The sequence below is a fragment of the Scatophagus argus genome, chromosome 3 (genome assembly GCF_020382885.2).
Source record: "Scatophagus argus isolate fScaArg1 chromosome 3, fScaArg1.pri, whole genome shotgun sequence".
NCBI classification, from domain to species: domain Eukaryota; kingdom Metazoa; phylum Chordata; class Actinopteri; family Scatophagidae; genus Scatophagus; species Scatophagus argus.
This window is the reverse complement of record NC_058495.1, coordinates 8,737,114-9,019,009: the sequence shown is the minus strand read 5'-3', so window position 1 is coordinate 9,019,009 and position 281,896 is coordinate 8,737,114. Positions and strand designations below refer to the sequence as shown.

The 281,896-nt window shown below is 40.4% G+C and overlaps 9 protein-coding genes and 1 long non-coding RNA gene across 21 annotated transcripts; 6 read left to right on the top strand and 4 right to left on the bottom strand.

Annotated features, from left to right (window-relative positions):
- Positions 1–971: 971 nt before the first annotated feature.
- Positions 972–13,200, top strand: dctn2 (dynactin 2 (p50)). Of its 3 annotated transcripts, XM_046383242.1 has the most exons (16): positions 972–1,224; positions 1,531–1,599; positions 2,359–2,367; positions 3,860–3,865; positions 4,728–4,824; positions 5,671–5,732; positions 5,958–6,056; positions 6,916–7,076; positions 7,757–7,910; positions 8,156–8,221; positions 8,483–8,521; positions 8,731–8,808; positions 9,472–9,543; positions 10,380–10,482; positions 11,564–11,655; positions 12,365–13,200. In XM_046383242.1, the coding sequence occupies exons 1-16, from the start codon at positions 1,189–1,191 to the stop codon at positions 12,449–12,451; spliced, it is 1,230 nt and encodes a 409-aa protein (XP_046239198.1). In that variant the 5' UTR covers positions 972–1,188; the 3' UTR covers positions 12,452–13,200. The 3 variants fall into 3 exon arrangements, with proteins under 3 accessions (XP_046239198.1, XP_046239199.1, XP_046239200.1); XM_046383243.1 differs by lacking the exon at positions 2,359–2,367 and having other exon boundaries at positions 973–1,224; XM_046383244.1 differs by lacking the exons at positions 2,359–2,367; positions 3,860–3,865 and having other exon boundaries at positions 974–1,224.
- A 6,225-nt stretch (positions 13,201–19,425) lies between these two features.
- ddit3 (DNA-damage-inducible transcript 3) lies at positions 19,426–23,707 on the top strand. Its single transcript, XM_046383241.1, has 4 exons — positions 19,426–19,583; positions 21,027–21,088; positions 21,532–21,740; positions 21,922–23,707. The coding sequence occupies exons 3-4, from the start codon at positions 21,585–21,587 to the stop codon at positions 22,702–22,704; spliced, it is 939 nt and encodes a 312-aa protein (XP_046239197.1). The 5' UTR covers positions 19,426–19,583; positions 21,027–21,088; positions 21,532–21,584; the 3' UTR covers positions 22,705–23,707.
- Positions 23,708–23,715: 8 nt separating this feature from the next.
- Positions 23,716–39,663, bottom strand: mars1 (methionyl-tRNA synthetase 1). Of its 2 annotated transcripts, XM_046383234.1 has the most exons (22): positions 39,402–39,663; positions 37,745–37,835; positions 37,156–37,234; positions 36,414–36,545; positions 35,712–35,787; positions 35,322–35,506; positions 34,207–34,310; positions 33,865–33,981; positions 33,358–33,561; positions 31,614–31,815; positions 31,342–31,416; positions 30,943–31,113; positions 30,365–30,460; positions 29,460–29,577; positions 29,010–29,223; positions 27,504–27,635; positions 26,968–27,072; positions 26,442–26,637; positions 25,681–25,752; positions 25,360–25,386; positions 24,951–25,079; positions 23,716–24,427 (listed from the first exon to the last, which is right to left on the bottom strand). In XM_046383234.1, the coding sequence occupies exons 1-22, from the start codon at positions 39,502–39,504 to the stop codon at positions 24,278–24,280; spliced, it is 2,778 nt and encodes a 925-aa protein (XP_046239190.1). In that variant the 5' UTR covers positions 39,505–39,663; the 3' UTR covers positions 23,716–24,277. The 2 variants fall into 2 exon arrangements, with proteins under 2 accessions (XP_046239190.1, XP_046239192.1); XM_046383236.1 differs by lacking the exon at positions 25,360–25,386 and having other exon boundaries at positions 39,402–39,662.
- A 311-nt stretch (positions 39,664–39,974) lies between these two features.
- Positions 39,975–78,306, top strand: arhgap9 (Rho GTPase activating protein 9). Of its 4 annotated transcripts, XM_046383238.1 has the most exons (23): positions 39,975–40,206; positions 47,795–47,876; positions 48,993–49,076; positions 51,661–52,001; positions 53,044–53,242; positions 53,432–53,826; positions 57,299–57,550; positions 58,287–58,376; positions 62,134–62,199; positions 64,399–64,545; positions 64,687–64,785; positions 65,702–65,763; positions 65,887–65,974; positions 66,699–66,794; positions 67,339–67,437; positions 68,562–68,667; positions 69,079–69,198; positions 70,994–71,092; positions 72,040–72,117; positions 72,412–72,465; positions 73,212–73,346; positions 75,179–75,284; positions 77,102–78,306. In XM_046383238.1, the coding sequence occupies exons 4-23, from the start codon at positions 51,780–51,782 to the stop codon at positions 77,286–77,288; spliced, it is 2,700 nt and encodes an 899-aa protein (XP_046239194.1). In that variant the 5' UTR covers positions 39,975–40,206; positions 47,795–47,876; positions 48,993–49,076; positions 51,661–51,779; the 3' UTR covers positions 77,289–78,306. The 4 variants fall into 4 exon arrangements, with proteins under 4 accessions (XP_046239194.1, XP_046239193.1, XP_046239196.1 ...); XM_046383237.1 differs by lacking the exon at positions 48,993–49,076; XM_046383240.1 differs by lacking the exons at positions 48,993–49,076; positions 64,399–64,545.
- A 2,521-nt stretch (positions 78,307–80,827) lies between these two features.
- Positions 80,828–109,433, bottom strand: LOC124056117 (zinc finger E-box-binding homeobox 2-like). Its single transcript, XM_046383233.1, has 8 exons — positions 108,273–109,433; positions 89,381–89,668; positions 87,638–87,841; positions 86,410–86,597; positions 86,163–86,274; positions 84,386–85,905; positions 84,053–84,236; positions 80,828–83,183 (listed from the first exon to the last, which is right to left on the bottom strand). The coding sequence occupies exons 1-8, from the start codon at positions 108,331–108,333 to the stop codon at positions 82,561–82,563; spliced, it is 3,180 nt and encodes a 1,059-aa protein (XP_046239189.1). The 5' UTR covers positions 108,334–109,433; the 3' UTR covers positions 80,828–82,560.
- A 4,169-nt stretch (positions 109,434–113,602) lies between these two features.
- On the bottom strand, positions 113,603–163,381 carry gli1 (GLI family zinc finger 1). The gene is made up of 13 exons (XM_046383232.1): positions 163,044–163,381; positions 126,033–126,142; positions 123,786–124,003; positions 122,740–122,841; positions 122,442–122,640; positions 121,663–121,831; positions 121,348–121,455; positions 120,835–120,975; positions 120,559–120,708; positions 119,645–119,809; positions 119,034–119,276; positions 118,544–118,847; positions 113,603–118,414 (listed from the first exon to the last, which is right to left on the bottom strand). Exons 2-13 carry the CDS (start codon positions 126,101–126,103, stop codon positions 115,842–115,844), a joined length of 4,443 nt encoding a protein of 1,480 aa, XP_046239188.1. The 5' UTR covers positions 126,104–126,142; positions 163,044–163,381; the 3' UTR covers positions 113,603–115,841.
- Positions 163,382–164,459: 1,078 nt separating this feature from the next.
- LOC124057171 lies at positions 164,460–172,768 on the top strand. Its single transcript, XR_006843067.1, has 5 exons — positions 164,460–166,382; positions 167,099–167,205; positions 168,782–168,816; positions 168,910–168,999; positions 172,686–172,768. It is a non-coding gene; the product is annotated as an uncharacterized LOC124057171 (long non-coding RNA).
- Positions 172,769–180,709: 7,941 nt separating this feature from the next.
- On the bottom strand, positions 180,710–183,976 carry LOC124056115 (inhibin beta B chain). The gene is made up of 2 exons (XM_046383231.1): positions 182,893–183,976; positions 180,710–182,184 (listed from the first exon to the last, which is right to left on the bottom strand). Exons 1-2 carry the CDS (start codon positions 183,260–183,262, stop codon positions 181,403–181,405), a joined length of 1,152 nt encoding a protein of 383 aa, XP_046239187.1. The 5' UTR covers positions 183,263–183,976; the 3' UTR covers positions 180,710–181,402.
- A 1,357-nt stretch (positions 183,977–185,333) lies between these two features.
- On the top strand, positions 185,334–239,685 carry LOC124056114 (R3H domain-containing protein 2). 6 transcript variants are annotated; one of them, XM_046383228.1, is made up of 27 exons: positions 185,334–185,631; positions 185,996–186,048; positions 208,886–208,965; positions 209,527–209,685; positions 209,778–210,000; positions 210,291–210,332; positions 213,703–213,789; positions 213,957–214,080; positions 215,075–215,153; positions 215,442–215,501; positions 215,982–216,122; positions 216,608–216,716; positions 218,193–218,288; positions 219,428–219,459; positions 222,918–223,153; positions 225,970–226,142; positions 226,646–226,744; positions 227,849–228,142; positions 230,950–231,085; positions 232,038–232,195; positions 233,444–233,583; positions 233,811–233,911; positions 235,674–235,843; positions 236,312–236,456; positions 237,927–238,021; positions 238,473–238,557; positions 238,920–239,685. In XM_046383228.1, the coding sequence occupies exons 5-27, from the start codon at positions 209,842–209,844 to the stop codon at positions 239,312–239,314; spliced, it is 3,156 nt and encodes a 1,051-aa protein (XP_046239184.1). In that variant the 5' UTR covers positions 185,334–185,631; positions 185,996–186,048; positions 208,886–208,965; positions 209,527–209,685; positions 209,778–209,841; the 3' UTR covers positions 239,315–239,685. The 6 variants fall into 6 exon arrangements, with proteins under 6 accessions (XP_046239184.1, XP_046239180.1, XP_046239183.1 ...); XM_046383224.1 differs by having other exon boundaries at positions 219,410–219,459; XM_046383227.1 differs by lacking the exon at positions 208,886–208,965 and having other exon boundaries at positions 219,410–219,459.
- A 2,833-nt stretch (positions 239,686–242,518) lies between these two features.
- On the top strand, positions 242,519–251,569 carry LOC124057170 (SH3 and cysteine-rich domain-containing protein 3-like). Its single transcript, XM_046385304.1, has 13 exons — positions 242,519–242,655; positions 243,183–243,264; positions 243,616–243,694; positions 245,277–245,433; positions 245,551–245,648; positions 245,743–245,824; positions 245,946–246,043; positions 246,395–246,455; positions 246,818–246,867; positions 247,032–247,135; positions 247,278–247,329; positions 247,720–247,857; positions 250,063–251,569. Exons 2-13 carry the CDS (start codon positions 243,248–243,250, stop codon positions 250,159–250,161), a joined length of 1,035 nt encoding a protein of 344 aa, XP_046241260.1. The 5' UTR covers positions 242,519–242,655; positions 243,183–243,247; the 3' UTR covers positions 250,162–251,569.
- The last annotated feature ends 30,327 nt before the right edge of the window (positions 251,570–281,896 follow it).

Here is a 281,896-nt window from a genome sequence, read left to right as displayed (position 1 = left end):
GTGTTGTATCTTGTTTGATAGATTATAGGCTTACATCTTTCCAAAGCTTTTTATGTTTTTTTAACAATAATAGCTTTTGCTTTGGATAAAGACTTTCTTTGACTCTTGAAAAGCCTAAAGGTGTGAATAAGATTATCCTTAGTCACCCAGTCATTGATGTGATTGGTCAGTTGTGGGAGCTACAGGCTTGCAGTTATGAGAAAAATCATTGGCTGGCATTGGAAAGAAAACATAGTGATTTGTCAAAACACAACTTCACTGAATGCTAAATATGTGAAAACTGGTTAGTGTCATGTTTCCCAATGCTATATAAAAGAGTGCTGACAAGTTACCAGTTAATATATGACACTAATAATACAGAACAGAATACTTTGGTAAAACATTTTAAGAGTTTTTAAGTTAGTGAGTTATTTGTTTGGAGAATTTCCCCTGATTTGGAAAGAAGAATTTCGTTATATTTGTTGCTTGTACTTCAACATGGCCTTCAAAATGCCAACTTTATGTGCTGTTGCAGGTGAAAGTGTGTAAAACATTGTAGCATAAATGAATAGTTAATTTAAACAAGAAATCTACCGAAATAGCATACCGTACTATATATCACTCATTTCTAGATTTACTGTAAGACTTTTCACCTTTAGATTACGTGAATCATCCTAACCGACCATCCTATTAAAGTTTTTGCTCGTACCTTTAGCGCCACCGTGTGACACACTTGCTATTCAACCATACCACATAAATTTTGTAAAAATAGAATAATTTTCTTATTAAAGTAAGTTTGCTGTTAACTGCAATATGAGTGGATTTGTAAAAGATTTCTTTATGTTAAAATTATGAAAAAAGAATACTAAACAATAGAAATAAATTATCAATAGGTACGCATGCGTAACGACGCCCCACTTTGTTGGGGATGTTTGTTTCGTTTATTGTAGTACGCCGTTAAACCCTCTTCAATTGATGTAGCTAACCTATCACCACCCTCTCTGCGGCGTTTGCAAGAAACCCAACGTACACGCTGTCAAATCAAGCTAGTGACCACATCAGCCTGTAAACCTCCGCCGGCTGAGAGTCTGCTGGCTGAACTGTCCTTAGCGTTTGTTATAATTTATTTAAGTTCATCATTTGCACGTTTCAAGAGCTGTTATTGTAATCTGTCGTGATTTGTTGGTCTAGTCTTGCTGTCCGTTGACAATGGCTGATCCTAAATACGCGAACTTGCCAGGAATTGTAAGTGGCTAGCGCTAGCAGCTAGATTAGCTGCATTGCCATATGCTAACTCCAAGCTGTGACAGCTAAGTTAGCTTAGCTTGCTGTTTACTATGTTGTCTGTGTATTTTTTGCAATTACTGTGTAAGTTTAACTTTTATAATTGTTGATTCTTACTTGATAACATTTCAACTAATGTTGTATCTCCTGATCTAACCCCCTCATTGAGCAAGTAGTTGTTAAATGGGCCGGGGCGTTGGCCAGGCTAATGACAATAAAGTGGATATCTGATCGGGTGATACATTGTTTTCCTTATTGTTTGAATAGGCTTTTAACGAACCGGATGTGTACGAGACCGGTGACCTTCCAGAAGATGACCAGGCACAGTTTGAATCAGTAAGTGGACGTTTTGTATTTGCTGAATTTGTCAGTTTGCAGACCGTTAGCTTAGTTGCTGTATATTACGCTAGCGTAACTGGCTAGCAAGTCATTACACTTAACATCTGTACTGATTACCTCAATGTAATCAATATGCCTTATTCCTACCTCGAATAAATACTTAACCACGCAATTACTTGGCTCATTATTACTGCTAAACATAAACTGTTGTCCTGCATTTGTGTTGTCCAAACTTATTCTGTAACTTTGTGTAGATAAAAAAAAAAAAAAAAAGATTTTGTTAATGTTCTGCAAATTGCTACATCAGCAGATTAATACATGGGAGAAAGTAAGTAAGAGAAAGCAAACATAGTATTAGTGAAGATTAAAAAAAAACAAAAAAAAACCCATTACCATTATATGTTAAAATGTCATGGTACAAATTGTGCTGTTGATATTTTTAACTCTGTCACAGTGGTGGCTTTGACTCTTAGAAATGTCTATTCTCACTGTCATCTAACTGCAGTGTTCAGCAGTCATCTGGAGTTAGCGGTCATAGCAAGGGTACATTGTTTTCCTTTTATAACTGTGATATCACTATGCACTTCATAAAAAATTGAGGGACACTGGTCTGACATTGCAATTGAAAATGTCTGGGCTGTTTACTGACTAGCTGAGTGAATCCTAATTGGCATTTTCCCTTCCATGTTTCCACACTCATTCTTCCCATACCCTTGCCCTTGTTTTGACTTTTCCCCACCCCTCCTGGGACCCTAGTTTGTACAAGTAAGATTGGCTCTATTTTACTCTCAGTGAGCTTAATGCTATACTTTCAGTGCATGTTTTTTAATCTCATTTACACTTTTCCTACCTGTAATGATTGGGATGAGGAAATGAGAAATAAATCAATGGATTGATCCATTTTGTGCTTTGTAATTCATCAATTTTTGATTGTTTTGAAGTGCAAGGAATTGATTCTCTTCTTCCTATTTGTGTTGCTCGTTGAAACTATTTCAAGGGGAAAATTTTATTAATGGGTCTTCAGAAGAACTTTAATTTGCTCTTTCTCTGGGTCCTCCTTTGACAGAGCAACAAAGGCTCAAATATGTGCCTGTGTGAGTTGACAGGAGAAAGAAAAGTGTTATTTATGTTCACTATTTCCTTTTTTAACCTGTCATCATGTTCTAACAGTTGTTTCTTGTCTAACCACACTATTCTCACTGACTGGACATTTTAAAGGCTCCTATACACTGTGCCATAACATCTTGCAGGTGCATTGTCACACAGATGGATAGTATAATAAAACCAGCAAGTCACGTCAGAAGAGATGAATCTGGTCAATCACAGTGTTGGCAGAAACACAACATCGACTCGTATAATCTATCTGTGCCGCTTTTGACTTTTCAAAGTGCAGCCCAACAACAAAGGGTCTTAAGCCATGGAGCTGACACTTAAAGGTTCCACCACATTTTATTCTTTGTTAGAGTTTCACAGACACCTTTTGTTTTGCCTCTGCTATTCACTTACAGTGCTGTGGCGGTTTCTTTGATCACCAATGATCAAAATTGACCATCAATGTATGTGTCGCGCAGTGAGAACTAAGATGGGCAAATATTATGTTTGTCTGGGACAAAACAAAATCACACAGTGTATAGGGACCTTAACTTGGATATATTTCATTAAACAGTTTGGTTTAAACTAGCAGATTAATTTAGGATGAACTGCTCCCTGCCTGACAGATTTCTAATAGATATCAATTTCTGCCCTCTGGCCTTTCAAGTTTTTTGACTTCTTGTAGGCACCCTGAAACAACCCTCAACCCTTCATTCTGTCACATGGATTGTTTTTTTCCCCCCAAAACACCAATCCCCTGCATCCATAGCATAATGTCGTGAGACCTAAAATGCTACCATGAGTGCAAATGGTCACACTGCATTATGAAAACGCTATGGTATCAAAGGAGAAAGTAACTTGTTGGTGTTAAAGGACTGTCTTACCACCCTGAATTGGGGAAGAGAGAAAGAACTGGAGACATCATAAGAGGGCTAAACAGTGTGTCTCCAGGGTTTTTAGCAGCAACTCTCCGAACACTGCTTTCTTTCTTATCTTTCCCCAACCCTGGCCAACTGTTCCTGTTGTGTGCATGGCATGTGATAACCACATTAATCTGTGTTGTCTCTCTCTCTCTCTCTCTCTCTCCCTCCCTCCCTCTCCCCCCTACTTTTTTCTCTCCCTCTGCTCTTTCGTTTCTTTCTCTAACTCTCTTTGGAAACCCAAGGAGCTGGTAAGAGCCTGACTAACTCTCCTCCTCACTCCTCCTCATCACTCCTCCTCCCTGCATCCGTGTAACTCTCTTGTGTTCTGTGTGTTTTCTTGGCTTGTGTTTTTGTCCGAATCAGTGTGTGAACCTGGACTCGGTGCCATCCATCTGTATGTGTCAGTGGTGTTCTAATCATAGCCATAGCCTCTAGTTCACCATAATTGATCACTACAAAGTTTTTATCAAACAATCCTCGTATCTTTGTGCTTCCCAAAATCACTAATCTAACAACCATCATTTAGAAAAGAAGAGTATTGGTGGCTTCCAGCTTTGGTTCTGCCCTTTTCATTCATGTAACATTGATTTTACCATAATAGACTTACATCACATGGATGACATATTGTTTTAAAGATGGTCTTGAGAGTCTACAGTCAGGCTTAGGTAGAACTATGCCTCTAATATACATAATTTTACAAATTCATCTCTTGCCTGCTTATGCTCTAAATTATGTTGAAATAATCAGGTTCTCTGTAAGACAGCCACAAATAATGGCTGTGAAGTTCTTGCAGATTTTTGTGATTCATGGCTATAATGGCTTTTAATTTCTGAGGTTGTGTGACCACGGTAAGTAATAATACACTTTAGGACTTGACCACATAATTCATGATCTTTTTAATCATATTATGGGCAATGATTACGGTTAGAAGTTCCTCTCAGATCTTACCAACCTATGCACATATTTCGAGTCTAGCTTGGGCTTCGAGATTTTGGCTCACTGGCTCAGTAAGCCAGGACTCATTTCTAAGTCTTTGCTGTGTGTATAGTCTTACATGTCCATTATGATTCTGTGCTCATCAGATGTCATTTTCTGGTTTTTCAACGACAGGAGGAGCTCTGCAGTGACAGTGTGGAGAGGATTGTGGTCAACCCCAATGCAGCCTATGACAAATTCAAAGACAAGCATGTCACCACCAAAGGACTTGGTCAGTACTTAGAGGATGTAATTTAGGAGGCTAATACAAAAGCAACATCACCCCTAATAAGGATATGGACTGATAGTCAAGACTAATTCAGAATTCAACTCTGTGAAAAAAATGTACTACGTGATACAGAGAGGTGTTCCTATTATTTGATATAAATAATAGAAACACCTGTTAGTATAACACAACACAGTTCAGCAATGCCACAAATTGCTGCCTTCAAAAGGACCATAAACTTGAAATAGTACACCTCTACTGCAGTTTAAAAAAAATGGACATTCTAAACTACATGGAGGAAGGACTTATTGAAGAACTGTGGTTTTAAACCGCAGTAGTTTTAGCTAAGTGTATCCAACTCAACAAGTCACCAAATTCTGACAGCAGGAAATTGTTGGGGGATATATTTTCTGGTGGCGCACTGGCCAAAGTGGCACCTTGTGGAAATGCAATTTCGGCCAGTAACATAATCATTGACCTAGTAAATTTATGAATATCACTGAAATCCTATTAGCACAATATATTACTTTGCCACTACTACTTACTGCTTACTACTAAAATCAATATATGACTTACTTTTGCTACTTTTGTAACTTAATACACCCAACACTGTTCAAAGCATTCAATGCTAAAGACAAATTTTCAAAATGCTTTTTGCAAAATGTGTGACTGTGCTGGTGCTGTTGCTTCCAGAAGTTGCCCTTATGTTCCTGGTATATCAAAACCCATGCATCCTTTTTCAGTTTCAAACCCCAGATCTTTTTCTGTCTTCAACTGGGCTACAAACAACCGGTATGCTTTTTCTATCTGTTTTGTGACTTCTTTTCTAACCCCGGTGTCTCCTCTTAACAGACTTCTCAGACAGAATCAGTAAAAGCAGAAGAGTGGGCTATGAGTCAGGAGATTTTGAAATTGTAAGTACATTTTGTTAAGCAGAAATTCATAACTTCACTTTTGGAAAATATTCTACCTAGGGATTAACCAGCACCATTATGATTTCTATGTGTCATGATAAAGTCAGCAAATCTGAGATGCAGGTATCTTGTGATTGTTCGTCTCGGGGCTACTCTCTCTGGACTAGACTCACTTAGTGTAATACTCTGACAATTTCTCTGGTCTGCTCACTCATTTTTGTTTAGCTTGGAGAGGGTTGTGGAGTCAAGGAGACACCTCAGCAGAAGTATCAGCGCCTCGTGAATGAGATCCAGGAACTCACTCAGGAGGTGGATACCATCCAGGTGAACTGACAGCAAGACACAAACATGCGCCCAAGCACACTTTTTCCCTTTTTGATGCCTTTTAGACTTAAAAGACCACACAACCCAGAAGCTAAACCTTGGGTGTCATTAGCTTTGCTGCTCTAGGAGTCAGTTGTGAACTGTTTCTGTGACAGTATCTGTGAGTGTCAGCTCATGCTGGCAGAATATGCAGCTTCACTGTGGGGAAGAAACTGCTTCTCTGTTACAGCCTCAAAAATTGCACTTATGAATGACTTCAGTGGAGGAATTGACCAGCTCCAAGTAATGTTTTTCCATTCATCAGGGTGAATGTAGTGAATGAAAAAGTCAAATGCTGCAGGTTGGGTGAGATCATACTGTAATTCACTTCCATAGACCAGATAAACAGAGAGATAATGTCATCATTTGATGATATTGTGCTATATTATCATGCAGGGATCATAAGATAGACCTTTATTAGTCTCTCAATGGGGAAATTCTCTTCATGAACTGTGCTTTGCTATTGTCACTGTCAAAGGAGGATTCATGTTTTTTTTATTCTTATAATTGTTGCTGTTCTTCTTCCACCTCTATTGTGGAGGTTCAGAATGCATGAACAACAAACAGAACTCCAGCAAAAGAATGTATGGTATATCAGGGAGAGGAGCTCAAGCCTCCAAAATCTAGAGTAATTATTCAATAGATTTTCTATAATTTCCTTTTACTTAACATGGGACACATGTTCTCAGCGAACAGTGTATCTCCTTGGCTCAGACAGACTTCCTCAATTCCATCAACCTCTGCTTTGTTGTTGGAATAAACAGCTGTCACTGCTCTGAAGAGCTCAGTCACACTGACCTCGGCATTCCTGTGCTTCCAGGCTGCCACAAAGGAAAGCAATGCAGAGGAGCGCCTGACCCCAGTGGTACTTGCGCAGCAGGCAGCTCAGCTCAAACAGCAGCTGGTTTCTGCCCATCTCGACTCATTGTTGGGACCACAGGCACACATCAACCTGGCTGACCCAGATGGAGCGCTGGCCAGGTGAGCTGAGAAGAGCATAAGGGACAAGGCAATAAAGCAAGATTACAAGCATCTGGAATCTGAAACCTGAAGCTACAGCAGATCAGATCCTGACAGAGTGATGAGATGGTAGCCAAGGAATGGATGGAAAAGAGAGAGGACACAGGGTAGTTTGAAGAAATAGAGGGAGTCTGCAATAGATGCTTTGAGAGAAGGGCAAGGGAATTCATTATACTGAGCCTTGGACTAAAACCAAAATGTAAGTAGTAAGAGTGTAATAAGGGCAACGCTGTACAGCTGGTATCTATTGCTCTCATAAATCCTGCTGAGCTCGGTGTAGCACTACTTGGGAAGCACAAGGACAGATGATTTAGCAAGGGAAATGAAAACTGGAAAAGGTGAGAGAACATATAGAGAGAGTAAATATTAAATGTTAAATCACTGTTGTGATTTGTCAGTTCAGAACACCAGAGAAGGAACTGGAGATGGAGAGGGAAATAGACAGTGACACTAGTGAGAGAAGGGGAATAGTAAGTAATCAAAACTGTTCTAAAAAGATCCAAGCTCCCCTTGACCTTGTAGTTCCCAACAGGACCTGAAAAGATGGGTACCAAGAGAGAGGGAGGGCACATCAGCACAAAGGGCTGATAATGATATTGAACATATAATCCTTTTGTGTCTCCTTTCCCTTCTTCCTGCAGGCGCCTGCTCACCCAGCTGGAAGCGGCCAAGGGCAGCCGTGGCAGCGCCGCAGGAGACTGCAAGCCGACGGCACCAGCTAAGGGCCCAGATGGAGTGATACTCTATGAGCTGCACAGCAGACCAGAGCAGGAAAAATTCAATGAATCTGCCAAGGTAAGGAGTGAAGCAAGCTGGATGTGTGTCAGCAAATGGTTCAGCCTTTCGATCTGCTAGATGTGTTTTGTTTTCGTTCTCACGAGAGGAATGTCAGAATATGTATTAGAAATGAACAGGACTAAAGGCAGGAAGGTATGTTAGTGGGCGTGTGTGTGTGTGTGTGTGTGTGCGTGCTTGCGTGTGTGTCTTGTGGGATGCTGTTGTCACTGCCAACCATGTGTTGCCTTGTTTTGTCTCTATAGATGGCAGAACTGGAGAAGCGTCTTGCCGAGCTGGAGATCACTGTTGGCTCAGGATCAGACAAACAGGTACACGCTGACTCGCATGCAGTCTTTACCCACACATACAGCGCACATCGTCTCTAATGTTTTTCGCTTTCATTCACATGAATTTTGTTTATCTCCTCTCTTTCACTCTCACACCAGCAGAATTTTCATGCTCCTGTTGCCGTGTAACCATCCACAAAGTGAAAATGAAATAAAATCTTCCACTTGATGTATGTAAATTTTGTGGGCGGCTTCATTGCTTCTTGTTCAAATGTATTTTCCTTCTTTGTGTTTATGTTGCAGGGACCTCTGAGTGCTGGCGCACAAGGAGCCAGTTTGATGGTAGGAAGTCAACCACTTGCTTTTTGAACACATTGTATGGAGTTTGTGTCTGCATTCGTAAGTGTGTGTATTTGATGTGCAGCCTAAGAACTGGGTCATATTTCAAAGATGACGTCAGTTCCTCAAAATTTGTGTGTTGCAGGTAGCAAGAATGGTTTTGTCTGCAAGCTTACATATCACCTGTGTGTGTTTGTGCTTGTTTTTATCAGGACACTATAGAGCTCCTGCAGGCAAGGGTCAGCGCACTGGACTCTGCTACTCTGGATCAAGTGGAGGCCAGACTGCAGGTAACTAATCCACACACAGCATACAGTATGTGCTACAGAATGGTGCAGTCTAATTACATTCTGATTCGTGCCACAGGTTTCCCACAGAAGCCTTTTGTTTTAAAAGAACAGTGAAAGGTTTGTTTTGCTGTCTTACTGAGAGTTCAGTGACAAGCTCGATATTTCATCTGTTTGTGTCCAGTACAAAGTTGGGTCGAGATATGCCAACCTGCAGTAGCTAACCTTCCCCCAGCAAAGGTGCTGCAAATCCAGAGCTTATTAAAAACTTAGACACACATTGTGTCTCATGTATCGAAAAAATATAAAACAAGACATACCTCTTTTATCCTTTTCCGTGCAGTGGCCTTCCTCTGATTCTTGTTTTTTATAGGCATCTACTGTAGCTTCCACACTAAAAAGAGTTAGTAGGTTAAAAGAAAAAAACACTTTTTGAAACAACTCCAAGTACTGAATGTTATTAAAACTCAGGAAGGGGAGCCATCCATTTTCCTTTGGAAAAAGTATTTGTTTAACATAAAATATGCCAAGTTTGTATACAACTGGTTTACCTGTGGTGTTGCCTGCTGTGAGAAATTGTCTGTTTACCCCAGTATTGACATTAACCTGATCAATGCTCGTCTTTTCTTTCTGTATTGTATCTGAATAAACACCCCCTCCAATTAGAGTGTCCTCGGGAAGATGAATGAGATTGCCAAACACAAGGCAGCGATTGAGGATGCTGATACACAAAACAAGGTTTGTAACTGCTGTACATCCACCAGTGCACATAGTAATCATGTTGGATGTTTTCACACAGAATGGCCACTTAGAGTCCACCTGTGATTTCTCTATTACAAAAGACTTTAAGATGGAAGATTCCTACAGTCATAAGAGTTGAGCTTTTAGAAGGAAGTTTCTTAATAAATATATCTATCTGTCTATATATATGTATACACACATATACACACATAGCTAATCTTGCCATTCCTGACAAGATGTTAATGTTAACTTAAGATGTTAATTTGGAAAACGTTCACTAGCAGGAACTACCATCTGGATTAGTGAAGAGCCACATCATATGTTACATTTGACACTTTTGACTGAACAGTTTGTATTTATTTTTTTTTTCTTCGTGTTTTAATTTTAGATTCAACTATGATGACAACATTCTTGTCTATATTAGGCATGTACTCGAGTGCTGTGTGCTTAAAAGGCCAGTAGAGGGCAGGACATGTTAATTATATCACTAAGACAAATCATAAAATCATTTAGTTTATTTCTGATTCAAAAGGTTATTATACATTGATGTTTGAGTCACTCAGTCAAGTTTGAATGAATGTGTATCTTACTGTGTATAGATAGATAGATACTTTATTGATCCCGAGGGAAATTCAAGTGTATTGTAATAATACATGCAGCCATGAAGTCCCCACATTGCTCATTTGTGCATTGTAGACTTAACAGTAATGGTAGCACTCCATTTACATCATAAAACTAAGGACAGATGTGTGACTTTGGGTAATGTAAACATGATCTTGTAGCTGGAGGCTTCTATGTTGGTTTTAATGCGCCTGTATGCCTTTACCCATCAGGTGTCGCAGCTTTATGACGTAGTGCAAAAGTGGGATGCCATGTCCACTTCTGTACCCCAGGTGGTACAGAGGCTTGTTGCTGTCAAGGAGCTGCATGAGCAAGGTAACAAACACGAGCCTGTGTTGTGTCCTCGCGTAAATCTCTAAGCTGTGAGATGATATTAGTCGTCGAGTTAGAGGAGTTTACTGTCAAACCACTTGACCTCATAATATTATATGAATGTACTGATGTTGAGTAATTGGTTCATATTGCGAATATTGTAATAATATATATTGCTCTAGGGAGAAATTCTACCCCAGGATGAATAATAACAGTGAAAACCTTGATAATCTATGATCTGTTCTTTTATGTGGGTGAAAAACCTTAACTGACACCCATGAGAGTTCAAGGAGAGGATGTATGTAGGTTAGTGGGGGTGGGGAGTGGCATTAAATATTCAAAATATGTAGGATGTAGCCATAGAACATAACTGGGTGTGAACCTGGATCATGTTTCAGGCAGCGTCCATGCTGGGAAGTTATACTTGGTCTGAACAATTTGCATTTGCAATGGGGACATCTGTGTGCAAGACAAAATATGAAAACTAAACGAAAATGGGATTCAAACGGATAATGGAATTAGCCAAAACCATGCCATTCTATTATAACAAAGGGCAAAAAAAAATCAGTGAATGGGAGCCTCAAAATGGTAATAGAATTAGACTAAATCTAGCAATACTGTTAACACTTCCTCAGGGAGAAAGAGATGCATGATATTATATCTCACATTATCATCTTTTTATTATTTAGCACATGAAAACAGAACCTTGGCATTAATAGATTGTATTGATAATTCATTTCTGAGAGCTGAACAAGGTCATTTATCATCCAGACTGTCTTCACACCAATCTGTCACAGTCTGCAGCTAAAGTGTTTTTCGCTCAATATGCTTTAGCTGCATGGATTTTGTTTTTCCTCTATTTTCCCTCTCCTGATTTTTCTTCCCTGATGAAGGCAAACGAGTAAAAGAAAATCTCTCAAGCAGTTATTCATCCATTTCAGATTACATTTGTCTCAAATCAGAGACAATAATGTATTTTTAAGCCAGTTTTTAAACACAAATTTGTAGTTTTTAGAACTAATAGTCCATCTTATTTACTCCTTCTGCGTCTCCCTCCAACTTCACTTCCTCCAACCTCATGTAGCCATGCAGTTTGGCCAGCTGCTGACCCATCTGGACACCACTCAGCAGATGATCAACAACTCTTTGAAGGACAATAACACCCTGCTAACACAGGTAGGAAGTTCAGCATAAATCATTTTTAAACACTACTGGAGTGTGGAACCCTGCTTGAGCATTTAAGATTTTAAGATTTTGCACGAACCTGACAAACTCAACCATTTGGCACTGGCAGTGACCTCTTTGTATGTGTTGAAGAAGTACGTTTAAAAAGTGTCCCCTCAGAAACGTTTGAGTGCTGTGAAACCAAAAGTAACAAAGTGCAGCTACTTGTTAGGCTTAAGACAGAGGCTCTCTAAAGCCTCGTCTGGCCTCAGTCAGTGCTCATCCTGGGCTTTCACACCGTCACATTTCAAGGCTTCTGGTTAGATGGACACAACAGGGACTTGTCAAGTTATATCGTGCAAACAGGAAAAATAGAAAATCCATTCACTGATGAAGCCTTTATTCTTCATTGTGTCAGTTCTAATATTTAAGTTATTAGCAGGCCTTTATTTTCATAATATCCATATTAATATCCTCAAATGTCTTGAATTTCACCAACCAACTTTCCAAAATTAGATATTCAGTTTAATAACATAGAAAACAGAAAAGTACTCAGCATTTTAGCTTTAAAAAGAAATTTTAGCTTTAAAAAGAAAGTTCTTGCCATATTCCTCTGTATCATCACTCCTTCTCACCACCACTGCCTCTTCGAGTTATGTCGCTCTTACACCCATGCAGCCATCTTTCCTTTCAACTCTTAATTCCTTTTCTCCCACCCCAGGTCCAACAGACAATGAAGGAAAACCTGGTGGCTGTAGAAGAGAACTTTGCTGCTCTAGACCAGAGGATTAAGAAGCTCTCCAAATAAATGGTTGCAGGGTTTGGACCGGTCCCAGAGAGCTTAGAACACGGACAAATAAGAGTTGGCCAGAGAGCACGGGGTTGGGTTAATTGTCTTGTCTGGCCATTCCTCTCTTGCTCTCTACTTTGCCTCTGCCTTTTTTCACTAAGTGGAATGTTTAGAAAGTTGGAAAAGATGGAATAACAAAAAAAAAAGGAGACCAAATGTTCTTGTCCACCCTTCTATCCTCCTCCTTTCTCTTGCATCAAGTTGCTGTCAGTTGAAAACACAATTGTCCACGCTATACATACCACTGACTGCAGTCCCCTGTTGAGTTTTAGACTGGATTGTTTTTATAATTATTAGTATTAAATATAAGCAATTCTTCCATTCCTTTTGGAACCTCACATTAATACTGGATTTGTACTGTATAAATCTGGTCAAATTAAATGGATCACACTAATGTCGGGTTTGATGGATGACACATTAAAATGTTGTCAGCAGTGTATAAAAGAAAATCCACATCTGTTGTCTTAGAGTGTTGTAGCAGGAGCACAACCGTGCGAGTGTCAGGGCCGAGTCACGGAAGGAAAGCTTGTAAATATGCCTGTGTACCTTATTGTTTCTTCATGCTCAGTTGCTTGTAACTATATTATTATGACTGAGACCGGACACCACAGACAAACTTTTAATCTGCTTTGTCATTGCCTACAAGTCAACTGTATTGTTCATCTGTGGTCATGGAAACAGATAAATAATAAAACAAAGTGCGATAAGCTTGGCTTTTTTTTCTTTCTTTCTTTCTTTTTTTTTTTTTTTTAATGATTATGTAATCATTTACATGGCTGCCCAAGAAAATAAAAAATTAAACCATACTGTATTAGTCTTGGCAAACTAATAAATGTAATCTTCTTTTTTTTTTTCGACTGTATGGACTATGTGTACATGTGTTGACAGATGCTTAAACAGTTTGAAAAATGTCAGATGAATGTAGGGATGATGTAAGATTACACGTAAGACAATGAGTCACCAGCTGTTGGCACTGCAAAATATAGCCATGATACTTTGTTATATAAACACATTTTATAGAGGGGCACACATTTGAAAATCGTGTTTGCCACCTTAATCTCTAACCTGGTGCACATCCAGGTATTCAAAATCTTAAAAGAAAAAGTACTCTTGTGTTTTCTTCATTGTAAGGAGTTGGTATGAATTGGTATGCCTTCTTGTGAACACTAGGTGACAGCACAGCATCTAATAAAAAAAGATCAAACTCGCCCTGTTATTCAGCTGTCAAAGATAATACCAAATAGACTTAGTAAGAGCAAATTATTAGGGCATACTTCAAGATATTACTGAACCTGTAGAAATACACTCAATTACACTCCTAAAATGCTTTATCACTCACAAAACAGTTTGTATTTGCTTTGCTTATTCCCAAAACAAGAATAACCTGATATTTTTGACCAACTGGATTTGAAAGACAGAAGTGGACATGCCTACAATGTAAAGAGTAGCCTACATTCAAAAAGTATTTGGCAGCCTAATAGGTAAGAGCCTTAAGGGGCCAGTAATGAGTGGCAACATGCTCGATTCATGTCCGGCTGGGGGTCTTTACTGCTTGCCATTCCCCATCTTCTCTCCTTAGTTCCTCTCATCGCTCTGCCGTTGGCTATCAATACTCAATAAGACCAATGTCTTAAAGGATTGAACAGCAAATGTTCTTCTCACGTTGTTAGCACAACCACAGTGATACTGCAGAGTAAAATCTGGGAGACCCCAAGGAATATTAGTCTGATAGTTTGTCATTCACAGAGTAAATTAACACAAGGCACTTAATAGATTTCTCTGTGAAGTCACCCTTAAACCATCTGGCATTAGTAGGCTTATAACATGCGCTAATACAAAAGTCCTGTTTGATGTCAAGTGACTGAATTAGTGACAAAGGCGAGCAGGTAAGAGGTTAAGGCCCAGGTGTTTCTGATGAGTCACCCAGACAAAGTACACTGTAGTCCAGAGGTCAGTTTCATCATAACTAGAACAAATTCCTATGTGGTCCTACTTGTCCTACTTGTTAGGGTTTTGTGGCTACATTTTAACATGTGGGGGGACATCAGTACTGGCCTGCTTGGTCGTGACATATCAAGAGTGAATTGTGGGCAAGTGTGTCTTGCTGGGAATTGGATCCAGAGCTCCAACTTAGAAGGGAATGCCCCGGATGAGCACAGAGACATACTGTATACTGTATATCATGTTGTACTGCATTTGTCCTTCTATTTTGGGTGTGCTAGATTGGGTCAGCCCAGTCCCATCTGCTAAGACACATTTATACACAAATGCAAACTGAAGATTACCGGTAGGTCAGCTCAAAATGTTAACAACAACAAGAAATACAATTTTTTTTCTGACTATAGCGCTCCATGTGGCCCTGAATGTGAATGAAGCTAGAAGGACAATGAGTGACTGATAAAACAGAACCCCTTTCAAAAAACAGGCGATTTTAGCAGTGAGGTATAAATCTAAACAAAAGTCAATAACATAATTGATATTTAAGCTCCAGTCTCTCTTGCAGTGACATTGCTGCTTAGGTTTGACAGTAGTTCACACCAACCTTCACTCCACTGGACAAAGTAAATATTTAAGTCTTTAGGCAGCAGAGAGCAGCTGAACTAAGAGGAGGCCATAGGGAGCGCCAATTGCTCCAAACACCTCTGTTTCTGGTGCTGACATGGGGGAAACTAAGAAGAGAGGAAGAAAAGGATGGAGTAAGAGCCTGGAGTGTGTCTCATTGCCAGTATACCCACCTGTTCAGACAGGCTTTTAAAGTTTAATGCCTTGCAGTCTCTTGCTTGGGCATATTTTTATGCCTTCGTCTTTTTTCCTTAGTTTCATCTCTGACACATATGTCAGTACCAAGAAATTAAGAAATCAAGATTGTCCGTGCTGTACTGTACTGAGATTTTTGAGACAAAATCAAGAAAATAAATAAAGGCAATAATAGGCTGACTAATCTGAGCAATTTAAAAGCTTGTGGAATTTAATTGCAATATGATGTAATCAAATATTTAACCAAATTGCAGTGTGTGCCGCAGAGCTGTCAAATATTATTGATTATTGCTATTATTTTCTCTACTTTGACAAACAACATTAAAATTAATGACAATTCAGAAAATAAAACGGAGACAGAGAAAAGAAGAAGCAGAGAAAAACAAACAACTGACTTGAAATCCACTTTGGAAAGCTATTCACACAAGAGCCTCTGCATCAGTTTGTCTAATTTTCCTGAATGTGTCTGGACAGGTGAGGAGCGAAGCAGGGAGAAGGACAGACGAAGTGGGTGGAGATAAGCAGAGTATAACAGAATGGATACTGTTGTGGGGCAGAATGAGGCTTGTAGCGGGTGATAAAAAAAAAAGAGAGCGAAGAGAACGGAGACTTTATAAAGAGAGGTGAGGTGGGGTAAAGAGGGTTTTAACACACTAACGAGATTGTCTGCAAAGTCGTCCTAAAGCTCCAAACACAGAACTCTCAACAAGTGGATGTGACATTTAGCTGTTAAGTCTGGGCAGAATATTCAAACTCCATGGGAATACGTAGTATCAATGGAGACCTAAAGCTTAAAAACAGAGCGCAATTAACAATAACTGTTGGCATTTAGGCCTATATAATGTTAGAATCTCACACACGTACGGTTGCCACTTCCAAGTTTAAATGACATTTCATTTCACACACGCAGCCAGAATTATTAGTATTATTTTATTAATATTTATTTTCTTTTTCTTCTCGTCAACAGGCCACTCTGCCATAAGGTGAGGAGGGCTTTTCTGCTGCTGAAAAAGAGTTAAAACAAACAAACAAACAAACAAAAAATGAGAAAGGACGAGCCAAGAGAGAAAAGGAGATTTAGTGCATCACCACTACACATTAACAGCTGTATCAGTTGGTCTCAGTTCAGAGAGGGGAAGGATTCCGACAGCTGGTGCGTGTGTGTGTGTGTGTGTGTGTGTGTGTGTGTGTGTGTGTGTGTGAAACGGGGGGAACTGGGTGTGGAGCTTTGACCAAGGGCACAGGACAGAAAGAAGTGTGTGGTGACTGGAAATTCCCCAGACTCTTTCTACCTGTAAAACAAACAAAAGTCCAAATCTGAGTTAGTAGAGATAATAACTCATTAACAACCAGTCTTCTTCTTCTTCTTTTTCTGTTGTTGAATGCTGGTTAAATTTCAAACACAAGCATTTGCTCTAAGTGTGGCAGCCCGACAAAGAGCAAGCAAATAAGAAAAATAAATTCCTCTGTCCACACATAGGTGCAATTTTTTAATATAAATTAGGTCAGGCATTATTATTGTAAATGTAGGTTGATTTCATATGGTTTTTTGTGTTTTACAGTCTGGTTAAGTTATATAAACATAATTGGACTCTTGTTTTGCTTGTTCAAAAATACATGATGTAATACATGAGTTTCAGGTACTATGTAGGTCTGCTAAATTATCAATTAAAACTAGGTATGAATTCATTTATTTATGTCTGGTAAGACAAAAAGATGAGATCCCAGTGAGTATCTTCAAATACAAAGAGGAAATCTCATCGAAAAGCAGATCCACATGACCTGCCAATCATCAGCTTGAGCGCTTGTTTATTCTCAGACAGTGTCATCACAATAAGAACAAGAACAAGAGGGTGACAGAATAAATGGTAAATATAATATATCAGTGACATAAGGTATTGTATCTTTATTTTATTTTCTACTTTTTTAATGAACTGAAATGACAACTCAGGGACAGGAATTATTATCGCCAGACTGCTGAAAAACTGAAAAAGAGGCAACCTGAATCTGGGGTTGTAAACAGTGTTTTATAATGAATACAACACAGACGACGGGACTGACAAAATAAACAGACGGCGGGGGTGGAGAGGGAGGGGTGTAGAGAAAGTGTGCTGAACTACTCAGCAACAGCCACTCAAGTCGTGACGTGTTCACGGTGCTTCCTGCAGCGCTTTAACCCGGGTCCTAGAGACAGTATTTGAGCTTTCTATTCGCTGCTTGGCGCTGTTGCTATGGGGCTGTGCATGTTGAGCCGTGCACGTTGCGCCGTGCATGGAAAACAGTTTGTGTGTGCTGAGTTTGGGATTAGGGCAGAAAGTGTCAGGAGCCGGGTGAAGAGCCCGCATCAACAAGGCAACATGATGAAACGTGGTTTTATTTCATTGTCACTTTTTGTTGTTGCTGCTGTTGTTGTTGTTGTCGTCGCTGTTGTTTACCTTATTAACGGTCATTATCTGACACTGCAAACATCATAGGATAAGGTTTACTGGATGGCTCCTGTCTGAGATGATGACCTTGTTGAACTTCGTGGTTTTAATCTCATATAACGATTAATTTTTATAAAGCAGCGTATGGCAGACCTGCTAAGTTTATTTTGACACTTCTGTGGCATCACAGTGAGGTTCCTGTGAACCTTCTGGATAATGAATTTATGTTGACAATAGCCTATAATCTCTCACAGGATGTTTATATCTGTAAATGTGACATTAAACGGACTACAATGAGTCTTAAAGAGCGATTTGTTTCAATAGTGACCTGTTAGTGTCTATTATAAATATCTCTGTCTTTGAAACAATGGCACTCATAGCGACTTGATAATGTAGCCTATCATAGACTTTATCGGCAAATGTGCCACCATTGGGACATAAATTGGTCTGTTAGAGTGAATCGAGCTATGATAAAGCATTTCAATGGGATTTTTTAAATATATATTTTTATAAATGTTTTATCTTTTTAAAACACCTTGTTCGCGTGTCTGTATTGGTTAAAGGTGTTTTCGCAGATTTGTCTCTATAACAAAAACACTCCTATGACATTACTGTTATGGTGTAATGTGTGAGTCTCTATTAGTCTAGCAAAATTCAACCTTATTTTATAGTTTTATAGTAAAAAGAGCCTAATGAATCAGTAACAACAGATGAAATAAAAACAATAACACACTTATCGGAGATGATAGCATGTAGTAAAGTAAAGTTAAAGCTTTTGAAATTTTTATTTTAAATCACGGACTAAGGAAGAATCCTGCTGCATTCCATCATCAACAGTTGAAAACATAACCGGACACTAAAAAGGGGGACAGTCTGCTGACTGATCACACCCAGCACCACTAGCTCGCGCCACAGACGCTCCACCGGCCGGGCGTGTTTTCATATCTCGCGGAGTTGCGACAGAGCGCGCGGTATGAAATGAATGAGAATATGACACCACTGTACATGTGTGCTTAACGTCTCGGCTGTTACAAATACCTGAAAAATAAAACACATCTGTCTTCCAGACTGTGGTGTGGTGGAAAAGCGTGATTTCAAGGGGAGGGCCGGTTGCCCCCCTACCCACCCCGCTCGTAGATTATGGAGAAGGGGAATGTTAGTATCACGGACAAACTTAAGAAAACACCTGTGATCAAGTCAGTTGAAAACAAACGGAAGGTAGCACAATAAACGAAAAGAAAGCGACAAGTAAGCGCTAAATGGACAAATGACAAACACTCTGACTACGATAAAACAATTCGCGAGAACATCAATTCAGCTTTTGTTTCCCGGAAACAAACAATTCTTCGACGTTAGATATCCATGCATATATGTATATTTTTAGATTTTAGTTAGAGCCAATACTGTTTAATAAAACATGTTCTGATTCTGCTGGTGTTATCCCCAGCTAGAAATTGGTTGCCAAGCATTGCATCATTCCTTTCATGTGACTCCCATACGCCCCAAATTCGTCCTGGCCGTCTTATGACTGCATCACAATTGCTGCTCGTACAAACTATATAGGCTAGAGCGAGAACAACCAGCACAGGCGACCCAGAGCCCCTCCTCCGTGCTGATTTCAGGTCACTCTATTGGATGTCGCCAAGGAAAAGATCTTTAAAGCGCTCTTCTGATTGGATCGGTGAAACGTCAGCCATCCTCGTCTTTCTAGGTTGTGATGAAGCTATCTTCCCATGCATAGTTCGGTTGACCTCTCCCTCCATATAAACACCGCCGGGAGTTTCCGACAAATCACATTCAGCCGTCAAGACTGAACAATGGTTAACATGAGCTATCACCAATTTTTACTAAAATATCCACATTCGAGTTCAAGACAGTCGAGAAGGCGAGCGAATAGAAGAAAAAGGGTAAGTGGAGATTCTTTTCATTTGTTCGGAGCATTTACTTGTTGGTCAATGATTTTCCGCCCTTTGGGAAGTAACGGCTACTTAGCCTACTGTTAAAGTGGTCTGGTGTACTGGAGAAAAAGAACAGATGTTTTTTGGAAGATGTGCCGGTGCCATTTTTAGGAGAGCAGCTGTCTTCGTCAGTCACAATTTACTTCGAGTTGTTTTCACGTGCTGTCTGGTTCGTTTGACAAGTTGTCAAGCTCATACAAACTTAAAGCTAGGGAGTTTTGACGCTTTGACATTTGAGCGTGCCAAACGTTTTATAATTGTTTTGTGAATTTTATAGCTACAGTTTCGAATACACCGATTTTAAAGTGTCGTTTCATTTGAACAGCACAACAGTCATTAGCTTACTCCGGCTGACGTCTGACAGTAATTGGTGTAGGGCTGTTGACTCGAAATTGAACAGCTTGTAATTTTGACAGCTGTGTTTCGTTCTCCCACTTCTGACAAACCCGTTTAAAGTAAATTCTAACCATTTGACAAATGGATATTTATACTGTTTTGTCTCTCTCTCTCTCTTTTTTTTTCTTCCAAAGCCACTCTTTCCCCCTCTCTGTCCCGTTTCCTTTTGTTTCGCCCATTCCTCCTGCTGGACTTCCATTTCCATGACGTAATTGTCTTGGCTCACAGTGGACATGAAGCCCAGCTAAAAAAGAAAATATTTATATGATTATATAAGAGGGTATTAGTAATTAGTACGTTTTGTTTAGCAAAGTTTTAAAGCCTGTATGAGGGCGCTGCAACGGGAACTTCAGTGTTTTGTCGTTAAGTTAAAGAGGATTTCTTCATTCTTTATCGTTCTGTAATGTAGTGATTTCTGCAATAAAACGCTGCATCTATGTGAAAATCAGGGATGAAGGCTGACATCCTTGTTTAAATGACATTCAGCTGTAGCCTTTGTCTACAATAAATATAACAATAAGGATGCCTTTTATTCAGTGATTTTTGTTTTGGACAGCGTTAGGCGATTAACATAAAAAGTAGAATTGACTGTCAGGTCAGGAAAGATCAATAGAAGGATATACTCGTCGTTTTTAACCACTTGTTTATCGAGCCCAACGTGTTGTGAGGACCGTAGAAAGCAGGGGGCGCAGTCGAGAACATTTTGGCCTTTGTTTACAATAATTAAATGACAGGAATTTTATCTTCTCAGTCGTTGTTAAACATTTGAACAGCTATTGACAATTTATCATTACTTTAAATTTTCATACTATTCCAAAGCAGCCACTCATATTTTACTTAGGGCACCCTTTGTTCTCTTGCTCTGTACTTGTGCAAATCATCATTTTAATTCTGAAATCTCAGCAAATTTCAACCCTCAGAGAAAAAAAACAAAAAAACCCCAAAACATTTTCCAATTTATTTAAGACTAATCTGTCAAATACTTCTTTCTTTCAGAATTGTTGGGACAAGTTATCTCCAACAAATTGGCAGACTTGATTAACAGAGACATTCTAAAGGTAAATTGGACTTCTTATATTTGACATTTTGAATGCTGCATGTGAAGTTAAGATTTTTATTTATTCAATTTGTTCATGCTAATATTAACATTTAATTCTGAAATTTTTGCACATATTTTGAATTTTCAGATTTATCTTTTTATAGCTATTTTAGCGCAGTACAGTCATGTCCTCACTTAGTGTCACTGTTATTCCATTTTACATTTAAGTGGATTACACAATATACTGACCTTTGCTCTAGCTTTTTTTTATTGTGATGTAATTATACAGGTAAAGGCTGTTGGCAGTATTTTCAATTATGATACCCCGCTTCTTTATCCCTGCATATCTACAAACTGTAACTCAGCCAGTTACTGAACAATAGAGATTAAAGCGAACGAGAGAGTTCTTGATGCGTCAGTCATCTAACTTGTGGCTGCTCTGCAATCTTTCATCTCCCCCAGGTCCAGTGTGAACTGTGTGGCCGAGTACCTGTGAGTTGTGACTGACTGGCGAGATGACTGCCGAGTGGCTACACCTGCCCCCACCGTACCCCCCTGGCGTGGGGCCGTTGTGTGGTGCAGAGTTGGAGGCGTGGTATGAGGACCTGCAGGATATTCTGGGCTCTGATACAGGAGGGGCAAAACTGGCACGTGCCCCCACATGCACCGAGGTCAGTAGCTTTAAGAGTGAAATGGCACTGACGCACATGATGGAGTGCGACTGTTTTCGTCTGTTGTATTTTCGTTAATATTTCTCTGTATTAGATTTGTTTGTGTAAAAATTTCATTGACAAGTTAAGCGATATTTTAGATATTTTGGCAATAGTTGACAGCTCTGTTTTGTGCTTGTAGAAAGAGCCGGAGTTTCTGGATGTTCTGGAGAGTTGTTCTCTGACATGGCTGACAGACGGAAGCCAAACGTGGGGCGAGGGTGTTCAGAGGGCAACAGAGGAGATCCACAACACCCAGCCTCTGCATCACACCTCATCATCATCCTCATCTTCTTCCTCCTCGTGCATGAGTCCAGCTGTTGCAGAAGAGCGGCGGGCAGAGGCTGAGAGTGGGAGAGGTGGAGACACCTCGGCAGGAGGCGGCAGTGATCTGCTGCCTCCTGAGTTCTTTGAGTTGCTGAGTGAAGGAGGAGTGGGAATGGTGGATCAGAGTGGAGCGGTGATCAGTGGTGGCTATTATTACCACCACCATCAACACCACCCAGATAATAACCCCCATCCTGCATCTCCCTCAGCAAGCGAGGAGGAATTGCCCTGTGTCCCCGATTCTCCATCCTGCTCCTCCTCAGCCTCCCAGTCGCCATCTCAAAATTGTTCTTCTCCCTCCTCACCCGTCTCCTCTCCCTCTGTCTACCCGTCCTCTCGCCTGGGAAAACGCAAGAGGACAACAAGCGAGAGGGCCAATGGTGCCTTGTCCTCTTTCGCCTCCTCCACGCAACGAACATCCTCATCCTATTCGTCTGCCAAAAAGAGCCGCAAAGAAAGAGAGCAGGAGAACGAGAGGAAGGTACAGGAGCTGACGGAGCAGAATGAGCGTTTGAAAGCAGAGATTGAAAGGCTGGGAGAGGAGGTACAGAGGACACGCAGAGCCCTGATAGAGAGATTAGTCAACACCAGGAAATGAGGGGAAAACAAATGAAAGACAGAATGGAAGACAGTAATAAAAGATGACAGGTCCTATAGAATTGGAATAAGCATTGCTGGGGAAAGGTGTAACATGGTGGTCATGAAATGCCTCTTAGACAGGAAAGGATGGAAACCAAAGATACTTTTTTGGAGGGGAGGGAGACAGAGCTTAAGATGGCAAGAAGCAGGAAAGTGATGAAAGTCAGGACAAAAGGCTCAGAGAGAAGGGGCTGCAACAGCATTGCGGCAAACAAAAAGACACAGCATGTATAAAGGAAAGGAAGAACAGACAGCTCTAAGTGCTAATGATACAGTGGTTTTGGTGAATGTTTGTCATTTTAAAGAATGCCTAACTCTAAGTTCCACCAAATAGAATGTCAGAAATAACAGCTGGGGACATTTGATGATCTGTATGTAGGACAGAAAAGAACTTAGTTCAGAGAGTGCATTTCATTGTCATCCGCTCCCACCATTTTGCAATAATTGTAACTCCTACGTTAAGGGCTGCAATCCCGCTAGCAGAGATTATTTGCCCCAATTTGTGGAGAGTTTAGGAGCTCAGGAAAAGTTTGAAAGTGCCCAGAGCAGTGTGAAAATGAGAGAATGAGGTTTTTTTTTTTTTGTTTGTTTTTTTTGGGGGGGGAGAATTCATACTCTTTCTTACTTTTTTAATAACCCATGGCTTGTGTGTATGTGTATTTAGATAAAGTAAGTAGGACCCGGCTATACTTTCTGAGCTGACCTTTTCTATCAATATGGTAATTTGTGGTAGAATTACCACAACTTTACTATTTTTATATACCGCTGTAATGCGTATGTACACAATTGTACTGTAATATGATGACATATCCACTGTTACTTTATCATTGTAGTCACATAAATTGTTAATTGTATAATATGCATGGCTTTTACCACTGATGGCATCAAATACATGTACTTTACCATACCATTTATTTTATCCTTCATTGTAATCCTGAATTTGCAATAAAAGATCAAATGTGCTACTCTGTGCTGACTCTCATGTTTATTGGTGTTCCTTTTTTAGATAATTGTGTAAACAAGAGGTAATCAAGAAGGGAGAAGTACAGACAGTTTTTTTTGTGAAATAAATCAATTAATTTCCCTGATCCAAAATGGGTATTTGTAGCAAATGGCAAAGAAAAAAAAAAGAAAACAATTTTCCAGCAGACATAAAAAAAAAAAACATCTTTAAATGCGCAACACACCTTCAAACGCTAATATCGTATGCTGACTTTATCACAGGGAGAGTATAAAATCAGTTTCTTTTGGTGTAGGGATTTGGAAAAATCCCTCCATTCTGTAGCTGTATTCATTTGACTCTCTCTTTGTGTGTTTTTGCTTCCCCGTCGGCCTATCCAGCATTTCATTAGTCCTCAGTGCCAATACCACATTGTCTTAGATCCTGTCACGGCTTTGCCTTAAGCTAATACCCTCATCTCTTTCTCAGTGTACATCTTGTTCCCATTCTCCACTATCATACCTCAAACCATTCTACTCTTCCCTTCTTCTGACAAACCTCCATCATTTTGCTTTCACTTTTGTTTCCTGTCTCACTTCTTCTTGCCCTTCTGGGGTGCAGGCTCCGGGCTCTTCCCCTCAGCCAGAGTCAGCCGTTTCTTAAGGTCCAACAGTATGGCCACCTCTGCTGTGACCACGGCCTTCTCTGCCTTCTGGGCTTTGAGTGCTCGTACCTTTTCCCCCTGCGATAGATAAAATGACAGATTTTAACAGATTCCTCACTCCCACATTTGATTTTGATTAAACGCTTCAGTTCATACAGACAAACAGAGGTTGGCAGCTTTTTCGTCAAAAAGTGCTCAATTAACTAAGGCGGCAACGCGTCTGTCTCGGCTGGAAATACTGAGAAATAAAATTTTTACCGCGACATATATATCGAAATGAAAAAAAAAATGCAAATAAATGACCAATTAATTACACACTCAAATGTTAAAAAATAATTTTCAAAATCAAGATACTAATCAAATGTAGCTTTTAAAATTAGCGTTTTAGCGTGCGTGATTCAATTTTTGGAGAAATCGTTTTCATGCCTTATGGAAGAAGACATTTTTTTTTTTTGTTCCTTACAAGAAGACAATCTTAAAGACAAAACAATGCAATTAAAATCTAAACTCTATTGGCAAATCAGTTCCAATTAGAAGATAATTTTTGAAAAATATCTACAAATATATGAAATGGGGTTTACAGTTGAGCCAGCAGTCTCACCTGCTCAGCCACAGCCTGAGTGAGCTGCTTGGCTTTTTCTGGGTCCACTGTGTTCACTGTCACCACCTCAGCAGCAGCAGGAGCTGCCTCAGTGGCAGGCTTAGTGCTGGCAGCGCTCTGAGCTGTCGTCTGAGGGAGGAAACACACGGATGACAATGTCCGAGGTCTGAGGCGTTTTGATGCCTATTATTTCTAGAGATTACTTACTTCATATCAGACAATAACACTCATCACTCAAAATGTCGATGGGATTTTATGAGTCAGTAAGTGTGAATGGACGGTGAATCAGACCGGACACACAGCGATGAGTAAAAATTAAAACGTCAGATGAGGTGCTGGTGTTAGTGAAGGCGTGCGGTAATTATCGTTGACACAACATGTGACTACACACACAAATACGGCCTGATACCTTTTTTTTAGGTGGTTCATCTTCTGGCTAGAGGCAGGCGGATGAGGAGGAGGTTTAGAGAGGGATTATTTTTATCTATATGATGGATGCTTAATACATAATTGAAACATTCAAAGTGTGTTTGCTCTGCATCATGTTTCCAAAGACAGATAAGTCTTCAGTACAAATTGTTATTCATGACGGCAGTCTGACAGGGGCCTGCGAAAAGCTATACATTATCAATTCATTCTTATTTCATTATTCATAAATAGTCAACCTATATTACCACAAGACCTGACTGTACTCATGCACGGACCATTAGACATCATAAACATCAAATACCTGCTGTCCACCAAATCTCTTCTTCAATGCCTCAATCTGGTCCCCCTCCAATTTCTGGAACAACGGACTGACCTGAGAGTAAAACAGGTTGCCAAAAGGAACAAAAAGGTAGAAATTCAAAAAGATATATGCACGAATATTTAAAAAGTTTGCAATTGTGGATCCAGCCCAAGGCCAGTGTAGCTGGAAAATTTAACCTGGAGGCTCTGTGCTCGTCTTTGAACAAAGAGGATTATGCAAGTAAGTAAGTAGATAACTATGTATGAGAAATCTGCAGACTTTCGATCATGACCACAGCTCTTCAATGCCGCATTACACTTATGACAAAAAGCGTCAGTTGTCAGAGAACTGTGCGCACTCAAGAGCCATGTGTGGCGCATTAGTGTGACATTAGAATAGCGCGGCCTGCCGCTCCTTGCCTGGAGACCTCAGTCATGAATCGTGATAGCCTTGGAGATCGAACGCAGCACTGGCAGGATGCTGCACAGACAGGTCACCAAGATTAGGCCTGAAGGGACAAGTGGCCTGAGAGAAACTTCCCGCTCGAAAGTCTGGAGCCTCAAAACACCGTCCAGGCTATTATTCCTAATCATATGTGTGTGTGTATCTTTACACGACAGCAATGTCCTCCAGAGCACTGACATATTGACAGGCTGTTGCATCCTCATTGTATCACCCAGCATCAGCATAGAGGTCGTTCCACAGGTTTGTGTATCTGCACATGTATGAAGCATGTGTGTACTTTTTTACGCTGTACTCACAGTCCCAACACGGTGGCCGGCACTCAGGGCGCACACGAAGGTGCCAGAGCCTTGCAACATGGTATCGATGCAAGACTGAGGGGCGTTGAGTTGGTCCCTGATGGTCTGGCTCACAGTTGGCATGTATGGCGACAACATCACTGAGAGCAAGCAGGCGATGTTCACAGAAACGCCGGTCACTGTGCCTGCACGCTGCCTGAGGAGGACAAACAGGTCAGTCAGTCACTCAGACAGGTCATGAATCGAAACGTTGGTCAATCTTACAATAGTCAGCAATGAGATCTCAATTAGTGCTTCTTTAGTTGGCTGTACATATTTATTTTAATATGCATTTTATTTTTATTGTATCATATTTATTACCTCTAAAACCTGACTATCAAATGAATCTATGTTAAATAAACTTTTCCTGTGAATGAGGGTGTCCTCTTCCCATCTCTGCTTTTTAAATAAAATGAGAGTCTGTGTACCTTGTGTGAAACCACACAGGTACAAATTCTGTTAAACTTATCAGTACTGGTCATCTCACCTTTCTGTGTCTCCTTCCTTGATCTTCTTCCAGGGTTCATTGACCTGAATGTACTGGTTGCCATGGCGAGAGATGTTGAGGATGTGTTTCAGAGAATCACGGATTCTGGTGGACAATTTGAGAGAAAATTTGATGGTGGCAGAACAATGTTGATCTAAACTGAAGGAAGTACATAAGATATATATATATACATATATAGATATATATATGTATCTATATATATATATAGATAGATATATATATGTGTGTTATCTCAAGATAATGAAACTATCAATCAAATGGTAGTAACGAATCCCTCAATTAAACTAATTTAAGATGAGCAAAATGTTATATCTTAATAGCCATTTCAGCTATCCATCCATCCATTTTCTATACTGCTTATCCGTCAGGGTCGTGGGGGAGCTGGAGTCTATCCCAGCTGACTACGGACGAGAGGCGGGGTTCACTCTGGACTGGTCGCCAGTCAATCGCGCCATTTCAGCTAAACTGATCAAAATATGCACCTTCTGACAGGTGTGTGACTTGAAAAGTCTTACTTGACTTTGTCCATGAGCTGGATGTACTGCTGCAGCTCCCAGCCCACCAGAGCCAGGAGCTTCTTATCTTCCTGCTGTAGCTCCATGGCAGGCACACAGCCATCAAAGAACTTAGTAACAAACATGCCAGCTCTGGAGGAGAGAGGGAGAGAAAGGTTTAGGAAGATGAATTACAAAAAAAACAAAAACAAAAAAAACATAGAAAAATGTGGCAACAGATGGAAAAAGGCTGAGAGAGAAAGCGTGATATAGAGAGAGAGAGAGAGAGAGAGAGAGCAAAACAAGAGAAGGGCACGTTACTTGACTTGCTAATTGTTCATAAATTATAGATTTTGCTGCCAGTTTTAATACAGTGGTCTGCTAGTGTAAACTAACACAACAGCGTGCTGCGCTGAGCCTCTTCACAGCTCCTTTATCGCCCCTACGTTGTAGCTGTGTCTAGAGCCAGTCATTTTTTTAAATTAGTTTTACGTGCGTTTCAGGAGGATGTTCGTAGTGAGAAGGTTTTGCCACGTCTGATGCAACAAACCTTTCTATATTTTACACATTTCTCAGCCTCAGAGGAAGGTCTGCCAAACCAAAATGCTTTACAATGAGCTGTGATTCTGATGTGTGACCATGAACTTTGTATGACCTGCACTCATAATTTGTTTGAGTCCTGTGATTGGTGAAATTGCTAAGCGCTGAAATCTTTTTCCACCCTAAGAAAACAAAGATAATATTTCTACTGTTACAATAGCGGAATCACCCTCACATAAAGTAGAATTGCTGCTGGTAAATATTAAGTTTGGATATACCCATTTTGATTTGACAAGATGAAATTCGCAACAGTCAGTTCTTCAACTGAACAGAAATTAACCGTAACGCCACAGAATCATTTATGAATTTGAAAAGGCGGCACATGATGGACACACTGTCGCTAATGATGTCGTGATTTAGTAACTGGAGCCAGGCAAGGACAGAAATTCTATTCTGAAGCAGAATACTTTCTACCTCCAACACCTTAGGCTGGATGCAATCTTCAAGATATTTTGGAACCAATTAAGCATCAACGTTGCTGCCCGAGACCAATTTTGAAGATCAAGGTACTTTGAAAAAAAGCTGCTGAGAAAAATCTTTGATGTGGGATTTAACCCTGAACTTTTAGAAATCATTTGAGGCGATGTAATTGGGGCTAAATTACACCATCCCAAACAAATTTAGAAAACTAGGGTGAGCCTCTTGTAATAGTTGCTGCTCTAACAAACTAATCTGAAAACTTAGTTGTTAATTGGACTGGATGACACTTTTGCTGTGTATTTACCTTTAGAGTGAAACTCATTATGTACAAAATGTGAGTAACTTGAGGTGGATTGCCCTGTTTTTTATTTCACTGGTGACTGATCTCAATTGGTCAAAACAATTAGAAGAGGAAAAGAGAGCCCAACACAGAAAAGAAACAGAAACGGGTCACATATAAGCACATTGAGAGTGCAGGAGTTCATTTTATAATGTGATTTTACCAACCTGTTGATGAAATTTCCCAAGTTGTTGAGCAGCTCAGAGTTGTTCTTTGTAGCCATGTCAGCCCAGGAGAAGGCTGAATCCTGTCCCTCTGGGCGCACATAGAGAAGGTAGAAGCGCCATACATCAGAAGGGATGCCCGTGTCCTTGGCCATGTCTCCAAACACACCAACGCCACGGCTCTTGGAGAACTTGGTGTCCTCGTAATTCAGATATTCTGTGGGAAAGTGACAGCATAAGTTACTGTCAAAGCTGTCAAACATAAACTTCCAGTGTGAATGTGATTGATCAAGATGTCTGTGTTGCACCGCCACTCAACAGAATGAATTCGCTCTTACAGTGGTTTTAAACCCATTTTAAGATCTGCTGCAAATCCCACTCGTTAACTAATAAGATAACTATTATAACTATTAAGATAAATATTAATCAGCCGGGGAAATCAGTCAGTCTTACCAGTGGCAATGAGGTGGTTGACCAGAGTGTAGTTGTCCTGCGCTCCCAGTAGGGAGCAGGGGAACACCACACTGTGGAATGGCACATTATCTTTGGCCATGAAGTTGTACAGCTCCACCTAATGGCAGAGAAACAACACTGCAGTGTTAGGATGACATCATATTAGATCATCATGAGATCATCCAGTTCAAAGACGACTTATCAGCTCTCCCCAACCCCCATCCGTGTGTGCGTCTGTGTGTGCGCGCACAAATACACACATAACAGGAGCTCAATCCTGGGGTTTTAGATAGAGATGAGTCAGTGAGAAGAAGAAGAAGAAGATGTATTAGCTTTTCTTTAATCTAAAGAGTTTTATTTATCTAACTAAAATTAAATACACATGTAAATGAACCAGCTAACGAACTAGTGTATTTCCAGCCTTACACTTGTTACTGTATGGGAGGGAAACTGAGTGGCTTGTAAGCTTGTAATATCATTGCATATACACAAACAAAATGAAACAAACTGTTCCCTTTTCTCAGTAAAGCTGATGACAGCTAGAATCAAGAAAACCTTCAGTAGACCAATCATGCTGAGACTTATCTCGGCAGGGAGGAATCCAGAAGAGGAGCTCTGTAGCCTTCTACACATTATACTGTGTGTACATTGTAGCTCTGGAGGGTACAAAACTGGATGTGCGTTTTATTCATAATCAAAGAGGTTATGTCTTCATTCGTTTCACATTAGGGTTATATGGGGCAAGGAATTACACCGTGTACTAATGAAGAAAGCAGAAGACCAGATGGGGCAATGAAAAAAGCAATCAGACACATTCTGTGAGAACAAAATCTGAGCCAAGCCCATGCATCAGTACTCTGCTCGGCTCATCAATTCTGACAACATGTGTCTCGGGAATGGGTTACCTGATGAGGATTCTTCCACCACTTTTCCCATTCGTCTGTGTAGTTGGCGGTAATAGACAGATAACCAATGGGGGCGTCGAACCACACGTAGAACACCTGTGAGGCAGCGAGAGCCATGAATGACAAGGGATGCAATTTCTACATCAAATTTTGCTGTTCATCTGTGTTGGGGGAAAGTTTTAAAGCTGTGAGCTACAAGAAGAGGTCAGTGTTCCAACATGTTTACACATGCCACACTTAGAGTGTCTCCAGGTGAATCGCAACAGAGAGGGAGAGAGGGCACTGCAGTATCATCAGTCAGTGCAGTACTTGGAAGCAGTTAATGAAGTGCACAATCATTTTCAATATTTAATTAGGAACCTGACCTTAGAAATTGAGTGTTTGCATTCATTATCTTCACAACAGGTAATCTATGTCAGCAGTAGAGCTTTAATGAGCTTCAGTAAAATAGGCAAAAACAGAGCGTGGTGTGCATCATTTCTACAGTATAATAAACTAAAATCAAGCAAATGCTATTAGATAGCAAGGTTTTTATGAGAATTTTCTTTTTCTTTTACTCTGGGCAACAATAAGCAGACCTTGTCACTAAAGTCAGCATGAGGTACTGGCGTTCCCCACTTCAGGTCCCTGGTGATGCAGCGAGGTTTGAGTCCATCTCTCAGCCAGGAGCGAGTGATCTGCTTGGCATTTGATGTCCAGTCTCCTGTGCTGGTTGACTTGTCCAGCCACTGCTCCAACTCACTCTCAAGCTGCAGGAGAGAAAGGGGGAGAATGAAAATGCTGACAACAACAACCAGATGTCTTAACTCTAGACCACAGCTCTAGAAAGAGTAAATTAGCACAGGGATAACTGCTTTACACAAGCTGTCTGACTTTGAATTCTACTTTACACTTGATTTTCATTTCCCAACAAGCCAACCTGTGACCACAATCTGTAGAATGGACAAACCAGATCATTCCGAATGTGAAAAGCATACCTTTGGCAGGTCCAGGAACAGATGTTTGGAGGAGCTGATGATGGGAGTCTGGCTACAGACCTTACACTGGGGTTCCTGGAGTAGAAAGCGGTCAGTAAGGATCAGTACCGGTTAGGCTTAAATTAAAGATTTTTCCTCTATAACAGCAGAAACAAAAAAGTTCTAGACCCCCCCCCCCCACACACACTCTTTTAACTATTCATTTAATGGCAGTAATGGACATTAAATTGATCAGCCTACTCTTGCCTTTTATCATCAACATTCCAACTCACCTTGAGCTCCACAGCATTGATGAGCCGTCCACACTTGTCACACTGGTCACCACGAGCTTCTGGGTAGCTGCAATGGGGGCAGGTTCCCTCTACGAAGCGGTCAGCAAGGAAACGCTGGCAGTTTTCACAACGCAGCTGCTCCACCGTGTCCTCCACCAGAAAACCATGCTTGTGGAGTCGCCAGAAAATATCTTGGGCAATCCTGAAAGGATAACAGAACATAAAGATGGCTGTAAATTGTGTTGGGGATTGTGCCTGGGCTGCAAAGACAACATATTTGTCTTCTGAACTAAGTTAAAGATTATATAAACACAATTGTTATGTGGAAAATAACACATCATTTTTGACCCCATTTTTGTTATACAATTTAGATTGATATTGCTCTTCATTCTTGGCTACAAAAAAATGCAAACTTTACGGATCAATACAGGATTATAGATGTAGAGCAATATGCTAGCAAAAGATGATGTACAAAAAACAAAGTAGATTGTTATCTTTTGTGGTGGATAGTAAATTTAAAATGAATGACCTAACATCCAAAGCATTTTTCATGAATCAAGTCAAAAGTCTTTAATCTGCGGACCGTTTTTCATTTTTCAAAGCACATTGTTCTGGTGCATGGTGTTTGATGCCTTTTATGTTGTCCTCTATGAAAGCAAAGGGCTGAAAACAAGAGTTTTTATCCGTATAATCCTTTTCCATGTACAAGCTCAAGAAATAAATTCTCCTCTTCACTCAGTGAAGCACCTCTCTTTTGTGTCCATTTGCACGTGTTATAAGTACGTTAACGCACCAAAAACCCATCTTATTTACAATGAAGTGGAGCCTCACCTGACTGTCTAAATCTACGTTTACACATGGCTCTAAGCTTAGTTAACATGGTCAGCACCATTGCACAAAAGCAAAGCCAAAATATTCCAGAAATGAGCACTGACGTCCTGCACTAATGACGCCATTTATAACTGGTGTCTGTGCAGTAGTGATCAGACGGTGGAGCCACACAACCGAGTTGCTGCCTGTACACCCAAGCAACACTCAGCTGTCGATCATGACATTTCATATCGATTAAAACTGAACTCATCAGAAAAATGAACACCTGACTAAACATCCTTGTGATAAGAACAATGGAGAGCACAGGGAGTTCTCATGTCGCCCATCTTCATATACAGTCATTGTTTCAGACATTTAAATCTGTCCCTTCCTACAAGCTGACTGGAGATGTGTGTTAAGGAGGTGACAATTCAGTCTGATCTGATCTCAGGCAAGTGTGCTGTAGTAGTGTGTGGCTAATTAACAGATGATATTCAAGAGCCACACGTGAGCACTGCAGCTCAAGACACAATGCTGTACAACAAATGATTTTTTTCATTTTATAAACCTCTGAAATGTAAGCAATTCTATGAAGACAATTTCTTGATTCTACAATCATGTTCAATAATCTGAGATTAAGTCCAGTAGAACTAATGCTTGAGAAGGCTAGACACCCATACCAGTATCTACTGCTAGATTACAGTAATCCTATGTTGTGTAATTGTATAGTAATCGTATGGAAACGTGCCCTTTCATACCAAAGCCAGGCAGTATCAGAACCACATCCAACTAGGGTCGTGAAACTCACATGACAGCAGATTACATTTTTTTTTCAAACAGGCCAACTATAGCCACCCCCCCCCCCTCCCACACACACACACACATACACACACACACACACACACACACATATATACACACAGCTTCCACTTACTCTGTCTGTTTCTTTGTGGTGGTTCTGCCAAAAAAGTCAAAGTCAATCTGGAACCACTTGTAGATGCTGGAATGAACGGCATGATACTTGTCGCAGATCTGCTGTGGCGTCAGACCCTCCTCTCTGGCCTTGTTCTCTGTAGCTGTGCCATACTCATCTGTCCCACACACATACAGCACGTTACAGCCTCGCAAACGGCTGTACCTTTAAGGAAAGAGACGCATGGAGTTACTAAGACATGAGAGACACTCAAAGAGAGAGATGCAAGTGAGGGAGACAGGTGTAGGCAAGAAAAAAGAAATGGAGTTAGAAAGATGACCTTGGGGAGTTACAGAGGGAATAACAGTGAGGTTGAGTGAGTGAAGAAGAAAAAGGAGGATATGGTGATATGCCACTGATGTACATCGTGTATGCACAAGATTATTATGCTCTTATGTAAACATAACATCTGTCTAGTGCAGAGGTCAATACCTTATTCACGATCACCAATATTTTGTTTTTTCCTACCTGCTAAAGACATCAGCGCTGAGGACGCAGCCAATGATGTTGCCCAGGTGGGGGACGTTGTTGACATAAGGCAAAGCACTGGTCACAAGCAGGTTTCGCTTGCCCTCCTGTGGCAATCTGATAAGAAAAACTAGAATTACCACCTTGTGATTGTATGCCTCCACACACCAACACACCATGTCTGTCCAGACTATGTAGCAACTATTAGAGAGCTTCATCACATGGTGCAACAACAATCACCTGAAGCTCAGCATCATCAGCACCAATGAGTTTGTGGTGGACTACGGTGCTTCAAATACGGATGTCGCTGCTACACTGTCACTGGCATTTTTAATTACTTACATGGGGTGTTGTCTGTCTGTAGCCAAAGGACCAGCAGTCAAACCTCGGCTCCAGGTGAGAGCAGCCGCCTCCATTTCCTCTTCTGAAATCACACGCTCCTCACCCTAAGCAAACATTTAGATCATTGAGATTAGAATTGTTAGATTAATAACATCCATGATTAAATATTTGTATTTTAAACCTTCAGTTTTATTTAGTTTTATATTAGCACTGTGAGCAAAAAGTGGAATAGTGGAACTTAGAGTAATTGCATGAACTATAAATGCTAAGAGCTTGGAAATACTGACCATCAAATAAAAACTTTATTGCCACTTAAAGTAGTCAAATGATAACAAAATTAACAAAAACTCATAATAAACTGACATTGGGGACTCACAATGACCGAACTTAACATCACACTTTGTTCAGAATCAAAATGAATGTTAAACAAGTAAAAACATAAGAAGGCCAGTAAATGCACAAAGTTGGGATTGTGTTTATTTTAACTGTAGAAAAACTCTTTGACTTAATGTGTTTAAAGAGAAATAATAATCCATAACTACCATGGAAAAAAAAAACATCAGTTGATCCTTAGTCAAGTGTTTGACCTTTTTCACCTCACTTTTTGACCAGTGATCCTGAAGCATTTAACACTCCGAGATAAACTACACCCGTTTCAAATCCTACCACGCTCACATAAGAAAGAAATGTAGGATAAAGGAAACAGTGACGTAACCTCTGTCTGCTGTATGTTCTAGATCCTTAATTTAGCTTTCATAGAGCCAGGTTAACCCTCACATGGAGACTGCATCTGCTTTACAAGAGAGTCCCACTTAGTTTGAAGTGAGTTCAAGCCTCAAATTAACTTTCTTCCCAAGTAAAAAAAGCTACAGTGAAATATGGACTGAAAATGTGGGAAAGGCATTATGTGACAATACATGCGTTTGGTATGGTGTTGTTTGTGTGTCTATGAAGAAAATACAAAAGACAATACATTTTCTTGGAAATCTCAAGGGGCATACATTTTTCCTAAGGCATAACCACAAATGTAGCTAGGCACTGAAGCTCCTCTGGATGCTTTTTGTTCAGTAAGAAAGCTTTAAGCCTAATAGATATCTCAATGATCTGGCTGATACCTCAGCAGGGTTGCTGTTGCATGGCTCTGTTGCTCTGCACTGGCTGCTCTGAGGGGCAGGCTGCCTCTGCATGTAGCTCTTCATACCCTGCAGGCCTTTTCCCTGCAGCACTTTCTGAGCAGCAGACTGGAAACTGTGCATAGCAGCCCCACGGTCAAACCAAGCCTTCACAGACTTTTGTTCACCTGACAAGAAAAGTGAAGGGTTGAGGTGAGGGCTGTTCGAACACAGAGAACAAATCAGATGGAAATAAATGAAAATGAAAATAAAGGAAGAATGTGACCAAAGGGAAAAAAACCAAAATGAATTCATAAAGGAAAAGAAGAAGCTGAGGTATGTAAACTGGTGGAGTATTTCTGCATGATCAATAACAGAGAATTGTGTGCTTACCCAGAGTTAATGAAGAGTCAGATAAAATGGGGTAGAGGGCAGCCCACAAAACAACATCAGCGACTGAAACGGACTCCTGAAACACAGCACAGTTTAATGACTAGTGCTTTTAAAGTGGTTAGTACACACTATTCCTGAACTGGCCATGTGTCCTTCGTTTCCAGTCACTCTATGAAAAACCTCCCTCAACAAGGTAGGATCCACCCGAGCCCTGGTGACATAAAGTGTACACCTACAGAACAATCATGAGTAAGACTATTTTCAGCATGATTCTTTTATTTGTGCTTGTATCTCACTAAAAAAGGACTATGCACTCTTCATCACTGTGTGTGCTTACTACAGTTTTTCTTAAGCTTCACAATCCTCCACCCACCACCCACGCTCAGGCTCATCTGTAACTTCAGGGACCTCCTCCCCGGATAAACTGTTTCATTTAAAAATGCACCCCAAGCTCAACATCAGCAGCTGAAAAAGGAAAAGAAGAAAGAAAGATGCTGCTGGAGGAGCTGATGTGGCACAGAGGCGATGCTCAGTTAGGCTAAACTCAGAGTTTCCAAAAGAGCATCATGAACTTTTGACCTAATCATATGTTATGTAAACTGAAAAGGCCTGTTTGAGTGAGCACTGAATGAGTTTGTCTTCCTTTTCCCAATGTATTATATGCAGTAACTAAATGGGCAAGAAGATGCTAAAATGCCATACCCCGGTTAAATATGGTGTGTTCCCCTTGCTCAAGCTTTGGTCCAAGTAGTTTAGGGGCCCCTGGAGGACCTTGGACACCTCTGATCCTTTCCCTTGCAGTACTGCCATGTGAAGGGCCTGTAGCAATGCAGGCTGCACAAATAAGACAAAACAGACATTAATTAGAACTGACTGAATGATCAAGTGGCAAACCAGAGACTGCCGTTAAACACTGTATTTCCTTAAACCCTACAGAGCACACTGATAAATTTCTTCTACAGATTATTCTTTTGAGAGCATGAGTTTTAGTCATTTAGCTGCATGGATTTATAAGGTGAGAAAAGATAAGATAAGAAAACCTTTATTTGTCCCACAAAGGGGAAATTGCAGTGCTACAACAGCAGGGCACAAGAACAGCACTGGAATAAGAGTTACAGGATCAGAAATATTTAAGATAATAATAATAAGAAAAGAATAATAATCAGAAGAACTATAAAATAAACATAAAATAGCATATACCTATCTGGAACTCAACTACAAAGCTCTGCATAAATAATAATTTCTTATGTACAGTGAGCGACTAACAGCAAGTGACAAAAATTGCACATGGTGACTTCAGATGGATGACAGAGCGGACAATGTTAAAATGATGATTGCATTTTTATTTGAATTTTTATTTTTTACTTTTCATTCTGTCGAGGTTTACTGCTTAGTTCAGCAGATTACCAACAGAGTGAAAGGTCAATGTTTATATGAAGCTTACCTGAAGATCTCTGGCCTCCCATTCAAGCCACTGATTGCAAAGCTCACTGCAGTCTTGTCCACTGACTTCAAAAAGGTATCTAAGGTGTAACAAGTGGAAAACAGAGGGAAGTCCTGACAAACTGCTGTAGTTTATTTGCTTTCAAAAGGATTTTCCTCTGATCTGTGCCAAGCAGACATACCTAAAATACAGATATCTGACACCAATTTACTTTATTTTAGGAGTTTGTTACACTGTGCCTACAGAAGTTACTGTCATGTAATCATTGTCAAACTGAGGCTGAAACTGCTATTGTTGCCTACTTCATTTTTTATAAGCATATTGTCAGATCTATCAAATTCATAACCATATACATACTATATATAATGGAAATGGCATAAGTGCCATTAAAACAGAAAGCCTCAGTCCTTGACAAGTGAGGGTGGACCGAGTTTTGTGAAACACATGGCTGTATAAAATATATTATTGCATGTGCTCAGTTCATTTGCAAACTACTGCATTCTGTTGTTATGTATGTTTTACACAGCATTCAGCCTTTTTGGAATCAGGGTGCCAAGATATCAAGCAAGAAGGACTATTATCTACTGACCTGCAGATGGCATTGGGGATGAAAAGGTGCTGTTCAGTAGGCAGGAGCAGGGCTGGCAAGGCTGGACGGCCAAGGAAGGGCACCACACAGTCTGGAAAAAAAAACCAAAACAAAACACACACACAATATTTGTTCAGATAACATCAAATAAAATGCATGAAACTTGCGACAGTCAAGACTGTAAAGCGGAGAGGTAGCCTAGATCCTTCATGTTGTTGACACATGTTGATTCCTTTATTCTAATGATCAAAGTCTCAGCTTTGCCAATTGAGCACACAACAGTGTTTGCTTTATGAGAAAGTTGGGTGGCTGTTGTGTTCAGAGAGATGAGAACAGCACTACATGTAGATTTATTTGCAAAGAACTTCTCAGCAAACTACTTAGATGTCTTTTTAAATATTGATCATGTATGGGCTGCACTAGATTCCAAGATTACTAAATGCTCAAGTAATACCAACTGAGAAACCAAAAGAAGAAGTGAAACAATTGGCAGGAAAATGCTTGGATGCTCTTAGCTGGCTTGGAGCTGTGGGAGTGTATGTGTTTTCGCTGTCTGCCCGTAGTGCAGTTCATCTATACTGTGTATATACACATATATGTATTGCTATTTTTAACTTGCTTTTAATGTCCTATAAATGCAGAGTGTCCACGAAGACAATGAACTGCTCTCATTGGACCACCAGTGAGATAAATAAAGGCTGAATGAACATGAGGGGATTCTGAGAATACATTTTAAATGGTGTTTTGACTTCACAGTTGACAATACAATTTAATATGTTTTGGTGGCTCTAGGAATCAGTACAGCAGGAATAACATTTATATTAGCCGTAATAATATTTCAGGCTAATTTGCAGTAGAATGAGTATGTCTTTACAGGGAAGTACAAGAAGAACAGCTGTATATTTTACTGTGTTTACTGTACTTGTAAATTGTTAATTTATTACCTCTCTCTCTCTCTCTATATATATATATATATATAGGGAAGGCAAAAACCTATTGTTTTTGCACACTTTTTGCTCTCTTTTTCTGTTCTTGTGAGCTCCCATAAGTGAATTTTCCCACCTTGAGATCAGTGAAGTTCATCTTATCTTAAGATACAAATCACTACACCATGTTAAAATTGTTGAACTTGGTCCAATCAAGATTCCTTGATTGTTAATAAAGGTGGGGTGCAGTCTGATCAACATGGCAAAAATAACAACATACCAGTGTAGTCCTTATCAGATTTGGCGTTGTTTCTTGTTCCAGGCATGAAATATGTAGCTATCGTGCCATATGTTGCATAAGTAGGAGCCTAATTTGTGAAGCTATGAACAGCTAAACACAGGCTATGTGAAACTACACACAAAACAGTACTAAAACAAGACAAACAAAGCCGTGATGTGCAGTAAGAGTTGTCTAGCCGCTTCCCAGATACAGTTGCAAGAGGACCGGTTGGTTCACCTCATTCACCACCAGTGACTGACAGTGACAGGCAGGTACAACTTGAACAGGACTACAGCTCACGTTAGGTTGCTGTTCCACAGTTACACGTCAGTTACAGCACACTCAACTCAAACTTGACAAAACCACACGTAAAGATTAGCCATATAATAACAGAAGTCGTTTGTTATTAAACTCCACTGGGTAAACGCAGATGCAAACCATGCTCTCTTACCTTCGTGGCTGACATACTCAACGTCGCACTGAACCTCAGTCACTCCTAAAGCAGCTAACACCTTCAGGCACTGCGGGTTGCCTTCACTTACGAAGAGCTTCATCTGGACGCTGGTGACTACACTGGTCTGGTCTGTTCGGGAGTGACGACGGGCTTTAAGGGTGGCAAAGTGTTTAAAACACTGATATACTGATCTAAACTTTGCCAGTCAGTGCCGCCCTCACGCTGATGCAAGTCGCACTCGCGTTTTACCAACCGTGGAAATGTAGTTTTTGAGTGGCGTCTCTGTCTCTAACAAAACTGTAGCTGCCTATTATATGGACTACATCTCCCATGAACATTTCCCACGGCGTGCAGTTCGCCATGCGAAAGGTCCGCTTGATTTATGTACATCATAGCACCGCCGGGCGGCATTTGTCTTTCACAATGTACATTACTTACCGGACGACGTCCTGTGAATAAATATGCGCACCACAGCGGCGCCTGTTCGGCGATCCTATTGGCTCCGTGTAAAATCATATTGGGTGAATGTAGCCAATCCTAAATCACCAAACCCACACACCGAAAGCAATTTTTTTTATTCAGTTAAGCTGCAGGAGGATGTATCACCATGGGCTGCAGCGAGCAAGTTAGTGCTCATGCGTGATTGTTGATTTGCAAAAGTGCACGGCGGAGTTCTTCTCTGGGCTTCCGTTATATTCCGTTATAGTCAATATTTTTATTCTTACCACGAGGCGAGGCGTAAGTCCTGCTCCCCGCAGCTCATTCCAAAAACACAACTGAGCTATCATCACGTTGCTGCCAGGTTGGTGATGTTGTGTCCCTTGAATGCAAAAATGAGATTTCTGCTGAACAGTTTAGTTAGAAAAGTTATTCTCAGCTATGAAATATCACTGCTGCTGTGTATTGGTGCAACTATGTAATATTTTACTTTCCAAGCTGTAAGATCACATTATTTTATCACCTGTGGAAAGTGATAAAATAATGTCATCTTATTTATTTATTTATTTATTATCCTGTCTTGACTACAGGTTTAAAGAAAATCTTATGCTCACTAGTTAGCTGTTTGGATAGAGGCAGCTCTTTGAAATATGAATAAGATTGTCACAACGTATATTACGCCTTTGCTGATCTTTTTACTTAATGATCACCATTTTATATTTTTATTTAAGTTGTTTATGCTCTATTCTGAATTAAATAATACAGTGATTCATTTTAAAGCTGATTTGAGCATTGATTCAGTGGATGCAATTTCTGTATATGTATTGTAGTGCTCCCATCTGCTGCAAAGTTTGTGCCAAAAAGTTGTAGCTCAGTGTTACATCTCTTATATTTAGCAAGATATAATAGGCCCTGCCTTCACAAGTGGGTGATTCATTTCTACTACTAAAATAACCTGTCTTCTTTTTCCAAAACAATATATTTTTTTCCATCTCATGGTGTCAGACCACATGTAGCCCGTACTGTCACAACCGCTGCCAGAGAGCCACATAGGGCCATCTTTTTATAGAACATGCCCTTAAAACACTGAGAGAACATTTTCCACTTTATAGAGCTTTCCGATCATACTTATATATTTATATATGTGTGTGTGTATGTGATGCATTCTCCCATATGCCTTCACTACAATGTAACTGACTCTGTGACCCCATTTTTGCTTAACTAATCTCAACATTTAGCAAATGACCAACTTCTGCAGAAATATTTGCATGCTGCTGCAAGCTTTAGCCCTTACAAGCTTCACAGTAAGTGCTTGGACGAGTTAACCACAGAGAATGATGGAAACAGTTTGACTGACGCATTGCATTTTTGGTGTTTCATAATCTTTCTTAAGTCCATGCAAAGCAGGAGATTTGCTCCCCTTTTCACCAGCCTGTGACGGCACGGGCTTGAAAGATTATTCTGCAGTTGCAACACTGACTGATTAAAAGTGCCCTGTACCGTGTGCAGTATTAGCAGGGGGTTACAAGTTCGCTGTAATTGCTAGTGTGCTTCACTGTTGTGGATGCAGTGTCAACGGTAGATTGAGGGAGTGAAGTGTGTGTTGCAGATTCTCCTGCTCTGGTAGCAAGTCGGTTGTGTGAGACGTGTGTCTGGTTGCATGCATGCTGTCAGCTGTGGAGGAAAGTTACGAGACAAAACCTCACGTGTTTTAAGATGACAGCCACAACGCAACTGCGTTTCTGCATGCAGCTTTATGGAATCTGGTCCCTTAAAATAATCTTGAACATCTGACAGAGGGACATTTGGTTTCTTGGTTTTCATGGATGGGTTTGTCTCTTCAGATCACATGGTCTGTTGGAGGTGCAGTAGTTGTGATTCCCTTGTCATCATTTTAAAATTCCTGTCAGTGAAATCTGGTCTTATTAGTGTTTCTCAACCCTTTCTACTGCATGGCCTATTTCTGTGTCTCAAAAAACTCTCCCCAAACTATCATGTGACATATTGAACTGCAAACCTCAAACAGATAATATACAAATGGTGATCGTTTAAAACTTGCACATTTTCATTGATAATATATGAAAAATGTCCAATTCATGGAGTTTATAATGTTCAGTTTAACTGTTTTAGAGGTGGTAATTTAGCTTGATTTGAACTGGGTTATACTAAGAGATTTTTCTAATATTTTGTCCACGCTTTTTGTATTTCTGAGGGTAAACTAAAGTGAATGTACATCCGGAGGATCGCACAGTTGAGAAACTCTCGAGTGGTGCATCAGAATAGAACCAAAGCCTGTACAAGAACGTCTAGCAACTTGGTGTTACTGAATGGGCAGAGAAGCAATGTTTATGCAGTCAGATGAAGTTAGCATCCAGTTTACATAGTTAAATGCTACCGGCACTGTAGGTGGCTGTATTCTGTCCCTGTTTGCTCCAGTCAGAACAATCCAGGTCTCCTGTTTACTCCCTATACTGTACTGTCTTTATGAAAGCAGCTTCACAACTGCTGTACAGTACAGTAGCTGTGAAGCTGCCAACAACATTCACATCTGTGCTCTTTTTTAAATCCAGTTTAATCCTGCATTTACTTTTGGTATCTGTGCAGTCGTGTGTGCTTTCGGTGGCTTGTATTACACATAGGTCTGGCACTTTAAACATCACCCCAGAAATTGAGAATATGTTAAATAACATGGTCATACAGGACTGAAACGCCACCTACGTTTGATTACTGGCAACGCTGATTCATGGACTGTCACATAATTTCAAATGAAACAAAGTTGTTAGATCTGAAACAGTCAATGATTAAGTGATCGGCGGAGACATCTCAGTCATATTGATGATCATTGAATCATTTCGGTCACTTTTAAAACTCAAGTAATGGATTAAATGCTACACAATCTCTTGTTTTGGCCTCTCAAAGGGGAGGTTTTCCCGCTTTTCTTTATCATATCACCATTAACTAGATATGTTTTTAGTTTTGGACAAGGGAAGAAATCTGGGGACACCACTTTTGGCTCTCTTCAATTATTTAATTATTCTTATTTTACTTATTTATTGATTTTTTTTTTTTTTGGACATTTTGTTGATTTAATTGTAATGAAAATAATTGTTAGTCACAGCTCCATTCTGCCAACACCAACTCCCATCGTGTTTGCCTTGAGAGGTGTAGCTGCTCTTCCTTGTGCTCCCAACAGTATTGTGCTCACTTCAGCTCCACAGGGCTGAAAGTGGGTCTTTGACTTGGCTGATAGCTTTTGACAGCTCACTCTCATCCTCAGTGGATCAATGGGAGCTCAGCGCTCTTCATTAGAAACATCAATGTACTGCACATTCCCACAGGCTCAGCAGCAAACCCATGAGCTCAGTCAGAGAGTGAAGATTTATTTTCTTTCTCTCTAAAGATTATTCTTGACTTCTGTGCACATGTTATTTTTTTCGTTTGAAGAATATTATTGGAATATAGTGGAAAAGGAAATTTAGTATTGACCGATATGTGATATTCATGTGAATATTGACAACAGTGTGCACAGTGTTGGTCTGACATTACCTTTCATTGGGTAAATAAAACATGATTGTTTGTTTAGAGATTGTTTTTAAAATATAGAATAATTTTAATTAATTTAATTAATTTTTTTTTTCTGATGGCCTGCTGCAAAATAATTCTGATCACTTTTCTCTATTTTGTGATTAATAAATTATTTGAAAAGTAATTGACAGATTAGTCAATAACAAAAATATTTTTTGATTGTATCGTGAATATTCCTGTGCTGTAAAATGAATAGATTTGGGAGGAGAACTAAAGTGATGTCATTTGATTGTCTGAAACATATGATTTATACCTGATTACCATTTCAAAAGTGAAAGCATAAGGTGAGACATATATTTTATGCTGTATCTCTCATACATAAGAAAAGCTGCTTTTTAAAATAAGAGCCGTTTTTCATAAGCTGATTTCTCTTGCTGAAATAAGCTTATTATGATTTAACTAGAAGTATGCTAGCAGTGTATTTCTTACCTTCCACTTTTTTCACATAAAATGCATAAGCTAATTAAAAATATGATGCTTGAATTAGTTCTTTCAAGTGTTTAAAACGGCCCCTGAGCAATCCTTCACTACTTTGCCTAACTGGTCTGTCTGGCTGCTGTTTACATTGAAATGGGGGAAATGAGAACTTTAATATTATACGAATGAGGTCTCTGAAGAAGTTTGCTATGTGTCGATGTCGGTTGCGGCGTTCATTGTAAACACGAGTGTTGCATCAGCAAACGCTTGGAATGATGGCATCAAGCATATGAAATGTTGTTATGTGCAACAGAAAACAAATAACACACATCCCAGACACACTGGAGATGCTAGTTGGTCACAGAGGTTGCTGTCTAGATGATAGTAAAGAGCATGAGCCAATGGCTCCTTTACCGTCAACATCATCTGCTTTTTGATTGGCTCTCTGATGATTTACACAGTGACAGAATTCAGCCCACCTGTTAAATCACACACACACAGAGAGAGAGAGAGAGAGAGAGAGAGAGAGAGAGAGAGAGAGAGAGAGAGATTCACAAACATGCATTCATACACACATTCACACAAGCAGCCAGCCTTTACACTGGGAAACGCAGTGTTTGTTTCAGTGTCTCTCTCTGGTCTGGTCATCAATAATGCATGGCTTTGGGAGGATGAAAGGCTGTTTTGGCTTGAGGCATGTGTCTCATATGGAGAGAGAGACATCAGCCTTAGCAGTTTCAACTGTACACCCATAGACAAAGTGAACACTCCTTCACATGGCTGTCCTCGGCAGAGCTGCTCATCAAGCTGAGAGTGCACACATTTCATGCTAAACGTCTAAATTAGCCTACTCAAGTCATTTCAGGAAAATGATTTTCTTTTTGTTCATCATGGGGTTGTGTAGTTTTTTGTTGTCTGAAGTAGAGATTGGCCAATTATGGACCTGGACGATTTTTGGATCTGATTTTCAGCATTTTTCCAATTAACAATTCCAGTGTTGGTTTGTTTGTTTTTTTGGCCAATTATTGATCAAATAAATACATTTAAAAATGCTCTTTGACCTCTCTCTCTCTCTCTCTCTCTCTCTCTCTCTCTCTCTCTCTCTCTCTCTCTCTCTAGTCACTCTGTGGTCTCACATAGTGTCTTGCCCACAACACTATCTGATTAGTTACAAGTCAGAAACACTGAATAGTCTGAATCTGAATCTGAAGTAACTTAAGTTATCACATAAATGTAGTGGCGTAATAAGTAAAATATTTTCCTCTAAAATGTAGTGGAGTGGAAGTATAAAGTAGCACAAAAACAAAAGTACCTCAAAAAGTACTCAAAATTGTACTGATGCGTGGGTCTTGAGTAAATTGTAGCTAGTTACATTTCATCACTGGTTTTTCTAAATTTTGACACCAAGATTTTCATTTTGACTGCAAACATATCTGTTCCAAATATTGGTTATGAGCTTCTTAAATTGTAAATAATTCGTCAGTGTCTGCCCTGAAAAAACAGTCAATCATTAGTCTGAAGTGGAGATTTTAGGATCTAAGGATGGAATATGCTGTACACATACGCCCTCATGTCACCTTGCGCAATATAGAAAAATTTACACTGAAGTTGTGGACTGATAATTTTTTAAAAGTAGATCTTAAATCTTAAAAGTCTTGAATCATCAAAGTTTAAAATTTCACTTTGTGATCATTTAATCTGTTTTAGATGTAGTTTAGGGAAAGTCTTGTAACTCATAGTTTGGTTTAGCATCGATTCTGGCAGCATTTCAAGGCACTTCTGTGCTTATTCTGAGATATACTGCTGTGTTACAACTTCTTTTACCCATAATGCATGATGTGGATACGTGATGCAACATTTCACCGCGCACAGCCTTACCTGACTTGAAGCCGGGCCAGTTCAGTAGACAACAGATCATGTAAAGACCTTACAGCAGTTGTTTGGCTGACACACATGTTAAATCAGCAGCCTTGCTAACTTTAAGTCATACTTTTTACGTATTTTGTGGTGATTACTGAACAGTGTGTATCATGTTGAGCAACTTGTTCTTCCTTCTCATTTTCTAGTGAACCTTTTGGTTATGGATATTCACATGTAAACACAGTACTGTCTGTGTGTAAGTGTGTGTGTGTGTCATTCTGTTTGCTGTGTGCACACAAAAAAAACCCTTTGAAGTTCCTCATTCACACTATACTCCTCTTCCCCATGTCTCATCTCTCTTTGAAGACCATGTAGCCATGATTATTAAAACCGCCCTCTTTCGACTTCAAACGTATGGAATGAATATGGATATGATATGACGCCAAACTTTCCAGCAACACCCCTCGCCCTGCTCCTGTCCTGCCGTGTGTAGAAGTTTCACATCCTCCGATTTTAAGCGATCCCATCCGCACATCCACCGCTTGTGGTACTGTTCTTTTCTAGTTTCATCTCAGGCGCTCGTTGTCCTTAGCTGGCCTTCAAACATTATTTCATCCCTCCACCTAATAATTAATTCAATGGTGATTTGAATTCATCATCTTTCGCTCACTGTTCATCCTCAAGGTGTTTTCAAGGGTGTCACGATACTGTTATCCTCAGGTGGTTTGGCATGCATGTGCAAGCCCAGAAACTACATATTGTTAGTGCTTTACACTACTGCTTCTTCCAAAGTATACAGTATGCTTTTATACCTACCTCAGATCTCAGTGTGCCCTCAAATAACACATACAAAGTAAGTTGCTTGCAAAAGAGGTACCACAGGATTATAAGGCCTCTTTTGCAAAAATATCAGGATGCTTTAAGATGTTTTTCATATCCTGACTTCACTGGGATGTTTGACCTTCATTGTGCAGACTGATATATATGTATATTTATATGCAAGATTTGAGCTGTCACAGCTGCTGGGGAAGTGATGTGCAAACTTGACACCTCCAGCACACCAACTCTGAAAATAAACTTTTTAGCAAAGCAGGAGACATCTTGAGTGCACTCGAACTTTCTTTGTGTTAAACCCTGTCAGGCACAAAGTGTTATTCAAAAGCAAAGAATGGAGAGGTTTTTAAGTAGCTAACTCACTACATCTAACTAAATGTTCACTGGGATGGATTATTAATCTCAAAAAAGCTTCAAGAGGATTTTTATGCCATTGTAGCAAGAACTGAAATCCATGAAGTTGGGAAGTAAATTTAAAAACTGACCTATGCTTTGGAAATAGTTTAACAAAACATGCAAACCCACTTGGCCATTTAATCCAATGGCCTTTCAGCATTTTTGATTTGACTGAAAATGTCAAACGCTGGTCGTTTAGCAGTACATCCTTTGTACTGATCTTTTATGTTTTATAAAAGATTTTATATTAAAACCAAGCCAGGTGTCTTTCCTCAAAAGTAGCTAGACAACAAACGAATCCTGAGGTGGTTTGGATGGACGTGGTGCCCTCTTCTCTGCTGCTGACGTCCATTTGGTGCCCTTATGTTGGATCTCTGACGTTCAATGGCACAGGCGACCAGTCGGCTCTGTGTATGGATCAATAGCTCTATCAGTAAACTGGGCTGCTGGTTACTTTTGTCTGGTCATGTGTTCCTCTTTTTCAAGTTCAAATTTTACTTCTTTGCATGAATTTGTAATAGCCAGGTGACGCTCTCTCTGTCACTTCCCCCATTTTTATCTCTTGAGCAGAATTCCGGCTAAATGGATGAAGCAGGATTTCAATGAGTGGAGGCAGGATCATTTTGCTACATAGGATTTACTGTGTATTTGTCCGTGTGTGTGTGCTTGCAGAAAGAGAGAGAGAAATTGTGTGAAATTTCCAACAGGAGGGAGCTGCTGGCTTGTGTCAATTCCAGTGGTTTGCTGCCCCACCTTTTACACATCTCCTCTATGTTTGCTCTTTAATCTTTGTCAGACCAATGAACAGTTGCTTAAACATATTTCTGAAATGCTCTTATGTAGATTGTTTTGTTTTTAAGGTTTTATCAGTGGCGTTGCATGCCTGGACCTGACTGCAGAGTGACCTTGTTGACATAGAGACGCTCTCACTTCAGGACCATGGTGAGTCGCCTTTGTTCGCTCTCTGTCTCTCGCATGCATGCACAAAGTGTATACTCTCCATCTCTTCGGTCTGACTTGCAGCCGAACACAGTCTGAGCTGGAGTGAAAGCACTGAACCAAAGGCAGACAGATGAATAACATTCAGTTTTTCTCCTCTGTCTTTTTGAAAGTTTGCTCTTTTTTTTCTTTTTTAGAAAAATTTCTATTTTTTTCTTACCCCTTCCTGCTACTTCTGGCACGACATAAGCCCTGTGCCCTCAGCCCCTGGCACCAACGATCATTGCCTCTCAACAGCCGTGACGGGGTGCCTGTGTCTGTCTCTAACACCATATGGGCCTCTCTGTATGTTTGGGTGTATGACGCCAGTGCCCTCTCCACTGCCATCTGACCTGCAAATAGAAACACAGTCTGGCCTCATTTTCCCTTTTATTGTTCCTAATTTGTTATGACCATAACTTGTTCCTTCAAATTATCAGCCACTGATTCTAAAGCTGACTTTAACATCTTTTATATCTACTTAGACCTAGATAGGTTTAGCTCCTGTAGCCTTAGCTATAGTAGCTGTAGTACATATAGCCTTTTAGATTTCTCCTGTGAATCAATCACAAGCACTGGAGTTAAACCCTAACTCCATTAATGACTTATTCTGCGTTCCCCAAGCAAGAAGTCTGAGCTGCTGCCCTTTGGGAGCATCGTCAAAGTGCCTCAGCGCTGAATAATGCAACCCTGCTATAACACCCTCATTTGCACATGACATGGTTAAGCCTCCTGTGCCTGTGTATGACATTTGTACCTGTGGGGATCATTGAATTTAGTACGCAGCAACTAGGTCCAACTCCATCCCCACCTCAACATATGTTTGGTTAGATAAAGCCCAGCCGTCGCAGGATGTCATTTATTTATTCTGCACTTTTTTCCTTTCTTTTTAATAGCCAATTGTTTTGCGAAGACAGACAGGAAAAGACAAACAGGTGTGCAGCCGTTTCAGTAGAGCTCTTTCTGTGTGCGCAAGGAGAAGAATTCATGATAAAAATCGTGGGCAGATTGTATGCTGCTGTATGTTGTTGTCCTGTCTTAAAAGGGTATGATGTAATTCTTCCCTGCCCATCTGAATAGTAAATGACACATTGCTGAGACCGTACAGCAGGATTTTCAAGCCAAAAACAACTATTGCTATGGACTTCAAGGCTCGGCTTGGCAGTAAGTAATGCTTCTCACAGAGCTGCACAGTAGTCATGGTGCACCGGTGCAAGTCAGCATAATTTATTGTATTTAAGCGCCAGTGAGTGCATCATAACAGAATCTATGGGCTGTCAAAACTTACAGGCTGTAACTAAACTACATAAGATGTTTCACCTCAGAAAAACAAATGGCAAGATAGAGAGGATATGACCCAAACTGTGGTTGAACCTTGATGTGTGTGAGCAGTTTCCTGTTTGCTTGCTTGCCTTCTAGTTCTGACTTTTGTCGCCTTCTGCAAGCGTAAACGGTGAGTTGAGCTATTTCAAAAAAACGAAGGAGAGGCTTGCTGCTCTCCGGAAGGCCCACCTCAGGACCAGCATAGAACCTTTTGACATTTATTTCAAAGTTAGTGCAGGTTCAAGAGCCACCAACGCATTTCGTGCGTGCTTCATCCAATTCATATGTTGTAGGAGTTTGACGAGTTCAAATTAGTCGACTGGTTTGAAAGTAACACGTAAAAATACAAAGCACAATTTACACAATTTAGTCTGTTACATTAAACGTTTTCCAAAAAATATTACGTGCTGTGTAACTGGGTCTATGGGTGACCCAAAAGCACAAAGATGACACCTACTGGACCACTGGGGTGTCTTACATACACTGAGCTCAGGAAATAGCTCCTGCATGCACATTAATGGAACAATAATAATGATCTGTTTAATAACCAGGTAGTATTTGTGGTGCCAACTAGCAGGGGTAGAATTTTCTCGCATAGGTTAAGAGACCATTTTATCTTTTCATGGTTGGATATTTGTCCTATGTGTTTGTAAAATCTAACATTTTGTTAAGCACAAGTTTATTTATGTGTTGCCTTTACCTCATAGCCCAACCCTTTTGGGTCCACTCGTGTAATATGAGTGAACTACTCAGCAGATGTCAGTTTAGCCTGCCGTATTTACGTTTTCCTGATGTGAAATGGTATTTATTCTGATTCATTGCATTTTGATGAAGTGCCCTGGAAATGCTCCTGAGCTCCCTGCCAGCCAAGCAGGCAGGCAGTTGCTCTACCCATATGCTGGTACAGAGGGATTTTACTGTAATTCTCTGTAGCGGTGGGGGTCACAGATTCATTCCTGCGCTTTAATAACAGTAGGATTATCAAGATTCAGCCAGCTAACCCTGGCCTCCCTTTCATCGCCTTCACATGGCTCACAGCTCCATCCAGCATCATCCATTCTCAATTTCTCTATTTTCCCATCCTGACTTTCTGCTCTTTTTGCACTTTTCCGGTAAATACTTTTTCTTTTTAGATTTGTCTTGTTCATCTTCAGTTTCTAATTCCTCTCTGCCCTCCTGTGTCCCATCCCCTCCACATCCTCGCTAATAACATGCCTCTATTAATTTTCTGAGGTCTCTCCTGTGTGCTGCCTCTCCTCTTCTCACCCAGACTGAGATGGGTTGGGCCTGACTGCGACTGAAGCACTGTTGCTAGGTGCCTAGGGATGTTCCTCTTTCCGTGTATGCTTGTGTGTGTGTGTGTGTGGGTGGGTGGGTGCATGAGAGACTGCATTGCTATGGCAGAAAGTTAGATGTTCTCTTATGTAAGCAGGTCTTGGCTGGGTAGAGCAGGGGTTTAGCTTGGGGATGCTGGCTCAGGTGGAGAGATGGAGACAGATGCTATTTTGGATGTACTGCTCTCCTTGCATCCTCCAAACACATGAGTTATTCACTCACACGTGTCTCGTACTTCTACCAAGATGAAAGGACAATTGAAAAGTGGTGTACTGTGGTGATGTGCAAATATCTGCTGTGACATTTCATCCCCAGCCATGTCTGAAAAGTGGTGACATGCAGAAAAATATTTTGATAATCCAATAATTGTTTAAATCATATATCAAGCAAAAATAACAAATACACTCTTTCTACAGGTTTTAGCATATTTCAAAATACACTTTTTTCTTTTTGTCGTTGATACTGTTCTCACAGAATGGTGTTTCTGTTTCTATTTCTGTTTTCGGTTTACAGTGATATGAAACAGACAGCAGAAAATATGAAAATCTGGAAACACTGAATGTGTAGCATTCTGCTCAAAATGGTCATTTTATAAAGGTAAAGGATACATTAACATTGAGTTGCTATTAGAGAAGCCGCTATAAATTGCGTGATTTTTTTTTGCGTAAATTTGCGTAAAAAACTAAACATGGATATCATTTAATCCAGCACATATGTTGGCCCTTGTGCATCTTTTGCTCATCGCTTCATCTGGTTGCCTTTTTATTATTCATTAAGTATAATTGTTCTTTTTGTATGCTTTGGAACAGTTAGGGTTACAGAATCTTCACCTCCCTACATTGAGTGTCACTCGTTTGCCACAAAAGAGACAAAACACACAAAGTTAAAGATGATTTTGATGATACCCGATAATGATTCTATAGATATCGTGATAATATTGTTTTTGTGAGTTATTTTGGCCCTGATAATCATGTAGTAAAAATCTGATCTTGTGATTTTCCCCTGGGTAACATTCTGTCATTGATCTCTGACAACTTCACTAATCTCACTCCTTCTGTGTGTCTTGCTGTCTGTTTTTCTTCTTTTTCAGAGCATGGCCCTGGCCTGGCTCCGGTCTCATCTGCCCAGTGCTAACCCAACTGCTGTCACCAGTATCAACCCTCAGCACTCTTCCAACAAAGCTTGCTGAACAGCACTGTGTAGAGAGCCATGCTGTCTGGGACATGGCGGCGTTCTGTGGGGCACCAGCAGTCTGCTGCAGCGCCTGTGGTGGCCTCCAGGGGGCTGACGGTGTGCGGGGTCCCCAGCGGCACGGTGGTCCTCGAAGCCCAGTATGACTACAACTACCGCGGGGCCGATGGGCGACAGGTCTGCATTAGGGAGGGCGAACGCTTTATTCTGCTGAAAAAGACCAACAGTGACTGGTGGCAGGTGAGAAAACGGTTCAAGTTTTCTTTGTCTTGTGTCTGTTGAACCAGACATGGACATCAGCGTTGTTCTATACACACAGTTTGTTGCTCTCGGCTCCAAGCCTGTTTCTTCTTAAAGCACAAATCCTCCATCACAGGCCATAAATATGTATTTTAATTTTTACAAAAAGTTCAGTAAATTCCTAAATTGCTGATCACTGTAGTTTTTATCACATGTTTCTCCAAACTGGAGTAAATAGTCCATTTCTTGGGATGATTTTCAGTCCTGTGCTTAGTGCCCTGGTGAGTGTTTCAAATAACTTCAAATAAACTGCAGTGAACATGTGAAGTAATACTGATGTTATTTTTTTGTTGTGTTTTTTTTTTTTTCAACAAGTTTTGAATAGCATTTGAGAGGAATGAGCTATATCAGGTATTAGCTACACAGGAAATACTTCAGATCAGTTCATTATTGGTTTTGACTGTTTTTATGGGATTATTTTGGTGGTCAGAAAAACAAAGAAAATACCGATGGACTTGTTCTTTAACCATCTTACATCTTACTAGAATCAGGAAATTCAGTTTAGTTACAAAGCTGTATGAGTGACAATCTGAGACACCTGTCAGTCAAGTAAGAATATTCTCAAATAGGGGTGGACGATATGTATTCTTCTTCTTGTAAATTCTTCTATCACATTAAATTTTATACCTCAGTTCAAATTGAGAAAAGAATTCAGGATCCAGTAATCGCGTGGTTGTTCTTGGCTATCCAGTTGTAGCAGACATCCAATATTCATAAATCAGTGCTAAGAAGGAACTGTGAATTAGCGACTGTATTAACAACTGTGACCATGAAGTGGTAAAAATTTATTTATTTATTTATTTTTATTTCAAGAGAGACGTTGTGGGTTTTGTCCATCCATCTGTTCGATGTCACAGAAACTGCACACATTTCCACTCACTTTTCAGGTCTCAGCTGTGTTGGTTTACGCTTGCTTGGACTAAGTGGATCTGCATGGGAGAAAAAAGCAAAACCATCTGTAAATCTGTTTGTTCTTTGACAGGTGCGGAGGATTGGGGCAGCCAGTAAAACAAAGCCATTGTATGTTCCTGCCACATATGTGACAGAGGTACCCATTGGCCCAGTGGCCTCGCCACAGCGCCTCGTCATGTCTGCCTCGCTCAACTCCAACCTCAGGTTTCTGCCAAGGGTGTCGCTCTCTCCCAGCCCAACGGCAACAACCTATAATGAATTGCATCAAGGTAAAGTGTGAGAGGAAGACAGTGAGACTGAGAAAACATCCAGTGTGTGTTTTTCAGTCAAAATGAATTCAGTTTTATAAGGCTAGAAAAATAAAAGACATTGATGTTCCTCTTGACAATAGAAGGAAAATACAGTTCATTATTCACTGATCTATGTGAAATGATCATTTATTTTACCTTCCCCCTCAGTGAACAAACCCATCTGTCGCTCCATGGAAAACCTCAACTCCAACAGTGCCTTCCAGGGGCCGGACAGCAACACCAGCACAGGTGGAGGCCATTTCCCCACCCTACCTCTCTCTGGATTCACCTTTACCGCCAACTCTCCCACCTCCCCATCAGGCCACCTTATGGTCCCTGCGTCCCCCACAGCTTTCACAGTCCAAACAGTGCCACGGAATCCCAGGGTGGTTCCCACGATCACTCGGAGCCAGAGCTCCAGCAACCTGCCTGAAAACCTGACGGAGAACCTGTATGATGAGGTGGGCGGTGGCTTGAGCAGTCGTGTCATCCACAAGATGCCCAAGAAGTCTTGTAGCCAGTGGGATGTGGTAGGACCTTCTGGCAAGAACAACCATCTACAGGTAGGAAGAGGCTTGCAAACCTCAAACAGATGTTTTTCAAAGATCTTTTTCACAGAGCAGAACCACAGCAGAACGTAAAGGGGGCTTCCAGTACTGTGTTTGTAAACCTGGGTGTTATTCTCATGTTTCTGCCCATATTGATGTCATAGGGACTACTTTCTGTGTTAATATTCTCCTTATCCGTAGGAGGCTGACGCTTCTGTCCTCGATCAGTGTCGTTAAAGTCAGAATCCGTGTTTCTTAAATCTTGACAATGAAGGAATTGAGTAAAAGTCAGAGGTTAGTGTGACCATTTGTCATGAAGGACATATTAGAATTACACCCAGGAGTTTCCCTTCAGTTTCGCCGAGTGTGTTTGAGTAAAGCCCGTCACAACTGGGTCTCACAAAATAATTGACAGCAGAAGTCCCACCAAAGATCTGCTCGTTGTATTGAAAAACTGAAAGCAGTTACTCTAGTAAAGTTAGAAAAATCACTTTCAGGCACACACATTCAGGCATCTTATTATGCAGCATATCTTGTGCGTTTCTTTTGTTTTACAGGGTTACAGTATATATTTTCCCCTGATAGCCAGCAGTCACTCAATTCGAAAACGAAAACAGACCAAACCACGGTCTCAACTGTAAATTCAGCTCTTACTTGATGCTTTCTCTGATCCTAACTAAGGTGAAGAATAGTGAATGAATGACAAAGCCATCACACGTAGGTCTTTTTGAAGAAAGTATGTGATTAGATTCTTTTTATTTCCTCTCATTTGCAAAATCAGTAATATGATGCATTTAGCTCCATGGTTCAAACACTGTAATAAACCAGCTGGAAGTTTTTAGCCTGTACAGGGAAAAGCTTAGGTGAACATCTTTGCATATGTGTTGAGGTTATTTTTTTCAACTTCATTCAAGTGGAGATGCTTTTTAGGTATAAAGAGTTAATTCTCATAATATTAATTTTGTACAAATCTGATTTAGATAAAGAGAAAAAGACACTGAGTGGTTCCTACAGACAGTTAAGTACAGCCATGGCAGCAGAGGTTGTATTTGATCTACATCTGTACTGGGCCTCAATAATCCACCTAGAGCAGCAATCAAGTTAGCGTTGTTGTGACATCAGAGCTTCCCTGCATTACATCAGAGGGGATTACACAAGGCGCTGTTGTTGAGAGAAATACTGAAGGTTATCTGTCCCACAGCTGAGAGAAGCTCCCAAAGCTACTCTCTCCAGAGAAGTGTTGCTTCCACTGAGCCATGCGTGCAACGTAACTTCTGACTTTGGATCACTGTGAGCTCAGTGGAAATGACAGTGCTCCTTTTTCTCTGTCTCTCATTCTCGCCTCCTCCCTGTCTGTTTCTGTATGTGTCAGTCTCTCCCCGAGGACCTATTTGTCCAAGCCTTTAATACCAGTAAGCAGGATTATTGCAGCCATATTCGGGTCATAAGTCCGCGTGTTTCATGCACTTCATCTTGATACATTTTTGCCAGCCACGCTGATGATGAATTTGAATTAAATGTACTCTTTGTCCTTCAAGTAGTGAAATTCCATTTAAATTTGAGGTTAATTGAGCATTAATATGCTGCTACAGTAGCCTCCAATCTCAATATTTTGGAACCTGGATGTTGGCCGATTAACTCTGGCGTAAATAGTTTCTTTCAACTGAGAATTCATTGAATTGAATTGAAATACGTTAATTTTGTACAGTGCAAAAAACAAAATGCAGTACATCACTGTGGTGGGCAGCATAGTGGTGATGATCACAGCAAGAGGGTTCCAGGTTTGAATCCCAGCCTGGGCCCTTCTGTGTGGAGTTTGCATGTTCTCCCTGTGCCTGCATGGGTTTTCTCTAGCTTCCTCACACAATCCCAAAAACATGCACATTAGGTTAATCTAATCGTGGATCAGCGGTTAGGGTGTCGGACCCGTAACCGGTGGATCGCTGGTTCGATGTCCATGGCTGAGGTATCCTTGAGCAAGGTACCTAACCCCCACTGCTCCCCGGGCGCTGCACGCGGTCGCCCACTGCCCCGGGTTTGCTGTGTGTGTGTGCACGTCACTTGGGTGGGTTAAATGCAGAGCACAAATTTCGTTGGAGTGAGTTCCCTCCAATGACAAAACATGTCACTTTCTTTCTTCTTTCTTTCTTCTTTCTTACTCTAAATTGCCCCTAGGTGTGAGTGTGAGTGTGTGTGGTTGTCTGTCTTTGTGTGTTGGCCCTGCAATTGACTGGCGACCAGTCCAGGGTGAACCCTGCCTCTCACCCGTAGTCAGCTGGGATAGGCTCCAGCCCCCCCCCCACCCCGCGACCCTGACCGATAAGCAGTATAGAAAAAGGATGGATGGACGTCACTGTGGTGTAGCAGGTAGCAGTAGCAGGTTGTTGATATCAAGTTGGTGGGAGACCCCTTATAAGTTATTTTTAAATTTACATAAAAGTGCTTTGGGTAGAATATTTTTAATTAACTTTGGGCCCGTTTCACCCTGTTAAAAGACTTTTTTTAGATTTAACCAGGTGAAGTGCAGAAATCAGTGGGACAGGGGGCTTCAGGTGAGTTCAAGGCTCAGTGTTGCCCCCTGGAGTAAATGTGCCTCGCAAGTACACACTTTCATGCATACACACTACGTTCTCTCAGTGTTTATCTGGAACAGCTATGTGTTATGCAACAGGGATGAACCAGCTAGCCAGTCAATCAGTTAGTGAATTATGTCTCGACTATATTTCTTGGAACGATGAGCTCCCATGCATATCTTTTCAATTAATTTCGTTGGATTTGCAGATGTCCTCTCCTGTAGCTGTTGCTTTAGTCTCCTCCAGCTGGGTGAGCGCACACGTTTCTATAAGCTCTGTCTTAATCCAAAGTCCGATGGGTTATTCTACAGCGAGAGGCTGTGGGATTTATTTGTTTCTGTTTGTGATTTTTTTTTTATACATTGATGCTGCTGTCCACTACTGTACTTGATGTACATGCTGGTCTATTCTTGAACACACACATTCTTGTTCAAATAATATGGTCAAGTCAAGGTTATTTGGATTCCATCAGTTTTGACAGCATACAACACCTACAGAGCTGAAAATAGTTGCTGTGTCTTTACTCCTGTTGCTAAAAATTGCATTGCCCAGCTGTTTGCAATTATTTAGATTTCTGAAATCAAACAGCAGTTCTGATGTTAAATGCAATGACAGAATATGCCACATAGTGAGATAAGGTGGCTCCTTTTGTGTATTTTTAATGTTTTTTGGACAGGGACAAAATACAGATCAGATGTTGGCAAAACATGTTACAAAAATTGATACTTAGTTTTGGTCTTTTTATGGGGAATGAAGAACAATATAGAATATTACCAGTGTATGTCTTTAAGTCATAGTTAGAATCACTGAACTTATGTCCATATTGCCTCACTTTTGTGTGTCCCTCTGAACTTTTTTTCCTCTCTCCTTCTTCTTCTTTCTCCTTTCCCCCTTTTGTTCTTTCTGCCTACAAGGTCCCCACAGAGTCCTATCTGTCCCAGCTGTCCTGGCAGGACTCCCCACTTTACACTGTAATGCAGCCAGAGAAACGTCTGTCTCAGCCGGAGCCGCCTGTCCCCACCCCAGGTCAGCAGCCTCTTCAGATCATGGACATGTGGGAGCAGTACTCTGACTCGTCCACAGGAAGAACTTTCTACATCAACAGCATCACCAAGGAGAGGTCCTGGAAACCCCCTCGCCGGGCCCGTGGGTGCACCACCAGCAAGGTAGCAGACCCATCACTGTCATTACTCCTCATGAATGACTTTTTTTTTCTCTTTCACCGGAATTGCTTCGACAGTAAAAGGTTGGTTTTTGCGATGTAGTGGATAGAAAAGGGTCAGGGTTGACAGTAAAAAAAAGTCTGATGCCACGCTCGCATCGTTGGACTGTATCAGCAATACAAGGCATTTTTTCAGCCAAAGAACCTCAAGACCTCAAGGGGAGCACCCTGGCTCGCATATTTTCTCTTTACTTAGACATGGAGTGATGCTGAGAGGGTTGCACACGCAGCGATCACAGGGCAGGTTTCCACTGCTGGAGGCTGAAGCTCAGTGCACGTGCGGAGACTCGTACATGAGTCTGAGTGGTGGAAATATTCTCACTTTGGCATAGGGTCACATTGAACCTAACACTTGGAGAGGTGATGAATATTGCATAGTAAGTGGGTCATTGATATGGACAGAAAAGTTTGACATGTTGAGAAATATACCTATTTGAGTTATGAGACTGATAACACTTTTATCAGAGAGTGATATCATTTGATCTGCAAACGTTTTCCATGATTTCAAGCTATTCCTTCAACCCTCGGAGAGTATGTGAATAATGCAGTACTTGGTACATAAACTTATGTTCAGTGTTTGCTGACCCTGTCACATGACACATTTCAGGCTGTCGTCAGAAGCTATTAATGTATCTAAAAACTTTCCTGTTTCACAGTCTTTTTTTCTCTTTCTCTGGCAGGGGAGTCCAGTACAACCCCAGACGTTACCAAAGGAAACCAGCCATCTCTCACTACCACTTCCTGAGGCTGGCAATGGAACGATGCACAGGGTAATCCTACAGTGCTTCTAAAATTCTTCTAAAAAACCTCCCCCTTTTTGTGTGATGAACAAGTAGATCCTCAATTACTTTGCATTGGCAGGGTTTTTGGGGGGATTATTAGGTTGCCTTGGGTATAGAGACAAAATGAATGACAGTAGTTATATTTACATGAAGATGACACATTAATTAGATGAACTCTCGCTCTATTACTTTTTTCTTCCGCCCTCGCCTCTAACTAACCACAGAGAGCCACACCCAAGAAAAGCATGTTGTTGAACTTCAGATTGTACTCTGTTTTTCTTGTTGCTTCATTCGTGCATTACCTCTGTGTTGTCAATCGCTTAGACGATCTGTGGGTTGAAGGCTGATTTAAGAATGGAATCACACTGAACATGACAAATTATTGCCACTGATTGCATGTCATACCTTAAATGTGCACTCATGCTGTTGTTACGTATTCCAGTTTGAACCTTTTCAATCATTTGCTAATTTGTGTAAAATACGCCCGCGCATTGACTTTGTGTTTAAGGTTTTAGTCAATGATTCTTGTCACTAGAAAGTGTATGCTGATTAGGTGGTGAGAAATGTCTCTATGACACCGTGTGCCAAGTCAGTAATTAGTGTTTTTAGTAGAGTATTTATTTTTTCATTAATTTGGTTCCTCAGAACCATCAAGAAGCTATTATATTCTTAACCCATCTGGTCCTCTGGTGAAAATAATTCTTATTAGTATTAAATAATCATTCTTATGTGACATTTTTCAAGTGCAAGCAGCCTTGCATTGGCAGGACTGTGCTTTCGGCTATGCTTTAAAGCAGGCGGAAACTCTGAGCTTGGCCAAATTAAAAAGGGGATTACATCTTTCTAGTTTACTGACTGACTCTATTCCCTATTTATTTATTTATTAACTGCCCGTTGAAACACACTTCCTCTTAGATGGTGTTTTGTTGGGCTAATCCCTGAGGGGAATAACAAGGTAATGCCTCTTGATCTGATGCAGATGAGCAGAAGCCATTAGGGCCACGCAGAGGAAGACAGAGGACTCTTTTAAATCCAAAACGTCACAAAACATTACTAAATTTAAACCTCTCACTGAAACTTCCCATGAGCCTCTCTGACCTCACAGATGCCGTCATAGTAGGACTTCCACTGTTCCATTCATTTTAACTTTTTTTTTTGTTCCTCCCGAATGAGGAAGTGCATCTGTTGTTTCAGATGTAAAAGGTTTTTTAAGGGGACTGACACCCAACTGTCCACCAAATCAATGACAGCACGGTTAAAGCGACACAAGCTGGGTGATCCAGATTGTCAGAGATAAGCATTTTGCATCTCCAGCTTGCGTTGCCTCAACGTTGCGTCAGTGTTTCAAATTTAATGTTGCTCATCAAAAAAAATACCCACATGATCAAAGCAGTGATTCCCCCATCAAGTCAGTTTGCGATGCATTCTGTTGACCTATATGTGCCGCTTTTCATTCTGTGCTACATGTTATACGAAACAGGAGCATACTGTGGAGTGCGTGCTGCATGCCACATGACTTTATGACCCAGGTGTTAAAACCTCAGTGACCCAGATTTTTATTTTTAAAAACCATTTAACCATTATCGTTTTGACTCCTTCTTGTCTTGTCTCGTTCTAGTGCATAGACTCAAATACTGCCCTTAAATACGATTCTGAGTTAGAACCTTACCTGTACCTGTTTTTATGTTTTTATACTTGTATTCTGCTACATTTAATAGGGACATTTTGTGCTTTTTCCTCCTTGATCTATTCTGTATAATTTACTGTAGATTAATTTCTTCTTCAGTCATCAGAAATATAAATTTGATAGCCCAAGTTGATCATAATTGTTCACTTTAAGTGCTGATCAGCCAGTACGAGACATTGAAGAGGTCACCCTCAGCTTAATTGATAGTGAAGAAGATTATTGTTTGCCGACTTGACATTTGACGGGTGTAGTTATTTACATACTTTTCAGATTCAGAATTTACACAAAATTTAAGTTCAGAAAATATGATGCATACTTATAGAATAAGCTAGGTTTCCCCAACCTTTCTTGATTTTTAGGTTAGTTCTCTCTCTTTTTTTTTTTCTCTTTTGTCACATTGGTCAAGTTTGCATCTGTACTTCTCCTATTTGGTAGCTGGACAGTTTTACTATGACTATTTTATCATTACATTTCCTATAACCTTAGCTGTGCTCGCTTGATCACTAGTTTCCATACACTCTGAACTGCTGCAGGTCCTATTTAAGTGTTTACACGACTCGCGACTTAATGAGTCATCTACTGGTTGTAGTAGTACTTGTTGTACTAATAAATATACTAAAGATGAACCTCACACTAATTTCTAATCCTCTTTGCGTGTGTGTTTTCTTCCTCAATACAAATTTGACTTTAAAACTATTTACTGTCGAAATTTCAGTTTCATTACTAATTCATTCAACTACCAAAGAGCTTGTAAAGTCCTTCAACGCCTACCACACTAAAATGCAGTTTACACACACAAATATCAGTAATGACAGTCCAATCTAAAAATCTCACGGCTTAAAAGTTGCTATTATGCCTTGTGTGTTATCATAAAGGCTAACCTCTGACTAAATTAATTTTGTTAGTGTTACTTTTACTGAATCAAGGCATCCTCATTCTGTTTGCCTACAAACTTGAAACAAAAACCTGTAGGATGGCAGGGGTTGATGTGGCAATGTCGCAAAGTGTGATTATTCTCAGCTGCTTTACATGAGACGTGACTGCACTGGCTGATAACACCAGCTTCCCTCTAGAATGAGGAAGTAGATGTAAGCTGCGACAGGAGGGAGAGATGAATGGTTTGATACACGCTGACACTCAGAGACAAAAGGGTCATGGCAAGAAATGACAGGACTCCTACTCGACATGAAATAAGCTCTCACGAACAAGAATTTCTTGTATAACTGGGTGATCGGTCATAATGACTACCTACACTGTAAGTCCAGTTTCATTTTTTACACATTGATATTTACTTAGTTGTTGTTTTCACTGCATGTCAGTACTGGCATGTAATTTCTGGCAGCACGTGTGAAATGACCTGCCTGTTAAAAAGATATTTCAGTCAATTGTCACGCTGATGTAGTTTAGTCATTTGCTCAATCACTTTTCAAAGTGTCCGACCTCAAAGAGTTGGTGACTTTGTCTTTGTCTCAACAGGATAATGTGACTCTATATATGCCCAAGTATGTGATTCAGTTCAGTAACTTAAAATCAGCATGTTAAACCAATACAGTGCAATTGTGTGTTTCATTCTTACCGAGCTACGGCAGCAACTGCCTCTCATTAATGTCAGTTGACTGTGGCTCCGGGTGTGTGTGTGTGTGAGTGTGTGTGTGTGTGTGTGTGTGTGTGTGTGCATAACTGTGTACCTCTGTACTGTTGTGGCAAGTCAAACAGCATTTTTAGTCACCAGAATGTAAGCGGGCAGAGGAGTAGTTTCAGTGCTGGCGTGAACGTTAGCCCAGTCCTTGTGGCTGATATTTTCTGAGCACATCCTGTGTTCCGTTGGTGTGAAATTTGTCCAAACTGCAGCTAACAGTACTGCTAACAGACCTCAAATAGTCTATTTAAAAAAACAAACAAACAAACAAACTAATAAACCTCAAACCTGACAGAAAATGAAACATTCTCTGACATTTTTTATGCAGGAAACTAGAATTAAACTTATGCAATATAAATGATAACCATTTGTTTGTATGTCCTGTTTTTGTCTGTCTGTCTGTCTGTCTTTTTTTCTAGCTGTCACCTGATTTCCTCTTCGGGAGTCACCAGAGGAACACTGACAGTGGCTGGCAGATGAAACAGGTGAAGCTCTACCTGCTGCATTCTTTCATCGTCGGAGGCATTTAATTCGTTTCACCTTCACTTTCACTCTGTAAAGAAAGATCAGAGTAAAGCTAAGCAGTCTTTATTAGCTTTACATATCCTCCTGACATAGCAGGATGTACTGGCTTAACAAAATAGAATGCTTCAATGTTCTGGTGACGTAGTCTGCCATATTGGCTTTGTGACTTTTGTTTGCCCATCTAACGCTTAAACCATAATCTGTGTATCTGTACATAAATATCTACGGGTTACCTGGACTTAGTTCTTTCTTTTTAGCTGACAACTTTCTCCTTGTTATTTGCGTTTGCATGACTGACTGAGACGGTAATCCTAAGTGTTTTATCAGCGCTTTGATGGAGGGTATATTCCTCATGAAAATCAATGAACTCAAGTTAGATTTGCAAAAACTGCATCTCCACTGTATTACTGTAGAATACATTAAAGTAATGCCAGCTATGCTCTTTAGATTCTCAGAGATCAGCATTTATGCATATTAAGGTGGTGAAATAGCAATTCATGGTGTAAAGAGAGAGGCTGTTACCCAAGCAGTTCTTACTGCAACATGTTGCATCACAGTGGGGTGTGGGTGCGCTTGGTTTAAAGCCCTTTTAAAGGCCTCCTCTTAGCAAAGGAGCAGATTTGGCTCTTAGTGTTAATCTTCCTTGCATGAAAAGATGGCAAACATTAGGAGGGATATTTAGTCTGATTGTTGAAACTAGGTTACAGGGATTGTGAAAGGTACTTAATTATGGCTGTTTCTGCATGAAAAGTTGAAACTATGCGAATTGTGTGCAGTGTGTGTGATTATGCGCATTTGTGTATGTTCACGTGTGAGATGAGCGTAAATATTTTGCATGTGAAGTACTTGTGCAGATGCACGTACATGCACCACTGTGGCTCTGCTCTTCCTGCGGAGTGAAGCAAAACAAATGGAATTCAAAGAAACTGCAGTTGGTCTCCATTTGTGTGTGGATCAAGTGCTTAAGACAGGCCCTCACTCTGCTTATAGTCAGTATTGTTTCTCAGTGACAGGAAGCTTCACTTCATATTTGCAGTTCAAACATGTAAATGGAGTTATGTTGCAGATTGATTGCTCTCAAGGTTTGTGGCATAAGGTTTCAAAATGGCTACCATTCTATGACATCTACTCAGAGCAGATAAAGATGAGAAAACCTTTAGAAGCACTGATATGAAGGCAGTGTGCGCAGCTGTTTACCAATTTGATTGACATGACATTTAAACTCATGTAAGAATGATTTGCAAGCCAGCATTCAGCTCCCTCGCACTTTGGCACTTTCTAACAAAAAGTCATTATTTCAGACCTTTTATCGACCATCAGTCAAAGAAACAAAGCTAACGTGTTGTTGTCCCCTCAGAATAAAGACTGTTAACTGAAACAGCTGTTGATGACTTGTGGCCATAACCGGCCATTAAGAGGCGTGAGGAGTCAGTCAGCAGTCAATGGTAGTATAAAATATAACAGTCAGTAAACGCGTGACTGATACTGTCCAATACTGTGTGAGACAAGCTGCAGAAAGCAACACGTGGACATGCAGACACACGACTAAATGCTCATTCTCTTCAGGTGTTATGCAAAGTCCGACCAGTGAACAAAGGTTCTTCATTTTAGGTGTAACATGGAATGAAAAGGTAAAAGAACAGATGGGACTAAAATGGAAATAAAAACAAATCAGTGCTTGGTCCTGTCAGTAGTTGCACTAGTGACTATCATACTACAGGTGAAAACACGATGTATGGTATTTTTTAATTACACATTAAAAAGCAAACCAAACATAATGTGCAACTGGAAAGGCTTTCTTGGTTATGTTACAAATTTTGCACGCTTGTTTGAACAAATTAGGGGAGAAAGTGCAATGTTTGCAAAGACCACGGACTTTGTGCTTCTCCTTACTGTTGCTTGTTTGTGGTTTTAATTGTTCAGAAATTCACTCAAGGTTGCTCCAGGCAAGAACACTAGCTAAACACTAAAATATACAGGAAATATAATATGGTAAACAAGGTTCTTGGATAGTCTCTAAAGAAAACACACATCAGCTCTCAGGAGTAACAATATGAAGGGAGCATGTTGGATCTATTTTTCAGTTTACACACATTAAATCAGTGATTTCCCCTTCCCTTGTTTGTCTGTTCAACCCTTCATCACTGCCTCTGGTGAAGAGCGTGCAGCGTAGCGGCTCCTCTGACACCCTGAGTATGATGGCGTTCAGCAATGCCGATGCCCAATGCCGTAACTCTGGCCCCCAACGTGATATAAAGCAGCCGCTCAGCCACTCCCAATCTATGATCCTGCCTGAGAATGGCAAGGTATTCACTTCCAGAGCACAGACACACAAGGTTTAAAAACTGTGTGCACAGTAGTCACAGACACATAAAATTCTGGCCATGTGCACACATACACATCCAGACACATAAACACAGCTGATATATCCACTTCCTGTCTCTCAGCTGGTCCATGAGTCCAAAGATTACTCCAGTAACGTGACCAACATCGTCGTGGAGCCTCCATCTACTGAGACCTCTCCAGACAGCGATGGCTGCACACCGGTGAGAAAACACTGCTTTAATTTTGAAACAAAAATATTTATAATATTTCTTATTGATTTCATATTATGCATTGGAAGGCGTCTTTGGGCAGTACCCTCAAAAAGCATGTGAGGAGCACGTGGGCAGCCGTACTCAACATTCTTTAATTTACTAAAACCACTATACAGCGGGTTAATAATAATAATGATAACCTTTTTTTAATGAACCTATTCATTCAATATTATGTCTGTGCTTTGGGGTAATGCTGATATTCCATCATACAACAGCAAAAGACATGGCAGTGGCCATAAAGCTGTGGTAACGCTGGCTTTCTACCGACAATTCTGCTCAGGTCACTGGGCCAGTATAAGACCAGTGTGTTTTCACAGAAGATAAAGATGTTCCTCAGAATAATCCACAGACATCAGTGTGAAGAGATTTCATTTGGCGCTTCTTCTTTTTTTTTACTGAAGCAGGAAAACAGTTGCAGACAGCAATGTCTTTGGATTAATCTGAGTAACTGAGTGACGGTTAAGATAAAACATATGCAAAATAAAGCAAACAAATCACCTCTAGCTTTCCTCTTTGGTCTTGGGCCTTGCGTTTGTTCCTGACTGCCTGTACTCAACACTTATAACTTTATTGTTGGTATTAATTTTGTTCTCCTGCACCTTAAAACGGGGCCACACCGCAGTGGGAGAATTTAGAGCAGCTCCCCTCCTGCTATTTTCAAATGATGCAACAGTCAACTTAAATGGCTTTGCTCAGGATGCAGTATATTACACAGAGGAAAAGCCCTCTGCTGTACTCTACTGTTAATATTTCAACTTCTCCTCACTTACTTTTGTGCCTACTCTGAGTGATAACATTAGTGCGACTATATCAGCATTAGTGCTTGAATATTGAAGATTTTAAAACTCTTTCAATGTATTCTCAGGAGTTGGAGAAAGCCGGGCTCTTGAACAAGACAAAAATTGCAGAAGGAGGCCGAAAACTGAGGTGAAGCACCATGAGACTGCTCCCAATAATTAAATTATATCTGTTTGTATTAACGCATGAAGGCAAGTGTGGTTTTCTATTCTGCATCCCATCTGATCAATGCACGTGTTCACTGATTTGCAGGAAAAATTGGAGCCCTTCCTGGGTGGTGTTGGTTGGGAACAGTCTGGTTTTCTTCAAAGATCCTAAATCACAGACACCATCTAGCTGGGTAAGAGCTCAGACAAACTGATGCAGTGGTTGCACTGTCGCCTCACGTCATGAGAGTTCCAGGTTCAAATCCCCTTCTGTGCTTGCATGTTCTCCCTGTGCCTGCATGGGTTTTCTCCGGCATCCTCCCACAGTCTCAAAAACATGCTTTTGGTTAACTGGCTACTCTACATTGCCCCTGGGTGTGAGTGTGTCCGTGAGTGGTTGTCTGTCTTTGTGTGTGTTGGCCCTGCGATTGGCTGGCGACCCATCCAGGGTGTGCCCCACCTCTCACCCATAGTCAGCTGGAATAGGCTCCAGCCCACCTACAACAGATAAGCAGCATAGAAAATGAAAAGAGGGATGGATGGGTTGGAGGTGCAGAGTCAGTTTGTCTGCCATTTTGCTGTCATTCTGCATTTAAACATTGTGAAGTCAGATTCTGATCTGTTGCACAAAGATCAGTAGCCTTAAATAAATCCAAAAAGTGACCGCACGTTTCCATTTAAAGGACCTTGCATTCAAATGACACACATCAACTTCTCCAACCATGAAACACTTCCCTCAAACCCACTGTAGGTGTTGTGTGTGAAATTTGGTCACAAGGGGCAAAATGTGTTTTCCACAAATAAGGTGAAACAAAAAATACCCATACTGTATTTGTAGTGACATTTGTGGGTCGATGTGTTGAGAAAACAGAACAAGGCCTCAATCATTTTGTGCGCGTACCTGTTTATTAAAAACAGAAACCAGGAAACAGTCGACCTGAGAGCAGTGTGGATTTAAGAGGGGCACAGCTTCAGTGGGCCAACGAGCTGTCCAGCAAGAAGAACGTTTTCAAGGTAAGAAACAAGAAGAATTATGTGAAAAATCACTTTAAATATAAATCATACAGTATGATCTCAAGGTATCATTTGAAAATTCTCATACACGCAGAAATTCAACAAACCGCTAAAAGCTGAGATTTTAATGATCCTTTTTTTCAGCTTGTGGTAGCTTTTAAGCAGTAAAACACAGATTCATTTCTGTCAGCAAAGGGCAGTGAATCAGTGAGGGAAGTGCGAGTGGGAAGCTTTTTGTCACCCGGTCACTGTACTGTGACCCTCAGTGAGGAACAGGAAGCAGTGAAAATTATTTTCCAGTAAAATTTGGCTGATTATGTTTTTAACTCTGCCTGAGCGATCGAGAAATGTCCACATCCTTGTTGTTAAATCCGTCAGATGGCCGTGTGAATCAAGAAAAAAATGCAAATTTAACATCTTCACCGGGGAGATTTGGGGAAAGTTTGTTACACATTAGTATGATTTGCAAATACGTGTGTGTGGGTGTGTATGTGTGTGTGTGTGCGTGTGTATGCGCGTGTGTATGCGTGTGTGTGTGTTGTAGCTGCGGACAGTGACAGGAAATGAGTTCTTGCTGCAGTCAGAGACAGACTCTCTGATCAAAGAGTGGTACAGCACCATCCAGAACGTCATCGACAGGCTGGTGAGACACAACAAACACACAGCACACGCAAAGTTGTACTTTCAGTGCACCACTTCTCCAGTAGTGGTAAAATGGTTTCCCTTTGGCTTGAACTCCTGTCTCCCTCTCTATGTTTTCATCTTCATTTTCTTTTAAAAGTAGTTTCTACAGTTTCAATCTGTCTACGTAATCTGTGTAATATGTATTGTTATTTAAGCCTCGTGAAGAAGTCCACATTGCCTTTCATTTGTGGGAAACGTGGGATAAGTAAAAGATGCAGGACAAGGCACAGATTCTACATGAGATACTGTTTATTTAATGACAAGCTGTTAAGAAAACTATTCACACAACTGATTGATGCAGTATGAATATGAAAAGGAGTAGGATGCTGTATATAAATGGACATGTGACTGTTGAGTGTGGTGGACTGTGACACAGCTATCGGGCTTGGTTTTGTTAATTTTAATTTTTGATTTGTTGGTTGGTTAATCAGGAGTTTATAAAACACAGACTCTGGTGAATAAGTACAATACTGAATTTATCAGTCAGTTTTATCATTACATGCAAATATTTCATTATCAAATTAAAGGGATTCTTACAAAAACAATGTTGTGTTTTATGTGTTTATATTAAACCTGCACTAATCAGTGATAGCAGTTAATTCACACAATAACAGCATGTCAGATTAGTTTAGTGTCTTTAGTTGCATGGCTCAAGCCCACAGAGGATCCCTGACTCTGTTTTTAACACTCAACTATTATATTATAGCATTTTAGTGTAACTCTTTTTAGTTTCCTCCAGCAGGAGGCAACAACTTCTTGTGCTGCCCCAAAGTGGGCAGAGTTTTTCCCCTTTGAAGGGATATGAAAGGATTCTTCTAAACAAAATGCTTGTTGAAAATAGATTTCAACAAAAATTTGGTTTATAAGATGCTCAATCAGATGCAGTTAGAGTTAAACTCTCAAATATCAGCCTCAAAGGTCCATCAGGAGAAAAGCTCTAAATTTCCTGCCTAAATTAACTGTTTTTTACCAGTATTTGTATTTGATGCTTTAAATGTCCGATGTGACCGTTTAAATAGATGCTTTCGGCAGCATGTTGTGTAACGTTCACATGAGCACTGTTTCCCTCTGTCTGCTTTCCAGGACCGTGAAAACCCGTTAGACAATGTCCTTCTGTACTCTCTGAGGCGGGCGGGCAGCGTGGAGATGCTGGACCACAGTGGAGACGAGGATGATAGGAGGACGTCACGTAAGTCATCGCCACACGATGCTTCTCAACGCTTCATCCTGACCTCCTCCCTTCACATTATCCCGTCACATATAAACTGTCCCTGCCCCCCACCTCAGTTTGCTCACGGCCTCACACACTGTCATCATCACTCTTTTTCTCTAAACTTCCACACAGGCTTCTTGCATCCCTCCATCCTCTCATCCATCCTTTCCTCCATCCAGCCCACTTATATTTTCACGCGGCCCCCGTGGCAAATAATCCCCCCATCGGTCCTGTCTCACCTCCGCCGTCGCCCGGCCCTCCCGCTCTTCATCCTCACCACCATCCCCTCTCATCTTTTGTCCAGCCCTGCAGCCGAACGCCCCGCACTGACCTCCTCCTCCTCTTGCTCCTTCTCTTCCTCCACCTCCTGCTTTCCTCCCTCTGCAGTCCCTCGCTCGTCATCCAACCTGGAGAACACAGAGAGGAAGAGAGTGAAGACCCGGCTGAAGAAGCTGATCCTAAAGAGACCTCCTCTGCAGGCACTGCAGGAGAAAGGGCTCATTAAAGGTAAATTTTCTTTTTGATGTTTTCCTGAATGCACTGAATGATGGAAGTGCGTGTTCTCTTTTGCTGAATTGTTAATGTTACGAGACTGCAATTCTCCAACTAAAACTACCCACTGGACTTTTGTGGAGAGGTTTAAGATATTTTTTTTTTTTAACTGAGCTGCATTGTAGCTGCGATAGCTGGCAGAAAATCTCAGCATTTATGCTGTGGTGATGCCACATCCCCTAGTGAATGTGCATCGCAATACTCCTTGTCTGTTTAGTAAGAGCTTCTCGAAAATGACGAAGTTTTTCACACTGCGTGTCTGCTGATTACAACACTATTATAACATCTTGTATAATATTTCTTAAAGGCTGAAATTGTCTTTTGCTTTTTTGTTTATTCTGTATTTCAAGAAAAATAAATTCTTGGTCTGAGTATAAAAATCACTTCAAAATTACGGCCCTTGCAGATCTCAACACAGTTGAACAGCTAGTGGAGATTTTTGTCCAATAAGATCTTCTCCCACCATCAAAAACAACACAAAATGGGGTAATATTTTTGAGGAATGCCATTCATCCCCTTCATTCTATCCCTGAAATCTTCGGGAACGTATCCTGCATAGACTTCAGGGAAAATCCCAGCAGTAACATTGCAAGGACAAGCACATTAAGGCTTATGTCAATCTTATGTCTGTGTTACAACAAAAGATGCTTTCACATCGAGAAAGAACTAATTACAAGACTCTGCCGATGATGTATTATCATCCAGTGTTCTTTTAATCTTCCTTTTAATGTCTCAGTGTGATCCTGATTCAGATCATTTTCCTTAATATTAAATATATTGCAGGAACATAGCACCAAACTTGGAGAATCAATGTGAAGGAGCACTGGAACTGTTGACTAATGATGGCCTGACAGCTTACTACAACACTTTATATTGGTTTATGCTGGTTTTGAGAAGCTGTTCCTTATTTTCATAACCAGAAGACTTTTAGTTCAATAGAGATGACAATTTTAGACAAAGCAGCATCCTGAAAAGAGGAAATGTTGTCAGTGCTCTAAATGGCCACCTGTATTTTACTAATCACTACAAGCAAAAAGGAACAGGGTAAAGAAGTTTAAAAATTCGTTGTTGTTCCAAATTCAAAATTAAAAAGAGGAAAAAAATGTTCAAACTCAAACCAAGGATGTTGTTGCAAGATAAACAGGCTGATCCAGCACCTCATAATTTTAACAAAGATTAAACAATTATGTGGTGAGCATTCAAAAGCTACTGTTCCTGCAAGAGTTTGACCCAATACCAATGTGACATGTAATCGCAACTCCATCTTCATCCCCTAGGCGGCGTGTCGCGATTTTCTGCACGTCATTTAAAGAATTCTGATGATTCTGATTCTGATTAGAGGTGATGAAGCAGCTGAGCTGAATGGAAGCAGCTGTGGATTATTAACAAAAACAATGATTATACAAATGCTTTCACCACTTTGCTTATAGGCAAACTGATTGCATCACAGAGGTGACACAATCTGATATCACAGCAGTATGCATGCTGCGGAGTAAAGGTTTTCATATGATTTTGTTCCTCCTATAGTATATACAGTACAGTACTTGAGTTTCATTGCATCATCAAGGGGGAGCCTCCATCTCTGCTGGGAACATGGAGGGTTTTCTTCTATAATGAATAGTAAATTTATCACTAGATTAACTTGAGCTTGTGGCTCTTACATCATGTGCTTTTGCAGTTATCTAAGAAAAAACTTCTGATCTGACATAAAAAGTGTGTGTGTGTGTGTCCATCTCTCATCACCCCTCAGATCAGGTGTTTGGCTGTCGTCTGGAGATGCTCTGTGAGAGGGAGCAGAACACTGTCCCTCGCTTCGTCAGACTTTGCACTGCAGCTGTGGAAAAGAGAGGTACAGTCGCAGCAATCACGGCCGGCTCCTGCTAATATGATTGTCAACTTGAAGCATGCACATGAGAAAATTAGTTCTGCCTCTACTGTTTGGCTCCATGACATAAATCATCCAGTATAAATTTACTGAAAAATGTTTGATTGCAGACAGAGAAGAAGTCATGACAGCTGCCAGCCAGATAGATCTAAATGAGAGAAAATGGAATTCTTTGGAAATTGTTTAGAAACAATGCTGCAAATAAATATTTAATGCACACAAAAATCTGTGTTTTGATCGCAAGAGCTTTAAAAACCTGCTTTTGATGAATTAAATATTTCTATGGAGTAGTTTTGGATGGAGACATCAAGGCTGTGACAGACTGGAAAACTTTTAGGACAAAGTAGCTTCCGAGAAGAGAAAGGAGTTATTTTGATTGGCATAGTTACAGTAGATAACTATTGTTAAAGAAAGGAAGGGGGGGTGGATGCAACAACCAGGAAACAATGTATAATCAGTTAATAATTGCAGTGAAACAATGAGCCTGCTTGCTGCAGGCCGCAGTGTGTCTTATGGCGGTACCATCATACAATAAATGTCCATCGGTGGCTCCTTGTGACCCTGACATTTTCATAGGATTAATTACCAATGTATCTCAAAAGCCTGTGTTGTTTTGCAACTTCTGACATTTAAACTCTGTTTGAAATCACATTTGTAGGGGTCATGTGGTCATGTAAAATGTCATTTATTTATTTATTTACCAGCTGTTCAGTTATTGATGTGCAAAAAGCGTGAAGCAAAACAATTTTATTCAGCTGCGCGATGCCTTACAATCTTTCGGTTCTTTTATCTCACATTCATGAACTCCAGTGTCAGTTTGGTTTCGATACTAACCCCCATAAATGTTGTAGATACTCAGACATACCAGTGGAGATCCCCAGATATAACCGGCGCTGTGTGGTATGTTGCAGGACTGGACACTGACGGTATCTACAGAGTATCGGGGAACCTGGCAGTGATTCAGAAACTGCGCTTTCTGGTGAATCACGGTGAGGATGAAGGGGAGGAGGGGAGAGACTGAACTTTCAATTTTGTCTTTGACAATCAATGAAACCTGAAGAAGTGGTGGTAGGTAGACATTGGAAAGGCATCAGAAATTGTTCAGTTGTACCTCTTCCTCTTTTTTCAGTCAAGATAAATGTCATCTGATGCTGTTTTGTTCCTTCTGATTACATATGATAACACACTCTCGCTGCGTATGTGTTTGAAACCTCTGGTTGTCACACCACGTGACGTCCTTTTGATGAAGTGGACGGCGAGTGAGTAACTGTTGGTTTTTGCAGAGCGAGCGGTGACCACCGACGGCCGTTACATGTTCCCAGCGGCATTGGTGCAAGGTAGATTCAGACTGACGAGGAAAACAGACGCTTGTCACGTTTTACTCTGCCGCCTTGTTTTGTGCACTGTGTGATGCATAATGTGAACACCTCAGTGAAAAACTCCTCAAAACGGCCACCCACAGACTGACACGCAGAGCTGAGCTGCAGAGCTGAGCTGCAGCGCAGACGTGTGCTGAACAGTTTGGTGGTTGTGTATTTGCTTAATCTCTGTGTGTCCCTTGCGCTTTTCTGCCTTTAGTTTTCTGATGTAATAGCAAGCAGCAGGTTGTACATCGAGTTCTCACACGGTCCACAGCTGCCACCAAGTGGACGAAACGGAGAATCAGCTGCTTGTGCAATGTGACATGTTCTAAGCCCGCAGCAATATCTCGCTGACGAATGTTTCTCATCCTTGTTTGTGTTGTGAATATTGAACATCTTGAAGTCAAATTGAAGTCTTTTTTTTCTTCCCTTTTGTTCTCATGATCCTGTTTGAGAAGCATTGGTCAGGCCTGGATTTTAAGAAACTGCGTGCTTTATATGTGTTTGTGCTTCTTTGCCTCCTCTCACTTTTAAAGGTCATTTCCGACTCCTTCCTGCAGCTACAAGCCTTCGCGTTGTGCTTGAACACAGACAAAAATTCACACTCTGTTCATGTTCTTCTTCTCCTTCCTTGCTTATCGTTCACGTCCTCCCACCCTGTCTATATGAATTTCTCCTCCTTCCCCTCATCCTCTCCTCATATCATCCTCCCGGTCTCTTAGAGGAGAAGCTGAATTTGGACGAGAGTGACTGGGAGGACATTCATGTCATCACAGGAGCTTTGAAACTTTTCTTTCGTGAGCTTCCCGAGCCCCTGGTGCCCTTCGGCTTCTTCACCGACATCGTGGAGACAGTCAGTGAGTGACCAGCTTCAGCCCCTCTCAGATTGCTTGTTTTAATATGTACCATTTGTACTCTTCCCCTGCTTGAGTGTTCATACAGAATGACATCAAACTTGATCAGTCTCAGATAGAAATGAAAGCACTTCATCAGCTCATCACTGCTTGCACATTTTGTATGAAATAAAAACAAAGTTCTTATTAAAAAGCAAATCATCACCTTTATATGTTTGAAGTAAGACATTGTCAGTATTTCGGGCCTTTACTGCCTTTTTATTTGGTTGCGTGTGATGGAAAGCAGACAGGAAATGAGATTCAAGTGAGAGAGGAGGGATGACATGCATGAGAATGTGTGGCTGGACTCAAAGTGGCAAGGCAATGTAACAATTACATAATGAGCATGTTAAACCTCCAGGGCACCCACACAGGATACTTTTTAATCTCACCCTAATATTTATCCTCTGATGTGCTTTTATTTTGAATGCTCACAACACCGCTGTGGTTTTAATGAGTCAGAACCAGGGTAGTCTCGACCCCCAAGTCCCTCTTTGCTTGAGCAGTTTCACACTTTGTCACGCTGCAGTGGTAGTCATTTTCTTCATTTGATTTGTTTTTCTTCACTTCTTGAAAATGTTGCACAGTGTCACATATATACCATGAAAGATATACGGACGCAATAAATGAAAACGCTGTTTGGTGACAGAGGAATAATTACATGCTGGCAAAACTGAAATTTATTGGGAAGAACAGAATTAGACAAAGTGATGGTTTTGCTGCAAAAACATCTGCGCAATATACAGTAAATCCTCACAGTTTAGCTGCGTGTTTCACACAAGTCCCATAATCCTCAACTTATATGCAAATATTATATTTGAATACTTCTTAAATGTGGACGACATTATCTAAAGTATAGGGCTGGTGTTATTCTCCGTTTTTCTTCTTGTCAAACCAGCAATGCGTTAGTTTGTCTTCCACTACTTTATGACTTCCTCACCCAGTCTGTGGCAGTACATTCTTTCCTACTCTTGAAAACAAGCCGCAAATAGATATTTCAATTCTTAAAAAGACCAAATGTTTTCCTGAAACACAGGGACACTGTAGCTTTACGCAAAGTTTACTCAAAAGGAAACAAGGAGTGCGTTTTAGGGACTATCTCCAGCTGTGCATTAATTCAGATTTGGTGCTGTTGTGAGTATTTACTGTGGCAGGAAGGTGACTGTGTCGATGGAATTGGAGTAAACTACAGTGGCCATGTTCATCATGATAAAGGGACACGTGTCACATGTCACACAGCGCAGCAGTGTGGCTTGGTGATGTTTTTAACAGGATATTGCACTGAGCAATAAACCAAATCAGGCTCACATACAGCACTTACTAGTGGGATGAATTCACTGATCACAGTTTTGATCTTTTTATAGGCTAACAGTAAAGAAAAAAACTAAATATCATCAATCACACGTTCGTCATCAGTTAATTTGCTTAGAACTCTGATATGGGCTGTACGACAGGGTTTCATAATATCTTTTACTTATCCTAAAGAAATCGATAATCTAGCATTTCAAAATAAATTACTTTTGGTAAAGAAAAAAAAAGTTGCATATTAAGCAATAATGATAACCATAAGCATAACATATGGTATGGTATAAATACCCTGTGTCTTATCAGTTCATGGGACATTTATGTGTGATCCTTAATTCAGTGTTCATCAAACCACAGTGGAGACAGCTGATAATTGCTCGCTGATATCGGTTAGCTGATGTCAGGTTTCTGATACTATTAAAGTGCATGAAACTGGATGCAAATGATGACATTTATTGTGAACTGACATGTCTGTTGCTCCCTTGTTGCAGAGATGTCAGACTACATGGACAAAGTGGATCGTTTGAAGTGTCTGGTACTCAACATGCCTCCTCCAAACCATGACACACTGCAGTTTATGTGTCGCCATCTCAAACGGTGAGAGGGCGGGCGTGAAACCACATTCAGTATTTCTCTGCTCATGTGTTTGTCCTCACCTCAGCTTGTTTTCCCTTTGTCTGGCCTGAAATGGACACATTTCGTGATGCAGAATATTCCCTCGAGACATTTCGGCGTGAAGGAATGAACCAGATGCCCTCGTTGGAAAACAAAATCTCCTCCTCATAACTTTTCTTTTTTAAATCTGACCACAAGAGGGGGTAGTTTCCTTGTTGTTCTCAGTTATTTTCTGTCAGGGATTCTTTGGCCGCGGCGCTCTAAGTATGCCAGTGCTGTACCAAGATCACACTGTTGTTAAGTCTGTGTCCCTGTGAAGATGAAAAGGCTGGAGTAAGATGAATGGTGGACAATGTTCTGCGAGCCAGTTCCTTTTACAGTACATAAAGTGTGTGTTTCTTACCGCCTATGGTTTTTCCTACCACTACAGGGGTGAGCCTTCGTGTTCTGAGGCTGATGTTTGTGCCAGGGTGTGGTGGGCCCCATGAATTTGTCAACTCTGTGTCTTTCTCAAGTTTTCTCCCCTCTGTCATTCCTTTCCCCCCTTGTTCTGTTTCTCATTTATTATCTCGTTGCCCAATCACTTCATCCCCTCCTCTCTTGCTTGCTTACTACCTTTGTTTCTTAAATTGTGCTTCATTCTCATCCTTCTCTCATTTATATTATCCCATACCTCTTCCTCCTTTCTTCCTCCTCCTTCTATGCATCTCCACCCCCCCCACCCCCCTTGCCTCGAAGGTCCCATGGGAGCCTTGTGGTTCGTCTGCTGGAAGGCATACCAACACCACCGCCGCCACCACTGGAACCTCTCTCTTTTCTCTCTCTTCGTCCTCTCCCTTGCTCGCTCCGTTTTTTTCCTCTTCCCTCTCCTCTCCCTTTTTTCCTCCTCTCTTTTTAATGTGGAAGTTTTGAGCAATTGCTGGCTGCTTCTGTGGCTTGGTGGGAATGGCATTTTTAGAAGAATGCCTCATGCTGTGGCTTCAGTCCATTCCTGAGTCCCCCCCAATCACACACACACACTCAAACACACCAATATAGGTGGATTTGGCGGTGGCAGTGGATTTAGATACTTCTGTGCACATATCTGGGCTGTAAATTAGATACATGCACATGAACATGCATGCAAAAACGATGTCAGCAGTGGACACACAGACACTTTTAGCTGCTTTACTTTGCAAGAATTATAAACATGTCACATGCTGACCACAGGCATGAAGCTATACGAGTAGTTAGCAGTCATCAAGACTGCGATCCCAAAGATGACTTTAAACGCTAACATGCTGATGTAATATTATCATGTTCACCATCTTAGTTTAGCATCTTGGCATGCCAGTACAACTGAGGCTGAAAGGAACATCTTTAGTTTTTTTGCTTTAGGTCAAAGCAAAATATTGGACAAATTTAAAATTATGATCTGATGATGGTTTTAGATGGAAAGATCAGTTGTTACAGTGTTATCACAAGTTATTACAATTCATCCACAGGGGAACATGAATGTGTGAACCAAATTTCATATAAGTCCACCTGAAGGTTGTTGAGGCATTTGACTCAAAACCACAAATGTCAACCTCATGGTGGCACTTCAGAGGATCACAAAAGTCATCTGGATGCAGCATCTGAGGGTCATTAGTGTCTATACACAATCTTATGGCAATTAGAGCCATCCTGACTAGTGTGACTAAAAATTTAAACCCACAGCTACAACAATTCAAAATCCAAGTTTTATTTTTTAATTTTTGTTGATGTAAAACCTACCCCTCTCTCTCTCCCCTCTCTCTCTCCTTCCTGGCTCTCTGCAGAGTGTTGGAGCATTCAGACACGAACCGAATGACCACCCAGAACATCGGCATCGTGTTCGGACCGACCCTTATGCGCCCGGAGCGGGACAATGGCAACATGGCAGTGAATATGATTTACCAGAACCAGGCAGTGGAGCTCATCCTCAGCGAGTTTGACCACATCTTTGGAAGAACAGGCCCCTCTTGAACTTTTTGGACAGAGGGGGTTCAAAAATCTCCTCCAGATCAGACAAAAGCACAAGTAGTGCAGCGTTTGTCCTCTTTGCCTGTTGAGTCATGTGGTGTAAAATGGATTTCACATCAAAAGATAATTACGGGGTAAAAAGAACCAGGACAGAAAGCTGCTAATCGTGACATCTGGCCTGCACATAAAGCCATGTTAAAACAATAATAGTAAAACAAACCAATTTTAGCTGCAATACTTGTGTCTTTGATTGCAGATGTGGAGCCCAGCCCTTGTGTTCTTTACAGCTGGAGCCTCCATGTCACTTTTACTTGACGTTACAGACTTGATCAGGATAAATAAAAGCCATGAAGGTGATGCATCTCCTCCAGCTGGAGTTTTAATCAGTTATTCATCAAGGAAGGGTGTGTCTTAAAGTAGCACTGAAACAAAACTTAGCAGAACCATCTCACTGTGAAAACAGATGTATCAGCACCTCTTGCAGCAGGGATGGACAGATCCCACCTGCAGTGGGTAGCATGGATATACTGTAAAATATGCAAACAAGGAGGAAGCGAGCTTGGTGCATAAATGTGCCCGCATCTCTGCTGAGTTCTACAGTGTTAGATGAAGACTCTTTTAGGTTTATTTCAGAGTTCAGAGGTGAAGTTCAACAGGGAAGTCATCATAAATAGAAAAAAATGCATTTTTCAGTCATGGGATGAATTTGCCAAGAGGGCAGTTCCTTTGTACCAAATAGTAATTTTTAGTTTGTGGACCCTTTTAAAACTTTCCTCATTGTACAAATTTGGATCAGTCTTATATTTTTACTAGTGCAAACTCCAATAGATTAAGTTAAAAATATTCATTGTAAATATGTGAATTAAAAAGCTGTCTTTGTCAACTAGTAGCACTTTGCATACAGTTTGTGTGACGTGACATTATATATTAGACAAATTCAAACTGATACATTTGCTTTGTGTCATTGAGATGTTGCTCGGACCTGATTGTTATCTCTCCTGCAATAAAAAAGGTGAACAAACTGATTTTATATATTTTGTGTATATTTAATGAGTCAGGTTGTTTATAGCGAGCGATGGATTGCGTGAGAGATAGTCGAAATGTGTGGAGGTACGTGGGCCTCAGAGACACAGCGGGCGGAGGCATCCCCTGTGATTGGCGCAAATGCTGCTTTTAATAACAGAACAAAAGAGGAACTGGAAATGCATATGTTTAAAAAATGTGGATTTTCCCCCAAACCCTCTCACTCTCTCACTCTGTGGCTTTGGTAATTTTATATTGACTGTGGGTTTGGCAAAAGACAAAAAAGAGCAGAAAAGAGGCACGGATGTGTGTGTGTGTGTGTGTGTGTGTGTGTGTGTGTGTGTGTGTGTGTGTGGGTGGGGGGGTGGGGGATCATAGCTCATAGATTTTTCAAAGTTTTATTAGATCTATTTATTCATTTTTATGTTCATATTATTTCTTTTCCTTTGAGAGTGTGCAGGGGCTTCAGTGATGTGGAGCTGATTGATCTTGTGAACCTTTGTGTGCATGTCAGAGATCGTATTTGATTGACTCAAAATATTTTCTGTTTAAATAGACAACCACATTTGTTTATTCAATACAAATGCATGTATGCACAACACAGTCATCACTTATCCCTCAGTCGGTGTTACAGTTTCTTTATGAATGTTTGACAGTCGTGTGTGAGCGTCCTCATATTAGATTTACTAAATTATGGAAGGCAAATATAGCACCCTGAAAATGTCCATTTCATGAAATATTTTAATTGTAGGTTTTGTTCTCTCTCCAAATTTTGAAATGGAGGGGATTTTTTTCTGCCATAAAAACCCAGTGGCATGAAACTGCCCTAGAAAGCAGCTCTGTGATGTATTTTATTTGACTTGGTGTGATGGTGCTAATCGCTCCCTAAAATAGAATCAGTCCATCAGAGACACAATCAAACACCCCACCCTGCTAATCAGCATTGTGTTGGTATTAAAGGTCAAGCACTATTACTTCATCTTTTAATGCTGCCCTTTCTTTCTTTTTTGATGTACTAATGATATGTGATTTAATTATATACTAATGATAATAAAAATAGTGATTGCGCTTCTATTTAATAACTATAAAATACACTCAATACTTTGAATGTAGTCAGAGGGGCCAAAATGCTGCACACATTTGGGGAAATTTGCTTACAGCAAATTTTTGATGCGGGAACTGATGAAATGTAACAATCAGACATTAGTTCAAAACCATTTTGCATCTGTAAGTGGTTATTTTGTTTGTTGCAACACTAAAACAAAATATTTTTGAGGATGTGTAAGTATTTATTGAAAATTCATGGAAGTAAGAGACTGTGAAGATTGTGAAGTGTTTTCATCTGTTTCGTGTTCTTTATCCAAGTAACTCTAAAATTGATGAGCCTCTTTAGAAAGCATACTTAACAGTAATTTTGCTGACCCGCTCTCTTCGCATGCAGGAAGTGATAGAACCTATGGCAAACTACAGACCATTTTGTTATAGTAAATCACGGCTTTTGTCTTTTTTTTTTTATCAGTGTTCTTCTGGAGAGGAGATTAATGTCCTTCCATTGAGAATCACTTTCAAACTAGATGGAATCAGTGTCTTCCTCCAAGACTGCAGTCTAATGGCTAGCGGCTTTAATGCTATAATGGCTAACAGGCCGAGGCACCTGGCTGGGGCATTTTTGCTCTTGTTGAAGAACAGTCTTTCTACCCACCATTAAAATAGCTCTGCTCATTCTTTATAGACCGCTTGTTCAGTTTGGTGCAGGGAATCGAAACTTAAATGTGCTCAGCACCCAGTGTAACAACCTGTTGCTCATACGTAGGACTTGCAGCAAGGTGCAAATGATGCTGATGCTGAGGTTGCTGTCTGACTGTGATGGGTTTTTTTTGTTTTTTTTTTGTACACTTCAAATAAAAGTCAAGGGAGTAATTAAATGTCATCATACTCACTGTCAAGGCCAAAACCAGCAGAGCTATCATCACTGATGACTGGTGCTACGGTTGACTAAATTGCTACTAAACTGCTGCTGTTGCTGCTGCTGCTGCATGGCATCCAAAACTATTTGACCTACGTCATCCAGCGTGAATGGTTATGTTACAGTTAGCAGATTGTTTACTCAGCCTACCGTTAAAGCTAAACCTCAATATACCAAATCCCAGCAGAGCTACTTTGCCCCTGCATACTCCCGCCACACACACACACACAGGTACAAAACAGCCACCTCTGATGAATCATCATGCAAAGAGGCAGAGCCACAAAAAAAAAAAGCTGGCCTAACAAAGTCTGCAGATCATGAGTGGTGGTGGAAACTGTTTACTGTGATGGGAAACTGACATAACTGAACTTCAGAACTGTCTTATACCTACCACCACTCATAAGATGGCTGACCTATATATCTATCTCTCAATATACATTTAAGTTAATTAATTTGATAGGTTAATAAACATCCCTTGTTTGAAATAACCTGATAATTTATTATTTCAAAATTCACAGAAATGAAATGGAATCAATGAAATACGCGATGCTGGTGAAAAAGTATGTACAATTTTATTACAAATATCCACAAACATGCAAAAAATATATATAAAAGTTGATATAATTATTGCATGGGTGCTGGTAAAAGATATAAAAAGAACACTGCTGGGTATAAAAAAAAGTGTGCAGACACAGAGAGAAAGTAACCTATTTTTTGGACTATTTTCGACCCAGAAACAACAGGTAAGGAAGTATGCAAGAGTAGAGCGGCAGTTGGCGTGTCACATATGCATATCTTTGGTGATAATCACACACACACACACACACACACACGCACACTATGACCAAGAAGTGTCTTTGGCAAAATGTATGCATGAGCGCTACAAGCTTAGTCACACCTCATGCACCACCGTCTTATCTTGCCGTACCAAGGCTTTGTCGGATTACTCACAGTGTCTGAGTACATCTGAGGCACTTTTCACGTTGACTACACTGCAGTCAGAAAGAGGAAGTTAAAAGCTGGTGTATGTGTCCTGAGTCTTGACCCTCTTGCCACACCTTAGCACAGACAGCCCAAATGTGCGATACATTATTTTTTGGGGGATGTGAAAATAGACTGTAGCATGTGTAAATTATTTTGAGAAATAGATGTAGATGTTTTAGCAATAAATGAAAAATAAACAGCTTTGCATGATTATAACACAAACAGTGAGACGGTGCCATTTTTATTTGCTCCCTCAAAGGCAAAATAAAAAAAAAAAAAAAAACAAAAAAAAAAACGGAACTGACCTCTTTTAGCAACCCTTAGAGAACTGTAAAAATGGCTGTCCCCGAACAAGGCATACAGTTTACTGTAAAAAGGTGCAGTCCACTGCTTTCAAATAAATAAACCACCTTCCAGTTCTTCCTCTTTTTGCTGCTTGCTCTAAACTACTAAATAGATTGCTGATTAGTTAAAGCCACTGAGCACCATAGTTAACCTGAAGAGATGAGCTGGTTGTAACTTGTGATTTCACAGCATGAATGATAAAAGTTCAAATACTTATACATGTAGCCCTCACTGGCTTTGGGACAAAGTAATAGCTGCAAGTGTATAATTTCATTTAAAACTTATTACAGGCTATTGTTCATTTCTTAAAAAAAAAAAAAAAGAGGTAAAAATTTGTGTCAAATAATACCACATATACATGGAGAGAAATGAATGAAACTTGCACTTACCAGGAGGAATAAATACACTAACTGAGCATCAGGCAATTCTACCTGCATCTGTCATATTATCCTCTAAATGTGGCATATTGAAACAATGATGATCTAAGGCAAATGATCCTACAGACAGTCTGAGGCCTACTTTCTTAACCCACTCACTGGTGTGAAAACGTTCCAAGGAAAATCAATCGCTTCCTGGGTGTAAAAATACAAACGCCTCTGCTTTATGGGTTGTGCAACTTTCAGCCACAGCAAGCATACTGTATATTAATAAGAGAGATTTCTGAAATGTCACATCTGGATGGGAAACATGACCTCAGACGAATTACGTTTCAACTGTACTGATAAACAAAAATGATTACAAGAACAAAACAAACAAACACTGCAGGTACATCAAGTCTATGTTGCAAGATAAAACACTACACTTTGTATTGCAACATATATTTTGTTTGTATGGCTTCATCCACTTTAAGGCAATCTATACTTTGGTATTTCTGTGCATTTTTTCATGTTGTAAAATGAGTAAAATATATCAAAAATCTTTATACTGTATGCGTTGTATTAGCTTGCTTAGGTCACTTTAAGTTTTTATTCTGGGTAAATCTGTTATATCCCCGCTTAGTTCACATTTGTCCAAGTTTCCGTTCTGGTCCTCAGTGTCTCTGTCCCAGAATTGTCTCTCTCCATTGTCAATATGGTTTCCTTCATCATAACTGTTTCTCTCATTTTGTACTCCATTCTCTGCTGAAGGGGATTCTTGGATGGGGCTACCTCCCAGCTCGTCTGCTGCCCCCGACAAACTCACATGTGCCTCACTCACTGCTGCCTCTTTGCCTTCCTCTTCCTCCTCCTCCTTGAGGGCCTCTGCAGTTCCATCCAGACTGGAATCGCTGAGGAAGGAGTGTGGAGTTTGGGTATCCTCTATGGACAGAGGGGTCTCGTCAGCAAGGCGAACCCCAAGATTGTTGCCTACTCCCGAGGTGAGAGGCATCTCCTCATGGTCTTGATCTGGATCCTGATCTTTGCTGCAGTAAGCATAGCGGTGGTTCATGTGCTGAGAATATGAGCCAGAGTGAGAGAAACGTTTGCCACACTTGTCACATTGGTAGGGTTTCTCTCCAGAGTGAAGCCGGCTGTGCTCAATCAGATGGTGCTTATGCTTGAAGGCCTTGTTACAGATTTTGCACTCATGAGGACGCTTGCCTGTAATGAATAAATAAAAAATATTTCTAATGTCCTTTTTTTGATAACAGAAAAGACTTCAAGACTTTTAATGTACTAAGTGAGGTAACATGACATTTTTCATCACAGATATTTTTGAATAAATAGTTCAACATTTTGGAAAATATGCCCTGTTAGTTGAATATGAAGCTACCATGTGCAGCTGAGAAACAAGGGGAAACAGCCCAGTTCTGTCCAAAGGTAACAAAATTCACCAAGCAACATCCACAAAGTTTAAAAAGTAACACCTCCTATCTAGTTTGTCCTTAACCTTTTGACTGTCTGCTCAACCATTTGGTAGAAAACACGTTGAGTCACTACATGTCACTGAAAAATTGTTGAATTTAAATCTGCCTTATTGAGTCATCTCTATCGTTCAGTCAAGGTATGCTATGCTAAAAATAAATAAATAATAAATAACAATAATAATAAATATATTGTTTAATATCTTTCTTCTTATTAGTGCCCAATAACATCAAAAATACAAAAAAATATTTTTTACATTGTTTTTTTTTTCTTGGAGTGAACATCAAGGGGTTAAAAATGACATGTTATAAGAAGTTTTATCTATGTGTTCTATTTTCACACTTTGTTGTGCATTAAATAAATAACATCAGTCATGTGACATAATGAGCGTTAGGGTGAATTTTGTTAGCTTTTGACAGAACGGCTGTGTTTTTCCCCTTGTCTCCAGCCTTTATGCTAAGCTAAGCTCACTGTTTGCTCATGGGAGTTAAGAAAATTCACCAAAATGTCAAATTACTCCTTGAACATTTAAAAATACAGTTATCTGTGAACTAAAGTAAATTACACATCATTTACATGTTTTGCAGGCCGTGCAAGCTACAGACCTGTATGCTCGTATTTGTGTCGCAGCAGAGAGCTGCTCTTCTGAAAGGTTTTTTCACAGATGTCGCAAGCGTATAGCCCCTCATCTGTCTTCTTCAGTCTCTTCCTCACTGGCCCTCCTTCTCCATCCAGTCCTTCATCCATGAGAGAGAGGTAGTCCAGAGCTCCACGGCTTAACACCTCACCCTAGGGAGAAAACCCAAAAAGTTTGATCACTATCATTTTTATTAGAATTCTACACGTTCATAAAGCAATGCTTTATATTAGAACCAGAGATTCCAGAGATTTCTATGGGCTATTCTTTAAAACAAACTGAAAAGAGAAGTCTTACTCACCATGAGAGCTTGTCTCTCCTGGTGGATCTTTTTCAGCGCTGCCTCTGCATCTGCCTCCATCATGAAAGCCATAGGAGAGAGAAACCCAGGGCTGTTAGCCTGCTGGCTGAATGAAATCGCTGCGATGCCATCATGCCCTGAAAGCCCTAAACCAGACTGGTTGAACATAGGAAATCCATTGTATAAGGAACCTGGAAACACAGGGGCTCCTGCTCCGCGGTAGACTGGATGGTGGTGAAGTGACAGATGTGAAGTTGGACTTGGCCTCCTACACTCAAGCTCTCTCCTCTCTGCTCTAGCTGAGCTGCCATTTACGGTTTTGCTTCTCTCCTCTCGATCTGAGAGCTGTTTGGGCAAGGATAGATCCAGAGGTTCACTCTGAGACCAGGGGCTTCCGGTCTGGTTCTGAGGGGAGGACAGATCAGGAGGACAGCCAGTGAGGTTGAGACAGACTGGAGAACCGAATCCTGAGGAGGGAGGTTTCCTTCTGGCTCGAGGTGATGACAGCTCTGGTGAGCGGTTGATTGGCTGGCTTGGGCTTCCCTTTTCCTGGCTCGACCAGTACACTTGAGAGGGCATGGCATCATGTTGGGGCTGTGGGGGAGAGTGCATTCCGACAAAAAGCTGTTGTGGCACAGAGTGCCAACTGGGCTTCTGTAAAGGTGATTTGCTTCCAGAGATGCCATTGGTTACTTCACTCAGTTTACTGTTTTCTTGTTGGAGAGAAGATCTGGGGTGGAATAAAGGTGATGAGGGGTGGTCTTTGCTGTGAAGACCCTCTGGCACCTCCAGTGCCTCTCGGTTCATCTTACAGAGGTAGCGCTCGTGCTGCAGGAGCACTGCCACATTGGGAAAAAGCTGGGAACACCAGCGACACGTCACCCCAATCACACCCCTCTCTCCTTCACCTGACCCCACTGCCTCTCTTCTCCTGTCAGGAGACACCTTCCTGTCAACCCCAACTCCATTGTAAATCAATCTTCTTTCCTCCATTACAGCTCCTGTTCCTTCTTCTCTGTCCATGTCTTCATCTTTCTTCACCTCCCTACGAAGCAACTCATGCATCATCTGCTCAAACTTGGTCCCAGAGGGCAGATAAGGCAGAAGGGTGGTCCCTTTCAGTACACCGGCCCTCAGAGAGAGTTCTGCCGATGGGTCCCAAAGCCGAGCCAGCTCCGAAGCTCTGAGCAAGCCTGTGGGGTTGTGGTTGGGGTTCTGCAGTGAAAGCTGGTTAGGATCCTCTGGTGCTTGGCCCAGAGTCCTGGCATTATCTTGGGTCTTTGAAGCCGTCAGAGGGCTCTTGTCATTACTGTTTCTCCCCCCGCCTGCAGAGGGAGATGTTGGAAGTAAGTGGTGGTAGGAGCTTTGGCTATGTCCATTAAACGCAACATTGGCTCCTCCTGTGTTTCCTCCTGCGTTTCCTCCACCACTCAGGCACTTTTTGCTGCTTAAGTGTGAGCTGTAGGAGCCAGAGTGAGAGAAACGCTTTTTGCAGTTGGAACACTCGTAAGGTTTCTCACCTAAAGGACGAGACACAGACAGTACGTATTTGTCAAAAGATGTCAGGAGCAGGTTGAAAATACCTTCCACCTGGTTGCGATCCTTTCACATTTTTCATAATTCTCTTGTCTTGTCGTGTATTATTTTAACTTGGTTCTGTCAACACATTAAATTGGGTATAATTTGAAACCACATCATAAGTAAGGGTTACAGAAACGGTGGCAACAATAGCAAATTGATGGGTGAGCACAACTGTTTTGATGTTATTTTGTCTCACCGCTATGGATGCGAAGATGCTCTTTGAGGTGGTGTTTGTACTTGAATGCTTTCCCACACTGCAGACATTTGAACTTCCTGGTCTCCATAGCTTGATCCAAAGTGATGGCAGTCTAGGACAATAGAACATTGTTAATAGTTTTATAATAGAACACATCTAAGTATGATTGTCAGTTTTATCAACACAAAGTGGGCCAGACTGCAGATATGAAAGTTTCTCCTGCGGTGTGTCCTCCAGTGTATCTCACCTTGTCCTGCATTTGGTTGTGAAGTGCCAGTTGCCGCTCCATTTGTGCCCTAAGGGTGGCAGTGTATCCACAGGCAGCCATGTGGCCCCCCTCCCTCTCCTGGCAGTACTTGATGTGGTCCCTAAAAGAAGCTCCTCGCTGATACATCCTGTGGCAGAATGGACAGGCCTGCTGGGTCCTTCCTGCATCTGGAATCCACAGAGAAGTGACATTTTAAGCAGACCATTTTCACACATTCGTCAAAGACACGTCGTAAAGCATACATAAAAAAATGTCCAATTTACATCAGACATGGTTTTTGTAAGAAATATATAATAACCATATTATAAAATCTTTCAAGAGCGACTGAGTGTTGGGCTACATGTATATCTTAAAAGTTTCACCTATTTCTTCTCCTTCAATGAAAAATCCATAATATATTAAGATGCAAATACTTTTCATTTCACAAGTTTTGCTACTGGACACAAAATGTGTCCTACTTCGCTGTGAAGTCCCTTATGAATATATGTGCACTGGAGTCTTCTAGTTTCCACATCACACTCATGTTTGCTGAATACTGGACCAGGATTGGTTTCCAAGTATTTTTCTATCCTGGTCAAGGGTTCAAGCGGATGGTGCGTACCCCAGCACGTTTTCACCAAGATGCAGTGCACACACCCTGGACTGACTGCCAGCATATCACACGCACACACACACAAACACAGCGACCAGTATCAAAGACACATACTCTTACATCCTCAGACATAACTCATATCTCACAGTCTTGTCTAAGGATTCTGGAATATGACCATGTTGTTACTGTAGTAATTTTATTTGTGTTGAAGAAGTTACATTGTTTGAATCTAATGTTGCATTTGATTGAGCAAACTTATTTCATATGTTTGTATTGTGATATTTAATTCAAACTATTAAACTTTAAGACAACCCTTTATATAAACTTGATAAATTCTAACCAAATGTTGAACAGCAAGTAGAATATTAAACTTGTCAACAACATTGTAGCGTTACATGCATGCATTGCTTGAATGTTTTAGTGTGTTGACCACCGTCAAACCCTGACAGTCTCTTTGTTAGTGTTTAATAAGCTCATCTGTTTTTCTTCCTATTTCCTCAGAATAACATTAGAAAAAGAACAATCTGATACGCGCTGTGTCACACCGCCAGGCTCAAGAGTAGCCATTATGTTAATTTTCTGTTTGGCATAGCAGTTGTTCTACTGTTAGCCTACCTGCTCCCTCAGGTGAGTGGTGCTGAGCTCCTGGTGACCAGATGGCAGGTGGCAGCTCATCGTGCCTGCTGCCCAAGTGGTACACAGCTGCCGTGCCATTGTGGTTCAGATGGTCCAGGAGACTGGTTGAGGTAGAGGACTTCCTCAAGTGGGCCAGAAATTCATAGTGGTCCTCCAAGGCATTCTGGGAATCTGAGCTCTTGCCTAGGTACAGAGAAAAAAATACAGAGGAACTGAAATATTGATCGGAAAAAAAATTATGTTTATTTTTAACCAGAAGCTCGTTCGTACGTGAAACTACTGAGCAGTGATGGCATTTTGTAAAATGTAACACATAAATGTGATACATGTTCACACTCAACCTTATTAGTGACATTTGCGGAAAAATATTATTGCTGTAAGATTTGATTTTCTCCCTTTATTTAAGGGAATAATGGCCTTTCTGAAATCCAAATCCTGGCTGAGAAGGCAGCATGAAAGCTGTGATGTGACAATAAATGCAATACAGACAACAAAAACAGTCCCACACTATGCAGAAGAGCATAAAACATATCCAGTTGTTATGCAGATTAATATATGGCAGTCTTCCTTTTTAAAGCTGATCAGTGTTCTTTTCAGTGGGTGAATCGGTGTGGTTACCACTGTAGCTCGTACATTTTCATGTATTACGCCTATGTGTTAAATCAAATACTTGAAAGACAATTTGCTCCCTGGCTTTGTGTGAATGTACATGCCTCTTTCATACATTCATCTCTCTCTCTCTCCCTCCCTCTGTGTGTATGTGTGTGTGTTTGTGTGTGTGTGTGTGTGTGTGTGCGCGCATACAGAGGAAGTGGGGATGAACTGAAAAGTGACACTGTGTCACTGCGTAACTGAATCTAATGGAACTAAATTGTTTACTTGAGGACTGACAGATAAAACAACATATTCAGGGAACTTGCTGGCCAGATATGAAACTAAGTCTTAAGAATTCACTCTAATTTGTGTCTTTGAGTTCGGTGACGGGCAGCCAGGGAGAGAAAGCCACGAGAAGAAGAGAGGGTGCCTCTTATCACGAATCAAGCCAGTCAGCTCACAGCAACTTTGAGGAAGATTTTTCAAATGTTTGCAGATGTTGGCATATTTTGAGCTGTTTTTTATGTGGTGTAGGAGAGAGCCTGTGCGGTTCAGTGTTGTAAAAACTCAGCTTTGCCTTCATCAAGCAAGGCCAAATCACATGAGGCGAGGGAGCTAAGTGATTGTTAGTAGGCAAGCCGCGTGAGCCTTTGATCTCTCCTAAATAAAAGGGAAAGCCTCACGTCGTGCAGTGCTGATTTCAGTACCGTAACGTCACCTCTTTGATGCATGGAAATATTGTGACATTGTGTGGGATGAGTTCTTTTGTCATGCTTTCAGAAGGCTGCCTTTTCAAAGAGAAGAGTGAAAAAAAGGAACAGCTTGTAGGGAAGGTATGGTTTCACAAGGAGCTGATATGAAGGTGTATCTAGAGGGCTCTGAGAAGCATCATGAGGCTGGAGGTGTCTTGCATCAGAAAAACACTGTAAACTTGTTTACACATACAGGAATGCCCTACACAGCAGTCTTAGACTGCACATATATGGTATTTAAAAGCTTTGCTCCTTTGTTGTCCAGGTCTAACAAATGCAGGGTTGTTATAAAGTTCAGACAATAACTTAGTGTAAAATAACGAAAGGTTTAGTTTTTGTAAAAGGACAGTGCTAAGCTTAAGTTTACAGTACTTACAGTACATGTTCTGAGGTTCCCGGTCTCCCTCTCTGTCAGTGGCAGATGCTGTGGTGGTGTCGTCCCCGGCCTCGGCCTCCTGCTCCACCTGCCCCCAGTAGTTCCTGCTTCCGGGGCTGAGGCTGTGTGGCCGTGTGGAGCGGGCAGGGCTGCCAGGATCCTCTGTCCCTTCGCTGGGCGTCAGGCTTGTCTTGTCCGTGCTCTCCTGCCAGTCCTGGGGCTCCAGGCTCCACAGGCCAACCTCATCCTCCCCCTCAGACCCCAGTGAACTCACTTGCTCCGCATCCACTGTGACAATGAGAGAGACAGAAAAAGAACATTTGAGAGATAGACAAAAGACAATCAAGATGAAGGGTGCTGTCTAAATGCCACGCAGCAAAGCGACATTGTGCTCAGTCAGATAAGTACTATATTGTATTTTTAAAGCCCTGTTAAAATCAAATACCATATAATCACGTCTTTCATCTAGATTGAATAAGATAAGCCAATTATTGTGCTGTTGTGTACACATATATATTCTGAATTTTCCGATATGATTCAGACATATATACATGTCTCTATCTATATCAGATGGCATTTGCAGGGTTGAGCTGTAGATTATTGTCGCAACAAACCAGAGACAATGCTGCATCATTTTTATGAATATGCCAGAAACCGAAAGATAACAGGGGGAAATCTCAACCACAAATTCCAAAGCCTTTTGAATGGTAACTAAAATGGTAACTATATCTATATCCTAAATGTTGTTTGCTGTCAAAAAGAGCAACTCTAGTTACAACTCTATTATTTTTATTTAACCTTAGTTTTTCTGTTATTATTTGTATTTCAATATCGTTCCTTTGCATGCAAAAGAAGCAGTCTTGATGTGAAGTCGTTCAATGTGTTTCTGATCATGAGATACTTTTACGGCTTTGTGCGGTTTATGATCAATACATTAGTGCAAAGGAGATCCAGAGCTGTAAAAGAAGGATCCCAGCTAAAATATGTCACTGACATTCCTCCACAATATAAAACTTCAGATACAGAAATATAAAGTATTAATCAATGTCAGTGCAATTTCCAAAGATGGACTTTTACTTGTGGCTTTAATTTTAGAAATGAAAATAAATTTAAAATGTATGAATTAAATACAAATATATTCCTTCACTTCAGGTCAGGAGTAAATTACAGTTGTTTTTTTTTTTTTAATTTTGGTACTAATAATTGCAATTACATGTTGTATTTATTTATTTACAATTATCGGTTGAAATCAGATCTCTTCAAATCCCCTCTGTATGAAACGGTAAACTGTTATTTTGAACTTAAGTTGCTTGTATGTGTAACTGCTCTGAAAGAACACAATTTGGATGACTGTACAAAAATCTGCCATTAAGTCTAAATGTATATTTCTAGTACAGTATGTGATGGCAGGCATATAGTGCAGCAGTAAGAAGAAAAAATAAATAACATTGTAATTTAAGAGTGTATCCTCTGTGCCCAGGCAGGACAAAACTGGAAAGGCGCATTACTTTTTCCCATGGCAAAGACAATAAATGACAATCACAAACACATGCCTGGGATTTCAGCTGTAGGCTCTTATTTCCAAAGCTTTTTTTTTTTTTTTGAAGACTCTCTGTTTTCGTCTCACTGATTGGTAATATCTAATCACGGCCAAGTAATGACCACTTAAGAACACAAATAGTCTCCTTGCCAGCTTCTTTGAAATGTATCATGAGAAAAAGCCAAACCGTTGTCGAAGGGGTAGCATGGACTGTGCCAGCATACAGAGGACCAATTCTTCCTTTTGTGTTGCAAAAACGAGATTTCTGATCAGTTTCCTATTAAGGTCACAGTGTAACATCGACATGATTAATATTACTTTTAAATACATTTACCTCTTGTGCTCCTTTTCATTAGATCACAGTGAAAACAAGGTTTCAAAACTCATTAAATTTTGACAGACACAAAGCTCATTCATTAAACCGTCAAAACAACACTCAGTCGCTCTTGAAAGATTTTCATTTTTGTTTGAGCCGTTCTAAATGCACCTTCACTGGCTGGTGCGCACAATAATTGATGGGTATTTGGCCTTCAGCTCCTCTACACATTCGGTTACGCTGAATGTCTCACAATGATACAGACTGTACACGGAGACAGACACCTTAGCAAATCCACCACGCAAGCTTTACATCAACAAGACACTGTACAAACATGTAGACTGCGCACACACTCACTCTGTTACTGAAAGAGCAAAAGGGGCTAAGGGGGTGGCCCACGATCACAAGTACACACTTAGAAACACTTGTGAGCAATTTACACGCATATTAGCTAATCTCCAAATGTAACACCTACACATGTATCTGTTTGTATCAGCATGCTGTGCATCCTGCCCCAGCTCCATTACACCCCTGTAAAAACGCAAAACTCTGATTCACCAGAGGCCAGTCATCCAAGCCTTCACTCCCTGCAGTGCTGCTCTGGTAACACGGGGACAAATGACTTGCTCTTATGGGGGTGAAATTGGTCATCAAATGTGATTCACTACAGCAGACAGCTATGAAGTTCTATGACGTAACTGAGGTCAGCGTATCAGCCTTGCGGGAGTTACGACTTGGCCCAAAAAAGAGCCCAGTCTGGTCCGGATCAGCATTAAATTGGCTCTAATTTTCCCTCCCATGACAGTGAGTGACACTGAGCCTGTATGTGCTGTCATTAAAGCAGCACCGTGCTGGGATGGCTTTCATTATTGGGCCAGTTGATTTATTTATATGGATAGCGATTGCGTCCTTCACATGAGGAGCAGCACAGCAAAATCTCTGAACGGTACAGGAAGTTTAGGATTACCTCAAAACAGAGGTGGTATGTCAAGTTAAAAAGGAGCTTCAGAGTAAATGCACTGTGCACGGGTTTTAAAAGATGTGGAATTTGTTGAAATATGCTGAACACAACATAACACTGCTATTGTGCGTGTACTGTAGTGTGCGTGGGAAGAACATGACTCATATCCAGAGTGTGCTAACCGAGCTGTGCTGCATCATGCTTGACAATGTCGATCACTCGGTCTTCTGGGTACTGTTTCTGATAGTTTGACAACAACAGTGTGTTTAGGTCAAACTCTGCAGCACTATTTTAATCTGTCTGTCGCGTTCCCTGTCTTACTGTGACTGAACATACGAGAGACTGACGGTCTGTCTTCCATCTGAAGCCTTAAACAAAAAGACCCACAGTAGTCCTTTTATTATTTACAAAGTCATTGTTCCACAGCCAGGCAGAGACGGACACCTCAATACATGGATAAGCACATTTGTTTGTCACATGGAAGGACAGAATTTTTTCACAGCCACATTAAGATACAAACCAAACCAAAAAAGAAGTCACATAAGATAAAGGGAGAAAAAGTCTTTTGCACCAGCTCAAAACAGTACAGAGGCGCTTTCAATGTCGGTCTAATTCTGAGCTGTTTATATCCCAGAGGGCACCTACTGTACAGTAACATGCTAGGCTGCAGTTTATTTTACGATGCACACATGTGATCTGGTATTGACTTAGTAATTATGTGGCTAGATGCTAAACACGCAATAATTACCTAGAAATTACCTTGTTTGTTTCTTTTGGTTTTAAATGGCAACAAACAAGGCCAGGCCCAATTTACCGCGCAGTGTAATTGTTACCGTTCTGTTGATTTTTACAATGCAAGATTGTTACATAAAAGACCGGATGATGGTAATGAAATTTTAGGAATGCTATTTAATCGATTTTCATTTTACACATGAGATGACAACAAGCTAATAAATAACTTTAAATAAAAAAATATTCAAATTATCAGTTTAAGACTTTTTGGAATCAGGCAGAAACAGACAAACAGACAAACAACGTCTACAGGACTCATGCTAGAGATTCTGAATAAAATGTGTCAGAAAATAAAAGAAATTTACTAAAAATTAAAAATATGAAACTACACACCATATGCACACCCTTAAAACTGCCTTAAAATTTACATGGGAAAAAAAAACAGTGCATATTTTTAATCCTGAATTTAATTATGTGATTTGAATATGCTTTCTATTTTTTAAATTATCACTTTTCATTTTCTCATGTCATCGCTTTTAATATATATCAATCAACTGTCCTCCAACATCCCTGAATAAACAAGCTTCACTTCGCTGTTCAGACATCATGTGTCACACTACAGAAATATCTAATACATGTCATATAGTACAAGCTGCAGGAGGCAAAACGGTCAGAAACAAGAAGGGACAAATCACTAGAATGAAAACTTACCAATCCACCATATATTTGTCATAGAACTGCTTGTGACATAAAAAATACATTACAAATATTATTTTAGAATTATTTAGTTAAATCCTCTTGATGCAGTTAAAACGGTGGTGCTTTTACAGGCATCAAGAATCAACACTTGCTATTTTGAACTCAATAAATTAGCACATGAGGCTCATGGACACCCACACACAAAACAACAAAGCAAGCGCAGGAAGATGTGTGCATTGTCATGTTACAGTACCTATGAGAGCAGTTCAGAGACGAGGTTAGTCCATATTCATCTGCAGAGTGAGCTCATGGTGAAAATTACGCTGTCTCTTAAAATATATCGTAGAAATCAAACATGCCATTTTAAAAAAAACCTCACTGTGACAGTTCTCCTACTCATACCTGCTGTCTGACATTCGTACCATGAGTCAGAGGGGACCGCAACTGAGAACAAACACCTCCCACCTCCTTTCTGTCTCTCGGTGTGATGGTTCCTTCTGACTCTGGAGCCTACAGGCCTGCTCTGGTTTGGTTTGCTTTGGTTTGACCTGCCCTAACAACGCTACGTGCCACTCACATTTTATCTACCTGTGTTATTGTACACAGTGAAGATGCTGTCATTCCCCGGACATGTTCTGCAACAAAAAATGTTTTCAATACAAAGAGATATAAGGTCAAAATCTCATCGTGTTTGTAAGATCATAGCAGAGTTGACGATACCAATAATATGAATTTACTTAACTGAACGCTCTGTGCTGTACTTTCCTCTTGTTGGTTGCCTCATTTTGGAATGCAACTCGTAATTTCAATTTACTAAAATGTTTTACAGATTATATCATGAATGCTGACAGCAAATTGAGGATTAAATGCTCCAAATTACATGTTAACCAATAGGAATGGTGGTAATGTGATGTTTTGCTGCACTTTTATTGCATTTCTGTGGCCAGAGAAAAGGAAGTGCAAACATTCTTGTCTAATGATGGTGAAAATAACCACAAACACACTGATATGAAAGTCACATAGGCAAGTTCTAGTTCAATAAATTACAGTCATTTCTTAGTTGGTTGGCAGCGGGCCATGAAAAAATTCTACAAATGGCTGCTGGCCAGAATAAATGAGACTGAAACTATGACACTGTGATGGGGATTGTAAAGGTCATATTAGTGTAACGGAAGAGATGCTAAAATGCAATGTGCGGTGCAGTATGTGATTTTGCATTCTTGCAGTGTGTTTGGTACACAGCGCTGTGGTGTGTTTGTTATACAAATGGGGTAACAAGAGCGAGACAGACAGTGGTGCATAAACAAAAAGCAAAAACTAGAGGGTGGGAAAGTAAAAAAGCAGGAACAAGTGATAAAGAAAGGTAGAGATAAAAGAAAGATAGCGGAAGGAGGGATTCGAAAAGAAAAAGTGAGAAAGAGACAGAAAGCAACAGTGTCAAACTGTCCCTGACACAAATCCTCCAACTGATGTTGAACTGTGAAAAACACGCTACAGAGGGAAATTCCCTTAACACACATGCATGCACACACACACAACCAGGGTAAAGCAATATACAGAAAAAGAACACAGCTTATACTGTGGGCACAAATGGGAGCAAGACCGGCCTGCTGCTGCAGAGGACTACAACATGATCAAAGACAGCAAAGAAATACACAACAATAATGCTGCGTGTGCGCGCGCGTGTGTATGTGTGCATCTACACGATAGTCCGTGAATATCTGAACTGCATTCTGAGATAGATAAGTTAAAGCCCATGCGGTGCCCCGGCAGCAAAGTCATGGCTCAGTGCCTTCAGATGTCCAGCTCATTAGGAGACACCACCCTGTCAGGGCATTTAAACCCACTCTAGAGAATGTGTAGCCGAAAGGCAACATCTGCTCTTTGAAAGACAGAGAGGCACACACAACAATTAGATTAAGATATAATCACCGAGCTAATTTCCCCATATTGATTAAGGCTCTGCAGTGGTCTTTAAATAGGCAGCAAACTCTGTATTGAAACTATTTTGCCTTTGTTCAGTGTTCAGGCTTTTAATGATTCTGTTCAATTACAGGCTTTGTGACACAAACACAGAATCAACCTTGGGCATTTTACTAGCTTCAAAGCCACTGAGCCATTCACTGATACCACTCACTAAGTTGATTTCTCAACGAGTTGCGCTTTGGCTGTGCGCTTGTGTTAGTTTCATTATTCACATATGAGTTCTTAGTACGATTTCAGAGGAGCCTGTGTAAATCAAAAGCACAGCCCCCCAGGGCACTGACTGTCACACACTGTGGTGTTGTGTACAGTTGCTATGGTTGTTCTTAAAGCACTCAGGCATCTGAAAATCGATTGAGACCAGTAGCACTGATCTGTTATTCTCTCTATCTACATGTCACATCACTACACCAAACAGTGAACCACATCTGCTCAGTGGAAACCTGCTCTGTGACTTTGGCTTCAAAAGACAGAGATGAAACCAGCAGCAAACAAGCAGACACCATGTGCAGCAAAACCAATAAACAAATAACAAAGCTGTAACTTACTGCACAGTCCGTATTGTCTTAATCTCTTGCCTTCAGTCCTTGACAAAGTTTTTTTCTTTCTTACATCTGATGAGTCTAATCTCCTCTTATTCATATGTGCACTTTGCCCACGCATGGAGGGACCAGAGAATGTGCGAATTCACTTTTTACTGATGTTTTTTTTTTGCCAAATGTGTGGGAAATACATCAACATGACATGACAGAGTAGAAGTGTTAAACATCTTCTGTGCTGTGATGTCTACGTGTGTTTAAATGCTTTTCAGAGAGGGACAGGGAGAGAGAGAGGTCCCAAATAACTTGTGGCTAAGACAAGCAATCACACCACAAAGGTGCATATACATGCTTGTGAAACAAAAAGAAAACTAAACTGTGACTCATTTGGAGGAATAGCACACCGCAGATACAGAGAAACAAGGAGAGGTGGTGTGAAGAAGAAGAAGAAGAAGAAGAAGAAGAAGTAACACACCCACAGTGTATACTTTCATCCCCTCTTGTAGATTCCCACCCGAGCTATGTATTCTTAGATTGTGGTGAGTCAACTCTAGACATCTATGATATATTTTTGTAACATATAATGATTGTTGACAGCTGGCTCCGCATGAACTTCAAAATTAATAGCTTTACATTTCTCACAGGTAGAGCTTATAGAGGCAATGATACCCGTTGCTGAAATATCATTCAGTTTATCATTCAGTGTATCATTATAATAATGATATCTTCTGCAATGGATAATGTTGCCTCTTTCTATAGGGCATACTTTTTTAACGTGCAGCATCTCAGCTATATGAGGTGCACAGATCGTCCAAAACAAACCGCAGTGGGTCAAAAATGGATGAGCACCTCAGTCTCAGTTTCTTTGGCTTCTTCTCTCTGTTTGTGTTTCCACAAGGGCTGAAAACACAGAAAAGAGCAGGAAGGAAATGAAAAGTAGAGATCACAGTTTATATTTCAGTTTGAGTGTATTTGGCACAGTTTTGTTTATGACACAAGTGCAAATCTGTCTGCTGTGTGCTTTTCTGTATTTTTCACCATTAAGAGACAAAAATGAGCATGAAAAACAAAGAAAGACAAAGACTTAATGCCTGGACACTAACACTATTGTTGTGCTGTTTACCAAACATCATCAAAATTTGTATGCAAAAAATGCAGCAATCACTTTTTCTTTTTGCAGAAATGACACAAGGTGTGAGTAACGAGGTGTGCAAAGAGCTTTTGTGGTTGTCTCTGTTCTTCTTTCAGAGGTTTCCTGTATGCTGCTGCCTACACGTTTGCCACCATGTTTACCTGTCCTGTAGACCACCACAGTGACATTTGTCAAAAAAAATTACCTTGTTTGACGCTGGTTTCTAACTTCAAAGCTGACACGTGTGGTTTTATGCTTTAGTGCCTTTTTTCTGGGACTTTGGAAAACTTTCGAAAGTAACACAAAAGTTCCTACACCATCTCACACCATAGAGAAGATTATTTTTTGATAGTTAATTTGCCTATGATCTAGATATATATATATATATATATATATATATATATATATATATATATATATATATATATTTCTCTCTCAGAAATGTTACATTCATTAACAGTAACGGCATTCACTACACTCACTGATCACCTACAGACTCCAGTCTCATTCATTGCCTCTTTTTCACATTTGCAATAGTCTTACACACAGAATACAATTTCCACTGGCCTGTCAAAGTTCAAAGAAATCCTGCTGTTATCATTCTGGACTTCATTACTAGGTCAAACCTAATTGTGCCATTTGACTCATTTAATGTGTCGGTGAGTCACTAGCAGTGACAGATTGACTTAACTTGTATCTATCTCGTTCGTGAGAGCGCGTAGCTACATTTGAATACAGACTTGTCACCATGTTTGAGTTTCGTGTCAGCGCCACCGTGCCGTATGAATCTGATGCACTGGAAGCAGGACTGGTGTTGGTGAGAAAGGTTAGCTGGGTTAGAGGAGCACATTATTTTGAGTTGGCCCTTCGCCTCCTCCTGTGGCCCGCTCTGGTTTCCGTGTAGCGAGGGATCGGCGCTGGAATGCAGTAACGGTCACAGAGGGACCCACGCACTCACCACACTGTGAATCAAAACCCAAACTCCACTTCATTAGGCTCCTGTCATTGCAAAGACTCTCACACCACTCTATAAATACCCCTGTCTCCCCCCTCCAAATTTGTTTTCCCTCTTTTTTCTTTACACATGAAAATGCTCAGGGACTGTTCCAGCTTTCTGATGTGGCTCTTTATTTTGTACGTTGGCGCAAGAAACCACACAATAGTGGCTCCTTTTGAATATTAAAACTTTCTCTGACGGAGCACAAAGGATTTGAAGTTTTTTAATAGGGGTGCATGCTAAATAAAACTTTTCTTTGAGCTTAACAGCTATACAATGTGGGATTTGGTTGGTTCAACTCGAGCTGCAACATTCAGTTACTTACTACGGGAGATTTGTTTTGAGGCTGAAACAAATATGCCTGGTATCCCACTGACTTTGTCTACTTCAAACATCTGTACGCAAGATCCGTTAGAGGTGTTTTGCAAGATGTGGTGTTCTTGAAAAGGACAATTTACTACATTAAAGCCCCAAATGTCTTCGTATAACCACTCAAAGCATATTTAAAACACAAGATACAAAAATTCTGAGGAACCCACATTATAAAAGATCAGAGCAGACCATGTGAAGGTATTCACTACACATGTAGTCACGGCAACATTGACTCAACTGTTGTTACAGATCTCACTGCCATTACAACTAACAATAATAATACTCCTTCCCTGTTTTTCCTCCACACTTTCAACCACTAAAAGTAAAAAATAAAGACAGACAAGTCTAGGATGTCACTTCATCTGAAAATACTATGCTTTATAATGATAAATGCTTTCATAGCTGAGACCTGGCAGTCTGTTCCAGCCTGTTTAACATACAAATGGGGCGCCATCCTCTGGCATATTCTGACATTACATCTACTCTCCAGCTGAGAGATGATGATACATTGAAACATTTCGAGTGACCATGTGTGACCTCTGTGCCTTTGAAACATAGGGGAGATGCCATTCTAACATGTCACTCTGCTTTTATTTTCTTTGTGTCTCTCTGTTCTTCCTCACTTCTGCAAACACCATCTACTCGCTTCTCTGTGTCGTCCTCTCTGTCTCCCTGCTTTCTGTCACTTTTTCTGTCCTTGCAGCACACAAGACATACAAGCAGAAAAAAGAAAACATCCACACGCACATGCACACACACTCGCTATTGAACTGGTCTTTTTGTGGTTATGTAGATTATATATATATGAGTCATATTGTCTATCAGTCCTTTATTTATTAGTTAAGCCTTCAACATGATGTGCTTTTGGGGACAAAACACAAGTCACTCAAAATGTAAATTATCACATTTTAGGGTGAAGACTTCGTTTTAGTTAAGGTTAGGCCTAGGTCAAGGTTAGGGTTAGGGTAAATCCTCAGGAAGTTAATGTAAGTCGATATAATATCCTATGATGTGATGGAAACATGACTCTGTGTGTGTGTGTGTGTGTGTGTGCGTGTGTGTGTCAGTGTGTGAGTATGTAATAGACAGAGAAAGAGAGAATGTGTGTGCTGTGCATGTGAAGCCTGAACCAACGCCTTGAAAAAGAAACTAATTAAAGTCATGGAGAAAAATGCAAAGGCAGCAGAACCGCACAAGAGAGTGTGTGCATGTCATTACTGACCTGGCCCAGCTGGAGAAAAAAAATGATGGCAAGAAGAGAGAGAAAGACAGAGAGAGAGAGAGAGAGAGAGAGAGAGAGAGAGAAAATAAAAACCTCAACCAGTGAAATAATGTATATATAAAAAAAGACTCGACAAGAAGAAAGGTTTAAAAAGCAAACTTCGGGAGTTTAAGAGGATCTTTGATGTGTATCAGAAGAGGAAAGCAGCCTTGCGACTGGGACGACAGTAATTTTAAGTCGAAGCAGAAGGCTTGCTGGCTGGCTGACTGGCTGCCTGGCTGACTGACTGTGGGCTTTGATGGCGCTGGCTGTTTGAAGTGGTTTTCGGGGGATGGGAGCAGCGTGTGGTGTCAGTGGGACAAGGGAGGGGGGCATGATGGCGACCGTACAGGGCTTGGGGAACCCAGGCTGGGAGGGACGGAGGATGGATAGATGGAAGGAGAGGGAAAATAATGGTAAAAGTGTAAAAGGGACAAGAGGTTGATGTTAAGATCCACAATCGAAGGAAAGATAAAGAAAGTGGAGAGAGGGAGAAGACAGAGGCTGAGACAGTAAGAGAAAGAGAGACTCACACAAAGAGATATGAAGGCAACAGATGATAGCCAGAAAAAGCCACAAATCTGAGGAGTCTGTCTGAAATTCGGAGCCTTGTCCCAATGTCAGGCCTGGATACATTCACACCTACCTAGTACTTGTATCATTTAGATGACGTTACCTCCCTCTGATATGCTGCCAGAATGCCTTATGACTTACTTCCCCTTCTATCCCTCCTGCAAGGTTGAACACATGCACTTCATAGTCATTACTGCACTGTTTCCCCAATGTACCAAAGTTTACCGCACAGCCAAAAAGGAAAAATTATTCTCAACAACTTCAGAACTTGTTTTGTTGTCCTTATTCATTTTCTTTGATTAATGACTGTCTTTTTTAATTAAAACCCATGTGTAGTCCTGTCCTTTTGCAACACCAAAAAAAAAAAAAAAAAAAAAAAATTAACCTGTTACGTACCATGAAAAATAATTTTTTATAAAAGTGAGATAAGAATATCTACTAGATTGTTAAACAGTGATAAATGTCGGAGTGGATCAGTGCATACTGATAGTTTGTTTGCATCGCTTCCTTTATTGCACAAAATAGTTCCGGTGTAAGGATCCTATTCCTTATCATACCTGAGTTACCAAAGATTAATTTCAATAATTCAGTATCACATACTGCAAGCAAACAACATCTTTACTTTGTCTGAGGCAAGAGTTGGTCAGTGTATTTTATGTTTAACAGACATGAAAAAGACTTTCAAATTTAAAGGCATTACAAGCTACAGTACTGTGTAGGTATTGTAACAACAATAATATTGATGCAATACAGACAGACTGACTGACTGACTGACTGAATGAATGAATTAACAAATTTATTGCTTACAATGCAGCATCTGAGGCGGCGATGCCTTCACTGCCTCAACATGTGTCTGGTGGAGGCAAAGTGAAAATGTGCTACACTGAGATGTTGCCAACAAAATAAACAGAGAGAGGGAGGGAGGAGTGAATGATAGATAGTGTGATAGTGTGTGTAAAATGTGAGACCTGAAGCCTTCACCCTCACAGGTGGGCCTAAAAATAAGTGAAGCGTGTTTGCTCCATGATGGAATGTGTTTCCTCCCTCCCAGGTAACTATGTGTTTGTGCAGTATCTCTGTGTGTGTGTGTGTGTGGGACGGCAAGTGGGATGTGCAGGTCAGATAAAGGTGGTGGTGCCAGGTGATCACAGGTACAAGTAGACAGAGGGGGAGAGAGGGGGAGTTGGCTGGCTCACCTCTCCCATGCCTTTCTTGCTGGCAGTCTAGGTTTTCAGTCCAAGGAGGTGTAGGGTTAGGCACTGTGATGTTTCACTACAGTATACAATAAGACATACATTTGTTTACCATTTTTACCTCCTGTTTATACCATGGTGGAATACTCTATATAGACAAAAGTATTGGGACCAATGACTATTACACCAACAGGGACTTTAATGACATCACATTCTAAATGTACAGACATTAATATGGAGTTGGTCCCCCCTTTGCAGCTTCCACTCTTCTGGGGAAGATTTACACAACATTTTGGAGTGTTTCTGTGGTATTTTTGCCCCTTCATGCAGTAGAGCATTTGTGAGGTCAGACACTGATGTTGGACCAAAAGGTCTGGCTCACAATCTCCATTCCAGTTCATCCCAAAGGTGTTGGATGGGGTTGAGGTCAGGGCTTTGTGTGGGTCAGTCAAGTTCTCCCACACCAAAGTCATCCAACCATGTCTTTATGGACTTTGCTTTGTGTACTGAGACACAGTCATGCTGGAATAGAAAAGGACCTTCCGCTAACTGTTGTCACAAAGTTGGAAGCATAGCATTGTCCAAAATGTCTTGGCATGCTGAAGCATTCAGATTTCCCTTCACTGGAAGGAAGGGGCTGAAGCCAACCCCCGAAATCTCCATACCACACCTGAATTCAATAATGAAGAGGTGTCTCCCAATACTTTTGTTTATATGGTGTACCTTTAATATCTCTGTTTGCATTTGGATTGCCATCAGCAAACTCGTGATTGCCGCAATGTTTAATTTTTGTGACTTTTAATGATTTAATTATTAATATGATGATGTGTTTTATTTGTCAGGTATATTGATCAGCCAAAGAGAGACATTACAGTCTGGTTTGGATTTTAAAGTTGACTACTTGATCAACATCAAATTGTCAACAATTTGTTTAAATTATATTTTACAGTTGCAACGTCTTAAATTTGATGTTTTGCTGCTTTTCTTTTGCTGAGAAGCTGGTTAAAAAAACCCCTAAAAACAAGAGTGTTACACTGAAAACAAAAACTAAATAACACTGCAGAGACTGGCGAGGCGTTCTGGTCTGAGAGATGATCAAGGCAGGTCCTAAACAAACGGCACCCTGCTCCTGTCTGTTGCATACACACCACATATCAAACTGTTCCTCTTTCACCCTGTTGCTCTGCTATATTGAGTTCCTTCTCTGGCAGATACTGGCAGTCTCTCAGCCAGCTGAGTGGCTGTGCCTTCTTGCCAGGCTGTTCTCCTCTCTCTCTCCATCTCTCTGCCTTTTTCTTTACCAACCTCCCCACCCCCTAACTCTCTGCCACCCATCTGGGCCTTGTAATACATGACAGCTGAAGCAGGGCTTCCAAATTTAATTTGAGGTGTGATAAAACAGCACATATCTATAAATTGTGTTCAGAGAGTCTGCCTATGCGACTCATTTTAACCGCTTTCTTCTGTCAAATGTGCAGGATATCAAACGCATAATACCCAGGCTGTCTGCACAAAAGGAAGATCCACAAATAGACTTAATGGTGAGAAGTCTTGCCAAAGCAATGACAAAGAATGCAATAATAACACTGCACATGGAATATGTCAAGAATGAAAAGGGATCAATTTGCAACATCAAACTGTATAGCATGTAAGCCTTCTCTATCAGATAAACGAGAATAGAAATGTCTGTGTGTGATCAAGAAGTCACAAGAACTACAGTTAATTAGGTGAAAAGTACATACTCAGGCACCTACAGAAACACACACACTCAGAGACACACACACACACGTCGTGAGCGCTGTGGTCTGAACACTATCTTGCAGTTTAAAGGAGTGTGATCCTTAGACAAACTTTCAGCTCTCAAGTTTCTAATGAAGTCATGAAGTCATGTGCACACCATGGTGCTATTCTAGTCTGTTAGGAAAATTTAAGTGACCACGCTGGATTTGGCCGTCATCTGTTAAGGGATCAGATCATGATTGCTTGAATAAAAGTTTCATTTCTGTGGACAGTCCACATGGATTTAAAAAAACCTATATTTTGCTGTAACATCTTGATGAAAGGGATCGTATGACTCCAGACAGTCATGTGCAGGAGCTAATATGGCGGAAAACCCCTCTGTGTGTATTAATCCTGCAATGGCACCGCAAAACTTTCCAAATAATTCATCCTGCAGTGGATCAACAGCGTGGCAGCCACGAGGCAAGAATGTAAAGTAAGACATGGGACTGCTTTGGCTACATCTGAAGCATCAGAATGAGCACTAATTGAACAAACATGTGAAAAATACCAGAGGGACTCAATCAAGGGATTCCCCATTACTGCTGTGAAGTAATGGCATCAAACACATAGAGCTGGGATGGGACAAATTTGTGACACTTGGAGCTGTGGGAACGTTGAGGAGCAAAGGAGGAAACACTTAAATTTTCCCACATTTTGTCACCCATCCTGTCTCTTCTGTCTCTAGCCCTCACCCCCCCTCCCCCAGTCCCTCTATCACTTGTCTTCTCACGCCGATGAGCTGTTTTCGCTGTCTCCGGCCCTGTCAGCCCCATCAGTTCCCCACCTCTCTCATCCTCCACTCTTTTCTTCCTCCTCTGTCCCTCCCACCCGCTGGTTCTGACGCCTGAGCTGAGCCCCTTGAAGAGTCCTGGTAATAAACTGTGGTGCCTGCGCTCTTCATTTCTGTCTCGGTCTCCCCACCCCTCATCCCAGAGCGCCGATACATCTGCCGTTAAAGTAGGCCTGGTCCAAAAGGCCCAGCCCCTCCACTCTGTACAGTACAAGCACATCAGTCTTTTACATTCAAATGTTTTCCCCCATTCTCTCTCTTTCCCTTTTTCCCTCTCTTCTGCTGCTCGAGTCCTTTGTGTACAGTGTGCTATGCTCAGTGTGGCAGCACTGTGCCAGAAAAACCCACACAAACACACACACACACACACACATGCACACACATACACAGTCACAGACACACAGCTGGGCCCCAGCTGCATACAAAGACTGGGGTTTGGAAATCAATGAAGGAGAAAGAAGAAAAGGGGAAAGGAGTTTAAATAAATTGGCACTTGAAAAAAGAAGAAAAATGAGAAAGAGGGACTGAGGGAAACAGGGAGAGAGAAAGCCCTCTCTTAAAGAGGCACATCAAGTCAACAACAGAGGGAGGTTTCTCATAACTAACATAACGCGAGAGGCAGCAGAACTAAATATGTTTGTGAGGGTGCTCACAAAGTGCAGTCCAACATTTGATTCAACAGTCAGGGTTTGAATGAGTCTGATCAGTTGTACGGATTTCATTCTGGCGAAGATGCCTGCTGAGTTTGAAGGCAGGGGAGAGCCCGTTCACAACACTGCCAGAAGACGTGAAATAAATGACAGCATCTTCCACATTCATTAAAGATGTCTTTGAAAAGCTGAAGTAAAGATTCAGCTGTACTCTTCCCTTCCTCTAGGATTTATCTGTTGTTAACTGTTTTGTTGAGGAAAATTTCAGAGATTTTTGAATGAGAGGAAACAAAACAACGACTTTTGACGATTAAAAGATACGGGATGAATTTCTCCACCATCTTCCTCAACAAGTCAGAAGACAAATGACCCCATAGTGTCATCAATTTTTGTTTAAATGGATTGTTCAGGTCTAAGCGGGGGATGTTGAACCGTTGGCTATCAGTGCTCAGCTAATTAATTCACACTCTTTGAAACTCAAATCTCTCACAGGCAGCCAGTAAACACAGGTCATCATTTCAAATGGGTATGTTTCCTTCCTTTGTCTCTGGGCTGTTTTTAATCTGCCAGGAATGAAGAGTAGTAATTTCGTCACATTGCTTAAGATTGGTGAACATTGACAGTTTTATTGGGGGAGACAGAGGCATAATCAATAGGCGCCTTGAAGAGAAAAGAACAGTCAGTCTGCTTTTTCTCTTTCTTCTGGTTTGGAAAGGATCCCCAAATCGCTGTCTTATGAGTCTGGCCTGCCAAATTCATTTGGTTTTATCAAGGACCTTTAACTCCCTTCTCACACAGCCGCCTCCAGCCCAGCACATTCCAAATCCTACACAGAGCTTTAATACGCACATTTCTACACTGACATGAGGATGTAAACGCAGCAAGCACTCATTCAGCCTTTTCACATACACTGACGCATGTGTGACATACACATATGCTATGCATAAGCATGCCATAAACGCAAGCATGCATGCAGATTGATTATTCGATGTACACGAGCAGTCCAAACTTATGTCCTGTATGACAATACATGGCAGAACATTTCAAAGAATATGCCATACTTCAACACGACGGCTACATTTTTTCTCAGCTAATTACCAACTTATAATCACTTTTGGTTTTCTTTACATTCCTTTAAAGACATATTCACTGCTAAAAACCTACAGGAAATTGACCAGATGTGATATTTATTTTTGATAAGTGACAGGCCCTCGTCAGTTAGTGAGCCTTTTTGCTGATAACTTTCACTGTAGTGTGATGGTGCCAATTTGTGAAACAGAGTGCAATCGTTTGACAAACTGCTGCGTGACAGTCAAAGGTGAGAGCGTGTGTGTACACCAAGCACACTCAAGAACCCGTTACTGCAAAGCAGCCAGGGGGATCTCACCATGGTGACACTCCCGCTGAGCTTCACACCTCTCTGAATAAAATGAGGAAACACTTACAGCAAACTAATAAACTATATATGTAAACAGACGCCTTATCGCAAGTAGGTTTAGGTCAGCCGTGTGTCAGATTAGAGACAAACAAGAACACTGCATGGTTTGCAATGGCAAGTTTCATGAAGCTCAAGAGTTAAGAATAATGCCAGCAATGTTTGTGCGTGTGTATGTTTTTGAAGACAAAATATCCTCTCAGTAACAGCAAGATGAAAAACTCCGGTGACCAATTCAATCCTGTGTTTTTTCTGGGTTTACTGCTCTGTTTGCATTTGGGGTAATGGTTAGGTTTGTTTAGGATATCTCTTGGCTTTCCCTGCATCATCCAACAATTCTGCACTAACTGCAGAACCAGCAGGACAGTATCTGCCATGCATCATTCATAAACTCCACTAATATAAAGTTTTTTAGAATAAGGCTAATTTAGGTTGAGGGGGTTAAGGTGATGGTTAGATTTTGGTTATTTAGAAAAGGGGCTCAAGTTGAATTTAGGGTTAGACAGGCATTCAGTGTTGTGGATAATTTTTGTTTGTTTTGGTTGAGGGAAGGAGGATTTGATTCTGATATAAATTTTCGGTCCTCATCAGCAGGACAGAAGAGCAAATGTTTATATGTGTGTGCATGCACAGATGTGTGTATCCTGACTTCTGTTTGTGAGTTCAGAGCCACACACAAACAAGGCACTACCTGATGCATGAAGGACAAAGTCTCAACAAAGTTTCAACATCCAGAAGTTCCTCTCAGCACTGTTGTGGGGAGTGACGACTGACACCATCTAAAGCTTTAGCTCAGCTAAAGATTTCCACTAATTCTTGATAAGGTGATTGATAGTCAAGTACAAGCAGATTAAAAATGTAAAATGTGCTGCAGAATTACTTCCATACGCACATGGCAGGCTACTTTAAATAAATGTATCATATTTTAATATATTTGACAGAAAACTAGATGGCCAAAATAAGTTAACTGTTTGCATATATTTCAAAGACTCAAAGACTATTTCTTTACCATCCATTTTTAACATGCAAGTGAATTAAAGATTTGGATGAAAAGGAAGAAGAAGAAGAAGAAGAAGGCTATCAAAAGTGTGACATTATAAAACGCCTAAACTTCCAGCCAAAGCTATTTTTCCTTTGTTATTTCTGATGCAGATGCAGAGATGTTGGTAAAAACAGTAGCATATCCATCGCTCCAAAACTTGATGTAAAACTGTGAGCTCAGTTTGCAGGAAGAGCATAGAATATAAGCCTAATAATAATACGCCTAATGATAACAACATCCTAGAAAGCTTCAGTCTCAGAGCAGGTTAAGTTTTCAGCGTGAGCAGCAACAAAACTAAAGCTTACATGGAGGAGAAAACCGCACCGACGCAGGCTACAGTAACAGTGGACTGTAAGCAGCCTTTCTGTTTCAACTATTTTCTTTATATCAAAAACAAACAAAAACAAATAAGGTAAAAGGCAGCATAGATCCTCCCACGTCACTGATTTTCTATTGATTTTCAAAATAGGACTACGTTGTTTTTTTCCAGGTACGTTTAATACACATGTTTTTTACAAAAAAATCGTGGGGCCGCCGACTTTTCTTGTAAATTTTCTCCCACCTTTTATTATATACTATAGCCGTATACTCAGGTGTGTACGGCTAAAACGATCCCAACAGACAGCAATCTCACGAGAGTTGACTGCTCAGCCGTGCAATTTATGCTGCAAGACAACCAAGAAGCCCTGAACGCAGAAACATGTCTGAAATATGAACGCAGTCATGGTGCTGGGCAGAAAATTGCTACAATGACAACATGTCTGAAGTTATGTTTTCTCCAAACTGCAGAGGAAATAAACGTGGTACGCACGAGAGTTTCTGCCCGCTGCAGCAGCATCAGCCTGCATCATTTACACAACTTCTGAAAACTTTTCCAGCGCTGCGCGTTTCTTACCTCGATTTCTCCTGGGGTTGGCTTGCTTCCTTCGTTTACCCCTGCTTTCTTCTGTCATCATCACGCTTTAATACGTTGCAAAAAAATAAAAAATAATTTAAAAAAGTTGTCCAGGGGAGCGGAGCGAGTGTGTGTTTGTCCTGAGTGCCTGTCTGAGAATGAATGGTGATGAGGCATCGCCTTCGGTCACAGCGGGAGACTCAGACCTTGATGGGACTCCAAGCGGAGGCGACGAGCCGTGAGCGGCAGTGATGTCAGCAGCAGAGGTTGGCCCTGAGGTCAGTCTTGGCATCGTAAGCCTACACCGTCCTCATTTACAATGTAATCAGTGATGGGACTGCTCGTGCAGTCATACAGTCCACCAGTTGTAACACCAGATATACTTTGACAGTATTGTCCTTAATCCACCACCCTGCACCTCCTCTGCGCGGAGGGAACTCCGAGAGCGTCCGTGTGAAACATGTGCGAAACGTGGGGGCACGCTGGGCTGTTTTAACTTTTACTGCATGTGTCACCCAAGGCCGAACGACTGAATTCTGAATATTTTACTGATTCCTGGTTACTCTACTCTGCAGCTCAATGTGAATTTCTACTTGATGCAAATTATTAAAAAAAAAAACGAGTAAGATGACTTAAATGACAGCGATTCATCCACTTGTTGACGGTGGACTCTACAGTTTTCTACGTTTTCATTTCTTCGCGTTGCTTGTGTAATTGTTGATGCTTTCACCGGCCAGAAAAGCTCATCGCTGACTTGTGAGTCTCCATGTCAGCCGTGCTGCAGCGCGGGCTCTTCCCACACGCAGCTTTAAACGTTCATCGCGTCTGAACTGGAATCTCCAGGCTGTCCGACGAGGTGCAAATGAAGCTGTTAACGCATGCATCTCGCTACATTTTCACCACTTACGCATTAGACTAACTGCAGGTTGACAAGAACAGGTATGTGCGCGCCCCCACCTCCACCTTCTCCTGCCTCCCTCCTCCCCTTTATGGCCTGACTGTTATGCACGTCGCACCTGCGCTCAAGTACCCTGGAGTGGACCCCGTCCTGCGCCCCTTTCACCCCTGGATGGCTGTAGGAAGTGGTGCATTGGCAGCCCTTTGTGTTGCAACCTGGGCCGTAATCTGTTTTGCAACTGAAAAAAACATCCGAAATAAAACTCTAACGCGGCGTTCAGGACCCCCACCTTGGCTTTCTAGTGCCCCCCCACCTCTTAGTATCTCTGCGAGATAATACAGTCTGTCAACGGAGTAAACACACCTGCATATGTCACAGCGATACATAAAGACGGTTTACTCTCTTAAAATCAATTAATTGCTGTACGTAAATTGGAAAATAAATAAATAAAATAAGATAAACCTCATAATGATCAGCCTGTCAGGCTAACTGAACAATCGAAGCGTATAAACAGATAAGTATTAACGCACGACAATAGGCCTGTTGAAGTACTGCAGAATAAGATAAAAAGTCACTACTGATTATTTTCTTATTGTACCATGTAGAAATATTATAAAACAAGAGCCCACGGATGTAGTACTACTGTCAGATTAGTACATTACCTCATAATATAATTATGTAGCTGCTGGTGAAACTAATAATGATTAAAACAAGAACATTAACAGAAAAACTAAATACACCCCCCCTCTTCATTCCTTCAACCCGTCACCACTGCTGGGGGTTTGTCTCTTAATGGATTCTGGAAGAGAAAGCATCCTGAAGGTGGGGAGGGACGGGGCCGAAGAAAGAGAGGGACAGCAGGGTCATCACGGCTTCTTTGTGGTGGGATGGAGAGAGGAGAGGGAGGAGAAAAAGAGGGAGGAGATGAGGTGGACGAGGAGGGGGCAATAAACTTTGCTACACATGAGGGTCACAGAGGTGCAGAGGTGCTTCAGGGGTCCTGGGAGCTGGTTTTAACTTATGCTCATACATCCACAAAGCATATCAGTGTTTTGGGTTAAGTGGAAATGCTTTTCATTCAACATTCCAACTGCTTTCATTAAAAACTGTAACTGTAAATCTGAATCAGTGTGTAGTGATTTGTAATTGTAGCTTTTTACATGCTATGCCTGAAATTTAGAGCTGTGCATTTTGTGAGGTTTGTTCAGCTTTACTAAAACCAAACCCTTTGCTAATCCAACCACTCAAAAATTAAGTAAATCGACCACAGAATAGCCCTCTTAATTTACTTTAAAATATGCACTATACTCCGATGCACTTCTTTTAGATGCATTTAATTTTGCACCATTTGAAGGGTATATTCATGTTATTACCGTACTGATCGCCTATGACTAAGATCGGTACACTGACTGTTTGTGCACATTACTATTGTGGTTTTCTAGTTGTGTGTAAAATAAGGACATGGCAGTGCTGTCCTGGCATAGTGTGAACTTTCTACTGTCTTGTTAAAACAGCTACCTCTACTCACACACACACACACACACACACACACACACACACACACACAGGAGCATGAAGGAAGCAGTCCCACTGGGGTTTTGTCCCTGGCTGTGGTCTATAGGTTCAAAGCTTCTTGCATGGGGAGGAGAGCCCTTAAACAGCATATTAAGCAGGAGTTAATTATATGCCAACCTAAGTGACAAAGGAAAAGAAAAGCCTCCCTCTGAATGGCAAGACAAGAAAAGAGAAAAGTCATTATGCTGCCCACTTTTTTGCATTTGAAAAACTCAGTTCTTATTTTGGCATTTCCATTTGTAACTCTTCAGAAAAGATAAGATTAAATTGGAGAAAGTTGCAAACACAGTTTCTCTGCATTAGTGCCATCTAAGTTTTTATACAAGAGTCTAACGCAAACCTGTTGAAGTATATAGTTTAAAAACATACACACACACACTCACACACAGCCATGTTTCCATCACTTTTGGGCACATTGCATAGATTAACATTCTTTTCCTGGAGGCTTAACCACCACCTAACCATAACAATAAACATTACTTACCTTAACCTTAACCTCAACCTAACATTAAAGCAAGTCTTCACCCTAACATTTAATGATTTACATTGTGGGGACTTACATTTTGTCCCCATAAGTGAGGCGGGTCCTCACAATGTGACCGCGTAAACAGATTTTTGTCCCCACAACTACAGGCAGGAATACACATCTCTCTCTCTCTCTCTCTCTCTCTCTCTCTCTCTCTCACACACACACACACACACACACACACACACACACACAGACACATTTTGTGAGTAAGAAGCTATGGTCGTTGTGCACAACAATTACTTTGGCCTGAGGCAGGAGACAAGACAATGTTTTCAAAGTGTCCATTTTGAAGAAAGGAGCCAGTGAAGGTCACCATGCTTTAGATCTGAAAATTAACCGTGTGAAATAAGGAGTTGAGTTACTGTCCAAACATTAAACACATATAGCAGTGCTATTCAATATTTCCATGACTAATTTCTTTTATAAATCATTATCTATCTCTGATGATGAATAAATACGATGTTAAATGTTGTACAGATTTGTGATGTACCTGTAATCTGTTTCTGGCACCAGTATTTTCACAAATGTAAGTATTCGACATGTAGCTATAAAATTGCGAATTGTAAAATGGTATTATTTTCTATCGAGTGCCCTTCCTGCAAACACCCTATTTGACCCTGTGATGGAGATTCAGCTATTGTTTCAAATAACAAATGCGGATATGCCAGACTGCAAATCAGTAATCCGTCAGGAGAACTTCCCCTTGCCTTGGAGCAAATGAGTCAACTTCAGCATCCCTGCCAGGCTGTAGCTAGTGGCTGCTGTGAGTCTACTGTGCCATGCCACAACACCACAATGCCAATATAGTCCCAGCACACTGGGGCCCCTCAACCAAAATGAGCCAACACTGTAAAAAGTAATGGTGGCCGTACCGTTTTAAAAACATTACAGCGAAAAGTTAATGTAGATCATATTCTAAGATCAGCAGTCACAGCAGAATAATGACAGCATAAGCACTCAACGAGGTGTTATATAAAGTGACAAAAAAATAACAGACAAGGTAGACATCGTTTATTTGCACATAGTAGATGTAATGCTGTTGATGTGGTTACCGCCATTTAATGCAACTCAACAGAAGAAGTGAAAGGTCAATATTAAAAGGGCAACTGGCTGGTAGAACAAGAAAACAAAATATTTGTAGCAGCCATGGTGAAATTATCCAGTTTTAATTAAGTTCTGACTATTTATAATTAGGTTAACAGTTTTGCGTTGTTGTCATATAGTTTAAGTAACCTAAATGTACATAAGAGTGAATGTCAACATGGCGGAGGCATAGCCTATTTCATCGAGTCTCAAAATAAATCTGAGGGGTCACAAGGTGGCCGAGTGGAGGGGAGGGACAAAAAATAGTTCTGGACCACTAAATTAGGTTTATTTCTCTGCCTTTGATTACACTGCTCATACCCTTCCACATCACCATGTCCTGTGATGTGAGATCATAAATAGTCATGACTTCATTTTGCAGTCACAAGCCAGAGAGACTGAGTACTGGTGTATAGTATCTATGAAACCACTGACTGTATATGCATATGTCATTGTATCATGGGTATCAGCTTTTTCATTTCATGTCCAAAGTTTCCTTGTCTTTTGAAGTAGAGATGTCATGTTGATAATAATTGATAATTTTATGAGCAAGCTTTGTGTTCTTTCTTGCTGCATTCAGCAGCCCACAGTGCCAGTCCCCACTGACCACAGAGAGCCTGTCCAGGCACTGATGTCACCAAGAACAGCCATTTTTAATGCTAATTCACTTAGGCCCACTTACTGTAGCAGCCTAGCCGATTAGCATAGCTCATACTAGGCTGCCGTGACAGGCAGGTCTAAATCACATTCATAACATAGAGTTTTTCAATTAGGACAAGGATGATGTAGGATAAATATGCTCTGCTTGGTCAGCTTGTTAGACATTCAATAATTCAATAAAAAAAAAAGTGTAACATGGTGTTGGGTCACATTATGTAGCCTATAGATTATCTGCTTACAGAAATGATAGACAGCATTAAGTGTGTAGCATTCAAGTTACGCCAAAGGGGCATCATTTGTGTGGAATAAAAGAGAAATGCTGTTGGCTATCAAGGCTTGATCTCAGGCTGTGCTGCTCTCTATTGGAGGAAAGGAGGCATTGCATTAATCCCCCAGGCACAGAGACAAATGTCATCCAGTGGATTATGCCCATATTTTATGGATCTTCGACTCCTCTTCCTAAAACTACAGTGATATAACATGAGCCTTGCGGCATCTGAGCAGTTATCTGAGAGCGCTGTAAAAAAAAAGGCAAAGCAACGTCATTTAACAACAAGAGACATTAAAAGAAAAGCTTGACAAATATTCTGTATCCATCCCACTGAACAAGTTTATTCATAAACCGGTAAAATATAGCACATTTGTATAAAAATGTAGAAAATTGTACACAAAATATAACACTTGGCTTTTGTCTATTATAGTTAATGCTATACTATTATAGCTTTCCGTTGCTAAAGGTGATATTCTTTTGCCAGCAAAAAAGTCAGAATGAAGGATGACAGTTATAAAAAAATAACACACGCACACACAGAGAGAAGGCAACATCCATAAAGATCATTAATATAAAAAGATACTTTTATACAAAACATCTCATACATTCTAAAGAACAGCACTATCAGTCAAAGTTCATGCCCTTATCTCTAGTGTTAGTGTTGTGTTAATTTGTAATAATTTGTGCATCTTTTTCTCAGTCATTTTAAGGTGTCTTTGGTAGGTTGTACACTTTTTACAAAATGAAGAAATGTTCATTCCTGCTAATACTTAGTAAATATTCTGAAAAGTCACATAAAACGCTTCGGCTATACTTAAATGTGGCCTTAGTGGGTCTAGCTGTGCTCAGATGTGTTCTTGAATGACTATTAAAAAAATACTGTGATGATTCTTCATTGCTATCAAAATGAGGTTCATCTGAATAGTCCTCAGAGACAGAGACCTTTCCACACAGTGCTGTAGTCAGTGCAAAGCCACAGTGTAAAATCAGTTCTCCTACCAAGAGCGGCAGCCTTCTTCTGTAAGATTCAGCTCAACAGTTACACAAAAGTACCTCAGTGTGCACAGAGCAACATGTATTTTAATACAGTGGTACTGAGTAATGCATTTGTCACATCTTGATCTCCTGCCCTAAATTAGTAATCCAGATTTGTCTAAACAACTCCTCTTTGGGATTAGAGCCAAAGTGCAGCAACACTGTACTGTAAATGTACCTTAATTGTTCAAATATATTACTGACACTGATATTACCAACTGAGTCTGGTTTCATTCAACATAGCTGTCATCCTCAGCTGAGTCATGTACAAAGCATAGGCTGGGTTAATGTTGAGCGAAGGCATTAAGTTTTAATATGTCAGACAAAGCGTAATGTAGAGGGGATTTTTGCACACATATTGTATTCGGGCTTTATTCATTATCCCCCATGTATGTACCTAAGATCGAGGCCCTTCCTGATTTACAGTTATAAACACCACTGAAAAAAAAGTACACAGCTGCTTTAAGAACACTTACAGTAAACATGTGAAGTGCAAACTCTCTATCTGGAAAGGCAATTACAAAACACATGCAATTGGAACACCAAAGATTCAAACACCAACAAGTCCTGAGTGTCTATGAGTAGGCAATATGCATGTGTGACTGCATTTGTGCATGTGTGGAAATACTGATATGCCACTATAAAGAGTTTGTTGTTCATGACAAGTAAGAAATCCCTAGCAATACAGATTAATATTTAGTAGCACCGAGAAATTATTTCTCCATCACTAAAAGTACGTCTTTGTCTTCACTCAGCCCTTCCAACAACCATCTTACAAACTCCTGTCTGAACACTGGCTTTCAGAATCGAAACAATCCATCACAAGACAGGGGATGATTTATCCACTGATTCATTGTCATATACACAACATAATATAAATGTATATAAAACTTATTTACATCCATCCTTCTCTGCTCCACTGTGGCCACAGCCCTACATGACTGGAATGCCTGTTTGGAAAAAGTTCAGTATCAGTTTCATATCAGGCATATTTTTATAGTAAGGCACAGAAAAATACCAAGTACCAATGCAGCAAAGGCAGAATACAGTGAGGGGGGTTGATCAGGCACCTTTGGTTTTAAGATTTTGGGTGGAGAATCAATTTTGAAGCCTGTGATGGGATCACACTAGTAGCTTAATCTCAATTTACCACTGAAACACATTACAACATACACTTATAGTGACAGACCCCTGGCTTGAATAGGAGTCAGGGTCAATATGTTAGGTTTATCAATAAAGGCTAATGGTGAGTGGGGTGTGTAATACAGTTCATACTAATTATTCAGTATATGAAATGATAAATTAAAAGGCCTATATTATCCTATTTTGGGTTTCTTGCAATGTACCAAGGAAAATCACTATAAGCTACAGGACTTGAAGTGTTTAAACCTCCAGGCTGGAAATCTCTGGATACCGAGCTACATACATTTCTATATGGGTTCTCAGTTTAATCAGAGAACTGGTAAAAACTGGCTGAGGCCTGTACTTGATTGTTACTTGATGGCCCAAAGTCGTCTTCTAAGACAGTGTGTTCAGGTATTTATTTTCCCCAGCCAGTGAGGTAAGCATAGACGTCATGTCACCCACTGCCATGTTGGACAGGCCAGAGCCTGCAGCTAGGCTGACAGAGGTCTGGGGGGTGGTGAGGCGGGATGAGGCCTGGGAGGAAGACCCTGGTTGACTCTGAAGTGGATTGTTGACTGGGCTGAACGAGGAAGACTCAGCATCATCAATGATGGAGGTGAAGTCTATGCGGGCATTATCCAGATCCAGGTTTTCTAAGGCGTTGGAGATGGGGCCAGATTCGGGAAAGGGACCCAAGGGGGCAGACTTTGAGCCACCAGCTGGGTCCAGGTTGGACCCCATACTGTGCTGCTGGTTGAGACAAGGTCCATTCTGGGGGTCCATGTGTTTCTCCATATCCATGTTTATCTGACCTGAGTAGTACATGTTGTTGTTATCCGAAGGAGAGAACATTTCATTTTGTGGGAGCTGTGGATGCTGAACTGGAGGAAGCCGGACCCCTCGCCTGGGGCTGGAAGTGGAGTGGACTGGACTGAGGTGGGGTGGGCTGCCCAAGTAGACTCCTCCTACCTGTGACATGCTGTTCTGACGGCTGAGAGGTTTCCGTCCCTGAGGAGGCCTAGGGACCACCATCTCCTGGCCATAACATGAGCCTTGGAGACCGGTCAGCTGCTGATCTTTAGCTGCCACAGAGCTAGATGCTCGGCTGTGGGCTGGAGGGCTCATGACCATGTTCTGGTTGGAATAGGACGGATAGGCCTGGTTGGAGTAAAGATTCTGGTTTTGGTGCTGTGGACTGTGCTGCATCATTGCTGCCTGGCCAGCCATATCCACGTTATCAGACAGCGGAGGAGGTTTTATTCCGCTCTGCTGCTGCTGTTCTTGTTGCTGCTCCCACATGAGTGCTTGCTGGGACTGTACATAGTTCCTCACCATCATCTCCTTCACCTGCATCATGGGGGTTTCTGATCTCTGCCCATCTGAAAGTGAAGTACCAGCACAGCCCAAGCTCAAGCCCCCTCCGCTAGAGAAGGAGTTCTGGTTTTGCCCCTGAAAGTCACAGCTGGGATTGTTAGAGTTTCTCATCATGACCTGGCCTGTCTGTTGTGGGTAACCTTGAGTCTGCTGGAGAAGCATCCGCTGCTGTTGGAGCTTAGCACTTTGACAAGCATCACCACCACCCATCCCAGGGTGGAACTGCTGCTCAGGCTTAATGTTGAGTTTGTGGGTTCCATCAGGACTGGTGTAGAGGCCTGGCTGATTGCTGTAGTGGCCCTGTGTCTGTTGAGATCGCAGGCTAGGATCTGAATACTGCATTCCTCGCGGGTTCTGGAGAGCATGACTGGAAGTTTGGATTTGGCTGTGGGTATCACTCCAAGGGCCCCCAGCGTCACCACCCTGGCCAATGCTAGGGTAGTGGGGACCTGAAGGACTGAGCTGGCAGGTGCTCATACTGTACTCGGCCTGTTGGAGAAGAGTATTCGACATGCCCTCTGAGTGAATAGGCCTTGCTTGCCCTACTGAATTTCCACCAGCCCTGGAAGTGACTTCACTGCCCTGGTTTTGGTAGTGCCCCTGCATGTAAGCCTGGTCAGGGCAGCTCAGAGAATCATGGCTTGGGGACAGTTGGTTTGAAAGAGGACCTACACCCCCAACTCCTCCAACAGTCTGATGCTGTTGCTGGTATCCAATGAAGCTTCTCTCTCCAGGGGGCATCATCAAGGAACGATCCCTGGCCTCAACAGGAGCAAGGTGGGGCTCCATGCCCATAGCCTCCATCATTACATTCTCTGTGATGCTAGGTGGCCGAGGGGAGTACATGTGGCGGGCAAGACTGGTGTCAGAACCGCGGTGTTGTAGCGCATTTCTTCGGCCCATCATGGATACATTATTAAGGCTATTGAAGCGCTTAGGGAGAGCTTGTGGGTCTGCTGCTGATCGAACGGGGTCACTGGCCCGTCTGCTATTGTTACCAGGAGCCTGGTGAGGGTAGATAACACCAGTGCCATACTCTGTGTTGGCACTGTGCCTACGTGGACCACATTGTTGAAGGAAAGGAGGCAGAGGTTGCCCCTGGTATTCATTCAAAATACCTCCTCTTCTGCCTGACGTACTTGTCTGTTCCATATTGGGTAATGGAGTGGGAGGTGGCCCACCAGTTGCTGCAGCATATTTGGCCTTTAGGCTGTATTGCTGTGCAGGTGTTAAATTAGGAAGACCAGGCAATCCTCCTCCTCCAGGACATGGAGCCCCTCTGCGATTGGTCTCCGGAGAGAGGGGATCTGCTCCACTCGACTCTGGGCCGAGGAGATGACATCCTCCACCTGCTGTTCCTCCCATTTGTGAGACGTCACTGGAGCGCCTGCTGGACAGGTAAGGTGACACCATGGAGGACCGACGGCTGACAGTATATGCTGAGCTTAAGCTGCTGGTGCCGCTTCCTCTCCTGTCATTAGAAGAACAACCAATCGATGTACCACCTCCTAAATCATGACTGGACAGCTCCATAACTCGTCGATTTGAGAGGAGTGGAGAAGGTGCACACATTCCCATATTCTCCCCTGGACCTGAAACAATCAAATCAAAAATATGAAACAGTTCCTGAATCCTTTATGTCTGCTGGGTTGAAATAACACAGTTCATGCAATAGGCCCAGAGTTCTGGATATTGTTTGTTTATTTAACCATAGAACATACCAGGAAGTGCAGGTAGCTTGGTGCAGCGGGCAGGAGGTGTTGGCCTGCGGATTTGCTTCAGCTTGTCAATCTTCAGGTTCTCAAGCCTCTTCAAAGCCTGTGCTGACATTCCCATTGTTCCTCCTACACTTCCTGGCTCCCCTCCTCCTCCACCTGCAACTCCGTCCTCCAGTGCCGTGAGATCCTCCAGACTGCCTGCTGCATTCAGGTTCATCTCCACCCCACTGTCATTGTTGTTGGCACTCCCCAGTGGAGAACGTTCGCTACTGCAGGAAGACTGACCACCAGGACTCGGCTGGGATTTCTAAAGGAAGTTATGTATTATAATGGATCACTTAAACAACTGACAACCCTATTCAAATTTCAGAAATATTAAACATATATCATTCGCACCTAATGGGCAAAAAGATTTGTATGAGATGCTTTCAACAGTGTAACCTTTGTTATTTTCTCACATAAATATCTTGCAGGGATACAATTTATCACTCACTAGAGCTGTATCTGGAGCCAACAGTTTGCAGTCCTCCCTGCGTGTCTCCTCTTTCTCCAGCAGCAGTTCAGAGCTCTGGCCTCCAGGAGTCATAGCTGAACCTGGAGGTCGTGGTCCTGTGTCACCACGATGCTTTTTGGTGATGTGGGCTTCAGGGCCATGCACCGTTTTCACATGTTTACGCAAAGAACTTGGATCTGTGTAGCGCTTAGTGCAGCCAGGGATCTTGCATACATACGGTTTCTGTAAGAGAGCACACAAAATTTTGTTTTAGTGTACACAGTTTTGCACATCTACAGAAGCTAAGAACAACCTGAATTATTTTTACAATGCTGTTATCTCAAGATCACAAGTTATTATTTCATTTATCATTTCTCTCGATAACTGGTTGATTTATCTTGAGAAAACAAAGGTCACAGTTCTCCAGATAAGATATTTTATCAGGAGAAAATAACTGGTAAGATTATTGGAAAAATAATGTTTAGTTTACTAAAGTATCAATGTATCACCAAGGCAGCAAATAAATTTAGCTGTCAAAGTATTGTTCGAACTACTTGCACAGTTTCTTGTTTTCTAGATTACACAATTTTCAGTAGTGTGCACTACAGTACCTCATTGGAGTGAGTTCGGTTCTGGTGCTTGGCTCGGTCTGAAGCATTGGAAAAGGCCTTGTTGCAGCCTTCATGTTCACACACGTATGGTTTCTCTCCAGTGTGAGAGCGCAAGTGGGTCTTCAAATTCTCCAAACGAGAGTAGGCCTTATTACACCCTTCGAACTAAAGCAGAAATATATATATATATATATTTATATTTATATATATATATATGTATGTATGTGTAACAGTTTATAACAGTAACAACAGAACTTCCAATAGTCTAAATTAATGAACTATAACAGAAATAACACGTCTCTGGAAGTTTTGCTTACAGGCGTTATGGTCTTATAGGTGTACTGTATTTGAGCTACAGTACATTCAATGTGGCTGATAGAGCTTTATAAAGAATTATCATCTTGTTTCTATTCTTGCAGAAATGATTTGAGCGAGTTTTGTGACCCCTGAAAGCCTTTTCTTAATGAATTTCACATTGAAATGAAAACACAGGTATTATCATGTTCTTCAAAGGAAGAAAAAGAGACTCTACAGGACTGCCTAGCAAGTATATAATAGCAACAGTATAGAGGATAGACACCTCAGACCTTGCCACCCGAGAGTGAAGCTACATTGGCAGTATTTTTTAAGGTCAATGCTCAATGCTCAACGAAAATATCAACAATGTCAAAAAATGTATGTGCAACTAATCACTGACAGAAGCAGCTGAATATTACCTGCTGTCTTTATACAGAATTTTCTGTTGCAGAAAGTCATGATAACACCGGATGATAGATAAAATAAGGCAACAAAATATGGCAACATAAATGGCTGTTTAGTGCTTGTAGTTTTCTAGATGATAGAGACAAAAATCAAAGCAGAGGTAGAAACAGAGAGAAAGGAAGTACAAAGACAGAGACTAAAGATAAACTTACAGTGCACTTGTGTGGCTTCTCTCCTGTGTGTCTGCGCATATGAACTACCAGCATATACTGGGCTTTGAAAGGCCTCTGTTCTCGAGAGCACTCCTGCCAGTGACACACAAACTCCTTCTTTTCTCCATGGATGTGTTCATTGTTAATGTGCTGTTGCGTAAAGAGATAAATATAGAGATCCACTGAGAGTCAAACTGGTATACTGTAACTGCTTTTTATTTTTCAAGTTTTTTATCTCTCCATACTGCAGTATCTATCAGATGATATATCTCTTACATGAACTAGCTGGTCTTGTGTGTCAAATTCCTTGTTGCAGCTCTCCCAGTGGCAGTTGGTTTCATATATGGCCTCTTGTTCAGGCTTTCCATCCTCCTTGTCCAAGTCATCTCTGCCATCCAGTAGACCCAGTAGAGGGTCCTGATGAAATGTATGGGAACAGACCACAAGTTTAAGAAAACAGCGTGCAAACATATATGAATTTTTGCTTGCTTTTGTGCTTATACCTTAAAGTCACATAAAGCACTGCATTTGCCCTATATGATCAGATATCAACCAGGCACGTTCTGCTGATATGAAGGAGATTCTTTGCTAACTGCAACTACATAACAGACAGCAAAAGCTGAAAAAGTACTATATTGCATGCTGTGACTGGTATGCCGTCACAACATGCAATATATTAGTCAAATATATTTACTAAGAACAATTAGTTTCAAAGCTCTTGACTCCATTTCGCAGAGTTAAATGTGTTTGTATTACTGCATGTATATTTGACAAATACCAAAACTGTACCTGAGTGCCAGTGGAAGAGGGACTGGCTACATCTCCCTCTGACCTCTCCTCCAGGCTCTTCACATTCATACCATCCATTACACCCCCCAGTCCTGGCTCTGTCTTCAGCTGCAAAATAAAACACAGACCATATTACCTCTGTCTTTGTCTCTTAAAGTCATTCACATTTGGACGATGAACACAGACTTTAATTATCCCTATCTTAGACCTGCTTTTACTACCTGTTCCCCTATACCCCAGCTGTCAGAAGCAGAGGGTGTGCTGTCATTTAATTGCTCTGATTGCTTTGCAAAGTGAGTGAGAGAGCCGCCTTACATGTCCATGCTTGGGTGGGGCATGGAGTCGAGGATTGTGGGCAGGCAAGCGGGAAGCTTGGCATGGACCTGGTGTATGTCCACCCAAAGGTGGCCCCCCGCCTCCTCCATACATGGATCCTTGCTGCCTGGACTGGCAGTTTATATTGCTGGAATAGCTGAGTGAGGGGCTGTGGAGTAACAGAAAAAGACAGCAATATGTCAACTCTGGCAGTATAAAAGTTGATGGAACTGATGAGCTAGTGGACAGTGGACAGTTTGCTGTAATAAAATACATTGCCGAGCACAGACATGTATTATGGGCAGATAAATATTTGTTATTCTTGTTTTCTTTTAATAGTGGAATATGCAACTTTTGCCAACTTTTTCTCACTTCTATTATTTTCTTATTGTTTCTGTGTCTACCTGTGTCTAAATACCCTGTTTACTGAGAAACAAGAGCAGGAACTGCTGAAAAAGTTTTTTTATTGTGGTTCCCATACATTTGCTGTCTGTTTTTAACCATCTGTGTGGGAGGGATGTATTTACCTCACACTCAGAGCAGATGGTGTTTGAAAGTAGAAGATAAATGTTAAATACTGGTGTGGTAATATAGCCAAGTGAGGGGAGAGAAGCTTCATACCTTGACGTTGAACAATGCCTTTTGTAAGGTTATTTTAAAATGAGCAGATACTTCAAATCCAATACCTTGAATATATCTCACCTCACCTAAATTCTGTAGTAGTTGCTTGCTTTTAAATGCATTTCTTTTGCTCAGCATAGAACAGAGAAATAGCTGACCTCATGGCGCTCACAGAGAGATGGCCATAAGAACTGGCACCGTTGGGGTTGCACCGAGAATTGACAAAGGCCACCAGGGAGTTGGGTGAAGTCCGGATCACTGTCTGAAGGTCTACACTGGCATCCGACAGAGGAGAGATAGACAAAGCTCTCTTTTTACTCAGCTTCAACATCGAACGGGGAGTGGAGAACCTCGAGCCTACATGGGAACAGAGGACAAGAAGAGGAGGGTTAGCTTTGATGATGTGAAATCTTTGAGACATTTTGAGTCATAAGTGTATTGGCAGTATTAACTTACCATCGCCTGAGCCAATCTGATCAGAGGCAGGCTGAATCTGGCAGAAGTTGTGATGAGAGGACATCATGTTGTTCTGGTTACAGTAGGGGGTGCTATTGCCACCTGTTAGTTATTAATGGCAGATAGAAAAAGTGAAACATAAGACTGTGAGGATCCACATTGACACTTTTTAAGCTTGTGATGTAGACAGGGATTTTGGGTAGCCAATGCGCACATATTTAAGATCCCAACACATCATGTTGACCTGCTGTCTGGGGCAAAGGATAGCCACTTGATGTTTGACACAGGACAACTATGTCATTTGTAGTTTTAAGCACAGCTGCAAAAAGCACAAAACTTTTCTGAAATGCCAGTGAGAAACAGTGACATTTGGCTGTCCTGGGAGGTTTAATAGTCTAGGCTCTTTCCTCTTTAGTAGAACTGACACAAAGGGATTGCAACACCATGCATCAGCATCCACACGTGAATGGAGCCAAATCGGGGCCAAAAGTTTCATTAACTTGAAAAAAAAAGATTTGAACTTGAAAATTGAAATTTTGATTTTGAATTTTGAAAAATACAACTTTGTAGTTGAACTAAAAATCAGTTCAAGTATTCAGTTTTAAAATAATTTTTATTGAGTTCTGAAATTCTTTTGAATACCGTAAATGATCTATTTTCAATTTTTTTGTCCCTGATTTGGCTCCATACACAAGTAGCTAATTTCAAGTCACTCCAGACCCAATTCTGCGTTTCCATTATTATATAAAAGCTACACTGTAGCAGTAATCATCCAGCATCTGCTCCCCTCTTATTAAGTTCGGTATTCTTATTTAGATTTTCAAGATCCTCTGTGTTTACAGGTCCTATTTTTCATTTCATTTTTAACTGTGTAATTAAATTAGTAAATTGGTGCAGAGTAACAGACACATTTGCAAGACAACCAGCTTTCTGTTGACTGTAGAGCTTTCCTATCGTACAAATCTTACTCAGTCTCCCAGATATCTTCAAGTCCAAATGAGTAGCAGCTGTGAGATTAAAGGCATGTAAAAGATACTCTGACTCACCCTCTGTGAGCGGCATGCCCCTGTGGCCCATCATACTGTGTGGGGGCCTCATATATTGATCCATGCAGTGGCCAATCCCCTGTCCTGGTCCTGAGCCATGAGCCATACTAGGAGTCATGGGATTATACATAGTGCGGCAGTCCTGAGGAGGGCCGTTGAGGAGCGGGGCACGCAGTGAGGATACATCACTGTAGGGCGACTGGTCAGATGGGACTAGTCTGCAAATATCAAAGAAAGACAGTTACGAATTATGACAAACAATCTTAGATTAATGTGAAACATGGCCATAAAGAAAGTCATGACGTGACCAGTCAAGATAGTAGAATAGTATTTTTGATCATGTGTAGCTACAAATGTGCAAATCATACGCACATCTGTTTTGTCCTGTAATTGTGATATCTGCCTCTCAGTGACTCCCAACACTGTGTCCTTTCTATAAATTTCTTTCTCATGGAAGAAAATACAAATTCTACAGGCAGCTTACCATAGAGTTGTGAATGACGGAAAGAAGAAATGCATAAATAAACGGCTATCTCAAATTAACTACAAAAATGAATAAATGAAGAATCAAATTAGAAATAAATGCCAAATATATACTATATGTGTGTGAACTAGTGGCTGCTATCACAGCCAGCCATCTCTGCCTAAGTTCACTTGAGCAAGAGACTGATCTCCAAAACCAGTCGCACTGTCTCAAGAGTTGAATTCCAGAAGCTCATCTCTACTCCAGTCTCTTGTGATGTCTCTTTCCCACCACTAGATGGGGTATAGCCCCTATATTGGTAAACACTGTGGAAACTTAGTCATTTGGGTTTTCCCCTACCAAACTAATGAAGGGAAGCTTCACTGGAACTTTCCAGTCTTCTCATGAATTTCAATGTTTTCTCTGACCTTTCTTCTTCTGTCTCACTGGTTAGTTCAAAATCTGTCTGTCCTGTCCCCTTTCACTTTCTCTCTATCCCTGTCACTCCTTTCCTAATGGGGCAGACTTCATCTGTCCACCTTCTCCTAAGTCGTCCTTTCAGTTCTTTAATTCTTTCACCACAATGTGTATTCCACACAGGAGCTTAATCTGTCCTCTCTAATCCACTGTGCCGGTTCACCCCAAATCTACCTCCCTCCCGTTCTCACCCCTTTCTCTTCTCCCATTCATCCCTTCTGTTCTGCTTCTCTGTTTCCCTCTGTCTTTCTCTGTCTCTCTCTTCTTCTGTCACTTTCCATCTCCTCTTCCTTTCTCCCTCCTCCTCCCTGCACTCCTCTGTCTTTCTCTGTCCTGAACAGCCACCTTTCTCTCCATCTTTCTCTGTCTCTCCCTCGCTCTGGGTAACCTGAGCGGGGCGCGAGGCAGTCATGCAGAGCGCAGCGGGGCCTGGTCAGCCTGTAATTAGCAGCTGTCAGAGAGAGGCCGAGTCTACCCGCAACCTGGGTGGCATAAGGAAGGGAGGGGGGGAGAGGGAGGAGAGGGGGAGGAGTGATGGGCTGAGCTAGCACTGTGTCCATAACAATTGCAGCGAGACCTGGGCTTCTGCATCCTCAGAATATCTGTGTGATTGTAATAGTACAGTAACAGTTACTGAGCCTCTCAGAGTATCATCCCTGCTTTCTAGAGAGGTAATGCTGTGATTTCTGGTTGTTTGTTAATAAAATAAAATATTTGATTTCTTTCAGATAATAAAGTGAAATGACTGATATCAACCTCAGTGTAAAGTGTTTATATATGTTATGTGATAATACATAAAAAGAAGAATGATACTGGTCAGTGTACTGTTATTTCATTCTTTTGACTCAAACATCCACAAAGGCATCATCCTCAAAAATCCAGCACTGGTTTGACTCAACACAAAACTCCCCCTGTGAATATAAATGTCTTTTAAACATTTTTGTTTTAGTCTAGATTAAACAAACAGAATGCAGCATGTCAGTTTAAAACTGAACAAGAACAAGCATATTTCTGAAGTTAGAGTAGAGCAAGGCTCGTTTTCCCTCCGCTTCCCTTTTACTGCTAAGCTAGGCTAAACACTGTCCTCAGCCGAGCTCTGTTTTTAGGATTCAGATATGAGAGTGGTGTCAGTCTCTTTATCTCAGGCTTGAAAAAAAAGAAAGCTTATTTTTCAAATTATAGAAATATTCCTTATATTTTTCTTATGTTAAACAGCTCAGCATTGAGGAATCACCATGAAAAAAAAAAAGTTAAATTGCAGACAGCATATTGACCGAGGACACAGATCATGCTAACTGATGTCTTACCCTCTGGAGGGCTGGCTGGGTGAGGTCTCGTAGTGATACAGCCCCTGGTGTGGCTGCATGTCCACTGGCATTGGAGCTCCGAGACCAACTGCTCCCCTTACACCGTGGACCTGACACACAAAGACAAGGACACAGTGAGGAGGTGAGGGTGAACAGAGGAAAACCAAACAAACCCAACCAACATAAACTAAAGTACATCAGAAAGAAAAGCCAAATAGACAAAAACAATTGTGGTTGGAAAAACAAAAAAAAAAAAAAAAAAAAGAGTATGTAGGATGTTAATAACAGACCCAAGACAAACCAAGCAAAGCAGTTGGGCAAGGGCAAAACAAGCTCTCACTTGAGTCATACTTATTTTAAACAGAGCCGCTACAAAGTACTATATCCATTACTTAAGTAATAGTGGAGATGGAAAAACCACAGAAGAAATAACATTAAACATTGTTAAAATATATTGTTAACAATCCTACATTCAAAATGATAAAGTACAGAAGGTTAGAAGTCCAATTTTGCCAACCATCAAAAGTAAAAGCACAGCAAAGATACAATGATGACCAACTGTTGATCTGGACAAAGAGACAGCCATGAGTTGCCTTTCTGCAATGCCCCATTTATAGAAATATAAGCATATAGTTGGATGAATGAAACATGACATCCATGCATTTCATGAAGATATAAAATTAAATTAATTAATGTCAATTAATTAATATCCTCTAAATGGCAACTTCAAATGATGTAAAGGAACTCTCAGCTCTGGAATCATATACATTACAGAGACTTTAAAAACAGGTCATGTGATGGTACCAGTGTGCCCTGACACACTCCTACAGATTAGACAAAACCCGATGACACAAACAGTGGGCTTGGCTCTAATCTCCCTTCTCCAAACAGAGTCGTGCACCTCAAACACTGCTGACAGATTGCTGAAAACCTGCCGCACCTTTCCATCCTGGAAAGTAGACATCAGTGTAGAAAAGACATACAGAAGAGGAAAGGCTGGGTTTTGCTTTCAAGCTTAAAAGACAAAAAGTTAAGGAACGGTAGCAACACAGAGAAAAAAAAAAGAAGAAACAAAGTAGCCTTTTGTACTTAACCATATTGAGATGGCATCTTTCACCAAGAGCACATGTGTTAAGTAAATCTAGCTGAGAGATTGGGGGAACAAGCACCTGCTCATTACATCTGACCATATCAGTGCAGGTACTAATAGGTGAGACTGCGGGCTCTGGTTGTGGATGTAATTAGGGCCAAAAAATTTGTGTACTTGCTGATGCCATAGTTACAACAAATGGAGAAAAGTGAATAGGTGTTGATCATTTGTTTGTAAATAGACATTACTTATTTATTTTTAATGTTAATCCATACGCACATAGAAGTGCAACAGAAATAGACAAAATAATGCGCTGATAAATTTCTTAGCCACTAAAATGCTTGTGTCAGTGTGTCTGTATTTTCTTTCCTTTTGAATGTGTCTGCACTGATATATTTCAAAAACACAATAATAAACGTATTCATTGATTTTAGGGAGAGTTTACAAACTTGACCCTCTAACACCATGTTCTTTAACATTTCAATTAAATTACTGCCATGCTTGTGGAATTAAAAAATCACAGTGATGCTGTTCATGTGTTAAACCCAAACTGGGAAAGCTCCTGTCCAGTGCAGATGAACGATCTGCGGTCTGAGGGTAACAGGTTGCCAGGCCTGTTATGTATGAGCACAAGTGTTAAAAGGACAGCAGGGACCTATTTAAGCCCACAAGCCACCAGGGGGATTTGGTACGCAAAGTTAGCAAGTGGCTAAATGATGTGGGCGGTCCGGGGCTAATTGCACATATTCAGCGCTGCCGTTGGATGTGTGTAAGATAATTAGCCGGAAGTGCTAAATAGAGATCTCGCTGAGCACCTCAGCTGTCCAGGACTAATAAATAGCGAGAAGGGGGTCGCCAGACAGCCTGACACACACATACACATACTGAGGCACCTGTCAGTCACGTCAGAGGGTAGCATAATAATCCAGTGGCCACCATGTCTACAGAGAACGTGTGTGTGTGTGTGTGTGTGTGTGTGAAAAAAAGAGTGTGGCTGAATATTCCAAAGAAGTCTGCACTGTGTAAGCCCAGTGGCAGGTGTGTATGGGGCTTTTGGAGATAAGTGTATTTGCAGTGCAACGTGTGTGTTTGTGTGAGAGTCTGTGTGTGCGCATGTGTCTGTGCGTGTGTCTGTGTGTGTGAGAGTTTAAACGGTGATGGATCTCAGCGTGGGACTGAATAATGTATCAGACCACCTGGTCTTTAGCAAGCAGGAATTCTTTAGAGAAAAAAAAGTGAGGGAGTGTGTGAGTGTTGGTGTCATAACTCCATGTGTGCACACAAATGTGTGTTATGTAATTCATTTGCGTGGTACCTGGCTTAGCATCTTATCCAGTGAATTACTGTAAAGTAAGGGCAAACATAGAATAAGTAAATGTTTACTAAGTCTTCTAGAAATCACATTTATTGCCATTTTCTATCAATATAATAAGGAAATGTTTCTAATGAACCACTCTGCCAGGTTACAAAACAGTTGTTACTGAACATATTTGCACAACATCCACTAACACAATTAATCTATTTTCACTACAAAATCTGCTCATCGCAACTGAGGCATGACATTTTCTTTAAATATGTTGAGGCACCGACAGCACTTCATTAATGTTAGAGATTGTTTATAGTGTGGTTGAAATGTTTAAAAAGTCAGTTGTGATTTGAAGCGCAGGGTAAAACTTGACTCCCATGACATTCAAGTTAAAAACAGTCTTTACCTGACAGCACTGCCATTGGTCACTACAACAACAAAACCTAGGAATAAATGTGCAAAAGGTATCTATTTATATGCATACTGTCTACAGTATGAGTACATGCATGTAGGTATGAATGTAATTTTGGACAGCATATAAGTATGTATAGATGAATGATTCCATATATACACAGTGCTGACACAGGTGTCGTGGCATTGTGCTATTTCAGGTCAATATTTTGTGAGAAACTCTCAGAGAGTTCGCTCCCTGGTGTAATTTTGTGGTGCTGGGTTTTTAGAGGGATGGGGCTGAAGCATATTAAAAACCCCAAGGCCATAAATCAAACGGCTGACCAAACAAGTCTGCTCCACTGCGGCACAGCGAGCTGGGCAGGAACCAAGCGTAGAGGATGAGGACAGGATGTCCAGGCACTTTCTACACCCAAAACCTCTCCATTCAAACACTACAGGCTCACAACCCTGCAACATCACCACCTCACACAAATAAACCACACCTAAAAGCCAGACATCTCTAGATCCATCTCCAAAGTGAACGCTACACTATCACCAATCAAGGGAAACGGGACACTTTTCAAAGCATAGATTTGGGATGCTGTAAAAAATAAAAGAGACACAAACTCACGCATGTCTTTTTAAAGTCACTGCTTGAAGTTGATGGATGATATTAGCTGAGCTTCACTCAGTGGATATTTTTAAACAAGCCCAAGGAGTCCTGACTGTGGACTAGCCAAATAAATTTCCATCTCGGCTTACCTACTTACTCACCAAACCAACACAGCTTACCACCAATAAATAAAACATGGTTTTGTAACCCTAATGAACTATTACTCATTCACTGACAGAGACCTAACCACGGCATTCCGGCATTCAGAAGAAGATCTAACAGATTTCTATTTTTCATCTTACAAATTGGATTCAAGCAATAAAATGCAACTCATTCAGAAGTTCTGTTGCTATAGTCTCACTTGGTCAATTACAGTGGCTCATGTTGGCTGATGTTAGCAAACTTCAGCTAGATGTACACCATTTGCACCATGTTTTAGGATCACTGTCATACCATAACTGTCACTTGCAGCCACAGTGGCAGCAGTCAGCTCACTTCAAATAATCAGTGATATAGGTATGTTGATTTACATAACTCACAGTGACGATTACAGGACTACATAAATGCTAAAACACGGCGTCACGGCTTGCTTTTGCTAGCCATGACACTTTTGCAAGTAGCAAAGAGCCATTAAGTCAGTGAAATGAGTGTCATACAACAAAATCTATCCAATCTTGTTAAAGATTAGCTCACATTTGCCACCATGAGCTGCCGGCCATACCAGACAAAGCAGGCTGCGGTAGCAAAACCTGTTGAAGTGAGCCTTGGTGTGTTATATTGCTAATGAGCGTAACTTTCCACTAAGTAAGGGAATATTTACGCTTTCACTGAGCCACCTTGCATTTCATTTCAAACATGATAGGAACACAGCCGAGCAGCAAGTATGTTCGTTTTAGAGGTATTTCAGCGCTTTCTGATGACATTAAAGTGTAATATTATCTTAAGCATTACTCAGCAAATCCATAACATAGCTTTACAGTTGTTGCAGGGCTTCCACTGTACTTGGTGACTTTTTTTTTGTAAAGGCCTTTAGTGTGTTTGTCGCACAAACTTCAGTTCTCAGGTGATTGTCTGTATTTGTGTGTATACAAAGAGAAACATTGTTTAGTCTTGCACGATTTGGCCATTTGTGACATTCCCATAAAGCGTCAGTCCCCTCCCTCTGAGAGAGTCTCCAAGGAGGACAGACATTTCCACAGGTCACTGGTCGTGTCAGACAAAGGCCTGACCCGGCCCTGCTCCACTCAGCTTCTACACTCCTCTGCTCTTGGGTGTAACACTAAACTGGGGCTCACACATGTCCCCACCCCCAGCCAACGTAAGAAGCAGCATTTAATGACAGGCCCTCTCCTCTTAACCTCATTTCTCCTCTCCTCACTTGGGAATGTGGCTGTGCGGTATGTGTGCTCATGTGTGTGTTCTCATTTGTGTGTTTGCTTGATAATCTAATACCACACAAAACAGCCAAAATGAAACTCAGCACACATCTGCAGTGTAAACACCCATCTGAGAGTATTTTGTCTTGTATTTTGTCTTTCACCCCCACCCTCCCCCTCGTTCCCTACTTCCCTCCTCTCTCTGCCTTTTTGCAGTGCTGTGTATCTCTATCTCTAGCTATCTCCTGTTCTCTCTCTCTCTCTCTCTTCTCCCCTGCTGCCTCACCCCCCCTCCCCCTTCTCAGCTCATTCCTGCTGTTGCTGCCTCTCCCTTGCCCCTCCCCCTCCTGGCGGAGCAGCAGTCGAGGTGGGTGTTCTCTGGCTGTTATGACTTGAGAGACGATAATGGCAGCTATAATGTAGCCAGCCGTTCCTGATGTGGCTGGGCTTGTGGGGGATTCTGTTGTGTTAGGGCTGGAGACTGAGTGAGGGAGGGAGGGTGAGCGAAGGTGGGACGCGGGCCCTCGGCCAACCACAGTCCAGATTCTACCTCATTTTCTTTTTCATTTTTTGCTCTTTCTTTCTTTCTTTCTTTCTTTCTTTCTTTCTTTCTTTCTTTCTTTCTTTCTGTCTTCTCTTGTCCACCGACTTCTGCTAGCTCTGTTGTTTTTCTTTAGTGGTAAACTTTGTTTTTAAATTCTGGCTTTGTTTTTGTAACCCTTCCACCCAACACAGCCTCTGCTCCTTCCCTGCCTTTCTCCCCCACCCACCGTCCCCTGTGTTTTTTACCCCTTTTACCCAGACTCTCTGAATTCCTCGCAGCTGCTGTAATGTGATGGGGGCCAATGGTGTGACCACCGAAAGGCCACAGGGCCGGAGACATCACTGTAACGTACAATAAGCCCTACTCACTGACCTGCTGCAGAGAAGATTAATGTCAGATCTACTTTAACAACTACTCAAAGAGTTTAACCAGCCGTAACTCCTGTGAAGTCAAAACTGACATTTTCAAAAGATACCCAATAAAAATAATCATCATGTACTCTGCTTCAATATGATCTTGACTTTCAGTGCTATTGCGATGATCTCATCAAATCATGTTAGAATTATAGAAAGCTTTTTGCCCTAATAAGCAATTCCAGTAAATATATTACAGTTACATTCACTGACAAACTATGCCATCTTGGTGTCTATAAAATTTGTTTTTTCTTTTTTGGCTGTTTCTTTGCTTCTTATTTTCTAATCTATCTTAAAGTCAGAAACTGACTGTCTCTATCATACACAACAGGGACAAACATGCAAATAAGTGCAGGACTTTAGCCCAAACCAAAACAAAACTGTAGTTTACTATTGTCTGTCATTGCAGGGAAAATCAGCTTAGCTGTACACTATCGGAAAAAAAAGACATATACTGCTGTGATATCGTATAACTTCAGTAAACTTTTTACCTGCCATGTTATCCATGCAATTTGATTGGCAATAAAGAGAAAACAAAGAGAAATAAAATCGCTATAATTAAAATAGATTAGATGAGATGAATATTAATGACACGTGCACCCCCTGACACCCCTGAAAATGTTTGCGTCAAAGTTAGGCAGCTGGAAAAAGTAACTACTGTGGTTGAATCTCCCACACATGACAGAAATACTACTGAAGATCTCTGGTTCAAAAGGGGAAGAATTAAAGCTTGTCATTTAAAGGCTATGATGAGAAAGAAAAATCCCTGAAGCCCTAATGTAAAGTTTACAAGATTAGCATTGTGGTTTAATACAGTCAACACCACAGCCCAGGTTTCAACCCCACTAATTCACACCTCACGTATCCCTACGCTGTGAATTGTGGGCTGAGGAAGCTGTGGTGCTGATGTCTCACTGCTGGGGTTCTCACCTTGTCGAAATGGCAGAATGAAACGTTGATCCCTTGTTGCTACACAGCCGGAGTGACTGATGACAGACATCAGTGCACTAGAGGAGCCGAGCTAAACCAAGCGCAGTAGAAAAGAGTATCTGCTCTCAGACTGAGCAGATATCAGCACCCCATGAGCCTTTAGTGAACTTTTTATCTCAGGTTTAGGAAAACTGAAAGCCATATTCTCATTCAACAAGTTAAAAGTTGCAAAGGAAAGAAGTATGGGAAGAGTATAAAAATGTCAATTATTGGCTGAATACACTCACAAACAACCCCTTTTGATGCAGAAAGTATACTACCCTAATGGACTGCCTTGTAGTCACGTGTGGAAACATACTACCTTGACTGCACAGTCATGATTACTGTTTTAGCAGTTTTGTAACTGTTGGCTTGATCAGTCAGTGAACTAATAGCGTTTGTTTTAAGATTAGGAGTGGTTCACCTCTCCTTGTTTTCATTTGCCTGCACAAGCACAGTTTTGTGCTGCTGGCCGTTAAGCAGCTTCACTTTCTTGAAGGCAGTTAGATGTCTGTCAATTCAGGGATTTCAACCAACAACTCTACCAAGAGGACAGGCAAGGAGACACCAACAGATTTCCTCCTTATTTCCAGGGTAACTCGCTGTTCCTTCACTCCTCCACAATCCCACTTTTTCTCTGTCCTCTCTGTGGGCCACCCACCCACCATCCTGCACATACCTGTGGTTTCCTGTACCCCTGCTCCTCTCCTCTCCTCTCCTCTCCTCTCTCTCTCTCTCTCTCTCTCTCTCTCACTCTTTACCTTCCTCCCCCCTCCACCCGACACACCTTTCTCCCCTCTCTGTCCGCCAACTAACATTGAACTTTTGTCTCTTGTCCTCATCTTCTTCCTCTACTTCTTCTGCATAACTTTTGCCCCTGTGTATCAGGTAGGTAATGCCCCAACCACAAATATTTCTTTGAACTCCTTTTAAGGAGGAGAAGCAGAGGAAAAAGAAGGGAAGAAAAAAGGAGAGAAGGATGGATGGATAAAGCAGATGAGAAGAGGTTGATTCACACAGCTGGCTTGCAGATGTAGACCAAAATGCTCCATCTATAAACAACTAGGAGCCCAACCCCCATTTTCCAAAAAAACAGAACTGTGCTTTGTCATTGTAAATTGAGCTAAGCACTCCTCTTCGCCATTACCAGCTCTGAAAGTCATCCAAATGCTTGTTGTTTTTTTTCCCTCCCATCCTTTCTGCAACTCTACGTCATTTTTCATCTTGGCTTTTGTCCACTGCTGAGGCTATGCTGTCACTGTGGCAGTTCAAGTACAAATCAAGGCCTTCTCCAGTCAATCATCTCCCTGACACAGCAGTGGGAGCATGTTCACTGCAGAAATTTACTGGAGCTGTCGGCTACACACTGGTCCAAAGAACAAAAACCAGATAATAATCTGTTCGGTTTATAGAAAGACCACAGTGATTATAAGAAAAATAATAATCCTAACAGTCATGGGTGGGCAGGCGATATTTATAGCCAGCCTGTTGCTACTTATATTCCTTAGCTGTATAACACAGCTGGAAGTGAGGCAGCAGAGAGAGGAGGTGGAAAACTTGTGAGGGAGAAGAGACAGAGGAAACAGAGACAGAGGGGCTCCAGGGGATGGAGGAGGAGAGAGTGTGTGTGTGTGTGTGTGGTGTAACCAATGCATGTGTGTGGCTGAGAGCAAGACAGAAAAAGAAAGAGGCACATGGACAGAGAGTTTGCGATGTGAAGCTGTGTTATTTTTCTGTGTGTGTGTATGTGTTTATGTGTATTTGCGCGTGTGTGTGCGTTTGCATGGGTGTATGGGTTAAACCGCTGCTCGGTCCCTCCAAATGGCGACAGCAGCTGATGGGGCCTGCAGGCCACTACTTGAACACACAGGCCACAGTTCTGAGAACCTCTCACAGAAAGGAAATAAGGAGAAATATGACACAGACAACACAGCCACACAACTGAAAGATGAGGCAGGATTAATAAAGAGAAAGCCACGTGGAGTTAGCTGACTGGGCTTTTGTTTCAGGGTCTGAAAGGTCTTTGCTATGCATGTAGAGGACAGCATTAAGGATAGAAAGGAAGGACGATGATGCACTGATGTGTGGAATTAAAGGTAAGGTTAACCTCAGAAAGGCATGAATGGTTAATGAAAGACTGGCAGGTGAATATATACGGTACAGCAGACAGACTAACTAAAAGGTAAAAGTTCAGCCAAACTGCCCGATGGAGAAGACACCCGTCAACTCTAGTGCGAAATACGGTCACTGTTTTGTGCAAAAACAGACTTTTTGCTAGAGGTACCAATACATTAGCGTGGGTTTTGGAACTGGTGCTAAACTTATATTTTTCAGTACTTTATTTCTAACTAAATGATGTAATTGAAAATATACAGTATATTTAAAAGAAGCCCGCTCCACTGTTGAAAAAATTCACACAAAGAAGAGACGATTGGTGTCAGGCCATTTACAGGGAGGATCAACCTGTTGTACCCAGCCGGTCAATATGTGTACATTTATACACTTCACTGATTGTCACTGAGTAAATGAAGTGTGTGCTGTTTGAACCTTTAGAGGTGGGTCATCTGAAAATTTTAGATCAATCCCTAAGGAGTCCACAATCTACTGTTCAGGTGAGTTGTGGAGATCGTATTCAATGTTCTCTTATTTTGGTTTCCAAACTTCAAATAACCAAGAGATGGCTATGATGACCGGAAGAATCGTGGTGTGGCTTCCTTGGGTGAAATATAATAATATCATAATAATAATATGAAAATAATAATGATGAGCTTGTGTCAAATAAGAGCTTTAATGCAATATTGCGTTTTAAAGGTGAAAATGGTTGTTTCCTGTCTGGCAATGATCTACAGGGCATTTGAAATTGATTTAAAAAAGACTGTAGTTTAGATTGTCGATTGTGATTGCAATTAAACAGACTGTGACATTATATACTTTGTCCAGATCATCCACATCGAATGCATATCACAAACATGACAAACAAATCATATTGTTTTAAGTAGCAAACCAGTCTGTTTTTTTGTTTGCTTGTTTCACTTTGTTTTAAATCTTGCTGTCTGTCCTCAGCATGTAAACTATATTTAAATTTGTCCCAGCAGCTGAACACACACGTTGTGACTTGTCTTCATCGCTTCTCATTTGTATGGCGAAGCATGCACGCCTGTGTGCGTCTGCGTGTGTGTACACCCTTGATAAGGGTCATAGTATTATACTGTCATGTCTTAACTTTCACTTTTGTCCTTTTCCTCAACTTGCCTCCTCTCCCTCATACAAACATCTCCTGCCCTTGATTTGCTCCTGTCTTCTCCTCTTCCTCTCTTCGAGAACAACTTTGCAGCTGCCTCTTCATTTTTACTCTTATTTTGTTTGAGCCTTTGCATCCAAAAAAGAAAGATAAAAGAAAACTCTAACATGTGAAACAACACATGCTCTCCTTCACAACGAATTTGCTCCAGTTTGTCTCAGTCCACAACACGTGTGTCTACTAATGTGCAGAAAACTAGAAATGATGACTGATGACTGCTGACAAATCTGTTGGTATGGAAATGATACTCTTCTTTTTCGCTCTGCTTCTCATTTACGTCAACAATCTCATCAATTTACACAGTGAACAAATTACTGAGCAACTATTTGGATCAATGACAAATAAAATGTGCACTTCTCCTGTGTGGTCCTTCTCAGAGCTGCTGACTTCATAACTAACGTAACGCAGGAGTTTAGTTTAATACCCAGATGTTGGTAGGGGCAAGGCATCCGGGCCTGCATCAGCTTTTAATTGGCTGGGATCCCTGAGCTGATGTTTGGGGCTTAGCATGTGACTGAGGAGGACACACACACACACACACACTTTCCTTGAACGAATGAAAGGCTTGGCCCGGTTCTGAGAGGGCAGCAGGCTCACATGCTGTCAGGAAGAGACGAGTCATGGCTGCCGCGGAGAGCCTATAAACTAAACAAACGCAGACAACACACACATGCATAAACACACACACCCATGCAGATACACACAGAAAGTTACATCTTTGAGATCCCAGGACTGACTGACGCCACAATGCTGGGGGCTGTGCCAATCAGCAGCTGTGATATCTGTAGAACTGATTATTACAGTGTGAAACAAAAAGACGCATGCTGCAGAAAGAGAGACAGAGGGAGAGAGAGAGAGAAGGGGCTGTCAAGAGCTAAAAGATCATGTAACAATAGGTTTCTTGATCACAAATTGCACATCTACACAAGCAAGGTGATTGTTGGTGTGTGTGTGTGTGTGTGTGTGTGTGTGTGTGTGTGTGAGAGAGAGAGAGAGAGAGAGAGAGTGAGAGAGAGAGTGTCTTAAGTTCCCACCAGGGCTGTAATTAAGTGGCATTAACATAACTAAAAGGCAACAAATCAGCTACTCAGCTGGCTGCGAATTGGAAGGGGCTGAAGAGCTTAAAACACACATGCACAAAAACTGATCCTCACGCACATTCACACAGACAATTAAAAGTCCCCTTATTATAGCCATATTTTAGGCTTTGCAAGCAAAAAGAAAAAATAACAAACTTGTGAGATCAAAAACATATGAGGAATTTCAACAATCTAAACAGCATTTCATTTAAATGGATTGTGAAATCAGTCCTGAAGTTGGGAACACATTTTACAAGATTTTCGTATTTTTGTTTTGCATTTGTGGGAGACCTCACACATAAAGAAAGTCTTCACAAGCTTTGTCACATTGTACTTCACTGATGTGCGGGCACCACACATCAGCCAATAAACAAGATTTCAGCCTGACCTCAGAACTGTCACCCGAACTTTTCCTTTGATTCTTCTGAACAGCCACTTGTAGAGGAGTCTTCCACCACTCATTTAGTGCACACTATTAGACATTCACAAAAACAAAAGGATGGAGGACAAACCCTGACTGTGAAAAAGCACTGAATGAGCAAACTGAAGGCTGGAGCATACGTGCCACTAGACAGTCTGCAGGACTTCTACTTGTTTGTCGGAACAGTAAGCATCATACCTAAACTGACAAGTGAAAAACTGTTTGCACGTGTCGCCAAAACTAAATGTAATGAATAATTTAAATACTTTTAAATCCTGTCATTATAGCAGCGCAAAGAGCTAGGCTTTGATTGGTCAATCCAATTCAATTCCAATTAGTTCTTCATTCACTCATGCTGTGTAAACATAAGCATGTACATTATACTTAGTGACTGTGGATTGACAGCTGGTGGCAGTAATGTGTTGTAAAGGTTAGCCAGGAGAAAAATGAGAAGCATTAGAAAGCTCGCCTGAAAACTTTTGTGTAATGCATTCAACCTGTTTTCTAGGCCTTCAGCCTACATGCAATGTGTTCTGGTGAGAAATGTCAAATGTAAACAAGACTGTGTTTGTTTACAATGAAAATGCATCAGGGCACATTTAACTCAGTGTGTGTGAAGTGTAAAAATGAGCACCAGACTCCAGAGTTGTTTGCTGGTACAAAGAAGGCTTTAAAGCTGAAAGCAGTGCCGGTTCCCATATCACATCTCAAATGGTTCGCAGTATCTCTCTAGCTTTTTTTTCTTTTCTTTTTTGTCCCAGCCACAGAACCAGGCCCTTGACCTTATTTACCAAATGTTACCAGCTTTCGAGGCATTGCTGTCCTCGCACAAACAATGTGAATCATCGTTTGCAGTCTCCGTTTCCATTTATTGCTGCAGTGGACATCAGAAAAGTGTGGGCAATGTTTCGCAATCACAGAAGATTTCTGCACGTAAACACTGATCCTATCTCATGCATGAGGAAGGGGCTCCCTTTCACTGTGTCTCAGCCCTAAATTCCAGTCTGTATCTCCATGCAGTGCTCACTGAAGCACAGGAGTGCACACACATAAAACAGACACACACATAAACACTCGCTCTCACTGATACACAGACTTGAGGTTTTAAAGGCGAACTGTACGCTGAGTTCACTTATGTCCACTTAAACCGCCGCACAGGCACTGAAAAGAGATGTACATTCAAACACATGTACAGCATGCAAACACACACACACACACAGGGGGCACAAAGGGTGGTGGATGACCCTGATAAGATGAGCGCAATTTATGTCAGCAGCTTATGAATGGCTCTCCACACACACACACACACACACACACACACCTGCGTTTGCTCTAGTCTATTACTGCAGGAGTTTTCATAAAATCTTACTTTGCAAGGCAATGTTATTTTCTAGGAGCTTTCCTCAGCGGCTAACGGTACACACTGATCAAAGGTCTCAAATGTCTATCAGAAAAAAAAATCATTTTCATTTAAAAGTTAGATAGGTTTAAGGCACGGTATCACTTGCTGTTGTTATATGTCTACAGCACAATCAGAGGCAGCCACATTCACTGTCAATTGACTCACTTTTCCAAAAGTAAATTTTCTGGATCTTAAACTGAATAACACACTTTGGGAGACCAGGACGATGTGTTTCATAAATGTGAACTGTGCCACCTTTTAATTATTTTGTGTCCAAATTACTTAACTCTAGAGTATCAGTTTAATAAAATAAATAAAAAAAAACACAGGCTATTAGGTTATTACGCTGTTCATGAATACACACACTAATTATTTCTGAAGAAATGTTGATATACACACACGGCCTTTGTCTAAAGACCAATGTCCATAATATCCTGGGATACAGTTCTCAATAAATAATAAACTCAGTACATAAATGAAATAACAAACTGAGCTTTAGGTTTGACGTAAGGAAATAAAAGATAAAAAGAAGAGCAAGGAGAGTACAACTTCACCACTGTTTCCTGTAGAGAGAAAAAAAGGAGGTAGAGTGATTCACTTGAGATGGAAAAAATCTGGCGGCAGTAATGTTGCTGTGCAGCGGGCGACGCAAAGTCTGTGTGTGGCATTCATGGTCTCCTTTCTCCCTTACAAAGGAGGAATGAGGGGAATCAGAAGGGATCGAAAGAGAGAGAAAGACAGAGATGGTAGAGAAAGTGAGAGTGACAAAGAGAAAAGACTGAAGAAAAAGCGAGTTGATGGAAGAAGAGAAACAGAAAGGGGGGGGGGGGCAGTGTTGAGCGGCACTATGCTTGACCAGTCCTTTTGACTGAGAAAAGAGGGACTGGAGACCTATTGTCGAAATCTCATTCCTCACTGTATTGTCCGACCTTATCAATGCAGGGTCACCAGGAACAATCATGAACGCTTCCATAAATTCTCATATGTACATAGTGTCACTGACTACATGCAACATGATATATAATACATGATATGAGTAAAAGTACATGATACTGCTTGGCACTCACATATTGATGATAATATTAACAGTGTTGCTCACTTGCAGATTTATCAAGGTAATTTTCTCAAAAGTTTTCTCCATTGGTATCATTAAAAGGTTACTCCACTTCTCTTGTTTTACTCCACCTTTACAAAGAAGTTTAGTTTATTGGTCTAAAGGGCTGCTACTCAGACTGTGCTTTAAGAAGGCTCAGGATGGACTCTTCCAAATTAAGGAAAAATAACTGTGATGATGTCATTAGTTATCTCAGCTTTTTTTCAAAATAAATAAATAAACCTGTGTGATAAACAGGAGCTGTGGGGTGTGAAAGAAGCAGACATTGAGGAGGCAATGAAGGTCTAATGAAAGATGCTACTGAGATGCACTGTGGGAAATGTAGGATCCGGTGTTTCTGGCGCTTACCCTTAAAGGCAAACTAACCCTGCACTCAATTTGTACTCGTAAGTCGTAACTCCGCACTTCACATCTGCTAAAAACCGAGATGTATGTGTTCTATTTGCCACGACATGAGACAGCTCGTTTGTAACATTACAAATAGCAACTTTGACATCGGTCACAAGCAGCACCAGTTGATAAACAACACATTATGTGGTATTTCACACCTAACAAGACCACAGCTCTATGCCTATAGGCAGCAGAAAGAGAGTATTGTGTATACAGTTTACTAAGTTGGACACATTAAAGACAAAAGCGCTAAAAACAGGCAAAAACCAAAACCTTCATTTACAGTCGATGCTCTGGGCAGCCATCTTAACTTGACGAGTTGACGAGTTGGAATTCCGACTTCGGGGGCGTGCTATTTGCTGTATACGACTTTAGAAGTCAGAAAACAACTTATGAGTACAAATCGAATGCAGTATTAAAGTCACCTTATCTTGGCTTCTGCTGTATTGAATCGTTTTTTTTTCATCTGTTTCTGCACAACACCAAATTACTGGTGTGTGACTTTAAACTATCTTTTCTATTATCTTCCCTTAATTTGATGACTGATTTCAGAAAAGTACTGCTTTTTAATAAAAATGTTACATTACAACTTTGAAAATATTTCCACAGAATAATTAGAATTAGAATAATTATTGCTATTCCCCAAATGAGTCACATATTTGATTATATTCACACGCTATTTAAAAGTCCCCATGATGCCATCCAACCTCCAATTATGCATACAATCAATAACATAATTTGATTGTCCCCAAGTGGTAAAAATGTTTATACTTTGAATCTATAATCCATTATTCCTTAGCATTAAGGTCTGACCGCAACTGCAAGATCAGCAACTGAAAACAATACAGAGCTGTCTGGCGTGATACCACTGTAAACCCCCTCGAGTAACAGCACACAGTAACTACAGCTAATGCAATAATATGTTGCATGTAAATCCCTCACATATTTTGGACCAATAAGTTGAATTTGTTTTAATTCTTGCAGCGCCTGTAAGAGTGTTACACATATTATTTAGAATGAAAGAGTAAAATCCACCTGTGCGAGGAAGGAAAAAAAACACACATCTCCTCTCGGGTCACCAGACGTTTCTTATTCATTACCAGCTATAAAGGCTGACAAAGAGGAAAGCTCCTAGCCCTTCTTCTGCCTCTTCAATGCTTCTCTCTCTCTCTCTCTTTCCCTCTCTCCGGCTCTTCACGGAGAACAGAGAGGGGAATCATTCAGTGGCTGAAAAGGTTAAAGTCTAGCCGAGGGTTGGAGTTCTGCGTCTGCCAGGGGCACCTGAAGAGGGGCAAACATTTACTGGCAAAGAAAAGAGGGGAAGAAAAAAAATCAACAGCCTGCCCGAGAGCTGCAGGGTCCGCGGTGAGTGGCGGTGTAGGGCCCTTGGAGAGTTTGTCTTGTAATTGAGTCAATTGTTGACCCCCTGTTCATCCTGCCTCTGCAAATCTTGGGGAGGAAAAGCTCGCAGAATAATTAATGTTCTCTCCTTCTTTCCCTTTTGCTCTTCATCTATCCATCTCCTTCTCCTCTTCACTTCTCCCCCCTCTTCTTCTCTTGTTTTCCGTTGTCTCAGAGGATGATTGTGCTGTGAGTCAAAGGCAGTCATTTAGAGAGATGTGGGGAGGGAGGGAGGGAGGGAGGCGGTGTTCAGAGATCTGCTGAGCTTTACAATCTTCTTTTCACCCCAAATCTTACTTACCCCCCCAACACACTCTCTCTCTCTGTCCTGCATTCTCCCCCTTTTTCATTCCTCCTTTTGTTTGCACCGTGGGATGAATTTTAATCACTCCGCTCTCCACCGCTGATCTGAGTCCCCCTTATTTTTTTCCCCTCATCCCCCAGTTGGACCAACTCACTTTCCTGTTTCAAACTTCTAGCACTGCACCTTCTCTCCTCACCGCTCCTCCACTGACCAGCCCCTCTGCGAAAACACGAGACAGATATAGCCCTTTGATGGCGAGAGGAAGGGAGTATTTGTCACTCCTGGTTTAGCACAGGCCAAATGTCTTTTACAGGCACAGGGGAACAAGAGAATTTGGGAGAGAGGGACAGAAAGAAGGCGAGAATGCTAAAAAAGAGGCAGTTTAGGGAGGAGGGTGAGGAGGAGAGAAGTGACAGCAGGACAGAGAGAGGAGGGTCGCATTCTGTTTGTGGAGAGCGATCATTTTTAAATGCCCCCTTCATTCGAGAACACTTTGTTTGCATAAGGGCTCTACTGTTGAGCTCCCATTGTGGTGGCTTATCCCAAGGGACAGAGCAAGCCGGGGACACTGTTGTCATTCACATTTCACACATTTACTTATTAGCAGGTGCTCTTTGCAAGAATCGTTTTACAAAGTGCATTTGATACAACTTTAAAAAGTCAGAGTGAAAGCATATTATTGTAAGGGGAGTGTAATATCCACTTGAATCAGCAAGTAAAAGAAAGTACAGGAAGTAATCAGAGAACTAGTGCCAAAAATTTACAGCCACTGCAGCCAACGAGGCTTCCTGAAAAGCCAAACGGCAACAATTAACGATAGATTTTCTTTTCAGCGTCCCACAGTCCTACCTCATTTTCTCCCCACAGGCCACAGGCGGTCAGCCGGCACATTTGTCCCGGTCTGACTGGTCTTTGCTGACGACATTTACAAGGGACATGGGAGAGTCAGACACCTTCTTCATTCTTTATGGTCATGTCAGGATGTCAGCACAACTGCAATAACTTAGGAACCAATTCATTAACCTGAAGACACCGTAAACTACAGACCCTTGTAATACTGTGATCACCTATAAGACAGATTTTTAAGAGTCATGTCAGGCCTTATTTATTATGTAAGGTAAGAGGCATTCATGAAGTTTGACCTGAGCCATTCATTTGTGTCTGTTGTATTTGTTCTTTTCATGCTTTGATGTTTAGTTCTCTATTTAATTTGAAGTGATGAAATTTTGGATTTTAGGACCTTTTTGGTTGACCTCTTTACATACAACAGCTCAAATCAGCGTCTGGAAAGGTGTTTGTTATGTTACATTTAGGACGCCAGCTGAAGCCTCATTTAACTCAGTTTGAGAGTGCAACAGGCAAGACCAGAGTGAGACCAGAATGAAAATCTGAAATATGATTTCTGTCTATCCTCGGACATCTTTGCATCTCGCCTTCTCACTTTATCATGATGTGTTTTGTAGATCTATAAACAAATGAAACTGAAAACTCATCTTGCTAAACATTATGCTCTAATGTATAAAAAGTAACATTCAAAAGCTGCTTACATATTAATGGATTCAAGGAACTTTATTGTCATACCAGCTCACATTCACACGTTTATGGTACGAAATTAGGATGCTTCAGTAACTTAATAATCCTGTAATATATATTAATACACTGTTAAAAGGCTAATTTTACACAATATGCTCTTTTAATTTTGATAATTAACTGCATTTTGCTGATAACACTTCAATCAATCATCAACTTAGCAGTTTAACATTGTTACTACCGGTAAGGAATGTGAATACTTGTCTTCAACCCTGTATTTGTTTTCACGTGCAGGACTGGATCAACATCCAGTCTCTGTAGTAATTCCTCTCTGGAGCATAACCTGATGAGTGAGATGACACCCTGTTTCATGTGATGTTGTACAGGAAGCGTCCTAAGTGTCTCTCTCTCCCTCTCTGTGTCTCTTTCTCTCTGCACTATCCGTGGCCCTCCTTCTGGAGTGTTTGTTAGGAAATCCTGAACAAACCACAGCTGTTTGTTCTCTCTTTGTCAATGACGGGTTTTTATTGACTTCTACTATTGACAATCGTGCGACTCCTGTTGGCCTCACACAAGCTGGATAACACTGTGCAAATAGGTGAGTGTACACACACATTCACAATCTGTCCGAAACGCGCTCACAACCTGCCTCTGAATCGCTCAGGGCATGTTGTGTGTGTGTGTGTGTGTGTGTTTGGGGGGGGGGAGCAGAGAGAAAAGATGACTAAGACAGAGGAGACTATTTTACATCAAAACAAGGGGCTACAAATGGGTTACGTACTTAGGTATGTCACAAGACTTTCAATACATCAAATGAGACATGACATTTGAATGTTTCATCTATACGAGGTTGTAATTGATATGCTGTACAGCATTAATATGCTGTAACAGCTTCCACTCACATGGCAGGAAATATTCTCTATTATGGCTGTCGGAAGTTACTGAAGAGTATTGGTGAGCTCGGCCACTGATGATGGGAATTTCGGTTCATCCCAAAGGTGTTGGATGGAGCTGAGGTCAGACGCCTGTGCAGTTCAGTCAAGTTCCTTCATGAAACCATTTCTCTATGGGCCTCGCTTTGTGCAATTTATGATAAAATTAGAAAAGGCTTTCACCAAATTAATAGCACACTATCAAAATATCGCTGAAAGCTATATCATTAAGATTTCATGAAACTGGAACCAGAAAGGTCCTTTCCTCTGATAAGTAGCTATTATGTGATGCCGCACTAAAGTGTGATCAGTCAACATTCATGATGTCGAAGTAGTTTAAGACTAATTCTGGTATTTTTGAAGATAAATATCCTAAAGCTGTTTTTGCCTAAATAAATGAACAAAAATAATGAAAAAATTTACAGTTATATTCTCCATCAGCAGTATGTACCTGTGGAGATGATAGAGGGCTTTGTAACAACATTTATAGAGTATAGTAGAAATATAAGTAAACAGATAAATAAAAAGGAAATATAAAATCCTAACTACAGTCCTGACTAAGGACTGGGGTGTCCACATGCTATTAGCGATATAACATTCTGTCTTAATGAGCTTCTAAATTACATACATACAGCAGCAGTTGACAGCTATAGTGACCTCTCATCATTCACAGCCATTAAATACATTAGTATGAATTCAGTTAACTCAAACAGGAGAGCGGAGGACTCTCCACATTCTTTGGCTCTGACTCAGAGCGAAAACTGAGCTGAAGAAGGAGGTTGAGAGACACCGAGCGCAAGAGAGTTAAAGAAAGCCAGAGAGGGAGATGGAGTAGTGAGAAAGAGGTTGACAAAAAACACACAGGGCGCGGAGCAGAGCTTCTGTGTCAATGGAGGAGATCATGGATGCCAGCAGGGGGCTCAGCCTTCTGCACAATAGACCCCCGACGGAGGCAAGACCCTTAATACCCATACTCCTATTTCACACATCTTTTCAAAGCACCCATACAAGCCTCATTCACCTCCCCCCGCCTCCATACTCTGGACTTGCCCCGTGATTGCAGCCGGGGTGACAATAGCGAGAAAACCCTCAGCGGTGCAACTAGGGGCCGTCCGAGGACTCACGCAGGGGCCATCAGGGGTCATCAGGACACCTTGTCTTTGTGTATTGGAGACAATAGTAACATCTCAGGAACAGCAGTAAAAGCTTCCTCTGTCCTGGCAGGGAGCTGTTAAGAATGACAGGAGCATCAAGTGTCGGTGATAAATGGGTCATTATCATCTGATCTAAGGTGAAGTGTGGAGCTGATAATGAGTCACTGTGTCACAATCACAGGTATCAATGAGAGCCTGTTGCCACTCAAAGGACTCTCACAGCTGCTTGATAACAAGTGGTGTTTCTCAGTTTCTTTATACCTGGATGATTTAAACTATTCTTCACAATTATACAATTTTGCAAAGTTATGATAGTTAAATTTGGTATCCACTGGTACCTTTTCAAACATATAACAAGACCTAAATATGTTATAATAATAATCATCATTTACTTACTTTCCAAAAATCTTTCAGAAATGCCTCTCAACAGTATATTTTAAAGATCTCAAAGTCTTTAGGGTGTGATCTCGACGGTGCAATGAGAAAGACATGCAAACATTTCTCTTCTGCCAAAAGAAAACATCTTGAAAAAACTAATCGTTGGGAGTAGGGAGGAAAAATATACCTCAACATCCTGGGCAGTTCCAAGGGAATTCTGGCTCAGACCCAAACACAGTGGAAACAGGGTGAAGAAGGCCGGGCTTTGTGGAGTAACGGGATAGGGAGCCCAGTGAGGGGTGTTAGGTAACCAAGAAATGATTTACATTGAAAAAAAAAAAGCAACTTTTCGTGAAAAATATGACTTTATCGCTTTCAAGAATGTCTGTGTGCAAGCAGGAATAATGTATGCTTAAATAAGTTTTATTTTCAAATTTTGATGCTAAGAGAGATTTGATTTTATTAGCCCTGTTGGTGCTGAGGGAGCTCACTGCATCAGTACCCTTAGGGCATAATCACGCCAACAAACTAGCCTTTAGTCATGGCCTAGCTTAGCTCCCCTAGCCTCTCAACCCGGCTACTGGCCTCCACTCAAGCAGACCCCCTCCTCAATTTACAAGACTCTTCAGTAGTCTGCTGGTTGCTAGACAATGTGCTTGGTTAGGTGGGTTATGTAAAGACCCTCCTGCACACAAAAGCCAATGTGGGCGCCTGTTATGTGCAGCTCTTCAGAGCCCCGGGTCAGTTAGCAGAAGAGCTCTGGTGCTAACACTCCAAGTTAAAAACATTTGCTCTTTAATGTGTTTACTGAGAGGAGAGGAGAGGAGAAGGAGAAGAAGGAGAGGATGGAGCAGTGAATTATCTTCCCAACTTGGCTGAGGTTAAAACAACTCCCTTGTTGACCTGTGGTTGTATAAGAGGTTGCATTAGGGAAAGTGAGTGTGTGAGTATATGACTATGTCTATACGTGTGTGTACATGCTGCACATATCTTTATCACCAGTAGCTCATGTTTTTACTTATTCCACAAAAACACAATAATTTCACAATCATATACCTGCAGTGACAGCCTTGAATTCTGAAGCATTATTATGAATTTCTGTCTAAAATGCCAAACATATTTGCTCGTACACCAAAGCTCCTATCAGAAATACATCTGTTCCTGTAAATGGTATGGCAGTTTAACAGCCAGAGGCACAACGGCAAACTCTTCAGATAATTCTGTGAGTCGTCCATCATGGCACAATCCTGAAATAAGTACGGTCACATTATTGCAAAGTCTGCAACAGCACAGGATGACCTTCATGTCACATTTAACTTATTAAAAATGCATCTCCTGTTTAACATGATTTGTGCACAGAGAAAACTGACTGAATACATGACTAGCGCGTCCCTACTTTTGATTATTATTCATGGTAACAGCATGGCCGAAATTATTCGTTCCAGACTTGTGTACAGTCGGACAAAATGAGCAGGAAAAAATATTTATGTTGGAATAAACCTGTAAGGAACAGAAAGCTATGTCTGAATGACAAAAAGCCCCCATTTTTACTGAAGTGGTGAAGTAAGAATGTTTTCAGAATTCATGTTCCTGGTAGGATTTCCTACCTAGGATTTTCTGTGTCTGTGAGCATAGGTGACAACAGACAGCAAGACCCTCGAGGCAATGACGTGGTGGTAAGCCACACACCTCAGACACACCACCAGTCTGCTCTGATGGCCAACCAGCAGTGGAAAGCCACTGTGTGTGTGTGTGCGCATGTGTATAAAGGTTCAACTTAAAGACACACGACTTTGCTTACACAGAAATGCACACAGATGCTGTTGATGTTAGTACACCACAGACTGTCTCCTAATATACCGGCTTTGAGAGATCAGGCATGAAGTGGAACCACATAAACATGCCAAAACCATGACTGTGTGAAAAGTACTGAAGAGTTCAGTTTCAAGAAAACAACCACAGAATTGGTTTCCTGAGTTTAAAAAATTGAGTGTATAAAATACGATTGAGGACATTTGTTAATGTTTATGAATAGAACGCCATGTTAACAGCTTCTTAAGAAAGACATTTATCATTACGGGTTCTCTCTTACATAGTATGAAAGCAATCACTGAAATATATCCAGCAAATCTGAGATAATGAAACAATTATTTTAATTAATAATTATTATTTCTAATTTTTTAAATAAATAATTGTTTCTTCCTTTAAAGGCAAAAACAGAAAACTTCCAGAGGTTCTCTCACCTCAGATTTTGCTGTTTATTTTTGTCTTATGTGATAGTAGGCTAAATCTGACATTTTGGGGTTTTGGAGTGCTTAACGGTTAAGACATCAGCTTATCAAACCATAATACCATAAAAAAAAATATAATTTTTTTGTTTGTTTGTTTGTTTTACTATTTGCTGACATTTTAAAGATCAAATGATTAATCAGTTAATCAGGAAATAATTAGTAAATGTATCTGTAATGAAAATAACTCAATTGCAGGCCCCTACATATCATCAGGAAGAAAACTATTTAATTCAAAAATACAAGTTTGATCTCCATAATCTATGAGTTGTTGCCATATGAGAACAAACTTTGTGAGCACCTGTGTTTACCTCAGATGAATTCACAGCAGTACAGTAATGAACAGCAGTAGTAATTATATGCAAGTATCACATCTACAGACTATTTATTTTCTATTGCAACAAGCGACAGTAAATGGTTTACAGGGTCACACAGGAGATCTACCCCTGCTGGCCTGAGATAAAACTCACAAAGACAAAGTTGTGTGTAGGTAACCTGACATGAACCTGGACTGCAGTGAACTCCTACTAATTAAATTTTCATCATGTCCGAGACAGTCACCTCCACCCACCGAGAGAAAACACCCATATCTCTGAATATCTAAACACACACTTGCACAAGGACAGAGACACACAAACATACTGTATAGGCACTTACATGCGTATGCTCACTCTGACACCCAATCACCCTCACACAGACTCAGTCTGACAAGCTGTAGCATGTGTGACAGAGCTCACTGGTTGGAAACAGACATCCCCCTGCCCCGAGGCTCAGCTCTATCCCACAGGAAGCTGGAGTGTGAGCTGGGACACACAAGACGAGGGAGGGAGGAGGGGGGGGCAGCAGCCACACTCAGCTCACCACCAACTGGATCTGGACCTGGCTGGATCTGATCACTTGTTGATCATGTTGATTGATTTGTTAGTGCAAGTCACTTAAAATAACTTAAATGTTGATTACAAGAAAAAGACACAAAGAAAAGGTCAGCCCCGTGTGTCATCTAAAAAGAACTGGATTTTTAAGGCAATCATTTTCCATACAACAGTCTGACATTTTGGGAAATAAGCTCATTCGATTTCTAGCAGAGCGTTAGATGAGAAGATCAAATTCCGCACTCTCATCGGTACAGCAAATGGAGCTACAATCACCACTTGAATAACTTAGCTGGGCAAAAGACTGTAAAGGGGGAAAACAGCCAACTTGTCTCTGTCCAACGGTAACAAAATCCACCTGTCACCACATCTAAAACTCATTAAAATGTATTTCATTTGTTAAATTCTTATAAAAACCCATTACAAGACAAAAGTTAATAATTTTAGGCATCTTTATGTGTCAGACTATTTCTTGGCCTGAATCAACTAAGCTCCAGGAAGTCTAGTATAGTCTAGTCTAGCATTAAAATGATCATAACAGGGGTTGCTAAAATAGTACAGTACTTTGATAGGTGCTTCATTTACATCCTTCTAATGGCTGTTTGAACCATTTGTAAAAAGAAAAGCAAGCAAGAGCTCCACACAACATTATCATCTTGATCTATTATATAGCACAGTATAACTTTCTGGCTACATATTCTGTACATCTCAGGTGGAATTGGCCGTGTGAATGACCACTGGTGGTTGATGAACAACTGACATTAAGACATAAGTGAGTCAGAATATGTAACTTTTGAAAGAAGAAAAAAAACTCGCTCTTACAAATGAAAAGACTCATTCATAAGCGATAAACCAAAAACTTCATCAATTCCATACACTCGCTTCACACTTTAAATAGACACTGCTTTGCAACCAGCCTTTTTGATTCAGTTTGCTGACTCTTTTCTACTTGTGCTTCTGCTAAAACTACATTTAATATTTAACCATCACATCAGAGTTGTCACTCATGGCCACAGTGGCAGCTGTTCAGAAGGCATTATGATATTGGTTCTCTTGAATGAGGTTTTAAATTTGTAAAAAAAAAATATTTGTTCTTTAAGCAAAGTAGTTCAAAGTTTTTACCAATCATATACAGTACCAAGGCACAAGCTTGGACGCAAAAGTTCAGCTTATCACCAGCAACTTCCCTCCTTGCACAACATCCACATCTGGGACCCTGCGCCCACTGTACTCCCCGGCACATGCACACAACATTTAACGTTCACACAGACGCACTGACACGCACAAGTGCTCACCACATTTCTGCTCCACAGCTGCACTAGAGGACAAGAGTCGATAAATAACCCCTTTGAATGGGATCCTGTGGGTTTCACCGTTTCAAACTTTGAACATCCAACGATTGTTCTCTACAGCATAATAAATTTCTGTTATATCCCAAATGTAGTGCTCCTCTCACCACACCAAGAACTCAAAGGCAGTATGCATCTTTCAGCCGGTCAGCAAACCGGGGCTTTTAATGGACTACAGGTGCTAGCTAATAAGGGCCAATAAATGTGCCGCAGCAGAACAACTGTCTGTCCTGAGCTGAACGGAAATAACGGGAACAGAGCGATGGACAAGGGATTTTCACTGCTGGGGAAATAATCAGCAGCCGGGAAAGTCCAACAAAGTTACAACCTGCTGCAGAGTCATCACTTTAAGAGAAACTGAATGGAGGCTCAGATCAGTGGACTGACAAAGACTGCGCAGTATTAACATTTCTGAGATGACAAGCACAAAATGGTGCGTGACAAAAAAGCTGTAAGTGAGACATTATATTGAAATTAAACTAAATACAGACATGAATTAACACCTTACACAGTTATGACAGCTTATACAAACCAACCAACACAACGTAACCTAAAAATTACAGTAAAGAAAAAAAAACATCATGTCCCTTTTTGTAGGACATTTGACTTATTATGAGAATTATTTTTCAAGCACTGGATGTCCTGACTAAACAAAATGTGACCTACTTCATATATATGACTGGATCATACTTGAACGAATGTGAAATCCATATTCACCACTTTACTACAAGTTTGCTTACTTCCACAGTACGCATGAAAAGAAGGTAAAACCACTGACATTATAAAAATGTCAGCAGGTTGGTTATAGAGGACAAACAACACATACTACACTAAAGCAGTGGTTTCCAAATAGAGAGAAGCCCAACCAAAAGTACCACCTCCATCTCAATACCATTTACTGAATACACGGTATTATATTTACATTTTGTCCTTTATTTTTTGCTGACCTTTGACTTTTGGAATATAAAATGTCATCACTTCATCTGTGTGTCAAACTGTGTGAAATTTTGTTGAGTCTAAGTGGATATTTGTTCCAAATTTGAAGGAATGACCTCAAAGGGTTCTTGAGAGATCACATTCACAAGACTGGGACAGATAAACAAGTCAAAACATAAGACCTCTGGCCATCGAGGCATAGAAACAGACAGCATTTTATACAAAAAGTTGTACCTCTTCAGTCATCTCATGTCCCCTGTAGAACTGCAGTTAACTATAATTATTAAGGAGTAACATGCCAATTATTTTCAAAATCAATAAATTCATAGTTTATTTTATAAAATGTCCAAAAAATTGAGGTGAAAATTGCTCATCACAGTTTCACAAAATGCAGAGTACCATCTTCGAATTAGTTCTTTTGTCCAATCAACAGTCAAACCCAAAGACTTTCCATTTATGTTCATTAATAGCAAAGAAAAGCCACAGCATTTAATAAGTTGGAATCAGCCAATGTTTGACATTTCTGCTTAAAAAATTACATAAACACCTGATCAATCGAATTTGTCTCTGTCAACTAACTGACTAACTGTGGCAGCTCTGGTCCCCTCAGATTTTTCTTGAGACTCAAAAGCTTGGGCCCACCCATAGGCTGAGGACCGATTGTCTAAAGTAATTTTTTTTACAAGCAATCAATTTGAAAACACAAACTTTGTAAAGCTTCTAATAACGGATGTTTCATATAAGTTTTTAAATATTTTAAGAGAATATTAAAGTATAATGTCCTAGCTGTCTGGCGTATAGAGAATGTGATATAACCACAACAATTTTTCAGAAATGCTTTCACTGTTTTCAGGGTGTGGAACCGTTCCCAGCATTCACTTTGTGAAAGGCAAGGATCCACCCTGACAGCTCGCCAGTCTATCACAGTACGAACACACAACGCTGTACTCTGTGTGAAAAGAAAATTGAGCGTGGATCCCTGTTGACCCTCTGTGTATTCAGCTGAGTCTGGTCCCATAAGCCTCAGCATAAATGCCCAGCATGGTACCCCGATCCTCCCCGCAGACCAAAGACCAAGAAACTCACTCTCACAGCCTCTTCCTTTCACTGCGCCATGCCCTCTCTCTGTCTCTCCCCAACACTCACAGAAAGAAAGTATCTTTCCCCGACCAGCTACTCTTCCGTTGTCTCAAACTCCTGCTAGCAGGTGCATTACTGTGTGAGCTCCTGTATGGACTGATCCCGCTCTGCACCCCCTGGCATAAAGACAGTGATGACAACAAGAGGAGCATCAGGAGAAAGACGTACAGCAGGAGGAGGCAGAGGACAACAGCTCTGGATCTGAAAAAACAACAGCTGCGACAGCCGCATTGTCATTCCAACATTTGTTTCACGCTGAGTGCAGCAGCAGGTCAGTTCACGGCGTGGGAACCACAGAACTAATGCAGTTTTGCATCCTTGTTTGTGCCATATTACATCCTCAGCTCAGAGAAAGGTTAAATATTATTAAGAGCTGCAACAATTAATTGATCATGCAGTCAGCTGATCAACAGAAAATAATAATCAGCAAAATGGAATAATAGTTTTAGCTACTTTTTAAGCAAAGGTGCCAAACATTGGGTGTTTCAAGCTTCACAAGTATGAGGATGTGATACTTTTCTTTATGATACAAGATAGTGTTGTATAGTATCTTTGTGTTCTGGACTGTTGCTCACACAAAACTAGACATTTGAGGATGTCAAAATGGGCATTTTTCACAGCTCTCTGACATTTTATAGTCAAATTTATTAAGAGATTAATCAATAAAGGAAATAATGGTTAAGTTTCAGGCCTAAAATTTTGTTCTGCATCACTTACAGTTCATTAAAATAGCTTAAGAAAGTATCTCTGCATGTGAGTATTGTTGTTAGCATTGACATCACAAAATAAAAACCTAACCTTTAAGTGCACTGAAGTTTGCTAAACTAAAGCCTTGGGAATTTGAAAATCAAAAAGGCCACTATCCTGTAGAGCAGTTCTATGGATCTGTTTTAGTCTAAGTCTTAACATTCTCTCCAATCCTGCTGAAACAGAAGCTCCCCCCGGTAGCACAGTCGAGGTGTGAAACCCACCACAGCCATCACACCTGCAGCCATCCAGTCACAACATGTAGGTGAGCCATTTCTCCAGGTCTTCTCCAGGAGAAATGACCTGCAGGGAGCATTGTGTGTGGCCAACAACAGTGGCTACTGATGCTGAAGAAACAACAAACTTCTTCCAGATTTTAGCATCAAGAACAGTGTTTAACTAACAGCTGTGCTGCCACGTCACTTCATCCCGATTTACTCTGAAACTCAACACTGACGTATAAAATGTAGTTATACATAAGCGTCATGGATCACACACACACACACACTCTCTCTCTCTCTCTCTTCTCTTCATAATGCGGGAAATACAAGATACTATGTGGCTTTTTAACCTTGGCTGCTCTTAAACATGGGAGGCAATGTTTCATGTTTTACCACACACACTATAATCATGTGTGTGTCATGTGTGTGTGAGTCCTCCTTTACTGGTTCTCTTTTTGTTAGCTATTGGCTACCAGGAAATAACGGCCCTTCTCATGTAATTAATGGGCACAATTATGTAATTGAGGAGTGGTCTGCAGTTTGCTCAAAATAGGACCATATGTCCTGCAGGCCTGTCGGTCGAGAAATTCCGTTGTTCTGATCACTTACAGTGGAGGTCACTGACCGTACCAAGACCTAGCTTGGCCTCATGCAGCTACCCAGACCCTCGTTTCTTTATCTTGTAAATAAAGACTTAATGGTTTACAAGCCTCCCAATAACCGTAATACCTTCAGAGCGAATTAGCTCACAGAGCAGCCAGACACACAGGCTGGAATGAACCAAGAAATACACCCACATGCATTTTTCTTTCTGTTCTTTTCAAAATCAGAGTTTTTGTCTTTCAACTTCAGGGATAATTTGTGTTTGAAAAGACAGACAATTTTGTGATTAAAGCCTTGACAAAAATTTAAATCTGAAGATAAATGACTCCTGCTCATACTAAATCAACCACTTGTTTACTTCCTTCTGGCCTCTTATTGTTGCGCATATGCATGCATGGACTTGTGTGTGTGTGTGTGTGTGTGTGTGTGTGTGTGTCAGCACATTATCGTGGTGAACCAGCCAGCCAACCAGCCTCTAAATTTGAAGTTTAGATTATTGCTCTGCAGCGAGCTGATTTACATGCTGCTGATGTCATCCCCTCGCTGTGTATTCAGTCCTGTGCTGTTACTGGGGCAGAGAAAACCTCCCTGTTCTAAAAAGTTAAAGAACCTCTGCACTAAACAGGCCTTTCAGTGTTTAGTGCACAACCTAAGGAGGAACTCAAAGGGGTATATATTGTTTGAGGCAAAAAGGTGTTTGACCAGGTCTTAAACTAGGAATCCTTGAATTTTTACAAAAAGATTCTCTCAACATTTGACTTTTTACTGTATGTAATGCTAAGCTGACATCACTGTGAGCAGTCCTGAACCTCCACTGTGAAAAACACTGCCTGATAGCTGCTTGCTGAATGAGCTACTTTCCTTCATCCTAAACATGACAAATCTATTGGAAGGCTAGATGTGGGCCCGGATCTTTCTCATGCTGAGCAAAACAAACATTCTTTGCTGGCATGAAACACAGAGGAACCATATTATACCTTATCTGATCCAAGTTCTTGGGTAGAGATGTGAACTGTGTCTGTCATTTCTCATGTACAAATTGTTTCTTGGAGGAAATCAGTTTAAGCCCTGGAATTCCTTTAAACTTGATAGAACATGTCATTTTAGAAAAAGAACAGAAACTGCAAAATACATTATTTCTTCCTTATGAAAATTTCTGTGCGCTTAGGACAGTTGATGATGTAGCTTCCATTAACCTCCCAGACTTAAAAACAAGGAAAGCGCCATTAAATGAGATTTATCTAAAACATTGCAAACCGTTGTTGCTCAACATGCGGCAGAAAAATCAGTCAGTGCAGTTAAGTCAGGCAGGGCAGGGCCAGGCAGTCAGTCAGCTAGTCAGGACGGTTGAGTTGTAAATGTGTTCCAGCAGGAAAAGCCAAGCTTCAGAGCAAGGCGAGCAGTCTGGAGTCGGCAACTTTCCCCTGCTCCAGCTCCTCCCTGCAGCCCACCCAAGAAGCAGCCCATGGGCATAAATTTGAGAGCCTGACTCGCTGCGGATTTAAAACAATCTGCATCTCTCTCGCTCGCCCGCTCTCTCTCACTCACTCCTCCACACTCACTGTGAAATGTTTCTCTCGTTCACCCTTTACTCTCTTCTGACCTTTTTTCCTTTCCAACAAATTCCACTGTTAATGAAAATGGAAAGCTCTTTCTCAGCGTCTGCCAGTAATATTATTTTCCTAAAGGCTTAATTAAGTTTGCAAATATGCAGTAAATGCACAGGACCTATATTTTTCAGTGTTACTGTACGATCCCCGTAAGGGATTCTTTTTCTTTTTCCCCCCTGTAAAGAAGACAACGGCAAAGCTTTGTTGAAACAAAGTTAATTACATCTCACAAAACACAACCTTTCAGTGGTTTGTTGTTTCATGAAGGGAATTATTTTCTCAATAACAGCTTCAACACAAAGCAGACTGCTAGTTTCCATTTACGTTTTATGGCGCTGGACCACAGGGATGTGTAAACAAAATATGATGCTACAGAAGAAAACATCCAGTCAATTCACTTCAATTTAACATTTCATAAAGCACACATCATCACTTTCAATGTGCTGTAGAGATCGGTTTGGGTGCACATGCCTCTCTTTGAAAAATACTTATCATAGCTTGTGCTACAAAAACAATCAGCACATGTTAAATCTAAACCAATACGAAGGTGCTGAGTTTTCTGTGACTCATCAGTGAGTTTCCATACGGAGCCTGAAGTCTGATCAAAGCGCTCTACAGACTGGATGTCATGTCAAATCTGCTGTAGTAAATATAAGGCTGTTTGACGGAGGGTGGCGTTACCTTTGACCCACAGCAGATTCATGTCAGTGTATCGGTGACAGCTCGGCCTGCATTTGGCTTGCAGTGGTAGTAAGTCATGCGTGTGTGTCACCGTGCTACGTCCTTGCATGTGGGCCGACTTCCTGTTATGGCATCTGATCTGGTTAACGTGGCATCAGCAGGCCACTGTAGATTCTCACAACTGTCACTTACTTACAGAGCAGGGAAACAGGAATAGAAAAATGTGCAAGAGGGTGAGCCACAGAGGAAGAAGAGAAAGAGTGGGAATGTTCTACGTGAGACATGAGGCAGAGAAGGGAGATTTGAACAGAAATGAAAACATTTGGAAGAGAAGTAACAAAAAGAGCAGAAAGAAAACATACCAAAAGAAAGAATCTTCACCTTTTTTTTTTGGTTTTCAAAGGCTGACCACACTAATCCTTTCTCTTAAACACGTGACTCGAGGCAACAATGCCAATGTGGTTTTGTTCATCCGTTGTTTAAAATTTAGATTTTGTAATTCTGCAATCCTGGAACACATGGAGATGTTCTTCATTTTCCATAGAAATAAATAAGTGCTATTTGGGATAAATGCACTTAAACTCACTCACTCACTTCAAGATTTCAAAATTTACATGGCTGAAAATATGTTCGCTCACACTTTCTGTCTTTGAGATATTGGGATTACTCAAATTTATACATTTATTCTCTTCACATGATCACCTGGCAGCCATTGACTCGCCCACCAGTCATGTTAGGTGGAGGTTAAAACACAATGTAAGTTGCACACAAAAATGTGCCCTTACCAAGTACCAAAAATTGTCAAATATCTGCAGTTGGAATTAAATGCTTGGATAGGTTCATACAGTCTTGTTTACTCTTTCTTCAATATTTCCTGATTGGCACTGCTATAAAGGAAATTACAAAGCCTACCCAGCCCCGAAAAGTGCTCTGTCTCAAATAAAAAAGTACCGAGGAAAATACCAAGTAGCTATCAGTCCTCATGTTCGGCTACATCTAAATAGTATATTTGTGCATATATAATGTCTAAAGGAGAAACATACTGCATACCAGTGCATAAATAATCATCTATAGATTAATGTCTTGATACTTGCTGTATACATTAAGGAGAGAGTGTGGAATGTGGAACTGCGAGTTAACCAAGAACATCTGCCAAGCCAAGGATCTTCGGATGTTATCTCATCTCAGATAACAGAGTTGTTGTCCAGAAGGCTCATCATAAACACACGCAACATGGATGTGCCTCTGCGCCTCTTTCTCAACTCCTACCCCCTCGGTCTCCCTCTCGCTTCGTGTAAGTCAGGAATAATTATTTCAGCAGTAAAATGAAATAGCCTATCACATTAAACTGCGCCTTGCACACAAACTGTTGAGGAGGGGTAACCTAATCACTCCACTTAAAGTTAAAATAAATTGGAGAGGGAGCAAATAAAAAGGAAGTATTTTTAATCTGGACTTTCACTTAGATGTTTTTACCTTTGTGTTGGCGAACTCAAAAGGCTTCAAAGACTCGTCACAAGCGAGCTCTGAGGATGACCCTCCCTGGCTATCTGACAGCAAAAGGGAGACACAGGTCTGACAGTGTTTCTGTTATTGGTGGACGTCAGAGAGACGCAGGCAGTGAGAAGGTGACTGTCAGACTCTGTGGCGTAATTACACTCATGATGGCAGCACCCAAATGCACCGTCACTATGGCAACCTGGTGAAATAACAAACACCGCCTCCTCCCCATTTTCTGCCTGCCGACAGGACAGCGCGCCGTGAGTCATCAGCGGCTGAGAACACACACATTGAAACACAAACGGCACACACTCACACATGCAGGTACCAAATCTCGCAAGAATATATGTAATGAATAAACCCGCATGTACAAACAGACACCTGTAAACAACAAATTCACCCAGTTTAAACCTGCAGCTGTTTGGTTCACTTTTATCAAACTGAATCTCATCCTGAAAAATCACATGATTTTCAGACTCCCCCGCAGACGCTGCTAATGTTTGTCACCCACAGCCGACCACCACCTCTCAGAGAAAAACCAAATACAAGCTCATTGTTATGAACCGAGCCAATGTAACAGTAACAGGTACTGGTGTGGGTTGTTTGAGCATATGAAAGCTATTTACAATCTCACCTGGATCCTATTAGTGCTAGTTTGATTTCTAATATCAACCACATGAGACGATAGTGAGCAGTCAGCATGCTTAACTGCTTTTTACACACATGCACACACAAGTGTATCAAAAACTGCCACCCTCATTCAAAGACGAAGGAGGAGTGCCGATGGGGAAGGGACAGACTAAGCCACATGCTTAAATCTATATCACACACATATTCCCTCTGGCTTACGCAAAAAAGTGCTGCATTTGATTAAAAATACAACTAACTGTTCCCTGCTGCTCCACACGTGACTGGACCTTTCATGTGTAATATTCAGGCATTAGAGCTGTGAGCTGATGGCTGAAGCACAGTGTTCCCACATTAGAGACCAAGCCCAGCCTAAAAGACAGAGCGAAAAGTCCATCCATGGTTTTTTGTAGGGTCCTCTGGGCTTTGCTGGGTTGGCCCTCCATTGTTTCATGTGTGTTGTGTTCCCAACCTCACAAGCAGCACAACATCATAGGAATCAGTTTGTCAGGAAAAGATTGTGCAAAGAGAGTACAGGATATGTTACGCAGCAAAGAGGAAAGTAACAGTGTGAAGATCAGCAACCTTACCTCCCACAAAAAACATTTGTGTACTAGTAATTTGGGGAATACATTTTTTGAGAAAACACATCTGAATAATTTTCTGTGATGTTTACTTGATGTTATGTTGTTTCACGGCACTAAATTTAAAGGACTGTATCACCAGAGAGTGTGTATGTTGAGTCCTGCATGTGGTTAGGTCTAGGTAACAAAGCTTGTTGGTTAAGATTAGGGAAAGACCATGATTTTGGTTAAACATGACAAGTCTCGTGTTTTGAGGCTCTTTTGTCTGTAGTAAAACCATGACTGCAGTCTTTCCCCATCCTTGACCAAGTCAGTGAGTGCTTAAACATTAACATTAAAAAGTTTAACGGTGCTTTAGTTGTTATGAGTGCATAATGTATGATTGTACTGTATAGTGTAGGTAAAACAATTTAAATGAATTAACTACTTGCAGATATGTTCAGTATCTGTATTATACCATGCCTCCCATCTGACCTTTATGTAGGAGACAGAGCCTGTGTCCTGTCACAGACTATCAGTGTGTGCTTCTTTTTCCAAACCGGCATCTTTCCATGCTCTTACCCAAGTGTTTCAGTTGCCTAACCCTAACCATACTGTAACCACAGTTTATTTGCCATAACCACAGTCTATCCTAAACCCTAACTGTAGTCGTCACTGAACATTTTCCAGGATTTTCATAGAATCATCCAATATCAGAGTCCTCTCCGACGACAGTGTTGTTTGACGGAGTGTCCAGATTGTTGTCAACTGTCCTGTCAACACTGTGGCTTAAATTTTCCATCATCCATCTAGCATAACTACAACTAATACAGCTGACCTCTCATTTCTCTGATAAGCTTTCCAATGGGTGAGAAAGCTCCCAGTGACCGTGAACAATGATTTCTAGAATAGTTCTCATGACTGCAGAATTTCCCTTCTCTATTATGTGTGCCCTTTGGCAAATGCAGTTCAAGCTTTCTAAAGTGTCTAATGCCTTTGCCTTCTGGTGTCATTCATTCTCATTTCAGCATCATCTGAAGTGTTCAGTGCCTTATTTTTGGGGAAAAGGGATTATCTAAAGGAAACATTAGTGCAATTTGACCTCATGCAAATATTTTTAGATTATAATAGTGGCTCCTTGTTGTGATATTCAGATGACTCTGATGAAATAAAGTTTGGCTGAGTGATGACGACCGAAACAACAAGCCCAACCAAAATGCTTTCACTCCAGTCTCAACAGTGTCCATGAATGGCAACACACAACACGAATAAAGCCCTTCAGCAGCTTTAAAACAACACAAACTCAATCCGATGAACCAAAATAACCTTCAAATACCAGACCCTGACATCAGCGATCTAAGGGAGCGGACTGTCTCTTCATGAGCCTTGAAGTATGGCAGGAAAACGACAAGATGAGGAGAGAAAAGAGTAGCAGCGAAGAAAGACAGAAAAGGAATGTGTTTGTGTGCGTCTTTACTAATGTGTCCTCTGGAGCATCCCAAGGCATCTCCGCTCTGTTCTCTCTGTGGCCGAAGCCGATCATCTCTGCGCTGGGTGCTTTACGTGGTTTAAGCCCGGGCCGGCACAGACAGACAGCTGCTATTAAACCCTGATTGTTTCAGGTTCACAGGGTGTGAAAGGGTCTGATTGAGGGGCTGTGATCCCAGTGAGGGTGGTCTTTCTCCCCCTTTCTCCCTCCCCCTCCTCACCTCCCTCTCACTGGAAGGTGGGAGGAGGAGGAGGAGGTTTGGGAAGGGGGTTGCAGGCATCACGTGACGAATGTTTCTTGCTGAGCGGACCAAAATGGAATCTGGACAAAAACACACCACTTGTTGCTGCCTGCCTCTGGGTACCCGTGTGTCACTGGCGCCCAACAGAAATTAAACATGTTGTCCACATCATTGATGAGACAAAGAGCTACAAAAGAACCAAGGTATTTCATAATTTGCTCTCATATGTCATTTAATGAAAAGTTGTCATCACTCAAATCCGCCTATCTTTGCTTATGCAGGCCTAATGGAAGAAGGAATTCACTCCTCTAAATTCATTGTATTCTGCATGATAGAGACTTATCACTGCTTTGATATGGTGGTGATAACTCCGATCAGTCTTCTCCTGCGACTGGACAGGAGGACAGTTGCTTCCTGTTTGGTCTATTTGTTTAAGAGCATTCCCATTAAGGAGCCTTTTGGCTTTAACACACTTGATAAAGACCAGGGAGGGTGAGGAAGCTCCCCTGTAGAGCTTTTCACACGTGGCCAAAGGACAAGTGCACTTTCCTCCCTCTAAACCTTCCCTCCGTCTCAACCTTGGGAAATGTCCGTGTGTATCTCCGTAATGGGTTGTGTTCAAAAAGCTGAAGCCACGCTCCATTGGAATGCTTACTTGATTACATTTTCTGTTTTCCTGTAATCAAACAAAAAATGTCTGAGGCATTCACACGCTTGTTTTCCTCCTCACAGGCGGTAGCTCTCAACACACAGATATATTAACTTTTTCAAGTTAAGTTCAGTTCTAAAGTTATCAAAATTTGAGAGATAATTCACAATTTCACTTGAAAATTCCCTATAAATCACTGCGTTTCCCTCTCGTGTTTCTGAAGCTCCCCTAAAGACCGTTACAAATATTCTCTCTATATGTGGATGAGAGTGAGTCTGTGCAAATACTGTTTAAGGAGGCTGTGAGTTTGTGTGCTTAGCACTCCTCACTGTCACTTTGGAATAAATAAGTGTTTGGCTGTTCTATTGAGTCCGGTGTTGACGCTCTTCAGTCCAGGGCCACTACATGAAGACCTGCAGCCTAATCTCCCCACATTAACAGCTATAGTCCCCTCTTACATGGATAATTAGTTTAGATTCAATAATCTGTCTCAGATTATAGACATCTTATAGAGGGCTTCAATGCATGTTTTCTTTATTTTGGTCCAAAGCAAAGAAAAATATTCAGCCAGCACAAATCAAGAAACCAGTGAGCTATAAAAACCAGTTATCAGTCAGCTGATGGGGTATTTACAGAAGCTTTCCGAGTCCTGAAGCCTCATACAGTGTTCAGTGATGTTGTTTTGTGGGTGTCCTGACAGAAACTCACATTTGGAAAAAGATATTGGCACCTCAAGTATTTCAGGTTACGAGAAACAGCTGTTCTCGGGAGGTCCTGCGACCCTCGTCTGTGCCAGATGATTTTAGGCTGTGCTTGCAGCCAGAACCCTAAAAGAAGCTCTTCCCCGAGAGATGGACGCTCAGAGGAAGGAAAGCTTCATTTTTCTTTCTGATGTTCAAAGTCTGACAAAGTTTAGCTTGTGTCTGCACACGTTATTCACATCTCCACAAATGGACAGAAAAGACAGGACCAACGCAGGTTTTGCGCGGAGGGAGAAACCAATTGAATGAATCGACAAATGCCGGCGTATCACGGTGGCTGAAGCGTTACACCTTTTGTTCGGTTAGTAGAAATAAGAAGCAACTGAACTGCTGAAACTTTGAGTGCACAGGAGGAATAAACCAGGCTAATTACTTTAAGGCAATGCTTCCAAAGCGTAAGTCACGCACAATCACCTGAAGGAATAATAATGCCAAAACAAGACCTACCACTCATGACACTACTGCGAGCTTTTTCCCCACCTCAGAAAGTACAAAAGTAATTATTATGGTTTCGAATAATTAAACACAGCTCCCCACCCACGGATAAACTTGTAATTTGTTAAGCTACTTATCAATGGTCGACTGTGATTTCAAAAGCGAAGAGGAAGCATCAGCACTACTTACTTCAGGTTATGCAGGAATATTCAGCATGAAACTTTCTGACTTGATTCCTAGAGTCCCTGAAGGAGCTCAGAGCGTCCAAGGACTGCGAAAGTCTGAGTTTCCAGTAAAGCCTCCCTTTTCTCTTCTCAGACGCGCTCGGATGGAGATAAGTGAATTCTACGCAAAAACCAACACTTTATCCTGCTTCAGAAGAGCTTTTCCATTGACTTTCTTTTTTTTCTTCGGAGTCACTTTACGCAAACGGTGACAAAACTGAACCCCATGTTCGGCTATGGAGTCCCGCAAAGTGCCCTGGAGTTGGTTGAACAGCCAATGTGGGAATGCGCACCCCCTTCTCTTCCTCCCTCCTCCCTCCCTTTCTCCACAGTCTGTGGACCACCCCGAAACAGGAAGTTCACTTTTTTGTTTTTCTTTAAAAAAAGGACCACGCTGCTTCAGTTTTCTCCTCAAAGTTAACATGCACCACACATTAGCAACTCCAGGCTGATGCATTTTCAATTTCTCGCCTTTTTTCTTTGTAAGTTAAGACAAATACATTTACAGCGATGTAGTTGAGTTATATAAAGACATTACAACATGCACATGTCTATGAAATACTTGCATGGATATGGCTGTGTCTATATAAAGTGCGTTCCTGTCTAGTAATTGGGATAATCTATCTATAAATGTTTTTGTTTACTTTCATGGTGTAAGTTCACAGCAGCTTCTCTGACAGCGTGTGTGGCTGACTACGTGTGGGGATGCTGCAGATTGCTCAGCTTGGCCGCTAAAAATCCACCACAAAACCTGGACTGGAGTTCAGTCTGCAACTCAGGACCAGGACCGGGACCACAGGTCTACAGTGTTCTATTTGTTTCACATAGAGAATATACATCCAGGCAATCTATATGTCCAACGAAGCTGATTACAGCTGGTGTACACAGAAAATAAAGAATCAGTTAGTCCAGTTAAAGTTAGCCTTCGGAAAACCCCACGGACACAATGTTTGTGTCTGTTAATAACTGAATTACAAATTGGGGAATGTGCACCACTAATTGAGGTAGGTCTTATATTTGGAATAATCAGTCTTGTGGACGTGCCTTGAAGTGGGACCACGTGTCAGAGTCTGGTTCTTAAAGAGTTCAAGGGGCAGGCGGGGGTCAAATAAGGACCTAGCATCATATTTTTGCCTCTCTAACAGGTTAATGCCACCATGCTTGTGGCCTATCCATATCTTCCTTAAAAGGCTAAATAAAACTTCCCCATTTTTAATAGCACTTACAGAAATAAGTCCAACTTAGACAAATACCTATTTTGTATGTATATGTCTATTTTGAAAATGTTTTGTTTCTTTCTCAGTTTCTCATCCTTTTGCCTTCCAAACACTTTTCTGATAATAATATTTTGATTTAAGGTCTACTCTGTTTGCAACCTTTCACTAAAGACACCAAAAAACAAACAACAAAGCAGTATCCATTTTACATCAGGTCTCCATTATGGAATGATCATCACAGTACCTCTTCACTAAGTGGTTTTTGTTTGGATTTTAGTTCTGATTGATCACCTTGTTAACCTTTGCTGGAAAAGTGTGACTTTACTGTTAGGCTATGACCCCTGGGCACTGTTTCAACTTTCCAACTGCAGAGGTCAATAACGGTCAGTCTTTCTGAAATTGAACATTTTCTTTCTTTAGAAAGCACAGATTCATCTCAAAATGTTGACACATTTGCCAGGTATTATCATGGCATACCACAGATGCTGCATAGAAGTACATGTGTTTTTATAGCTGACCCACAAAAAAAAGAAAATGCAAGTCAAAATGTCCAAATGAGCAGTGACAAATTGGGTACAGTAGGACAAGCTACCACGAGGTGAGTAAATATGATGAGATTCGGTCAACATGAGCCAAGCAGTCAAGAAAAGGGTTTGATTTGACTGACAGCATTAGTTTAAAAATAACAAATGTGCAGATATGAAGCAGTTTTAATGTAAAGCAACAATTCCTCCAACAAGCAACAACAAAACAACAAAAGCTGAGTAAACTCTGAACAGCTGGTGACCTGAACCGAGGCAGGAGTTCATTGAGAGCATACGGCCAATGGTCGAATCAGATTTTGTCAATGAAAGTTGTGGGCTTTAGTCCTAATATAGTCACTGCTGTAGCAGCCAATCAGGGAAATCTTGGATGTAAATAAGCCCACAGATGCTCGAGCCATATGCTTCATCTGACTGCAGAGAGAATCCAACACAGACTTCACTTGAGATTATCAATGAGAAGGGATTAAGGTGAAGCAGAAAATCCAGAAAGCCAGAGTGTAAAATGGTCTTCTTGGGTCCTGAAAGTCATTCATGTTTGTGTGTTTCCACATATTAATTTGAATGACCTCTCTTGGGGTTACATTTACACAATTTACACAATACAGAGTTATTACCTTGACTACTCATGACCTCTGTATAATCTCTGCTGCAAGCTTTAAAAACATGTCTATTTTTTCTGTAATCTGTAGAGTATTTCAAGTAACATCATATACACATATATTGTACAATAATGTTTTCAGCAGCGATGTGTGAGACTTTTTGCTCTCAGAGGGTTTACATGTACAGGTGTTGAAGAAGATGAAACAAAAATTTGACATACAGCATCATTACAAAGTTATTAATATATCTGCCAGCAGTTGCCTATTTATACAATAACATTCATTTAAAGTTGTGTTCTGTCCAATTGATAAATATAAGTCCATTATCCATTCTCATTTTTGCTCTGCTGCAGGGAATATTTGGCTTTTTAACTGGTAAGTGCCCCATTATTTTCACCAGCTATTGTCTGTTGTTTGATGCTGGGAAGATGATGTACTATCAGTTTAATTTTTTTCTGGAAACAGCTGCCTGCTGCAGCTGCAATCAAAGTTAAGTGAAATTGTGGGCCATGTCCATCTGGAATGCTCCAGCTTCACACCTGTCAATATTGATCAACTCATTGTTTGATAACAGTCAACTTTGTAACAGCTATTACAAGAAAATATGGATAAAGTATGATCAAAAACATCTACATTGGCAATATAGCAAAATTCCTAACAGGCTCACAGAATCTGATCGGTCATAGAGTTTGGCGTAATGCTGAAAAACCAAAGGTGTGCTGTAGACAGAGCTGAATGTGATTCATCATGACAAGCAACTTCTTAAATTAAATTATTAAATGAGAATGCTGTGTTTTCTAAGCTATTTTTCTTTAGAAAAACACCAAAATGCATTTCTTAATGACGCCTCAAGAGGAAAGATGAATGGCACAGGAATAAAAGTTACAGATGTCTACCTCCAAAGCTCATACCAGGCTTACAGCACCAGAGGGATTACAGCAAGGTAAGTCATGCTGTAGGTAAGTCAGAGCAAAAGCTTTCGGCTCTGGCATTAAGTTCAGTTAAAGTGAACATGACACCTTAGAGCTGTACATGAGATCTCACTTCACTGATTATCACTTTTATTTTTGAAACCCAGCCTAAGCGTGTTATCACAAAACCTTTCACTGTCCTTAATCAGTAGAAGCAATTAGGTGGTATTAGTGATTACCTGAACCTCTGATATATGCTTCTGTTTTATCTGCTGTGCATTACAGTCTACACATCAATATTAAAAGTTGGGATATTCCCACAGTTGTCTCTCCAGGACATCCATCCATTCAAGTGTAAACAGTGGATTAACCTGCTAAATTATATACAGTTCTAAACAGTACTTCAGGAGCCTCTCACTCACACTAAAATGTTGTATGGGTTGAGGGTGAAGGAGCATGTAGATTTAGAATATTTAAGGCCACTGACAGATATAGAGGACCAAGCATGTTGAGTAAGTAAGTGAGCAAGTGAGAGGGAGAGAAAGCATCTGTCACTAAGACTTGGAGCAGCTGGACACCATTCCCTCATGCAGCAAAATCCGCAAAATCTTTTACAGGATTTGTTTTTCCATTGCAGATGGTCCTTTGCACATGTTTTCTCCCCATTGGTCCAGGGTCGCAGGCTTACAGTGCTGCAGGTACTACATATGAGGGTGTTCTCTGCCTCTCTCTCTGTGTTTCACATCAGGCCTTGCACACTGAAGAGAGGAAACCGAGAAGGAGAAACTGCAAGGATATGCAGTAGAAGAGGTCTGTATGAATGCTGTCTGCCTTCTGTGACTGCAGGGTCAGCAGGTAAGAGATGCACAAAGATGTCATTGTAGTTCATCAGGGAATCTAATCCATTGTGCATTTGGTGCACAATGGATTAGTTTTTTGCAATGTGTCCATATGAAAATGCATTAAATTTGTGGTTTGATAGTTGCACCTTGTACAGCGTTTGTGGTGCATATTCTATATACTAGGTTTCAGTATGGCACTACATTCAACTTTACAGTCTTTCTACCATGCATTTTACCAACTTGTGTTGCTGTGGCATTATTGCAAAAAAGTTTCAAAGTTTTATGCCAAACTAATCCAAGACATTACTTATACCATGACAACAAACATATTCACATCCTATATTTTACCTTTTTTATTGAATATCATGCCATGATCTAATTTAAATGCCAAATAACAGGAAAATTTATGACAGTACAAGCAAAATGTGGAATGTTTGTGTCTATTTTAAAATAAAAGACCTAAATCAAATTGAAAATGGACAACATTTTGATTACTCATAAAATGTACTAAACACATATGTCAGAGTGATAAATGTTCCAAATGTAGAGATATGTTTCAAGTTTAACACTGTTAAAATGAATATGAATAGATCTTGTGACACTAATGAGTAACAAACCCAGTAAACCCAATTTACTCTCACAAATATCCCATTTCCTTTTTTTTAAATATTCTATTTATTGCGAAGGCAGTTCTATTCCATTGAGTAGACCTTAATCACTAATCTGTTGAGAAATGTGAACTGTAGGGTATGCATGGGATGCGTGTTAAATGTTTTCCAGCAACGGCATGATCTAACAGTATTGGTACTACGGGAGACAATGTAATCCACAGTACTGTTTTGAAAGGATTATGTACACTAGACTGTAAGACAATTTAAAGACATAGGTTGAGTAAGGGTATGTTACTATTTGTGTGTGTGTGTGTTTTAAATTATTTAATTATTTATTTTTGCTGATACAGGCAAATTTTAATTTCTTCACAAAAAGCAGTGCTGTGATGTTACAAGGACTGTGATAAATGTAGATTTGGTTGTTCTAACTGCAACAAAAAGAAAACTTCTTTACTCAGATGTTTTCTTAAAATTATATTGTTTTTAAAAAATCTAAAATATTGCCTTGTTTAAAGTATTGCAATCACAGTATACTGAATTGTGACCCCTTGTAGCATGACACGTATCATATTGCCAGTTAACACCCCTGCAGTTGAGTGTGGGTATATTTCTTTTTTCTTTTTCTTTTTCTTTTCTTTTCTTTTCTTTTCTTTTTTTCTTTTGAGTAACTGTCACCAGAGGGCAGCATAATATAAGCCTGTGAACAGGGCAAACCAAAACATCATGAAAACAGTTCAGTACTATTATTTACAGCATTCACCATTAGAGAGGTGTGTACATACAGTACTGTTACCTGCTCAGGGTAACATATTCACTGTGTGCACATCATTTACACTGTATATTCATAATATTTAAAATATGCGTAGAGAAATATATTATTTTCATTGTATCATTGCATCATATCGTTTTCATTTATGCTGCATGTTATGTGCCATGTTAAAGTATTCGACTTGTCTGTTTCTTTTTTCCTTCGGATAGCTTGATGAGGTTTGACGACAAACACAACCAAAAATGTAAGTTCTTTTGTGCAGAATTTATGAATGTGCTGCATACATGCAACCTTTATTTCGATAATTGTAGAGTCAAATGTCGAAATGTTTTTGCAGAACCTGCCACCCTCACAGATCCCCATCATCTCAGCAAATACCATTTTATCTGACAGGAGAAGGGCACTTAATGACACATTGTGTCCTGGGGTACGTATGCAATCAAATGTAATGGACACACTTACATTAAGCCTATATTTATGTACTATATTTTTCTGCCGACTCAAAATGTTGAACTTTATTTTTATGTTCACCTGTACACCATCTAGCGATAATCAAAACAGAGAATATGATATATCTATATAATATATAGATATAATATATATAATATATCTATTCAAAACATTATTTTAATCCAAAAACTCAAAAATGATCTTTGTACATGTATGACCTTTGCATTTTTATATGCAGAAGATAACTAATACTATTAACACTTTAACATCTTATAACTAATATGGAAATAACGTGATTATTTTTCTGTGATAATTTATAGTGATAATTAGGTAAGGCTGTACTAAGTCTGTCAAAAGTATTGATACTTTTTGATACTATGTGTGCATTTGATAGTATTGATAGTACCAAAGCTAGTAATTTAAAAAAAAAAAAAAATCTACAATGATGTTTAAACTCAAAGCCTCACAGATATTAACTTTATTACAAACTGGGTTCCCCACAGCTTCTTAAACATCCATTTCAATGACATTTCAGTGATTTTCCAGGACAAAATTCAAGGATCCAGCACAGCATAGCTTTATACACTGTTAGAGGCTGTAGAATTTATGAGAACAAGCAAATCTTAGAGAAACTAACAGACAGACAAGAACTAAAGAAAGCGAGAGAGAAAGAGAGAGAGAGAGGCTTGAATGTGTGAACACTTCTCAGTTGTGCTGTGCTATAGCCAATCCAGTCTTTGCAAATGTTTTTGGTGAACCATGAATGCCTGAATTTACATTTTCCAGGCATCAAATTAGCTTTCTTGCTTGCTTGCCGTAACCTGCATCATTCAGTTTCAATCACTCATGCATGCATATGACAGTCACGCTTTCTGTGTGATGGTCACCACAGCAGATGACGGACACAGATGTAGAAAGCAAAACATTGCCTGTTTTCTAAAGGTAAAAAAAGTATCAAAGTATCAAAAGACTTATTGAAAGACTTTATCAAAGTTTGGTATCATGACAAACTTACTGACTACAGCAACATCCATCACTGTATTTACATAAATAAAGAACATAATAGGGAGAAGTCATCTATTAATTTAAATAATTCTTATTCAAGCAAACTCAAAACTCTGCAGCATGTCATGGCTGGTACATCTGTCACCTGTCACATTAAAGGCTGGCATACAATAAAGTGATTGGATAGATTCTGTTTAGTCTTCCTTGACAGAATTAGGTCCCTACAGGAAACTGCATGTGGTAAGACCTCAGCAAGGGTTAAGGTGGAACAACAAGGACTGTGACATTAATTCCCTGAGCTGTACTGATGCAAGCTCCTGTAGGATCATGAACTACTTAAATCTAGAAGCCCCTGTTCTCATTGAAACACACTTAACAACTCACCTTTTTTACAGATACTGAGCAAAAGTAAAGGGTCCAAACAAAAGATTTTTATTTCTAGCTGAAGATCTCAAGTTCAAATTCAGAGACTATTTGGGGAGTTTCATATTTTTTAATCAGAGTTTCACAGACTTTTGACAGCAAGCATGTGTAAATATTTTGTTTAAAAAAGGCGTTGGCTCCCTCTAATGGCAATACCAAAAATTACATTGTTCCAGCCCTCAACCTCATCTCCCTCCCACCTGCAGATCTGGTCATTGAAGTGAATGGGCTGAAAACACACACAAAGTTTTCACCAATTTCCACTAGGAATGCCCCATCATCACATTATAACTCACACTGTGTCTTTCATAGAGTGTTTTTATTATTCCTATATTCTGTAAATATTCGGTAAATTTGATCATTTGTTTCAGTTGTCAGTGGTCACCCCAAAAAGTTATCCTAAAAGGAACGAGATTATGTGTTTTCAAAGAAATTAATCAATCTGCAATGACACAAACATATTTTGGTTGCTATGTCTTGACTCATGACAGTTTTTATTGCTTCTCTTTGCAGCCTTATAGACCTACACTGGTTCCTGTATGCAGAAGTAGCACCAAAGTGCTTAAAGTGGAAATACAATACAATAAATACAATACAATATTTTTTTATATTGACAATGGATCACACAAATATTTGTATGTGAAACGGGTTGCTTAAACCTACAAAGAATGATCACTCTGCAGCGGCCCTCTGCAATGCATTGGCTATAGTGTCCTTTAGTTAATTGTTTTGGTATTCTGGCCTGCAACTCATCTTTTCTTATTCACACATATGTTTTTATTAGTGCCAATGTCGGCCACAGTAGGATGCTATTTTCTGTGAAAAAGCTGCACATTACTTGCTCAGCACCACATGCCAGTAACCCAGCTGGGGAAAATAGTGTGCCATTTAACAGAGCCCAGAATTTGGCCAAAAACAGAATTAAGGAGAGTGAATACTGGACTTACTTCTGACAGGTGGCCAGAAACATAACTCTAAATGAATGATAATGTGGCATCAAAAAGCCCAGTCTCATTCCCAAGTGTACAAAAGAGCTGCCAATCCACAGCAAGATACCGTTTCAGTGTCACATGTAGTCTCACTGAACTGTGAAAAGTACTAAAGGTGCAGTACTGAACACATTATAAAGAGGGTGTAGGGAGGTGGTTGGGTGGATGGATGGGTCAAGCATAGGAATTTAGTTTCTCCCACGAGACCAGGGTTTGTGTCTGATGTGAAACAAGATGCCAATCCACAGACAGAAAGGAAATGATCCCTACGATGATTCCTAAGACTAACCAAGTACTTTTTCCCTGACTGACTTGAACTATTTGGTAAGGGTGTCCTCTCTGTCAGGCAAAGATAAGGGGCAGGAAAATGTAGCAGGCAACATTGGCGGAGGCACATGGTAGTCAACATCTACTACTGACCCTACTTTACATCAAACTACTAAGCCTGTCAGCTTGACATCTGTTCCATGTGAGAAGTAAAGAAGATGGTTGGTGACCTGCAATATGACATGTCCAGCAGAATTTTTTGACTAAACTTGACTTTGCCAAGGAGCAGTAAGTACTGTTAGTAGACGTGACTGAGTTCTGCAGTGCTCTGACGCATGAATACTGGCAATAGATTTATCAAGATTTCGGGGATACAGACTTGGGCCAGCTTGGACTGTCAATGAACTCTTTTCAGCAGCACTAGAGCTAGGACTTGTGCTGCAGACTAGTACACTTTGGATGATTCTAGCATGCTACTCTTCAGCCATTGTTAAACCAAGCCATTTTGCTATCTAGATTGTTGGGAACATCTCGTCTCGTTTTCTATCGTTTATCTGAGTCTGGATGGTGGAGGCAACAGTCTCAGCAAGGCAGTCCAGACTGTGCTCTCCCCGTCCGCTTCCAGCAGCTTATCGGGGGGGGGACACCAAGGCGCCCCCAAGCCAGGCAAGAAATGTAGTCCCAGACATGCCTGTAACAACTCCCTAGGGAGTTGCGGAGGAGCAATGGCTCTACTCTGAGCTCCTCTCAGATTTCCAAGCTCTTCACCCTGTCTCTAAGGCTGAGCCCAGTCACCCTGCAGAGTAAACTTCATTTCGGCCACTTGTAATCATGATCTAGTTCTTTTGGTCGCTGCCCTACAGGTTGTGACCATCATTGAGAGTTGGAACGTAGACTACGGAATGCAAATTTGTTGCTTTTTATTCAGATTTTTAACTAACTTGTTTTTAGTAAATGTATGTTGTCTGTTATTTTTCAGACCATATGGTGGTGAAGACAGTCTACACTGTGGGACTGCCTCTTGAAACTGTGTGTCCTTTAGCAGTCAAGCCTAAGATTGCAGGTAAGTACTGCTAGCTTGAACTAGCATAAACCTGTCTCTAGATGGGAGGTACAATGTATTGCACATTGATATTGCTCTTAGGCATTTAAAATGTGCATGTTTTGATATGTTCATAAGACACTCAAGTGCCAACTCAGACTTGCCTTAGGCTTAGGGCTTACAACGATTCTGAGCCCGCATTTTCTCAGGCTGTTTTTTTGAGAGTAGGAAAGGATTCAAAAATCTGCTCACTTTTAGAAATTCATTTGTTTGACCAAACTGCCCAAGTTGTAAGCTGGATCGGAGGGACCTTTCTCACAGTGTAAACGTGGTGTTTTACACTTTTTGTCTTAAACCTAGGATTTTGGTCTCACAAAATAGCTTACATATAAGCAGGTTCCACAACACAGTGGAATATCTGACACCTAATCTGCTCAACCAAAGAAGAACAAAACAAAACAAAACAAAACAAAAATAACCCACCTGTCAGAAACTGATTTCCCTCTGCCGATCTAGAAAACTGTCTCCCTTCTTTATGGTCACATATCATTTTTATATGACAGAGCCTTGACAGCAGAAACATTGTCCAATTAAGTTTTTAGCAACAAGCAGAGGCTTGGAAGTCAGGTATTGCCTAACATCTAGCATACAAAATTAACTTGACTGAATAGATGGCTTTAACATGCCCAAAAAGACTGCTCTTAACACTATATACTCTTGACACCTTCAGAAACAGGTAAGTGAGTTATATGTCAACCCAAATCATCTCAAAACAAGTTTTCTTGTTTTATAGAACAGCCAGCAAAAAAGCTAATATCACAACCATATCAAGAACAGAGACTGAATTTGGTCTGCTGTTTGTTCAAGGATACCTTTGCTTCTGTACAGACTGTTATCCACAGTGATAGTAAATTGTTGGTCCAGGAGGGTTTCTTTCCTTGATCATTTTAAATGTGCCATATGGCCAGAGCTGATAATCAGTATTCCCAAACTTCTGCAATAGGCTAGAATACCTATAAATATAACAAACATGATACTGATTAACATTATTTAACATACTGTTACATGTGATCATGGATGGTCCGATTTGTCAGTGGCCCCAGTGAAGAATTCACTCCTCATTTTACTAATCATACACGGTATGTGAGAGATGTTTGATGCTATGTGGAACTTCATGTCCTCAACTTTAGTCATCTTCAGGTTTGTCGCCTGCAGTTTTCACTGATGCATGTTGATACCCAAAAAGTAAGTCTAGTGCCCTCTGTTGAACAAAGTGTAAATAACCATAACTGCAGTCACTGTTTCTGTACTTAGACCTCCGTCCCTTTACTGACCATCTTAGTACTGTGATAACAAGAAGATAATTTGGTGCTCATGACACCTAAGACAAATGTTTGTCTGGATATTGCATGTTTTGACAACTTTGGCCTTCCAAGATGAACAAGTTCTCTTTTATTTATATGCAAATCTTGTACAAAGTACAAGAAAGTACAAGTACAAGATTATTATGAATTATGGCATCTTTGGAATCCCTAAACTTTTCATGTCAAATATGTTTCGTGCTGGTTTGAAGTGTTGGTCCATCTTGGATTTTGAAAATCATGGAGGTAATTGGGACCGAGTAACTGGCACATTCCCAGTAAAGCTGGAGTCAATTTAATTGGATTTTTCCCTGTAGTAATTCTGAATAAGTGACCCTCAAGCTTATTAATTAAATAAGGGCACCAAATGGTAAAAGGAAAGAGGTCAGAGTCTGATGCTGAGTTTAGTAAACACTGGGAGTATAATATACTTGGAGTTGCTTGATAGGCCTTGATAGATAGGCTAGCTAATAGCCTTCATTTCCCAAAAAAAGAAAAACATCAGCAAATAGATATCGCATCGACCGTGACCAATCAATGTCAAATGTATAAAAATGTATATATATATATGTATATATATATTTTTTCTGTTGTTAAAGTCTGGGACAAACAAGATTTTGACAGACAGGCAATGTTGGATTTTCCATACAGAGAGTAAACTATGCTCAGAGATTTAATTTGACAGGTTTTCCAAGCAGTTGTTACGATTATTATTTGACAATGTGATATGTGACACATTGCAATATAGAGATTATATCTCTGTTATTATAATTATTTGTACTTTGTTGAATTTTCTTTGTTTCACAACTTGATTTATCAAGTGAAGACTACTGAAACCTGTGTACCTCTTTAATAGCAGACTCTAAGTCAAAAGTACAGCTTTACCTGAGGTCACATTAAGGATGCCGGATGTTCTGTAACAAGGAACTTCTGATGTAACACATGCGGATATAACAGGTAACTAGGTCTGTCGTAATGGGATTATCCCATGGATTTAAAAGTTATTTGAAGTGCGGTTTACACTTGAGCAAGAATTTAGACAACATTATAGTCATAGGCCCTTTGAAATGCTTCTTAAAAAATGAAAGGAGTTGCTTTTGAATCTAAGTAAATAGCATTTGTGACCACTGATTGATAAGTGAGGCTTATTGAATTCATAGTGGTATAATGCAGGCTTCCCTTAACTAAAGCAAATTAATAATAGATTCTCTACCATATTATGTTTTCTATAAATTCTACTCTTTTACTTGTTGAACATGAAACATGTAGCCTTGACTGTCACATATAAGACTATCATAGAGATATCTCAGTGGAAATATCTCAGCGATCAGCTGTACCGCATCCCTTTCTGTGTACAGTGCATTGTACCAGTTCACTTTGGTTGCTAGCCTACATCTTAGACTACTAATTGAATAATTGATCTGTCCTGTGCTTAAGGATTTGATTTGACCAAGTCACCAGTGAGTCTGATGGTACTTTTACAAAATCAAGCTCAAAATGTTAATAAATTAACAAATAAATAAATTCACTATTTGCTGTACACTTTAAAATTTCAAATCTCTGAACATATGTCGTACCAAGGTTTCTATATGGCAAATACCATCGTCTTTATTGCATGTATGTGAACTAATTAAGCACCGAACGTAATACTGTTGTTTACAGTTTGCCTGAGGACTGATGGGGGAAAGGAGAGACTGTGAGAGCAGTTTCTTCCCAGGTTGTCCTGTCATGGCACAGTGGAGGACGAGTCTGAATCTGACACCTTAAACCTTTCCAGAGGATTTGTGGGATTTTGACTGGAGTGAAGGATTAGGGTTTTAGTGGCACACAGTAAACAGTGGGTCTGTGGGTCAGTATGTCAGTATATCAGTGAGTCAGTAGGCTTTTATTTTTCCCAGAGTAGGTCAGCAATGCAATTTCTTCCTGGTGTCACAGAGTACTCACCTGATCACATGTTAACACTGAACTGAGCTGATGCTCTAAAACTATTGCACGTGCAGCAACACACTCAGCCTTTACCCATATTCTCCTCCAAACATAAACACGAGGCCTCTTCATGGGCCTTGGTGGGTGGCAGGGCTCTCAGCTGGGAAAGTGCATTGTAGTTATCACACCATTTAATTAATCATTTATTTATTTGTTCACTTGATGCTGACATGTCACAGATCCTGTGACTTACTGACAGTTGCTATTAGGTGCCATCATTCAGTGAGCATTTCAATCCTGTATGCATTTACAGATGTATTAAGTATGTTGCCCTTGCTTGCACACAATGCAAACTTCAGAAGTTAACAGTGTAGTTTTCCAGTAAAGAGTGTAATTTGCCATGATCAATGACTGGAGTACCCTGAATTAATTAAAGGCATTTGCCTTACTCTTTCTCTATATTATGACATAAAAACCAGGAAGGATATCTCAAAAAGGAATGACATGGTGGTGCAGCAGTAAGCGCTCTCACCTCTACCCTAGCAAGAGAGTTCCAAGTTTGAATCCTGGTCTGCACGTTCTCCCTGTGCCTGCGTGGGTTTTCTCCAGGTACGCCAGCTTCCTCCCACAGTCCCAAAAATGCACATTAGGTTAATTGGCTACTCTACATTGCCCCTAGGTGTGAGTGTGTGTCTTTGTGTGTTGGCCCTGCAGCTGTCTGGTGATCAGCCCAGGATATACCCCACCTCTCACCTGTAGTTAGCTAGGATAGGCTCCAGCTCCCCGCGAAACTGAGCGGTATAGAAAATTGATGGATGGATGGATGGACCTTTTACAGGTTTGTTCTGTGCCAGTTCAGGGTCAGCCCACATCAAGACATTTCCTATCCAAATACGTGACAACAGCCATTTGAGCAAAAAGCATATCCTTTGTAGTGCTTGCTATCCCTAAATACACTGTGTGCTGGTCACTTTTTGTATTCATTCACAATAACCTGGTACAATGTTAGTCAATTGCCACTCAAGCAATATCCATCAACTCACACTTTTAAAGCAGCTATCACAGAATTTTTTGACACATACCACACTGTTGGCCATTTCAGCCATTTTTGACTGCTCCAACAACACATTTATCTATCTGTGTGGCTGGGAGCAGGAACTTGTAACAATGCTGTGTTGAATCCAACAATCACATCTTAGGGTGAAAATTCAGTTAACTAGACTTCAGTTCACCAAACATTATTCGTTATTTGGGTGTGCGCTTAAGAGGAGGCGCTTCCTGAATTGGAACACAGTTACGGTGGGTCAAATCAAACAGTCTCACATAACTCCTTATCTAATATGAAGTTCTTTTGGGAATATTTGGGAATTACGGTCAAACAGCCAAAGTTAGCAACTAACTGGTGAACATGTAGCATTTAGCAAGAGCCAGATATGCTATTCATTAAAGAACAGTTTGTTCCAATTCGTTCCTTACTTGTTCTTTGGTAAATAGTTTTTACGCACCTTGTTGTCAAGTGTTACCATTTGGCACTTATCTCATTCTACTAGAAAAGCGAAGATTTATACTTATTCATTTTAGAACAGTTCACCATCCCTCCAGAAGGGGGTGCCCAATACCTGGACCATATCAAAATTTGAGTCTTCAATAAAGGTTTTCTGACCAGTGATGGAGAGAATGATATCTGACATATACAGAATCCCTGTTAAACATTTCCCTTATTAGGTATAAGAAAAACCAATTGCTTAAGATAATTATAACTTAAAAGTGACTTTCTTGAACTTCTATTTGGATGGAATATAGGGGAATATGTTTCAACAACTTGTAAAATCTAATAAAACATTTTTGTGCCAGAGTACACTCAGACATTGGTTATAGTCCATTTTAGATGGTGTAACATTGGCTGTAGAAGGGGAGGTGGCAAATTTGGGCAGACAGTGATTGGGAATTTTGGGAATTGATTTTTAGAACATTCACTGTGAGATGTTTTTAAACATGGAACAGTGGATAATGTAAATCTGTATCCTTGAGTTTGTGTATCTTGTTCATATCTTACACATACACTCATTTATGGGTCAGTGTACAATGGTTTACCATTTAATGATGTATGAATGTGTGTCACTGTATTGATATAATAGAAAAAAAGCAGCACACATGTTCTCTGTAGTCCAGCCTTTTTACAGTTCATGTTTTGCCATAATGAAACCTAGAATAGATACTTTACTGTCTTATTGCAGAGCTGTTTGCCTATTGTCTCAACTTTAGATTGTGATTATTGTCGGGTGCACATGCATGATGTGAAAATGACAGTATGCCAAGGGAATGTGACAACTGTTTACACACCAAACACAGACAGTCCATAAAGCCACTTCCACTATTTGTATGAGCAAACACGGTCTTTGCCTTACAGACAGCACCAGTGTGATTACATAGCAGCTAGCTTGTTTCTCGCACTGGCTAAAATTGGGGATTTGATGCCATAACATGTTTTCCTATACAAAGAATTCCATCAGCTTAAATGGTCTTAAATGTCCGCCATCAACACATGCAGTGCTTTATGAATACTAGCTCTCAGTTCCCTTATACATTTTGCATTAAAATGTACATGCATAGCACTTGCATATGGGGAAAAGCACTGCCACATAGTGCTAGTGTTAAGAGAATAAGGAGAATGAGTTTGTAGACAGTCCAAGTATGCATTTTTATAATGACCATTATTCTTTCTGCTCTAAGGTGTAGTGTGTTGTCATTGTGTCTGAAGAGAGATATGATACAGTAATATAATGGTCAAAGGATTTAATGGACATAACAGTGTTGATTTAAAATATTTATTTATTAAAAATATGTTATAGTCATATAATTTCAGCAATTTCATCGTTACAATTGTCATAATAAATCATTCAATATCCATAAAATATAGTATCATATAAAAATAAAGATAGTAATTGTAACCTTAAATGAACACATAATTCAAATCCTGGCTACATTTCCATCACCTGTTACAGTGTACAAAAATTCCTGCATCATCTGTGCGCTCTGCAAACACAAGCACTACCACACCTTTAAACACAACTAGAGCGTAAGAAAACAAGCTGATTGACATTTGCTTTCTGTGTGGGCCTATTTACTTTTTCTGGGATGTGCTCACCTTAGTTTTAAGTAACAGACCTTTCAAGCAAAATTTCCTCTAAGAATACAGTAGAATGATAAAGTGCTTAGTAAGTTATGTTACGATGGCACCTCAATGTCACATTTAGTCCTGGGACAGGGGGTGCATACAGGATAAAAAAAAAAAACAAAAAACAATAATCTCTGGCATTAAAATTGTCCTAAACCAGTTTGAACACTGAAGAAATAATACATGTACAGCTTTTAGAGGCAACAGAAAGATGTGAAAATATGTCTTGTTTTAAACCCAACTTATTGACTGAAAACTTTCCTGGGTACCATGACAGTACAATACAGGTCCTAAGATCAATTTATCACACAATAAGAACAAACACATGAAAGATCATTCAGAACAGAGAGAGGATATTTGTCTTTTACACTGCTTTGTGTATACATAGGTGAGAAATAGACAAGGACTGTGTCTCAAATCTATACCATATACTTCTTTGGTATTAACATCTTAATACTTTCATAGTTGAAAGTAAAGAAATGATTGTTCTATAAAATTATTCTTAACATAAAATGAAACAGCTGGCAGATTTCATTCTGTCTAACACTACCTCCCATTTCAAATTTGCAAACCTAAAAAAGTGGCCTCTTTGTTTTGTGAGCTGTTGCGCTACTGTTTGCATTTTCTTTCCCATCTGTGACTAAATCCAGCATTTTTTGCTATGTGTTGCATTGTGGGACAACAGGGCACACCAACTCCACATTTTAATACAAGTTATTTGGTATGTACGTGTGCATGGGCAAAACACAGTTAGAGTTACAAATTATGAAATTGGTTTATGAGGAAGAGGTTTTCAAATCAAGTTTTCAAGTTATTAGCAGAAATTCCTAGCTGGAAAGCTTCTAATTTTACATCACCCAGAGAAAACTTTAGACTTTGGGAGCTATAAATGCCAACGTGCAACAGTACATGCTCACTGACCCACCTGCCTCACAGACCTTCACATTACCTGACACTGAAGCAATTGCTAAATGTTTGTTCACGCTGCTGAGAAGTGACCTTGGGTTCATACACTGTTAGAGTCATAGTTGCCCAACTGATTAGCCGACTTGTGTAAACAATACAGTGAAGATGCTGATCAAACATATTTCAGCCTGCATGCAGCATCGGCTGTACTCAGGGCAGCTTGTCCCTGTTCAAACTGTTTCAGTTCAGTATTTTCTTGCACTGTAATTAAAACATCTTCTTGCCACAAATCCACAAATAATTTTAAACGTTTGTTGGATACAAATAATAGCCCATATGAACATGATCTACATTGAAGGTCCACGTAAAAAGAGAAAGAAATGATATAGTCATTGAATTTTCTTTGGTATTTAGACAAGACAGACACAAGTTGGACTCAGTCATCACAAGTTAATGAAGAAGGCACACTTTAAATATTTTCTTCCCTATAAATATTTGTGTGTGTGTGTGTGTGTGTGTGTGTGTGTATGTGTGTGCGCGCGTGTGACTATTACATGAAATATACTCATTTGAAAGAGTGAGAAGCTCCCAGTTTCCTGAGAACCATAAAAGCTTTTACTATGATCTGAATTCCAGCAGCATTTGTGAAATATAAAATAAATAACCTACATATGATGAAAATGAAAAAAAAAGAAATGAAAAGATTGCAGTTCTAGAACTTAAAATATAGTGAAGTCTTCAAATTAATCTATTTATGTTTGGTGTGACCTCCATAAATGAGCCTTGGCCTCATCTGCTCGCCTACACTATCAGTGTTTTACATTAATACATTAATATCACACCTTTCTAATCTGCCATATGTTATGATTGACAAAAATGCATCTGCATTCAGACTGTTTGCATAGGCTCATTTAAATTTTCTCAAGTGGCTCTAGGCACTCAAAATTTTCTCTTCAACTTAGTCTTTGCATACTGCATCTTACAAGACAAAATTATGATGAACCACAGACTGATTTCTTACTATATAACATGCAAAAAAAATATCAAGTGAGTTAAATCTTCAAATTTGCATATATTCTTTATAGAATAGACCTGAGAGTTGAGGTGATAACTTATCCTATAATACTGTCTTTTTCTATGTGCCTGCTATTTCCCTAATGTAATCTAAACACAAGGAAATAATTCGATTTTTACCTCCTGTCATGTGTGATTGTATCTTTTCAGTGTTTCGGTACCCTTTTCAGTTAAAACAAATCTACATTATCTGTACCATCCTCTGTCCTTTATGTACATCCACAGGACTCCACTATCATGTCAGGGACGTCTGTTTTGACAATGCTGTGCTGAGAGTTGAAGTACACCATGGAGAGTGGCCGACGCTCAGTGGGAATACAACATGAAGATGCAGCTGTGTTAATACCATTGACTTTCAGCTGGCTGAAGACAGTGGCGTGGAATGAAGATGCTATTCCTGGGGAGCCAGACAGATGTTGGGGGCACTGACCCATACAGTAGTTCATATGGTAACCCTCGGGTGCAATGATCCAGTCATGCCACTGGATATCCTTGAATTTGATGTAGAAGTCTCTCTTGCAGCACACCGTGACATCATCACCACAACGCAGCGAGCGCCTCCTCAATGAGTGTTTGGAGTGGTTGTCACGGAGACGCACCTGGGCCACCATGAAAGGTTGGTAGGGTGTGTCAGCAGAGCCATCCAGGGAGCAAAGGTTCTTGCCATCCTCGTCGCAGCTGACCTCTAGCCGCAGCTGGTGTTGGCTGCCATCCAGGAATGCCTGTAGAGTGCGGGTGATGGGGATGGTGTGCCAGTTACTTTCCTGGACCTCCAGCATTTTTTCTATCACCAGGGTGCGGTTAGAGTCTGACTCCCCATCGTCTGCGGAGAGGAAGACCTGGGCAGACAGGCGGGAGTGTCTGTGAGGGTCCTCGGAGGAGCGGACGTAGACCCACAGAGAAGACTGGAGGACCTGGATACTATGGCCACGTTCCTGCAGAAACTGGAAGGCAAGACTGAGGCTGGCCTTATCACCATTGTCTGTCTGATCTGTGGATCAATTACAATAAGAACAACAGAAATTATTAATATTTGATAAGTTTACACATTTTCACCTGTGTTGCACAAGTAAAGAGGGAATTACTTTTTAATATAATGAAAAAGTAACACACACCAAGGGCTGTAGAGATGTGCTGATCACTCAAAGTGTACTTGGACATGGAAAATAAGTGTCACACAGCTCCATATGCGTTTCTCTTTAATCTGATGACATTTCGGCCACCAAGCCTTCCTCAGAATCAATTACCATCTTTAGGAAGTTAATCTTGAAACGTCTTCAGATTTAAAAGAAATGCATGTGGTGCCAGTGTGTGCCACACTTTTTTAATACCTAGAACTGCTTTTTAGCTTGTGAAGTAAAGCTACAGATTCACGTAAAACAAACAGCAAGTCAATCTATTTCGATCTGTTTTGAGCATTTTACTCTTTTCACCACTATGCTGTAGTTTGCTCTTTACATAAGGTCACAAAAAGCCCTGCTTTAAGATTAGAAATAAAAACTGATTACACATGCTGTAATCCTAAACTTTTACCACATTTTATGGAACAGCACAATCTAATGTAGTCAGCAAGGCACATGGAAACACTGACCTAATTTGTATCCACTGACGTGCGTAAAACGCGCTCACAATGCGTTCCTGTGCCATACAGGGAAAGAATAAACTGCTATACAGTATAAAAGGTAAATATTAAACTTACTTATATCTGCAAAGCTCACTATTTCATAGCCTTTATCTTTTGGAGGTATGTTGTTTTCTAGTTCAAGAGTACCATCCTGTCTGACGCGCCCCGAGTGCAGTTTACGCAGCGCAGTGAGGAGCGCCAACCGGGGCACCGTCTGAGTGATGTTTGGTCTTTCTTTCAGGTGCAGCTTGTCCAAAAGTTGCTGCTTGGCAATTTCTATCATCAGCCTTTCCTCTGCGTCTTTTTCCATCGCCGGCAAGCCACAAGACGCGCAGCCCGGGAAGCCACTGACACAGTGACCCTTCATGAACAAGAGTGCCCAAAAAAGAAACGTTGGGAAGGAAGAGGAAGGCGTCATCCTCGACGCTGAAATAAATGAATTCATTGCTGCAGTCGACGTGCGTAAAAGAATGAATAAAAAAATTCAAATCCTTATTTTACTGAGTTGTTCGTTGGAGGTCACAAGTTTTCTTAATGCTGTCAAAGGTCCTTGCTTGCAGCTGGACAGGAGCAGACAGGAGATGAGAGAAATGACTGGTGTTTCACCTCCCTGTGTAAAGATATCTGGGGTAATCCACCAAAACTGGTGACACGTTGGAGGGACGCACCAATGAGCGCATCGGGGCATCGAGGAAATTACTGGCAAAGCATCTGTCTGTACCGACAAAACACGCGCCCACACGTGGCGACTGACTCACAGTCACAGACACGTAGAAGGGACGACTGCTGGCTCACGGAATGAGTAAAAGTCATGTCAACGACACACCTGCTGCAGGACTCCACCCGTTGTTTTGCATTAATAAAGTGTTATCTTAAAAGTGATTTGTCTTGGTTATGTTAGAGTAAACTGGATATAATGATGTCGTCACATAGCCTACATTTATCACAACAGGTGCAAACAGTGCCTCGTTGTCCTCTCCAGGGCACCTGAGCAGGACACGCAACCTGCTGTCACTGTTGCCGATCAAAGTTGAGATTCAGTGCCCTTTAACCCAGTTACAGAGTACGCGGGGAGCAATGCCACCAAACAATTGAATTGTACTTTAAAATGTGCAAAAGTGCTCGAGGCTATTAGGCGGCGACTGCAGTATCTGAAACACGTTCCGTCACGTTCCCTGCAAGGTGGCATGAAATCATACTGCCTCCTGTGAGTGTTTGTGTGTGTGTGTGTGTGTGTGTGTGTGTGTGTGAGAGAGAGAGACAGACAGACAGACAGATAGAAGAAGGGTAACTTTCTGTCTTGCCGTTGTCTATACAAGTCTTGTCTGCCTGCAGGTTCTCACAACCAGTTCATCAATATTGCAGAGCTTTTGACTGGCTTAATGTAGTCTTATTGCTCTATGAATCTGTAGAATTGGTACATGGTTGCCCTATATATAGGGCATAAGCCTACAGCACACATAACTTTTTATACAGACCTATATATGAACCCTAATAATATGCATATGGTCATAATTTGCTCTGTAAGCTATAAATAGTTCTGTAATGTGGACTTGCACACTACAGTGTATGTGTTCACTGGCTTAAATGTTGCTTATCCTAAAATTTCACAAATTTGGGCAAGGAGCCTTATAACTATGCACCCCCAAAAAACAGAATCACTTTCAAAATCATTTTAAAACAATATATATATATGTAATAAGGTATCATAGGTATTATCATATCATGTGTTGTCCTTAAACAGAGTGCTTTTTGAGAGGGTAGCCTTCCAACTTGAACTCATATAAAGCAAGCTGTACTGACAAATGTTTTGTTAGAACTTGTCATGGACTGTATACTATACATATATTATTAAAATATATAATTTATAACCTATCAGTGGAATTCAGTATGCAATTATTTTTGTTTGCCTGAGTTGAATATGTCACTTTACCCTGCACCCTAGGGGTGCATTTTAAACATCACGCCAGTATATAAAGAGCCACAGATTCTCTTTAATTCTCTTTTCATTTTACACATGTTGTATAAGCAGTGCTGAAGGGAGCAGGAGAACAAAAATCTCGCTGCCAAATATATTACAAATAAAGAACATGAAACTTGAAGCGATGCAGTAGGCTACGGCGACATGGACATGACATGCCTGCCGACATGTGGGCATTTTTAGGAACTACAGGATTAACTTTTGTATTTATTGGTCCCTTTGAATAATGTGTAAAATACAACTGTACAAATAAAAAAAATGAATAAAAAAATTACTCATCCGCCACCTAAACATGAACATGCATTATTTCCTGAGGAATGCAATAAAATGCTGCAGTGATTTCATGATTTATAGTGCCAATAAACCTTCAGTGTTTCCAACCAAAGAGAAATTATTAAAGCTGGCCACAAATGGCACATAATGATATATGTTTATAAAAATAAAACATCTATACAGTTTTTACATTTTGTTAGTTCGATGAATCATAACCAAGTTTACTGTACCCTGAACGTCTCCCGGCGACTGTGAAGTACGCCGCTGACGTAAAGTGTCGGTGAGGGGGAAAAAATAGTGACGCTGACACTCACACAACCAAGCCGGAGCTGTGAAGGGGAATAGCGTTTTGTTTCTTTTTTCTTTAATTTGTGTCCTTTTATTCTTTGGCGTTTTGTTGTTATTTAGCAGTATTCCTCTAACGGATTCGACTAGCTTGCTCCTCGGTGCTTGCTATCTATCATTAACGTCCATGCCGCTGTACCCTCACGCGGCGCTATTTTGACAGTCGGGGTCGCAGTGAACCATGTCAAGCTAGCAGCACCATTATATTAGCACTGGTAAGTCATTCGGAAATCTAGCTAACAGTACCAGTTAGCGCCTCCTGTTCTGAGACCTGACACTTCTGTTACAGGTTTATAACAAGGTTTGCCTTACTGTAAACAAAAGATACTTTGTTGGTTAACCAGTTGTTATATAAACGCTGGTTTTTGTTAACGTTGGGTGGCTAACGTACATTGAAAAGAAAAGGCTAGCTAGCGGGCTAACATTAGCTAGGTGCTCTAGGTGGCTAATTATACCCACTAGAGGAAGCAAGGTAATGCCGTGAGCTAGCTATTGTTAGCGTGTAGATAAGCTAACGTTAATATTTCCAGTCAACTGCTCAGCCACGGTTCTGACCATACTGTTATCTGTTTTCTACAGACACAACTTGAAGGATTCTCCGAACGGACTCGCGATTTACGACAAGCAAAACGGTGAGCTGAACCTTTAAGTTGACTTGAGGCAACTTGGAATCAGTGATCCACAATCTGAGGTAGATAGAAACGTTAAGCACCATCTTTAAAGTCCGCGTTCTTCATGCCTCACACGAGAGAGAGATGGCCATGTTATCCTTCTAATCTTAGTTGAGAGAGGTTACTGAAACTCGGTGAATGAATGCATGGCTGAAGTCTGGGACTGGGAACGGTTGTTGATCAGGTGATTGGTTGTTACTTTGAATTAGAATGAAATGAGTGCATATTTGTTTGCAGCTGCTCGTTGCAGTTATACTTAAAGCCCTCCTAGCTGGTGACAGCAAGGTGTACACCCCGTTTGGTGTATGTGTGTGTCCGCTCATGGTCAGTAACGACAGCAAACAAGATGTAGTAACAAATTAACTGGAAGTTTGAAAGCCTCAGTTTGTAGAAATGATTGAGTGCCAGTGGGTTATGAGGCTGAATCAGAGTGAGCTAAGTTACACTACACTGCTGGGCTGTGTCTGTTGCATTGTGGCAATAAGTTTGTATTGTCTTCATTGCACTTCTAAGCTCTCTTTGCCACTCTTCAAACTAATATATCTTTCATCTTAGCGCTTGGCACAGTGAGGCATAATTATTCTTAGATTTGTTGAGATGAGTTACCAACAACCCTGTCACTCATTCCCTGTTTGAAGGTGAGGAGAATGCAAATAAGAAATAAGATGCATCAAGGAATTCTTACCAAATGGTCATCAGTCTCTATGTCTTGGCTTAAGCTCTACATTTTGACACTCGAGCTGAAAATAGATAGCAAAGACTGTCGTGTCAAACTTGGTGGGATCACAGCACAGACTGTTGGAGCTGTGATTCAAACATCTGCTCTGGGAAAACAGCATGTGTGTCTGAAAACATAAATATTCATATCAGTTGGCATTGGCAAATCATGTGATGCCAAGAATTGGCAAGTGGCAGGCGAGGGCTGCCAAGATAGTCACATTTCGTGTTTAGATTTGTCTTGAAAATATCACAGTTGACATAAAGGACAGATTAAGCAGTTACCCATCCTCAGCAAATTTTTATTTTTGGTTTATATGATTGGTATAGTCATCATCAGTGATCCCTTAGATATAACCCCATTGCATCTCTTTTCACTGCATTTGTATATTGTTAAAAAATCTTTCCTAAATAACGTTGAGTCCAGTTGCCTTTGTAGGGGCAGTGTCATTGAGAAAAGACGTATCCATTGTAAGATGTGTTAGAAATGAGTCATTGAATCAACAGTCTACTGTTGCTAAGGTTAGCAGTGAGAAAGAGGGAGTATCCTGCCTCCCTATCAACATGTTTCCCCTTTTATATCCTGCAGCTTCAAAACAATATGTTGCATTACTTAGAAATTTTTCAAATGTCACTAAATTGTGTTCATAATCTATTGCATTTATAGACATTTTAGCTTGACAAGTGTATGAAATGATGAAGATATTTGTGCCCATTTATTTATTTTTGACTTGTAGGATGTGTGAGTATAAACAATTCATTATTTATAAACCAGCAGAACATGTGATTTTATGTGTTGAAGGTAGTTACTTTTACTGTATTCACTTCCTACGATCAAATATTCATACAAGCCTGGATGGTCAGTGTAAAAGCGGGTTTAATGCTGTATATGAGCAGATGCAATTGAAATGGACAGCTATTATCCAATAAATCACGATCTGTTTTTATTTGTCAGCCCGATATCCATATCTTCTGTCTCAGAATCTCTGTTTGCAGCAGCATAAGCAGAAGAGTGGCTTTTTTCTAGAGAGATTTGAAGAGCTATTTATAGATCTCTGCCAGAGCACCAAGCGTGGAGCTGTTGCTGCTGCTCCTGTCTCTCTCTTCTCTTAACCATTCCTGCTTCTGTTTCTGTGTCTCTCCATCTTTATTTGTTCTCTCTTCTATTCCATCTGTTCTGTTTTCTAAGCTCCCTTCTCTAGTTGTCTTCCTTTCTCACTGTTACTCAATCCTTTGTTTCCATATCTTTCCTTCATTGCTTGCTTTGATGTAAATTATTGATCAGAGCAGAAGGGAGGCGACTGGTTGCATGGCTCTAAGTCTGGCCTCAGAATGGGTATAGTTGCCTGACTGAATTCACTGTGATTAGTGCAAAGCTGGAGGGTTTTCGCATGATAGTTCAAAGGGAAAAGAAATAGAATATGTATCACATATTGAAAGTAAATTTCAGCATGTGATACATTTTCTCATAATATTGTTCAAGCAAGGGTTCAGAAATTGTCTGTTTTGTTAGTTTTTTCATGTAAATTTACACTTTAAAATGAGTATCAATTGACTTGCAAGAGCAGCTTTATTTATGCAAAGACTTGGGAAAAAAAAAAACCTTTCAACTCAAGATAAGTCATTAACAAGTGGTTTTGTCCAAGCACTGTTGTATTTAGTGAAGCTCTGTTTTGGTCTGCTTGAAACCTTGCAGTGTAAACAATAACCATTTTCCTAATATTTCCTAATAGCTTTACCTCGACTGTGTGCTACATGTAAAGACTACAGCACAATGTTAGGTGACTGTGTTTGTGAACCGTTTTCCCCTGGTATCTTTGGCTACTGATCCTTGCTCAGCCCCTCCCCTTTCTCCTTCCTGCTTTTAGAGTCCTTTCATGTCTTCTCTTACAGCCTTGTTAAAGAGGTTACCTTGCTGCCCACATGCAGATGAAGCTATTGGACTTAGTTTTAAGTATTAGGTGGCATTAGTACATGCCATCCCCTTTATCCCAGTCATGTGGTCAACCTGAGGCACACTTTTTTCCTTAGGTCATGCAAGGATTGTAGAGTCATTGGTTGGTTACTTGTCTTAACTTGGCAAAGTAAGGCTAGAAGGTCATTTGTGTGCTCTAAAACAGAATAAATATAGACTATTGATATGAGCCTAGACGGATGTAAACATGAGCTGAAGGAGAACACTGTCTTACTTAGAAACAAATGTAAAATTAGCTCCATATAATTTAAGTGGCAGACTAACACTGTGTACAAACTTGCACAACCCAAGGTGCTTTTACTAGATTGTAGACCTGTGTTCTGCCTCTAATTGTAGTGCTTAAGGGCAGTTTAGTGTCCTTGGAAGTAAAAAGTAGAAGATTTATATGATCAACCATCCAGTATCAGTATCAGACCCCAGCACCCAAAAGCAGTTTTTTGTGCAAACTACATTTTAGTAAAACCTCGATGCACAAGCTTAAATTACGAGCTGGCCAAAAATATTATCACAATCTGTTTAATTGCAATCATGATCCAGGATCTAAATTGCAAATTGAATTTCTCAATTTCCACCATTAAAACACTGTTGCATTGAAGAGATTGCATTTAAGTTCATATTTGCCACAAGCTTCTCATACACCATGTTGCTAGAAATAACTTTGATTGCATTATTTAAAATATGTCATGCAAAAAGAGCCATGTAAAGTAATTTGTCTAGTCCGCATACCAAAGTAGTTGGCTATATCACTCTATTGTTTTATTGGGGTGGAGTAAGAAACAGAGTAAGAGAACATAAAATATTAGAGTCTCATCAGGCTTTCATTTTCAAATGATATCCCAGGATGGGGGATAGCACTAATTGTCGCTATCATTTTGGCAAGATGTGAAGCAGTCAGTCTGATCGCTGTTAAGATATACAGTAAATACTGCAGTGACACTCATGCGTAATGCCACATGATGGATGCACAGAACTGAACTGGTCTTGCACTGCTTGAGGGCTATGTGAATGGAAGAATTAACAATATATGCTTTTTAACCTTCACCTCATCTACAAACAACTTAATTTCTTCCACTCAGTTGTTACCATGATTCACAGAGTTTTACAAACGAGGCCCCGGGGTGGTGCTCGAGCCACCCCCTATGCCCTAAAACGAGGGTTGGATGTTGAGAAGTGTATCTTAAATTGTAATAACAGGGACATTCTTATAAATGGGCCTTTTGGGGACCTTATTAATTCTTGAAAAGAAATTGCAAAGCTGAAAATTAGATCCACTGTGTTACTTTCAACCTCACCCATAACACACAGTCCAACACATGGCAGATTAGAGTTTTTAAGGCTACAGGAAGCTCTAGCTGCTTTAGAGTAAAAACTTTCGATTGGTTGGCTGGTGTAAAACTTAAATGCCCCGAAATGCAAATTAACATTGGCTGTTGTTTCAAGCAGTGCTTTTTGTCTTACTGTAAATATTTTAAATGCACATTCAGTTACTACATTATCAATTTTAGAACAATTAAATTTTGGCTTGCAAAAGTTAGACTTTAACTGACAACGTGATTTCACCAAGGGGCTGACAAAGGGTCAAAATCTATGGGGCAGGTTGAAGTAGAAGCATATTCAAAGGTGTGCTAGTGGGGCTTTTCCAGTGGCACTTTTGATCGCATGAAGTCAAACTATACTGTGCTGATTGGTAGTTCCGTCAGCAGTACAGCTACACAGTTGTGCCAAGCCATGCTTGAGGTGGGTCAAAGTGCACTCAGCAGGTTACGTCTTGCTGTCAGTAGATGTGTGTTGCAAGACTCAAAAAGATATTTTTAAAAGTATCTGTGTTTTCAGCTTTCAGTACTTTTGTAGCTTCTAACTGAATCATTTTTTTTGTAATTTTCAACTGCAGTTCCATTTTCAGCTTCACGTGGAGGAGACTTGCTCAGAATGACATAGCCCACCGAAATTATCAAACCAATTTTACACCGAATGACATCAGCCTCAAACAGGTGTACTAGCAAGCTTTTACAAAACAACAACATAAGTAGGCCTACATTGAATGAGATCGCACCACAATCGGTTCATTAACAGGAGGGCCATTATACCAGAGAACATCCCTCTTCCTTTCTTTTTGCATTGTCTCTGCAAAGCATGTGTCATTGTAAATAGATGGGAGGTGTGGGGAGAGGGGAGATTGTTCACTATATCGTTCATGGATGGCAAAAAACTGCTATGGGTAAGGCTAACATACCTGGGCAGCGCACCCAAGTAAAAGTGTATGTGTAGTAGAACACTGTCAATTTAGTTATGGTGAATCTGACTGTTTTTAAATCATGATCAGTCTTGAAGGCATCCACAATCTTTTCAGACTAACTGTAGAGATTGCCTTCTAATGTCCTCTTATTTCTGTTACTGAACTTAACATAACATTATTTCACATTTTCTTGGGTGACATATTGTAAATAATGCAGTGTGAGTTATAGTTAGGAGCCTAGCAGATGAGGAGTTTATTCCAACACTGTAGAGTCCAAAACTGTCTTTAATGCAACATAGTGTTTGTTGCAAATGGATAGCAATTTAGATCATGGCTTGATATCGCAGTTTAGTAGCTAGTGATATTATGTTTTGTTCAAATAGTACCACAGTCCCTGAGACTTGCCTCAGAAGTAGGTTGTGGACTCCTTTAAGTTTGAGCGTGATCTAAAATCATTACATTGCCCACCCTTACTGTGACTACTACAAGACCATAGAAGATATGCTAGCACCCTACCAGAGGAAACAGTTGATGTACAGTGACCTTGAGTGTGGGGGGAAAAAAAATTATGCATTTCTGAAGCAAATGAGTAAAATGGGACAGTTTCCACCTGTGCAGAGGAACACTTAAAGTAACAAGCCCAGCAGTTTTGTTATACCCTTCCCGTGTGTTTCAGACCTAACACATGAAAATTTTTATCCCAGAGCATAACCATTGGTTTGGTTAACTTCCATAATAAAAGTTATCATACTGTGGAGTTTTGACATGCTTTGTAAGTTATCTTGAACACAGTTACAGCCAGAATATTCAATAGTGACTGAATTATTAAAAACTAGCTTGGCCACCACTACTTTAGTGTAATTCAAAGTGTAACACAATCTAATTTGACCACAGGTAGTTTGATTTGATCCCCAGTATGGCCTGGTTATGTGCTGTCAACTTGAGAACTCAACCATCGAAGATGAACATCCCTGGACCTCTGCTGCCTTGCCTAGAAATGCCTGCTGATGTTTCCTTTGATGCTGAACTTTTGACTGCCTCTTTTCCACTGTGTCTTTGAGCTGACATTTGCATTAAGGGGGGCTGCAGGGAGAAGATGCTAATATGTTGTCTTGTGGGATTTAGTTTTTCCTTGCTAATGAGGTGGTTTCATTATTTCTCCTCCACCCCACTATCCTTCCTCAATACCTCCTGTTTTTCATTAATTATTTTTGACCATTGCAGCAGTCCTCAGTTTTACCAGCAGTTGTCAGTACTTAGTAGCTCATTCACTTTGTCCAGATGCAGGCTACAGATATGACTTTATGTTTTTCCATGAAATGGGTAGTGATGAACGGTGACTAGAGTGTGCATGGACTGTGTCTTATGCCAGTTTTGCAAAAACATACCAAACATTTAATTTTAGATGTCAGAGAATAAATCTACATTGTAACCTCTCACATAAGCATCCTGCTTTTGTATCAAATGACCAAGCATCCCTTTAAACAGCTGGTCTTCTTGTGAGACCTGAGTTGGCTGTCATTGCAATTATATTGTTACACAGAGGCAGACAGCAAACAAATGAGAGAGAGAGAGAGAAAGAGAGAAAGAGACAGAGAGAGAGAGAGAGAGAGAGAGAATCCACATGAAAAGGAGGGTTGGAGGAGAAGGGAGCGGTACAAACTGTGCGCATGATGGCATAGGAGCAGTAGAGAGAGGGAGTCAGCCAGTAAGCAAGGCTTTCTGTTTCCCAGTAGTGCTTGTGCTTCATTCAGAAAAAGAGAGAGCGGAATCAAAAAGAGTTTTCTGTCCATTTTCATGAAACCCATGAACAAAACAGAGCTGTTGGTACCTGCAGACAGGAAGGGAACAGATCAAGCACGAAGACGAAGAAAGTAGAAAAAGCTGAAAGGAGTGATAGAGGTAAACACCCCTGAAACATAGCTGTTTACATGCTGCATTAAATGGAATTGATTCATCTACTATACTTAGTGATATAAAACTACTGTCAGCATAGTCTTGCTTCAGGAGCTGCTTCTTCTGCTGCTTCTCCTGCGATTATGTACGTTTATCTGTGAGACACCTGATCCAACTTGGCTGGGGATCCATAGAGCCGAACTCAGAATACAGTAAGCATGTGCTGTGTGTGTGTATGTGTGTGTGTCTTTGTCAATGGGTGCTAGTAATTTGTTGGTGAGATGTAGGTTATTTATGTGCCTTTCACAACTCTTGAGATTTGTTTTAATGTGCAGCCTTTGCCACAGTTATAATTGTCTCTTATCTTGGCACTTTTCATTGTTCTTTTTCCTAAAGTTTCAGCAGCAATTAGTTTGATTATGCTTGAGTAAAACTGCAAAAATCTTAATAGCATTTGCAGCAAGACAGCTTCATATATCGTGCAGTGCATATATGGTTTCTGTATATTATTTTATCAGTATGCTCAAGCTGAAAGCAGAACCATGATTGGTTTTACATGAATAGATTAGTTATTACAGGCTTAAAGATGCTATCTCATTTATTTTGACTTTATCAGTGTTTGTGTGCCTAGTGGACAGTTTATGTTCATACAGGTGCACACAAAGCATCTTTAGTGAGGCAAAAGCTGAGGTAATGAGGAATTCCCTTCCACTGTGTCCTTGTGTGGGAGGAGGGTGAAGGTGGCCTGGTGGGTGTAGAGAGTCACTGAAAAGTAGGCGTCATTCTACAAGACTGTCATACTGAAGAAGGAGGGAGGGGTGCAGGAAAAACAGGCAACCTATGGGCTTACATAAGGCTGCATGTGGGAAGTCCTGTGTTAAGAGACTATGAACTACATCCTTAGTGATCATATTTGCTTGAAGGTTTGCAGGAATGGGTTTTGATTTTGTTCATGAATGCATCGGAAATTAGAAATCTTATTTGATCTCTAAAGATGATATACATTTACACCTGCATACGTCAGTGGTTTCCCCTATTTGAGGAACACAATGCGCAGGATTAGAGGAAAAATAGAGGGGAGGTGAGAGAGATGCAGCATAAGCGTGAGAGAAAGCACAACAGCAGAGCCCTCTTGAATAAAAAATCTGCCGCTATAAATAGAAAATCATCCTCATGGCCTGAGCACTGTTTCAGGTTTAGAAAACCTGGCCTTTTCCTCTCCTTTTCTGTTCTGATGGTTATAACCTAGCACAATCAGACTCATAATACTCCTCATCCCCTCTTCCTTTTATTCTTTTTCTGTTCACCCAGCCCAGATATGTCTTGTGCTGGATATAGGCCATTTATATAATGACTGCCTATTTGTGTGCGTACGTGCACGTTTTTCAGAATTATTATAAATCAAGATGCATCAATGTCCTAATCCATGCACCCTAATTCAACTAGTTTGATGTTGGCTCATAAAATGGCAGTGATCCCATGATTCAACACTTGTCAGTTAGAAATGCAAAAGATTGACAACAACCACAGCAAGCCCCAAATTAGATAGAAGCCACTCGTTTAGTGTCAGGTTGCTAGAGCTAATGCTGTTTTCTTTCTGATGTCTGCCAGTTTGCTTGTTAGCCCTAGAGCAAGAAAAATATATGGATAGCTGAAATGGCTAAAGCTAACCCCTTAGCCTTGCCTTATGAAATTGTGTCTTTGCATCCTCGTTTTTGTGCACTACAACAACTTTAGTTGTTCATTTGTGACTTTGGAGTTCTGCTCCCCAGGTATTGGTTACACTAGTAGACTTTCTCTTGCATACTAATTGCCATTGCGTGGGAAAAAGATGAAAGAGAGGTAGCATGAGAAGGAGAGGAAAGGAGAAAAAAAATCGATAGCAACCCCTGGAGTAACTATTGCTGTAATTGCCTTTAAGTCAGAAGGTTCACGCTTTCTTATCCAGAGCTTTTTAAATAATGCTGTCACAGTCTTAGTCTAAATTAACAAACGTATAAGAACAAATGCTTGAAAACATACTCTTTAGAGGTCGCCATTCCCGTTGGCGTAGCCTCTGCCCTTCATATTTTTCTTTGTTTGAACTTTTTCAACTTTCTTTTTGGTCTTTTTCAACTTCCGCTGTCAAGTTTTTGCGGTGGTAACACATTTTGTGCATGTATGTGTTTAATGTTTCCATATGAAAGTACCTTCATTTTGTTAATGCAGATGTAATTCTGTCAGTTTGCTTTGCACAGAATTGGAAAACTATAGCAGTACAAATACATGAAGTTTACACAAGTCAGATGGTACATAGCAGCAACATAGTAGCTGGGAGATATGTGCAGTTTTTAAGCAATAAAATGTAGAAAAAACTACCACCCAAGTCTGCTTCAGGGCAGATGTGCTAAAGGGCAAATAACAGTGTGGTGCAACTTAGGCCAGCTCACCTTTATACTCATATGACACTGACAGAAGGTACCTACATGTTGAAGTTTTTAGAGAGATAGACAGAAGGAGCAACTAAGAGAAAAAATTTATCAGGCCTCTAAAACTCTTTTCAAACAGAACTCAGTAAGTAAATGAGTTGAGAGTGGCAAGGAGAAAACTTGTACTTAAGCAAAACAAATCTAGGAGTGGGTGTTTCTAACAGAATTAGAATAATGTGATGATGGATGAATGGAAGGTGGAACGAGGCAAGACAAACGTGAAGAAGGTGGGGACAGATAATTGTAGTTTTTATGCAGACGGAGGTATTGGGAGTGGTTGGCTTTTACAGGTAAACAGATGGCATAGCGCAGCGAGACGTTGACCTGCCATGGCTGTCAGGTCAGCTACGTGATCTAGCGACTCGCTGCCGTGTGCAGTTTGTCTAATTAACACTACCTCCTTATCTGTGCTGGGGCTATAGTATTGTCAGTGCCATACACACTCAGTCTCTCACACAGAATGGGTAAATATAAAGCAAAGCATTTAATGAATTTAACAGTGGTAACAAATTTCAAATACAAAGGTTCAAGATTTTTTTAACATTCTTAGTTTATGATGTGGAAAGTATATTTCATTTTTTGGATCTTAATAAAGATAGTAAAGAAAATATTCCTTTTATTGCATCAGTCCCCTCTTTTTGGGTGGTAGGCTTCTGAAATTTTGTTCCAAATGTGTCAGGTATGCAGTTGGAGACACAGCTGTATTCAAATATGCCGTAATCGTAACCCTATTTAGTTGAGCTTACTGTACATGTCTGTCAAATTGTCTGCAGAGTTTTTATGTTATTTTGTTCCCATAGCTCCCACAGCCAGCAATAAGCATGCCATCACCCCCTATTTTTTTCTTTATTTTGGCACATCATTGGTTTTATGATTGGAGCATCGCAGTAGTGTAATGGTAATGCATATAGGACAGAGGACATGTTTTATCTGTCTGTACTGTTTTACTGTTATGGCTGCTCTTTGTGCTTTTAATGCTATCTGCCTTGAAGGCCTTGAGATCTCATCTAGTGTGTAATAGAAGGATCCTTTTTTTGGGGTATGTGTTTGATTTGTAGCCCCTCACCATTGTGGGCCTATGGGATTTGGTGGCAGTAAAGTTAGCTGGCTAGGTGTTTGGGGAATGAAGGAGTGAGGAGAAAGACTGAAAAGTAGTTGAAGGGGGATGCTGTGTGGTGGACTGAGCTGAGTGGTAGTTGGCTGCATGGATGTCTGAATGACTGGCATGTTGCCTTTCTGCAAGCTATTCTGGAGTGCAGGGGCCACATTGTAGAGACCACACTTTCTGCTGGCCCAACAGAGACAGCCTGGCAGTTTGACTGGCTGGATGCCTGACGTCTGGGTTAGGCTGGCAGCACTTGATTCTCCATCACTGTTTCGCCATAGCAGCCCAGCCATCCAGCTGTCATTAAGTGTGCCTGAGGCAAATGGAGATGTTTGTGCTGATCATAGAAGACAATGGTCACCATCTGGACACATCCAGCTGTTGGCCAATATGTTATTTAACCTTTTTTCTTTTCTACTAGCTAACAGCGTCTTTTTCATCATGTAGATAGAAGTTACAGTTGGTCTCTTAGGGGATGATCTATATGGAATAAGTTCCATTGCCTTTATCATGGAGATTATGTGTTTTCGGCCAGAGGTCTTGAACCTAGGGCTGGGTGAAAAAGATAAAAACTTTCTTGGGAATACACTTGTTTTTGTCCAATTGTTATCTGCTTCTCATGGCGAATACTGATAATATATTTGATAATTTCACGTTTTTGTATTTTGAAAAGAAGCTTGTAACCTGTATTTTATGCACACCTGAAGGTTGGAAGGACTGTGTTGCAAGCAAACGTGGATAATTTAATATTCCATAGATCTAAGAGGTTTTATTATGTTAAACTTCTAGACTCTTTCCCTCCTCTCCTAACCCTCGTGGAACATGTATTGCAAATTGCAATCAAGGTGTCTTTCTCTGAAACTGTAAAAAAAAACATCCACATTGGCTCCTCCTCCTCCTCCTCCCCCCCTGAGCCCCAGGTCCCCTCCCTGGCTACTACCCCCCTAACTAGTTACTCCATATCCTTGTTTAAAGCGCTTTATATTCACCCCAAACCAAAAGATTGCCATACATAATTTTGCTGACCTTTTTATTTTTATTTTTTCCACTCCACAGTGTTTCTGTTGTTGTGTCACATGTTGATGGCATAGCAGAACAACATACATGTTAAATGATTGGTTGTTTGTCTGTCACTCATACTCATACACATGCATACACTACATGATCAAGGGATATTATAGGCTGTCTATGAGCCAGGGAAGGAGCAAGCTTGGTGCTTGTCTGTTAAATGACTGGAGGTTTATGTGCCATTTAGCATGCTTAAATTTCAAGGGATGTTGTAGGCATTGCATATTTGATATGTGCTTTCATTGTGGTTTGCACTGAATGCATTTATGCTAAACTGTTGCACTTGGTGAAACAATTTTCTTAATTGCTGTTGATGAACTGCCTATCACTGGTACATATTGCCTGGTTATTACATAGTTTTTTTGCCCTGGTGTGCAAATTGCAAAACATTGCAAGTCATATATATATTAAGCTAGATTACAAAGGGGACTATGTTTTTAACATGCTAACATTTTTTTTACCAGTTAATGGGCCACTTTTTAGTTGAAATACTGTGCAGATGTGAAAGCAAACACTTCTTGTTTGACAGTTCACAATATACCTACAATATACATCTGTAAATAATTTTAATTTGAAACAAATTGATTATTTAATCCAATGTATCAGGAAATGTAAAACCTTATGCTGCTATTCTGTATATACATTTCCACTCAAAGATCCATAGTGTAATCTTTCTAATTTGAGCTAAACTAAATTAAAGATGGGTGCTATCTTTGGCACTAGTATTGAACAAAACTGATTGTACTTATTCAACATTGACAGAGAAACTATACTTGCATCATGACAGAGGGGATGGCAAAGTTGTATCATGGTTTATGTTGTTTCCCCTTGCTCCATGCATTTTAAGAGTTTAAATGGTTAAGGTTTTCCCTTAAATGGGGAAATGCTGTTTCTGTATTCAAGGAAACCCTTGGTTGTACATGATTGTGTTCACTGATCCAGCCTAAAAAAGGTGGTGATACTATCATCAGTCTGTCCCGAGTGCTCTTGTTATGTAATTTCCTTTCTTTTTCCTTTTTTCGTTTTAGTTTCTGTCAGTAGGTCATCCATCACACTTGAGTATACCACAGCATGTGCATCAATCATGGCAATTGATTGAGCCTGTATTGATCTGCTGTCTACAGTATTGAAGAGGCATTTCAACAGTGTCCTAGTATGGTTATTTTGCTTACAGAGTTTGAGATGTACAATGTTTCTACAGTGTTTCTCACAGAATAGCATCCTTATAAGTTTTAAGTTTCTTAATTTATCTGAGAATTGATCTATTTTAATCAGTCCAGCGTGTATAATGGGCGGTACTCATATTTTCTATTTGTTTAATGCGGATATTGTCCATGTCTGTCATGTTCACATAGCTTTTTATGCCAAAATGCACGGAAATATGTTTGTTCCATTTAAACTAATAACAACTTGTACTTGGTGATTATCATTTCAACATTATGTTTTAGTTTATTTATATATACATTTAGAAAGGTTGGGAGGAAGCTGGTGGTGGTGAGGTATATAGCTTTGGCACAACAAATAGATATAGCATCTATATTGCAGTACATTTGCACTTCATCATCATATAAATACATTATCTGCCATAATTTAATGTAGCCCCATAACAAACATAGTCAAAAAACGATTTAACTATTAAAATTATTATCTGGGTACTTCGAAAACTATTTAAGGCAACATTTTTTGGTGACCTTCTTGGATCAAAGACCACTTAGACAAAATGCAGAAAATATGTTTCTACTTTTACTTGAGGGCTACGAGACTATGGAGGAGATATTAAGACACAAGCCACAATAGATAGGAGCAAGGTGTGGAACCCCTGATGTGATTTTTTTTTTCCCAGGAATGTGAAGCAACTTGCAACTTTTGATCTCTTTCTTGCTTCAAGATAATGACCCATAATGCAGTGTGTAACATCTCATACTATTTTGTAATTTGCCATAAACTCCAGTTGCTTCTCTCGTCGTCATCCAGACTGTCCTAGTTCCTTTCACTTAATTCATGGCACTGAGGATAGTGGAACATTTTCTGATGAAGTTGAAATAGTTTTTGCCAACTTTATAATCATTCATAATGCCTTTAAATTTGCGTTATGCAACTGAACGGAAGACCACTTTTGCAATGGCAAAAACCATAAAGGGGCAGAATTGTTCTTGGCGTGAGTGCTGCAAACAGGAACTTGTGGAGTGATTATGAGATTCTTTGGGGAGGGGACAGAAGCTGGTGTGTGAGAGAGACACAACCAGAAAGAGACGGTAATGTTTGGCTGTTTGCCTGTACCACACCTGGGGCCAAGTCATTGGTCTTATAAATGTGTGACCTGGAGTCAGCTGCTGAACAGGGTGATATAATTTGCATCTTAAGCTAAAGGCAGAGCCTGTCATCTACACCACTATACCACCAAACTGGGTGAGAAAGACAACTTCAGACATCCAAAATGCAGAAGAACAATAGTGCCAATAAAGTTGTGTGATGGCACAATGTTGATTTATCCTCCAGCAGCCATTGATGGTCCCTTCCTCAGGGCTGAAGTCCCTGGCTAACATGCTTAGTGAAGCCTTCCAGGAAAGCTCCTGCTGGAGTCCTGCACTCTGTCAGCTTGGAACACGGTTCTGCCTGTCGAGTGCAACAACTTGATCCGAGATGTTGCCGAGGTGTTAGGTCTCTGTAAACATGTGGACACAGTCTGATATTTATTACTAGCTGGAGTCAGCCAGCCAGAGTTCCATTTTGTCCATTTCATTTTCCTGCACCCGGATATTAGTCAGGAGCAGCCTTAAGTCCAAGCTGGGCGAGCATGGCTCCCATTTTGGATCTCTGTCCTCTCCTCCCAGGGAGGTCTGGCTGGTCTGGTTGAATAGTCAAGAAGTGCTGCGAGCAGTGATCGTCCCAAAAAATCCCCTCCTCTTAAGCCAAACCCTGTGCATCCCTCACCAGTGCTGATGAATTTGTTTCTCTCATAGGTAAAAGGTGTTTCAACAATAAAGATAAAATAAATAACCAATTAAAACAAAAATGTAGCCCATCTGAAGGAGCTGCATCTACAATGAAGTGGCATCTGTTATTAGTCTTAATGCTGTCTACAGATGGTATGTCAGTATGCCAAAATGGCGTATGGTTCGCTGAATCGAGAATGAATAAAAAAAAAACCCCAAAAAAACATAACAGTTTCTTTTAACATTAGATGGTCAGATCTGTTTACCGCCTGCCCCCCCCCTCCATTACCGTTGTCATTAGATTGTTAACCAATGCCGTTAGCCCGTACCTTAATAGGTGGTTAATGGCTCTATCTTGAATTTCTCTTGGGATCAATAAAGTATCTATCTATCTATCTATCTGCTAATCACTTGCATTTGAATGGCTAATGTTGTGTGCAACAGTCAGGTTAACATTTCTGATAACTTCAGTGTTTTTGGAACTGAAGCTTTACTAGCCACTTGAAATTCCTCAAGATGCTTTGTGAAGTTTGCTATACTACTTGACTTTGTCACTAGCAGTTGTTAGCAGCATTGTTTGCATATAAGCTTATCAACATCCTCAGCCTTTCCCTGGTCGTTTGCCAAGTACTTCCAAAGGATACTTCTGCTTTTCTCATGTTCGACAAAAACATTGTCCCAAAGACCCTTCAGCAGCAGCACTTGCCATGTTCAGCCAGCTCAATGTTGTGAACATCAACAAGCATTCATGTGTTCAGCTGCTAGTAAGGGGAGGGCCTGTGTGCCTGCCTGTCTGCAGCAGTGCTGTGTACAGTTGTGTGTCAGCTGGGGGAAATGTTGTTGCGAATGAACATTTTATCCGATACTCAATTTTAGTATCGATTACTATCTGAGTATTGATTTTTTTTTTTTTTTTTGGACAAACCAATTCATCAAGACAAACAACAACACTTAAGTAAAATATCAAATGCAAATTAGCAGCTAATAGAGAAAAGAAAATCATCCAATATTTATTTATTCTGTATTGCAGTAACTTCACAAGTTGAACGAGGTTTTGTATTAGAGTATTGCAGTGTGTAATATAACAACAGACAGCATAATCTGCACCATCTCATTACTGTTGAGAGTTCTCTCTTGTGGAAGTCCACAAGAAATAATACAGCTGCACTGTGTGAACAGCTCTCAACTTTTAGTGTATTGCACCAAACAAAGCAAAACAGCTTTCCCAGGGCACCTGCTAACTAATTGCATGCTGTTTGCTGTCACATTTACACCTGACAAATGCCAGTTAAGTCGGTTAGCAACCAGCTACCTGGTTTAAACTTGTACACAAGATCAAACCCGCAAAATTGGAAACCTACCAAGCCTTAGTGTCCTGTGGATTATTGCTCCACCCCAGCTTCGTTCAGCCTGCCTACCTCTTATTCATGCCAACGAGGGAAGAGAAGTCTGTTTCTATCTGCTGAGGCCTACTTTGTTATTCTGGAAAACTGTTCTTGTGTGTATGAACTCAATCTGTTTAGTTGAATGTTTAGCTTTATCAGACCTTATAGTCACTTTTGTCATCAGGAGGAAGTGGAACGGAACTGTCTGACTGTGTGAGTGTAGTCATCACCAATCTGCACATTTAAACAACTGTGTGTGAAAATGTCTCACATTCTGATTACTGTGTAGGCCCCATTAAGTTGGTGCGTCTCTGTGTGTATCTGCAAGCCATGTTTGGTTGCATGTGTGTCTGTTGTGCCTGTGCAATTGAGCTGTATTGTTCCAGCTATAAGTAACTCATGAGGCTGCTGTGTGTTTTGTGTGTTTTTCTGTGTGCTGTTTTATTTGAGTTTACTCAGTGATAAATACACCAGGCCTTGTAATTGGGGAAAGGAAAAGGGGGGGGGGGGGTCGTGAGAGAGAAAGGAAGAGAAAAATATGGGGGTGTTGAGGGATATGGCTGCTTTTCTCTTGGTGACAGAGCCTGTTGCCATGGAGCTGGTCCTCCCATTGGTGGAAGTCGTGTCCAATCACTTAACAGCACAGATTGTTTCATCATTGAGAAGTTTTTCCTCTCTTCCTGTCTCACTAGCCACCCCTTGCTCCTCTGTCTTTCTCCTCTCTATTTTTCTCCCATCTCTCTTAACACCCCTGCACTGCCCCACACCCCTCTTCTCACAGGCAAAGAAGCTGATAAATTACAAAAGGTTTATAATAAGTGCAGGAGCTGCCACCCAGTTTCATTTTGACACAGTTATTCATGTTACATCAGCATATCAATTTGAGCAGGCGGAAATGTCCTCAAATCTCTTCAATGTACTTGAGAAAACAAGATAACCCTGCAATCCCACCTTCTGTCAATTATGTATTTATTGGACAGCTAACAAATGTTATTTTGAATCATGTCTTTGACTGGCCAGATGGTGTAAAGACTGGAAGTGAAAATGTCTGTCCATCACCTTAGTATTCAGACAGTTGATTAAGGTTTGTTCAGTCAGATCATTCAGCACAAATCTTGGGAACTTCCTTGGTTCTGAAGCAATTTTAGTTCTGTTTTAGTTGTATTCTGGAAACATGAAATACTTTTTGCAGAGCCTTATTTGATTTAAACTTCTTCCCATCTCACCATTTCAGTTTTCCAACTTTTTCATCAAAGTGGTATTCTTCTGTGTCCTAGTGTTTCCCCTAGGGTGCAGTTGTGGCAGCGGAGGTTAGACATGCGTTGAGAGTGAGCATCAGTTATTTTTCTTCTTTTGATCAGCCATTCTTTTAAAGTCATGGGGCCAGAATTATTCTAATAATTTTGTTTGTTTATTTCTTATTCTTATTGGCCTATATCAGCATGTACAGACACCTTAAAAAAAAGGTGAGACCCATGATAACTAGATACTTAACTTGAAAATGCTTTCAGACCTCCACCAAGGAGACAGTCCGTGTAATTTAAAATTTAGGATGTAGGACACAGAATAAATTTAATATTATTATCATTATTATTATTATTATTTTTACAGTATTGCTCAATCGTTTACTGAATTACACTTACTATGCTTTTTTTCTTGTTTTATTGTATGTAATGGTATAAATTAGGGATGAATAGAGTACAACCATAACCGCGATCATGTAAACAGAAATGTATGCATTGCCATACAGTGACTCTTTTGAATATTGTTGCCTACAGTCTTAAGACTGGTATTAGTAGTAGTATTAATTATTTTCCATTATAAAGGAAAGTGTTACTGTGACATAAAGGTTTTATGGCATAAGAAAAAGTGTTTTAAAATAACTGAGTTTTTCTATTTATTTTAATTAGTTCATGTTTGCCTTGGCGCATTATTATCTGTGTTCTGTGATTATTTCAGAATTTTTAGTTAGCTCTTTCATTTTAGCCCACGTGGACGATATTCCTCAACCTCACCCACATTCCAGCACTCTTTGCCTTCATCAATAATGCATGCAAGATCAGATCTCATCTCTCCACTGCCATTCGTTTATTATGCAGAAGGAGACTGGCATTCACTTGACCAACATCCTTTGCTCTCCGTCACCCGCTGTCTCATTGTGTTTTTTTTTCTTTCAGTCACATTTTTTTCCTCTTCATTCTGCATGTTCCCCCACACACAGCAGATAACTATTCATAGGTTATAACTAGTGAGAGCAATGGAGGGAGGCAGACTTGGAGAGAGCTGCAGAAAGGTAGGTAGGTAGGTTACTAGGGAGGGTGGGGAGGGAATGAGGGAGAGAATGAGTCATAGCTCGTCCCACAGGACTGAGTGGGCTGGCTGAGTGGAGGAGGATGGCGTCAGCAGCAGGCCTGACAATTTAAGAAGACACATTAAAAGAGAAAGAAACAGGCAGAGAGAGAGAGAATAAGAAAGCTAAGACTTAGAAGTGGGTGGATGGAGAGAGAGAGATTGATGGGGAGGGGGCGGAATGCAGGAAGGGGTATCCTCATAACACTGAGAGAGAAACAAGGGGGTGGCAGGGAGAAGGACAGAGAGAAACGTAGATAGAAAACGAGAAACCCTGTCTTCCGCTGTATTTGAACATTCATGTCCCTCCATCATCTGTGTTTTGTGTCTTTTTAGCTAAGATACATTTATCATCAAAGTTTCCTGGCTGTTGTTCTGAGCCATACAATCAGTTGAATTGGGTTTACATAGCTCATGACAGAAAATACGTACAGTGCTCTGGAGTGTCTGTGTGTGTTTGTTGGCCAGTGGTATCATGTATTATTCATATTTTAACTGTCTGAAGCACAGACTCAGTTTTAGTGTATGTGTACAAGGACTATTTCTCTACAGTCTTTAGTGCTCTGCCAGCCCCCTCATCCCCTCCCTGTTCGCAACCGACGCAAAGGGGAATCCTCTCTGACATAGACAAACACCGTTGCACACACACTGCAAGCACTGCTGATATATATTATATGTGGAGGCACTGAGCGGGCACAAACTTTGCCATTACTACACACAACATCCTCAGCTCTATGAAGACATAACCTTGTTGCCTTTTATGAAATGGGTTCTCTCTGACGTCAAATGGGCGAGGTGTACGGCTGAATATAGAGGAGCTGAATTGGGTCGGACTGCCTGCTTATGCCTCTCCCACTGCTGCCTGTGGGTTTGTACATGCTTGCTCACTCCTGTTTGCAGCGTACTGCGCTTCCATTCACCTTAATCTTCATTCAGCCTCTGCAGAGAAAATGGAGAGGCATGTCTGCTACGCATGCTTCTTCATTATGAGAACTGAAATAATGCAATGAATGAAATAAATAACTGATAATAGAAGCACCTCTCAGTCATTACCTACACATAACTGTAGGAATAGATGGTGCTTATTCTCTGTTCACTTGCATTCATTCTGTTTTTAATCAAAAATAACCAGGGTACAGTAGAACAGATTCATGTGTGTGATCTTTTATTTAATTTTCAGCTCGACATAGCGTATGTTTAGCCAAACACACTGCTTTTAAATTACAACTTATCAAATCTATATGTTGGTGGTTTTTGGCAGCTTTCAAAGTGTTACTTTTTGCTCCATATTCATGATATCTGTCAGTTAACCTGTTAGTTAGTTAGTTAGATACTTAATATAAACAAGCTTCCCACACTAACCAGCTACCATGCGATTGAATTCCTGTTATTTCTTTGCCTTGTCCAGCTGGTGACTGTTGCTGAGGCCCTGATCCAGCTTGACCTGGGGCTGCTAAATTTGATAGTGGGCTCATACTTGCATGAAATATTTAGTCTGCCCAGCTTACTATCTGAAGTGGTGATTACATTCTGTGTGCCTCCACACAAACACAGTCCCATAACCCGTGTTGACCAGGCAGATAGCTCTCTCTCTCTCTCTGTCTCTGCTCCCCCTTTGGTTCACTCACTGACACACTGTCTCACTTAGGCCTCTCTCCTGTTGGCAGTCTGAAGTGTGGTAACCTGACACAGTGGGCAGGGCAGTGTATAACTTCTGTGTCTCAGCTGGATGTGTGTGTGAAGTAGGTCAGGGTGCCCTGCACTGTATTATGACAGATGATGAAGATAATGTGGTTACTATTGGTTTTATGATGTGGACACCCCCTGTTGTTGTGATGTAACTGGCCAGAGTCCTGTCTCTGCAGCCACATGTGATGATGCAGACGGTTGACAGAGGGATACCAGCATCAAGCTGACCGGCACACTGACTGAACTGGGACACAGCAGGCAGAGATTAGTGTTGCTGCTGGTTGTACACATTGAGTCTGCAGTGTGCAGCCTGTATTATGAGGCATTGTTGTTAAGTCTGTTGCCTGCATAACACTTTGTGTTACCACTACATAGGAATAACCGTGTTCTTTTTCAGTAATAATTACTGTAGTGGTAATAGTACTACAGCTAGGAATTCTACCACAAAACTATAGTACGTGGACACACTGCTATGTTTAACTAATAAGCATCATCACTGTTTTCCATCAACAATAGGGTAACAAATTATTGTTTATTATTGTGTATTATTGTATTATTATAATTATTGTGACAAATTTTTTTCCTAATCTGCTCAGAGCTGGAATAAGTTTTTTGCTGATACAAGTGCTTCCTATCACTACTTCACAATTGAACGACCACTTAACTGTTGTCAGATTTTTACTGTAAGGTGTCATATGTGTTTGGAATTTCCTAAAGCAATCATTCATATGAATTTGTTTGCCGTGATTATTTATCAGGCGATTCAGAGTATATTAACTTAAAATAACCGATTGTAAGTGCTCAATGTGAACATGTAGCAATACGAACTGTGTTGTGTTAAATTCAGGGTATCACCACCTTTGTGTTAAAGGGCATGTGTGTTTTAAGGTGCTATTGCAGGTCAAAGGCATCTAACCTCACTGTTTAGTTTTTTAAGATGCTTCACTGCTCACCTACCTCCCTATTGACCTACAAGTTTTTAAAAACCTACCTCTACAGCCAAGCTTTTTTATAGGGCTCTATCCCATGATAGTGTCTGGCTGATTTTAATTGTGTACTGCTTTTATTGTAATTTATTATTTTTGTGTTTCTTACTTCATTGTATCATAATCGTAGAAGAATTTTGAACACCGACACCATATTTGTGTCTCTTTTTCTATTTATCCTGCCCTGTTTTCTAGCTTTTGAAGGTTCAACATTAATGGGATAATAATCAGGCAAGTGGGTCAGAAATCTACTTGCCCAAAATCAATATTAACTTGACCCTATACAAAATGTTCTGTTTATTAGTTGTTATCAAATATCAATGAGTTACAAGATTTACTAACTCAAGCTGGCATTTTACTTGCCCCAGGCAAGTGGGCAATTATTATTGTTGAACCCTGCAATGCACATATTTATTTTTAATATCATTCTTTCCTTACCATTCTCACTGATGCTACACAAATGGCAGCAGTTGAGATTGACGTCACCGTCTCCTTGGCAACACTGTGGACTGAGATGTGTGTGTGTGTGTGTGTAGGGAAAAGGGGGGGCGTTGAGTAGAGAACTGAAGGAGGATGAGAGGAATGGGTGGAGGAGGAATGAATAGGTAAAGCTGGTTTATTCACAAGCACCATGGCTCTGATTCACAATTTGTTCTGCAGCCCCTCCCAGCTATTACGCTAGGACAGTTTGCTCAGCCATGAGACTGACGCTTGAGATGAATGATTATCTTTGCTTTATAATTCAAAACCATTCATTCTATTTGTGCAAGAATACTCTGTGTGTATGAGAAAGCGAGAAAAGCAAGCAAGCAAGCAAGCAGACAGAGATTGCCGAGTATAGTAGATAGTGGGTCTCTGTCTTATGTGGTGGTTTGTCAGTCGTATAAGCAGAGTGGGGCAAGGGCATGTGGGTGTCCTGGTCAGTGATGTGGTGTAATGCTGCTGATGACGCTTTTGCTGTTGTCCTGGGTTTTCCCCACACTGGGAATCCCTGCCGCGTTGGTTCACTCATCTCATCTATCCTGCAGCATAGCACAGCACAGAGGTACAAGCAGGGACATGCATGAGTTGCATCCATGCTCGATGCATACAGTGTTGCAGTCATGTTTTTGATGTCTGAATTAATGCTTGCTTGGCTTCATGTCACCATGGAATGCATGTATGCATAAGAGATTTAATGCATTTTTTATAATCTTTTTTTCCAACAAACATACATAGGTTATGCTGCTTTTGACCCTGCTGTGATACTGGAGGATATAAGCTACTAGTGCAGATTGATTGTGATTTGTATGTGTATGTGTATGGATGTAATGCCAAAGACATCAGAATTATTGCTTTATTGCGTCATAGGTCAGCCCAGGACTGATTCTAGTGCTGTGCCAGGTTTTTAATGATGGGAGAAATTTAGGGCAATAGACAATACTTGTCACGATAGCATATAATTATTGCAGATACAATTACAATTTTAAACATGTTCTGTCATTGGTGGCAGTTTAATAAAGCTATACTTGCAGCTGGGAGATGCTCAGAGGGTTTAAAATGGAAAATGTTGATGTGTTGTTGTGTGTTTCTTCAAACCAAAGCTGGTCTGACAGATGGTGACCACCAACTTGTTTTAGCAATGCATTGCTTTCTTAATTTGATGGTAAATTGCCAGTATTACAGTTACACTTACTTAGTCTGTTCTTAACTATTAAGTGTACTTTCTGAAAGAAATGCAATTCTAGTTGGCGCTGTAGTTAACCTCCAGCTGAAAATGCAATAAAAAAAGAAACAAATAATGAACACCTGGTCAGGTTTTTAGAAGACTAGAGCAGGCTGGACGTTCTCATTTATAAGCCTTGTGCCCCAGTATGCTCTGAGCTTTCTGCTGCTTTGTCCCCCTCCCTGGTACAATCAGCAGCTGCAGCAGCAACAGCAGCGATGAGTCACTCAGTGTGTGAAACATGACGTCACCTGTGTCTTCCTCTTGTGCTCTTGGTGTTCAGAGCTCCTGACTGGAGGACAGACCATGCTGCTGCACTGAGCTGGAGGGAAAGAAAAGAGAGAGGCCCCAGTGACCACTGAGGTAGTGTGCCCCTCCCCCTTGTATGTCTTGCTGATGCCTTTTTAGCCCACATGATCCCTCTAAACATTGCTGCCTTTTTTGTTGTGCATGTTGATCATTAATCATACTGTTCAACTTAAGATGTGTTTTGGTCAGTGTTTTTTAGCCATACTGGGAAAATTTAAATGTCTGAATGCCTTTTTATATTTTTGTTTTTTAAAAAGTGTAAAACTGATCTTGAGGGAAGTTAATTTTGTAATTGTTTTCCATGAATTAAATAAGTTGTAACTTATTCTGAAACACCTTCATTAAAGAAGTATCAAAAGCACTAAACCAACCATGTTTCTTGCTTTCCCTCCTATTCAGGCCCTTAGTCAGTTACTGCCACAAACCTGCTGTTAATTTTATCAAACTGTATGGTTACTGGTTCCAAATTCATTATGTTAATCTTAATTGAAAGGAGGCCCTGAAGGAGGTGCCTTAAGCTGACCACATAATTAGACAAGTCATCATTTAAATTTGTTGTTTTTTTGTAAAGTTTCAGCATTTTTATTTTTCCGATTGTGTGTTGTTTTCTTGCAGCCCCACCTCAAAGGCTAAAGCTTGCTATGGATTGTGCTTCGCCCCCTGCTGCAGCCTAGCCCAGTACACTACCTTAGTGGGTTTCCCTTATCTGTCTGTGTGTGGTTTCCATCCAGACTCCCTGTACAGAGTCCATCACAGATCTGGTACCACCTACAGGTAAATCGTATAGTAGTACGCTCACATACATACACCATATGCGTATCTCTTGTTTTGCCTTTGGATAAATCATTTTCACCTCTTCCTCTCAGCCACTCCTGGGTTCTCCACCCAACCCCCTCCCCAACACCCACCCTCTCCCTCTCCCTTAAGAAGATGTCAGTGAGCCTGACAACAGACATCCAGCAGGAGGGAGAGAGTGGGCCACTCATAGAGCCCTGCAGTCGAGGCAAGGCCTCCCCTCAACCACAGGGCACCAAGGAAGGAACAGGAGAGGGCTTGGAGCCTGAAGATAACTCCCCACAGGATGCCCAGGTGAGAAGAGGAGGCATTATAAGAGTGACAGTAGAAATTTTAGACCTTATAGTGTACACTAGAACAATGTTTAGTTATTTTAGATATAAGAACACGCTGCAGGAATCCTTGTCAGCTCACCAAACTGCGTTCATAGTAATACTTAAGCTCTCTGAAATGTGTAAAAGCCTTGTTACAAACCCCTTCAATGTCTGTTGGTAGCATTCTTTTTCCAAATATGTTTCCCTTTATCTAATCTTCGTTGTTCATCTTATTATGAAGATTAGTAAAATAACTCCTTTGTCTTGCAGAAAAGGGCTCCTAATCACAGCCATGGAAGGAAACGGGCCAAGGTAATATGTGATCATTGAATCAAATTTTTTCCTTATAGGTTAAATATATGAGATTTTGAACATTAACATAGCTCTAAACAGCTATTTGCCATATAAAGATATAACATAGTAATCCCTCTATTTGTGTTGTATTTTGAACTTCTCTGTTCTTTGTTTTATTGCCAGGCTGTCTGCATGTGAGTTATTCTGGAGAAAAATAGCTGTTGAGTCTCACTCTCAGGTCTTGAAATGATGTCTTATGTTGAGAACACATTGGAATGAGACTCGGCAATCTAATATCTTTCCCCAGAATAGTCACTCTACCTTTTAAACTCTGAAAATAGATTCTCATTTTCTAAAAGTCACACAAATAACTTCATACCTGAAATAACCCCCTGCAGCTTTGTTGTGTGAGATGCAGCGTTAACTTTTTAATCTTTTCAACTACCGAGGACTACCTTCTCCTTATCACTGACTTAAAATCTTTAACCCACCTACTTACACTCTCATGGTATTTGGGTGACCTCTGTAAGGCTATGAAATCAGAGAATACAGTTGTTAAAGACTATAACCAGTTAAATTCTGTAGATGTTGGTTTGCTAAATAAACAAATGCACTCTAAATCTGACCTTGGGGACACATTAGAGGTAAACACGAATCTCCAGGAAGAGCTGCTCACTTTCTTTTTGTGCCCATGTTAACCATTTGAGCTGTTCACACCCACAGCGCGAGAGTAAGTGGCTGGCTTGTTTTGTGTAGTGATTATTTCAGCATCTGTTGTAGTTTCTGTATGTGCTGCAAGTGGATTTGGCAACAAGCGCACTGATAATCCATTAGAAATAGTATCACATGGGTTTGTGATTGTGTTTTAACATATTTATTCCCCATATTCGTCAGTTGTGTCTAAGAAGAGAGGGAGTGCAATAAACAGACACAAATAGGCTCCATAAAGGGAGGCCACTCTTTGCAGATTATCGCACAAGGTGGTGGTCTTTTTAACTTCACTGCTGAAGAAAAAGCAATGGCCCTGCTTACCCAGGAACGCATAAAGACTGTATGTTATAAATTTATGAGGTTATTATAAAGACCAGCTCTATGTCTAATTAGAAAAGAGCAGAAGGCCAGTTGACAAGCAAGGAGAAATGTGCTTTCAGTGCAGACAGTCAGGCTACTGCTGACATGTGAACTGACCCATTGTGGTGCTTCGCATTGCTTCTGCCTTCTGTGTGTCCCCAGTGTAAGTCTGGCAGTTGGTCTCATCTTTCATTCCAAACTTTCCGTTCCACTGAGCAAGCTACATTTGGACACAACATGAAATTGATTTGTGTCCTGCATGGTCCTCTTGACTAGTGTTGCCCTCTTTCTGTGTCTTTCCTCCACAAACTGCCAATAGAGGAGCTCCCCATGCGTGTAGACTTTGATTATCGACAAAAAGACTGTGGACAACATTTGTCTTATTTTTCACCAGGCCCTCTCTGCACTGGTCTGTGTACATTCATTGACAGAACATTTCACTGTGATTTGTGCCACATAGTTTGGATCAAATTCTAGCCTTTGATGTTGTATGTCTGACAACATTGTGTAATGCAGCTGAACAGCATCATTCATCGTGTTTGTTTTAGGAATTTTGTAACCAACTAAACTAAGTACTTGAGTGCTTACAAAAAACATATACTAATAATAACTGTAATGCAGATATAGGGCAGAGTTTACTTTAGTGATACATCTTAAATACCACTGTCAGTAGTAGTCTGTAGTAATAGTTGCCTTGTCTGCTCAACAAATGACATCTGCAAAACCTCCCCTCCACAGAGCATATCTCCAGTCACTATTTATCGTGACAAGCTGGCTAATCTTCTTTTGTGCTCAATACGCAAATGGTTAATCATAGAAGTTTAGTTTTACATAGCTGTCACTGTACATTCATTTTGTTTGTCATTCATTTTGTATTGTCGAGATACTGTCAAACATCACTTTTATACCTACGTGCTGCCTTTCTGTCTGTTATTTCAGATCTGACAATGTCTGTCTTAAGCTGTTGAATATTATCTAAGGCAGATCTATCATATTTGCAAAATGGGTTGGTGAAGATATTCATAGATGGCAGTCCCATCAGTGAGTCCAGTCCAAAAGATGTAAACTTTAATATGGATGTTGGATGTTAACGGTTATTTGCCATGAAGAATTTAACTGATTAGAAATGTATTTGCCGACAGTGCTTTTTTGTACCATTTTTCCAGATCGCTCATGTATAAACTTGCATACTACAAGGGCGTGTACTTTGCCTTTGCAGTTCAGCAGAACTACTACAGCAAAAGAAAGAAAGTGGTTACTACTGTGAATGGTAAAGCAAGATGAAGAGGGCAAAGCCAGGCAAAACATTGTCCAGCATAGGAGCATTAACATTACAGTATAAAAGAGGACAGTGCTCACTGTGTTAATATTGTGACACTGTCTTAATACAGCTCCAGTACCTACCACCTGAAAAGTCAGTGTCCAGCAGCTGCAGTCCAAGTCAGAAGTGGAACACTGTCCTCTTAACAGACTATCATGATTCATGTTGGTGTTAGCTTGGAGAGGCTGTAGTGATGTGCAAGCAGAGGCAATAATTCAGAGGGTCTGCTTTATGATGGAAAAAAGATATGCCTGTAATGGTGGATATTAAGGGATTTGTGCCGAGGAGGAATCAATAATGAAGGCCTTTTTATTATCAGTTTTTCTAAATTGCATTTGAACTGCAAGGCCTGTATTACTACGTCATTAGCAGCAGCCCATTGATCATTATCTAAACTTGACCTCAAGTGCAAACGCTAACAATTGCATTAATGCAATAATGCAGATTTTCTTTTCCTGTTGATGAAAGAAACTGATAGCTCCACACATAGCTCCATAGCATTTCACGTTTCAATGTGTATTACTGACAAATTAGAAAAGTTTATTTTAGTTAACACATTTTTATAAGTAGAAAGTCTTAAATTCATCAGATTGTTTTTTTAAAAAAATCATTATTGCAAAAAGTTATGACAAAACATCTTTTAATAATGATCCTTGCAATGCCAACACTCTGTACTTCAGTTTGGTACACCGTTTAATTGAGGGTACTCTGGTACTTTATCAGCAGCTCATTTGCTTTTTCTCCCTATTTGTCTCAGTAATTTCTAACTTCATATTAGGAATTGCTATTTTTGAGCTGTGCTTGTTGCAAGAGGACCTTGTTAACTATTAGCCACAATGACCAGTGTTATCTCAAAGCATGAGTTTTGGGTGCATGTCATGTATAAATCTAGGAACAGTTTAAACTGACACATTTAAAACAGAGACACATTTCAGTGAAAAACCCTAAAAAGACAATTCGCCTTACAGGTAATATATATTTGTGGTTCTGTTTCAGTCTAATGCCAAACTGAAGCTGGTACGGAGTCTGGCAGTGTGTGAGGAGTCCTCTGGTCCGTTCTCCAATGATGGACCTCCAGAATCGGTACTGTTCCTGTCTCTAACCCCTAACCACTCACCCTAACCCTCATCTTTACCCTTGAGCCTGGCCTGCAATTATTTGTGTCGAATTAACACTGTCTAATAGACTAAACAAATTAGAGCCAAAAGTTTTACCGTCTTTTTTCATTGTAATTTAATGTCATTTTCCAGGATATCATCCAGCTTCACATCAGCTGTCCATCAGATAAGGAAGAGGAAAAGTCTTCCAAGGACGAGTATGAAAATGAAGAGAAGGAGAAGAAGGACAAGACTCCGCGAAAGATGTTGTCACGTGGTAAGATGCAGCTCTAGTTCTAATCAAACTTGTGTTAACATCAGTTTGGTGTCATTCTTATTCCCACACATAGACTCAAAGCTCTGTCAAATATGCAATAATAAGTTTATTCATTCTCCGTACACCAATACAATGAATGCTAGGTCCAATTTTCAGACAGTCTCCCTTCTCACTGTCCCTCTCTTCTATTTACACTCACACATGCTCTGCATAGAAACACACACATAGAGAGAGAGAGAGAGAGAGAGAGCCCATTTGATTGTTTTGACAGGCTATGTCATTAACAGCAAGCCTCCTTCACACACAGCTCACCTGTTGTTTTGAAAAAGGTTGAAATGATCCAAAATGCAAGTTGTGTTCTTTGGGCGACTAGAAAACATTCTGCCGATGAAAGAAGTAGAGAGAGAAACAGGACATGCCAAGCTGATATGTGTGTACACTCACTTTGGTAAGGACCAGGGCCTTTCAAAATTGAAGATTGCAGTTTAGATTGTGATTGTTAGTAGATTGTGGTATTAATATTTTTTATACTGTTAGTCATATCCAAACTAAAATGATATGATCTACAGAAGATAATGGCATCTCCCCCTCTTCTTTTTTTTAATTACCTACCTCCCTCATTCCCTTCCTCTTTGTACAGAGGCCCTCAGGTGTCATTAGACTCGAAGTGCAGTGGAGATGAAATGGCTAGCCCAACTGTCTAGTGTAGTGGAAAACTGTGGAAAATGATCCCCTGTTGGATGTTTGTGTGTGTGTAAACATAGAAGAACAGCAAGCTGGTGTCTCTTGCATTCTGCTTCACTTTATGTTTATCCTCCCTGAACAACCAGGAATGTCATTACTTGAGTATTGGGGAGCCATTTTAGGAGCTATGTCTAGCAGCATCCCAACTTAACTTTCTGTCTGACATGCACTTTGCAGAAGTGTCACTTTATTTTCCCACCCAGTTTCTCAAACATTTGCTTTTCTTGCCTGCTTTTTTTCTCTCTTGTAGACTCCAGTCAGGAATACACTGACTCCACGGGCATTGATGTTCATGAGTTTTTGGTCAACACACTGAAAAACAATCCCAGGTATGAGATTGTCGCCAAAGGTTGACTGATAGCTACAGCTATGACGAGATCAACACCACAGAAAATTAACAAAAATGGATATGGATAGAACTGGTCATTTATATTTGTTTAATCGCTCAGCTACATGTTTATTTATGCATGAGTGGTCTGGTGGATTGTATATTGATGGCCATATGCAATATTGCCATACAACGTGCCTTTGATCTGTGGTTGGTATGCTTACTGCACGCTTACTGTCACTGACCCACTCCCTTCTCTATCCCCCACCCCCACTCCTTGGCCTAACAGGGATCGTATGATGCTGCTTAAACTAGAACAAGATATCCTGGAGTTCATTAATGACGACAAGTAAGCCACATTCCTCATAACCACTCTCTTGTATTTAAATTTAGCCTTTCTTCATCCTGTTTATTTATAGATTTCTGAAGTAATGAGACAAATATGGCAAGTTGTGGATGATATTATGGGGCAAGTTTAGACTGACAGTGTTTCTGGCTAGGACTCTGTGTTCTCTGGTAACCAGAATGGTGTTGTCAGACTTAATTATTATGACTTGAAATCAACCTGAAAGTAAGTAAATCATCTTGTACAAAACAGAGACAATTGAAGACTATTTGTCACATTTCTGCAGAACACATAAGAGGGTTATATTAATTAATGGTTTCAAATGGTAAAAAGAAATGTGTACATTTTGAAAACAGACATTACACAATTCAACAAAAAGAAAAACTTGAAGCAACACAGTAATTTAGCAATTATCAGTTGACTGTAGTACACTGTTGAGATAACATCTAGTGCTTACAACTTTGTATTTTCTGTGCCTTGCAGTAACCAGTATAAGAAGTTTCCACAGATGACTTCTTACCACCGTATGCTGCTGCACCGTGTGGCTGCCTATTTTGGGATGGACCACAATGTGGATCAGACAGGCAAGGCGGTGATCATCAACAAGACGGGCAACACACGCATGTGAGTGACATAGGTCCAGACATCAGCAGAGAGCAGAGAGAGAGAGAGGGGAACTTGGCTACCAGCCAGCTGTTACACCCCACAGCCACAGCTATTTAAGTATGAGTCGCAAATGTAGTATCTCTGGTAAATCAGTTACTTTGGAAAAACGTAAAACGAAAAACAAATCTTAGCCTGTATTATTATTTTTTAATCTTGTTTGGAATATTGTAATTGTAATTTTTTTTTTTTTTAAAGAATGGACAGGTTTTTTTCTGAAATAGGCAGATGTACCTTAACAGTTCAAGTTTTCCAAATGGCTATGTGAGGATTTGACATTTGAAATTGAAGCACTAACAATGCCACCTGTACTGTGAAACAGCTTTGGAATGGTACAGCAGTTTTTTTTCTGTTTAATTTCTTTTGTAATGCAGTCATTCTTTTAAAATCCAGGTTTGTTTTAGTGTGTTATAAAGCATGCTTTTGGCCCTCTACTGTTTTGACAGCCCAGAACAACGTTTTTCGGAACACATCAAGGATGAACGTAACATGGACTTTCAAAAAAAATTCATCCTAAAGAGAGATGATGCCAGCATGGACAAGGATGATAATCAGGTAGGCTGCATTGTGACATGACATAAATATGTCATATTCACTATCCTTATTTTTCTGCTGTTACCACTAAGTATGAGAGAGTGAGAAATTAAGTTTGTGAGTGTGTAACTGTCTAAACATATGGCACTTCCACTGATACTTTACTCCTCATACTAGCATATTTTTGTAGTCACAACCATCAATTATTTAACTGTTGAGTAACAAAAAAACTTTGCCTGGCATGTCTCACACAGTCTTTCATAATGGCCTTAAAGCTAACTAAACACTCTATTCTTGCTAGCAAATAAGCTATTATTCAAACGCTCACAAATTTCCAGTGATGAGTCTCCTGACTATCTGGGCATCTGGAAGTAAGAGTAGTAGTGGGCAGAGTGGCTTCAGCAAGTACTGCAGCAACATCTCAGCCATGTGTTTAATAATTGAATAAGTACTTCATTTTAATCATTTTAAATAGAGCTATAGATGTTAATAGTCTTATTGATTTATCAGTTGTAGCTATTAAAGAGCTTGCACAGTTTAAAAAGTGATTACTTTACAGTTGGACAGTGGATGTGAAACAGACATTTACAGTACATTTCAGGTTTCCTGAATGCACCGTGGTTTTGCTTTTGTTGTAATGCAGATGGTAAAATTAAAGTTAGAACTGGAGCTGATTTTTATTTCCAATACTACCAATTAAACTATTAATAGGCCCTTTGTATGCAGTAACTTTCACGTTCCTTGTACTGTGCCTCACTTTGACACACAGTTTACAGTACTGAACTTACTGTGGGTTTAATATCTCCTCTTTGGCTGCTGTTTCCCCATTTGTGAGACACAAAACTGTTTGGCTTGGGGCAGTGCTTTCTGTGATGCAAAACTTCACTTCATCTACTGGGCTGTCAGACAATGGCACAAGAATCCACATTTAAACTATATGTCAGCTATAAAATACACAACTACAACATTTTCTCTTCATTTCAACAGGAACTTAATACTTTGCTTCTATAGATGTGTAGTTTTCAATCAACCACAAAAACCACACTTTCGATCACAGCAACAGTTTGATAATTATAATAAAAAAGAAAAAGCGTTTTTAATCAAATTTGCTTGCTTTGTTTCTGTCTGAAGCCGTTTTCTCACACTTCATTGTTTCTTCCAACAATGTTTGTTTTAAGCTTTGACACTTTTGTTTTGGTGCCTCATATTTGTCATATTATTTTGTTTGATGACGTGTGTCCTATCACGTTTGTGGTGTTAAAGCCCACACTGATTCCACTCCTGAAAACACTCATTTTGGACAGTTGCCATTCCGTTTTGTTTTGACGCAGTGCAGCTCCTCTCCCTTTGCATGCTACTGTTGTTATCATGTGCCTTGTTGCTGCTTATCTTTACAGCAAGTCACACAAAGTGTGGCTATACATATATCTACGTAATAATTCAGCAAAAATTTGTGAATAGTGAAAATTAGATTATAACTATGTTCCCAAATTTTAGATTCGTGTACCGCTGCAGGATGGACGACGGAGCAAGTCCATTGAAGAGCGAGAGGAAGAGTATCAGCGGGTACGAGACCGGATCTTTGCCCGAGAAGTAAGTATTGGACCTGGATAGGGTAGCAGATTATCAAATCATCTACAGCTTCTTTAACTAGTGAGAATTATGGATGGGTACCGAAACCCAAGATTAAACGGCCCTGAGGTGACATTATCAAAGACTGTGCTATTGATGAGCTCTGATGTTATCGGTTCTTTTCTCTGTACTGGAGAAATTAAAAAAAATTAAATTAAAATAAAAAAAATAGTTTTCCTATTTATTATTGCAGCTTAAAATCATCTTGCACATTTTATCTGATCAACTCTGTTTCTGATTAAGAGCTATCTCTCACACGCTGCAGCACTGTGCAACACACACACACACACACACACACACACACACACACACACAGATCCACAGACCCTTCTCTAAGTGACTGTGGCAGAGAGAATCTGTTTACACTTCAGTGGGAGTAAATGCCAACAATTCTCATTGCCACAGGTGCAACAAGTCTTTTACATGTAAGGGCAGAAATACAAGCAGTCTGTCTAAACGTCTGGTCAAACATCAAAGTGCATCACATACAGGTGGAGAAACTACTGCTCAGTAAAAATCTTGTCAAAGAAAAATTCCTACATTCAATTGTTATTTTTATGAAGAGTGGTAAGTGGTATTATCAACACAATGTACTATCATTTACTTCACATCTGTGTAGCTCTTAACTCTTACATACAATACTCGACAGCTGAATGAATAATACTGCATTGTGTTTTGTAACATTTTGAATAAAATATGTGATGCTTTGTCCAGAGAGTTCTTTTCTGAGATCAAATGTTTATATTAAATTTATGAATGCAACCATTTAAAGATTTAATAACGTTTTTGTTAAAATTGCAGCAATAATGAACCAACCCAGTCCTTTCTATACCAAGCCAAAGACAAACCTCAAACCCCTTCACCATAACAACTTATGGGGGTTAATTTATATACAGTACTTACTAAAGTACTGCATCTGTAAGCACTATCAGTGAGAGTAGTAGTACCGGCTGCCACACTGGGAAGCTGCATTTTAAGTCACCAAAATAAATATGTCAAACTTGAAAGCTTCTGACAAGATTATAAGCAGAAAATGTTGTCTTAAGTGCTACTGGATGAATGAAGCATTTCATAATGTGCAGGTGTCCTTTTTTTTACAGTCTTCTCAAAATGGATACATCAACGACAACAGGTAAGATGATTGATCCTAATGGAGCCTCTTCTATGAACAATTTATACTTCACACATTTATTGATTCTCTGTACAAATCTGATGGCTTGTAATAATCTAGGCTCTACAATAATCTGACAAAAAGTCGACTTCAAACAAGTTAGAGTTGTATTTGCTGATGGTTCTCTCCTGTGCAACATGTTCAGGCGTGTTTTTATTATATATTGCAAAGGCCACACGGTCTCTGAGAAAGATTTGAAGGTAGTGGATCAAATGCTCCCACAGCAGTTATATTCAGCCTTCCTCCCCAGGCACCTTGACCATTGAGGTTAAAAGATTAGGACTCAGTATGCAGAGACACAGGGAGTGTAGGCTTTCAATAGTTTAAGTATCTGCCTTGTGTGCATTATGTATATATTTTTTCTTCATCTTCTCAGGGGTAAAAATTGTACACTGTCGTTACCTCTACCTCGCACCCCTCCTTATGTCACCCTCCCCTGAACCCCCTTCCTGATCTCCAGTCCAGTCCTGTAACCCTAGCATTTTCTCCTAATGTTAACCCCAGCAGACTTTCCACTGAGGGCTACTGCTCTAGCTCTCAAAAGAGGAGGCAGATCTTTAGGTATTGGGGTGCTGCTGACTTTGGCTTGTGTGTTGCCATGCCCATTTTTTGAAAGTGGTTTGTCGATGATGGTGGTGACTTGTGGTGGTTTTATATCTTTGCTTGGTGTAGTCGGCTGATTGATGGCTATTCCAGCACTGCACCTTGGGGCTTCCCATGGCCCATGCATGGCTGCTTTGTGGTTTCACTGAGAACTGATCAACCTACTTACCTTTCCACCCATTCACTGTCAACTACATTTTTTATATAATGCAACTGCATCACTTCCATAGTAAACTGTTTGTTTTGTGGTTGACTTAGTCTTGTAGTTTTTGTCAGCATGTCACCTATTACATAGTAGCACGTACCAATTTATAAGAAGTACATGCAGTAGTGCTTTGGAGGTGACGAAAAGTAATAATTATGATTAGCGTCAGACTGTGAAGAAAGGACATAGATGGGTATAGATTTGAGTGCAAAAGGGCTGCAGCTAACAGCTATTTTTATTGTTGCTGAATCTTATGATTATTTTCTCAGTTTAACATTTTGGTCTGTAAAATATTTGTGAAAAATGTTAATCACAATTTCTGCTGTTACAATGTCTTTTTTTTTGTAATAGCAGTCAGAACCCAAATATATTGAGTCTACAATTGTAGAGGACCAAGAAATCTAGCGAATATTCGTGTTTTAATTTGTATATTGTGTGCATTGTTATATAGAGGCTTTAACATAAGCTTTAAGATACAGCCTTCCTTTTCTTCCTGTTTTCTTTTTAAGTAAATAATTATCTCGTGTAGCTGTAAAATTTTAATTTTTCATCATCAGATTTTGAAACGTCCAGTTATTTGGTGACTATTTGTTTATTCATTTGTGACTATTCGTCTTCATGCTGGTTGTAGAAACTTCATTAGAGGTTGACATGTAATGCGTCATTAATAATTTGTGTTTGAAATGTCAAATCTTTTAAATTTTCCTTAAAAATTAGCTTAATATCCCAAGACCAGCTCATATGAAGTGTATCAGGTGTTTACAGAATAGATACTGTTAAACTAAGAATGAAACCGCAACCTTCAGGTAAATTGACCAAAACAAAGTTCTTGAGCTTCTTGAGACATGGTAATTGAGCTGTCTAATAAAGACAGAGATGGAAGCACATAACAACAACAGCTTCCCTTGTTAGTGCGTGTGATGGGGATTGCTGTCGTGAGTGGAGAGTGGCAGTGAAGTAACATGTGATCCACAGCAGAATCCCTCATCCTCTTCCTCCTCCTCCTCCTGCTCATCCTGCTCTCATGTTTGTCTGCAGAGCCAAGTGAACAAGTGTGTGCCTCCCTTTCCAGCAAATGGCACAACACCCACCCTTCCTTTAAATAGGCTGTGCAGAGAGAGGACTCAAAATAGATCCTCCATTAATTACAGTCGCTCTGAAATATTTATCAGCCACAGCCATCTTCAAACGCCACTAACTATCACTAGGGTTTTGCAACTCATACCACATCCTTGTTCTCATCATGGAGATTCCCACAATCAGTCTTACACGTTTTGAATTCATTTAGTCTTGTTCTCTCTGAACGGACATACTTGGCTCATATTCCTCCTCCAGGTCTAAGAGGATGAAAAAAACAGCTGTGTTAACAGCTCACTTGCCTGTTGGGTTTATTTTTTTTACTCTACTGTCCTTAATGTGGAGTCATCGGTCTCTGTTCACCTGCAAGGCTGTCTGTCTACATTCATTTTAATGCTACATCAAAGTATGTACAGAACATTTTGCTTTTTTTGAACATGTCAAAGGCAGACCCAACCATTCACTTGCAATGGAGGGGTTTCCCCAGAGTGGTGGTTACGCTTACAGTGTGATCATTGGTTTTCTCGGCAGCTACCCTTATCCAGGGTGACAGCATCACAACAACACAATGAGTGTGTATAAAGCAATACAGTTTAAAAAACCATAGTGGTGAACCAGTGGTAGCAAGTGGTTATTTTGTAGACAAGTGTGTGTGAGTCTGAGTGTTGATGTACATCTGCTCTTATTGTCTGAGTGTTGATGTACATCTGGTATTAATTTACAGGTGTGTGTGTGTGTATCTTGTTTCCATGTCATTTCTTGTCTTTGTACATTGTATTTTAAGCGCATGTGTTACCTCTTTTATCTGTATTCATATGTATGACACATATGTATGCAGTTATTAATTGTGTGAAGTTTTTTATGTGAATGTTGTCTCCAATCTTAAATGGTTTGTGTTGAATTCATGGAAGTTTCTCATCTTGTGTCACTGTAATGTCCTCTGACACCTCTGTGTTGATTGTCTGCAGCATTTTTCTCTCTGCATGTATGTTTTTTTATGTGGATGAGTTTGTATATCTTTGTGTGTGTGAATGTGTGTGGGGTTGTGTGTTTAAATTTGGAAATAATATTGTTTGGTGGTCTGTTGCCTGACTTGTATTGTGGTTTCACTAAACCAGCCAATATGCACCTGTGTTGAATGCCCCAACCTAAAGCCCGTCACACTGTGTCCTTTCTACCTGTTGATGGTCTTATTGTACTCTTCTGTTTCTGCTCTTCACACTGTCCTATTTTGTTTTTGACTATCTTTCCATTTCTGTTTCCACCTGCTTTCTCCTCTGCTTCAATTTCTCTTATGTGCACATCTTCCCTTTTTCTATATATTCCTCACTCTACTTGTGTGCATTTTTGTCTCTCTTCCTCTCACATCTTAATTTTTAACTTGTCTCTCTGTCCACATCTCCTACTTGGTACTTCTTAACTCTCCTCACTTTAAATCTTTTGTTACCTATTCTTTCCGACACCCATCCCCATTTTATCTCATTCATTTCATCTCTTTGTCTTTCTTCTTCCTCTCTGTTCTAACTTTTCTCAGAGGGAACCGCGAGAGCTCCAGCCGGGCTTCAAGCAGTCGTCAAAGCAGCACAGACAGTGACATGAAGTGCCTGGAGCCACGGCCCTGGAGCAGCACCGACTCAGACAGCTCCAACCGCACCCTCCGGCCGCCCGTCACTAAGGCCAGCAGCTTCTCTGGCATCTCTATCCTTACCAGAGGGGATAGTCTTGGCAGCAACAAAGGCTCACAGGGAAGCTGCAAAGGCTCTCGCTCTGGTAAGGACTGTGGAGGACATTTAGGGCTTTCTAGTGTATATCATCAATGCTAGTATACCTAGTAACTATGCTAGTAGCTACCTTGAAACACTGGCTTCTACCATTAATAATAGTAATTATTCCTACTTAAGCCAGCACAACATAATGCCGTGAAGACTACATTTTGCATGTAGCGTAATGTCACAGTGTAGATATGACTTGTGGTCATTTTTGTTCATTCGTAGGAACAAATCATATATCACTTTATTTCCTGAATATAAGACAAGATTACCTCACTTGTTTTTGTAAAATGAATTTTATGAAAATACAAAAAACTTGCAGAGTCATGTTGGGAAAGTTTTCCTCCCAGACCGAGGAGCAGATATTTCTTATTCTCTGCAACTTTTTCTCTCAAAAAGTGATACATGATTTACTTCCAGTGAGATCTTTAGGGTACTTCTGTAACCCCGGTTTTCTGAGTAGCATGAGTGAGATGTCTGATATGCCACCACCTATGCAGAAGCATTTGTACCGCTGCACCAGCCCTGAGTGGCTGGCAGTCGTTACGTCTGCGTCAGGAGACTTATAAATGCCTGACGCAGCATCACCCATCATTCAAAACAAGCACCCCTCTTCTCCCTTCACCCCAATGACAAGAAGGATGTTCTGGTGAGACATTGCAATCATGCTACTCAGAGAACCGGTGTTACGGAAGTAACCTAAAGTTCTCTTTCATAGCATTCGTTTCGATGTCTCACTATGGGATATAGAGACTCCCGTATTGCCAGAAAAGCTTATCTTGAAGACTGAGTGCTCCTGTATGTCAGCGCACCATTTCTCAAACACCCTTAACTTAAAGTCGTACAGAGACATGGTGGAGGATGCCCTGGCATTCTGAATAGTATTTAAGACTTTGTCTGACAGTCCAGTAAGTCATAAATTAAACCACTCATGACCCATATTGCCAGTCGCACTGAGTAGGGGTGAAAATTCTGCCCTTGCACCTGAGAGAGGAGATCTCTGCGCAGCGGGAGGGCCCGTGGTTGGTCGCAAAGGAGCTGCATCCACCAGCTAGTGAATGGTTGGCCAGTGACACGTGGTCAGAATCAGGAATAAACGATTCGCCCTCAAAAGGGTCGGAAGGATCAAAGCCAGCGGTGGAAATGCGTAAAGTAGGACAGGTGGCCACTTGTGCACAAGTGCGTCTACGCCCAGTGGAGTGCTCTGGTCATGCAGGGAGAGAAACAGCGGACACTGAGCATTCTCCCTCGAAACACATAGGTATGCAGCCGACAGTTGTGAGTGGAGATGGGCTGCGATCAGTGGCTCCATGGTCCTGAGGCAATTTCTTCCCTTGGTATCGGGACCAGGTTGTCGTGCATGTCCATGCTAAGATGGGGCTGAAGCCATGCAAGTTCAGGGTTATTTTCTTCCACCATGTCAAGCTGGTGTTCCTCGGCAGTATGGGTGGCAAGAACGGGGTTCTTTTCCAACAGACTAGCCTGGCGAGTTTGCCTTCAGCAGAGACTCTTCACTGTGAAGCCAGCGCAGTGTGTGCATGAACTAGGGTTGCTGACAGTGGCCTGGACATGTTCCAGCCCAAGACAGGCGATAAAGACCTGGTGTGTGTCGTTGCTCGATATCTTATTCCCACAGGCAGCTTCACCTTGGGAGGTGGAAAGCAGCTTTGCAGCCGTATCCACACAGCTGGTGTGCTAAATGAAAGAGGTAATTAGCTAGGATTATAATCCAGTAGCTAGCATAGGCAGTGGCTAACAGCATGATGGACATAGATCTTAGTTTGCTTGGAGTAGCGAAGGTAACATGCTAAGTGGCTTGTAGAAACAAAAGGCTCTGCTGTTTGGAGACAGACCAGAGTTAAACAGGACCACCTATGGCAAAGCCAGTCGAGTGTTAGCTCCAGTCTGAGGACAGTAAAGCTAGTCAGTGTAGACACAGACGAAAGTAGCGTGCTTCTGAAGTGAGAAGAGGTGATTGAATGACGAGTGACACTGCCTCAGTCATTTATAAGGAGCAGGGCCCTGACTCAGATGTCACGACTGTTAGCCACTCAGGGATGGCGTCGTGGTACAGATGTTTCTGTGAATACATGAGTGGACGTATCCCATAGTGAGATATCGAAACGAATGAAGAGAACTATTTCTTCTTCTACTCTAGGCTTCTTGACTTGGTTCCAAAGCTGTTCAACCATTTGACAAGCAGTACTGACAGGAGAAGCTCATATATTTGCAACTTAACTTGCAGACAGATTGCTCTAACAACACTTAAAGGAACTCACAAGCATAAAAACATTAAAGCTTCAAGTAGCCCTTAATGCAATACACTATCTGGTACTCTCTCCTTTCAAAAGTAATAACAATAGCAAAATATCTGATCTCATTAATACACTATATAGACGAAAGTACTGGGCCACCTGACCATTACACTGACAGGGGCATTAATGACATTGCATTTTAAATACATAGACAGCTTTGCAGCTCTTCTCAGTGGGAAGACTTTCCAGCCTTTTCCACCCCTTTTCTAGCCCTTCCAGCCTATCCCAACCCCTGAAAAACAGCCCCATCCCAGTACTTTTGTCTATATAATGTATGGCTTGTCCATGAAAATCATTTGACCATATGTAGTACTCATGTGCTGTATCTAGAAAAAATATGGTATTTTATTTGCAAACTATTTGTGAACTTAACATTCTGAACGGACATACTTATATACTCATATTCCTGCAGGTTATACATTTATTAACCTGAGAGACTTCCTCTTCCTGGAATGTTAACTCTGAGTATTTCTGTCTGTCATGTCTGCCTGTGCATCTCTAGGCCTGCCCCTAGTCAGTCCTGATGTATGTCCCCCACCTGCAGCCTCCCAGTCTAGCCGTAGCCTTCTTCCCTGCCCGTCACAGCAACCACAGCCGCAGCCCCAGGCTCCACCTCAGACTGCCCTGCTACCCACCCCACAGCAACACCCCATGGGCAACCACATGATAGCTCAGGTATGTACCTCTGCTACATTTATGTCAACCATATCAGTTAGAAAGAATCTTATTGAATCCAGTGGTCCCTCGAATATCTATCCCAGGTCTGCCTTCCCACTTGCGGTAGGTTGGCAGTGTAATAAGTGTTGTGCCTGAGAACATGCCTTGTCACGTATAAGTAGAAGGCACATAAAGCAACAATATGAAAGTTATTTACAGTCAGTTACTGCATAAATAATGACAGCTGTTTGCTCTCTTGTTTCACTCTGAGTAATGGTGAATACATTTCATTTATTGCCTTTGTATAATATTTAGAAACTAAATGCAATTTCCATTTCTATCCATGGTGTTCATTAACAATTTTCCCCCTGTTTTCTAACCCACATTTTCCCTGTGTCTTCATTTCTTTTTACGCCCTTCTTATCTGTCTGCTTCTGACACCCTCCCTCTCACTGGCATGCTCTACTCACTCTTAATGCTCTGCCTTTTTATTTCCTCCTTCTTTCTGATGATGTGCATAGCCGGTGGCGTCTCTGCAGCCCTCTCAGCCTGTCTCCTACTCCAGCCCTTCCTGCCCCCAGGTTCTCCTGCCAGTTTCTCCTCCCCAGCAGTACACAATGGTACTGACACCTCTTGTAGCTTCATCTCTTCATATAAATTCAGTTAAAGACTGCATTACTGACACCCTCACGCATTATGTTTAACTATTTCTGTATTTTGGTAGAATTCTTTGCACTCGTATACTCTGTTCTGATTCATATGAGTATATGGTATTTAACCACAATTGTACTGCTCTGAACCATTCAGGTAGCACTTTCGCTTCAGGCTGTATACAACTTTGCCTTAACCCGAGAGACTTAACTCAGGGCTTCATCATGTGGCCGCTATTCCACGTGTGTGTCTGCATGTGACACATTTGCCATTGCTAAACAAAAAAAAAGTGACCATTGATGGTTCTCTGTTTTGATGATTGTAAGGGTATGCACTCGTATACCCTGTTCCAATTCACAAATCTGTATATATAAGTTGCGTGTTTCGTTTTGATGTAAAAAATAGTTTTGATCTGCCAAGTACTTGCTATTGTAATACCTTTTTTGGAAAGTAAATTTATAGTAGTTGTTAACATTGTTACCATTTACATTCTTTGAATATACACAGATTTGTGTTAACATAGAGCAAAACTGTATATTTTACCTATTAACTAAAAAATAAGATTGAAACAATGCAACTAGGTTAAAAAAAATCAATAGAATTTTTGCATAATTGTTTTATTTTTGTTATTTTTATTTTTGAGAACTAACAACTGCAGAATTGTGTCCTTAGCTTTAGCCTTCAATCTAGTCAAAATTTCCACAAGGCACTAACTAGAGATATCAGCAGCAAACAGATCTGTTTCTTTTATGTGTAGATGACGCATACAGTGACTTGGTCTAATGCACTTTTTAATGAATGGTAGGGGAAAAAGGTGCATTAAATATTAAGTCATTGTGCAAATGGCCTGTTATAGTTTTTCTTGTATATGGGTAATTGGGCCTATTAGTTTAAGGTTAGCCTTTATGTCTAACAACACCTGTTTCAGAGTATTGCCATGAGCATAATGTGTAGTTGTTAATTACATCACATGTTGTATTCAGTACTGTGTTGTCTAGATTCATAGTCGTATTTAGGTGCTTGTATGTAGTATAGTGGCAGTAACCCATTGTCATCGATGTCATTCCTCCCAGGGAGAAGAGCTGGCACCCCAGTTCAGCCAGATGACGCTGAGTCGGCAGGGCTCCAGCGAGAACCCTGAGCCTGCGCCGATGTATCAGGCTCCTCCCACAGTGCTGTCCCAGCACCCCCCTCCTCAGACTGGTTACATCATGGCTGCCACGGGTCAGCCTATGCCACCTCCCTCTGGCTACCAGCCTGCCACTGGGCACCCCCATCCTCCACCTCCACCACCTCCTCCATCCCAGCCTGTCATGCAGGCCCCACCCCCCCCACAAGGGTACATGCAGCCTCCTCCACCTCAACAGGTATGCTATATTCCACAGGTTCATGACCAGGGGCATATAAAATACATGAGAAGCAATGCAGAAATCAAAGTTGATTGTGATGTGTTATTGTTCTAGGGCCACACAGGTCCTAAAATCTGAAGAAAGAGACAGCACCTTCACTTCCACCATGTTTAACACATTGGCAGTAAAATGTTTAGTGAATGTCTGATTTTACTTGAGATTAATGGCTTATTTTTGGTATTTTCTTAAAAAGTATCAACTCGGATCCTTGTTGACTTCTTTCGATTTTTTCAGAGCTCAGTTTGAAGAGCAGTCTCGACACATTTGAGCATTTATTACAGCCACACCTTTTCACCATATATATGTATATATATACACATATATAAACAAATGTTCATCTCATGGCTTCAAGTGATTTATTTATTTTAATGTGTCACTGCACATACATGAGTTGGTGACTGTGGGCCAGGGTGTAGAGCAGGCCGTCCACTGATCACAGGGGTGATGGTTCAGACACTGAAGTCTAAATTCCTTCCAGTGGTGTCACCAGCATGTTTTGTGATCCCTTGCTGCCATCAGTATTTTAGTGTATCTGAATGGGCGAATGAGTAGCAAAACCATTCACCATAACACTTTCTTTATTTCTGTGATTCTGGATTGAATGAAGTACAACAGTATGGAAAACTGTTATTAGATTGGGAGTGTAACTCTGCAATGCATTACCAGGGAAACTTGTCAAAGCCGGATGAACACAACAGTGGAATTTTCCCTCTACCGTGTGTGTGAGGTGTAGAGGGAAGAAGCTAGAAGTTAGTAATTGTAATAAGACATATGAGATACACAGCACAGCCTAGCCACAGCCACAACTACAAACTGCCATAAACTACTGTTTATGTTATAAAATATGATTAGAGAGATGGGTAAGTAACAGTCATTACGGTTAAACATCACACTGTTCCTCAGTAAGTAATAGTTTTCCAGGTATATGGAACTAATAACTGATTTAATTTACAATGGCTTTAGCTAGCTCTACTCAGTAAATACATTACAAATATGTAATGCTTAATTTTGAAGATCTGTAATTTCTTAATATTTTTCTATTAACTTAATATGTTTCCTGGAAAGAACTATGTAATTTGGTACTAATTGAAGGGAAATTACACATTTTTATGTAAGAACTGTTTCTTTTACTCAAGAAAATATTCCTTCATTATTTGTTTATTTTTGGAAACTTCAACTATGTTTAGAATTGCAGTGCTTTTGCTTGTTCAGCTGACCTGCTGTGCAACGTACAATCACGTGTTTCAGTAAAAATCATCCAATGATGCAAAAATTCCATAAATAAGACAAATTGAAAAGATGTTCCTTGTAAAGTCAGAGCTAGGCATGACATATTAGTGATGTGAATCCTGTTAAGTAGCGGGATTCACCCAGTGGGGAGTTTGGGCCCTGCACTCAGACCGCCGTGCGTCACCTTCACAAGCTTGGTCACAGCCAGGCTTCTAGCCTGTCACATTCTTCAGATTGCAGAGGCGGTGACAATAATGAGTTCTCTCACTCTCTGTCACTCACACTCTCCTTCCCTCCCTCAGGCTTTTACTTGAATCCATAAAGTAGTTAATATAATTCATTTGAAGAGAGAGAACTAAATTGACCTGGCTATTAAACACCCTGTGGGAGATATTAGGCAGTGTAATGTCACTCGTGGGCTCTTTTAGTTTGTTAGATTTTTGAGTTTTTAATAGTTGAAGAGTATACAAACGCTAAAGAAGTGCACTGTCCCTGGGCCAGAGTTTTTCACAGTGGATGTGACACAAAACAGAGCACTAACTGGGATCAGATGCCCATTTTACAGCTTTTTCCACATGCAATTCAAATTCAAATTCAGAAACACTTTATTTGTCCCCAGCGGGCAATTTAGAGGCACACAGAGTGGTTACAGTAATCAAGTGTAGTTGTTTGTGAGACTTTTTATGTAAACCTGATATTTACAGACTCACAAATGCTTTTCTGTCTTTTTACAGCTTCCATTTCTGCACTTCTGTTTTGTGGTTCCAAGCTCTGACCTATGTAGACAGTATTTTTTTCATGCCTTTTACCACCCAACACACCATCTTATATTATGATCATTCTTACATTTCCATACTTGTATAAACAGCTCTGGTTGGGAAAGGAAGATTCACTGTGTTTTTCAATGTGTGGGTGGTTGACAGTGTAACAGGAGTGCAAATATCGACACTACTGCAGCCTCTAGATGGACTGAATGTTGTGATGTATGCACATGAACATGGAAGCATGAATGATCAATCCTTGTGAAATTTAACTTCCCTCTTGTTTGTCCATCTGATGTCTTGTTTGGAAATTCTGTATTTATACATTTAGCCCAATTATATAAACTGCAAGTAGCTATAGCATCAACATTCGAAACTGATTGCTCTGTAATTATTTTGTAATGTGTTTAGGCTCAACTATGATGGTAAAAGTATTTATTATGACTTTGTTTATTTATTTAAATGTATTCATGCAGTCCTTGGATGGTTTGAGTCTCTTTTTTGTCATAGTATGTGTCATGGTTCATTATCTGGCTGACTATCTAAGTCTGCAACACAACATAATGTAAAACATAACTATTAATAATGCACAAACAGTAGTAGTCTGTTTTCAATGTCATGAAAAGGTAGGAGCAGGTTCCCTGGTATTCTATATGCCACATGTGAACAAGGTTGAAGATGGCTAATCCAAGTCACTGCGATTCATCAAAAGTTATTCTTCTCATCTTTGTAAATGTTTTATTCTCTAATTAGTTTGTTGTCTTTTCTCTTCAGATACAGGTGTCATACTATCCTCCTGGTCAGTATCCCAGCTCAGGCCAGCAGTACCGTGTGCCCCAGCCCATGTCTCACCAGGTGTCTTATCCTGCCCAGCGCGCACAACCCATACCTCAGCCCACACAGCAGTCAGGTCAGTGCATTTTGTTATGCTGTACTAGCATAATCTCTACCTCAGCTCTTTGAAGATGAATTTGTAGGTAAGGATACCTACATGAAGACACAAAATACCAGTGTTTCCTGTGCGTTTTTTGCTTAAAATGAGCTATACACAGTCATTTATTGTGTTTAATATTTCTATTGAGCTTCTTAAGAGCACCCAGGTACACCAATATAGCCCACTTGATTTTATATTGTAACAGTATTATGTTGCCTCTCAGCAGTAAAACTACCAACTGCTGAATCATACTTTTAAGTCTTTCAGGTGAGAGGTTGATGTTAAGCCTTGTCTCTGCACTGTTATGCCAAGTCAAATATGCATAGACCAAAATAGAGATTTTCCTGGAAAATCCTGACAGCTTTATCCCTCAGACCCTTTCATTTGGGAACTGTGAAGGTTAACTGTGTGTTGATACAGTACGTGACTGATAGATACTGTTGACAACCTGAATGGACTCCACATGAAATCCACATGGATCATGAGCATCAGTCATTGAGACCGTTCATGGCTGCTGCCAGGTTTTGTAATAGTAAAGATTTATACTCAAAGAAATATCAAACATGTGAACAGTTCTGATTTTTTTATATTTAGAATTTTTAAAACTGGTGTGAGGTGGTATGAAGCCAGTTAAGTTTCTGAGTACTTCCACAAATGTATCTGTATTGTGAAACCACAGATTTTTGTCAAGTGCTGCTAACATCCCCTTTTATGAAAACAAGCCACACAGTATACAAGTACAAGCCAAAAGAAGTATAAAGGTAGTCTGGAGAAATTTGTTGCTTTTGTGTGCCATTATGCAAGTTTAGTATCCAAAGAATACCCATAGCACTATAAACTGTGGACTTTTTTTTCCTCCTGTCTTGTACTGCTTCCTTTATCACACTACTCTAATTTCCCTGCTCTAATTGTTATCTACTGTCTTCAGGTCTTCAGACCATGATGCCTAGCCAACAGCCGAGCTACCAGAACATGATGGGTGTACAGCAGCCCCAAAACCCTGGTCTGCTCAATTCCCAGAGGGCAGGCATGGGTGGACAAATGCAAAGCATAATGGTTCAGTACCCACAGTTGCCATCATATCAGGTATGGACAGTTTGAAGTGAACTGTATAGAACATAACTCATAAAGGATGCAAAAATAACAGTTAATGTTAAGTAAACAAACTTTGCTGGCTGGCTGTAGCTCAAGAGGTAGGTTTTATTTTAATAAACAGACATTTGTTGGTTCAATCCCCAACTCCGAATGCATCTCGAAGTGTCTTTAATCAAGATACTGAATCCAAACTTGCTCCCGATGTTCTGTGTGTGAGTGTATACGTAAATGGCTGATTGTAGCAATGTTGTTGAGTGCTTTGGGTAGAAATTCTATTACTTCTGATGAGAAGGTCAGCACCTTACATTGCAGCCTCTGCTATCAGATTTATGAATGTTTGTGTGAATGTGACAAGTGTTATAAAGTGCATTGAGGAGTTGTTTACCTGGAAAGCACTTCATAAATACAAGTGAATTTACCATTCGTCATTTGCCTAGTGAGCTTAAAATTTTACCCCTACTAGGGTCCGTATACATGTGGCTAATCTCCCCAGGTTAAAGAGCTCCATCTGGTGCACACATGAGTACAAGGTTTTATGTTTGCCTGTGTAATTTTATCTGTGCTGTGTGAAGCTCTCAACATCTGAACTCTGTGTGTTGGCATCTGGAAAGGACTGTATTCATAATCCAAGTTAACATCATGATTAGAGGTGTCCTGAAATACCAATATTGATTGTTGCCCTTTCACCATTTATTATTATTATTAGTGTTCTTGTTTTTTTATACGCTTTGCTACACTTTTTAGAGACTGTTGCAGTTATATGATTGTGTAGTGAAAATCTGGTATACAATAAACAGACATCATTATCAAAGCAGTAATGTGGATTTTTTTGGCCGTGTAAATGGCTGTTCTTGCAGTCATGTGTCAGGTGTTTTCCCAAATATTAGGCTGAATTGTCAGCTTGTTACACACCATTACCATCTTCAGCTTCGTGGAATCAAGTGATTCAAAGGGCTGGTCCCAGACAACCTGATGATGAGAGTCCAGTAATTCCCACAGCTCATGAATGCACCACACCATATCACAACAAGAATGGCAGCTACACTTACACAGTGTGTATTAGTTTTTAAATTAAAATAAAACCAGATTAATAATAATAATTAATAACTGTACTAGCTGCTATTCCAAATGCTTACAAGATAAAAATGGGCCGTAGAAATGACAGGTCTTCATTTAATCCCTCTGTTAAACTTCTTTCTCAAATGGTGTCTTTACTCTGGACTCTTAAAACTTTTCCAGGTACCGGTGGGAAATGAAAATCAGCAGGTGGTGCAGCAGCAGTACCAGCAGCAGGTGATGGTGCCAGTCAGCCAGTCTGTCCAGGGACCCATGCCCGTTTATTACAGTGTTATCACACCCACACAACAGAATAGCACAAGGTATGAGTGTGTATATGCATGTATGAATCCATCATAGTCATGCAGTAGTATCGGAAAAATTTAATCACCACCACAAGATATATTGCCGTAGTGCAGTTATGTGACAGCAGTACCTCTCATATATGACTTTATTTTCATAATCCAATGTTAAATGAATATTCTCCTGTGCGTTTCTGAATTACCTTTCAAAATATATTTTTTTTTCTTCGTGTGTATTAACCCTACAGCCCGTCGGTGGGTTACCTGCAGCCTCCCAGCTCTGAGCAGTATCAAATCACACAGTCGCCATCCCCTTGCAACCCTCAACAGTTGCAGCAGCAATATTCAGGTGAGATTTGGTGTATAATGGACATTAGTAAAAGATTTTGCAGCCATTACATGAACATAAGATTTAATTTTTATTTAATTCTGGGCATTACTGTCCCAAAATGAATGCTTGATGCAATTCAGTGAAATCCGCTTTGCAGCTCTCCTCAAAATGAGGTGAAAGGTATTCAGGGAAAAGTTCAGACAGAGGTACACAGGGTTCACACGTTAAACCTGTAAATCGATGTCCTACTAAAGAGAATGTTTGAAGAAATCATGGAAAACTTCACAAAGACCTTATGTGCTCCCATTTGACCTTCGGTAAATGTTGCTCATACTGATGGTCACGTTATCCTTTCACCTTGTGCTCTGTTTCTGCCATTTAGTCAGGTGTGTGTTTATTTGTTGATAAAGTAATTTCGATCATTTGATAACTGAAACTTTTATACTAACAGGCAAACCAGATGTTAATCTTGAGCCAGGAAACACATCATGGCAGGAAGCCTGCAGATCATTATAAAGGCTTTCCTTAGAGCCATTAAAATATTTGACTTCATAAGGTGCAGTATTCTTTGAATGAATTAGTCGCTAGAGATCAGTTCAGTTGCTTCACCTGCAAAATCTGAAATCTATTCATCTCCAACCATGATGCTTACCGCTGTGCCTTATCTACTATACTTACTTTGACAGCACATCTACTGCTACTCATATCAAAAATCAAATCAAGTTTTTTTGTTTTAATACAATTGTATTCAAATCAACATATACTGAAATTCTTAGGTGTCTACTTCTGGAACAGGTGAGATAAATCAAACAATGACATATAAGATGATCTAAAATAAAATACCATTAAATGAAATTAAATATGAATATATAAATATAGTAAAATAAAAGATAGGAAAAAAAAAGATTTGTTTTGTGATGATTTTCAATGTTGAGCATGTGCTTCAGACAAATGAAACAATGATAAAGTATAACCACTATTGAATTTTAGAAAAATGACATCATATAACCGATGCATAATAATACATGCAATATACAATAAGGTGACATCAATATGACAGTGATGTATGGTATATGGATGTATTATAAGTTATGTGTGGAACTGTAATGATAAGCCAATAAGTTGATCACTTGACAGAAAGAAAATTAAATTAATTGTTGTATTGTTTAGTCTATAATGCGTCTAAAAATGTCTGAAATAATTTGAATACACTTTTAACATCTTTCCAAAGTCCATAGAGATGCCTTTAAATTGCTTCTTTTATCCAACCAATAGTCCAAAACCCAAACCCACTACCAAAAAAAGCAACAAATCCACACATTTAAGACTCTGGAATGTTTGACATTTTTTGCTTGAAAAATGACTCATACAATTAATCAGCTATCAAAATAGTTGGCAACTGATTTTCTTGTCTTGGTAAAACTCTACCACCACCGAACGAGAACTCCCTGTCTGTCCATCCAGTTTTTACCTGTTGCATGTCATACTTGAGCCGCAGAGAAGAAAAGTCCAAACTAATCCCAGAGTTACGAACTAAAAACTGTTCAGGGTGACTGTTGGTGGGATCATATAGTTTGAAATGACAATTTTCCCTCATGTTTTACCCTTTGTTTACACTATCCTGTTTCCTTTATGCAATGAGAAATAATTTTTTGACAACAAATGAAAGAGAAAAGGGTAATGAATAGAAGCTATCAATTTTAAATCCGTAAACACTAATCAATATCATAAATCATCTGTTTATTTACATGTGTACCTGTTTTTCTGTATGCTCTCTCAGGAGTACCACCTCCTGGGCCTGGGGTAATGGTCATGCAGCTCAGTGTCCCCAATGGACCTCAGCCTTCCCAAAACCCTCCTCTGGTCCAGTGGAACCCATGCAAGTACTACAGCATAGAACAGAGGCCCAGCAAGCCAGGAGAACTCTACAAACCCGACAACACTCCACAGGTACACACAAATACACGAAGGTCTTTTAAATCAGATTTTGAAGTTACTGATAAATGCAAAAGATCTCCTGAATCCCAGCTGTAACTCTCACATCCAGACCTTCATGTAGACTAGTGGAGTGCCCTTTCAGACCAGGCTGATTGCTTAACCTGTGGCATTGCTACTTGCAGCTTTCTCAAGAACCGCTCATCAAAACTACTTCACTGTCAATAGTGACTGTGTGGGGCTATTAAAATGTTATTATTAAAACTCAAATTAGTTGATGCATCTTTAGGCTTAACCAGCACCACTTCTCGAGATATTCAGAGGACAAACATATAGACAGACAGATTCCTTTTGTTAAATTAAATGTATTCTCTCATCAGCCTGCCTGCCCTCTAGTGGCTGAAAATGTTATGTAGTCAGGAATATATATACTACTTATATTTTATGTTTTTCCATTGCTTTGTTTTTTCTCTTTGTGTCCAGGCCAGCACCCAGCTGACAAGTCCCCTGGCCTCCCCCACTCAGTCTCCAACCCCGTCTCCCTCTGGCAGCGTCAGCAGTGTCTGTCCAGGCTTGGGACCACTACCCCTTATTTCCCAGTTTCCCCGGCCAGGAGGACCAGCTCAAGGTACAACACCATGATTAAACTGCATGGCTGGTCACAAGAAAAGGGCACTCAGAATGTGTATTTATTTATTTATTTATTTTTTTGAAAAATAACATTGGACACTAAACTATGGATTTCACATGACTAAGGCATGCATAATAACATCTTAAACTCACATACAACAGTACTCGAGCAAAAAACTTACACATGATAAACACATTTACAATATTCACCAGAGGGCACGGATGATGGAAAGGCATTTAATACTTTAGTGTAACCAGTGACTATGGCAGCGGTACATATGCATTATGATATCACTCCTATGTAACCCCCAACAAACACATGAATCTGTGTTCTGTCTTCTTTTATCCCTTTCGTAGTGGTGTCACCACATACCCAAATCTGAGCAATTAACTTAAGAAAAATAGTCTCAAAACCCTTAGAATGGTTGATGTCCCAAACTACAAAAATAAGAACCAGGTTGCTCACAGGCAAATAAACATAAACAGCTGTTACAGCTGTGTTCTTGAACCCCTGCTCAGACTCGTGCCCTTTCACCCATTTCCACAGCAATTCTGTAAACCTCATCAGGTGACTTTTGGCCCTGATCCAACAGGTCGTCATTTCACCTCACCACACGGGGTTCACATGACTGGCACTGTGCCACCTTGTCAACACGTTTGTACCCACATGTCGCTTTACCTTGTCCCTGCCCTCTGACCAGTATTTACACACAGAGCCACAATACATTTACTGACAAATATGACCCACTGTTTGGCATAGTTTGAGCACACATACAAATACACTCCTGCAAGTGTTTACAGTTATTGTAATCACCATGACACTGGTCTTTATAACCCTTATTGCAAAAAAATAAATAAATGAATAAATAACCTTCTGTAAAACATAAATACAGCAGAATGTGATGATCTGATAATCTTTTTTGGAATATATTCTCAATTGAAAACAGCACAAAGACAATATATTAAGTGTTTTACCACATTAATGTCATTGATTTTTTTTCGGGGAGGGGTTAATTACTTCTTCATAATTTCATGCTAGCAACATGCTCAAAAAGTTGGGACAGGTGCAACAAATGACGATTTTTTTGGTAACAGTTGATGGTATCATGATTGGGTATGAAAGGGAAATCCTCAAAAGGCTCAGTGGTTCACAAATGAGGATGGCTTAAGGTTCAGCACTTTGTCAAACACATGATTCTGTAAAAGATATTGCTGCATGTGCTCGAAAAGACTTTGTTTAACCATTGTTGGTAAACACGGTTTGTTTGCGAATGATTGCATTTTGTTTTTATTTATGTTTTACATGCTACTGTCTTGGCCTGGTTCCCCTTGAAGTCAGTGACCTGATGTGGTTGCTGGATAAAAAAAAAAGTGTGGTGATGTGGTCTCTGCTGGAGCAATGCAACTCTAAATTGAAGTGTTCAGGACTGATCATTTAATTTAAACTTGTGATTTTTATGTTGTTTAGGTGATGGGCGCTACTCTCTGTTGGGGCAGCCTCTCCAGTATAGCCTGTGTCCTCCTCCCCTCATGCATGGCCAGTCCTCCTACAGCTCCCACCAGGTCAGTACTGGCAGGCTTTTGAAACAGAACATTTTTAATCAACCATTTGTGCATTGTGCTGTTTAAGGATCAAAATGGTGATATAACATCAGCTTTTTTTTCTTGGACTGAGCAAGTCATCACCACAGAATACTTTGGTTCTGACAATGAAGATATGTTAGTCAAGTTGTGGATCCGTGACAACTTTCTCACAAATTTCTCGCTGCAACATGTTGTGTAACAAAGAGGTAATAAAGTAACATAGATTTTAAAAGGAAGCCACTGTGAGCTGGCCATCTGTTTCTGCCACTGCTGCTGGCCTCATCACCTCACTCGATGTATGTTTCATCTGTCCCAGTTAGCAAAGATTTAAATTTAATGTTCCCACCGATTGTTTATACCACCACCTGGTGTCTTGTCTAGGAACTGCATTTTAATAATAAGCCTCATAATATCTGTGTTGTGTGCTCAGGGCCAGGGAGTAATGAAACACGGGGCACGAGGGAAAAAACAAGCACTCAAATCAGCATCAACAGATCTCGGCACTACTGATGTTGGTAAGTTATGTTTCATCACAAGGCAGCATCATCTATCAGTGTTATTATAACACTTTTCTGCACATATTGTTGTATGCACTCCCTTGTGGTCTTGTATATCAAAGAACCTGTACATCTCGAGAAGATCAAGAACATCATCCTTAACAACAAGCTTGTTGTTAAGGTTTATGTGTGAAAAACAGATTTTATAATTCTCAGGGCTGTGCACACCATAATTCCCCTCCAGTGCTACACATTACAAAATGAAAGATGCAGGCCTGTTTCTGTGCAGGTGCTCCAAGTGTCTAAAAATAACAGTTTGAGCAGTCAAGCCAGCTAACATCTTAGTCCTGCTTATCTCTCCTCGTCTCTTCTTTGTCTAGTTGTGAGTCGAGTACTAGAGGTGACAGACCTGCCAGAGGGGATTTCACGTCCGGAAGCTGAAAAGCTCTTCAACCAGCTGTCGATGTGTGGTGCCAAGATCCAGTGGCTGAAGGAGCCCCAGGGAGGCCGAGGAGGGCAAGGTGGCTGCGGCCCCTGTTCTGGTGCAGGGCCTTCTGGGCCAGGAGCCACCGCTGGGCCCGGGGCCATCATGGGAGCAAAGGGTGATGGCAGTGACCCTGCTCACCTCTACACAGTAGTGGCAGTGTTCCCCAGCACCATGGCTGCCCAGAGTGCTTCCTTCAAACTCAACAACAGCGGGGCCAGCCTTTTCAAACTGAGAGCCGCCAAAAAGAACTATGACTTGCGTGTGCTGGAGAGAGCCAGTTCTCAGTGAAAAGAAAAGAGAGAGGGACGAAAGAAAGTCAAAGAGACAGAAAGAAAGACTCTTGGTGGAGTGGTGGAAAAGGAAGGAGGACTGAGGGGGACTGCTCTTAGTGTACAATTTAAAAATAAAACCAACAAAACAAACAAAAAAAAAACTTGAGTTAAATGATGTGTCAAATGTACAAAAGGGAAGAAGGTGTGAATCATGAGGTGGCTGGTGTTTGGTTGCAAATATAATTTTGTTGTTTTTATTATTCATTGTTTTTGTTTTGTATTTATATAGCAGAAGAGCACACAAGACACGTGAGCATGTGTTTCACTGTTGCCGTGGAATGTGTGCTGCCATTATACAAAAACACGTACACACACACACACACAAACCAGGAGACACAAACAGACACACGAACGCAGGCAACAGGGTCACGTAGCACATAACAAAAACACACTGGACAGTCGACCTCAGTCAAACCTTTTCCTCCTCTTCTCCCTCCTCTCTTTAACCCTTCATCCTTTTCCTCCTTTTTCTCTCCCTCCTCAACTCTCCATCACCCACCCGTCTCTTGATCTCACATATTTATAAATTTTCATACGCACAGTTGTGCACTCTGCTTTTCCCAGCCCCCCCCCCCCCCGCCCTTCTTGCCATGTCTCATACCGCCTCCTATCTTTTGCTGCTCCTCTGTCCCTCTCATGTACTCTCTCACTGCTCTCTCCTCTCTTGCTTTCTGTTTGCCTTACTGCTGTTGTGGGTTTCTGTATTGCGCTGTTTTTTTTTCTCAAAAGTTTTTTTCTTTTTTTTTTTTGGGATTCAATATATTTATATAAGTGATGTAAGGAATAAAAGAAATCTATATATTCAGTGATTTTTCTTTCTTTCCCCTGAGTGAAAAAGTTTAGGCCTTCCTTTATCCTTTACTCCTTCCCTCTTCATCCCCCTCTCCTGTTCCCCTCATTTTGCTCCTTACTGCCCTCTACCTCACTACTTTGGTCCTTTCCTTTCTCCCACAACTGTCCCACATCCCCCACTCCACCCTGACGCCCCATTGTGTTTGCGTTTTTGTTGACAGCTGTGCAGAACGTATCAGAAGAAGTAAAGTGCACAATGATTGCATATGTCTACTGTAAATTTTATTTAATCTGTTATTTTTTGTTTGTTTTTAAAAATATAAAAGTCAAGAAAAAAAATCAATCAAAAAAATCTGTGTCATGTGGTTCATTGTTGTAGTCTGAGCAACACCACAGAGCCGCACTGTGTGTGTGTGTGTGTGTATAATATGGAACACATAGTAAGGTGTTGGGTCACCACGATGCTACTGCTTCAGTGCTTCTGGGTTCTGCAACCTTCCAAGTGATTGTGGATGCCATTGCACGTGATTCACATCACCTCCATACACCTCAAACAAACCTTGTCTGACCAGGTTTGCTTTCTCCACAGCCCTAATGTATTCTCTGGTGCTGATTGCGGTAAAAGGTATCTCTTTTGGAGATGCACATCTGGATGTCAGGTCACTACTGGCTGTGCTAATGTCATCCAGGTGGACCCATGAGGGTTTAAAATGTCCATCCTGTTCCCAAGGTCCTGGCATTGAATCCATCTTGCTGACGTGGTCTACCACTCTGACCTCCAGTTTCTCTCTTGGTGCACAGCGAATGCTCGCTGGAGGTCAGAAAATCCTCAACTGAAACTTCATGCAGATGTCTCTTTGCAGTCATCATCATCTGACTGAGTGTTCCTCAGTCTCCAACTAGACAGATAGTGCAGCTAGAAGCCAGATCCAGTGTCTCTGAGACGAGCTTGCTGGCAGTCCAGAGGTCACCGAGTTGCTCACAGAATCAGATGAGGTCATCCTCTCACTTTCTCTGCTGCAGGGTCCAGAGGTTGAATCGCTGGGCCTTTGTTTGACGTTTGCATTCTGTTGGAAAAAGCACAGTGACAAACTAAGATACTCCTGTTGCCACTTTGCCCCCGTGGAATGATGTACACTATATAGACAAAAGTATTGGGGCACATGACCATTACATCAACAGGGACTTCAATGACATCGCATTCTAAATACTGTACATAGACAGCTTTGCAGCTGTAAAAGCTACTGCTCTTCTGGGGAAGATTTCCACAACATTTTGGAGTGTTTCTGTGGGAATTGTTGTCCCTTCATGCAGTAGAGCATTCGTGAGGTCACTCACTGATGTTGCTGCTGGCTCACGATCTCTTTTACAAATTATCCCAAAGGTGTTGGATGGGGTTGAGGTCAGGGCTCTGTGTGGGTCAGTCAAGTTCTTCCACACCAAACTCATCCAACCATGTCTTTATGGACTTTGCTTTGTGCACTGGGGCACAGTCATGCTGGAATAGAAAAGGACCTTCCACAAACTGCTACCACAAAGTTGGAAGCATAGCATTGTCCAAAATGTCTTGGTATGCTGAAGCATTAAGATTTCCCTTCTCTGGAAGGAAGAGGCTGAGTTAAACCCCTGAACAGCCCCATGTAGAGATGTCTGGATGCTTTTGTCTATATAGTGTATAATGTAGTGATGACTTCACAATTACTAATTCATTTATTTTGAGGCCCCCTGGTAGCCATGGGATTTCCATCTGCATGGCAGGTAAAGTTCAAAATCAGACCAATCATTGCAGCTATATAAAGTAAATACAGTGTTTTCATTTCCCTAATTAGAAGAAAGCCTTACACTGGGAAAGGTTTTTACTTCAGGATTAGACATTAAACCCACCTACTTTTTTCTTATCGATATTTCATTCAAATTTATGTACATTTACTACACTATTATGAGAGCCTTTTTTTTTCTAAATCTGTCGATCTTATGTGCAAGTTGACTGGCATAAACTCTACTCAGAATCATCAGACAGCTTCACATAACTAAACACGTTATTTAATCATTTATAATTTGGCTGAAAAGAAGTTTTTTCTTGTCATAAATGAGACAAGTGACAAACTCTACAAATTGTTTGCCAATGTGATGATATTCTAACAGTGAGCTTTACTATGTAGAGAGGAATCAGAAGCAGAACACTCTGGATTTTTACCACTCGGCTGGGAGAGGTCCTCAGTTTTTTAAGTGCTCAGCTGTCGCAAACACTCACATGTACATGCACACACAGACACAGGGCTGGGCTGGGCTGGGCTGGGCTGGCCTGCTGGCATTACTCATCCCAATCTCCCACCTGTTGGGGCCTCATTTGGAAAGTTGAGTATGTTAAAAAAGGGAGCAACAAGGCTGGTAGAAGAAGCCAGAAAGATTTCTGAGAAGCTTCAAGCTGCAGGGACCCCTCCTGACTGCACGTAGTGTATTAAACAACCTCATTTTGAGAAAAAGTGGAATTCAAGTTCAACGGTCAGTTAACCGTTTTATTTTTGTTTGTTTTGTTGGGGTTTTTTTTTTTAATGTGCATCTGTATGAATGATCTCCCCTTCCATAGTCATTTTTAACCCATAACTAATACTTGCTGGGCACTTGGTAAGTGCTGGATGACTGAATGTTTTCAATGTTAACTTGTGTTTTAACATGTAGTGCAGTCTGAGAAGCGTGAAACCCACTAAACCCTCTGTAGACGTGTCTGCCATCTACTCACCCTTTTACCAGGTTACAACTGAGTCCTGTTGTAACTCAGCTAAGATCAGGTCGGCTCCGCTCCTCAAGACTCGCTGGATCTTGAAAATTACTGCACTGAACTGATGACAAACAAGACCTGTGAATTGACATTAATCAAACATTTGAAATTTGTGTGTCGTTTTGGCAGAACTGAAGCTGCTGGCTGATTCACTGTCAGCTAGGCAGCAAGGAGATGCTTTATTATTAGACACCTCGAGGGATTTTAGAGACTTGTTGGGAAGTGATGCTCATGTGTTTTCTGTGTTCAGTGGCAGCTGCTGGTCAAGACTCTGACTATCTGCAGGGACAAAACCTCGACTGACCAAACAACACAATGGCTCATTATGACTCGTAAGTCCAGACTGCAGACAAGAACAGCAAAGGAATAACAAGTTGCCTTATGAAAATAACTAACACACAAATTACACATAGCTTTTTCTGTAGTTTTAATGTGTGTGAGGTTGGTTTCTAATGGTTCAAAGGTCTTAAAGAACCTGTTAATATAAAAAAAAAAAAAATTAAAGAATGAAAATGCAGTTGGCAGCAATTTAAATAAACTTTCAAATAGAGGTGTTTTACTGTCATGCACCAGGTAATTATAGAAACTTCAAAACCCTAAGCATGAACCATCTTAGCTGCAGTTTGTCTTTCACTTTCCAACATTTGCTTCTCAGTGTGACATTTACTGTGTGATGATGACAGGTTGGATGACAAGGACTCAGTGGATATTCATGACAACCCACCCCTCCCTGATAATGTGGTGAAAGAGGAGGACAACACGGTGAGACATCCAATATGCACCACTTACCAAGTGGCCCACAGATCAGAGGGCTGTTTTACAAACCAAATATCCAGAACACTGATTTATCACTGCCAAGTACATGTGAACAAAGTGATAAATGGTTATGTTATTATTATTATATTCACAGTTTGCAGATAGTATCTGTTTTAGTAATTTAGGCTACCATTTAAGTGCAAAGGAGGTGAATTGAATGCTGCTGTGGATTAGAGATATAACAGTCAATAGCAACTTGTCTTTCTGAAGTGTCCCCGTTACTTTGGATAATCCCCAGAATACAACATCAACAGATTTCACTGAAAATATATATATTTTTTCCAGTAAAAAGTATTTCCACTGAAAATTGAGTGTGTTCTGTTGAAATTCATTGTAATGAGCTGGAGGCACGCATCTCACATCTCTGAACTAACCCACAATTATAAGTGTTCTTATGTGCATACACACACATATATACACGTGTGTGTATGTGTGTGTGTGTTTCCACTCTCCTCATTTGTGAACATGGTGGGGTCGAGTCAGCTCTGAGCTGATGAATGCACTGAGGCGCTGTGATTGGTTTGTTTAGGAATCCTGACAGCTAAATAGAGTTGCAGAGTGATGGTGCTGTAATGTGTGAACTGTCCCTGGTATTATCAGTTATTGTAGTGTAAATCCACAGCTTGGCAGCCACAGGACACCTCTAATCCTGCCAGTGATGGAAAGTCAGAGCCAGTTCGGTCTGTCAGGCGTCGTGTGTGTGTGTGAGACATCCACGTGTCTCTGTTTGACTGGACCGTAGTATATTTTGGAGTAGCAATGTCAAGCTTTGTTACATCCAGCTGGGATTTCTGTCCGTCTCTGCTGAAGACTATTTTGAGATCTAATCCCTTTCAGCCCATGCCACCTGTGGTTTGTGTGTGCATGTGTGTGTGTGAAAAACAAATTCATGAATTTCAGCAAAATAAAAATGTAAAAAAGATATACAGTAGTCTTGACATAATGTGTGGTTATTGAAGGATTTGGCTCTGGCTAATATGACACAGTTTGTGTGAACACCAGACAGGCTCCATATGACTCAGACCAGTGTTAATAGACTCGTTCTCATATGAATGTGTCAGGCTGTGGGTGGTGCGGTATACTGGGGCTGTTAGAGTTAAATAAATGAAAACAGTTAGAAAAACAGTGGGATCCCAGAACTGACTGGTATTTATTCAGTTTGTTTAGACTCGACTGCAGATGCATCAGCTGCCATGCAGACCACAGAGCCGCTCCTTTCCTCTGTGAGGCTGCTCAGGTTATGCACTGCACTCCACCATAAATAATGCTTCATTTGAATTCTTTTAATATAATTTTGTTTTTTTCAGCATTTGTTGAACAACTGTGTTGTAGAAATATGAATCAATAAACCTTGTAGCTTCCAAACATACTAGCAGAAGAAAATGCTTGTATGTTTACAATGATGTACATCGTTTTTTTGTTGTTCTTTTTTTTCTCTACTGTTAAACCCAGTCTATGTCATTTGTGTTTCATGTTTCATGTTTTGTCTTGGACTTATCTTTGAGTCTCCTTCCTCACCTATCTCCAGGTGTATTTCATCTATGATGAGGAGGTAGAGGAGGAAGACAAAGATGAGCCACTTCCTGCAGAACCAGTCAAACCAGTCAATGACAGACCTCACAAGTTCAAGGACCACTACTGCAAGAAACCAAAGTTTTGCGACGTCTGTGCACGCATGATAGTTTGTACGTCCATTTTGTCTCTTTTTTTTGTTGTGAACATGACAAAATCAGTGGACTTCAGTACATCACGGTGCTTAAAAATGAGTTTTCCATGACTTTATTTTGTTTTTACCCCTTCAGTAAACAACAAGTTTGCATTAAGATGTAAGAACTGCAAAACCAGCATCCACCACCAATGTCAGTCCTACGTTGAGTTCCAGAGGTGTTTCGGCAAAATTGTGAGCTTTGTGTTACTATTAAATGTAAATATGAAAGAGATTTTTTCCCCCCTCAGTTACTTAGTGTACTTGCTCCTCTCCTCTCCTCTTTTAGCCTCCAGGATTCAGAAGAGCCTACAGCTCTCCTCTCTACAGCAGTCAGCAGAATGCCACAGTGTCACAGCTGCTGCCCTTTTGTGAGTCCAACACATGCTCATTTTTTCCACGACGAGAAATTACACCTTAAAGCAAAAGCCTCGTTAGAACGATCTAAAATCTGCCTTCACGCTTTACTGACTGGTGACGTCTGATTGGCAGCACAGTCAAACCGCACTGACCCCGTGTTTGAGACGCTGCGTATTGGTGTGATCATGGCCAACAAGGAGCGTAAAAAAGGGTCAGAGGACAAGAAGAATGTGAGTGGGAAAGCTCGAAAAAGACTGCATACATCCCACAGCTATTTGTGCACATGGACAAACATGTAGACATTGATACTGATAAAATACATAATCTGTACTATTTCATCCCTTCACCATGTCTTTAACGTGCAGGTAACCCTAATTCTGATTGTAGGTTATGTGGTTGCTTTGTATAATCTTAATTTTCTTTTTACTTTTATTTACTGTGACAGTATGATACATTATTTTACTAGGTAAAAAAAAAAAACAAAACAAAACATGTGATTCCTAACACACATTTCAGTTATAAAAAGTGTTACAGTAAGTTCTGTATAAATGCATTACTGTTGTTTATCTAAAATTGTTCAGATGATGATGATGGAGGATGATGAGTCCCAGCCCAAACAGGAGGATGAAGGAGGTCAAGGAGGTAAGGGTGTGCTGAACACCTGTCAGCATTGGAAATTGTAGGGATAAAATATGCTATGTGTCACCTCCCTTGTGTCTCACGCCCTCTGTCTCTGTGTTTGCTGTCTAACTGGATCTGCTGATGAAGATCCCTGCTCGATCCAAGTGTTGTTCTGTCCATTTCCTGGGAGCCATCATGACAATATGTAGATCTTTTGATTGGCTTTTGCATTCAGATTGTTCTTACGTCTAGCACCTGTAGAAGTTGTTTGGATGTGGACAGCAGCAACAACACAGTCAGATATTTTTTAACAATAACAGTGCAAATGTGAATAATTTTCTGTCTTTGTCTGCTTGTCTCACTTTTACTGTGTTGTGTAGCAGCAAACACAGAAGGAGACAAAAGAGGAGACAAGGCTCCTGCTGATGACAAGGTCAGAGATGATGATGATGATGATAATGATGATATCAAATGAAAAGGAGCAGTGATGATAATGACAACCATAATGATTACTAGACAACTTTAAATAATGTGCAGTACTAACTATAGAGAAGTTACTTTCTTAATGACTGCTGATGTTGTGCTTGTGATCGTCAGAGTAAAAAACTTCAGCCAGGGAAGATTGGCGTGTTCAGCCAGTCTCACTACTACCTGGCTCTGTACCGCTTCAAAGCCATAGAGAAAGACGACCTGGACGTTCAGTAAGCTCCTTTCTACACCTTGTCCAATTTATCAGTGTGTCCCTTTAACTTTTTCATACTTTCTTTCTTCCTAAATATATATATACTCATATACTGATGAATATATATATACTCATATACTGATATCCTGTTTGTTCCCAAGTGCTGGTGACCGCATCACAGTGATCGATGACTCTAATGAAGAATGGTGGAGGGTGAGCCCTCGATTTGATTTCTCATGTTATTTACACTGATGTCAGAGTGATATTTCCAATCCTGTCTGCTCTCTGAAACTTAGAATATTTTATAGACATCCAGTCAGTTTGAAGATCGTTTAAGTAGATTTTGTTCAGAATGCGAGCCTGGGATTATTTTGCCATGAGTTGATTGTCTTTTCTGTATTTCTATTTGAGTTAAAACAGTTATCCACAGTGATTCTTGACATCATCTCAGTAGAGGTTGGTTACTGTACTGTTCCCTCTTCATCATCCACTAGGTTAAAGTCACATTAGTCAGTGTGTTTATGGATAAGTGGAGCCATCTAAGAAACCAACATGAAAAACTTCAGCTGCAGCAGCTCACTGTCACAGCGTTTGCTCCAACAGGGGAAGATCAGAGAGAGGACAGGTTTCATACCTGCCAACTACATCATCCGAGTGCGATCGGGAGAGAGGGTCTACAAGGTGACTCGCTCCTTTGTTGGCAACAGAGAGATGGGACAAATCACTCTGAAGAAAGACCAGGTTAACACACACACACGCACACACACACCAACATGCAGCCAAAAGGCCTATCTGACCTGATCTGTTATCGAATCAGTTCTTTGTAGATTAGTTAAAGCTTAAATTAATCCGCTGGCTTACATATACTTGAGAACTGAGGTCATTTGGTCATTTGACTGCTGTGTGTTGGTTCAGTGTTCACCTCAGTAATTATTAAAGCTCCTCTCCTGGCCCTTTTCCAAGAAAGCCCTTCTTGTCTTACACCGACTTAGATGTACCTTCACAAATTTGCATTCATTTAGTACACGTGCATATGACTAGTCCCCGCCTTTATCTCCACACACCCCTCAGCCGTTAGCTTGCAGCTTCATCTCATTCTGTAAACTGAGTAACTTTCAGCCTTCATCATTAACTCCCCCAACAAATACAAAATGTTCTGTCAGCATTTGATATTAATCATCATGTAATTTGGCAGGCTAACATTGTCCACATTAACATTATCTAGCACACTGCAGCTTTGTCAATGGATAAAACACATGAAAAACAAGCTTATCAGTTGACCAACGGATGGATAATGGATAAAATGTCATCGGGTTTCAGTATCTGAGACACTGCTCTGGAGAATGGGTACTGCAAAACTCTGTTTTCTCAGGATTCTCAGAGTGAAAATTAATAAAATACCCATACACAGAGACACCTGGCTTCACCACTGATACCTGTGGCTGCATTGTAGCCCCACCCTGCAAGTTCATGGAGCTGGTTCCTTCTGTATGTTTGAAACCCTGGCTCTGTGAATGTTTCCGAGACTGTCACTGGTTCACTGTGGTTCCAAAATGGAGATGCTCAGTCATGGCACTGGCTGCTTATTTTCCGATGATATGTCTTGCCGCATATAAAAAATGTGGGCATATTAACGAGGTTAAACACTTTCATGGAGGGAATTACAAGAAAACATAGTGTCGTCTGACTGAAGAGCACACTTCAGTAAATGAAACACTGTGTTGGTATTCCTGTAAATACGGTGATCATGTGTGTTAACTTGACGACTGTAAAAGACTCAAACAGAAATACACAGACAAGCATGTGTCTTGCTGACATGAAGTGACAAATGTTGCAGTATGAGTGATTCACATTCAGGCACTAACATTCAACCTCACGGCTGTTCAAATTTAACCCTGGCTGTAACCTAACTTTAAAGTCTCATTCCTGTGGTGATGAAAACTACTTAGCAGCAGACATTGCTGTCAGTTACAGTGTGTTTACTCTGTCACCACCATGTAGTTCTAAAGCTGAAAACGTTCTGATTTTGCACACAGTGGCCTAACAAACCTGCAGATCAGAACTTAAGAGTGTTCAGGGACAAAGTATATAATCCTGATTTTGTAAACCCTTCAGAATCTGTTCTCACTTCTTCCCTCACTGTTTTTTTTTTTTTTTTAAATAGCAGAAACCTCAGCTTAACAATCAACTCATATGGTGGGAGATGATACTACACTTCATGGTCACATCCAGTGGATTTTGTTCTGCCTCAGCTGGAACTGAACATGAGAGACACAACCTGCTGTAACCAAAATCATATAATTTGCTCTACTGTTTAGTCTCACATAGAGACACAATTCCTCCCATAGGCTCTAAATGTGTTTTCCAAGCACAATTTCTGTTCTTGCTTGGTATTAAGACTTGTTCGGCATTTATAAATCCGTCACTGCTAATATAAATGTTTTGTGGCATGCTCTCAGTAGATTTATTGTTTCTAAGCTGCCGTATAACACAAAAACAACAATACATGCTTGTGTGCAGGGGTTTCAGAGTGGGGGGAAACAGGGGAATGAGTATACAGGGCCCTCATGTGAGAAGGGCCCACAAAGCTACTACGATAAATAGCCATGCGGTGGTGGTGTGCATGAGATAATTACGAAAATGTCACTTTTCATTCAGAGGACCCAAATGTGAGACTCTGTGGTAAAGACAAGACACAAGAACAAACCAGAAAGGCATGGAGAACACACGCGGGAATACTGAGGACTACACAGGAGGCTAATCAGGGACAGGAAAAACTCATTTGGGTAATCACAAAGCTGGGAAGAGGCAAAGACAGGAAGTGCAAAACAAAACATGACACATGAGGAGAGAACATACAAAATGAAACGGGAATCAACTGAACTAAAACCTCAAAGTATGACAGAAATTCTCCAGTCTAAGTGTGTTTTTTGTGTATGTCCTCAGATTGTGGTGAAGAAGGGTGAGGAGGTAAACGGCTACCTGAAGGTCAGCACAGGACGGAAGCTTGGCTTCTTCCCCGCCGACCTGCTACAGGAGATCTGAGGAGGACCAGCAAGTGTCCACCGAGTGTTCATTAAATGCTGCAGCTGGAATAACAAATTTCAATTACAACACATGTTGGTATTTACTTTTGTCTGTTTGTAAACGTCATACATGTCCCAACAAGACATGTATGCAGGATGTAATGTGATGAATTTACTAGGTGTGCCTCTACACACCTAGTAAATTATAAGCACCAAGTCCACAGAAACTAAGCAGTAGGACTGCACAGTATGCAAGTTACCTCAGCGGTTTTATTTTTTAGGCACATTTTGTGTGTCTGATGTTGTCTAATAACTGATAGCATTGCTAAATTACAGCATACACTGTGTATTAAGCATACATTTGTGATTAAAGTTATAGGAAGGTTTGGAAATAATGTAACCTTGTCCTGTAGGCCTGTTACTTGTCTCTGTGTTACTGAGCACTTCCCAGAAAAATAGGAAGTTTGCTTGGTTGGATTCATCTTATGTTAAACTTAACATAACATCTATGGGCTGCTGGTCTTATGTACCAAAAATATTCAGCATAGTACTGGAAGTGTAAAATAATAATCTGTCACTCCTCTTAAACTTTAAATTAATTGTATGGACAGCATGTGTTATTTCCTTTGCCATTAAGAGACATGTTTTTATTTATCACTTCAGCTTGAATGCTGTCTCTTATCACCTGTTTGTAGCATGTTGCACACTCAGTCACTTAGACTGTAGATCCCATACATTATACACTGGTTAGATATAATCAAACTTGTCAGCATGTGTGTGTGTCTTTGCATTAGTTGCCCTCACATGAACAAATAGATGAAGATTATTTGAGTGTGTTTGATTATACAGACTTAAGTGTGTGTCAGAAGAACAGAGAAAATTGAGGTGAATCTGTGAAAAAGATGCAGAATTTGTTATCGCTTGGTAATTGGTGTCATTTATAGAGAAGTGAAAAATGCTTTCATTTCCTCACGTGTCATTCAAAAGAGTTGGAGGCATTTCCACAACTTCAAAAGGATGCAGAGCTATTTTCTGTAGCTGCCCTGAGTGCAGTTTAATTAGCCTTAGAAACTCTGTGGGGATGGTTTGCTGTGTAAAGGGACAGCTCAGAGATCAGAAATGCAGTAATCAGCATCAGTATGTCCAAAGAGACATTCCTTTAGTGACACCAGGCCTGAATAACATGGCACCTACACTGGCAGACACAGGTTTGCTTTGTGTTTTCACATACATCTCTCTTTTGTTACCTTTTCATCTGGCTTCCTGACTGTTGCTAATTCAATAAATCCTTTCTTTAATTCTTGTGTTTTTGCCCTTTCTCTATTTGTTTTTCTTGATTAGATTGATTTTCTCATTCATTAACTCTTTGTTTCTGTTTGTGTCTTTTCCTCCCTGGTTTCGTCATTCTTGCACACTGAACGACCACATCCGAATGCAGATGATAAGTTGCCTGGTCACGCCTTCCTCCTTCCCTGTTGTCTGTCAAGAGGGAAGGAGCAGCGTGGCCCAAGCAGGTAACACTGCCAGGCTTCAGCAGTCCTCTTATTGGACAATGGAGCCCCCCTTCAGACACGGGTCACTTCACCCTGGGAAACAGCCTCTGCTTCATGCCACTCTGGACCCAGGAACTGCATGGAAGATATCACAGCTGCCATGTTGTCATCCCCAGCCCCTTGACCCTGCCACTCCACACAGGCAGGATGGAGGAGGGTTGCCAAAATATTTGTGGATTTCTATGGGTCGATGATTTTATGTGTGTGTATGTGTGTGTGTGTGTGTGTGTGTGTGTGTGTGTATGCGAGAGGACAAGAGGATAGAGGGGGTGATGGCGTGATGCTGTGGCAATATATCTGCTCAGTTTGAGAGAATTACATTTTTTGTTGGAGACACCACATCAAGAGCAAAACTTACAGTGTGACTGCAAGTGAATTTTGAGGTTTATTTGAGCTATACTTATTTTCTCACTTATTTACAGTTAAAACCAAACAAGGGATTAAAAGTAAGAAATTCATTCATAAACTCTACTAATAATATAAAACAATATTTACAGGTAACAATCTCAAATCTCGCGGTTCACCTTCTCACTTGTCCTGGAGCTTTTGACTGTGCTCCACGGTCCCTGAGAGCAGAATGAGTCTGCTTCCTTGCCCTGGATGCATACTGCAGATGTCAAACCTTTACATGATTCTGAACCTCTGCATCTTTTACATCCATACTGACTTGAACGTTGAGCTTGGCAACTCATTCTCAAGCAAGGAAGACAAAGAGTTAAGTTAGGATCAAAGTTGACCGCTGCTAGAAAGACTTTTGGGCAGATAAAGATCTAATATTTTTAATAATAATACCTAGTGCTTAAAAAGGTATTCGGAAAATGGATTAGTAATATTTTAGGACAGAAAATAACACAGACTGCAGCAAATATATTAGGGACTGAACAACAATGTGACACAGTTAACATGTAATGATGATTTTACCCAACAGAGGTCCTTGTTGTCTCACTGAACCAATCACAGGGACCCACTGTGTGTTTATTGTGAGAAATCGTTGTGAACCTGATGTCCTGTCTGTCCAGGCCAAGAGACCACAGGCTCACAAGAGGGTGAAAATTTGTTTTTTTAATCTTAATGATCATAGAGTTTTAAATAGCTGTCCAGAGCTGCTGGAGTGATTAATTTATTCTTAAAAAATCTTAATAGATCCCATATTTCTGTAGTTTTCAAGTGATTATCTGTCCATGCAGTCAAATGCAGAGATTTAATAGGCTGTCATCAGTATTCATAGTTTGCAGTAGATTCAATGATTACAGTTAAAAGTTCCATAACTGTTCTCTCCTTAATTCATGATTCTTAGGTGTTAAGTATCACACCCTTGGGTGCAGTCTGAGACTGCACATGGCTTGTTACTTTCTAGGCGCAATGTGTGTGACATGCCATTTTCTGCACATGTTCGTAAACCATTATACAGTGTTGGAAAGTAATACAAACTTTGCAAGGTGTCAAACTGCACTTATGGATGTGCAGAAAGTGACGAATCCCTTTTTAAGAGTGCAGGCTCTGCATCATCTCATTGACCCACCGCGCTCAGAATCACATTTAGCATGCAGTCGAAGAGAAAATCCATTTTTCCTCCACCAGCCGCCGAGAAATGTAGCAATGTGTGAGGAAAAATAATAACATAAAACTATATTAGAGATCCTCTTTGCCTAGCAGAGATGGTATTGATTTTTGGAGAAATGTTTCAGAAAGTCTCTTCCACGGGCCATTCCTAAAGCTGCTTCTTCTCCCAGTCCTCTAAGCAACAAAACAACATTTTAGACCTTTTACAAAGCTTAGAGACCGGATTTATTTTTAGAAAGTTTTCTACTCTCTTGCTCTCTGTTCCTGTGACATGTGTGTATGAGTGTGCGTGCAATAGCGTGAGTGTGTATCAAATCCCCTATTTCCTGACTGAACCTCTGAAGTGTTAAATTAAAGCCCTGACATGTTTCTTTTAATAACTGTTGCAGAATAACACTCCTTTTATTTCCTTCCATTTTTCATTGAGGCACCAAAATTCAATTATCTAATCTGATTTGTGCGATTATTAATCTCCATAACTAACTCATACATTCAAAATGACTTTGCATTCTTGTGTCTTTTTTAAGTGGGAATGTAATGAGGTATGATGATGGTTGAAGATAGGCTCAGTACAGGGTATGGGTCAAACCTATGGACTAGTCAGACAGTTAAAGAGACGGAAACAGTTTCCTGTCTGACACCATTAAACAATTCAAGGTGCTGATATGCACTGGCTGCCAAAAGGAAACCACAGAGGAAGACGATGGCAAAGTATTAGCAAGATATTGGCAGCCCATTACCACAGTACAGTGCATAGATGTCTATGTGTGTGTTTGCAACACGTTTGTCCATCCATCTGTGGGTGCAGACAGATTGATAGAAAGTGCTGGTGTATACACATATGATTTCATGCTTGTGCAAGAATAAATTAAACACACACACACACACATAGAAGGAGAAAGACAAGTCTACGAAGAGAGTCCCGAGGCCCAGAGAGATCGAGAGAGTGAGTGAGGGAAGGAGGGAGGGAGGGAGAAAAGGCTGGAGAGAAGACTGCAGGGTTGGAACCAATTAGGCCAGGAGAGGCTTCCTCCACCTGCACTGTGAGGCCCCCGGGGGAGAGCCCCAGTGACAAGATGAGGGATCATCATCATTACCATTATTTATTTGCTAAGCAGAGGCCGACTCTGGGGCCAATCCTAATAGGAATCACGAATTACAATGAGCGTCTTGTTTTTGGGGCACAGAGGATGCTTGAGGAGGAGACGAGGGTTAATGCATGGATGAAAGCTAGCATACATTTGGAAACATCAGCAGATTGGCTTTGCTAGAATAAATGCCTTTTAATCAATTATGCAGGCCTATTATGGGCCCCCAAACTATCATCAATAATATATGTGGTGTCCCTGGTAGTTCAGTGTGTTTGGTGAAGAGGTCAGGTCAAACTGACCCTTTGAAATCAATACTGCTAATGCAGGCTCATCTTATTGAATTCATAGTAGGACCAGGCAGTTCATGCTATCAGTGGTACCCATAGCATTTTAATCATACTTTTTACCCCAGGGTTTTCTCTGAGTAAACTGATTTGTTTCTGATCATATTGTCGCTCATGTCTATTACTGTCACTGTGGTATTTTTATGAACTGCTAAGTTTCATTTTATTTTGCAATTACCATTTCCGTTCTGTGTCCTCCAATTGCGACCTTCAGAGACAAGTGTCCTTCATGAGATACTGCATGGAATCTGAGGCTATACAAACAAACTTGGCCCAACTATTTGATTAGCTTTCTCTCACAGTAACATTTTTTGATTCTCTGACAAAGCAGTGTACACATCAAGTGGAGAAAATTCAATTTAATTTCCCTTTCAAACTCTTCAGTTATAAAGCAATGTCTGAGAGCATTCATATAAAAAGAATCTGCCCATCAATTTGCAGAGAACATCTGTGCTACAGGGAGTGTTTATTTAGTGCTAGACATATTGAAATGCTTATAGTCAGACTGACACATTACTTCTGACACTGTAGGCCTGCTCGCAGTAAACCATTTCTTACTTCTACTTCAGGAAGAAGTACCCCACTCTGATATTTTTACAGTTTAAAGCAAGTGCAACAAGTGAAGAGAATTAGTCGCTGCTAAGCTAACAACAGCTAATGTTAACAGCAATGTTAACGTTAGCTAGCACTGGTCAGGTGACTGACCAAAGTTACCCAATGTTCTCATTTGTGACTTAATGTAACGTGGAGGCATATTGTATATGGGCATATTCTTTTCATCTTAATGTCAAGGCAGATGCTATAAATAGACTATCCCTGTCTGCCTCGTTTTTTCGGTAAAGGAACACATATTATATCCTTCACTTATTTTATTGGTAGAAAAATAGTTGATTGTGTTGGGATTGGTTTACCCTTTTGTTTTGTTTCTCTGTCCTCTCTCTCTCCCCTCCTCTGCTGATGCTGGTGTGTGTGCGTACGCTACCTGAACCAATCCGGAGCAGGACTGGGCAGCGCTACCTCCTTCCTGTGATCCACTTACCTGTGTACCTGTTGCTCATCTGGTCCAATCATCACCTCTCCCTCCCGCTGCTTTAATAGACCAGCTCTCCCGCTCCGCTGACACCAGATTAAACTTCATGTGGTATTATGTCCGGCTCTTTTCTTGAGAGGTTTGTGGCTCAAGTTTTCTCCCTGCCACCTAACCCTTGTCTCCTCATGCTCAGGTTTGTTTCCTGCTCCTGTCCGTCCTGCCCAGCCCCTGCTCTGAAGCTGTTTTTGGAAGTAACCTTGGAAATCCTTTTGAAGATAAAAGTTTCATTGCCTTTGTTTGAGACCACACGCACTCACCTGCCGACTGGACCTGTCGCAGGATAAGTTCTTGGTCTCTCTCCTTGTGTTTGATGTTTCTGAGACTTGACTTGTTGCTAATAATTACTTCAGTAGAAGATTTTATTTAACCATTGCTCTTTTGTCCAAGACTGCTTTTGAGGTCCAGTCTTTGTCTAAAACAGACTGTTGAGCTTCATTCCAAAGAATTCTCAACCCAAAGCAGTCAGTATTCTGACCAACTCAGAATGAAACTCAACAATCAATAATTAATCATCTTTCTCCAAATTGTTCACATGCACTAACATGTATGTGAATGATTATCGATCAGCCTGCTTATCAAAGCAAAGAACCTATACAATCAAAACCTTGTATATTTCACCATTAACTTAAGTAAAGGTATTGAAGCATTACTTTAAAAAAAATCATTAGAATACACAGCAACAGCAACAGTGAAAGAAAATCACCAAATAAAGTCAAAAAGAAAATTAGCTTCTTGCTATAACATGATAGAATAGCAATATGGGACAAAAGGGCAAGTTAATACACATACAAACGCCCATAAATGTAGACATATCATATACGCATACATATGCCTATGCACACACTTTCATATATGATATTACCTATTTGTTCAATGCAGACAAAGTTAACGTATACATATCCCTTTAATAGCCCTTAGTCATATTCCAGTGTTATTTTTAGCTCCATTAGTTACAAAATATTAGAGCTGCAACTGATTCATCTGCTGATTATCTTTTACTTATTAGTCATTTGACCCATGAAGCATCAGAAAGTAGCAGAATAAACAAATTTCACTTTGTTTTTCTAAGTTCAATTCGATGCAGCCAAGTTGCTTGCGTTGTTCAACACAATAATTTCAATAAGTTCAACAAACAGTGACTTTCAGTTTAAAATCATCAATCAAGACTACAACAAATAATGCAAAATCAGTACTACTAAGTACTAGTTATATTTGTACTGTAGGCACTATGATGGATTAAAAAGTGCAATGTTTCAGTAATACAGTACGAATCAACATAAAATGGACACTGAGTTAAAATATTTGCAGTACTGTAAGTTACTTAAGAATGTAGAGTAGCTGGGGTAACATGTCGAGGAAAGTGATAGGTACACAGACTCAGCAGACATATTGACTTCACAAAGGAGAAAAATCATTTTCAGAGCTTTCCATTACATGTGTTAGTCGGGCAAAAACATACAAAGAAAAAACCCCAACTCAAAGTGAAGGTAAATGTTCCCTGGCAGCACAGCCTCACCTCGTCCCCAAAGCAGCAAACTCCTCTGTTTATATTGGATGTCCAGCTCACACCTTGATCTCTTCAGCCAGTACCATAGCAGTGCAGGTCAACATGCATTTATCCTCGATACCAGTAAAACTATATGACATTGTTTAAAACTCTTTTACAAGCACATCAATGGTTTTATGCAGGTAAGTAATCCAAACACATTCCTTCAACAATGCTTGAAATAAACCAAACCAAACATTTCAACAGAAGGAAGAATCTTCCACTTGGTTGAGCCCGGTGATGTCAGCATGACATCATCAACACTATAAACTTCAGGAAATGCCGGGAAGTCCTGCATGGTGGGTCTGAACAAAAAAACACCAATGGTAAGTATGAACAAAGAAACAAACAAGTGAACAATATTCAACCTGCAACTAAGTGAAAATAACTGAAAGCAACTTATGGCCGTGTGCTTTGATGTAAACTGTAACATAATGCTAAAAACAACAAACCTGGGATTGTAAGTGAAGCAATGCTACTTTAGCAATGGAAAATGGAAAACAAAATGAGCATATGTAGGAAATATAATGTAATGTGTGGGATAAGTAGCAAGGGACAGGTGGTGAGTGAAGAGGGGGTCACAAACAATCCTGTCTTTTTCACAGATCATTTCCACTGAACACGGATGAGGGTAAGGGTTGGGGTTAGGGTCATCACCCAAGAAAGGCCTGGTTACTCCTGCTCAGCTTCAAGAGGAACCTTACCCACAGCCAAGTGCATTAATGACTCAGAGGATGTGAAGCTAAGATGGCTCAGCACTGACACTTGCCTTCCTCTCCTATTTTCATGGTGAGTTAAGCTTCATTTTTTCTTCCTGTGGCGTTGTGAACCTCTTGCCCTGTAGATTAATTTCTACATCACACAGTCTGTGGCAGCTCTTGGCATTGAATCATGTATGTACTGTTATACAAGAGTGTGTGATATACACCTTTACTGCAATGAAATATACAGAAAAAACCAAAAAAACAAACAATGTCAGAGGTCACTGCTGGATGCAATCTATTTGAATGTAAATGAGCAGAAGAAAAAGCACAAAAAGGTAATACAATGACACCTTTATATTATAACTCAGTTGAAAATATAAGTTATATTGATGATGAGCATCAGATCATCTTTTTGTGTGAGTGTATGTGTGTGTTTCTGTATGTGTATGCGTATTTCAGCGAATGTAAGTAAGATCGATGTGTGCGTCCTTGTTTATTGCACACGGGCTGGTTTGCATTGGGGAGAGCAGTTTCTGTGCATGCGTGTGTGTGTGTGTGTATGTGTATGTGTGTGTGTTGATGCCGTGTCTGCCTGTGATTCAGGTGTTGTGGAAGAGTGACTATAGTTAGTCCATAACTCATGATGCTCTCCATTCAGAAGACACCTTAGGGCCTGCATTACACCCAGTGAGACTCAATCACAGCCTACGCTAAATCGATAATCCTGGAGATAGTAAGTGGGAGGGATAGAGTGAAAGATGGAGAGAAAGTGGCTAAGGGAGAGAGAAAGGATGGAGGAGGAGTAGAAAAGGAGACAGAAAAGACAGAAAGAGGGGAAGAACAGGGCCAGGATGGGAAGATGAAAGATGAGGGCTGGCTTTCCCACAAACTCCCAAAGGCCTCTTTGCTGACTGTGTTTTTATCTGAGGATGAGAGGACACTGCTGAGGTGAGAGGACAGAAAAAGAGAGAGGAAAAAGAGTGGAAGGAGTGACTGAAACACAGAAGTCATGAGAAAACACATGGAGTGTGAGTAGATGCACTGAAAAGATGCCAACAAGATGTTTTCTGCGCAGAAAACAATTCTGTGAGACACTCTGCTTTAACCTTATTTCATACAGTCTTGACTGTATGAAACTGGCTAAAAAAATTATAGGCTCCTCTCAGAATATTGAGAGAGGATGACTGGACTAATGGTTCAAATTTTATTTATTTATTAATTTTTTTTTCTTAATCACTGATTTTCTCACTTTGACAACAAAAACAAAGCAAGATGCGTTGGTTCATCTTCCTATATCTTCAAGTGACACAGTAGTAATTCCTACTGTAAATGCAAGTTCTTTAAAAAAGAAAACAAAAAAACAAAAAAAACAAAGCATATTGTTTAATTCATAAATGAGTAGTTTCCTGTGCACAGTTTTCAGGAAATGCTACTCAAACAGGAGCAAATGGTGCATTTATTAAGGGCTGTTATCAGCTGTGCATGTGGGATTGACTTAAAATGATCTACAGTGGCCAGATCCATTGTAATGAAATGCTCAATATCACAGAGTAAACAAATTTAAAAACGCACATAACAACATTAATATTTTTTTTAATAGAGAAGTATTTGATAAAATATACAGCTATAACAGCAAGGCAGTCATTAAAGGTTGTTACTTGTTTGTTCTGCCCTGTTGAGTCTTTTACCGAGACACTCTGATCCACAAAACTGCTCACGATGAGTATGTTTGTGTGGAGAAAAAAAACTAAGTTGCTTTTGGATAAACATATCTGCTACATGACTGTGTTGTGCAAGCAACCGTTTAAGATTTAATTAATAGGGAAAAAGCAACTCTCTAGTCAATATATACAGTATATATAGCTTGTGTGTGTGTGTAAAATATTAATGTAAGAATATTGATCAAAATGAGCAACGTTCAAGTGTAAATGCGGGTACTGTTTAGCGATAGTGACTCATCTTCACTGTCAGTACTAGCCTAACAGCTCCCTTGACAGGAAGTTGTAGATAAGCCGTCAACATCACCACACTTTCCTCATAGAGTTGCATCTTTTCCACTCTCATAGCTGTTGTTGACCTCCATAGTGGCTCCTGCTCCGACTCAACAAACGGCATCAGCTCCCAGATAGCTTCACGGGAGCATATCCCCAGTCAGTACTTTTGAGATGAGCTGGCTAATCTTCTCTGCCATCGTGGCATTACAGTGATGCATGCTAATGCTGCTAACTAAGAAATTGATGAGAGGTTGCCTGTTATCTATCTCAGCTGTTTTCCACTTGTGCTTAATACACAAATGTTTAATCACCAAACTAGGTGACATTCATGGATAGCAGTTGGATCACTGTGTGCTGTACAAAACATGTAAAGGGTTAACGTAGAGCAAAGAACTAAATGCAAGTAATGTGTATATTGCACAAATACATATGCCCAAATCGAGTACTTTAGTGCTCATTCTCCCCTCTAATATACACATTATGAATAACATTTGCAAACTTTTTCCCCTTAATGCTGTTGGACCTTGGGTCTGTAAACCAGTCAGTCTTTGTTGTAGAAGGATGGTGAGCAGTCTCTTTACTGTAAATGTTAAAACAGTAAAGAGGCGTAAGGGAAGCAGAGGGAATAAAGCTTTGAGAAGAGATTCGATGGCTCGTGGGAGCTGGCAAGACACTGTCTGTAGGACAATCTGAGGGCTCAACAGGGCAACATCAACAGGGTTCTCTTTCTGTTTTCTCCTTTTTCATGTTGTGTTTGCCCTTCTCACCATCACTCCTGCATGCTGTCTCTTCAGCCTAGCTCCCTCTTCCTCTCCTCACTTTCCTCCTTCTCCTTCCTTCTCTCTCAGTCTCACTCTGAGGCGTTGCAGTGTATGCCTTCTCTCTCTCTCTCTCTCTCTCTCTCTCTCTCTCTCTCCGTGACTTGCTGTTGTGTTTGAGTGATGTGCAGCTGATGGCGAACGCTGGGCGATGACAGATGGATGTGACAAGCAGATGGTTTTGCTTGTCGTCTTTAATCACACAAATTCAGTCGGCCATGAAGCTGGAGCTCTGTCTTGTCAAAGCAACACAAAGTGGAGACAAATTTATCCAGCACGCCATAGATTTTGATACACGAAATGTGTAGGCACTTGTGAAGAAAAGGGGATAAAATCAAATGGGAGTCTTTGTGTTGTGGTCAGCTCTGATATTGTTTTGATGATTGTTGGTTGCTGTTTGGTTGCGTGGCGTGAAGCTCAAGCTCTTTTAATTTGACAGCTATGATGATGTAGAGTTGGGTGAAACAGAATAAACAGTTGCCCTTGTCATTGTGATTCTGTAATTGTTTAACATTATAAGCCACACAACAATGCAGTATTATAGTGATGTTTGGTGAGGACACACACATGCTGGTGAAACTACAAGTGATAACTTTTTATTGCTTTTTATTGCTTATTTGCACCCATAACCAGAGCGACAAGGATAATTTCATGGTTGAAACCGTGATAGCACGTAACAGACACACACATTGTGGTATAGTTTGTGGAAATACAACTGACAAACCTTCTATAGCATAAATTAACCAGACGAGAATATCAGTTTTTCTCTTTCATTCACGACACATAAATGCAGTAGGTGAATTTGAAAAATGTTCATGGAGTCACCAGTTTATTTATTAGTATTTCTGCAAAAATATCCAATCTCAAAGAGGATATTATCTTAAGTGCTCCTTCTCACACCGGCATCTTAATCCACTGGCTACACTGGTTAGTGAACATCACCCTCCTCTCTGTTTGATGTAGGTTGGATTTGTTGCAGAGCTACATGTATAACCGTAGACCCAACTCTGAGAGGAAAAATGCAACTGAAATAAAAAGTTTTCTGGTAATTACACCTTCACACGTAAAGACACACACACACGCATACACACACATACACATGGCTGTGAAAGCTGAGGCTTTGCAGCATTTTCAGATGAGAGGCTAATTAACACCTAAATGATCAACTCAGCAGAATAAGCTGGCAATTGTCTGATAAGGTGAAATGCTGCACACACCAACAGGCCATGAGACACGCATGCACACACACACACACGCGCACACACAGAAACATACCCCACACTAGTGCAGCCTATCTTCACTCAGACAAGAAGATACTGCATGTGATTTCTCCACTGGTGTAGAGATAAGATGACACCAGTCTATCACACCCCCCCGTGTTTCTTTCATTTGCACCATCCATCCCACCATCAACCCAGTTCCTTGCCTCAGTGTCACGACTACCACGGCTCTCAATCTCAAGGTTAGCCTGGCAAGGTCAAATTGACTTTAGATTAATTAACTGTCAATTAAGGGAGTAATTGTTTCATAATGTGGTCTGCCCCCGAGACAAGGTGTGTGTGAGCGAGGCCAGCACTGTCAGAGCTGGTTTAAGCCGATAAGGTGGTGAGTGAAGCCTCTTGCAGAGGGAGAGAAGGGAAAGCACAGGTGTATGTGTGTGTGTGTTTGTGTTTGAGAGGAAAGACAGCGACAGAGACCTATAATGAGAGAAACGAGTGATACATCCTCCATTATCCCATAACAGCGGCACTGCTGGACGCCATGCTTTCCTCCGCTGCCATGACGGTGCATCAGGTCGCCCTGAGGTGGCTGCACATACATGCACATTAACATCAACACTGTGTGTTGTGACTACCACACTTGTACACATAGAAACACATAAAAAATCTAGCACAATGGGGTTGCATTCTTCACTCATCAATCAACATTCATCAGCACATACGGAGGCCGATGAATTGTATCCACCACTGCTGTCAACCAAATGAAGGAGAGAAGAGCTCAGAGATGGAGGAGAGTGGTGGAAATAGAATGAAAATGAGAAATGGAGAAGCAAAAACAAAACAAAAAAAAGAAGACGTGAATAAAAGGGAGAGAGGTTGAGAGGCCGTGCGGTGAACGTTGATGAAATGGTGATTGCCTCTTGCTTGCTAATGGTTGGCCTGGAGGGGTGTCAGAGGACGACATGTGCAGCTAAACTCTTCTCTCTGCATTAGTTGCTCCTTTTCCTGATATTACCAATGATGTTCACCTTCGCAGACAATTGCAGATGTTCCACTGAGAGAACACAGGACGAATCAATAAGAATTCAATAAAGTGTTAATTGTCTGAAATAGCAAACGTGGCAAATCACAGATATTCTGTTTTCATTCCCCTGAGGGTACTGTCATACAAAGCCAGTTCAGTGGTTCACACAACATGTACAGTAAAGGTATTTTCACTATCACTGGTCACTGTCGGTCACTTTTTCTAATTTAAATGTGTGTTCTTTAAGCTGTAGCCGCTTGTTTCTGCAACCAACATTTTCATTAAACATTATGAAATGTGAGACAGGAAAGTACTGTGAAGAGCAATAAAAGAGTAATAAAAGAGAAGGTTAGAAGTACCCAGTTTCATACACCACTAAAATCACAAGATGTGGTCATGAAAAAGAATCAAGGATCACCATGATCCAGTCGATCTGAACAGCTGGTAGTGAAGTAGGTCCACACTGTCCTCCTTCAAAAAAAACTCAGCCCTTCCACTTAAAGTTCATTCATTTCCACAGCGTACACCTCCTCTGTGCAGCTTTTAAAGATAAAGAAAAATGCAGAAAATCTAGCCTTAGTGTGCTTTCTATCTGATTCTGATCTCATGTTTTGTGTTTGTCTTTCAAATCCCTTACTTCATGTTTCCCTGTTTCCTTTGTCACTTTGAAAAGTATTTGTTTGACATATTTTGACATTTTTCATAGCGGTTAAGCTTGACATATGACATATATATATTCATATAGTTTTTCTTGAACCACATAATTGCTGACTGTCTTTTTTTTGGCAGTTAAATGTGAATACTGCTAATTGGCATTCAAGCCATATGGTATCAAAACAAGCTCTGTGCGTTCAAAAAAGTGTTAGTCAGGAGGCCTTAACACCAAGTTAACTATCCACGTCAAAACAGGAGAACTTGACAACTGAGATTAAAATCTGAGGTGAAAGATTTGTCCACATTTGTGAGACTTTGTGCAGGGTGACCTGGTTTTAAAAACAAATCTGGTTAAACGTTAAGTGACCCATAAATTAGTGTTCAGTGCATTGAAAGATGTTCTGTTGTCTCTGATGTTCTGATGTCATTACATCACAGAGAGAACAATTCAATAATAAATGATAACGTTATTTGTATATCTCTGCTATATCATGCTGTTTATTGATGCCATTTATGTTCTTTATGTTGTCATCTTTGTAACATTTGTTTTTAACTTCATACTTATTTTTGTAAAAATAAAAATCGAGCGTTTTATGAGGATTATAAATAGAAATAACGCAGTGCATAACCACCCGTGAAAAGGCTTACTGTACATGACACGGGAGAATACTAATCCATTTCAATTACAGGATTTCTGTGAACTGGTAATGGATTTCAAAGACGAGACACTCCTGGTAATCAACGCTATCGCCCATACCTTCAAACAGAGTCGGGACATTGTTTTCTATCAGTGTTTTTAATTGTTTCCCCTTGTTGCTTTATTTTGCATTTTCCCAGAACTATTGAGTCACAGGAGTGATTACAACTTGCCCCTTTTATTGATCCAAAAGCTCCTCTGTTTTCCGTTTGTCTGCTTTGAAGGCTAACACACACTGCCTGCTGTATTCATGTGAGGCACTTTAAACAGCTGAAGTGAAGTCTTGATGCAGCTGCTGGAAGCTGATGGAAGTGAGCGTGTGTGTTAGGATGGATGGATGGATAGATGATAGACAAACGAATGAATGATGGGGAGATAAATGGATGGGTAGATGAATTGCTGGATGGGTGCACAGATGGATGTGTTGATGGAGTGATTATCTGAAAGATGGAGGAGAGGCAGAAGAATAGTGGAATGGACAGGGTGGATTGTCCTCAGATGAGCTGATGAATAAATGGGCAGACAGATAGGTAGATGGCCAGAGAGAGATTAATAGGTGCTTCCCTTAGTAGGCCACCTGCATCCTCAGCATTTAGAAGCGAGTGGAGAGCAGATACTCATCTGTAATAGGGGTAATGGAGCTCAAAATAAACTCACAAACAACTCTATTTCTGTCTTTTTCCCCCCTTCACCCTGTCAGCACACACTCTCTCCCTCTCTGTCTCAGTACGAACATTTCCCATGCACCCAGCACTACATTTTGACAATTTTCTGAGGGACTACGTGTACCCTAAAGAGGAAACAAGTTCAGAAAGTGTAAAGAAAAAAAAAACATACAGCACGCTCGTAAAAATGTCATCCCATGCAGCAAAAATACCCACTCATTTCAAGTTCATCATATGTTGGTAATATAGTTTTCTAAGAAGTCTTAACATATGATGGGGGAGTTTTTTTTTCTCTGTGATTTATGGAGTAAACTAATGCAGCTAATGATTATTTTCATGAGCAATTATCCTAGATTAGATTAATCAGTCAATCTTTATATGAAATGTCAGAAAACTGTGAAACAAAATCCCAGTTTCCCAGATTCCAGGATGACTTCCTCAAAGGTGTGCTTCATCCAGCCAACAGTCCAAACTGCAAATGTATTCAATTTGGAATCATCGGAAAGAAATGATAAAGAACTCATTTCAGCTTTACGGGATTTTAGCCTCAATCTTGTAGTTGTTAGTTGTTACTCATGAATGTAAGTCTCATGTACAACTGAGGCCTGCCTGTCATGCAGGCTGGTTGCCTGGTGCTTGTTTTCATGCACGTGTTGTTTTTCTGTTTGTGTGTGGATGTGTTTGTGCTATGTGCTTCTCTGTAAATGTCTTGAACTGCTCAAGTTGTGCGTACATGTAGAATGTGCTCATGTTTTATATGCTTGGTTCTGAACCGCTATAATGCTCTGTGAGCATAAGCGTGTACCTGAGAGACGAGCACAAAAGGCTGCTTATGTTCATGTCGTTCGGCACGTTTATCAGTTTTCCATCACATCCAATTAGAATACTTTAGTCTCTCTCAACACTGACAGTCACCAAACACATTACTGTTCCTCTCCTCTCCTCTCCTCTCCTCTCCTCCCCTCTCCTCTCCTCTCCTCTCCTCTCCTCTCCTCTCCTCTCCTCCCCTCTCCTCTCCTCTCCTCTCCTCTCCTCTCCTCTCCTCTCCTCTCCTCTCCTCTCCCTTTTCAGTTTGCTGTCCTCTCTCAGCAGATGGGCCAGATACACACTGGTGGCTCGCTGTGTAAAGTAACTGGTAGTGTGTGTGTGTGTGTTGGCTACATGCAACTCTTCTCTCGATATCTCTCTTTCTGTGTTGTGTGACTGTGTTTATAGTTGTGTGTGTGTGTGTGTGTGTTTACAGTGTGCGTGTTGACAGGTGGCAGTGGAGGTGGTAATGCCACCAGCCACACACTCAGAATACATTTCCATGTCTCTCACACCTCCCGTCTCATTTAATAGGCATCCTGGTGGTTCTGGCGTTCAAACCCACTTATGCTAATGTGTTTTGGGGTATCAGGCTGCTTGTTCTTTTACCATTTTATATTAGCTCTATTGACCATCACTTCGATACAAATAATTGTGCAGATAACCGTTATCTCCTGGCGGGAAATGCAGGACTTACAGATGGGCAGAAAAAAGTGAAGAGTCTGCAGAATGGAAAAGGGGAATAAAAAGAGGAATCAATAAATTGTAAGCAGTTTCCAGTCCCTCCTACCCCTGTTGAGAAAAGTTCAGGAAAACCACCACAATGGCCTTCTGCTAAACGCAGTCTTTCAAAGTAGTGAGAAGTTGGGAACATTACTGGGCCAGGTGCAAAACGCACCATAAACAGTGTGTGTTGCGTGGTATTTAAGACACTTTGACCATCAGTCCAGTGTTTTGTTTTTAAGCAGTTTTATGTTTACTGCCATTGACTTTCCCTTACTGCAGATGTTTCTAGACTTTCTTACTTTTTTATGATGGCTGCATTTAAATAGTTGCACTCATGAACCCCATCTATTGGACTTTTTTAATCTTTGATGTCTGTTTGTAATACTTGAAGTGGCGGCAGCAGATACAGCCCTTTGAAGAAACAGAAGAGTGACACAGGGAAAGATTGATGGCCACTGACTGTATCGTTTCAAGTCTTTGGCTTCAGGTAAATCACATGTATTGTTGAATGACAGAATGGTGCCACTGATCAACAAATACCCTCTAGAGAATATATTGTGCATCTACAGACAGACTCTGACAGATGGACTGTCAAATCAAACCTGAGGGAAAGAGTTTTGTAGTTACTTTGTAGTTCAGACTCTACAAATTAATATAGGGACGCATGGAGCAGATGTTAACTAAGGGTTATGGAGTTTCCCTCTGGTGACTATTAGACACCAGTGACTGTATTTACTTGGATTTTTAGTCACTGGTGGTGTGGCTGTGGGATGACAACCCCAGTCAGCCTGCTGGTGTCACACTCAGGTGATGACTGAATTATCTTCCGACCAAGTTTGTTTCACAGAAGTCCAAAATGTACAGGGCCTTTTTATTTAGGTAATGACATGACCTTCCCCTGATGTCTAAAACAGAACTTACTGTAACATTTTTCATTGTTGACAAAAATTGAAATACAAGGGCTAGTCAGTCCTGTATAAAGAAACGTTTCCTCTTATGCAGAAACATGATTTGTCACACCATGGTGTGAGATTAAGGGAAGTGTAATCACTACTGTTTCAGTCCTTTATGTTGCACCACTGACAGAATAATTTGTGTGTGCCTCTTGATAATTTAGGAGTCGAGGACATTTCTCCATGCTTATTGTCCCTTCTTGTCTAAAATATCTGCGAGTCAAATCAACATTTCTTATATTAATATAGTAATATCATTTTTACTGCATAGTTCTTTCTCAGCATACTGTAGAGGACTGTGAAACGTAAAGTCTTGGGGGGTGTTTTTTGTTGTATGAAATGAATCTTTCAGTCAAAATACATTTGTCACCCTGAAAGCTGCTAACAAGGTGTAGGAATTTATTAACACTGTGTGCTCTGTGGGCCTAGCGTTCTTTCTCACATATTGCACCTTCTCCGCACCTTCTCTGTTCCTTTAACCCATCTAATCCCTGGTTTGAGATTTTGGTTTCTTTCCATGAATTTGATTGCTCTGAAGTGGAAGGACAGGAACAGAATTATATGTGTTGGTCACGGTCCAAGGGTGCAATTCAATAGACCTGAGGTATAGAGCTTGGCAACTGAAGTCACTGTGCATTGCTTTATGTGGCAGAACCGCCATATTGTGATTCCAAAACAATCCAAGTATGTTTAAAAGTAGTTTGAAAGAACATAGATTGTACAGAAACAAATATTGATTTGATAATATTGAAAAGTATCAGGCCTTGTGAAATACTGAACGGATTTGTGGCCCTGCCGTTTTACCTCCCCTCAAGTGTCCTGATATTTTTAACTATGTTGTGTGTTGCATTAGTTCCTATTCTGCAGCACAGTTTAACAATTTTCAATCTTTGGAAGCTCACATTCAGTTTATAAATGATTAACTACATGACCTGGAAATTTCATAAACCTCTGAACTGTGGAAACACCACTGTTAAAACAAAGGTATGTAAATGCTATGCCTGTTCAAACTTCCTTTAATATTCTGTATATCACCAGCATTATGTATGGAGAATACAGTACATTTTCCATTTAAACACCATACACAACGAAACAGTGCAGCCCCTGCACTCCCTGAGTCCCTTGCAAGATCTCTGCATGATAAAAGCATAGATTCACATGACCTCTCAGTTATCCTGCTGAGTTGTGAGAAATACAGGAAGGCTGCAAGTACGACTGACGCACTTCTTCTTTATATGCATGTCAGTTTGGAAAACTACAGCCTCCGATATGAAAGCTGTATTTGCTACCAGCGTGGAAATACCAGTCCTGACAGTTTTGAAACAGGTGTGCAGCCCACAGTACACACTGAAAGGCCTGCCTTCAAAGCAGACCCTCTCATCACACAAACCTTAAAGTTGTTGAAGTAGTTGAACAGTGTGTTTTCATAATTGATAACAGCATCCTGAAAGTTGAATTGCCTGTTGATGGACTCAGAATGTGCGATTGCTGTCTTCAGCTATTATTCCAAGTTGAAATAATTTTGATCTTAGAGCTGCTTTAACATTTTCTTGAGTCACTTGTCTCTTACAACCACAGTTGAATAATACTTGGCAATCATGAGCAACTGCTCTTTTGTGCACCCATCCAGGGACTCTTGAGATGGAGTGACAATAAAACCTTCAATATCAGACATCTCAAGTATTTACAATAGAAGACCAAGCAAATAATCAGTATTGAGGTAGCACAATAACCAGCAACCCTCCAGAAACCACGGACATCCCCAAATGCCTCACCTCGGCCCCAATCCAACATTCACTCACTAATGAACAGAAAACAGTTTACTGACACAGGTAAACAAAAGTACAAAGGATCCAGATGTGCAACAAATGCCCCCACCAACACACTCCAGGTCTGAAGCACAAGAAAACGTCTCCAACTAGAAACGTAGAGTTATAAAAATAGAGTAAAAAAAAGGCATATATCTATACATATATCCAACTATCTAGATAGGTAATAAAAAACTCATTAATTTTACTAACGAGACAAGCTGTTTGGAGAGGCTTGCAGTCTCTCTTGCAGGCTAGACCCTCACCCACAATGTTAATGTGTGAAAAGGTTTCATAGCACAAATCCTTGGAGGCACATTTTCTCAAAGAGGAGCAGATCAAAATGAGGCTTTGTACAAATTATGACCAATTATAGCAGAGTACAAAGCAAATCTAGAGTTTGGCATGCTGAAAATCTTAATTTGTGTACCACTTACATTTGATGTCCAAGCTATCAGCCTTCTCTTCATCATGCTGGACGCACAGCCTCCGTGATTCTGCCACTTTGAGTTACCACAGAGTCAACCTCCTGTTATCACCATGGCCAAACAAAATGTTGACTCACACCCATCAGCCACTGCAGTATACTGTGCTGTGGTGTATTTGTATGTCTTCGGTAATGAATGACCACGAGAACTAATCCAAATGCTTGCAAGCACTTTTAGTGCTAATTATACAAACATGACTGTAGATTGAATCGTTGTCATTTAATAAACCACATGGAGCTGTTTGGTGTGTATCCTGATACAGACTCTATAGATGTAAATGGGGCTGGTGGGTCCCCCTTCCTGTACTCAGACTGTCCCTGCAGACAGCTGTTAGCTCTGTTTGTTTCTTCACTTGATATCACTGAACTATTTGTTTCAGTGGGCCTTGAGTCTCCTGGGACCAGAGCAGCATGGTAACCAAATGTGCTATCTTCTCCCAGGCTAATTTAATTTCAGACACCATTCAGTCGCTTGTGGCAATACTACACCTCCTGTGCAAGGACGACAATTTCCTCTAAAGAGAAGCTATGTTGCCGGATATGCACTGGACTGTTTATACCATACCACATTACTTGATAATAAGTTACACGCCTTGCCCTTGCCCTCTGCTGTCTGTGTACAATATTTGTTAAACATTATTACCGTTATGATCTGCGTTCTGTCTTTGTAATTGTGTTGTGTTGTGTTAAACCAGAAATGAAAAGTAAAATAAGCATTTTGTAGAAGCATGCAAGTGTTTTTAAATAATTTTAAATTCATACATTAAGAAAAAAATATCACAGAATGTACACACACACACACACATATAAACACATATACGCAAACACACACACACGTACACAGAGAGACACACACACAGATGGGACTGAACTAAAAGCTCTAAGCACCCATCAGATTTTTCCCAGAGATGGTTTCTGTCATTTTAGATTGTTCTTATTAGCTGATGTATGGTTAGCTTTTTATTTTCTGCTACATTTGGTTTTGATTAGTTATTTGATGTTTTAAAGAAGGGGGTAAAATATCACAATTGACAACTGAGAGCTGCTTGCACAGGAGGGGGTGGAGGTGCAGGCCTGATCTTGATACCGTGGCTCCACTGCCTGATCAGCCCCCAGATTCTTGCTCCAAATTACTTAATCAGCGCAACAGATATCAGACATATTTTGACTTCACTTTGTGGGAGGAAGCTGTGACATCCGTATATGTAAGTGTTCAATATGTGCATACGCGCATACTCAGACACGCACACCTGCAGTTCTTTTGTGTACTTGCCCCAAAGACAGCGCAGTCAGTCGGGGTCCTATGTGAGGAGAGACAGGCTGACCTTCACAGCCACAGGACTGCTAGGACACAGTGGGAGGCAGGGGGGGAGAAAGAGTTTGGATGTTAGATGGCAAAGGATATAAAGATGTTGAATTGGAGTCATTGCAATCATCCACACCAGAAGCACATTAAAAATGATTAATTTTCAGTAAACTGAGAAAAAGGACAAGAAACATTGGCAGGGGTCTTCAGCTTGTAGCTGGCAAAGAAATGCTGGCAGCTCTTTGAGAAAAATCTCTAGCTGGCTGCTTATTCATTACTAAATTTGGTATATTTTTCATTTTGGGTTGTTTGGTTTGTTTCCAATAGAAGTGATACCCAAAACCCCAGTCAGAGTCCCAATATGTTATTGCTAATGCATTTCAGTTAACCCAGAGGATAATTTTTATTCACTAATTTAATTAATAAATGAATGAATGCACTCAGATTAAATCCGATAGTACAATGATATAATTGAGTGACAGAAATGTCACATGCAGGGTAATTGCATCAGTCCTCTATATGCGGTCATAATACCATATCACTTCCAAAATGCATACCATAGCAGTAGATTTGTCTGTTATAATATACCGTGATGATGTCAAACTGCACTGACCAAGATCAAGTCATAGCTTTTTTTTCCCCCTCCTTTGCCAACATGACAGTCCACGGTCTCAGGTCAGATCATTAAAGTGTCTGACCCCAACAACCTTGTGCCAGATTACTTTGCCGCTGCTCATAACTCACAGAAATCACATTAACAACAACTCAGTGTAAAGTGACAAGTGAGCGTTGGTACAGAAAGTCTCTGTAGTCATGTTATGATAATGTCCACTCACATTAACAGAAAAGAATGAAGAGTTGCGGGAATATACTGTATTCAAAAAAATGAGGAAACACACAGTTTTCAAGATGTAAGCACTGTCCTCCACACTCACAATCACATCTCCCATTCGTCACACACAAGTATTCATACAGTGGTGACCTTCCCATCTGTGACCTCCTGATCCTCTTCAGCATGTATATAATACTGGCTGGCTGTCCAACACAGGATAAATCACATTTGATTTGGCAGTGACATGATGGACTGACGCTGACATGCCCTATATGGGCCATTTTATTTTTAAATCACTTTTTCTTACAGTAGTAATAAACCTCAAAACAAAGCAAGATGTCTCATCTCACAAAATGAAAATAATTCCCTTACACCTATGTCCCTTAAAGGAACATTACAACTGTGCAGCTTCTGAATTCAAGTTTTTCTCGTTTACCAAATTTAAACGAGCTTTATTGTCTTGTTAATTCATTGTAAAACACATTTCATTCAAACACAGTATAAACAAAATAAAACTCTCTTGGTTTGTCTTTCCAAAATTACCTCTGTTTTTTTGTTGAAATAAATCTTCAATCCTTCTTATACAAGAAGTACTCAAAAACAGTAAGAAGTGAAAATTTTGCAGCCGTCAGCCATCTCAGACCTGTGAATAAAATATTGTCAGACAAAACAAGGAGATCTCAGGCAACAAATGATGCCTTAAGCAGAATTATTTGTTTACTTCATGCATCAAGGAGAATCAAAAATGAGCAACATAAGTGTCAACAGGTGAACTTGTATAATGTCATCTCCCAATCAGTCTTTCTGAAACGGTGTACATAAGTTCTCGTGTTATGGACACAATCTATATCTGTATGTGTTTCAGTGGGTATTCAGATCTTAACATCCATACATACCTCACATACTCATATTGCTTGCTAGGAGACCTCTAACTCCTTGACAAGGACATGCACTCTTTCTGCAAGCCTGTGAGACTCTAGAGTGCTGACCTGTTTGCATCTCCTTGCCCTCCATCAATAGTATCTATCTCTGACCTCGAACACTGTTGGTGGGAGCAAGTACCCATCGGTGTGCTTGCTAAAGATAAGCTGTATAATAAAGTAACCTGTAACTGACCTTACATTTAAACACTAATGAAATAATATGGACTAACTAAATGTTGAAAGAATATTCATTCACAAGATCTTGTGTTGTAACTTAAGAAATCCTAGCTATAACTGTAAACGTGATTCTTCAATCGGCACATGAGACACATGAGACTGCTTGTAACCTCGACAACGGCTGTCTCACTATGCTTGTCACTGGCTAACTAGCTTACAGTAATGGCCAAAAAAAGGAGGGGACTAAATGTTATCTATGGAGGCATTAATGAATGAATTTGCAAGCCAGAAGTAAGTCTTTGCCCTCAAGTCCCAAGTCAAGACACAAACCCTAAACTTTTCAGTTTCAAGTCCTGAAAAAGTCACAGTGTTTTGTTCACGAAATGTAAAAATAGAAAATTTACTGTTTTAAAAAAACCTTTGTGGCAATTTGAGTATACATTTCTGAGTTTAAAATGTGCACTTGAATGCACCATCAAGTCCTAATGTACATTTCAGAGTTACACTTGAGAACACCATGAAGCCCCAGTCTCTGTGTGTGCCAAACTGAGACAAAGCCAGCAGAGAGGACAGAAGCGGTGTGCCCATATATGAAAGACTTCTCCACTTAATTTTTATTACATGAGAATAACATTTAACTGCATTTGGTTCTTAGCGGATGTTCTTTTTGGACCTGCGGCATTTACATTATTATTCAGGAAATTAAGGGAATTAATTGATTCTTTGCATGCTTTTTAAATAACATACATCTTAGTGTTTGGGCTTGGAGGAAAGTGTCAAGTATTTGCAAGTCAAAAGGCTCAAGTATAAGTGAAGTCACAAGTCATTGGTGTTTAATTCAAGTCTTTTTTGATTATATCAGGTCATATCTAAAGTCATCAGACAGTGATTCATGTCTGACTGGAGCCCACACCTCTGCTGTTACCTGTTTAAAACTTAAAGCGTGAACACACTGCATTCAGCCGTTTAGGAAGAGCTGATGTGTATCCATTTAACAGCTCAAGTGAAGTTAGAGAAGGGGCATCAGTGCATGGGAGGCCTGAGGAGGCATGTGGTGACAGGAAATAATGAATCAGGAGGAACCCTCTGGAGGTTGAGGAGATGAGGGAAACGACAGAAAGAAAGATGAGGAAAACATGGAGAGAGAGGAAGGGAAAGATGAGGAAAAAATGTCTACAGGCTGTTGATGTAAAATCCCATCTATACCCACATAGCATTTGTGTTGCATGCAAATGTTTTTGCATTGACGTTCATGAATGTGTAGGTGTGTGTGTGTGTGTGTGGCGGCTCTTCCAGGTGGTTTTTTATACATCATCAGTGGAAGAGCAGCTATCATACTCGTGTTTCCTTTGGGGCAAAAAAAGCAGATTACCTTTGAGTGACATACAGACAAGTGTCACATAAACATCAGACTGAGGGGAGAGACAGACATCTGAACATCTATTTTCAGTCATTATCTGAAATTTTCATAAGTGAGTTTTGCACAGTAGTTGTTTCCCCGGAGGAGATTTGTAACACTAGTGAGGAGAGGAGGCAGCTTTCTCAGATAAATACACAACACTGAATCAGAGAAGTGGCCAAGAAAATTAATGCATCAGTCAGTGCCACATTATAAATTCAGACAGTTTACACACAGAGGTGATCATCAGGAACCCACCACTGGAAAATAAAAAAAAAAGATGAGACATTCCTTGGCAACAAAAGCCCCTTTCCCTCTTTTTCATTGAAGAGAAAATATGATTGTGTTTCTGTATGTGCAGAGTAATGGGAGATAAATTCAGTTTCAGGAAAATGAATTAGTTAGAAAAGAGTGAAAAATGGGTCTGTCATGAAGAGAAGGCACAACGATGGTTATAATAAAGCAAAATGATCTCCACAGCCTGGGCAGTTGTAACAACAGCACACACTGTGGACACAATGAGACCATCTGGTTACTTTGAATGTTTGCCCAGCTCACTAGTGAAGCTGCCAGTCTTCCCTTTGTAGAAATTATTACATTAGTAATTGTTACCGTTTCACTGTGTACTGACAGTTTACAGAACACCAAAGTATTAAGCTAAACTAAGGCAACCCCAGTGATGAAGGGTTCATGTTATTTCATAGACTGTTTTTACTATGTCAGCCTGTAAACAAATAAAAAGGACATTCCTATTTTTTAATAACACACAGTAATTCACACAACATCATCATTTACTTTGAAGAAGAGTACTATGGACATCACTTTTAAGTGTAAACGCAATGGAAATCAGCGTCAATGAAAAGAAATACTTTTATGTTTACTTCCAATGACAAATTTATTTAAAAGGACAACATTTCAGTCCCATTCATCCCATTCCTATTTGTCTTAAGGTCCACATTCATTAATATACCACAAAAGACTGAGTGACAAAACTTTTGACGTGGATCCTTGCTGTTCTATTGACCAAGGTACATATTAAGAGGGACATTTTACACGTGATCTTAAAATGTTCTCTCACAGCTTCTTGCTACTTATCGGCTGTTGGAACTGGTGGAACACAGGGACAATAGTACAAGTAGTAAGTATAGTAATATCTAAATTGTGTAAAAAATATCAGAGATAATTCTAAGTTACATGACACAAGAAAAGAAAATAATGTACATGGCAAAAAACATTTACCAGGAAATCTCCACTATATATATATATATATATATATATATATATATATATATACCGGTAGTATTTTTCTATTCATATTCACTAACATAAATTTATGTGACTGTCAAGACTGTGGAAATATACATTTACTAAATCAAAATATAAGAAATGTATTCGGTGAGAGTGATTCTTTTGAAATGTGTCTGCGTCTTTCTGTTTAAAGCCTGTTTGCTCATACACGTGTGATTGGTTGAGTAAGTGTATTGTGTGTGCATGAGGACAGCTGTATGCGTGTGAGCAATGCTGTCTTTGTATTTTTTTCACTCCGTCCAGATGTGAAGTGCTGATGTCACGTGGTCTTCACTAATACATTTAGGTATAATGTTGTTAGAGTAGCCAGACAAACATGTTCATATGCACAGGCATACTAATGTGTGGCACTCTGGCCCCTGTCCTGTTCCAGCTGGGATCTTATCACTGTGTGTGGTGGGTGATATTCAGAAGACATAATACATCCGGTAGCTGGTCGTCTAACCACAATGCAGGGAGCTTCACTGGTACAGCCACACTGCAGTCACACTCTGAGCAGGGGAATGAAACTGAGGTGGAAAAATTAGTCGAGTTACCCGGTAATGATGAGTTTGGCCAACCTTGTCCACATTCGGTCTGATCCCACGCTTTTCTTCCTACTTTGCCTCCTTTTCACGTTTCATGTTTGGATTCCACATGGAGTCATTGTCCACTTTAAGGCTTGGAAAACTTCCCTGCTCAACATCTAAAATATCTGAATGGCATATTCTGTCTAAAAGTTACAATTTTTAAGATTTCCCTTAAACTCCATTTCTGATATTATTTAGTGTTGTGTTTTATGTTTGGCAATACACTTTGAATATATTTCTATTCTGCAAATGACTCTCTATATCATATTGTTGTTTTCATTGTTATTGGTGATCACAGTGCATAGGTTTGCCCAGAGGAGTCACACGAGACAATGTACATACTGGATGTGATAACAAAAGTAAATATGCGTACATGCATTTTACATAATGCAGAAAACAACATTCAATTAGTAACGTAAGATGTCTTCTTCAAACAGTTACATTATGAGACTTCAGTTATTCTAAACAGAAGCTACTCTTCTTGTATAGCATTTCCAACAGATAAACCACTGGGGGTGTGTTCACTGGCTGCATTCAGTGGTGGATACATACATTCCTAACCTTATTTCATAGTAACATGAAAACCTGAAACATTTGACTGACTGATAATTAATAATGTTCAGAAAATAAATACAGCTTTATTTATACAGGTTTATGTGAGACAATTTCAGCTTTTATGTCCTTGCATTTCCGTGCAGATCACATAAACAGCATAGGAGTTAACACGTTTAGTGCCAGATCACCCAAACTTTCAGTGAGCAAAAGTAATGAAACAAGTGACTGACAGGTGTTTCTTGTCACCCAGGTATGTCCTGTGATATTAATTGTTTAAATAATAAACAGCTCTAAACTACCTTTCTTTGGATTTAGTCTTGTATTTACCTGTGAAGACTGCATTATTTGTTACAAAAAATACATTAAAATGAAGAGTGCTGTGTATGGGAGAAAAGCAAATCATTTTGAATCTGAGAAGAGCGGGAAAATCAATCAAAGGCATTGCACAAACCTTGGGCACAGACAACACAACAATTTGGAATGTCCTGAAAAAAAAAGAGAAACCTCTGGTGTACTGGGCAACATAGAGAGAATAGGTCGACCAAGGAAAATAACAACAGTTGATGACAGAATGATTGTAAGGGCTGTGGAGAAAAACCCAAAAACAGCGGTAGACATCAGCAACAACCTCCACTGAGCAGGGGTGGAGGTATCACTATCCATCATTCAGAGCAGAAGTCATGAGCAGAAATATAAAGGCCATACCAGAAGATGCAAAGCCTTCATCAGCACTAAGAAGCCAAAAGCCAGGTTGAAATTTGCAAGAAAGTACAGAGATGAGCCACAAAGTTCTATGGACAGATAAGACCAAAATTAATTTGTACGGGAGTGATGGAAAGGTCAGAGTGTGGAGGAAGAAAGGAACTGCTCATGATCCTAAACATACAAGCTCATCTGTGAACGGTGGAGATAGTGTCATGATCTTTATTGACGATGGAACTTATGATGGTAGCAGCAGAATGACTTGAGAGGTGTGCAAAAACATTTTAGCTACCAGTTTACAGAGAAACGCATCAAAACTACTTGGGAGGACCTTCACCTTGCAGCAAGACAATGATCCAACACACTACCAACTTCAACTAAGGACTTCATCAGAGGGGAAATAGTGCAAGGTTTTGGACTGGTCAAGTCACTCCCCCAAACAAACAACAGGGAGGCTGCAGTAAAAGCCCAGAATAGTATATCAACAGAAGAAACCAACAATTTAGTGATGTCAGCGAGTCTTAGGCTTGATGTAGTCGTTGCAAACAAGGGATATGTAACAAATTATTAAGTTTCTCAATCTCACAGGACCTGTCAGTCCGGCACTTTTGCTCATGGTAAATTTGAGTGACCTGGCACAAAAGGTGCTATCACCTATGTAATCTGGATGGAAATACAAGGAAATAAAAGCTGAAATTCTGAACTTTTTTTTTCTCACATTCATCCTTTTGATCTAAAACCAAAATGTGTTTGTTATACAGCACAAACAAATGAATTGGCCTTGCTGTTCCAATACTTTTGGAAGCCACCATATATTATTGTAAGTTGTATATCTTTGGGGATTGGGACGGTTATTTTAGAAATTACAATTAAATTGAAGACCTTACCTCAAGTGGGAAATTACAATGGGTTCTTCTTACTATTTTCTAAATTTCTTCAGACCAAATAATTTATTGATTAATCCACAAAATAATTTAGAAATGCATTCTCTTAAAATGGCTGTATATCTGAGGAATTCGATTATTTCCTACCAGTCCCTTCAGGTACTAGAGTCTAACATCACCTCTAATAAGAGAACAGGATCAACATGGTGACACTGTGCAGTGTGGAATTGTTTAATCTAAATTCTCTTATTCCATCTGCTACAGTGCCTCTCTCCAGGGGTCCACGACCACTCTGGTGCTGGCTGTCACTGCTTTGCTCCCTGCCTGCCTAAATGAACAGCCCTGCCTGTATCTCAGGGTCACCTTTCCAAGCTGTAAGCCTCCACTACAAACTACCTCTTTTTACCTCTCTGCATCTGTGTTTTCTTCTGTTTTAACTATGTGTGTTTTCCATCATGTGCTCATTGTCAGACACTTTATCCCTCATATTCTTTATTCTACTTTGACTGCTGTCAGGAGTCCATATGACCATCTAAGAATTAAAGTGTGGCTGTTGAAACAGCAATACATTCACGGTTTGTGTTATCAGACAATCAAAGCATGGAATGTTCATCAACATAAAAGCCTCGAAAAGCTAAATGAGCTCAGACTGTGGTAGCCTTTTGTTATGGAAAGCTATTTATTTTTTCCGGTATGAACAGTAGTATATGTTCTAACGTTACAGCACAACTCTTGGAGAGTAACTGGACAAAAAGATTATTGTTGGCAGACCGCGGATTGGGGTTTGTTTTGACTTATATGCTGCCAAAATCTCTTAGCTAGTGACAGGTTTGAAAGCATTTGCTCAGCATTTGAGCTACTTGTGTTTATGTGGTTGACTTCACATGTGTCTCAAGTGCATGCATTTCAAGTGACCATCTGTGATCCGATCTCACTTGCTAATCTATATGCAAATACACAAATAAATATTTATTATAAGTTATTTTTTGTTTGTAGCTATTCCCACATTCCACTGTAATTTAAGTTGTTGATTTGATAACTTCTTAAGCAACTTGTGCAAAAAAAATCCACATGCATATACCACAAATTAGAAGCAACTTACACCGAAACTTACCTCAGTATCCAGTTAAACTCTGAATATTCCCAGTCATTACACTGGGTGTAGAATTTCATTTTCTTCCCAAGAGTCATTTGATTGATCAACGGATCAATACAGCAATTAATCACCTCATTAATTACATCAGGTGCTGGTTGTGATGAGGTTGAAGGTCAAACTGCAACAATAGGCAAGACGATGTACACCCTGGATATTGTTAAAGCAGGTTTTGGGTCAGGGTTTCTGTGTCAGTCATGGGACAGTCAGATATTTGAGGGTTTTCCATGTAATTCACCTAAAGAAGGAATGAAGGAACAAAACACAACATGTGTTGTCCCTGATCTGAAGTGTATAGAACAGGTCTGTTAAAAACAACACATAATGTATTAAATTTTAACACATGCTGAATTTGCTCAGAGACAACATGTTTTGTAACCACATCAAACCCCTGTATCGGTGAATAGAGTGTAATACACACAGTCATATTGCAAAATTTAAATTAATGTGCCTCACCAACATAACATTTTAAGGTGCACAGCTATTGGAAATGGGATATAAAACGATGTATAAATATGCACACCTCTGTCTCCTGTTCCAAGCAACACAAATTGCTTTACGTTCCTTGCAAATTCAAGGTATAGTGTCATCTTTATGTCTCATAGTGTCTGATGTATTAAAAAAGTATTTACAGAGTTTCACAGCTGCAAATCCAATTAAATCTGCAGAGGCACATATGTGGTGCAGTCACTGGTGACAGAGCTGTACAAAGAAGTCATAATTTTTCCTGAAACAGGAAAACCATAAGATTTCTGAACTCTTTATCCACTGTTCTTACATGACAGGAAAAAATACTTCTATTGGTGGCATATCTCTGACTCTATGTGGGGTTCATCAGAGTGCTGATAGTGAGGGCAAAACCGACAAAATTCCTCTGAGATAACATCCTATCCCATGCTGATATCACACTGTTCACCTTTCTTTCTCTCTCACAACTAACCTCACTCTGATGACTTGATAACACCAAGGTTGCATCATAACATTACTCTTCTCCCCCTGTTTGCTATTTCCTTTTTGTGAAGACCTCATTGTTTATCAAGCACAGACCTGAGTGGTGTTCATTCCCTCTGGGCAGCACTCATTGCTTGTGTAAGTTATATGGTTGTTGGCTACTAATTGCATTAGCCCAGCGGGTTATTGAAGTTTTGCTTCACAACTTGTAGTCAGCACAGAAAAAGATGACCTCAGTCACCAACCCAATCAGTAGGTTGAGCATCATTGAGCGCACACAGGCTGGGCGGTGAGTTGTGCGACTCAGCGTGGTTCCTATTAGTGTCACCCACACAGGGAAATATGGAGGTTATTTAGCTTCAACACAGGGAGGCAGAGCCAACGTCTTAACATTGAACTGTCGCGGTTAAGAGGCCCCCTGCTCTGTTGAACCCGGATGCTTCCAGGAATGTAGCTTTGATGATGACTTGTCTCTGATGTTACTTGAAGATCTTTTCTTTTTGTATTCATTTTAATTTTGCACAGTTTTTTTTCTCTCCATTCTCATCACCTTAGCAGTGAATGACATGGCATTACAGTACATAGGCAGTTTACTGCAAAATGTTTATTTTTTTTAAATTTAGTTCCCTAAATGAAAATTCATTGACTCTAAAGCTACTGGTCTCACAAAGCAAATCAAATGCATTAGGGTGTGATCAGACTCTGGTAGGGCCATTTGTGATTAGTTATAATAATAACTTTGGTGGGCAGCTAATTAAATTGTATGACTGCACATGGAAGGGGATGATTACGAGTGGGGATTCAGAGAGCATGCAGTTGACAGCAGGTCATTATTTAAGCCTCAGGCGTGCTATGTAGATATCTTAAAAGGTGCGAATTTGAAACTGCATGGGCACACACACAAACACATACAGTAGCACATGTTCAAAAATATTACATATGAGGAAATATACAGTAACTCAGCACACACAGACACTCTCATTACATCCTTCCTTTTCACAGTTCTTTGAATTTGAAGTAAAGTTGGGTCAAGCTTCAGAAAATTGTCTCATTTCAAATGTACAAGAGAGAGTGGGAGCAATGCTTAATGAATTCACAAACACTCCTGGAGGCCAGATTTCCACTCAGTAACAGCTACACTGTGTATTTACCAGGGGTGTTTTTTTTTATTTAGACAAAGAATTTGTTTTCATCCTTCCTGTTCAAAGTAAGTAGCTGTCACTGGGTTATTGGAGGCAGGAGACTATTCAG

Bases quoted from the DNA above. Each gene is read 5' to 3' on its own strand.
- dctn2 (XM_046383242.1), top strand. From the start codon at position 1,189: ATGGCTGATCCTAAATACGCGAACTTGCCAGGAATT. The intron at 5,733-5,957 runs GTAAGTACATTT...ATTTTTGTTTAG, and splicing joins AGTCAGGAGATTTTGAAATT to CTTGGAGAGGGTTGTGGAGT. The intron at 7,077-7,756 runs GTGAGCTGAGAA...TTCTTCCTGCAG, and splicing joins CCAGATGGAGCGCTGGCCAG to GCGCCTGCTCACCCAGCTGG.
- ddit3 (XM_046383241.1), top strand. From the start codon at position 21,585: ATGACTGCCGAGTGGCTACACCTGCCCCCACCGTACCCCCCTGGCGTG. The intron at 21,741-21,921 runs GTCAGTAGCTTT...TTGTGCTTGTAG, and splicing joins GTGCCCCCACATGCACCGAG to AAAGAGCCGGAGTTTCTGGA.
- mars1 (XM_046383234.1), bottom strand. From the start codon at position 39,504: ATGAAGCTCTTCGTAAGTGAAGGCAACCCGCAGTGCCTGAAGGTGTTA. The intron at 35,507-35,711 runs GTAAGCACACAA...TTTTCTTGTCAG, and splicing joins TGACTCTTCATTAACTCTGG to GTGAACAAAAGTCTGTGAAG. The intron at 31,417-31,613 runs GTGAGTTGGAAT...TTTCTACTCCAG, and splicing joins TCAATGCTGTGGAGCTCAAG to GAACCCCAGTGTAAGGTCTG.
- arhgap9 (XM_046383237.1), top strand. From the start codon at position 51,780: ATGCTGTCTGGGACATGGCGGCGTTCTGTGGGGCACCAGCAGTCTGCT. The intron at 57,551-58,286 runs GTAGCAGACCCA...TTTCTCTGGCAG, and splicing joins GTGGGTGCACCACCAGCAAG to GGGAGTCCAGTACAACCCCA. The intron at 71,093-72,039 runs GTACAGTCGCAG...GGTATGTTGCAG, and splicing joins TGCAGCTGTGGAAAAGAGAG to GACTGGACACTGACGGTATC.
- LOC124056117 (XM_046383233.1), bottom strand. From the start codon at position 108,333: ATGATGACAGAAGAAAGCAGGGGTAAACGAAGGAAGCAAGCCAACCCC. The intron at 87,842-89,380 runs GTAAGTACTGTA...CTCTGTACCTAG, and splicing joins GGAACCTCAGAACATGTACT to GCAAGAGCTCAGATTCCCAG. The intron at 86,598-87,637 runs GTAGGCTAACAG...TGTGGATTCCAG, and splicing joins CCACTCACCTGAGGGAGCAG to ATGCAGGAAGGACCCAGCAG.
- gli1 (XM_046383232.1), bottom strand. From the start codon at position 126,103: ATGCCAGTGGACATGCAGCCACACCAGGGGCTGTATCACTACGAGACC. The intron at 119,810-120,558 runs GTAAGTTTATCT...TTTCTGCTTTAG, and splicing joins AGAAGCCACACAAGTGCACT to TTCGAAGGGTGTAATAAGGC. The intron at 118,415-118,543 runs GTATGTTCTATG...TGATTGTTTCAG, and splicing joins CAAGCTACCTGCACTTCCTG to GTCCAGGGGAGAATATGGGA.
- LOC124056115 (XM_046383231.1), bottom strand. From the start codon at position 183,262: ATGAATTCATTTATTTCAGCGTCGAGGATGACGCCTTCCTCTTCCTTC. The intron at 182,185-182,892 runs GTAAGTTTAATA...ATTGATCCACAG, and splicing joins AGTGAGCTTTGCAGATATAA to ATCAGACAGACAATGGTGAT.
- LOC124056114 (XM_046383227.1), top strand. From the start codon at position 209,842: ATGTCAGTGAGCCTGACAACAGACATCCAGCAGGAGGGAGAGAGTGGG. The intron at 216,717-218,192 runs GTAGGCTGCATT...CCCAAATTTTAG, and splicing joins TGGACAAGGATGATAATCAG to ATTCGTGTACCGCTGCAGGA. The intron at 231,086-232,037 runs GTCAGTGCATTT...TACTGTCTTCAG, and splicing joins TCAGCCCACACAGCAGTCAG to GTCTTCAGACCATGATGCCT.
- LOC124057170 (XM_046385304.1), top strand. The intron at 245,434-245,550 runs GTACGTCCATTT...TTACCCCTTCAG, and splicing joins CTGTGCACGCATGATAGTTT to TAAACAACAAGTTTGCATTA. The intron at 246,044-246,394 runs GTGAGTGGGAAA...AAAATTGTTCAG, and splicing joins GGTCAGAGGACAAGAAGAAT to ATGATGATGATGGAGGATGA.